The sequence below is a fragment of the Hylobates moloch genome, unplaced genomic scaffold (assembly GCF_009828535.3).
Source record: "Hylobates moloch isolate HMO894 unplaced genomic scaffold, HMol_V3 SCAFFOLD_11, whole genome shotgun sequence".
Lineage (NCBI taxonomy): Eukaryota > Metazoa > Chordata > Mammalia > Primates > Hylobatidae > Hylobates > Hylobates moloch.
Window position 1 is genome coordinate 80,015,057 of NW_026652286.1, and position 235,936 is coordinate 80,250,992.

General features: G+C 39.0%; 3 protein-coding genes and 1 pseudogene across 6 annotated transcripts; 2 read left to right on the plus strand and 2 right to left on the minus strand.

Moving 5' to 3' along the window:
- Positions 1–42,625: 42,625 nt before the first annotated feature.
- Positions 42,626–107,389, minus strand: ALKBH8 (alkB homolog 8, tRNA methyltransferase). Of its 2 annotated transcripts, none has more exons than XM_032167293.2 (12): positions 107,284–107,389; positions 102,464–102,598; positions 98,158–98,395; positions 95,244–95,375; positions 94,489–94,584; positions 92,982–93,086; positions 90,939–91,009; positions 72,392–72,498; positions 65,650–65,801; positions 62,629–62,885; positions 51,287–51,436; positions 42,626–45,136 (listed from the first exon to the last, which is right to left on the minus strand). In XM_032167293.2, the coding sequence occupies exons 1-12, from the start codon at positions 107,284–107,286 to the stop codon at positions 44,579–44,581; spliced, it is 2,004 nt and encodes a 667-aa protein (XP_032023184.1). In that variant the 5' UTR covers positions 107,287–107,389; the 3' UTR covers positions 42,626–44,578. The 2 variants fall into 2 exon arrangements, with proteins under 2 accessions (XP_032023184.1, XP_032023185.1); XM_032167294.2 differs by having other exon boundaries at positions 107,255–107,384.
- Positions 107,390–130,865: 23,476 nt separating this feature from the next.
- Positions 130,866–207,796, plus strand: ELMOD1 (ELMO domain containing 1). Of its 3 annotated transcripts, none has more exons than XM_032167296.2 (12): positions 130,866–131,147; positions 161,361–161,462; positions 173,067–173,212; positions 173,350–173,378; positions 174,233–174,330; positions 178,297–178,426; positions 189,252–189,385; positions 192,123–192,191; positions 192,676–192,699; positions 195,941–195,991; positions 197,701–197,834; positions 206,830–207,796. In XM_032167296.2, exons 2-12 carry the CDS (start codon positions 161,446–161,448, stop codon positions 207,000–207,002), a joined length of 1,005 nt encoding a protein of 334 aa, XP_032023187.1. In that variant the 5' UTR covers positions 130,866–131,147; positions 161,361–161,445; the 3' UTR covers positions 207,003–207,796. The 3 variants fall into 3 exon arrangements, with proteins under 3 accessions (XP_032023187.1, XP_032023186.1, XP_032023189.1); XM_032167295.2 differs by having other exon boundaries at positions 130,866–131,120; XM_032167298.2 differs by lacking the exon at positions 192,676–192,699 and having other exon boundaries at positions 130,869–131,120.
- LOC116476888 (dnaJ homolog subfamily C member 24-like) lies at positions 152,369–153,122 on the plus strand. The gene has a single exon (XM_032167299.2). It carries the CDS (start codon positions 152,544–152,546, stop codon positions 152,991–152,993), a length of 450 nt encoding a protein of 149 aa, XP_032023190.1. The 5' UTR covers positions 152,369–152,543; the 3' UTR covers positions 152,994–153,122.
- On the minus strand, positions 178,582–186,258 carry LOC116477208 (MOB-like protein phocein; annotated as a pseudogene).
- Positions 207,797–235,936: the final 28,140 nt, after the last annotated feature.

Here is a 235,936-nt window from a genome sequence, read left to right on the forward strand (position 1 = left end):
AAGACTAGAATGAATGGAGAAGTATACTATGTGCTTAAAGAAGACAACATCATAAAAAATCATTTCTCTATAAATTAACTTGTAAATACAATGCAATACAAATAAAATTGCCCAAAAAAAAAGTTGGGGTTAGAGAGGGTAACTAGATATGTTAAAATAGAAAAAAAAAAAAAAAAAGGAAAGAAAAAGCAGATTATTTTGCCTAAGTTTGCATTTGGCCACACCTAATGCAAATCCAGTCACATGGCTTAATCAAATAAAGGATAACGTAACAAGGAACCTAAAAGTAACTAGTCTAGGTTTGGTGCAATTGCTGAAGGAGCCAAATTGTTTATCCTTTTTCGCTTTGTTGCAGTCTGTGACTTTAGTCTTTGTAGTCACAAGCAGGGTATCCCTTCTTTCACATCTGTTCACGGCATCTGATAAACACAAGAATAAAGAGAAAGGACAAAGGGTAAACGTTGTTAGCTAAGCTGGCCTCATTTTTTAATAGAAAAATGATGGCTTTTCCAAAAGCCTAGTTCAGTTTCTTTCATTTAAATCCTATGATCCAGAAATAGGTCAGATGATCACAATTAACTACAAAAGTTTCATAAGATTGCAGGATAGTTGTGTTATAGAATGTCACTCAACTTGGGTTTGTCGGAGGTTCTTTTGTGATTAAATTCAAATTTGGCCTCTTAAGCAGGACGATCACAGAAGTGAGGCAGTCTTACTGCATCCTGTTGGGTAGCGCATGATTTCCAGTTGTTCCATTACAGGTGATGTTAATTCTGATCATTTAAATAAAGTGGCATCTGCAGAGCTTCTCTGCTGTAAAGTACCTCTTTTCCTTCTATAATAAGTATTTTGTGCAGTGGTTCTTTGAAACTATGTAAATTATGTACCAAATTTTCAAGTTATTTATTTTTATATAATACGGATTCATAATTTCTCAGTGGATTCCTGTTTTTGTTCAGTGGGATAAAAATTAGTTATCAGTATTTATTTTGATCCTCAAATTGGTCCAGGTTAGGCCAGTGAGAGCCCTTTGAAGTTGGTTCCTATGTCCTTTAGACATGTACCCACATTATTATATATATATATATATATATATATATATATATATATACTCTGGGGTACATGTACAGAATGTGCAGGTTTGTTACATAGGTATACACGTGCCATGGAGGTATGCTGCACCCATCAACCCTTCATCTACATTAGGTATTTCTCCTAATGCTATCCCTCCCCTAGCCCCCCACCCCACGACAGGCCCCGGTGTGTGATGTTCCCCTGTCTGTGTCCATGTGTTCTCATTGTTCAACTCCCACTTATGAGAACATGCACTGTTTGGTTTTCTGTTCTTGTGTTAGTTTGCTGAGAATGATGGTTTCCAGCTTCATCCATGTCCCTGCAAAGGACATGAACTCATCCTTTTTATGGCTGCATAGTATTCCATGGTATATATGTAACACATTTTCTTAATCCAGTCTATCATTGATGGGCATTTGGGTTGGTTCCAAGTCTTTGCTATTGTGAACAGTGCAGCAATAAACATATGTGTGCATGTGTCTTTATAGTAGAATGATTTATACTCCTTTGGGTATATACCCAGTAATGGGATTGCTGGGACAAATGGTATTTCTGGTTCTAGATCCTTGAGGAATCACCACACTGTTTTCCACAATGGTTGAACTAATTTACACTCTCACCAACAGTGTAAAAGCATTCCTATTTCTCTACATCCTCTCCAGCATCTGTTGTCTCCTAGCTTTTTAATGATCACCATTCTAATTGGCATGAGATGGTACCTCATTGTGGTTTGATTGGCATTTCTCTAATGACCAGTGAAGATGAGCTTTTTTTCATGTTTATTGGCTGCATAAATGTCTTCTTTTGAGAAGTGTCTGTTCATATCCTTAGCCCACTTTTTGATGGGGCTTTTCTTTCTTGTAAATTTACTGAAGTTCTTTGTAGATTCTGGATATTAGCCCTTTGTCAGATAGATTGCAAAAATTTTCTCCCATTCTGTAGAATGGGAGAAAGATAGATTGCCTGTTCACTCTGGCGATAGTTTCTTTTGCTGTGCAGAAGCTCTTTAGTTTAATTAGATCCCATTTGTCAATTTTGGCTTTTGTTGCCATTGCTTTTGGTGTTTTAGTCATGAAGTCTTTGCCCAAGCCTATGTCCTGAATGGTATTGCCTAGGTTTTCTTCTAGGGTTTTTATGGTTTTGGGTCTTACGTTTAAGTCTTTAATCCATCTTGAGTTAATTTTTGTATAAGGTGTAAGGAAGGGGTCCAGTTTCAGTTTTCTGCATATGGCTAGCCAGTTTTCCCAACACCATTTATTAAATAGGGAATCCTTTCCCCATTTCTTGTTTTTGTCAGGTTTGTCAAAATCAGATGGTTGTAGATGTGTAGTGTTATTTCTGAGGCCTCTGTTCTGTTCCATTGGTGTATATCTCTGTTTTGGTACCAGTACCATGTCGTTTTGGTTACTGTAGCCTTGTAGTATAGTTTGAAGTCAGGTAGTGTGATGCCTCCAGCTTTGTTCTTTTTGCTTAGGATTGTCTTGGCTATGTGGGCTCTTTTTTGTTCCATATGAAATTTAAAGTAGTTTTTTCTAATTCTGTGAAGAAAGTCAATGGTAACTGGATGGGGATAGCATTGCATCTACAAATTACTTTGGACAGTATGGTCATTTTTACAGTACTGATTCTTCCTATTCATGAGCATGGAATGTTTTTCCATTTGTCTGTGTCCTCTCTTATTTCCTTGAGCAGTGGTTTGTAGTTCTCCCTGAAGAGTTCCTTCACGTCTCTTATAAGTTGTATTCCTAGGTATTTTATTCTCTTTGTAGCAATTGTGAATGGGAGTTCACTCATGATTTGGCTGTTTGTCTGTTGTTGGTGTATAGGAATGCTTGTGATTTTTGCACATTGATTTTGTATCCTGAGACTTTGCTGAAGTTGCTTATCAGCTTAAGGAGATTTTGGGCTGAGACAATGGGATTTTCTAAATATACAATCATGTCATCTGCAAACAGAGACAGTTTGACTTCCTCTCTTGCTATGTGAATACCCTTTATTTCTTTCTCTTGCCTGATTGCTCTGGCCAGAACTTCCAATATTCAATGTTGAATAGGAGTGGTGAGAGAGAGCATCCTTGTCTTGTGCTGGTTTTCAAAGGGAATGCCTCCAGTTTTTGCGCATTCAGTGTGATATTGCCTGTGGGTTTGTCAAAAATAGCTCTTATTATTTTGAGATACTTTCGATCAATACCTAGTTTATTGAGAGTTTTTAGCATGAAAGGGTGTTTAATTTTATTGAAGGCCTTTTCTGCATCTATTGAGATAATCATGTGGTTTTTGTCATTGGTTCTTTTTAAGTGATGGTTTACATTTATTGATTTGCGTATGTTGAACCAGCCTTGCATCCCAGGGATGAAGCCGACTTGATCATGGTGGATAAGCTTTTTGATGTGCTGCTGGATTGGGTTTGCCAGTATTTTATTGAGGATTTTCACATTGATGTTCATCAGGGATACTGGCCTGAAATTTTCTTTTTTTGTTGTTGTGTCTCTGCCAGGTTTTAGTATCAGAATGATGCTGGCCTCATAAAATGAGTTAGGGAGGAGTCCTTCTTTTTCTATTGATTGAAATAGTTTCAGAAGGAATGGTACCAGCTCCTATTTGTACCTCTGGTAGAATTCGGCTGTGAATCCTTCTGGTCCTGGACCTTTTTTTGTTGGTAGGCTATTAATTACTACCTCAATTTTAGAACTTGTTATTGGTCTATTCAGGGAGTCGACTTCTTTCTGGTTTAGACTTGAGAGGGTATATGTGTCCAGGAATTTATCCATTTCTCCTAGATTTTCTAGTTTATTTGCATAAAGGTGTTTATAGTATTCTCTGATGGTAGTTTGTATTTCTGTGGGATCAGTGGTGATATCCCCTTTATCATTTTTATTGCACCTATTTGATTCTCTGTTTTCTTCTTTATTAGTCTGGCTAGTGGTCTATCTATTTCGTTAATCTTTTCAAAAAAATACCAGCTCCTGGATTCATTGATTTTTTGAAAGGTTTTTCATGTCTCTATCTCATTCAGTTCTGCTCTGATCTTAGTTATTTCTTGTCTTCTGCTACCTTTTGAATTTGTTTGCTCTTGCTTCTCTAGTTCTTTTAATTGTGATGTTAGGGTGTGGATTTTAGATCTTTCCTACTTTCTCTTGTAGGCATTTAGTGCTATAAATTTCCCTCAAAGCACTGCTTTAGCTGTGTCCCAGAGATTCTGGTACATTGTGTGTTTGTTCTCACTGGCTTCAAAGAACTTATTTATTTCTGCCTAATTTCATTATTTACCCAGTAGTCATTTAGGAGCAGGTTGTTCAATTTCCATGTAGTTGTGCAGTTTTGAGTGAGTTTCTTAATCCTGAGTTCTAATTTGATTGCATTGTGGTCTGACAGACTGTTATTTCCATTCCTCTGCATTTGCTGAGGAGTGTTTTACTTCCAATAATGTGGTCAATTTTAGAATAAGTGTGATGTGGTGCTGAGAGGAATGTATATTCTGTTGATTTGGGGTGGAGAGTTCTGTAGATGTCTATTAGGTCTGCTTGGTCCATAGCTGAGTTCAAGTCCTGGATATCCTTGTTAATTTTCTGTCTCGTTGATCTGTCTAAAATTGACATTGGGGTGTTAAATTCTCCCACTATTATTATGTGGGAGTCTAAGTATCTTTGTAGGTCTCCAAGAACTTGCTTTATGAATCTGGGTGCTCCTGTATTGGGTGTATATATATTTAGGATAGTTAGCTCTTCTTGTTGCATTGATCCCTTTACCATTATGTAATGCCTTTCTTTGTCTCTTTTCATCTTTGTTGGTTTAAAGACTGTTTTATCAGAGACTAGGATTGCAATCCCTGATTTTTTTTTACTTTATGTTTGCTTGGTAAATATTCCTTCATCCCTTTATTTGGAGCCTATGTGTGTCTTTGCACGTGAGGTGGGTCTCCTGAATACAGTACACCGATGGGACTTAACTCTTTATCCAATTTACCAGTCTGTATCTTTTAGTTGGAGTATTTAGCCTGTTTACTTTTAAGGTTAATATTGTTATGTGTGAATTTCATCCTGTCATTATGATGCTAGCTGGTTATTTTGCCCATTAGTTAATGCAGTTTCTTCATAGTGTCAATGGTCTTTACAATTTGGTATGTTTTTGCAGTGGCTGGTACCAGTTGTTTCTTTCCATGTTTAGTGCTTCCTTCAGGAGCTCTTGTAAGGCAGGCCTGGTGGTGATAAAATCTCTCAGCATATGCTTGTCTGTAAAGGATTTTATTTCTCCTTCGCTTATGAAGCTTTGTTTGGCTGGATATGAAATTCTGGGTTGAAAATTCTTTTCGTTAAAAATGTTGAATATTGGCCCCCACTCTCTTCTGGCTTGTAGGGTTTCTGCAGAGAGATCTGCTGTTAGTCTGATGGGCTTCCCTTTGTGGGTAACATGACCTTTCTCTCTGGCTGCCTTTAATATTTTTTCCTTCATTTCAATCTGATAATTATGTGAATCTGATGATTATGAGTCTGATGATTATGTGTCTTGCGGTTGCTCTTTTCGGGGAGTATCTTTGTGGTGTTCTCTGTATTTCCTGAATTTAAATATTGGCCTGTCTTGCTAGGTTGGGGAAGTTCTCCTGGATAATATCCTGAAGAGTGTTTTCAAACTTGGTTCCATTCTCCCCATCACTTTCAGGTACACCAATCAAATGTAGGTCTGGTCTTTTCATATAGTCCCATATTTCTTGGTGGTTTTGTTTGTTCCTTTTCATTCTTTTTTCTTTAATCTTGTCTTCATGCTTTATTTCATTAGGTTGCTCTTCAATCTCTGATATCCTTTGTTTTGCTTGATCAATTCGGCTATTGATACTTGTGTATGCTTCACGATGTTCTCGTGCTGTGTTTCTCAGCTCAATCAGGAAATTTATGTTCTTTTCTAAACTGGTTATTCTAGTTAGCAGTTCCTGTAACCTTTTATGAAGGTTCTTAGCCTCCTTGCATTGGGTTAGAACATGCTCCTTTAGCTCAGAGGGGTTTGTTATTACCCACCTTCTGAAGCCTACTTCTGTCAGTTCATCAAACTCATTCTCTGTTCAGTTTTGTTCCCTTGCTGGGAAGGAGTTGTGATCCTTTGGAGGAGAAGAGGCATTGTGGGTTTTGGAACTTTCAGCCTTTTTGCACTGGTTTCTCCCCATCTTCATGGATTTATCTACCTTTGGTCTTTGATGTTGGTGACCTTTGGATGGGGTTTCTGTGTGGACGTCCTTTTTGTTGATGTTGATGCTATTCCTTTCTGTTTGTTAGTTTTCCTTTTTACAGTCAGGCCCCTCTGCTGCAGGTCTGCTAGAGTTTGCTGGAGGTCCATTCCAGACCTTGTTTGCCTGGGTGTCACCAGCGGAGGCTGCAGAACAGCAAAGATTGCTGCCTGTTCCTTCCTCTGGAAGCTTTGTCCCAGAGGGGCACTCTCCAGATGCCAGCTGGAGCTCTCCTGTATGAGGTGTCTCCCAGTCAGGAGGCACAGGGGTCAGGGACCCACTTGAGGAGGCAGTCCGACCCTTAGCAGAGCTCAAACACTGTGCTGGGCGATCTGCTGCTCTCTTCAGAGCTGGCAGGCAGAGACGTTTAAGTCTGCTGAAGCTGTGCCCACTGCCACCCCTTCCCCCAGGTGCTCTGTCCCAGGGAGATGGGAATTTTATCTATAAGCCCCTCCCTGGGGCTGCTGCCTTTTTTTCAGAGAGGCAGTCTGGCTACAGCAGCTTTGCTGAGCTTTGGAGGTCTCTGCCCAGTTGGAACCTCCCCGTGCTTTGTTTAAACTGCGAGGGGAAAACCGCCTACTCAAGCCTCAGTAATGGTGGACGTCCCTCCCGCGACCAAGCTCAAATGTCCCACGTCGACTTCAGACTGCTGGGCTGGCAGTGAGAATTTCAAGCCAGTGAATCTTAGCTTGCTGGGTTCCACGGGGGTGGTTTCCGCTGAGCTAGAACACTTGGCACCCTGGCTTTAGTCCCCTTTCCAGGGAAGTGAATGGTTCTGTCTCACTGGCATTCCAGGCACCACTGGGGTAAGAAAAACACTCCTGCAGCTACCTCAGTGTCTGCCCAAACAGCCGCCCAGTTTTGTATTTGAAACCCAGGGCCCTGGTAACATAGGCACCAGAGGGAATCTCCTGGTCTGTGGGTTGTGAGGATCGTGGGAAAAGCGTAGTATCTGGGCTGGATAGCACCGTCCCTCATGACACAGTCTCTCATGGCTTCCCTTGGCTAGGGGAGGGAGTTCACTGACCCCTTGCACTTTCTGAGTAAGGTGACACCCCACCCTGCTTCGGCTCGCCCTCCGTGGGCTACACCCACTGTCTCACCAGTCCCAATGAGATGAGCTGGGTACCTCAGTTGAAAATGCAGAAATTGCCCACCTTCTGCATTGATCTCACTGGGAGCTGCAGACCGGAGCTGTTTCTATTTGGCCATCTTGCTAGACTCTGCTATAGTAAGTCTTAAAATTGGATAATGTGAGTCCTCCAACTTTGTTCTTCTTCAGTTATTGTGCTGGCTATTTGAGGCTTTTTTTCCTTCCATATAAAATTAAGAATCGGTTTGTCAATATCTTCAAAATTGCTTGCTGGAAATACTGTCACATTTTATGTAAACAGTTTATATTTTTAGAAAACTAGATTACATTTTTCCAAATATGGAAATATGTTGTGATACTAAGTATGCTTATATTATTAAATATAATTCTTCAATCTATGTAAGACTAGAGATTCTGACATGCCCTCCCCTGAAGTGCAAGCTTCTGACTGAGTATTCCTGACTTAGACCTTCCATACCACAGAGAAACATAATTTGTTTCTATCAGTCTTTTCAAAATAATAGCTCCTGAAGGTAGTTTATTAACCAAAACATATAGGGCTTAATATGTGCCAGGCAGTGTTCTAAGTACTTTATAAAAGTTAATTCATTTAATCCATAAATCATTATCTGTGGCTCATAATTTCATTTGAATTCTATAAGTGTTATTACTATAATGCCTACTTTTTAGATGCTGTAAGTGTTATTATTATAATACCTACTTTTTAGATGAAGAACTGAGGCATGGAGATGTTAAATAATTTGCCAGAGTTCATACTATTAGTAAATTATAGACCCAGGATTTGAGTTAAGGTAGTCTTGCTCCCCTGTATATGTACTTAGCCACTATTCTGCATTGCTTTTCAATGACAGATGAGAAACTTCAGCCTTAAATGAGTCACTTCTTTCTTGTCACTGAGTATAAGTGGTGTGATAATAATTTAAACAAAATAAAGCATTAATTTGCTTATTCCAAAAACATCTGAGGGACTCACCATGTACAAATTATTACCCAGGCTTTTCTCTACTACTTTTTAATAGATACAGAAATGAGTTAATCAATCTTAATTGTGCCAAATGAGTTTCACATTGTAAAATTGACTTGGAAGACTTGCATGATAAAAACAAAATTATGAGCCACAGATAAAGCCTATAAAACTTGATGTCTTTGGCTCAAAACTAAAGTGCATAAACAGTATTTTATGTTTGTTCTATTTTTATATGACCACACTGAACAGATGATTATGTCTAATCCATGTTTCTTTAAGATCATAACTAATACATGTTTTAGAACTAGACACTGGGAAGAGAATGAGGGCTCAGATACTGGGGCCAAAAGTGAATCTAATTTTCATAGTATTTCTTGATTTCCTTACTGTAGGTTCTTTGGTGATGGCATTTATCACAATAAAGAATTATAGCAACAAAATGACCACAATGGTACGTTTTCCCTCTTGAAGACCATAGTCTGTGAAATGTTGCTCTCTTGGTACCAGAAAGCTCTTATTTTTTCTGAGTAAGATTTGACAGCTGCTGTGTAAATAAAATATAAAGTTTACACAGAGATTTTAAAATTTCATTTCCAGTATTCTGAACTTTAGAAACAAGTTATTTCATTGATTCTACTCATACATATGATCACTCGCTCAATCTATATACTTTCAAGACTCGGCTAAAAACCACTTCTTCAGATGAATCTGACTGACTCCACAGGGATGGAATATTTGCTCCCACACCACTTTTCCTTTCCTCTGCTAAATCACTGTATTTAGTGGGGTATAGCCTAAGCTGCTGTAACAGAGGAACCCCAAAATACAGCAGGTAAATGAGACAGGTGTGAACACTGTTGGCTAATGGTCCACCCACAGGAGGATAGTCAGAGACAGGTGATGGTGCTCCTCCACCATCTGGGGACTTAGATGCCTTGTGGCTCACCAGCCTCTAAAGTATTTCCTCATATTCAAGTTCAAAGTTGGTGCAATGCCACCACATCTGTATGTCAGCCCACAGGGAGCATGAATAAACAGATGGCAGACAAGCAGTTTCATTAGAGAATGTGATCCCAAAGTTGTAAATATCATTTTGTACACATCCCATTGGCTAGAACTTTAGTCCCATGACCACCACTAGTTGCAGGAGAGTCTGGAAAACGTGGTTTCTAGCTGAGCAAACATGTGCTCAGCTAAAACTCAGGAGGTTCTATAAATAAAAAGTAGAAGGTGGAATAGATATTGGGGGATAATTAACCATCCCTATCATGAACACTTGACACATCATTGTAATTATTTATTTTTCATGTATGTTCCTCCTGGACATATAAACCCTTGATAGGGATCGTGTCAAATGTACCTTTATCCTAAGGTGGTGCCATGGTATGTGCTCAATAAATCTTTTCTTGATTGAATTCAGATTTGCTTAATCTTTCACTGCAAGAGTACTCCTTTTTCTCATTTTCAAGAATTACCTTCACCAATAAGCCTTCTCAGATTAATGTTTCTGCCAGTCAGAAATTGACACTCTGGTAGCCACTAACCACATGTGCCTATTTTGATTTTAAATTCAGTTTTTCCATCATGTTGCTAGAGAATATATATTGGAGAGAATGGATACAGGATGTTTTCATCATCACAGAAAGTTCTATTGGACAATGCTGGTCTAGGAATTTTAATTAGCCCTTTTATACACATTTGCATGGCGTATGGCTGTTAATTTTCACACATTTGCTATAGTGTGTTGGTTTCTCAATCATCAACTTAAGGGGGAACACAGAGAGGATGATTACATTGGTACTAAGTGGGTGCCTTGATAATTTGACTGTTAGATATGGAAAGAAAGAACTTCAGAAATAATCTGCTCCAACCCAGTAATTTCAAAGAGGAGGAAACTGAGGTCCAAACAAATGAGTTCCCTTATCCCAGCTCACCCCCAGAGGCTGCTGATTTTTCCTCTTCTGCTTTTCACATTAGAATAAAATATACAGGGGCAAGATATTATAGAAGAGTGCTACCAATGGATAGACCAAATTCATTCATAAATTCAACATTTACTGAGGTCCTTTATATCAACTTATCTGATAGGCCCCAAGGTCCTGCCCCTCACTAAGCTTAGATTCTAGTGGAAAAAAGGAATCTTCCTCCACCTTTGTTTAACCAGTCACCTATGTCTAGAAACTCTAAATATGCATCTTCAACCCATCAGAGGCCAACAATACATTCCCCTTTATTCCGCACATGTTCTGTAATTTACACGTGCTATTCCCTCAGCCTGGGATGCTCTTTTTAAATTACGTGAATGTCTATACAGTTTCAACAAAATACAATCAGAGATGTTTTGTTTCTATGCTTGTTTCTCCCTCTCTTTCCTCACTCCTCTATAGGTAATCATTATTATTAACCTTTGGTAATTCTTCTTTGGTTTCTTTTTAAAACTATAAGCACAAAAGGAAGCATACCAGACATTATGTACCTTATGATACAATAGGAAGTATATAGAATCACTGACAAGGTATTTTTATCAAAAACAAAAACCAGTGAATTCAATCCAGCCTTCAGACTTATTTTATTGGAAACATTGGAGCTAGAGAAAAGGTTAAGGGACACTACTAGGAAGCAATTGACCAGATCCATTAAGTTGGGTGCCTCAACTCAGGCAAAGATAAAATGAAAGAACAACAGTAATCTTGAACCCCACCTCCTTCACCTCTTCTCTGTTTTTCTTAATGAGTCACTTATTGCTTGTGAATGAAATAGTTTACTATAGAAAGACATGCAGGGATGATGCACAATGTTTGCACATGTGGATGGAGAGGGGAGAAAGAGCAGAGGACTAAGATCTTTATTCTGTCCTCACCTCAGAAATAGATACATTTATTTATATATTTAAATTATTATTTATTTGTAACTTTTTACAAATCATTTGTAATGATTTGCTATTTAAAATCATTAGTTTTTAATTTATTTATTTATAATTTTAATTTTATTTTTTAAATGTTTATTTTTATCTTATATGGTAAGGTTTTGTGTTCTTATTAAATTGTTGACTCTAAACTGTTGTTTGGAAAAGTAAAATGTAGATATGCCTAATGGAAAAAAAGATGGCTCTGAAATGTTCTTTTCCAAGGAACAGTATGGCTTTAGATATGCATCGAAGATATTTAACAGCAAGCTGATATTTTTGGTTTGCCTCTGTTATCTTGTTTTAGAGACTTTCCCATCTTCTGATTCATCAGAGAGGACTGACAAGGAAAATTGTAGACTGATGATTTTATGGTAATGATATTCTAAGAGTGCCTTACTCTTCCTTTTTGTCCCCCTTGTCCAGGGGGACAATTGAATGATTGGATTCAAATACATTTTTACTCATTTATTCAACAAACATGTATCAGACATAGAATATGTGCCAGACACTGCATAAAAACTTAGTCTCCAAAGATGAAAGCCATTGGCCCCATCTTCAAAAGCTTAGAATTTTGCAAGGAAGGCAAACAAGTAAACCAGAAGTTACTCACCAACTGTATTAGTCTGTTCTCACACTAATGAAGACATACCTGAGACTGGGTAATTTATGAAAGAAAGAGGTTTAATTGACTCACAGTTCCTCCTGGCTGGGGAGGCCTCACAATCATAGTGGAGCAAGGAGGAGCAAAGTCACATCTTACATGGTGGCAGGCAAGAGGGAAAATGAGAACCAAGCAAAATGGGTTCCCTTTATCAAAACAATCAGATTTTGTGAGACTTATTCACTACCACGAGAATAGTATGGGGGAAACTGCCCCCAAGGTTCAATTATCTCCCACCAGGTCCCTCCCACAACATGTGGGAATTATGGGAGCTACAGTTCAAGATAAGATTTGGGTGGGGACTCAAATCTCTAGTCTTTTTGGAGACTCAGCTTTTATGTAGTGCCCAGCACATATTCTATGTCTGATACATGTTAGTTGAATAAATGAGTAAAAAATTATTTGAGTTCAATCATTCAGTGCCCTGGACAAGGGGGACAAAAAGGAAGAGTAAGGGGACACAGCCAAACGATATCACCAACCTCGTTCTTTGCAAAAACCAACCATGTTCCTGCCTCAGGTCATTTACCCATGCTATTCCCTCAGCCGGGGATGCCCTTTTTAAATTATGTGAATGTCTATACAGTTTCAACAAAATACAATCAGAGAAGTTTTGTTTCTATGCTTGTTTCTCCCACTCTTTCCTCACTCCCCTATAGGTAATCATTGTTATTAACCTTTGGTAATTCTTCTTTGGTTTCTTTTTAAAACTATAAGCACAAAAGGAAGCATACCAGACATTATGTACCTTATGATATAATAGGAAATATATAGAATCACTGACAAGGTATTTTTATCAAAAACAAAAACCAGTGAATTCAACCCAGTCTTTAGACCTATTTTTTCGGAAACATTGGAGCTAGAGTAAAAGGTTAAGGGACACTACGAGGAAGCAATTGACCAAACCCAGAATTCTACTAGACAAATAATACATCCTGAGATCACTCCATAGCAAGATATATATCTCATCCTAATTCCTTTTTATAGCTGCATAGTATCCTGTTACAAAAATTTATTTAAATTCATTTATGGCCTATTTTCCCCCACCAAAAAATAAGTTCTATTAAGGTAGAGATTTTAGGCTATTTTTGCTTCAGTGCCTAAAACAGTGCCTACCATAAATATATGTTGATTGAATGAATTTCAAGGCACATAGTGGCTCTGATACAAAAATCCTTGGGATGATTGCAGGACGGAGGGTGAAGGATCCTCTTAGGTCAGGACTAAGTTTCAGGGTTGAAACTTCTGAAAAGGTTTCCCATAGGCAGTAATACTAAACTGCATCTTGAAAAACCTGTAACAGGTAGCAGGATAAAGGTGTGGGGGAAGAGGGAAAGGTGACTTCTGGGCAGAAAGCACAGAATGACCAAACGGACAGAGGCACGAGAAAACATGGTACATTCAGGGCATGGGATCAGGTAAATTGACTGCCCCTATATCTAACAAATTAGCTAGGATGAATTAGAATGATCTCTTCCTCTGATGTAACAACTTGGGAAGAATCTTGCTTCTTTGAATGTCACTCGACACCTGACTCTACTCCTGGGCTTCTTCCTTGAAAGATCTACAGAGGTTGAGAACTAGTGGTGCTTAAGCCCAGGTACGAGAGGCATTTCCATCACCCTAAGGAAAAATGCCCCAGCTGTGAGTTTATCTCCTGCCAAGGGACCAAAGGAGGTCCTTCTTTGTCTTCTTTACATTCCCAGTAAATAGGTCTCTGTATCAAGAGGCTGGGCATTATAAGTGATTCATTCAGTTAACTGAAATAGTAAGTAAAGGAAGATTGGAATATGCCATTTCCCTTTCCTTTTTGCTTCGGGCTAACTGAGAGATATCTGGAACATGTATATCTGTATTAGTCAGGGTTCTCTAGAGAGATAGAACTAATAGGATAGATGTATACATGAAGGGGAGTTTATTAAGGAGTATTGACTCACACGATCACAAGGTGAAGTCCCACAATAAGCCATCTGCAAGCTGAGGAGCAAGGAAGCCAGAGTCCCAAAACTTCAAAAGTAGGGAAGCCAACAGTGCAGCCTTCAGTCAATGGCCAAAGGCCTGAGAGCCCCTGGCAAACAACTGGTGTAAGGCTGAGTCCAAAAGCTGAAGAACTTGGAGTCTGATGTTCAAGGGCAGGAAGCATCCAGCACGGGAGAAAGATGAAGTTCGGAAAAATCAGCAAGTCTGCTCTTCCCACCTTCTTCTACCTACTTTATTCCAACCTCACTGGCAGTTGATTAGATGGTGCCCACCCACAATGAAAGTGGGTCTGCCTCTCCCAGTCCATTGACTCAAATGTTAATCTTTTTTGGCAACATCCTCACAGACACATCCAGGAACAATACTTTGCATCCTTCAATCCAATCAAGTTGACACTTAATATTAACCATCTCAATATCCAAAGGGAGTAGTCTGATAAGTAACTGGATTCATGTGTCTGGGGTAACAATTTGTAAGAAGCCATAAACTTTGCACTTCTCTGGACTTGGAACCTCATCTTTTAAATTCCAGATCAGGTTATAACCAAAAGAAGCGACGGCCTCTTCGAGACTGTCTGATTTGATTTATTTTATTAGAGAGGCTGCACATCACACAGCTGGTGCATCTCAGGCGAGGAAAACCAGCCAACGCAGAGTTGATTAGAGGGCCTGCGGCACCTGCTTATCCGTACCACAGGCATCCAAGAGAGCATGCCATGAAATATTGTCTAACAACTCTGGTATGGTTCACACAGAGACCTTGTGTCTTTATCTTTAAAAGGCAATTTTATTGTTGAGAAGAAACACCCATGAGCCTTTCTACTAAAAAGAGTCACAGGAAATGAGCACATCAAAAATCTAAAGGCTAGATTTTGATACCTTTTCCCTTCCTTTCCCTGTCCCCCACCTATCATGCAATGTAGAGGAGAGACCATGCTGACATTGATACAGCTAAGGTCAGAGCCGCCAGCTGAGCCCTGGCTTACAATGACAAGTTGCCTGTGTCTGCATCATCTTACAGGGTCTTCTCTACCCTGTCCCCTCACTATTACCACCACCACCCCCATGTAAAGATATATGCAGACCTGTGAGGCCTGATTCCAGATTCTAACATTGTTCAGTCCTATTCCTCACTGAAGACAGCTAAGCTTAAGGAACAATGAGCTTTTGGTTTTTGGTTGGTTTTTTTTTTTTTAATTTTTCTTCTTTGTTTCTTTTTTAAAAAACTGTTTAAAATATATTCTTAGAGATCTCTATTCTAATCCCTTTTACTTTTGAAAGAGTCCCAGTTTGGATAAGTCATATGTCCACTCTATTATTAAGCTGACCTTTTTTCCTTTTCAGCATAAGCCTGCCTATCTTTAGGTGAAGGTAGGGTTCAAGGAAAGGCCAAGAGCCTTCTCTCGCAATGTGCTGAAGTCAGTAGCACAGATTTAAAAGTCCCTGTTTTCCAGTGACTAGAGTACTACTTTAAGAGGTATTAATGAGTCCATCAAGTAAAGTGAAAGTTTATTAAGAAAGTAGAGGAGTAAAAGAATGGCTACTCCATAGACAGAGCAGACCCAAGGACTGCTGGTTGCCCATTTTTATGGTTATTTCTTGATGATATGCTAAACAAGGGGTGGATTATTCATGCCTCCCTTTTTTAGACCATATAGGATAACTTCCTGGTGTTGCCATGGCATTTGTAAACTGTCATGGCACTAATGGGAGTGTAGCAGTGAGGATAACCAGAGGTCACTCTCATTGCATCTTGGTTTTGGTGTGTTTTGGCCGGCATCTTTACTGCAAGCTGTTTTATCAGCAAGGTCTTAAGGACTAAGCTCTGATTTTTTTAAAATTTTGCCTAAATTCCTACCTAAGGGGTCTGGGGAGTCATGCCCTACAAACCGTAAATTCTCATCAGATGGGTTTTATTTAACCCTGTATATAGTGACTTACTTTCCAATATGACTCTGGCATAACAAGGAAGAAAATAAAAATGTTTTATCCCAAAAGATATTTCCTTGCCATACCTTGAAACTGCCCTGCAAGGTCTCTTGTAAGAAAAATCCATATCCTATAGAGAATCCCCTTTCCCCTTTGTTTTCCTTCCTTCCTTTCCAGATCCAGGAGATAATCAACTAAGAGTCAGGCACCCTTTCAGGTCCCCTAAGAAGCATTTTACAACCTGCTGTCTCTCTAAAGTCTGCTATCTGAGAGCTTCCTCTGCACAATAAAACTTGGTCTCCACAATCCTTTATTTTAACCTGAACATTTCCCTTCTATTGATCCTAGATTTTCAGATAAACTCAACCAATTGTCAACCAGAAAATGTTTAAATTCACCTATAGCCTGGAAGCCCCTGCTTTGAGTTGTCCCACCTTTCTGAACCAAACCAATGTATTTCTTAAATGTATCTGACGGATGTCTCATGCCTCCCTAAAATATATAAAACCAAACTGTACCCTGACCACCTTGGGCACATGTTCCTAGGACCTCCTGAGGGCTGTGTCACGGGCCATTGTCACTCATATTTGGCTCAGAATAAATCTCATTAATTTTACAGAGTTTGGCTCTTTTCATCAAAAGTCTTTATGATCTGTGTCTTGGGCTGACCTCCTATATCATCCTGTGCCTTAACCTCCTGGGAATGCAGCCCAATAGGTCTCAGCCTTATTTTACCCAGCCGCTACTGAAGATGGGGTTGCTCTGGTTCAAACGACTCTGACAAATCTGGCTCAATGGATGCTTTCGTTTCACATCCCCCACCCTGTGTGGTATACCTGCCTGATGAGTCTCTGGGTTTCTGGTTTTCCCTCACTGAGGTAAAACTGGCACTGAATTCTGGAACTGGAACCTAGTCCTGAGCCTCAACTCAGTCAGAAAAGAACTTTAGGGTCTCTCTTTCCTCTTTCCTGGGGCTGGCTCCTGCTTTTGTGATCTTTCATATTATTTTGAATGGATTGCCCAACCTACACTGTTCAAGTCTGATTCTGATCCCTACCAGATTCTTAGGAATGCCCCCTGGCATTTGGATATTGACACCTTCCCTAATCAGAACAGAACTGGTTAAACTTCCTTGATCTTGGTGACTTAAGAGTGTTGTTTCTCCATGGGGGTGGTATTGACCTGTTCTTCCCACTCAGTGGGAACACTGGTGTGCTGTGTGGCTCAAGACAATTCATTCCACCCATCTCAGTGACTTGAAACTCCCATTGTTTTGCCAGGTGAGGCTTTCACTGGTCTGGGACCTGGGTTGGCTGCGTCTACAATTAGCAGATTTTTAGTCCTCTAAGCAAGGAAAGTAGGAAAAGACAAACTATGAATTTCTAATTTCTCACACTGAAAGTTCATTATGTTTTAAGCACCAATCAACTCTTAGTTATCCACAGTAATGGGAGGGGTAATGGCATATTTCTATACAGCATTGTCCTAAATCACATATGCTTTAGAGCATAATCATTTTCCCCAGAAGCACATTTACTTTGCTAGTTATGCTGTGCTTGTAATTTTATCAAAACGAGTCTGCTTTCTCTGAGCACTGTGCCTTATGATTCTAGGAGGAGACATCATGAAGTCCTGTTTGGTGGCAGAGGCCAGTCAGCCTTGGATTTGATATTTATATTAGATGTTTGCTATAGGAAAACTCCATGCATCTGTTGAAGAGTCCATCATTGTGACCACCTTAGAAATCACGTAACAAGATCATATGGTGAGATTGGTGGGGGTGAAATTGGGTATAATTTGGAGCAAGGTATTGAACATATGGATAGTTAGGCTCATCAAACACTAATAAGAGAACAATAGGCAGAAATGGAAAAAATGAGAAAATACATTTATTCAATAACAACTCATTGCAATGTTCACATGTTTAGGGACCATGGTTGTTTACTTCATAGTGAGAATCATTTTATACTAAAAATAAAAGTTAGAAAAAGGAGGAGAATGAGAAGAGGATAGTAAGAGGGGTGGAGAGAGGAGAAAAGCTCACATACACTGAGTGTATCATCCATGCCAAGAACTGTGCTGAGCAATGTACGTGCATTAACTCTTTCAGTCCTTGTAACCACACTAGGAAGGTACCATCATCATCCTCATTTTACAGATGGGCAAGAAAGGCTCAAAGAAGTTAAGTTATATAAGAATCCAAGATAATCTGATTTCAACATCAATATTATTACCTAGTCTTTATTTTCGACTGCCTTCTACAGTATTTTCTACAAGTTATACAGAACAGTGATGTTATCTATAACTTGAATAGGACAACAACATCCAAGAAGAAAAATCATTTCTTCCAATGCGTGAACCCTTTTAACTTGGATAAAAGATGATTTGAGTGAGAAATGGAAGCTAAGGGTAGATGGTGAATAACATATTTATATTTCTTTCTCCATTTAGTCCAGTCCTCAGTACTTACAACCATGTATCAAAGCAGATTAGTTTTTAAAAAGTGTCCCTGCTTGGGACTGAAGTGAGCTACATCTGAGGAAAAATGGTGTTATAGAAAGGCAGGGTCTTTGGGAGTTTAGTTTATATTGTATAGTACACAATACAAACTACTAGAAATTATGGAGTTATAAAAGTAGTTGCTCTATAAATGTAACTACTTTTATAACTCCATAATTTATAGTAGTTTGTATTGTGTACTATAAATGAATAGGTGCCATATATCTCACAAAGTAAATATCGTCATTCTGCAGTAAGTATGTAATCTAAAGAGCCAGCTCTCCAGGGGACAGGATATTAGTGGTACACATACGATCGGATGCCAGAAAGGTTGTAATGCAGAAGTTTGAGTACTACCACTTCTCTATGGTTTCTTCTTATATACTTAATTTCTAGCTTATTTTTCATCATGACCAATCTTCTTAAAGTAAATGCAAAGATCTGAATAATTTTCCTTTTACCTAATTTCTTATGGGACTATTTTCCACAGACCACAAAAACCTATACAATTCACAGTGTCAATGTGTCCCTAGAAAATAAGTAGAATAAATTGACTAAGAGCAATCATATTCATTATTGTGAGATTCTGTGCCTGGACATCTCGTCCTGTTTGCTAGGATATAGCACATTTTCCCTTCAAAGTGCCTCAGCTCACATGGAGTAACTAAAAGGCAAAGTGAAAGCTCATGTTGCAGTGAGGATTTGTCTGATAACATCCTCTTGCTTTCATGAACAAGTTTCATTGCTAAAAAAGAATAGCACTTACCAAAGCCGGGGGAACATGAAAAGTACAACATGGCCTGGTGTAGAATGACGTCTTCTCTGTATTTTCATCCCACAAGTCAGATTTCCAGAGCAGTATTTCAAGCCATTATGATAGCCTGTTTTATTACACATTTTCCCTGAAGGTTAAAGTTTCCTACACCAGTGCTGTCCAATAGCACTTTAGGCAATGATGTAAATGTTCTGTATCTGTACTATCCAATATGGTAGCCACTAGTCACATGTGGCTTTTGAGCACTTGAAATGTAACTAGAACAAGTGAGAAACTGAATTTTTAAGTTTAATTTTAATTAATTTAAATTTAAATAGCTACATGTGGCTAGTGGCTACCATACTGGACAATGCCACCCCAGAAGAAAGAAGAGCTTAAGAAATTGTCTATGCTAAAGAACTAATACAAAGGCTTCTCCCTGCTTCCACAGCACTCATCACTGAAAGCCAATGATAATGCCACTCATGGTGATCAGAACCAGGGAATGAAAATAGTTTGAGACTTCTTCCTGTCATTCAGTGAACTGTGGGAAACCAACAACTGCAAAGCCCTAGGTATGTTTATGACCCAGGGATACTGTTTCATAAACAAAGGATTGGCTTACATAAAATGGGCCTCCTAAATGTTATTGTATTTACATATTGGGATTACTAACAGTTAGATACTATAAAAGTAAAATACTGAGACAAAATTCCCTTTTTGCACATATCAAAGTTTTATTCAACCCATTAATGAGAGAACCATCCAAAAGACAAGATCTCTAGTTCCTGGAATATGTGAACAGAGATTTATAGTCTGTTAGCAAAGAAATACTGAAATAAGATTCCTAAATTAGATACATGTTGGTTAGTTTCCCACAGGGCAATATAGTTGTAACTTTTGGGGTTATCTTTCCTACCAGACCCACGAAGCAAAAAGAGACAGAGGTGGAAAGGAGGAGATGGTGGTACCTCGAACTCAGGAGACACTGATATTGGATTTATCTTTCCCAATATCCAGTGTCTCCTTCAAATATCTGGACTTCTCTCGAGGGCACCAGCTATTATCTTTTGCCCTTGCTCTTAGTTGTTAAAGCTTTTTCTTACAGAATTTTCATAACCACTGCTTTCTTTTCCTTCCCACTGATACCCCTACAAACTTCAGTTTCTTATCATCTCATTGTGAAAGTCAGTTAAGCAAACAAAACTCTTCTGGAGTGTTTAAGATTCCAGAAAACTTTTCAAATCACTTTTCATATCTACTATAAGTTGTTCATTTAACACCACAAAGACAAATGGAACTCGTAAATTGTGAATACTCTGCCCCTTTAAGAAAATTTTAGTATGTTTTTACACTTCTTAAATCAACTAATGCAATCTTAAAATCATCTTTAATTTTCACATTAAAAATTATTTTCTGAAGTATAATTATCTGAACAATGTTTAAGAAGGGTTTGAAACAATTAAAAGGCACCAAAGGTATTTAATCTATTAGAAGCAAAGAAAGAACGAAGGAAAAAACAGTAAACTATCACATTTTGGAGGACTAGAATTATCTTCTTAAGAAGTTACAGATCAATTATTATAGTGTAAAGGAACCAATAATACATTCACAGTGACAGCTTTCTTTAACCGTCAATCTAACTGTCAAGCAGTACTGTGCTTTGAAGCTGTACATCTTCCTTAAGGAAGTTCATTTTTCTGACCTTAGCTTTTCTTTTTTTTTTTGAGACAGTCTCGGTCTGTTGCCCGGGCTGGAGTGCAGTGGCACGATCTCCGCTCACCGCAAGCTCTGCCTCCTGGGTTCACCCATTCTCCTGCCTCAGCCTCCCGCGTAGCTGGGACTACAGGAGCCCGCCACCACGCCCGGCTAATTTTTTGTACTTTTAGTAGAGACGGGGTTTCACCGTGATAGCCAGGATGGTCTCAATCTCCTGACCTCGTGATCCACCCGTTTCAGCCTCCCAAAGTGCTGGGAGGGATTACAGGAGTGAGCCACCGCGCCCGGCCTCTGATCTTATTTTTTCTTGAGAGGCTTATATGCTTTTCTTTCACATCATTCATGGGCTACTCTGTCAGCCTCCTAAATGGTCTCCTGGAACCCAGTTTTGTCTTCTGTCCTTCCACCCCAAATCATTCTATATAGCACTACCAGATTAATCTGCCTGGATTGTTGATTTAATTTAAATTGGCCTGGGGTGTGGTCCAGACCTCTGTATTTTTGTATTTATTTGTTTAGAGACAGAGTTTCACTCTTGTTGCCCAGGCTGGAGTGCAATGGCACGGTCTTGGCTCACTGCAACCTCCACCTCCCAGGTTCAAGTGATTCTTCTGCCTCAACCTCCCAAGTAGCTGGGATTACAGGCGCCTGCCACCACACCCAGCTAATTTTTGTATTTTTAGTAGAGACGGGGTTTCACCATGTTGGCCAGGCTGGTCTGGAACTCCTGACCTCAAGTGATCCACTCACCTCAGCCTCCCAAAGTGCTTGGGATTACAGGAATGAGCCACCTCGCCCGGCCTATTGATTTATTTAGACACAAAATAATTCTACATATTTATGGGGTACAGTGTGATGTTTCAATACATGTGACAGACTGCTCTGTATGTTTAAGTCTTCCCAGGTGATCCTAATGTGTAGCAAGATGGAGAACCACTGTTCTAGTCAAACCAGACTTTGTTTCACCTGTTTGTAATTCCCTCACCATTTATGCCTATTGAAATCCTTAACCATTCTTCAAAGTCCAGCAAATGCCACCCCTTCTATGAAGTCTTCTCTGATTACTCTAGCCGAATGTTTTCACAGCCTTTTTCTAAATTCCTACACCAATTTGTTTCACATACATAATCTCTTATTGTTATAGCAATTAAATATCATTTACTTAGATATTTACAGTGTTCAAAGGTTTTCCATAAATCTGTCTTCTAATCTTTCTTTTCTGTGCAATGGAGACTTTATCACTCCCAAGTTACAATGAGGAAACTCTGGCTCAAAGAATGTATGTGAGTTTCTTTTCCAAGCCCACAGCTAGTAAATTACAAATAAGCAAACTGAGCCTGGGTCTCCTGACCTCTGCCAGCTTGTTGTTGGAAATATTTAAAACAAAAACAAATCCCCTTTCACCACCTTAGAGCTCATAAAAATCACCTAGGAAGCCTGTCAAACGCATACACCTGGGTGGCAGCCTCAACGAGTCTTCTAGTTAACTCTAGCCAAACAGGCCTAGATGCCTGATTTTCATCAGGCACTACCAAGTAATTCTCATGCAGGTGATTTTGAGAAATACTACGATAGGTGATTACACACCATATGGAGATTGTAGGAAAACCTCCAAAGGGCCATTTTGCCCATGTAAAATGATAATTCAAAAATAATTAAGAATTAATGGTGGGAAAAACATTTTTCAGCCAGTATAGATCACAGACTTGTGCCCAGGGCACTTTCTTTTTAATTGTGAAAGTTGCTTCTTTAAAACCACATCTGTTGGTTTTCCAGATGAGCAGGTAGCAGGTTGACCAGAAGTATGCTCAGTGGTCACTGCAAACCTCCTCCTTCTGAATTGTGGCAGGTGCACTTGCTTTGTATTTCTCCTCTGGGAAGCAGAGAGGTCACTTGTAGCACTTCTCATTTCAGAAGGCTTTTGGAGGAACTCATTTGGCTCAGAGTTTTCAAACCAAATATGCCTCATAAGAGACTCTGCTGACATTGTGTTCCATTGACGAGGGCAATGATCTAAGGCCACCTGGAAAAAAATCTCTGCCCAGATTAGAGAAGTACCATTTGTTGCCATGGGAAGAGGTTGAAGTACTTTAAATTATTCACAATTTTACAACCTTGACACTGAAGGAGATATTGTTATAGTGCCACCCAGGATAAAAACTGCCGTTTTCCGTTTGGCATGACTTTTCTTCTGTAGGTCAAATCTGTTCACAACATCCTGGCTTATATGGGGGAACTTTGTGTAGTCCAAGAAGGTTATTCAGATGCATTCATTTCTCAAGCAGAATATGTTTAAAAGGCTGTTCTATAACTGGAAGTACCTAGATTTTTCATTCCTTAAGGGAATCTTTACTTGCCTATGTCACATTATGTAGAGAGAGGGCACAGCACTGCTTTGAACAAGCCCTTCAGACTAGCTGAACTGAATTTTAAAATAGAGTAGATGCTCTCTATTCTCTTGATCACTGCTTAACTTTGGATTCCAAAGAACTTCTGTCTTTTCTCCTCCCACCCTTCAGAATCCTCTGTTCTCTAAGGAAGGTCTGAAGAATCTGGCCAGTAATAACAATGATACCTAGCATAACCCTATAGGATAATTATAGTGGTAAGTTACCTCTTGCTGTGTGTTTCTCTCTGGAAAGTATTTTCTCCATTCTCAGGATGGTATGCAGGCCTTTTTGTTTCTTGAAAAGGAAAGAAGGAAACTAAACAACTTTTGGGTTTTGGGGGGCTAAAAGGAGGAGTCATCAGTTAGGGAAATCCACTCCACACCTTTCTCACCCTGCTCTGTGCCCTGGGAAGCTGACCTTTACGGACGGCATCAGCTGGGCTCCTTTATTTCCTGATTTCCTCTTGGGTTCAGCCAGTGAGAGACAGAGGCAGAGGCTGAGAGTAGGAGAAAAAGGAAGTAGGGGTATTTACTCCTGTAGGGCTTCAGGTTAAATTGTCTGTGTTCTGTTATCAAAGGCCACAGCTCTTGTCAAGTAGCTCTTTTTCCTACAGCCATCATCTTATGGCTCCAGTAACTATCCACTTCTGCTGGCCTTATCGCTTCATGTTTAGAAAGAGTAATGGCTCCCAGCTGTCAATAGTTGTGGGGTACTCCCACTTCCTTCTGATGGTTTTCATTAACTTTGCCCACACTTTAAAATTTTTTAAAATTTCAATAGCTTTATGTGTACAACTGGTTTTTTGTTACATGGATGAGTTGTATAGTGGTGAAGCTTTCAGTGTACTCATCACCCAAATAGTGTACATTGTAGCCAACGGGTAATTTTTCATCCCTCACCCCCAACCTCTTCTTTGAGTTTCTAATGTCTATCATTCCATTCTGTAAGCCCCTGCATACCCATAGCTTAGCCCCTACTTATAAGTGAGAACATATGGTATTTGTTTTTCTGTTCTTGAGTCACTTCACTTAGGATAATAGCCTCCAGTTCCACCCAAGTTGCTGCAGAAGACATTATTTTGTTCTTTTTCATAGTTGAGTAACATTCCATGGTGTGGGTATGGGTGGGTGTGTGTATATGTGCCATTTTCTTTATCTGCTCATCAATTGATGGGCACTTAGATTGACTCCATATCTTTGTAATTGTGAATTGTGCTGTGATAAACATATGAGTGCAGGTGTCTTTTTGATATAATGACTTCTTTTCCTTTGGGTAGATACCCAAAAGTAGGATTGTTGGATCAAATGATAGATGTACTTTAAGTTCTTTGAGAAATCTCCATAGAGGGAGTACTAACTTACATTCCCACCAACAGCGTGTAAGTATTCCCTTTCTACTGCATCTACTTGCCCACAATTTTGTAAATATTCCCTTCATTACACTCTCCCCTATTCCCTAATTTGAATATGTCATCTGTACTATTTGCTGGGACCCTGACTTATGTAGAGGGCAATGCTTAAACAGGCCATGTTAAATGATATTGGACTTCCTAGTAATCTTGGTGTATGGAAGCTAGGGGTGACTTTAATTAAATTTGGAAAGTAAAGAGAGTTCGCAAATAAGATAATAAATAAGGCAGATCTGATCTAGATTTCTACACCCAAAATAAATACCTTTTTTTCAAATGTTCAAACATTCACAAAAACTAAAAATACATTAGGCCACAAACCAAGCCTCAATAAATTATAAAAAGAAACAACATAGACAACATTCTCTGATTACAAATGCAATAAGATTAGAAACTCATATAAAATAAAAAGTTTGCACTATAACTGAAAATTTTCAAGCTCTTACACGGAAGTAATTCTTTGATCAAAAACAAAACAGAGGCCAGGCACAGTGGCTCACATCTGTAATCCCCGCACTTTGGGAAGCCAAAGCAGGAGGATCCCTTGAACCTGGGAGTCAAGTTCAGCCTGGGCAACATAGCAAGACCCTGACTCTACGAGAAATTTTAAGAATTAGCCAAGCATGGTGGTGCACACCGGTAATACTAGCTACTCTGGAGGCTGAGGCAGGAGGATTGCTTAAGTCCAGGAGATCAAGGCTGCAGTGAGCTATGATCACACTACTGCACTCCAGTGACTGAGTGAGACCCATCTCTAAAACTAATTGGAAGTTGCCAAATTTTTATATATCAGTCATGATGAAAATAAAACATTATCAGAACCTAAAGAAGAACTTAGAGGAAAGCTGAATACTTTTATCTATATAAAGGAAAAATAAAAGTAAATAAATTAAGCTTAAAAAGGAAAGCAGTAGGAAAGATATCAATGAGTTAGAAAATAGAAAAACAGTATTAAGAAATAAATCTAATAGCTTATTTGTTGGGGTAAAGTTAGAAAAACTACTAACTGAATCAAGTGATAATGAAAGAAAGCACAGAAACACAAAATAAGAAATGATAAGAAAAAGTAACAACAGGAAAAGAAACCTAAACTCTCTATAGGCCACTTTGCTCAACTCTGTGCAAATAATTATATAAATCTGGGTAAAAGGAATAATATTCAAGATATAGTATCTGGCCCCAGAAGAGGCAGAAGATATATTTCCATAGAAGAAATAGAGAATTGATCAAAGAGCTAATCCCTACCCAATGGAAAAAAATGGTTTTAACAAAAACAGATTCAAATTGCTTCTTCGTTTTCTTTTCCTTTTTTTTTTTTTTTTTTGAGATGCAGTCTCACTCTGTTGACCAGGCTGGAGTGCAGTGGCACCATCTCGGCTCACTGCAACCTCCACTTCCCGGATTCAAGTAATTCTCCTGTCTCAGCCTCCCAAGTAGCTGGGATTACAGGCGGACACCACCATGCCTGGCTAATTTTTGTATTTTTAGTAGAGACGGTGTTTTGCCATGTTGGCCAGGCTGGTCTCTAACCCCTGGCCTCCAGTGATTGCCCACCTCAGCCTCCCAAAGCGCTGGGATTATAGATGTGAGCCATTGCGCCTGTCCTCAAATTGCTTCTTGAAAGAATTCTAACAATTCCATTTAAGGAGCAGACCATTCGAAGGCCAGTTATCTTAGAGCTCAAGGAGTACAGTGGAGGGAAGTAGATGGGTGGAGAGAAAACTTCCAAATTATTTATAAAGAGAGTATAACATTGACACCAAAACCTCACATGGACTGCAGATAAAAGAAAACTACAAACACTTCTCATTTATGAATATCTATGCAAAAATCCTGATTAAAATATTAGCCTATTAAAAGAAAAAAAATGCATCACTGCAGGTGGAGTTTACCTGAAAATTTTTTAAATGACTTGATATTAAAATATCTCTTAATATAATTTATCAGATTACAGATACAAGGAAAATAATTACACTTATGTCCTCGGGTGCTCAAATAGCATTTAAAAAAATTAATAAGATACTTCTTTAAAAAAATCAATAAAATAGAAATAGACTACATGTTATAATAAAAATTTAGTCATTTCAGCCCCAAACAAGCAGCATGCTTCATGAAAATCACTACAATTATTTTCACTCGAGTAGAAATAAGACAAAAATAATCACTGTGTCCACTATTATTTACATTGTACTGGGGGTACTGGCTAACACAAATAGGCAAGAGAAAGTAGTCATAGAAACTGTAAATGAGGAGTTAAAGCTATCCTATTTGCATATGATATGATTGGGTGTGTGTAAATATCAAAAGAACTTATTGGAAATTACAGTTGGAAGATACGCAATTGGTATGTAGAAATTAAAGATAGTTAGGTTTAGGGTTAGGGTTCACAAAAAGAGGAACACATATAAATACACAAAAAAATGACTAGTTAAAATACATACTATGTCCTTGGATTAGAGGACTCAACATCATAAAAATATCAATTTTTCCTAAATTGGTATATAATTTACTATAATCCCAATTAAAATACCAACAGCTTTTTAAATTACACAAGATGATTAAAAAGTTCACATCTTAACCCAAAACAGACAGACAGGAAACTGAGTAAGAGTAATCGGGGGGAAGAAAGGGATGTGACTAGGCTTGGCAGATACTATAAATCTTTAACAATTAAAACATTATGGAACTGGTACTTGAGTAGACAGAGAAATAATGAAAGAAATTAGAAAGCACAGAAATATTCCAAATACATATAGAAGATCAACATATGGTACGTGCAGCATTTTCAATCAGTGAGACAAATATAGGTTTTTTAACAAATGGTATTGGGTCAACTGAGAGTCATCTAGGAGAAATGAATACGTTTGATTCTTACGTTATACTATAAACTAAGGCAAATTCCAAATGGCTCAAATATTTAGATACAAAAAATAAAGCCAAAAAATTACTTGCATGAGGTGGGAGCATGGGAGAAGACACAAGGAAATTCCTTATTTTCTTAGAGTGGGAGAGATATAAATTTGATTAAAAATCTAGAAGCATTAAAGAAAAGATTGGCACTAAAGTCACGTATGTGGCTAATTATATCATAAGCAAAGAAAAAAGGAAAAAGAAGAAGCTGGAAAAAAAATATTTGCAAGTCATCTCACAAAAGACTAACGCCTAAAAATCAACAAAGAAAAAACTTAATCATAGAAAAACAGTCAAAGGTGCAAATTAACAATTCACAGAAGAGGATTTATAAATAGCTTGATACATGAAAATATGTTCAACCTTACTCATAAAAGAAATGCAAATTAATATACTCTGAGCTATGATTTTCCACCTTTTAAATTGGCAAAAAAAATCCAAAATCTTAATAACAAATTCAGATGGGAAAGTATTTTCATATATTGCTAGCAGGATTATAAATTGTTATTAACGATTTGATGGGCAATATGAAAACAATAAACTAATTTACAAGTGCACATTTTCTTTGACCCAGCAATCCCATGCATTAGAGTTTTTCCTACAGATATACTATTGATGTATATACAAATTTTAAATGTATATACTTTTTTTGTAGTAGCTAAAGATTGGTGTTATTTGTTGTCTATTGCTGCCTAACAAGTTACCCCAAAACTTAGCAGCTTAAAACAATATATATGTATTATCTCAGGCTCTGTGGGTCAAGAATCTGGGCACAAACTAGCTGGTTTCTCTGCTTCACTGTCCCTCACAAGGCTGCCATCAAGGTATCAAATCCAGGTCTGCAGTCTCATCTGAAGCCTCAAATGGGGAAGACTCTGCTCCCAAGCTCATTCAGTGGTTATTGGCAGCATTCATTTCCTCAAGGGCTGTTAGACTAAGGGTCTCAGTGCCTCACTGACAGTTGGCGAGAGGTTGCCTTCAGTTCCTTTCCATGTAGCCTCTCCCAAGTGACAGCTGACTCTATCAAACATGCAAGCCAAGAAGGAAATAGAGAGTTGGTTAGCAAGACAGAAGTCAATCTTTTGTAATCTAATCATGGAAATGACATCCCATCACTGTTACTGTATTGTGTTTATCAGAAGCAAGTCTGTAGATCTAGCCCACATTAAAAGGAAAAGAATTACACAAGGGCAGAAATACCAGAAGGCAGAGATTACTGGGAGCCATTTCCTATCACAGTTGGGGACAGCAATATGTTGGAAACTGGGCATATAGGTGATGGGTATTGAAGAGGTAATTCACTTACATGGTTCAAAAGTTATAAAATAATGAAAAGATCTTCAGTGAGAAGCTACTCAGTGTTGTAGGCATTAAGTATCTTTTTGTATTTTAAAAAGTGAACCATGTAAATATATTAATAAAATTTTTAAATTAAAATGCATCTATTTTTGCTGTAGCCTTATTATTCTGCAGGAATTCTCTGACTTTTATTCTCTTCTGGCAAATCTCATTTATTTATTTGGAGCACTTATCAGACTTTGCAAGTATATAATTGTTTGCAATATTAACTTCTTTACTGTTTGTCCCTCTCACAATACTTTAAGCTTCAGGAAGACAAGGGCCAGGTCTGTTTCATTCATCAGTGTATTATCCAGTACAGGCACAGTGCCTGGCACACAGTGGGCATTCAGTAATTACTTGTTGAATATTGAACAAGCCAATGAATGATGCAAGCAATAAGAGTGAAAATGTATCCTCTTTTAAAATCCAGATGGCATGAGATAGTTGTTGGCCTGTCATTGTACCTCTATCATACCAGATTTTGATGTGTTTTACACACCTATGATCTTCTTGGGAGATGATTAAACTTGACACAAGAAATATAATAGATATCAAATGTATTAATATGACCTCCTCAAGTTTTAGCTCTAATCTATTTAATTATGACATTCTTATGACATGTAATTATTGATCCCCTACTAGGTATCATCAGTACCCCTATTCTCAGGGAGCCTAAATTACAAAATAAAGAAGATATTCATATGCACAAATGAATATAATAAGGTACAAAGGAATAAATAAGAGCATTCTAATAAAATTCTTTGGAAATCAGAAAAGAAAGAAATTGTTTCCACCTGGAAGGAATGAGAAAAGGCTTTATGAAGGAGATAACATTTAAAGTGGGTCTTAAATAGTGGGTAAGATTCGAGGTTGGGAAAATAACAGAAAAGGACATCCTAGGAGCAAGGAGAACAAGATTCAGTAAATGATACAGGGAAAGTGTGAGGCATGCATGGGAAGAGGCAAATAATTTGGGATAAGGGAACCCTGAGTGTGAGGCGGGGAGCAGAGAGAATTGAAATTGGAGACATAGCAGATGATAGTTATAAAGTGTTATTTACACTTTGCGTTTTATTTACAGGATCTTGGATTTCATTACTAAGAATTAGAAGTCACTGACAGAGTTCAGTCAAGGAGAAACATCTTCAGATTTTATAAAGCTCATTTGTGCATCAGTGTAGAGAAAATCAGAAAGGTGAGGCTTGAAGCAAGGGAAAAATCAACACATGAAATATTTAGAAGTAGGAGAGAGCAGGGCAAGAAATCAATTCACACTCCTAAATTTTGAGACATAGACTGTATGTGATATGGAGTTCAGGGAAGGGAGAAATCAAAATAAGGGCTGGCGAGGCCTGGGAAGACCTTTGATTACCCAGTTATGAGGGCGTGCCTTCTGTGAGTCTTCAAGGAGCTGCCACTGCTGCTGCCTAAATCACAATTCTAGTGTCGTTAAAGAGCTATGCTTTGTATTCAAGTACAGATCAGGACTCCAAAACCTGGCTTGTTCCTTGTTACTAAAACGACTAAGTAATTACATAGTTTTAACTCTTCGAATAATATAGTATTTAGTTAGAGTGATCTAAGAAAAAGCAAAATGAATTGAATTTATTTTTTGGAGACAGTCTTGCTCTGTCACCCAGGCTGGAGTGCAGTGGCGCGATCTCGGCTCACTGCAACTTCTGCCTCTCGGGTTCAAGTGATTCTCATGCCTCGGCCTCGCAAGTAGCTAGGATTATAGGCATGTGCCACTATGTCCTTCCAGAAGTGTATCTTTGTAGTCAATTTAGCTATATGTCAGGTGACAGAGAATGTGTTAATTTGCTCAAGCAATTAAACCACATCCGAAACAGCAGCTGCAATTGGAGTCACCACCTGGTTAATTTTACAATAACCCACTGTTATTCTCCAACATCCATCTGTTCTCTATACCCACCAAAAAAATGAGTTGCAATGGGATGTGGTGGGAATCACCACCCCTGCATCCTTCAAGAAGATGCACCCCTTCCTCTTCAAAAGTGGCCCTAATCTCCACAGTCCCTCTGGGAATGTGGTACTGCTTTTGGCTTATTATTTTCACTAGAAAGGCATTCTAGTGGCTTCCTCTTGGCCTTTCCCATAATAACAGCTGACGCTCCACAGGTTAGAGAACCAATGCAGGGATTCTGCCAATTGCTGAGTATGTCTATTCTAATTTTCATTTTGGAACTGGGGAGATAACCATGGTACAGTTTTGGGAACACACTGGACCCACTGTTTGAAGGACCTGAGCTAAAACTCCATTGATCACCTGACCTCCATAAGCCCCTACTCTAACTGAAGGGCCCCAGTGACATTTTGGGTCTCCTAGAACTTGTTTTGGTTAACAGCCAGTGTCCAGTATTCCTCAAAAGTCTGGTTATTTCCTTTTTTTCCAATGCACAGTCACTCTGGTTGAAAGTCATAGGTCCCTTTGGGAAAGGCTGGAAGAAAGATTAACAGTATAAATTTTTGGCAGCATAGCAGGGTCTTCTTCAAGAGGACCAGGCTTCCCCTTCATTCAAAGGGTTCTGGGTCTGTAAACTGGCTCAAGTCTGGGAATTGGTTGGGAAACTATGAAATTATAACTCCATGTTTTGATGGTTCAAGTTAGGCTTGACCTAGAACTCTTCTACTTATACAGATCAGGTAAGAAATTAGTAGATTATCATCTAATCCTCTTCTAGGAACACCATGATCAGCTAGCCAATATCATGGGTCTCTGGGATTCAGACTATTCTGATTTTTGCTTTGACACCACTATCTACTATGGTAACCACACCCACTTTGCCTTTAGTGATTTAAGTGCCACCAATTAGCCCCTGCCACCCAAGGATCTAATTATCCCCATTGCATTTAGGGAAATACTAATAGTTTGTTGGCAGCAATTTCCAAGTGTAATTTCACAGAAGAGTGACCACAGAGCTCTTCAGGGATGCTGGAGCATCCTCACAAATTTGAAATCTCCTTGGATATATCATGCCTTCAGCCCTATGCCTGCTGTCATCATTGTTTTGTGTGGCACTGAAGTCTCTCTGGCTGCTACTCGGAACCAAGGTAGCCCCTGTTGTTCTGCCTATCATTGTAGGCATTGCTCTTACTGCCGTGGGTATAGTGGTCCTGACCAGAAGATGCTTCTATATCATTTCTACCTGGCCAGAAAGCACCATGGTGCCAGTGCTGCAAGCCTGTATGGTGTAGGTTCATTTAAACTACTTTTTAGAATAAATTTAGAACAACAGTGAAATCCTTGTAGCCCGGCATCCATTGCTGTTCTAGTTAGTATAGCCCAAACTTCCTTTGGCAAACTTTCTCCCCATTTTTTTTTTTTTTTTTTTTTTTTTTGAGACAGAGTTTTCACTCTTGTTGCCCAGGCTGAAGTACAATGGTGCGATCTTGGCTCACTGCCAACCTCCGCCTCCCAGTTACAAGGGATTCTCCTGCCTCAGCCTCCTGAGTAGCTAGGATTAAAGGCATGCGCCACCACGGCCAGCTAATTTTGTATTTTTAGTAGAGACAGGGTTTCTCCATGTTGGTCAGGCTGGTCTTGACCTCCCAACCTCAGGTGATCCGCCTGCCTTGGCCTCCCAAAGTACTGGGATTACAGGTGTGAGCCACCACGGCTGGCCCTCTCACCACTCTTAATCCCATTATTTGTGTGAGACTAATGCTACCCAAAGACTGACAAGAGGGTCCTGATAGGCTGAAGCCAGGCAAGGTATCCCATTCCCCTGGCCATAGTTAAGTGAAGAGAAGTACACAAAGCCCAGGCCTAAGCCAATCAGCACTCCATTCCCCTAGCCATGGTGATAGTGCAATAGTACTACAACTTACATAGTTATAATTAATAAGTTAATAATCTACATAAGTTATATAATTGTTACATAGTTAATAAGTTACAACAAATAACTTAATTACATAGATAGTCTTACAACTGGTAGTATGGGATTATCTCTGATCTATTATACAATCCAGTTAATCAGTGACAATCTATGAAATGGGATTTTAAAAATTATTGGCTTATTGTTTTTTCTGATTGGCCTGAAAGTGTAGGTGTCCATTACTCTCTATTTTACAGGGATACTTATTAGTATGGCTTTTTTTTATTTTATTGTCTAAGGGGAAAAAAAGCAGGGAGAAGTTTTCTGTAGGAAAATATTCAGTATCTTGGTTAAGACCTGTTTTATCTTTCCTATCCCTGCCCCAAGGCTAATCATAAATAAAATTTTAAGTGATATACCACATGCTCTTTTCATTGTCTCTTATAGTCTTTTTTCTCCAGTTAGGATCCAAAGGGCTGGGTCATGGACTGATTCAGATAATAATCATGCAGAGATAGCACCTCTGCACACACACACACACACACACACACACACACCAACCACATGTTTGAAGGTGTGTATGCTGCACAAATCCAAAGGGCGCCTTTACATCCTAGGCCATCAGTGCCTCTGGTGCCTAGACTTTGGGGCTGCCTTTGAATCTCACGAGCATCAACAAAGGAAGGTCACTCCTGGCGTCATAGTTTGTGATTTTTAACTATGTGTGAAAGGCTGACAGAAATATGGACTCTCTTGCAAGGAAGATGGACACATGCACCTGCACACAAAGTTTGTACACAACTGTGAGTCATTGACAAACCCTCTGAAACACATTCATGGACCAGAGGTTAAGAACACCTTCCTTGACTCGACAAAGCTCTCTTAGTTCTTCATGCTGATCCTTTAAAACAGATTTTAGAGGCTTTTAGTTCCATAAGTGCCCTATTATCCTTGCTGGAATCTACAAAAGCCAGAGTGGACATTTTAAAACATTGTATTAGGTGCTAAGTCATTACTTCTTATTAATCAATAACAAACTTCAATCGTTTTTACAAGATTGAAGACAAGGAGACTTTGCACTCTAATAGAACATCTTGAGTCTTTTTTTTCTTTCACACTTGCTTTAGGTGTTTGGAGACCTGTAAGTAGAGCCACATCAGAAGGTAAGGCAGCAACAAAGCTCTTAACTCTCTTTTCATCCTCACTTATTCCCCCTTGCTTCTGTAAAGGGTATTTGAAGGTGATGCTCATCTATGCCTAGCTCTTCTAGGAGAAGCATTTTCTTTTCAGTAATTTACTGAAAATAAAGTGCCATCCATTACTTGCCTTTCTATTGCATGCAATGATTTGGAACTGCTGGATGTGTTTGTTTGTCTCGGTCTAATGGTCTCTAAAGGAATTTATGATCACAATCATCACACTGCATTCTGTTTATTTTCACATACTGGCTGCACATCTAGCTGCTCAGCAGTGCATGGAATAGCTGAACTCAAAGTCACTGCCAGGTTTTTTGCAGATGTATTACCAGGGAGACTTGCTCAGGGCGGCACCATGGTAGACCCATGCCTGAAAGTAAAGAGAAGAAAAGGACAAATCAAAATTGCATTTGAACTAAAGGATGGCAGCCCCACAGGACAGACTAAGAGCTGTAAAAAAGTTCCATACTCATGAGTGTGGAGACATCGCTTACACCTTCTATTCCCCAACACCCAACATCCAACTCATCAGAAATTTTGATGGTTCTACTTTCCAATTTCACATCCAAAGCCTACTATTCCTCACTGCCTCACTACTGTCACACTGTTGCAAGCCAATCATGATCTGTCATCTGGTTTATGGATTATGGCAAACACCTCCTAACTGGCCCCTTTGTTGCTGCCTTGTCCTCTCACTGTCTCATCTCCACACAGCAGCCAGAGTGTCCCTTTAAAATGGAACTGGGAGTATGTGACTTATGCACTCAAAACTCCAAACAGCTAGCCATCTCACAATGAAAATCAAAAGCTTTTGGGCAGGTCCTGCCTGGTCTACCTCACCTCCTGAATGACTCCCTGACCTGGTCGCCAACCACTCTCGCTGACTCTGCTCCAGCCACACTGGCCTCCTGTGGTTCTCCATCGCAGGCCTTTCCCCATGGGCCTTTGCACTGGGCTTTTCCTCTGGCTGGAATGTTCATTTCTCAGATAAGTACATAGTTAACTCCTCCGTCTTCAAGTCTCCACTCAATTGTCTCCCCACAAAAACCATCCTGAGCACTCTTTAAGAAACTGAAACCCATCTGCCATCCCACTTCTTTTCCTGATTAAGGAAAAAGGTCTCCCTTTACAACATAGTATATTGTTTACCTGTTATTATGGGTATTGCTTATTGTCTATTCCACCACATTCCACTATAGCATTCCCTTAAATTCGAATGTAAGTTCCATGGGGGTGAGATCTTGTTGTGTATCCACATATGTATCCATTATTTAGAATAATATGCCTGACATACGGCAGGCAATCAGTAAATACAAGTTAAACAAATTGTATGAATGAATTTATTAATGAATACATGAATTTGTTAATGAATAGTCAATGTCAAATTGACTACACACACAATTCTTAGAGCATATAAAACATGACTCAGGTCATCATAGCTCCATTATTCTTTCTTTCAATATTCTTCAACATTTTTTTTTCCATTTTCCCTCCTCCCCCATTATTTCTTAGACTTTTATCTTACCTGATGCTGTTTTTACCAGATTACCTTCTATACCATAAATAAGGTTTTAAACTGAGATGTGGAAAGCTAATTTTTTTAATTTTTATTTTTAAGTTCTGGGATACCTGTGCAGGGTGTGCAGGTTTGTTACATAGGTAAACATGGCCATGGTGGTTTGCTACACCTATCAACCCATCACCTAGGTATTAAGCCCAGCATGCATTAGCTATTTTTCGTAATCCTTGTGGAGAGCTAATGTTTCTAATCAAATAATCCCTACCCTCAGTTCCCAGATATTTTCATTCAAATGCTGATAAGCAGTAGAGCGAGGAGTGAAGGATGATGAGATACGTTACATCATGCTCTCTCAAAACCCTCTGTTAGAACTTGAGCTACTTTTCCTCATTAACTAAAGAATGATAATTCTTCAAAACCGTAGAGTCAAAACTGACAAAAGTTAATCAAAAGTCATATCTTCCTTTAGGACAGTTCTTTTATGGCAAAATCAAAAGATTTCTACTAAAGACGACTCTGGGAGAAGGCCAGCACGATTTTACATTGGAGATTCCTCTTCAGCTCTGAGGAAAGAAAAACAATAGAGATGGAGCTAGGCAGCGAGAAGCAGATGGAAATGGGTAGAAAGAAGTAATATGTTCTCTTCCCCACTTTTGTGAGTGGAAAATGTTGCTCTAATACCCTGGCAAGAACAATGGACTTACTGCTTAGTGAATTCTTGACTGTCAGCCAAGGTTGCTATTTCAAAGCAGAAAAGCAATGAAGGGAATGATGCAAGGAAAGTGATCCTCTTTTCTTTTAAAAATGTCACAGAATAGAGAAATATTCAAATTAGCGAAACAACACATTTTAAGAATTTTTATGCTTACGCTCAGTCAACATGGCAGACTTGCTTTACCTGTAATCTGAAATTCTCAAACACAATATTCAAACTCATATTTAGGAACCACATAAGATCGTATTTCTTTTCTTTTTCTTTTTTTCTTTTCTCTTCTTTTTTAGAAACAGGGTCCCACTCTGTCACCCAGGCTTGAGTGCAATGCAGTACTGCGAACATGGTTCATTGCAGCCTTGAACTCCAGGGCTCAAGTGACCCTCCTGCCTCAGCCTCTCAAGTAGCTGGGAGTACAGGCCTGCACCACCACTCCCAGCTAACGTTTTAATTTTTTGTAGACATGGGGTCTCACTATATTGCCCAGGCTGGTCTTGAACTCCTGGCCTCAAGCAATCCTCCCTCCTCAGCCTCCCAAATTGTTGGGATTACAGGTGTAAGCCACCTCACCTGGCCCTTATTTCTTTAATATATAAATAGTGTCTTATCTTCTTCAATAGATGTATTAGAGAAATCTCATGTACTTAAAATGAGTTGTCATATAAAGTAATCCTACTGCAAATATTTTTCTCCCAAAAAATGTGTTAGTTGAAAAACCTTTTCAAACAAATAATAGTTTTGAAAAGTGAGTACATATGAATCTAAATTATGCTTTCTTGATTGAATTCATCAGTTATAAAAAGTATAAAATTCCCTCCCTGGTCAACTCAGTGAGGCTAGAAGTTTATTGATTTTATCAGTCTTCTCCAAGAGTATGCTTTTCGTTTCAATGGTTTTCTCTATTGCTTTTCTGTTTTCTGTTTCATTGATTCCTGCTCTGAGCTTTGTTTCCTTTCTTCTGCTTACTATGAATTTCATTTGCTTTTCTTTTTCTAGTTTATTTGAAAGGAAGTCGAGGCCCTTAGATTTGAGAACTTTCTTCTTTTCTAATACAGGCATTTACTGTTACAAATTTCTCCCACGTACAACTTTAGCATGATGCGAGTTCCCAAGACTATCTCTAGGTTCAATGATTCACCATGAGGACCCACAGGACTCAGCATATATTCACGCTCCTGTCTACAGTTTATTACAGCCAAAGTGAGAGGTGAAGACGGTTGAGCTTCTGGGTCGGGTGGGGACTTGGAGAACTTTTCTGCCTAGCTAAAGGATTGTAAACACACCAATCAGCACTCTGTAAGAACACACCAATCAGCGCTCTGTGTCTAGCTAAAGGTTTGTAAATGCACCAATCAGCACGCTGTAAAAACGGACCAATCAGCACTCTGTAAAATGGACCAATCAGCAGGATGTAGGCGGGGCCAAATAAGGGAATAAAAGCTGCCACCTGAGGCAGCAGCAGCAACCTGCTCAGGTGCCACTGCGTGGAAGCTTTGTTCTTTCACTCTTCACAATAAATCTTGCTGCTGCTCACTCTTTGGGTCCGCACTACCTTTATGAGCTGTAACACTCACCATGAGGGTCTGTGGCTTCATTCCTGAAGTCAGCGAGACCACGAACCCACCGGGAGGAACAAACACCTCCAGATGCACCACCTTTAAGAGCTGTAACACTCACTGCGAAGGTCTGCGGCTTCACTCCTGAAGCCAGCAAGACCACAAAACCACTGGAAGGAAGAAACTCCAGGCACATCTGAAGGAACAAATTCTGGACACACCATCTTTAAGAACTGTAACATTCACCACGAGGGTCCGCAGCTTCATTCTTGAAGTCAGCGAGACCAAGAACCCACCAGAAGCAACCAATTCCGGACACAAAAGGATAGTAAAGGGAAAAGGGGCAGAAGTCAAAGTCTGAGGCCGGGTGCAGTGGCTCATGCCTGTAATCCCAGCACTTTGGGAGGCCGAGGCGGATGGATCACCTGAGGTCTGGAGTTCTAGACTAGCCTGGCCAACATGGTGAAACCCCATCTCTACTAAAAATACAAAAATTAGCCGGGTGTGGAGGCGGGCACCTATAATCCCAGCTACTCGGGAGGCTGAGGCAGGAGAATCGCTTGAACCCAGGAGGTGGAGGTTGCAGTGAACTAAGACTGTGCCACTGCACTCCAGCCTGGGCGACAAGAGCGAGACTCTGTCTCAAAACAAAACAAACAACAAAAAGGCAAAGTCTGGAGGAAAGGAGGTGCAAACTTCCAAGAGTCCTCTCCTAGCAGACTCACACATGACACACATAATACCTCCAGCAGGAGTTTAAAAGTGTAATATGTTGCTAATCAGGGAAGCTAGTTACGAGACTCAGCACCCACAGTTTTTATTAGGAACTGGCTACATCAGCACTCTCTGCCTGGCACCCAAATTCCAGATTTCCAGAAGGAAAGTGGATGTTCACTATAAACCATATTGTTTGCACAAGCAGTTTAGGTGCAGTCAAGCACCCTGATCAGTTAGGTTGGTGGGAACTCTCCCGAAATCCAAGTTCTCAGATGCCAGCCAGAGGCCAACCCTGCTAGCAGGCCTTTCTGAGGACACCAGCCTCAGGCCCGCTGCAATTTCTCTTTTCTGCCCAAAGGGTATCCTGAAAATTTTGGTATGTTGTGCTTTCATTTTAATTGTGTCCAAAATACTTTCTAACTTCTCTTTTGAGCTATTCCTTAATCCATGGGTTAAACAGATCCAAAGTACTTGAGGATTTTTCCAGAGATCTTTTTGTATTAATTTTTAACTTAATTCTTTTTTCTCTCTTTTTTCATATGACTCAGATCACAGAAAATTTTCTAATTCTGTTGTGGTCAGAGAGCAGATTTTATATGACTTGAATCCTTTTAAATGTACTGAGTCTTGTTTTGTTCTGTGAAAGGGCTATATATGCAAAGTGGCCCCCAAATGCTGAAGGAGCCAAGAAACAAAAGAAGGAGGCAGACAGATTTAGTTTTTCAAGAAAGGATGTTTTATTCGGGGAATTTACAAACAGAGGCATGGTCTTGGGCAGCCACAAGACAAGCGTATATATGCTCCAGCAAGACAATAAAAGGCAACCCTCTAGAACAGGCAAGAATGCTATATACATCATAGCCTATAATTTGTGTGACAGCTTCGAGGTTGATATGTTCTTACACTAGGGACAGTAAATAAAGTACAGTACTGGGGCTACTCAGAAGTCAACATGGTGGATTAGCATCCAAGATGAAGTCACTTTTGTCTCCACGTGTTTATGACCCAGAATATGGTTTTCCTCAGTAAATGTTCCTTATATACTTGAGAATAATGTGTATGCTGCTGTTGTTGGCTGAACATCATATAAGTGCCAATGAAGTTGGTTGATTATGTTGTTCAAGTCTGCTATATCCTTACTTTCTTTTTTTTGCGGGGGGGACGGAGTCTCACTCTGTCACCCAGGCTGGAGGGCAGTGGCGTGATCTCGGCCCACTGCAAGCTCCACCTCCCACGTTCACACCATTCTCCTGCCTCAGCCTCCCAAGCAGCTGGGACTACAGGCGCCTGCCACCACACCTGGCTAATTTTTTTTTATTTTATTTTTAGTAAAGACGGGGTTTCACCATTTTAGCCAGGATGGTCTCGATCTCCTGACCTCATGATCCACCCACCTCAGCCTCCCAAAGTGCTGGGATTACAGGCGTGAGCCACCACACCCGGCCTATATCCTTACTTTCTATGTACTTCTATAGACTACTGAAATTTCTAGAAGGAAAGTAGATGTTCACCATATTTACCATGGTTTTGTCATTTATGGATTTGTCTACTTTTCTTGCAGTTATATCAGCTTTTGCTACATATATTTTGAAACTCTGTTACTAAGTGCATAAAATAACAAAGCTAGAAGCCTTATACTACCCAGTTCCAAGACTTATTTTTAAGCTACAGTAACCAAAGCAGTGTGGTACTAGCATTAAAAATATTAATAGATACATAGAAAAAAAAGAGTCCAGAAATATACCCACATATATATAGTCAACTGATTTTCCACCAAGGTGTCAAAGCAATTCATTGAGGAAAAAATAATATTTTCTAAATGATGCTGGAACAACTAGATAGCCACATATAGAAAAAAAAAATGAGCTAATTCCCACCACACATCACAAACAAAAATTAATTTGAAATGGATTACAGACCTAAATGTAAGGACTAAAACTATACAACTCAGAGATGAGAATACAAGAGAAAAATGTTAGCAATTTGGGTTAGGTGAACATTTTTTAAATAGGACACAAAAAGTTCAATCTATAAAATTTTAAAAATTGATAAACTGGACTTCATCAAAATTTAAAATGTTGGCTCTTCAAAAGGCATTGCTAGAAAAATAAAGAGGCAAGCCACAAACTGGGAGAGAATACTTACAAAATGTATATATAATAAAGCACTTGTATCTGGAATACTTATAACTTAATATTAAAAAGGAGACAACTCAATTTCTACAAAATAAAAGATTTGACCAGGCACTTCACTAAATAAACATACAAACGGCAAAATAAGCATATGTAAAAATGCCCCAAATCACTGGTCTTTACAGAAATGCAAAGTAAAAGCATAAAAAGACCATTACACACCAACTAGAATGACTAAAATTAAAGACTGATGACATCAAATGTTGACAAGGATGTAGGGTAATTGAATTCTCAAACATTGCTGATGAGAATGCAAACTGGTAGAGCCACTTAGGAATATAGTTCGGCCATATCTTATAAAGTTAAACATAGACTTACCACATGACCCAGGAAGTCAACTCTGAGGTATTTACCCAAGAGATATGAAAACCTATGTCCATATAAAAGTGTGTTCTCAAATGTTCATAGCAGTTTTTAAAAAACTATTAAACTGGAAGCAATCCAGACTAGAAAATGGATAAATAAGTCGTAATATATCTTACAATAGAATACTATTCAGCAATAAAAAGGAACAAACTAATGATATATGCAAGAACATGTATGAATCTGAAAAGCATTGTCCAGTGTGAAAAAAGCCAGACACAACTGTCTACTAAGTATATTCTTCCATTTATATGATATTCTAGAAGAGGCAAAAGTATAGCAATAGAAGGCAGACCAGTCTTTGCTATAGAAGGAGGGGACTGATTGAAAAGGGCAGGAGAAAACTTTTTGGGGTGACGGAAATGTTCTCCATCTTGGCTGTGGTGATGATTACATAACTATATTTGTCAAAACTCATCAAATTGTACAGTTAAAATTGGTCAATATTATATGCAAATTACACCTCAGAAAAGCTGATATAAAAATATTCTTAAACATTTCAACTGTGTTAATTTAGAACTTTGATATAAGTTGTTTTAAATTTTGTAGCTTCTAATATAGATACAAAAAGTATAAAAATCCTAAGTGTACAACTCAGTGGTTTATCACAAAGCAAACACCCATTTTAAATACCACCCAGGGAAAAAAAGAGAACATTGTGAACATCCAAGAAGACCACTCACTGCCTCTAACCAAAAGCATTACTTAGCCTTGTAGAAATATGCTTTGATATTACTGGTTTTTGAATTTTTACCTAAAGGAAATTGTGTAGTAGAGTTAACCTTATCCAAGAGATGTTGGGCCTTTGCCCTGGGTTCCTGAGAGTTGATCTCTAGCCCTTGGAATATGCTGCCTGATAAGCAGATCTGTTTACCTGGGGACTCTGGGCCAAGCAGTATCAGCTTGACTTCCAGAGGGACTGAAGACTAAAAGTCAGCCACATGTGTGGTCAACCATGTCTGTGTGACTGAGTCTCAATAAAAACTCTGAACATCGAGGCTTGGGTGAGCTTCCCTGGTTGGCAATACTACACCTGTATTGTCATGCAACGTTGCTGGGAGAAGTCAGTTTTGTCCGCAACGCCACTGGGAGAGGAAAACTGAAAGCTCCATGCATGGAACCCTCCTGGACTGTGCTCCTGCACCTTTTCCCTTAGCTGATTTTAATTTGTATCCTTTCGTTGTAATAAACTATAACCCTGAGTATAACAGTTTCACAGAGTTCTGCAAGCCCTTCTAGCAAATTATCAAACCTGAGGGTTGTCTTAGGAACCCCAAAGTTGCAGTTGGCATCAGAAGTGTGGATGTTCTTTTGGGGACCCTGAACTTTGTAGTTGGTGTTAGAAGGGTGGTCTTGAGGACTCCTAAACTCTGCAGAAATCATATGGTATTAGTTTTTATATGGCTTTTTACTCAGCATTGTTTCTGAAATTCATTTATATTACAGCTTGTAAATATACTCACTTTAATTGCTTGGGTAGTAATGTACTGTATGAACTGACTATAATTTACTCACTCTACTGTTGATGGACATTTGGACTTTTTCCAGATTTGTACTATTGCTACTGACAACCCTATATAGAGAAAAACAGAGAAATCCATCATCATAATGGCAGATTTTAAAATATCTGTCTCAACTTAAAAGAATGGGCAGACCAAAAAAAGTCAGTATGAATATAGATTTTTATTATACAATTAACAAATTTGATTTGGCATCACTCAATACCTAAAATTCCTCTGGGAGTAATAATAATGAACATTTCTCAAATGCATACTATATTCTTACACTATTCTATGAGGTATACAAGTATACTTTCAGTGAATTTGCATAACAACTCTTCCAATCTTACAGCTAAGAAAACTGAAGCACAGAAAAGTTAAGAAATCTGCCCCAAATCCCACAGCTAATAAATGGCAGATCTGGAATTCAGCTCTCAGGAAGTCTGATTCTAGAGCCAAGTTCTGAATTCCTATGCTATTTTTCAACATCTTCCGTTTTCTCTCCCTTCTTGAGTCAATTTTGGTATTTTTCATCTTCATAGAAAATCATGTATTTCATTTGGATCTTAAAATTTATTGGCATGACTTGACTTCAAACTTTGGTGTAAAGTACCAGAATTTATATCAGAAATAAAACTACTTTTAGCCCTATATTCCTTTTCCTCTATCATGAGCCTTATAAATTCATCCCAGAGGGACTAGTACATCAGGATGTTGGACTGAAATTCCATGACAAAAATAATCATCCTCTCAACTAAGACCCATTATTGCTCACTATAGGTTTCTGAAAACTTGATGCTTCAAGTTTAAGTATCACTAGCATTAATAACAATATATATTAATTATATAGGCAGCTATAATCCACAGAAAGCAATTTTTCTTTAAAACAGTCTTAAGCATTACTACTACAAAAGTAATGCATACTGGGAGTAAAGTGTTCAAAAAATTTTTTCTTTGAAAAAAAGCCTTTTCCTTCTATGTGATAATTTGACCTATGGTTGAATTTCTACCTTTGTTCCTTGTGGAAACCTGACCTAAGTGGTAAGTTAACTGGGTTACTATTATGCAATATTGTACAGATTTTAAAAATAACCCCTGATTGAACCTGGATTGGGACAAACTACGAATCAACTAGAAATAACCAATAATGACACCACAGCTTTGGCTCTAAGGGCATAGTCAGGTCTGAGTGACCACATTCTAACTTTTGTCATTTAAACAAAGGAGTTAAAGGAGCACATGTGGGTTGTTTTTAGCACCCTGATAAATGAATTTGGAATACCAATTAACTCTTGATAATAAATTAGCCAGGATTAGTAGTTATTTCAGCCATTTAAAAGTAATCTTTTGCTCCAAGGTGACTCCTCTCTCATTTTATGTTTTTCATGGCATTTATCGCTATCTGGCACATAGTATCCATTTATTTATTTGCCTGCTGTCTGTCTCCCCTTCTAGAATGTAAGCACCATAAGGGCAAGAGCTTTGCTCTTTCTTATTCACTGCTTCATTATCAGTACTTAAAATAGTAACTGGTACATGGTCGGGTTCAAAAAATAGTTTTTGAATGAAACTCCTACTAAGTTCTGGGTATTATCTGATTGACTAAATGTTATTGGACACCCGCTATACGTCCAGCCCTGGGCTAGTCAGGCATAGAAACAGAATGGTTATTGTCTATGATTTTACAGAGCTAAAAATCATAGGTAAAACTTCAGACAATTTTCTATTGACCAGGACTATTTTCTGTATTAACATATAATTACTTCCCTAAAATCCTACATGATTTAGTACATTTAGTAGCACTTTACTAAAAAACTATTATCTTCAAAATCCTGGGCTCTTACCCAAGAATTACAAACACTGCACAAACTGCTTCAATCACTTTTAGAAACCACCTCTCCTAGGGAAGTAGGAGGAGCCAACACCACATCCGTGATGCCAGCCAACAGTAGACATTTGAATATCTCCTAATGAATCCCTACTTCCAAATTTTTCTCAGCTTTCCTTTGGTACTTTCCCACAAGTTTTCTCTTTAATTAAAAGGGTAATTAATTTATTCTCTCTCTTTTTTTTTAAGTGAGCATTTCTTCTTTACATACGATGTGTTCAGGTAAATAATCAGGCCTTCTGAAGAATCACACACCAGTTTCCCTGATCGTAGTAGCTTTGCAGAATTCTGACGTCACTCACAGTCCTGCAGGCAGCTTCCAATTCTCCCTCACGGAACACATGGTAGTAACGATGAAACACAGGACTTGGGTCCTGGGATCCTATGGGACCAAATGGCTCAACAGGTTTGCCTTTATCAGGATTTCCCTTAAGGTGCCAGGGAACCAGTACATCTTGAGAATAAAAAGAAGTCCTGTTAACATGAATAGGCAGCTTGGAATTAGAAACTTGCCTTGAATTACATCCTCCTTCCTGAGAGTCATTAATGCGGGGGACAGAAGATGCTGAGCCTCGACTGCCCATGTCAGGCATTTGCTCCACAAGTGACCTCTGCACTGAGGTATCACTGTTCATCTCCTCTTTCTTTCTTTGGCTATTTCTGTTTCCTCTAAGATACTTGGACTTCTGCTTATTATATTCTTGTTCCATTGCCCAGACACAAATGAGAGCCTTCCCACCTGGTCTCAGGAGTCGAACAATTTCTTGGAGAGCTGCCACTCTACGCTCCTAATGAAAAAAACCAAAACACATGATCAGCCTGGAAGAGATAGGGAATCAGAAAAGAAAACTGACCATAGGACTGTTTTCAATTAGGATGGACAATAAGAAAATCTAACAAAATGTCTTATGTAAAACAAAAAAGAAAAAAAGAAGAAAGGGCATTCTGTTCTGTGATTAAGAAAAAAAGTGTTCAGGAAGGAGGAAGTAGAGAAAAGCAAAATTTATTTCTGTTAATCTTCCCTGTGACTTTTCCTTAACTGTCTGGCTAGGATACATGAAACAACTGATGGCTTCTTATAGGGCTATAAGTGGTAATAGAAGCACTTTGACGTTAATCATTTATATAATGCTTTTACAAAGGAACTGTGTCAACCATACTATGGAGACTTCTACTTATAGCCTTGATGAAGTTGTTGGTACTAATTCTCCCACTAAAAACAACCAGAAAGGCTGGGTGAAATACATAAAACAGCTGCTTAAGGCACTGGAGAGTAACACTGCAGGCAGGCCTTGAAGGGCTATAATCCCTGAGAGAAGGGAAGTAAGCCAAGGTGAGCTCTAGATTCACTCCAGCTTTTCCCTGAGATTATCTGCGAATTCATCATGTGGGACAACAGAATATGAGCAGAATGCAGAAGTCTTAGTGGCCTGAACAGATAGGGCTCAGAGTATAGGGAGGTCAAAGCAGCTGAGGGACAGAGTCATGGATAAAGGAGAAGCTGCAGGAAAATTATTCTGAAAATCTATATGCAAACACCCTTTGAAGCATTTGCCAGTTTCTAAGCTGCATGTACACAGGGTGAAATTCCAAGAAACTTAGCAGAGTAGCAGCTGGGAAGTGAAAATGCTAAACAAAAATTTTAGCAGCCAATGTTAGAGAGACAGACATTGGAATTTAAGATCTGCCAAGGTGTAATAGCCTTGGAGTACATTCCAGGCTTTCACTTGAGACCCAGAAGGGCTACATTACAGAAGTAGGAACAAAAATAAAATAGATATAAGTCATCCCTAATAAAGCATAAAACTAGTTCTCTGCAGAATGAAAGTGATCTGCATCTGCTTGTCCTTAGAAAAATTTAACTTCCTTCAGAGAAAAAGTACTCAATCTTTTAACATAAAATGCCCAGCATACAATGAAAAATTATAAAGTATGCTAAAAATGATGACCAAGGACCAAAAAACAGAGAAAAAAAAAAGACCATAGAAATAAATCCCCAAAGCCTTTTTAATAACTATGGTTAGTACATTCAAAAAACCAGAGGAAAAGATCAAGAATTTCAGTAATGATAAAATATATTAAGAAGTTAGAAATTCTAGAAAACAAGATGAATTTAAATTTTTAGCAAATTAGATATATTTACAAAGATAAGTATTAAACTATAGTTCAGGTCACTATAAATTACCCAGTTTGAAGCACAGAGATGAAAAAGAGGGGAAAATACAGAAAACAGTGTCAATCAAGAATTTAATACCTACTAAAAATATAATTTGTAAGATCAAGGCAACATAAAGAGATTTCAGATACAAGCTGAGAGAATGTGTCACTAAAGAAAATAGCACAGAGAACTCTTCGAGCAAAAGAAACCTACTTCCTCCGAAACTCTGAAGATGCAGGAAAAAAGGAAGAATACCAGAAAGGGTAAATAATGTGAAGAAATATAAATGAAGGCTGAGAGCTTAAAACAATAAAATAATAACATATAATAATAATGCAATAAAAGGCAGAAGGGGTTAAATGTTATTAATGAAGTCTTACATTGTCAGGAAGGGGTAATCATGCCAATTTAAGGTAGACTATAATGTCAGAGATATATGTTGTCATGTCTAGGGTAACCATTTAAAAAGCAATAAAAGAATATCTAATCAGCAAGCTAACAAAAGAGGAAAAAATGTAATAATAAACTACATTATGGAAATAAGGCTGGCAATGAAAGAGAACTAAGATACATACAATATTTGATAAACAGAAATTAATATTTCCAGTTCCACAGCTCTCTTAGCCTTAGATAATGCCTTCCTTAATTGTCAAAGTAACATACATTGTATTGTACACCCAAGTAGCCCATTCAAAATGGCCAAAAAGCCCAGGAAATAATCTCAAGTTATATGTTAAAATAGGAGGAAGCATCTTCAGCATGACTGATATATAGAGAAGTGAATTAATAGAAGGAAACTGTGAGGATTTTTCCAAGTTGGGTTTAAGGAGCTGGGAAATATCGGGAAATTAAGCTAAAAAATAAGACGAGACCATTTTATTAAAATGGTGGAAAAAAGATTATTAAAATAATAATAACTAATATTTTCTGAGCTTTTATTATGTATAATACACTATAACAAGTACTTTATGTATTGTCTCATTTATCCTGACAGGCCTGTGAGATAGGCTATTGTCATCATTATTTTACAGTTGAGCAACCTAAGTATTCAGAAATCACTAAAAATGTTTGTTCAAGGTCACAAAAGTAAAAAGAATGTCAAATAATAGAAGCAGTGGTGTCAGGGAAGAAGAGACTGGCACCGGAATGTAAACTGGATTAAAATAGAGAGATCCTGGGATCAGTTGAAAAGAACACTGTAGTACTGAAGGGATGTGGCACAGGTCAGTAGACTCTTTTAATTCCCTTACCTCAATGTGTCCAGATACTTGGATGAGATTTTCCACATAAAATCTTATCTTCTACCCTGTATCATCTTTCACAGTGCCATAAAAATGATCTCTATCAGGCATTTATCTCATCAAGGTATTCCCATGTGTTAGACCTTTCAATGACTCTCTAAGTCCAAATCATAACTATGGCATTCAACCAACAACACATAAATCCAACAAATTATAAATAAATAAATAAATAATGCTGCCTCCTCCACTAAACTATGAGCTCTATGAAGCAGGGACTGAGTCTTCTCCATCTTGTGCCCAGCTATTTGCTTAATAGTAGGGTGTAACTGATTTTCAATGCCTTTTTTTTTTTTTTTTTTCAGATGGAGTCTCTCTCTGTCACCAAGGCTGGAGTACAGTGGCACGATCTCAGCTCACTGCAACTTCCACCTCCTGGGTTCATGCAATTCTCACGTCTCAGTCTCCTGAGTAGCTGGGATTACAGGCGTGTGCCACCACACCCAGATAATTTTGTATTTTTAGTAAAATGGAGTTTTGCTTTGTTGGCCAGGCTGGTCTCAGACTTTTGACCTCAAGTGATCCACTCGCTTTGGCCTTCCAAAGCACTGGGATGACAGGCATGAGCCGCCACAGCCGGCCTCAATGACTTATTTTTATGGTGGTAAAATATATGTAACAAAATTTGCTATTTTAACCATTTTTAAGTGTACAACTGAGTGACATTAAGTACATTCATACTTAATGGTTGTGCAACCATCACTATTATCCATCTCCAGAATTTTTTTCATCATCCCAAACTGAAACTCTGTATCAATTAAATCATAACAACTCCCATGCCTCCCTCCCACAGCTGCTGGTAACAACTGTTCCACTTTCTGTCTCTATGAATTTAACTATTCTAAGTAGTTCATATAAGTAGAATGATATAGTATTTGTCCTTTTGTGTCTGGCTTATTTCACTTAGCATAATATCCTCAAGGTTCATCCATGTTGTAGCATGTGTCAGAATTTCCTTCCTAAGGCTTAATAATATTCCCTTATAGGTACATACCATATTTTGTTTATCTATTCATCCATTAATGAACATTTGAGTTGTTTCCACCTTTTGGCTGTTGTGAATAATGCTGCTATGAACATAGGTGTATAAATATCTGTTCGAGTCTCTGCTTTCAATTCTTTTGGGTATGTATCTAGAAGCAGAATTGCTGAATCATGTGGTAATTCTATGTTCAATTTTTTGAGGAACCACTGTACTGTTTTCCACAGTGGCTGATCCATTTTACATTCCCACCAGCAATGCACAAGAGTTCCAATTTCTCCACATCCTTGCCAACACTTGTTATTTTCTATATTTCCGATAATAGCCATCCTAATGTATGTGAAGTGGTATCTCATTATGGTTTTGATCTGCATTCCCTAATGATTAGTGATGCTGAGTATCTTTTCATGTGCTCATTGGTCATTTGTATATCTTCTTTGGAAAAATGTCTATTTAAGTCCTTTGTCCATTTTTAAATTGTTTTGTTATTGTTGTATTTTTGTTGTTCTTTATATATTGTGGATATTAATTCCTTATCAGATATACAATTTGCAAATATTTTCTTCTATTTTGTGGACTACCTTTTCACTCTGCAGACTGTTGTCTGATGTACAAGTTTTTAATTTTGATGAAGTCTAATTTATCTATTTTTTGTTTTGTTGCCTGTGCTTTTAGTATCATATCCAAGAAATCATTGCCAAATACAACGTCATGAAGGTTTTCTCATGTTTTCTTCTTAGAATTTTATAGTTTTAGCTCTTCTGTATAAGTCTTTGATCCTTTTTTTTTTTTTTTTTTTTTTTGCATATGGTGTAATGTAAGGATCCAACTTCATTCCTTTCCGTGTGGTCAATGAATTATTTTTTAAATAAATGACAATAGATATGGAGAGAAAGTTGGACATGACAGATTTCTAAGATGATCATATAGAACTTCATACAGGGGAGGGTATCCAACATATATTTGTGATTGCAAAAAATGGATATAGATATATTTGTGTACATTATCTTTTATAACTTGAAAATAAGTTATAGTAATAAGTTATAATACAACAACTGAGTTGTAGCTGAAGCTGAAGTTGTAGCACACACCAATGTGTGCCAAACATTTCTTCCAAATGAAGTGGATTTTTAAATTTACTCGTATAGCTGCTCCTTTCAAGCCTTTCTCTATTTGCAATAATGCCTCTGAAAGCCACTGAAGCCTAGTGGCTTTTGCTGTAAAGAACCTAATATTGTTTGCTGCAGCCCAGCAGAATCTCTTGGTTACTATTAAAAGTAAAAAGACTAATTACACAGTTTTCTGATTTGTTTTGAACTCAGTCAAGTCATAAGGTCTACTGAAACTGCTGGTGAACCATAAGGTGAGCTATAAAGCTATTGCTTAAATCAAGGGAATGACTGCTGACACCCAAGAAAAATAAGTGGTCTTTTGTTCTTTAAAGAAAGAAAGAAAATATTAAATATTAAATTCATTTATTTTAAAACTAAGAACATACTAAGAGTCAACATACTACTACCAGCTAAAAAAGACAGAGTTTTGAAAAAAAAGAATAGGAAAGGAAGAAAAACAGAATGGGAAAGAAGTAACACTCACATGTCAGGGATAAAACTATGAGTTGTGGCACTATTCACAATAGCAAAGACTTGGAACCAACCCAAATGTCCAACAACGATAGACTGGATTAAGAAAATGTGGCACATATACACCATGGAATACTATGCAGCCATAAAAAATGATGAGTTCGTGTCCTTTGTAGGGACATGGATGAAACTGGAAAACATCATTCTCAGTAAACTATCGCAAGGACAAAAAAACCAAACACCGCATGTTCTCACTCATAGGTGGGAATTGAACAATGAGAACTCATGGACACAGGAAAGGGAACATCACACTCCGGGGACTGTTGTGGGGTGGGGGGAGGGGGGAGGGACAGCATTAGGAGATACATCTAATGCTAAATGACGAGTTAATGGGTGCAGGAAATCAACATGGCACATGGATACATATGTAACAAACCTGCACATTGTGCACATGTACCCTAAAACCCTGAAGTATAATAAAAAAAAAAAAAAAAAAAAAAACTATGAGTTGAGAAAGAAAAGCTGAGAAAGAAATAGAGAAGGGACTCAGAGCCTGAGGAGAGAGTATACTCAAGAAGCCCAGAGCTGATGATCTCAAATTCTCTTCCAGCTAAAATTCTGTGACTCTGGGTTTGAAGGAAGGCATTTAGAAGTGAATGAGACTTAGGGTAGGAAAGAGGTGAAAGCATGCAGCAATAGAAGGGTAGAGTCTCATCAGGCCTCTGTTTAAGTAGAAGATACTTAAACAGTTGCCCATCTTCATTCTGCATGCTCTCTTACAAAGAGGGCAAACTGTGACAAGAAAAGAGAATGGAAAAAACTGAAAAGCTAAAACAGGGACCAAAATCAGCAAAATTCATGAACTCTTCCTGCTGCTTTACCTACAAGTTCTTAAGAGAAAGAAAGACCATACTTACTGCTGTTGCAAAATGATGAATAACAGCAATGGAGATGCAGGCATCACAAGACCCACTGCGGACTGGTACTGCCAATGCATCACAGACAAAAGCCTGAAATTGCCTCTCTCTACAAATGTCCACAAGGTTTTGGCTACGATCACAACCAATCTGTAACAGAGAAGGAATTCCATAACATTTTGTTTAAATTTCACATGAAATTAAGAACTATGAACTTATTCCATACCTTAAAGTCATTAGATAGATATCACATTCATTGTGAAATGGTCTGAGACCATGATATTATCAGTTCTTACAGCCAGTATAAAATTGTACAGGGCAGCATTTATTACCTTAACAGATATCAAACAGAACTCCAATCAGTGAAACAAAAAGACTGGAATAAAAATGATAGTGGTGGAAATGGGAGGTCCAAATACACAGCTAATTGATGACCATTCAGAATCTGGATGTTTCTGTAATATCACACATTTAAAACTGGAACATATCCCATAAACATAGACAGTCTTTTGTGGGGAGCTGCAAATAAGATGTTCTAAGATATCTCTCATTACCATATGTACTATATTGTGATATCCCAGGTAGCAGAAGGATAGGCAATTTTTTTCTGCTTCTTTATACTTTTCAACATGGATTACTTTTACAATCAGAAAATAAAATCCCCCCAAAAAAAAATCAAAATAATTTTTTTTTTGAGACGGAGTTTCACTCTTGCTGCCCAGGCTGGAGTGCAATGGCGTGATCTCAGCTCATGGCAACCTCCACATCCCGGGTTCAAGCAATTCTCCTGCCTCAGCCTCCCAAGTAGCTAGGATTACAGGCATGAGCCAACATGCCTGGCTAATTTTTTATTTTTATTAGAGATGGGGTTTCTCCATGTTGGTCAGGCTGGTCTCGAACTCCCATCCTCAGGTGATCTGCCCGCCTCTGCCTCCCAAAGTGCTGGGATTACAGGTGTGAGCCAACGCGCCCAGACAATTTTTTTTTTATTTTTTAAAGCTACTTTTTTTCTGCTAAATGCCAAAACTTATCAAGAATAAAGTGTTGAACTCAAAATTTATAAAATGATATTTAATTAAGTCTTTTCATATACCCAAACAATCCTATAGGACTGATGGCATGGCGGGCAGCTAGCAATACGCTTTTCTCTCCCTCAACAGGTGAGACCTAGCATGCCTTATGCATGCATCTGGTTCTGTGAGAAGTTTTTAGGAGCTGGGATTTCCCATCTTCTTTCTCTCTAGTTTTGTTGTTGTAGTTGTTGTACACAGTTTTGCTGCTTAGTTCTAAGAATATCACATATATATGTAATATACAGAGACACACACACACACACACACACACACATTTTGCAATGTGCCCACATAAATTGGGGAATAAATGGGAGGGATTTAAGACTTTTTTTTTTAAGGGTTTTTTTGTTTGTTTGTTTTGGTTTTGAGACAGGGTCACACTCTATTACCTAAGCTCGAGTGTGCAGTGGTGCAATCCCAGCCCACGGCAGCCTCCACCTCCCAGGCCCAGGTGATCCTCTTGCCTCAGTCTCCCAAGTAGCTGGGGGTATAGGTGCATACCACCACGCCCAGCATTTGTTTTATTTTTTGTAGAGATGGGGTTTCACCATGTTGCCTAGGCTGGCCTCAAACTCCTGGGCTCAAGTCATCTGCCTGTCTCGGCCTCCCAAAGTGCTGGGATTACAGGCATGAACCACTGCACCAGGCCACAAGAAATGTTAAGTCACTGATAATTATCCCTGGATAATTTTTTCCTTAACTCAAACTCAATAATACAGAAAAGAATTATATAAGCAGATTTAGTCAAACAGAAGTGGCCACCTAAACTGTGTATTTACTCATTTAATTTTTTGATATAATGAGCACTGAACCTAGGGTTCCCTCAGCCCTTCTGAGAATAAAGAATATGAATGCTCATATCAAAACATGCTGGGATAACTGGCAGGCCGTGTGTAGAAGATTGAAACTGTACACCTTCCTCACATTATATATAAAAATCAACACAAGACTGATTAAATGTAAAACCTAAGACTACCAAAACTCTGGAAGATAACCTAGGAAATACCATTCTGGACATAGGCTCTGGCAAGGACTTCATGACAAAGACAACAAAAACAACTGTCACAAAAACAAAAATTGACAAATGGGACCTAATTAAACTAAAGAGCTTCCGCACAGCAAAAGAAACTATCAACACAGTGAACAGACAACCTACGGAATGGGAGAAAATATTTGCAAACTATGGATCTGACAAAGGTCTAATATGCAGAATCTATAAGGAACTTAAACAAATTAACATGCAAAAACCAATCGGCCCCATTAAGAAGAGGGCAAAAGACACGAACAGATACTTTTCAAAAGACATGCATGTGGCCAAAAAACATATGAAAAAAGCTCAACATCAGTAATCATTAGAGAAATGTAAATCAAAACCACAATGAGATACCATCTCAGACCAGTCAGCATGGCTATTGTTAAAAAGTCAAAAAAATAACATGCTGGTGAGGTTGCAGAGAAAAGAGAATTCTTATACACTGCTAGTGGGAATGAGTTCACCCACTGTGGAAAGCAGTTTGGCAATTTCTCAAAGAACTTAAAAGAGAATTACCATTTGACCCAGCAATTCCATTATTGGGTATATATCCAAAAGAATATAAATTGTTCTGCCATAAAGACATACGCACTCATATGTTCACTGCAGCACTATTCACAACAGTAATGACATGGAATCAACCTAGGTGCCCATCAACAGTAGACTGGGTAAACAAATGTGTTACACACTGTGGAATACTATACAACCATAAAAAAGAATGAGATCATGTCACTTGCTGCATGCAACATGGATGGAGCTGGAGGCCATTACTCTAAGCAAACTGATGCAGGTGCCGAAAACCAAATACTGCATGTTTTCACGTATAACTAAGAGCTAAATACTGAGTACACATGGACACAAAGAAGGCAACAACAGACACTGGGGCCTACTTAAGGGTCAAAGGGGGGAGGGGTGTGTGGATAAAAAAAACCACCTATCAGGTACTATGCATACTACCTGGGTGATGAAATAATCTGTACACTGAATCCCTGTGACATACAATTTACCTATATCGCAAACCTGCACATGTACCCTTGAACCTAAGATAAAAAATTAAAAAAAAATTTAATCTGGCCTTTTTTTAGACCCGCAAGCATATATAGATTTCAGGCAGGCTTTTAAGATTTACATGAGTATGCAGTGAAGAATGTAATATTGTCTCTGATACTAAGTAGTGACATTCAATTTACCAAAAGAAATAGTATTTTTATTAAAAGTTCCTTAAAGTGCTAGGTTATTAATTCCCTAGAGGAAGAAAAAGATCTTAAAATGAAACATTACATTACAGAGTTTATGTTATAAATGCACAATAAAAGAATGGAAATAAAAAAAATTCTTACTGAGTTAAATCACATTGCCATACTAGTCATACTTAATGAGTTGGCTCAATTTGTAATTGGTATTAAACAGCTTCTATATTTTATCCTAGAGCTGCTTTAATTTTAAAGTGAAATAAAAGATATCAAGCTAGAGGTAAAGTACAGCAATTTATCTTTAATATATTTTAAGATAAAAAGTACTAAGGGCCTATTAATAACAACAGTGACATGATTCCCAATTAATTTTCCCTTTACCTGTGTAAGATACGTGCCTGGATTATTACTTATTATTTATTTTCATCCATATTCTATGCCATCAGCCAACAATCACAATATCAAGATGACAATACAATTCAAATAATCTGAACATTATATTTTGGTGCTTGCCTCCTTTTCTGTTACATTTAAATTCGGTTCATGGAATTGGAAGTTTCAAGTATGCCCAACTCTGACAGATAGCTATACCTTGCTAAAAGTCAACAGAAAGAAATCCAACCTGCCTATTAAAAAAAATCCTCAGGGATGTGGCTCGATAGTTACTCAAAGGAGGAAAGTTATTGCCTGACAGCCACAGATAAGACAGAACATGGAGAACAACAGTCAAACAAAACAAGAGAAGATTTCCCTCTCCTTGCCAGGCTCTTACGGCTATTTGTACACGGCACTCCTTTACACCAACAAGAAAGAGCAAGGCCAATTTTAGCAATAAAGCACCAGATCTGATGTAGATTCCCCACTGACCAACGACCTGACTCACGCCTGGCTCAGTACTTTCATCTTTTACTCTTTTTGCCTGTCTTCCATAGTCATATAGTCACTATTTTTTCTCCTCTTCCTTCTTTCCATATTTAAATTTTTAAAACCAAGAATGGTAAAGCATTTGAAAAATCTCCCTAATAATGCTGCATCATGTCAACAGGACAGAAAATGGCTTGATAAAAACCCACATATATTCAAGGACTTGTGTAAAGCTACATATTTCTGTGTGCTGGGTGAAGATCAATGACATTAAAACATATATTGGACTTAAAATGTATTTTTTTTTTTTTTGGAGACAGGGTCTCACTCTGTCATCCAGGCTGGAGTGCAGTGGCACAAACACAGCTCACTGCAGCCTCGGCCTCCTGGACTCAAGGTCTTGCCATGTTGCCCAGGCTGGTCTCGAACTCCTGGTCTCAGGCAGTCTTCCCACCTCAGCCTCTCAAAGTGCTAGGATTACAGGTATGAGCCATGGTGCCCAGCCTATACTTTTATATAATTTTTAAAATCCTCAACAAACATTAAATATGTAATTGTGGAAGTACAAGTAAACATAAAAAAAATTCAACCGGATAAGCAAAGGTGCAAACTAAAACAAGGTTCCGTTTTTCCATTTTTCTTCCATTAAACTACCAAAAATATTTTAAAACTAAAATATATTCTGGCAATGTCAGTAGGATAGAACTTCCTCTCATATAAAATACAAATTGGCTCAACCATTTAAAAGAGCAATTACGCCAACCATTTTTTAAGGAAGAAAATAATGTTCATAACTTTTGACCCAATAATTACCTTTCTAAAAATTTATCCTAAGAAAATAATATAAACTAGGGAAAACACTAACCAGGCTAATAATAACTGCCTTTTCCTGAGTATACATATAGGTTAAAGCAGATTCTTTGTAGCAATGCACTTAATCCACATAACACACTTTGAGTTAGGTACTATTTTCACCACATTGCAGAAGAGAAAACTTTGTCTCAAAGAAAATCAGTAATTTGCTCAAAGATGAACGTCGTTAAATGGTGAAACAAAAATTTAAAGCCTGGTATTTCTCATTCCAAAAGCCATGTTCTTCCTTCTTGTCCCATTGACTCTCAATATACATGTTCATTACGGTGTTATTTAGAATACTTCCAAACAGAACACAACCAAATTTCCAGTAACTTCTACCTGATAGAATATTAATAAAGTCCAAGTCTTTTCAATAAATGGTGTTAGGGAAACTGAATATTCACATGCAGAAGAATGAAATTAAACGCTTGTCTCACACCATCTGCAAAAATCAACTCAAAATGGATGAAAGGCTTAAATGTAATAGCTGAAATTATGAAACTACTAGAAGGAAACACACAAGAAAAGCTCCATGATCTTGGGCAATAATTTTTTGGATATGACCCCAAAAACAAAGTTAACTAAAGCAAAAATAGGCAAACGGGATTAGATCAAACTAAAAAGCTTCAACTTGAGGAAACAATCATCAGAGAGAAGAGACAACCTACAAAATGGGAGAAAATACTTGTAAACTATACATCTGATAAGGAATTAATATCCAAAATATATCAACAGGCTGGGCACAGTGGCTCACACCTGTAATCCCAATACTTTGGGAGACAAAGGTGAGTGGATCACTTAAGCCCAGGCCTGGATCACTTGAGACCAGCCTGGGCAACATGGCAAAACCCCGTCTCTACAAAAAATACAAAAATTAGCTGGGTGTGGTGGTGTGCACCTGTAGTCCCAGCTATTAGAGGCTGAGGTGGGAGGATCAATTGAGCCCGCAAGGTCAAGGAGGCTGTGAGCTGTAATCATACCACTGCACTCCAGCCTGGGCAATAGAGCAAGACCTTGTCTCAGAAACAAAACAAAAACAAAATAACTCAAATAACTCTGTTGCAAGAAAACAAATAATCTGATTTAAAAATGGGCAAAGGTCCTGAATGTATATTTCTCTAAAAAGACATACAAATGGCCAAGTACATGAAACAATGCTCAATATCACTAACCATCAAGAAAATGCAAATTAAAACGAGATATTACCTCACACTTGTTAGATCTGGCCATTATCAAAGAGACAAAAGATAACAAATGGTGTTGAGGATGTGGGGAAAAGGGAACCCTGACATACTGTTGGTAGGAATGTAAATTAGGAGAGCCACTAGGGAAAACAGTATGGAAGCTTCACAAAAATATTAAAAATAGAACTACCATACTATCCAGCCATCCCACTGCTAGGTATATATCCAAAGAAAATGAAATCAGTAGGTCAAAGAGATATCTGCACTCCCATGTTTATTGCAACATTATATACAATAGCCAAGATATGGAATAAATCTAAATATCCATCAATGGATGAATACAGTAACATGGTATATATACACAATGTAATACTATTTGGCTATAACAAAGAAGAAAATCCTGCCATTTATAACAATATGGATAAACCTAGAGGACACTAGGTTAAGTGAAATAAGCCAGACACAGAAGGCAAGTATTGCATGATCTCACTCATACTTGGAATCCAAAAATGTTGACTTCATAGAACAAGAGTAGAACAGTAGCTACCAGGGACTGAGACAGCTGAGGGGTGAGAAGCTGGGGAGATGTTGATCAAAAGATACAAAATCTCAGTTAGGAGGAATAAATTCCAGAGATCTACTGTACAACATGGTGACTGTAGTTAACAACGATATATTGTATTCTTGAAAAATGCTAAGAGAATGGATGGTAAATGTTCTCCCCACAAAATGGTAACTTTGTGAGGTAATGCATATGTTAATTTGCTACATTTTGTCAATCCACAATGTATATATACTTCAAAACATCATATCATATACAATAAATACATATAATTTCATCTGTCCTTTAAAAACATTTTTAATAACTTTAATTTTAAAATAAGATAGAGAAAAAGTACTGTATTATAAAATTCAGAAACATTTTAAGATTATATGTCAGAATGGAAATAAGTGAGATAAACAAGTTATCAAATTATTGCACATTCATTATTACATAAAACATTAATAGGAAAAACATTAGAAGGATATTCATCACAATAAGGTGATAGGATTATGCAAATACCTCTCTTTTCATCAATTTTCTGAATGATGGTTATGTATGTATGTATTTTTAGGCTCAAAGTCTCACTCTGTCATCCAGGCTGAAATGCAGTGTGCAATTATGGTTCACCGCAGCCCTGAACTCCTGCCTCAGTCTCCCAGATAGCTGAGACTATAGGTGTTGGGAACAGGCCCCCCAAAATCTGGCCATAAACTGGCCCCAAAACTGGCCATAAACAAAATCTCTGCAGCACTGTGACATGTTCATGATGGCCATAATGCCCATGCTGGAAGGTTGTGGGTTTACCGGAATGAGGGCAAGGAACACCTGGCCCACCCAGGGCGGAAAACTGCTTAAAGGCGTTCTTAAACCACAAACAATAGCGTGAGCGATCTGTGCCTTAAGGGCATGTTCCTGCTGCAGATAACTAGCTAGACCCACCCCTTTATTTCGGCCCTTCGTTTCCCATAAGGGATACTTTTAGTTAATCCCGTTTCCCATAAGGGATACCTTTAGTTAATCCCATTTCCCATAAGGGACACTTTTAGCTATTCGAATACCTATAGAAACAATGCTAATGACTGGCTTGCTGTTAATAAATACGTGGGTAAATCTCTGTTTGGGGCTCTCAGCTCTGAAGGCTGTGAGACCCCTGATTTCCCACTTCACACCTCTATATTTCTGTGAGTGTGTCTTTAATTCCTCTTGCGCCGCTGGGTTAGGGTCTCCCTGACCGAGCTGGTCTCGGCAACAGGCATGCACCACCATGCCTAGCTACTTTTTTTGTTTTTTAGGAGATGTGATCTTGATATGTTGCCCAGCCTGGTCTTGAACTCCTGGCCTCAAGTGATCCTCCCTCATCACTGGGATTATAGGCATAAGCCACTGTACCCTGCTGGTTATATTTTTTGTTTTGTTTTGTTTTTTTGAGACGGAGTCTCGCTCTTATTGCCCAGGCTAGAGTGCAATGGTGGGATCTTGGCTCACTGCTACCTCCACCTCCCAGGCTCAAGTGATTCTCCTGCCTTAGCCTCCCAAGTAGCTAGGATTACAGGCATGCATCACCATGCCCAGCTAATTTTGTATTTTTAGTAGAGGCGGGGTTTCTCCATGTTGGTCAGGCTGGTCTGGAACTCCCAACCTCAGGTGATCTGTCCACCTCGGCCTCCCTAAATGCTGGGATTATAGGCATAAGCCACTGTGCCCTGCCTATTATTTTTATTTTTTAAAATATACAACATTTAAAAAACTATTAAGAAAATATGCAATTATAGGAAAATTAGACTGGTAATATACAGTTTAAAGTGCAGAGAAATAAACAGAGGCAGTAAAGTACAGTGAAAAGAGCATACTACAGGTTGAATATCCCTTATTTCAAATGCTTGGGACCAGAAGTGTTTTAGATGTCAGAATTTTTTGGATTTTGGAATATCTGCAGAATACATACTGGTTGAGAGTCCCTAATCCAAAAATCCAAAATCTGAAATCCTCCAGTGAACATTTCCTTTGAGTGTCATGTTGCTACTCAAAAAGTTTCAGATTTTGTAGCATTTGAGATTTCAAATTTTCATATTAGGGATGCTCAACCCATAAACTCTGAATTTGAATTCTGGTTTCAGCAATAACTAGCTGAATAACCTAGGAGAGCTACTTACAATCTCAAAGCCTCTGTTTCCTCACCTAAAAAATAAAGAGAAAAATACCTATTTATCAGGGTTAGTATGAGCATCCAATGAAATGATCTATACTAAATATTTAATTAACCATTGAAGTGCTATGCAAATGTTAGTTATTATAATATAAAGAATAAGGAGTACCCTGGATTCTACATAAAAAGAGAAATCTAGATCCTAAAGGTAATTTTATCCTGCGGTAAGTCCCACCCATTTTAAGGTTGTCACATTCCTTCAAGGCTGCCAAACACAGCACTGTATATATTTTGATTTTCATGTAAGAAGCTGAAGGTAAATTCACAGGTTTGCTCCTCACCATTCAACAAACCACTAATTAGTAAGCTTCTACCACGTGCCAAGTACTGTTTGCCTGGAAATCAGGCAATGAAGTAAGCTCCGGGGAACAACAGACAGGAAAGAATTACGTACAGACTGCTGCTGATAAACTGAGTGAGTGTACTTATGATTTTCTAATCCTTCCAAATATATTCCCTCTGGAATCAGCTGCAGATTGTGTTCGTTTCCTGTTTATCAAGAAATCATTCTTCTCAATTGCAACATAATAATGTTATCACTATGACTAAATCAGTGTATTTGATTTCGACCTAGTTTCACTGTCACAAATGATACCTGACTAGATAAAACCATGGATTATCAACAAGAAAGTGCAAAAGCAGAGCCTACTGAGAAACATTTTTGGACATATCTTTAGATTAAAACACTAGAAAATATCACCTCGTTTTGAACTGTGGTTTGTTGTGATTTTAAGTGACACATCAAAGATCTATTTCCTCTTCAACATGAACAAACTTAACTCACTAGGCCTTATTCTTTATAAATTAAAATTTAATTGTAAACATGGTAACAATATATGAATAGCAATGTCTTATCGTGATGAAAGGCTATTCTTTTATCTGCATCTTAATGTACAAACTCTACATTTCCTAAGCTGCAATACAACCAGTCCTCCGAATCTATGAGTTGCACATCCAGGGATTCACGCAACCCCAGGTCAAAATGCTAAAAAAATAAAAATTCCATCTTTACTGAATATGTATAGACTTTTTTCTTGTCATTAGTCCCTAAGCAATACGGTCTAACAACTATTTAGATAGCATTTACATTGTATTACATATCATAAGTAATCTATAGATAATTTTAAATATACAGGAGGATATGTATAGGTTATATGCAAATACTACATAATTTTGTATCAGAGACTTGAGCTTCTGCAGATTTTGGTATCCACCGGGTCCTGGAACTAACTCCCCACAGATACCAAGGGACTAATATACTTATTTTGATGTATTCTTTGTACTTCCTCAGTAGAATCCTAGGTGATTGTAACTAGAGGCATTTGAGATGTATGGCCCTACAAAGAACAGCCACTGTTGCTCATATAGGGGTGATAAAAATGTAATCTCTTAGAAGAATGGTATATCACTTTTCTCTTTTATGCTAAATCTTTTATGATCATTAAATATGCCTTTTATTTATTATTTGATTTGGCTTCAATTTTATATACCAAGGGACAACTGTAGTAACTTTCTTCATGTAGGTGCACAATATCTAGGATGGAGTAAAAATAAAGATGAGAAGTAATCTGTCATACTCCAATAACCCAGGAATGTCGGCTGCTCTCGTCCTTTTTACCCTTACCCTCATCCTAAATCCCCTAATCTAGAGAAAGGGAAGCTCCAGTCCTCACAGAGCAATGTTAAAAAATGATTACTTACAACAATACACTAAAACAAGAACATCCTACTTCTTAGCACAGCAGAAAAAAAATGGCTCATAGAAAAAAATAGTAACTGAAAACAGACACTCTGGAATCAGACAGAAATGGGTTCAAATTCTGGGTCTAGCACTGTAAACTTGGTCCAGTTTTTAATCTATTTGAGACTTCCTTTCCTTAACAGTAAGATACCAATAAATAGAAAATACTTTTCTACTATGAATAAAGTTTGGAGTAGAAGACATAGGTTCAAGTTCCAGTTATGTCCCCTACTTATATGACATCAGGAAATTAATATGATCACTGTGAGCCCCAATTTCTTTATTTACAAAAGATGGGTGAAAATATCAGCTTTATCTTCTTCATACTTAGGGGGATCCAAGCCAAAAAATGATTTCTATAAAAAACCTTTCTAATCTGTAAAGAGTTTTATAACTATAAGATAGTTTTACTGATAAAATAATATGGTAGAAAGCAAAATCTAAAGGGAGAAAAAAATTATATAATGATGGTGTGCCCATAAATTCCTAGAGGAATAAGAAAGAATGGGGAAGTGTTCATTAATTTTCAATCTGTTGGTTATAACTTTCTGGCAATGATCTAAAAAAACAGGATTATATCATGAGGAAGAAAGATGATGATAACCACTGCAAATTAAGCAAAAAGAAAGTCAAAAGCAACATTACTTGCCATATATAACTCCTTACTGATGCCAAGATACTTTCCATTACCACATCCAATATCAGCCACTATTGAACCACTTGGCAAAGCCTTCAAAAACTCCACAATGTGCGGCCAAGGGGTATGTCTTGTGCTGCTGAAGTGCCCAGCAATCTCTTCATAAACTTGATGGACGTACTCTTGCTCCAGCCGTGAGGCTTCTTTATCACTGCCTGGAAATGAGGGGGGAGTCTCTTTCCTCTGGCTATCACAGACCAACGGGTAACCTTAATGAAAAACAAAGCAATACACACCTTTCCTTTTTATCAGAATAACTCACAAGGTATCAAGTTGTCTTAAATGAAAAAAAAAAATCAATGCAAATTTGGTGGGTAGACAGACTCTGATTTATCCGTTAAAAGAAAAAGTTCTTCCCTAATAAGTCTACTGAGGACTGCCTGAGCCTGGGGGGCCAAGGCTGCAGTGAGCCATGATTGTGTTATTGCACTCCAGCACGGGTGACAGAGCAAGACCGTCTTTAAAAAAAAGACAAAAAAAAAAAACCTAGTGTTGGTGAGGATAAGAAGAGAAGGGAGCTCTTGCACATTGTTGGTGGGAATGTAAATTAGAACAGTCATTATGAAAACCAGTACAGAGGTTCTTCAAAAAATCAGAAACAGGGGACTACCTGCCTTCAGGCCCCCTCTCACACAGAACCCACTTCAGGTTCAATCCCCTCTCGTATCAAGAGCTGTTCTGTCACTCAATAAAACCCTTCTCCGCCTTGCTCAAAAAAAAAAAAATTAGAAATCAGTACTATCTTATAAACCAGTAATCCCAGTATGGGGTATATATCCTAAGAAAATGAAATTAGTACATGACTATAGTTAATAATAATGTACTGTATTCTTGAAAATCACTATGAGAATAAATTCCTTTTTTTTTTTTTTTTTTTTTGAGACAGAGTCTCACTCTGTTGGCCAGGCTGGAGTGCAGTGGCACAATATCAGCTCACTGCAAACTCCACCTCCCGGGTTCAAGTGATTCTCCTGGCTCAGCCTCCCGAGTAGCTGGGATTACAGGCATGTGCCACCAAGCCTGGCCAATTTTTGTATTTTTAGTAGAGACAGGGTTTCACCATGTTGGCCAGGCTGGTCTCGAACTCCTGACCTCAGATAATCTGCCCACCTCAGCCTCCCAAAGTGCTGGGATTACAGGTGTGAGCCACCGCGCCCAGCCACGAATAAATTTTTAAGTGTTCTCATCACAAAAAAGTATAAGTATGTGAGGTAATATATGTTAATTAGCTCAATTGAGCCATTCCACAATATATACGTATTTTAAAACATCATGTACATGATAAACATTTATAATTTGGGGGGTTTTCTGTTGCTGTTTTTTTGTTTTGAGACAGGGTCTTGCTCTGTCACCCAGGCTGCAGTGCAAGTGGCACGATCATAGCTCGCTGCAGCCTTGAACTCCTAAGCTCACACAATCCTTCCACGTCAGCTTTCCTAGTAGGTAGGACTACAGGCACATACCACCATGCCTGTCTAAATTTTGATTTTATTTTTTTGCAGACAGGGGGTCTTGCTATGTTGTCCAAGCTGACTTTGAACTCCTGGCCTCAAGCAATTCTCTTGCCTCAGCCTCCCAAAGTGCCGGGATTACAGGCATGAGCCACTGTGCCGGCCACAATTATTATTTGTCTTTAAAAAAAAAAAAAATCTGTAAACTGAATCCCCAATAACAGCTTCTTACATTTAATAAATGCCCATGACAAATATTTGCATAAGAAAACTAGCTTGTCTCTCCAACTACACTTTAAGTTCCTTAAGAACAGGAGCCGGCCGGGCGCGGTGGCTCACGCTTGTAATCCCAGCACTTTGGGAGGCCGAGGCGGGCGGATCACGAGGTCAGGAGATCGAGACCACGGTGAAACCCCGTCTCTACTAAAAATACAAAAACTTAGCCGGGCGTGGTGGCGGGCGCCTGTAGTCCCAGCTACTCGGAGAGGCTGAGGCAGGAGAATGGCGTGAACCCGGGAGGCGGAGCTTGCAGTGAGCCGAGATCGCGCCACTGCACTCCAGCCTGGGCAACAGAGCGAGACTCCGTCTCAAAAAAAAAAAAAAGAACAGGAGCCATGCTTTATTTTTCTATACCATGTAACTTACTATCTGCAATGTTTAATATTCATCAAATAATAAACATTTTAAATTTAACTTTTAAAATTTTAAGGCTTCAAGGACACTTTTAGTAAAATAAAAAGTTCTTTTAAGCTTCACTAACATCAAGATATAAAATACAGAAATTTCAAGTTTTCTAAAAGGATAACATTTTGTAGATATAATAAGAGTTTTTAAGATTATGACTAAATCCAAAAGCTATTGGTAGATACCACCCATAATTAAAACCCCCAAGATATAAAAAGTATTTTATTATCATTATCATTACAAAATATTATTTACAAAATGAAAGAGGTAACTGTTAATTGAGTCAAAGAAATCCAGAACATGATGTACTTGTATAGACAATTCAAAATAGCATCCTCTTGACAAGTTTTTGAGCAGTTTTTATTCCCTTCTGAGTTTTCAAATTGACTAAAACATAAATTATTGCTTTTCTCCCTAGAGTTATGTACTATAGAACAATTTGCCATCTCCAACTTCCCTGTTGGATTAATAAGATATAATTTAGAAACTTGACAAACCATTCCCAACAATACCCATTTTTAAACAAGTAATATTTTATTGCCCTTCAGTTGCAGCACTCTTAACTGTTACTTCAATAAGTAAAATATTTATTGGGCACCCAGCTCAAGTACTAAGTTTGGAAAAAATAAAAATGATAAGATGCAGACCCTGCCTTCAAAGAACGTAAACTCTAATGAAGGTGGTTAAGAAATGTGCATGAAAGTGCAATACAAGGCAAAATACAGGAAATGCCATTAGAGAGATTCAGAAAACGCTCTCCTAGGTGTTGACGGGACCTTAAAGGACTTTTATATTAAACTGACTCCATTTTACAGAAGAGATAAGAGTATATACTTACTACAGTTACAAGGTGTTTGCCTCACTTTCCTAAATGTAAATGATGTTCGTAATCCCCTCTTACTTAAAGTTAAGTCTCCAACATCACTGGTGATAATTCCACTTTTATGACTCTCAGATGCTTGAACAGTATCAAATTTTCTGCATGTGATTCTAAAAACAACAGTCAAAAAAATTTACTTAACATTGTATTAATAAAAATATTTCAGGCCCTTAAAAATGTTAAGTGAATAGAGAAAATCTAGAAGAATTTATTACAAGTATCTATTGGATTCTCTGAATTGTTAGACATTGTGGAAAAACAAAGAAATAAATGTATTTAAGGAAATTATCTTCAAGACAATAATATTAAAAGAATGTACAACAAATTATTCCATGGGAAAATAAAATAAATATTTAACACCAATTCTAAAAAAAAAAAACAAAAAAAGAACAGATGATGCCAAGAGGAAACAAATAGATGGTAAATTTAAATTCATTATCAGTAATATATTAAATGTAAAAGTATTAAAAACTCCAATTAAAGAACAAAGATTACTGGACTGGATTTTTAAAAATTAAAAACAACTACATGGTAATTACAAGTCCACAGTTTGGGACTATTACAAACAAAGCTTCTGTGAACACTCTTATACACATCATTTTTGGATATACAGTTTTATTACTCTTGGGTAAATACCTAGAAGTCAAATTGGTGGGTTTTAACAGGTAATAAGGAGTGAAATTGGTGGGTCATAAGGTAAGAAACTTCTGGTTTTCCAAGGTAGTTGTAAAATGTTACACTCCAACCAGCAATATATGAGAGAGTTCCAGGCTGGTTAACATTCTTACCAACACTTGGTATTTTCTGAGTTTTAAATTTTAGCCATTTTAGTGAGTGGCATGTGGTATGAAATTGTGGTTTTAAGTTTTTATTTATCTAATGACTAACGATGTTATACATATTTTCATGTGCTTACTAGACATGCATAGATCCTTTTTTGATAAAGGATCTGTCCCACCCTTTTCCCCATGTGTGGCTGCCTTCTCGTTTTCTCAGTGGTATCATTAGATGAGCAGAAGTTTTTAATTTTGATGAGGTCTAATTTATTATTCCTTAATAGTGTGTTATGAAATCTCTCTTTAAAAAACTTCGGCTACCTCAAGGTTACAAAATTATAAAGTTTCTTTTAGACCATTTTATACTTTTTGCTTTCACATTTAAATCTATGATCTACCTCAAATTAATTTTTGTGAATGGTATGAGATAGATTCAGGTTCATTTTATTTCCACATGGATATTCAGTTGTTCTAGCACCATCTGATGAAAAATTTCCTTTCCACATTTAATTACATTGGTATCTTTGGCAAAAATCAACTGACCTTATATGTGTGGAGCTATCTCTGGACTATATTCTGTCCTCCTGATCTATCTGTCTATCTGTACAACAATATTATTTTGATTATATAGCCATATAGTAAGTCTTAAAAATCAGGCAGAATAAATCCCCTAACATTGTTTCAAGATTGTTTTGACAATCACATTTCCTTATAAATTTTAGAATCGGTTTGTCAATTTTGACAAAAAAAAAAAGAAAAGCCTTCTGGAGTTTTCATTGGTATTACATTGTCTCCATAGATTTTGGAGACAACTGATATATTAACCATATTAAGTTTCCTAGGGATAGCAATAATTTTCCTAGAATTTTCAGTCTATGTGTGTTGCGTATCTTTTAAAAACTTACTCCTAAGACTCAGATCTGCTTGATTTACTCCAGGCAAGTTTCTCTCTCTACGGAAGTGGGCTTCATATTCACAGGGAATGTGCTAATCCTGAAGGATTTCAGCAAATTATACAAAATTATAATTTTTCACTTAAGTTGTTGATACCTCTTTACTATAATAACAGCCAGGTGATCTAGAAAGAGAAATGTCGACCTAAAATGGATTTGATCCTAAAATGAAAAATATAATGTATTTCAATTCTCAACTTTCATTTTGTCATTGTTATATTTCACTCCATGTGTTGTAAGAAACAGAATTCTCAGGCTAATTGCTTTTTAAACAACACCCCAGTAAATTAATTCTGAGTATTGGAAAGGAAATATTTATGAGTCTTGATGCTATTTTAAATAGCATTTTTATTTCATCTTCTAAAAATTAATTTCTAAATATTGACCTTGTATGCCACTAAATTCACTTATTAGTTCTGGAACTTGTTTTGTAGATTCTCTAGGATTACATCCACAATAATGTAATCTACAAATAAAGAATTTTACTCCTTCCTTTCAAATATTTATGATTTTTAATTCTTTTTCTTGACTTCTCATACTGGCTAAGATATCCAATATAGCATTAAATAGAAGGAGTATGAGCAGACATCCCTGACTTGTTCAATATCTTTGGAAAAAACGTTCAAAAGAATACCACTAAGTATGATGTCAGCTATGGGTTTTTCATAAACACCCTTTATCGCAGTGAAGAAGTTCCCTTCTTGTCCTAGTTTGCTGGGCTTTTATCATGAATGGGTATTAAATTTTGTCAAATACACTTTTTGCATCAATCAAGATGATTATGCTTTTTCTCCTTTATTCCTTTAATGTGATGAATTACATTGATTTTTGAAATGTTAAACCAACTCTGAAATACTGGTATAAACTCTGCTAGGTTATATTTTCTTTTTATATATATTGCAGGATTTGACTTTCTAATGTTCTGTTATGGATTTTCTCATCTCTGTTATGAGACATGTTGGTTTGTAATTTTATTTAATGTCTTTCACATGTTTTGGTGTCAAGGGTAATTAATGCCAGCCTCATAAAATAAAGTAGGAGAATGGCTTTTTTTAATTATTATTATACTTTAAGTTTCAGGGTACATGTGCATAACGTGCAGGTGGCTCTTTTTAAAAAGCTTGTCCTAAAGGCAATTTTGTAGAGGCAAAAAAAAGCAATCATTGCCCAAATTTACATTACTTTTGTTCTAATAGCTATAAATGATTAAAACTATGGTAGTGAACAAAGTCAAGATATTTTAGAGGAATAAGTATTTTGAAGCTCTTGTTAGCAAGCTAATTCCTCTTTTGAAGAGTAAGTCATTCTCTATTATGGCTCTTTTAAATCAATTACTTCACCTGCCTAAAGTTACACTTTAGGCAAAGGCTAAGGAGCTCCTAACTGCTTTTCCAACAATCTCAAATGTTTAAGAACAGGTAATCCATATGTTAAAGTAATGATTTATTTAAATATTGCTAAACATCTTTTTCCCCCTGCACTCAAATTATAATCAAATTGGGACAATATTCAATAAGAATATAAAAAGAGTTTTATAGATTTAAAAAACAGTTCAATATAACAGAAGAGACATCTCAAGGTAGTAGGAAACAATACAGACTTTAAAAGTTAAGATAAGGAACAAATTATTTCAAGTTTATGTAGTCAGGAAAGCTTGATAAATTATGAAGGAAGTAAAAGAGCTATATGTTAACAGATACAGGGCTGGCAAAGGTGTGAAGGTTAGAAGGCACAGCATAAGAGAAAAGGCAGCAAACAAATTTAGCCATGGTATCATTGGTAAGAGCACAGATTCTGAAACCAGACTGCCTGGCTTCTGATCCTGGCTCTGTGACTTACTGCATTGTGACTTTGTACAAGTTACTTAACTTGTTTATGCTCCAATTTCCTTCAAAAATAAGGACAAACCCATGGAACAAACTTCCCACTATCATTGTGTAAATTAAATGAGTTAATATATGTAAAGTTTTTAGAACAATGCCTGGCACAAGGAAAATGCGCCAGAAATAATTTAAAAGGAGCATTCACATTATCTCATGAAATAATGCTTCCTGGGGCCAGTCAGATGGCATAAATAAATGAAACAGGTGAACGTGTTTAGAAATATATTGTTTATCATAGGATTAATCTTCATTTCAAAAAAGCAGAGTGCTCTGTGCCATTTTTCTCGAAACATACATTCTCATTCAGGCTAGCTTTCCATCACCTACTTTTCTTTTTTTTTTTTGATACGGATCTTGCTCTGTCACCCAGGCTGGAATGCAGTGATGCGATCTTGGCTCACTGCAACCTCTGCCTCCCGGGTTCAAGTGATTCTCCTGCCTCAGCCTCCCGAGTAGCTGGGACTACAGGCACACACCACTATGCCTGGCTAATTTTTGTATTTTTAGTAGAGACGGGGTTTCACCATATTGGCCAGTCTGGTCTCGGACTCCTGATCTGTGATCCACCCGCCTTGGCCTCCCAAAGTGCTAAGATTACAGGTGTGAGCCACCGCACCCGGCCCTGTCTCTTACTTTTAATATAGACATGAGTTCAAGAAATACTCAATTTTCATGTAACTCTAAGATAAAAACAATAGTACAAGCACAGTGCTAAATGACAACTGATGCTCAGCCTTAGATCAGGGAGTAACAGAAAGGGGTAGGAACAGTAGGGAACTAAAGAAGGAGGCCCCCACCTAAAGAATGCTAGTGATACATAGTTTCAGGTACTGCTGCCAAGCAATACTAAGGTTCAATGCTGTCAGATCTTCTCAATTTTCAAGAGAAGCTGAAAATTCAAATTTTTATATGAAAACTCCTGATTTTTATATGTAGAAAACTGAAAAAAACAAACTGCCACCATATGGACAACTATTGCATCAGCCAAATAGAAAACACCTGACTTAAGTTTACCCCTATGCTCCTGGTCTTCCACCTTTGATTTCAGGTATGACGGCTAGAATAGTAAATTTGAACTTTAACAAATTAAAGTTAGATTGAGGTATCTGGAATTAAAATTACAGGGCAGTGTTAACTTTTTTCAATCCAAGTCCCTCTACAATGCTTTCTAGTGCTTTTGTTTCTTCAGCATAGAAATCAAAAAGTTTTATCAAGGCTTATTTCCTGTTATTTATACATGTTTTAAGTGTATTAAGTATGTTTTTCCAATCTATTCTCCTTTCCACCCAAAGATTCTGATAAACATCTCAGTGGCTGATGTATCATTTGTTATCTCTCTCTCTCTCTCTCTTTCTTGCCTCTGGTCTCTTTGCCTCCCTTCCTCCCTCTCTCCCCCATTTCCCCATCTCTCTCTCTTCCACACACACACACACACACGCACACACACACAGTGACGTTACAGGCAATGTGTATCAATGGCAGCCTTCAAAGATAATACTGAGGGTTTTTTTCCCTAAAAATACTGTAGAGAATTCTGATTCCAGAGCAAGCATTAAAAATAAATATTAGCTATAATCTAACTTTCCAGAGACAACTCTATTAACATTTAATAGCACAACATGCTTTCAGTAAGACAATAATGTGATCAAATGTTGTTTTAGGAAAATTAACCTGTACCATTAACAGAATAGATTAAAATATTTTCACAATATATTGATGAAAAGTAATTTCTTATTTCGTATTTGCTGTAGTAATATTATTACTCTTAAGAAGTTTAAACATTAGTGATAGCAAAAATGCTTGAACCCAGAAAAGAAAATGTCATTATTCTCAGAATTCTAAGAAGACCTGAAATTAATGGATCACATCATCATTTTTTTTTCATTTTAAGTGCAAATATTTTAATGGCCATGAAAAAAAATCACATAAATTTAAGCCCCAGTGCACAAAATCAGGTCATCATTTTTTAATGGCTCACATTTAAGGATGGGTTATAAATTCATTTACATGTTCATTTCCTTGAGTTTTTATAAAAATATGTCAGCTAAAATCTCCAAGCAGAACAGAATAAATAAGTACAGAACTCAGCAGTATTATAAGGGACAATATATGTAAATTGCAGCAGTGTAATGGTCTCTCCTCAAAAGGCTAGAGATGTATCCCTAACAGAAGCACATACTAATTTCTTTAGATTTTGATTAAACCAAACAAACTCAAATTGCAAAACATTCTATAACACAACTGGCCTCCTCAAAAGAGTCAATGTCATTAAAAGCAACGGAAAGTTGAGAAACTGTTTCAAATAAAAGACGAAACAGAATTGACAAGACTTAAACATAATGTGGGATCATAGACTGAATCCTGGATCAGAAAGAGTGCTTAAAGCACTATAACATATAACTAGCAATATTTGAATATGGGTTGTAGAAGAGTATAATAAGAGTATTTTATCAGTGTTGAATTTCCTGAATTTGAGCACTGCACTGTGGTTTTATAGAACAGAGGTTGGCCACCTTTTTCTGTAAGGGCCAGAGAGTGAACATTTTAGGCACTGAGGGCCACATATAGCCTCTGTCAAATATTCTTCATTGTTTTTTTGTCTTACAACCTTTAAAAATGTAAAAACCATTCTTAGCTCAAGAGCTGTACAAAAACAGCCTGAGAGCTGAATGTGGCCCACTAGCCATAGCTTGCCAATCCCTGCCAATGTCCTTGTTCTTAGGAAATACACAGTAAAGCATGGAAGAATAAGCCATGATGTCTATAACTTACTCTAAAATGATTCAGTAAAAAAATCATAACTTATGTGAGAGAGAAATAAGAAAGTCCCAAATATTCAAAATTAGTAAATGCAGGTGAAAGGTGAAGGGAGTTCACTGTACTATGCTTGCAAGTTTACTATAAATTAAAAATGTTTTCCAAGTAAAAAGGTAATATTTAACAAAAACAAAACTAGATAGATGACCCTAGGAGTTTTGAACCCAGAAGTCTCAATCTGCAGGCACAGGGCATGGTCCCCGTGGCTCAGACACAGAAGAATGAAAAGTCTCATAAAGTAAAAAGAAGCCTGTTATATTTCAATACATACCCATGGGTCCAAAGGTATCTAGATTCTCCTGTCATTACCAGCAAACTCCGACGAGGCAACATAACTGGCACTGCAATACCATCTGGGTGCTTAAAATCCATGACAATCTTGAAGCAAAGATAAAAGCATAAAGATCAATCCAAAACTTCATATACTCCAAGGATAAGAATGATTAATAGAGTTTGGCTATTTTTCTAGGCTAACAGAGATTAAAACATAATAATGATTATAGGAAAGCATAGCACAGTGGTTCTCAAACTTTACATGAGAATCAACTGAATGACCAAAAAAAAAAGATATTTCAGGCCGAGCACGGCGGCTCACGCCTGTAATCCCAGCAGTCTGGGAGGCCAAGGCGGGTGGATCACGAGGTCAGGAGATCAAGACCATCCTGGATAACACAGTGAAACCCCGTCTCTACTAAAAATACAAAAAATTAGCCGGGCGTGGTGGCGGGCGCCTGTAGTCCCAGCTGCTAGGGAGGCTGAGGCAGGAGAATGGTGTGAACCCAGGAGGCGGAGCTTGCAGTGAGCCAAGAGTGCGCCACTGTACTCCAGCCTGGGCGACAGAGTGAGACTCTATCTCAAAAAAAAAAAAAAAAAAAAAAGGTATTTCATCCACAGAGATTCAGAATCAGTAGGTCTGGAGTAAGGCTCAGAAATCTACATGTCTAATAATCACCCCAAGAAATTATGAAGCAGGTAGTCTCAGGATCACACCATAGAAAACAGCAGAGTAGAGGTCAAACGCAGGGACTTTGGAGCTGAAACACTCATATCCTGACTCTTCCATTTATCAACCACGTGACACAGGACAAGCCATTTAACCCCACTCTGCTTCTCAACTCTTACAGTATTTTACATAAATTATATAGACAATTATAAAGATAATCACAATAACTGGCATATAGTATAATAAACACAAAAAAGCTATTGTTTTTATTATTCATATAATATTAATATTAATAATCCAAGAAGAAATAACTATTAAATGCACATTCTCATATAATCCATTAGATTATATCAGATTTTGCACCTTTAAAGTAATATAACATACTAGAATTAGAGGCTGATTAATAAAGAGACAATCAAAAAAAAGGAACATTTTCAGCAACTTTTCCTAAGTTATGCTCAAATATTATTCTGAACAGCAACCTATAAGGATGAAATATCCAAGAAAATGCTTGTGTCCTAGGAACCCATCAAAAACCAAAGACTTCAGTCTAAAACTAGCAGCAGCTGACAAATATGGAATTAAAAAGGCTTACTACAGGGCTGCAAACTATTCTTTTAAGTGAACAAATCGATCCATTTGAAAAATAGATATGACAACCAACTGTAAGTGGGATGAAAAGAATTTAGCATAGTACCTTCCTTAAAGGTAACCCTGCACAGTACCCGGTACAAAGTAAGCATTCCATAAATGTTAGCTACTATTACTATTAATAGTAATATTGGATCAAATGAGATAATACACATGAAAATTCTCTGTAAACTATAAAAAAGTATACAGAGCTAAAGTAGTTTTCTTCCTTTCTAACCTAGCCTTCCAATCTAAGTATGGAAAATAAAGTAAGGTGATAGAGTTTAATTTCCTAACAGTTATCTGTTCCAAATGTCTACATATAATTTCATATACTCATACCCTGAAAGCATTTGAAACACCGGAGATTAATTCTAAAATTTTTAGAGATGAAGTGTATTGATACCTGCAACTTTCTTAAAATGTATACATAAAAGATGGACCAATAAACAGATAGAGGGATGAGAAGATGGTTATTTAGTAAAACAAGTATATTAAAATTTTAATTGTAGAATCTAGGTAGTAGACATATAAGTATTTACTGTATAATTCTTCAACTTTTCTGTATGAAAATATTCATAATTTCTGGGCATGGTGGCTCATGCCTGTAATCCCAGCACTTTGGGAGGCTGAGGTGGTCAGATCACTTGAGGTCAGGAGTTTGAGACCAGCCTGGCCAACATGGAGAAACCCTGTCTCTACTAAAAATACAAAAAATTAGCCAGGCATAGTGGTGGGCACCTGTAATCCCAGCTACTCGGGAGGCTGAGGCAGGGGAACTGCTTGAACCTGGGAGGCAGAGGTTGCAGTGAGCTGAGTTCACGCCACTGCACTCCAGCCTGGGCAACAGAGCAAGACACCGTCTCACAAAAAAAAAAAAAAAAAGAAAAAAATTCATAATAAATTGTTGGGGGGAAATGGGAAAACCACAGTGGCCTCTTTTTAAACCAATTTATATAGGTTTCAATTTTCTTAATAGAAGCCAAGGCCCACACCTAGGAAAGAATAATAAGCATATTTATTATTACAGACAATTATCTGTGACTTAAAGGAAATCCATGTCCAGATATCCAGATGAAAACCATCATGATGAGAAAATATTCTAGAAGACTAGACTCTAATTCGTTCAACAAATATTTATTAATCATTGGGTGAGATATCAAAGGCTACAATAATGAAGAGAGACAAGCTCTATATCCACCTGGAAGTTACACTTTTTGGCTAATATTCAACATGTTTTACAAAGGCACAATACGTATGTATTTGTGAAATTCAAACTTATTCCCTCCCATCAACAGACAATAATGATTTTCAAATAGGAAAATTTCAGCTTAAACAAGTGATTAGAACTCACAAGAGATATATGAACATGATAGTAATTAATTTTGAAACACTTGTCCTGGCATATATAAGCCAAGTTTCAAGGAGGAAAAATACACAACCAAATAAGCTAAATGTTTTTCTTTTTCTGTATCAAATTGACCATTCCTCATCTTTTTTTTTTTTTTTTCAATAGGTTTTTGGGGAAGAGGTGGTGTTTGGTTACATGGATCAGTTCTTTAGTGGTGATTTCTGAGATTCTGGTGCACCCATCTCCCGAGCAGTGTACACGGGACCCAACGTGTAGTCTTTTATCCCCCACCACCCCTACCCTTTCCCCCAAGTTCCCAAAGTCTAATGTATCATTCTTATGCCTCTGTATCCTCATAGCTTAGCTCCCACTTATGAATGAGAACATACGATGTTTGGTTTTTCCATTCCTGAGTTATTTCACTTAGAATAATGGTCTCCAATTCCATCCAGGTTGCTGTGAATGCCATTATTTTGTTCCTTTTTATGGCTGAGTACACATTTTCTTTATCCACTCGTTGATTGATGGGCATTTGGGCTGGTTCCACATTTTTGCAATTGCAAATGGTGCTGCTATAAACACGTATGCAATTATCTTTTTTGTACAATAACTTCTTTTCCTCTGGGTAGATACCTAGGAGTGGGACTGCTGGATCAAATGGCAGATCTACTTTTAGTTCTTCAAGGAATCTCCACAGGAATGTACTAGTTTACATTCTGACCAACAGTGTAAATGTGTTCCTTTTTTTACCACATCCCTGCTAACATCTGTTTTTTTTTTAAATTTTTTTATTATGGCCATTGTCCCAGGAGTTAAGGTGGCATTGCATTGTGGTTGTGATTTGCATTTCCCTGATAATTAGTGATGTTGAGCATTTTTTCACATGCTTGTTGGTCACTTGTATATTTTCTTTTAAGGATTGTCTATTCATGCCCTTAGCCCATTTTTTGATGGGATTGTTTGTTTTTTTTCTTACTGATTGAAATTCTTAACTTTATCTTTGAACTTGTGTTAAATGAAATCTGATGTAACAATGGAGCATGGGCTTAAGCAAGGAGATACACGCAATATGCTTGTCCACAGGTCCTTGAGGCCCATTTGGGTAATGTGTCCACAATGTCCCACGAACACAGAAAGTGTGAGAGTTCACCAAGACTCAGAGTACACAGTAAGCACTTTATGTCTACCACTGAGTGAGTGGGGGTACACTGACAGCCTAGAGGGTCCGTCGGAACTTGCTTCAAATGTAGAAAGAAGATAATGGTGTTCTAAGAAACACAAGTAATCAAGTGTTAAATTAAATTTAGCCTAAAGTTAGTTGCCTCCTTGTAAGTTCAGCCTAAAGGTTTCTTCATACATAGCGAACTGTAATCTAACTGGATGTCTAAACAGACTGCTACCTACTATTTTACCAGTCACTGAGTTTCACACAATAAAGGTGGCCATCTGTTCAAACCATGTCCAAATAAGGCAAACGCCAAGCTGTAACTAATCCAGGTGCTTCTGTACCTCACTTCTGTTTTCTATATGTCATTTTACTTTTTCTGTCCATAAATTCTCACTCGGCAGCACTGGAGTCTCTCTGAACCTATTCTGGTTCAGGGCACTGCCCGATTTACGAATCATTCATTGCGCAATTAAACTCGATTAAATTTAACTTGTCTAAAGTTTTTCTTTTAACACAAGGAACCCCACCATCATATCCTTTCTTATTCATGTTACTTCCCTGTGTTAGCCAACCGCTTAACAGTGAAAATGATTATGTAGAAGAAAACGGAATGACAGGACAACCTGAAGGCTGAAAGAAAGAGCTCAGAGTAGTGGATTAATGCAATAAGCCAAATGAAAGTTGATCACTTATTGTGATATAATCATATAAACAAAGGTCTAAAACCAGAGAAAGCACCAACTCCCCCCAGTCCCATTTTTCTCCACTGAACACTGCATGACTTGAGGGTGAGGTGGATCATCTTGAATGTGGGGATTGTCTCACTGCTGAGGGGACCCTGAATGAAAGGTTCCAGCAGTGTTGTAAACTCAGCGGTCAGGGGAAGGGTGAGGGGGGAGGACTAGGAATTGAAAAGTAGCTAGTACTAAGTCAGAGTAAGGAAAATGTCTTTGAGGTTCCCAACTCCCTCCTCCATGAAAAGGCCTCGGCAGAGGTGCCTGAAGCGGACCTCAGCCAAAGACCTCAGATAAAGAGTTCGAGGAATGAAGGTGTCTAGGCTAGGAATGCAAATAGGCATAAGAGCATAACCAGCCAGGGAGGTTTGACCCCTTCATTACAACTCCACTTAGACTGTAATGCACTGGCTGTGCATCAAGTCTACTATGGGGAGGGCAGCTTTCCTCCGTGAGGCCACCAGGTAAAACCTTTGTCATCACCTATGGTGAGGCCTGAAAAATCACATAGGGTTTCAGCCTGGAGCCAGACTCCTGAAAATTCATAATTCCATTTCCTTCCAGTCCTTCTAGAAGATAGACAATGTTAGCAGAAGGTGCACAAATCAAGAAGTGAAACAAAAATGGTTATTGTTGGGTTAGTTTTGTGCAGTGTTTCCACTATTCTGGTAAAAATGATCACAAATGAATGTACAAGTACAAAATACAAATTGTTTAAGTTTGGTGATTCCCAATAGCAAAGACATGGAATCAATGTAAATGCCCATCAATGACAGACCAGAACAAGAAAATGTGGTACATATACATCATGGAATACTATGCAGCCATAAAAAGGAATGAGATCATGTCCTTTGCAGGGACACAGATGGAGTTGGAAGCCACTATCTTCAGCAAACTAACACAGGAACAGAAAACCAAGCACCACAGGTTCTCACTTATAAGTGGTACCTGAATGATGAGAACACATGGACACATTGAGGGGAACGTCACACATTGGGGCCTGTTGGAGGGGGTGATGGGGGATGGGAGAGCATCAGGAAGAATAGCTAATAGATGCTGGGCTTAATACCTAGGTGATGGGATGATCTGTGCAGCAAACCACCATGGAACATGTTTACCTATGTAACAAACCTGCACATGTACCCCTGAACTTAAAATAAAAGTTGAAGACAAAAAAAAAAAAAGTTTGGTGATTCCATATGAGTTACATGTTCTTATATTTGCATTTAAAACTAGTGTCACACAATATGAAGACAAATGGTAAAATTCATGCCAATAAATCAAAATTTAGATTTCTTTACACTGATGGCACTAAATAGAAAATAAAAACCACTTTGACAAGATGAGAAAGACCTCAGAAGGAAAAGCTTTATACTTTAGTGCCTTTCTGGTCCATTTTCCTATGTTTTGAATAAGGAGTCTACATTTTCATTTGGAATTGGGCCCCACAATTTAGATAGCCGGCCTTGGAAGTTCTGCATTTTTTTTAATGTTGTCAATCTATTTTATGATTACAAGACACAAAAACACAATTTCTTCATATGCTTACAAAGCCCCCATCTTGATCAGATAAATATTCGCTCCTATTTTATTACAGATTTTCTGTTATTTTTTTACACATTTTATCCTTTTTATCTCTGAAACTTATTTTGGCATATAATTTGACAGTATAGTTTTTTAAATTTAGATATAATTTTGCTTATAAAATTAAATGTAGACTTCCTATGAAAATTAAATTTTTCCTACAACATTCCATCATCAAAATAAAGTATTTTCAGTATCATCATATTTAAAGTATCTGTACTTTAAATGCTTGTTAAAAGACCACAAAATAAAAAGGCTTTAAAAAAATGTTCAATCAGTAAAGTTCCCCTGATACTGCTGAATCATTCTGCCATGTGAAAATTTTGCTCCACAGGAGCTTTTTCCAATTATTCTTTTTGTTTTTACCTATTTTCTGAGACGGCAGAGTCAATAAAGATCAAGTGCCCAGCAAGCTTATAGGGCATGACTGAGGACAATGTTCAGTCCTAAGCAAACAAAACCCTTAGACATTGTCATCTTATACAACTTTCACACATCCAAAATACAATAGAACAAAAATGCCAGATACAGTTATCAATCGATCAACCAAGAAAAGTTAACATTCATAACAGAAAAGCACACGAAGGAATAAACAGATCTCCATGTTGGCTAAATAGGATAAAGAAGAATATACTGCTACTGGGAACACTTCTGAGAAAGAAGACAAATTTAATCCTGATCCTTAATGGTTAGAAAGAGGCCGAGATGATGAACCCTTTTAGAGAAATCCCTAAAGAATAGCTGGACAAGTGACAATATGATGTGAAAAACGATGTGTGATTCATAGAGAATGATAAAAGCTAAGAAGGCAGAACTTACTATATTTAACTAGAGAAAATATTTCATAGCTGAAAGTCCACCTGTTTCCCACAGTCTACCAAACAGAAATATTCTATAGTTGTGCTAACAATTTCATTTGACCCAAATGAAGTAAGAGTTTCCTTTTTATTTTAAATAGCAAAGAGGAAATTCCACAAAAGGTGATACCCCCAGAAGTATGCTTTGCTAAGCTGAAGAGTAATTGGAAGAAAAGCTTGCTGGTATTTTCCAGAGCAGAGGAATTGACAGTAATTTTGCCCTGGAGACACCTTGGAGACTAATGGCTGATGCTAGTGACCTTTAAACCTTCTACCTATGCCATATGGCCTCCTCCTTTAGAACAGGTTAAAATCAAGGCCCACTGGCTAGATGCGGTGGCTCACGCCTGTAATCCCAGCACTCTGGGAGGCCGAGATGGGCAGATTACTTGAGGTCAGGAGTTCAAGACCAGCCTGGCCAACATGGTGAAACCCCGTCTCTACTAAAAACACAAAAAATGGCCGGCCTGGTGGCAGGTGCCTGTAGTCCCAGCTACTTGGGAGGCTGAGGCAAGAGAATCGCTTGAACCCCGGAAGTGGAAGTTGCAGTGAGCCAAGATCGCACCATTGCACTCCAGACTGGGCAACAGAGCAAGACTCCACCAAAAAAAAAAAAAAAAAATCAAGGCCCACCACAAACCTGTTTCCCTTCCCTGATTCCTACTGGTAAGGGATGTTTAAAAAACAAAACAACATCAAAAAGAAAAACAGAAAACCCCCACATACAGGAAACTTAAATCCATTGGTTAAATTTCTTTTTTTTTTTTGAGACGGAGTCTCGCTCTTTCACCCAGGCTGGAGTGCAGTGGCGCAATCTCGGCTCACTGCAGGCTCCGCCCCCCGGGGTTGACGCCATTCTCCTACCTCAGCCTCCCGCGTAGCTGGGACTACAGGCGCCTATTTCTTTAAAGGTAGAATCCCCAAATTACAAAGTCTTAGGAAGCTCGAAGGAAAAGTGGCAATGTCACCAATGCATCCTATAATCAACATACAGGACCTCCCATTTGAAAGTGACTAAAAGAAAACAAGTTCTATTCCCTTTTTCTGCAGCCAGCAGCAATTTCATAAAGTACAAGCCTCAATAATCTGGTCATGAGAGGAGAAAAACTGCACACATTAGCACAGGATGGTGCCCTATGGCATCAAAGAGTGGGCGCTGAAGTGTTACAGGCAGCAGCTAAATACCACTGTGGTCCAAAGGCACTTATTTCTCATTGCTACTGAGAGAAAATGAGAGGCAGAACATCGTTTGATGCTTCTGGTGTAGAAGCTTTCCTAGTTGATCAGGTACCATGCACACATTTAGGGTATACATCTAGGAATGTGCCTGCAGTACTGCATATGTGAAATACGCAAAATTAGATCCAGCAAAAATTTAAAAAGAAAACACCACAAAAAAATCTATTGTATAGCAAAAGTCGGCAAATTCCACCTTTCAAATACAACCCTGACTTCCAAAACTAGGCCTCAGCTGCTGAACAAATAGATTCTGCCCTCTCTTACTCTTCACCCCCAAATACAGATGGCTTTGAACTGTTTTGTCTAGCTAAGCTCAAGTGTAATGTAAAATAAAAATAAAAGGCATCTTTTTGGCTAACGGTCTAGACACACTGTCAAATGGCACAATAGAGAACAAAATATATGTTGCATAACTGGAAAATCAGCTAAAAAAGAAAATGCTAAATTGGAGACACTTTGGCCACCATTGCACATTCAATATTATAAATGCTTAGCTTAAATGCCTAACAGATAATATATTATGTTGATGTGTTTACACTGAGACCACTTGCTTTGAATTCTCACTTATCATACCGTGGCTTCATTTATTTGCTTCATTTGTTTGCAGGAACTATGAAGTGAAATCCACCAACATTCAAAAATGGGCTCATAAACCACTTCGATAAAATTAAGTTTTACTTTACATAGGAAAAGGTTATAGAGGTAATAAAATATTTTAGCTTAAAAATATTTTAAATTGTATCTTCTTTACTTGTTACAGTCTGTCTAGTACATTATATTCAACAAATATTTTTGAATGAATGAATGAATTCAGCATAAATAATGTATTTTTACAAATAGAGTGGTGTATATTTTATATTTGGACAGAAGACTTCCTAAATTCTATTTGTTTATTTTCTGGGCTTTCCTCCCTAAGCAAAGTAAACCATCAGATTCACAAAGAACCAAAACGAGACAGCTAGAGTAATAAGAACAACAGTCATGGGTATATCTATTCCTGAGGCCCTAGATTGCTCCCCATGAGGAAAAGTTCACTTAATATAGCATCTACCACAGTCTCTAGCACAGAAGAGTTAGCTGTTGGTGGTAATGATCACGGCAATGGTAGTGCTGATGGTCAAAGGAGTAGAAGCCATAGTAGCTACTATTCATATTACTGTGTATCAACAATTCATATTACTGTGTATCAACAATTAAAATGCAAGTATTACATGTCAACTTCAATTTAAGACAGAAAGCACTGAAATTGTCTCCATGGTCAATTAAAAGTTACTAATAAGGATAAGCTAAAACCCAAGTCCCCCAACTAGTCCAGTGTTTAATTCAGCCCTGGTACAAACATCCCAGGATCTGAAACCAATATACATAGACTTTAACTTCTTCAGTTTCTAGTATTGCTCTGGAATATTTAATTGAATGATGAATAGAACTGCCATTGGGGGCCTATATTAATTTCTATTTATTCTTTGTCTTAAAGAATAAATCTAAAGTCCAACTGCCCTTGGAGTTGATACTACACAGCTTTAGTATTTCAGCATTTTCTAACTCAATGGTATAAAATCTAGCCAAACAACAAAATTACCTGTGAGCTTTCTATAAATATAGAAAGCCAGCCTTCATATCAGACATTCTGAATCAGAATAAGACACAGTACCTGCTCTGGAAAAAGATAGCCTAGTTTCCTAAGGGAAAGAGAAAAAAATCATAGGGACCTCAAATATTCAATTCAGCAAAAAAAAAAAAAAAAAAAAAAAGAAACAGGCTATGAAACAAAGATGCTTACCATGTTTAAAGATATATATGCTAAGCTTGAACACTTCAGCAGGGAACAGAAATGATAAAAAAGAGACCCTGTAGATATAAAGAAAAACCAGACATTCTAAAACAGAAAAATGCCATAACTGAAATTAGGATATCAATGAATGAGCTTAACAGCACATTAACACAGCAAAATAAAGAATTAGTGACAGAAGAAACCATTTGGAGTAAAGCATGGAGAGACAAAAGATAGAAAACACAGAAGACAGGATAAGTAAAATAAAAAATGTAGAAAAAAGGTAAATGAAGAAAGAATGGGGCAGGGGCAAAATCTACAGAGGCAATGACTAAGCATTTTCCAAAATTGATGGAAAAACTCAATCTACAGATTCAAGAAACCTGGTAATTCCCAAGCAGAATAAACAAGCCCATCAAAATAAGCAGAATAAGCAGGATCATAAAAATAAAACAAAAGATAAAATAAAGAAAATCTTAAAAGAACTTAGAGAAATAAACAAAAGTCACCCTCAAATGTAACAAGAGCAATAACATAAGCCACAAAAAAGTAGATGAAATCTTTGGTGCATGAGGAAAAATTAGTGCATGAGGAAAAATTAGTGCATGAGGAAACTTGTGGGAAGGATGGATATGTTCATCATCTTGAGTGTGGTGAAGGTTTCATGAGCTTTTATTAAGTACGTGCAGCGCTTGGTACGTCAATTACATCTCCACAAAGCAGTTTTTAACAGAAAACACGGGATGCAATAAAGTAGTACTTAAAAGCAAAATTTATAATCATAGAAATACATGTCAAGAATATTTGACACCAGCCAGGTGCAGTGGCTCATGCCTGTAATCCCAGCACCTTGGGATGCCAAGGTAGGGCAGACTGCTTGAGCCCAGAAATTCAAGACCAGCTTGGGCAACATGGCGAAACCCCGTCTCTACAGAAAATACAAAAATTAGCTGGGCATGGTAGCTCGCACCTGCAGTCCCTGCTACTAGGATGGCTAAGGTGGGAGGGTCGCTTGAGACTGGGAGGTCGAGGCTGCAGTGAGCCATAAGTGTGCCATTGCACTCCAGCCTGGGCAACAGAGTAAGACCCTGTCTCAAAAAAAAAAAAAAAAAAAAGGGAGTATTTGCCATGTTCTGAATGTTCTAATGACAGTGGGGTCATTAACCAGAGCAGGAAACCCAGAAAGAAGAAAGATTTTGTTCTGTATGGGAGAATGACAGTGGACGGTGAATGGCTGAAAACAAAGATGATGAGCTTTGATTTAGACAAGTTAAAAATCCCTTTTAGAATGTTGGATATAGGCCAAGGTGGGTGGATCACAAGGTCAGGAGTTCAAGACCAGCCTGGCCAAGATGGTGAAACCCTGTCTCTACTAAAAATACAAAAATTAGCCATGCGTGGTGGTGGACGCCTGTAATACCAGCTGCTCGGAAGGCTGAGGCAGAGAATTGCTTGAACCCGAGGCAGAGGTTGCTATGAACCAAGATCGCACCACTGCACTCCAGCCTGGACAACAGAGCGAGACTTCATCTCAAAAAAAAAAAAAAAGAAGAATGTTAGATATTCAGGTCTAATATCTGAGGGGAAAAAAATCAAGGTGGAAGGTATTTCTGTATCCCCTAGAATGCCCAGGACAATGCTGGTCACATAAGTAAAAGTTCTTTTAACCAACATCCATTTAACCAACCAACATGCTCCATTCCTTCTATAATGCGTACCCATGCCCTGAATATTTGTTGAAGATAGACAACTCTCCAATATGTTCATGCACTTCTATTCTCACCAGTAGAGCTATGTGCTTAACAAATCAAATTGTGTATGTTCCCAAATCACTGTGCCAGTTACCCTTATCATTGTAATTATTTTATTATAATTTAATATTACATAAATGAATGAAAATTAAGTGAGAAAAGATAGCATTTTTCTATAGAAGCCAAGTTGAATATTGTAGAATGACTCAATAAAGGCAAAAAATAAATATAATGTTCCAATAAATGTGAAAATTTGATTATAAAATATTGGAAACAGGCCGGGCACGGTGGCTCACGCTTGTAATCCCAGCACTTTGGGAGGCCGAGGCGGGCGGATCACGAGGTCAGGAGATCGAGACCACGGTGAAACCCCGTCTCTACTAAAAACACAAAAAATTAGCCGGACGTGGTGGCGGGCGCTACTCGGAGAGGCTGAGGCAGGAGAATGGCGTGAACCCGGGAGGCAGAGCTTGCAGTGAGCCGAGATCGCGCCACTGCACTCCAGCCTGGGTGACAGAGCGAGATTCTGTCTCAAAAAAATAAATAAATAAATAAATAAATAAAATAAAATAAAATATTGGAAACAAAAACATCAAAATGTAAAACCCTGCACTCAGATGGTTTCATGTCTTTAAACGTTTGCTTCACTTTAAAGAAATGAAATTGGGGCTGGGCGCAGTGGCTCAAGCCTGTAATTCCAGCACTTTGGGAGGCCGAGGAGGGCAGATCACCTGAGGTCAGGAGTTCGAGACCAACCTGACCAACATGGAGAAACCCTGTCTCTACTAAAAATACAAAATTAGCCGGGTGTGGTGGCACGTGCCTGTAATCTCAGCTACTTGGGAGGCTGTGGCAGGAGAATTGCTTGAACCCGGGAGGCCGAGGTTGCAGTGAGCCGAGATTGTGCCACTGCACTTCAGCCTGGGCAACAAGAGCGAGACTCAGTCTCAAAAAAAAAAAAAAGAAATGAAATGAAATTGGAAAGACAAAGCAGACTGTGGCCCCTCACAGATGCAAAGACCTTGGCCCCACAACAAAATATTGTTGAGTGAATTTATATGTGTTAAAATGTCTGCAGTATGTATGTATCTTTTATTATGACTATTCCCTAATTTAAGTGCAGCCAACTGGTAGTTTCAACTATATCACCTAAGCAGGCTTCTACTGTAGTTTTCTGAACTCCATTGATTTTTCTGAATTTTTTTCTAGTTCTACAATCTAGATGGAGTGATATAATGCTGCTTTCTTGCTACAAAGTAAATGCACATAGTTCTAACAGAAAAGATGGAAGAATCGGTACTCCAAAGGCTCCAAATATAGCAGCATGTTCTATTTTATGATGTCATGCCATGAAACAGACTTTGTTAGCAGACTGCTGGCTGAAACAGGTATATTTCTTTGCCATTATCCTTATCGAAGGGGCTTGAATAAAGGAGCTCCTACTCCACAGAAAAAAGATAAAGAGTGCTTGTTAAGAACTGTCAGCACTGAGTCTTATTTGACCAATTTATGCAAAAGAGAATGCTGGCTTCCAAGAGATCCTGAAAGATGAGAAAATTACACAAAAATAGAAGAATCTTCAGAACTTAAGATACTAAGGAAAGTGCTTAAAAGTGAAAACTAGAATTCAATGTATAAAAAATGACATGATCAAACAAGGTAGAGCATTTATTTATTTCTGGCCCATAAACCAGCAGATCTACTCGTCTACTCCAGAAGTTTTGAATGTTAGAGACCCATAGGATAAAAGGAAAAATGAAGATTGATCCAATGCCACTTTAATTATACTATGATGCAACTAAAGAACCCACATGAGAATTATGCTCTTTTTCCACATCTACATCAATATACATATACAGCCATACAGAAGTCACCATGGCTTTAGATACAAACCACACACACATACACAAACACACAAAGAAGGAGAAATATACACCCACCAGGATGGTAGAGCACCATCTTTTTAATGCTACGGGCACTACAGAGACAGAGTAAAAAATTAACAAATAAGCTATAAAGAATGAGAGAAAGGAGAGAGGAGCTACACAGCAGAGACAATCCATTTTTCAGAACTTCAGGAAATGTAAATATTCCAAGCACTCTCAGATAGAGGGGGCTTGGAATCAAGATAAAAACTAAAAGAAGAGATTGTTTGGCTTCTGAGGCTGTAAACATTGCTTATATAGGCAAATATTGAGGGCTGAATTTGAGGTTGGAGATGAAGCCAGTATGTCTGCGGTCCATACTGTATTGTTGTTTTAAGTGGTATAAAGAAAATGTCTGGGTGTTTTTTCCAGTTTGTGCTAAAGATCTGAAAATAATGAAACATTTGTCCATTAAAACAATAAACTCTTAAAACAGAAGTACCCTGTGAGTCATTCTGATTGATCAGACTGGGAATACTAAACAAAAAACAAAGACTAAAAAACCCATTCAGCTAGGTATTTCAAGATACTGCATAAATAATTTTTACTCAGTACCCTATGACAGGAGATCAGGCAGGACTCAATAGGTATTTGCTGAAAGCATGAGCCTGGAAAGAGAGCAGGAAATATACTGAAATAAGTGGCCCTCTATAGCAAACATTCAGCAGATGGGGTCTTTACTACCCAACTATCCAATTATCCCCACCCACTGAGTTGCAAAAGTCATCATAATAAGAAATATTTACTGATGAACAGACTTCCATAAAATTAGTACTTGCCCAAATATCTCTCTCTCTCTTCAATATCAGCAGCTATCTCTGCCCATTATGGTAATCCCTTTGGTCAGTCTTTCAGTGAATGTTGATTATATAAATACTAGCCAGTGCAATGCAAATACAAAACTAATTGAAATTGCAATTCTCACAAAAGATGGACTTCCCGAAGTTGATAAAAGCGATGTCAGAGGACCATTTAAATCACATGCAAATCCATTAAACATCTGAAAATCTGGCAGAGTCAGGACTTTCACAAAGAAGAGAAAAATAAAGCAAATAACACAACAATGATGTACTCCCTATAATCAAGCTATAAAAGTCAAATAAAGGAATTTTTATCATGCTACCATATTTTATCAGAAAAACAATACCAAAAACAAAGTTCATTTGACTCATTCTTTGTTCTAAAAAATTAGTACATAGTTGTAATACAATCTAAAAATTGTTAAATAAAATTTTTCTTTAAAAACCATCTTCATAAATTTTAGTTTCGTTTTCCCAGATAAGTCCTAACCAAAAGTTTTCTTCCTTATATATAATAGAAGTTAGGTACTGGTTTTAGGGAGATACACATTAAATAGTTATTTTCATTGTCAGCTGACCAACTCTTATGGTACTTGGTGAACTGAGTATCTGCCCAACAACATTACTAGTTTATTATAATAAAAGGTTACAGCAAGGGCATCTCTCAAAACATGCCCGGCCAGCAAAGGCAGGCTGCAATTTACGGCAGGACAAATTTATCAGTAAAGGATTACCTGAAAACAAAAGCCTAGCAGACTTCACAGGTATATGTTATTGTCATATATCCCGATGCAGCCTACTCCTTGGATATTTCCCTAAGCTCATCCTTAGTTAGGGGAGCACTGAGTATTTGAGACGGAAAGAAACTGGTTGGTTCCTTGATGAAATTACTGACCTGAGCCAACAAGTTAAAACTTTTGGAACCAGCCTTCCTTGAGACATCTTGTTATATGAGATATTAACTTGTTTTGCCTTGTAATCATTTTTATTTGGGTTTTCTGCTATTAATTGCAGCTAAAATCACCCTCACTTATACACATATCATACATATTTCGAAGGTACAAAAGCCTTAAAGAAAATCACAACTTAGTTGTAGAGGGAAAACTAATGTATTTGAAAAAAATCAAGACTATTTTTGCTTAATATAAAATGTACACTATTTTTAGACATACTATAAGAGTTTTAAGAAGAATATGCTCCACTAGTCATAAAAACAAAGCATTTAAGTAATAAAGCATTTAAGACTTCTATTAAAGTTAAGAATACCTCATGGGAACACCATGAGTTGGAACATTTAAGAGTTGAAAGAGATCTTAGAAATTTCCTGGGCAAGAGAGAAAAGTAAAGTATTAAATATAACGTCAATGACTTTAGCTGAGTCTTTGACATTATATTTAAGCCAAACAAAACAAAAAAGCATTACAAAAAAACCAAAACAATAGTGCCACTGACAAAATTATTACAATGAAATGGAAGCTGCCATAGGCATAACAGGAAAGTTCTTAAAACAACTGAGGATGTCAAAGACGAGAAAATAAAGAAATAGGGCCAAAGATATAGTACTCAGATTCTAGGTGTGGAGTAAGGTGCTAGGAGAAATTCAAGTAATTACACAGCATCAGTCAATCAATAAAACAGAACAGCACAAGTTGCAAGAGTGGAAAGTCATCTCTCTCATGACCACTTGAAATCCTACTTCTAGGCCGTGGGAAGATGAGCTTCCACCTGTTACAGGAGTGAAGGCTTTGAGCAAGGATTGCTAGAACAGATACACCTGAAGGAGCCTTTACACGCATGGACTGCTCTGAATTTGAAAAACACTTTCACATACATTCCCTCATTTTATTTCTATCACAATCCTCCAGCTAGGAAAGAAATATTATTAATCTCATTTTATAGATGAAATAAAGGCCTAAATTTAGTAGACTGTTTTAAATCGTATAAGCTGAAACAAACATTATAAACTTAAAATCATAAGGGTTTTAAGAAGAATATGTTCAAGTAATCATAAAAATAAACATTTTTTTCAAAATTACAAAGATTCACTTACTCTCAAAGGTATCTTTTAAAAGAAAATCTACTGTTCCTGTCATAACTTATGCACACTTTCCAGCCATTACAAAGATGGCTTTAACCAAAAGTCATTCAAATTGGCAGCTGAAAATTATATGCCTCCAGAGTCACCACATAGAGATAATGAATGTAGCAGATTTTCAGTTCAACTAAAGGGCAAATTTTCCCTTATTCACAATTTCTAATTAAAAACTGTGCAATGATCTTCTAGGGCACTGGGGGGGATACTGAGTCCCCATTTCTCATATCTCCCTGGGAAGGGAGGGAAATTCCCTAGGAATAAAAAGTAGAAGGCACACTCCTAGTTTTTTTCACCCCTCCACTTACAACTCTCCAGAAAACAAGGAATGCCTTTGCTTATTGGTTACTCTGAAGCCAGGCTCACTTGGCTCAGCCCTTTCCTCTCATTTTCAGAGCCAGCTAGTTTGTAGGCGTTAACACATATTCTGTTAGAGGAGCTCCTTCATGTCCTGTTATACGAACAGCCTCTGCCTCTATGGAGAAGATCTCCAGTTGTCCAGCTATGCCAGTGACAAGGTCAGTATGTCTCTTTAATTCAGAGGTGAAGTATTAACAAGTTCACTTGGCTACAGATCTAAAGTCATGTTCTGCCATCCGTTTTCTCAGTAGTAAATTTAACACTCTAATCTCCAATTATCTTTTGTCTCATTTCTCAGTTGGTTACACAGTTGGGAGGAAAACATGAAGATGTCCTTTACTGGTCCCTAAAGCTACAAGAAAGGATGGGGGGCAAACATAAAAAAGAAACCAGAGAGAGAAGAGTGCTTTTTCCTCCCCGATCTCATTATTTTTGAAAGCACGTGTATTAAGAATCTACACACATAGTTAGTAAGATGGTTTTGTCATATCAAACACCACTAATTGTCAAGTGACAGTATCAACATGACTACACAAGCTTGGGAAAGGTTAAGAGGCCAAAACATTGCAGACCTAATGACGGAAACTATACAAATATGGGAAAACAAAAATGAATAGTTTTTGCCTCCAGGAACAAGATCAGAATTTGATACAGCCTCTAATTAGATCAGATGACCTCATGTTTTAAGGACTCTTCTAGATTTAAAATTCTGACTTTCTTTTTTTTTTTTTTGAGTCGGAGTCTCACTCTGTTGCCCAGGCTGGAGTGCAGTGGCGCAATCTCGGCTCACTGCCAACCTCCGCCTCCCAGGTTCAAGTGATTCTCCTGCCTCAGCCTCCCGAGTAGCTGGGACTACAGGCACACGCCACCACGCCTGGCTAATTTTTTTTGTATTTTTAGTAGAGACAGGGTTTCACCGTGTTAGCCAGGATGGTCTCAATCTCCTGACCTCGTGATCTGCCCGCCTCAGCTTCCCAAAGTTACAGGCATGAGCCACTGCGCCCAGCCTAAAATTCTGATTTCTATCCAAAAATCTGCCTGTAGGTTGCGTGGATCACTTCACATGTAATATTTTCTTTTAGTGGCTCAAGCAAACTGCAGCTACAGAAACAAATCAATGAATAAACATGAACCTCTTATTCTTCATCTGTAAAAATGAAGATATTACCCTCTACTGCTCAGAGTTTTTGAAGGGATTGAATCAGGTAATATATGGAAAAAGTTCATCAAAATTCAGAACACACATTTTAATTTGTTTCCTTCTTCTATGGCATGAAGCTACTATCTTTTGCCACTAGATGGCAATGCTGCACCAGTAGGTCAAAAATGGGCCACATTGCACCAAGGAAAGTCTAGATCTTATTTAGCTGCTAAAAGTTTCAAGTAAAAAATTAAATTTCAAGTTGTTTTCCTGGCATCTGATGAGGTGACAGATAAAATTTTGGATATTTAAAAGAAGAGGACATTTAAAAGAAACCAAAGTGCTAATGGTGCCCTTATTTTTCATTTTTAAATCTCAATTCATTTTCATTAAGAATGTAGATAATCTTTGAAAAGGGCATTGTACAAGGTAAGACATATGATGATAGCTAATAAAAATGACCATTTACCTCTGACCCCAAACTGAGAGAAACGATCTCATCCTCAAAAGCAGAATGTGTGTCAATATGAGCGGGAATTCCTGAGATGGAAAACAGGATAACACGTCACTTCATTTTTCCTTTTAGTAGATTTAAGATGGCTGTAAATATAGCCTTATGCTATTATGATGAAAACATTGCTTGGTAATCAAGAAGGTACTATAATTTTGGTTAAAAGGAAACATTTAGGGTGAATGTGACTAAAATATATTAAAATAAATATAAACTAAAAATAACTTCAAGTTAAAGTGCCATTGGGGTTTGATCTAAAATCAAGGCTCAGGAGTCACTGATTAACTAGGACACTTAACCCAATTCCAGCCCAAGAGGAAAATGTGAAAGACAAATACAAAAGTCATTTTTACCCTCAAACACTGGATTCCCAAGTACTTGCAGAGCAAAAGCAATAACCAGGTATAAAGACTAGGCATATCAATAATTACGACATGGACTTCTCCACTGATCTATCAATTTACGTTAATTCAGTACCTCTTAAGTAAAAGAAATGCTGCTACATGGTGAGGGTAAACAAAGCCAGTAAGAGGGTCCCTATCCTCAAAGAGCTTATAATCCAATGGAAAGACAGCTAGATAAGAAAGGTAAAGAAGAAATGCCCTGGATGACTGGTTAATGTGGGGTCAAGCTCAGTTGGCTCAGCCCTTCCCTCTCATTTTCAGAGCTAGCTGGTTTGTAGGAGCTAATACATGCTCCTTCACGTTTCATCCTATAGGCCTCTGCGTCTTTAGGAGTGGCCCCAGCCTCTGTGCTCTACAAGAGCAGCCTCTGCTTCAGCTCCAGTTGTCTCACTGTGCCAGAGACAAGGTCAGCATGTCTCTCTAATTCAGAGGTGTAGTATTCACAAATCCACTTGGCTACAAATCTAAAGCCATCAGTTTTCATTGTAATAAATGTAGAAAAGAAAACAAAACTCCCTAACTCCTGCTGTTAATAAAATCCTTAAAATTAAAGAGGTCATAAGTGTGGGGCCCTAATCTTACAAGTGGAAGCTCTCTCTCTCTCCACGCACATGCACACACAGAGAAAAGGACATGTGAGGACATTGAGAGAAGGTGGCTGATGACAAGCCAGGAAGGGAGCCCTCACCAGGAACCCAATCAGCCAGCACCTTGATCTTGAACTTCCCAGCCTCTACACTGTGAAAAAATAAATTTCTGTTGTTTAAGCCAAAAAAAGTAAAAAATAAAACCCTTAAAATCATTCGATTACTATAAATATCAGATGAAGATGCTGCTAACAAGTACAAGAAATCAATAACCTAAAGATTCTTCACCAGAATGTCATCCTGCAATTGTCTCCCATATTCTCGAATATAGAAAGAAGAGAAAGATCATCCAACCAATTAGCCTTCTTCTATAAATTATTTGGTTTCTTCCATTAAACGTCTCCTATGTTTTTCAGACCAATATCTTCCCTCTCTAAAGGAAATGTTGAAAGGGAAACCAAAAAAAAAATCACAAACAGTGATTTGTGTCAGTGTGTTTACACTTTGAAATGCAAGTTCCTCAAGGGATTAAAGTGTAGATCTGCAAGGATTGAAATCAACACAAGTAACAAACATAAGCAAGGCAATCTGAAAGTTAATTTGAGCTTAAAAATAATATATTTGCTTGGCTGGGAGCGGTAGCTCACGCCTGTAATCCCAGCACTTTGGGAGGCCGAAGTGGGTGGATCACCTGAGGTCAGGAGTTTGAGACTAGCCTGGCCAACATGGTGAAACCCCATCTCTACAAAAATGCAAAAATTAGCTGGGCGTGTTGGTGTGCACCTGTAATCCCAGCTACTTGGGAAGCTGAGGCAGGAGAATCACTTGAACCCAGCAGGCAGAGGTTGCAGTGAGCTGAGACCACGCCATTGCACTACAGCATGGGCAACAAGAGCGAAACTCCATCTCAAAATAATAATAATAATAATAATATATTTGCTCTTAGAGAATTACATCATCTACTCAGTTCCAAAATATGTGACTAAAATTTTTAAACAAGAAATACTCACCTTGCCCAGGTTCATACTGATTTATGGTCATTTGATCAGGTTTATGTTTAATGTAACCTTCCCTCAACCATTTCTCCAAAAAGCTGTCACAAATGTCAGGAAGACCTAAAATGAGTAATCAAAAATAAAACATTAAAATATTTACTTTGCTTGTTTTACTCAAGAATTTTAAAAGTCACTGTGATAAAAATCACTGAGCTTTTAATTTAGCAGTCAGGTCCATTAATACAATAAACCCACAAGCAAAACAAAGTTAAAAAATAAAAAAAAAAAGGAATCTTTTAAAGATATTTCACTGATTTTTTTTCAGATAAAAAGTTTAAAAGAACAATTCTAACAACAATTTTGGTATTTTATAAAATAGCAATAAAATTATAAAAAATACACCATATATTGAAATTGTCCACTTTCTTTTTTTATTTTAAATTATACCATTTATTTTAAATTTAATTATTTTAAATTATTTCCCTTAAAAAAAAAAACAAACCTTCCAAAGTGGAACTAACTTATTTTTATTGGAGTCATAAATGTTGTTTCATGATGGAAGAAAAGCCTTAAGTAAGACCAAAGTCATTAAAAAAAATAGATAAATTTAACTCCAACAAAGAATTATACCATAAAAGCCAGAATATACAGTAAATTCTTAATCAATTAGACACTTCATTGGAAAAAAACTGGCAAAGAATATAAAAAGGAATTCACAGGAAAGGAAATACAAATCACCAACCTTACCAGTAATCAAGAAATTATAAATTTAAAAGCTTTACAACACCACAGGTTGGGGAATGGGGAAGTGGGTACACATTTGGTGAGAATATGCTGGTACAACTGTTTTAGGAAGCAATTTGTCAGTATCGATTAACATTTTTTAGTGAACATAAACTTCAACATGACAATTCTACTTCTTAGTAGTCTCCCTTGAGAAACTCTTGCACAGTGCATAAAGAGGCATGTACAAAGATATTCACAGCAGCATTACTTATGAAAGCTAAAAATCAGAAACAACCTAAATGTCTAGCAATAGGGAACTATTTGATTAAGCTATTATGGATCATTTAGCAAAATGAAAATGTCTATAAGGTTTCCAAGACATATAGTGGAGGGAAAAGAACAAGTTGGGTTGATATATGTAATACATGGTATATACAATATATGCAATACCACACAATACTACATATGTTCACAAACGGGTACTTTTATTGGTGTATGTATTTTAATGTAAACTCATTTTTTAAAAGATTGGAAAAGCATATACTAAATTGTTAGTAGTATGTACTTCTGAGAAGCAGCATGGGAATAAGGATAATAATGATGAACTTCAGCTCTATCCAGTTTGAAATTTTTTTACAACAAAACTATACAATTTATCTAATTAAAGTGTTTTAAATCAACTATTTGAAAAGTTTACCTACAAATGACAAATGGAACATAATCCCCCAACTATAATATTCTACTAATATATGAAATTTTTTGAGCCAGAATTTATTATGTATTAGCAATTACTTACCGCCAGGTAATGGCTTATCTTTATCTACATTGTTGTTCTCATAGTGGAACTCATAACCAAAATGCTTTACTCTTCTGTGTTTTAAGGATTTTTGAGCTGTGTGAAGAGGACAAAGTAAACAATTAAGAAGGAAAAGAATTACATTCCTTTGCATATTTCAGTTAACTTTTTAAGTAAGGATTAGTTTAGTAATGGAAACTTCTGTTAATTGGTAAATTACGGTCTTTAACAAAATTAACCATTTTGCCTTACATTTGTTGTTATTTCAAGTCTAAAATTGTAATAAACTCTTCAAGAGTTTCACCCAATCAATATGAAAACTAAACATGTACACTACCATTCACAACATTGCCCATGAGCTGGAAAGAGTCAGAAAAACTCCAATTTGCAACTATCTCCAGGAAGCTCTCACTATATTATAATAGTGTGGTACTGAACTGCTAATTCCTCAAGGGAAACTTGCCTTAGGGTGGGAAGGAATGAATAAATAAGTAATTGCTAATAAATAAGTGAAAAGGCTTATAAAAGCTATATAAATGTTAGGTAATAAATATTAACCAGTTTGGAGTTTAAATTTGATAGCTATATAAATGTTATTTATTATTAATATTCCTAAGAATTGTTGGTATGACTTGCCTAACATTGGAACCAGGCTAGTTTCAGTAATTTTGAGGAAATAAACCATGAAAGACAGAAGAAAGGAAGAAGAGTTTTGCAGAAACTTTAAAATATCAGCTTTTGAAAGTTTTACTTACAGTTTTGATTGTCTGTATCTTCTGTCCAATCAACACTTTCCAAAAGCATTTTCTCCTCGTCAGAAGAAATTATTTCTTCTACTACCATGAGTCCTGGTGGTAAGGTTTGAGGCCTCAACTCCTTCCATTGTGCTATGGAAAACCAAATTAAAATAGTCACATGCAAAACTTAAAGTTCCTATATACAAATAATTCTGCCCAATAACTCTTTATCAGTTTACAAAACTTCAAATCCTCATTTTCGGAAATCAGATTGCTGAAAGGCACCAATATATTAAAAGTGCAGAAACAAAGACCAAGATCAAAATGATGGTACACTTTATCCACTGCAATTACCAACAGCAAACAGAACAGTATTTATTTAAGTATCCGGTGTGAACATGATGAAGTCACTTTTAAAATCTCACAAGGTTTCTCATAATACCCACAGCATGCACCTCCATTAAAAAGTCAGATAGTCTAAATAATGAATACAAGAATTTAAATACTCATTTTTGCTCTTAGGCTCTTGATACTAGCTATAGTAAATAGAAATAGAAAATATAATAGAAAAATGTAAAATAAAATACAACTTTCTAAAGAAATACAAAATATCATTTATGAAGAATTATTTAGCAGATGTTAAAATAATTTAGGTTCCCGTGTCCTTCAAAGTTTCAGATAGGTATAGCTCTAGAAGGAAAAGAAAAAAGAATCTGCTATTAAACAAAGGGAATGGTATATTCACATTTATTGTTAGCAATCTGATCATTCATGTTATACACATGATCTCTGAAGCTTTTCTGCCAGACAGTTTTCTGCCAGGCAGATTAAATCTTTGAATTGTTTAATTCACAAAAATAGCAAGTATTTACTAGATTCTATTAATAACATTTCAGAAACATGAATAGTAAATCATTTGATAAATACATACCACTGCCTACTATGTGCCAGACATTATATTATGTATTCAAATTACATAAGGAAAACTTTGGAAAGAATTCCTTAAAGACAAGTAATTTATAGTGTAAGTAATTTGGATTTAGTTTCCAAAATATGTTTCTTTAAAAACAATTAAAAATATCTCTTCTATTTGTTATTCAGTGCTGCCTGGTAGCAGATATCTAAACAAGCATTAAACTATTTGTGACGGCTGGGCGCAGTGGCTCACGCTTATAATCCCAGCACTTTGGGAGGCCAAGGCGGGCGGATCACGAGATCAGGAGATCGAGACCATCCTGGCAAACACTATAAAACCCCGTCTCTACTAAAAATACATAAAAATTAGCCGGGCGTGTTGGTGGGCACCTGTAGTCCCAGCTTCTCAGGAGGCTGAGGCAGGAGAATGGTGCGAACCCGGGAAGTGGAGCTTGCAGTGAGCTGAGATCGCGCCACTACACTCCAGCCTGGGTGAAAGAGTGGGACTCTGTCTCAAAAAAAAAAAACTATTTGTGACACATTTCTGTTCTCAATTAAAAATGACTTTCAAGGTTATAAATGTGATTGCCAGAGCCTTAAAAGTACATATGGATCTAATGAAGAATTTCAAATAAAGAGCACTCCAAAATTTACTTTGTGTAATTTCTTACTGAGTATTCACCATGGAGGATGGGGGGTAAACCCAATGACTATTTTCTGATTAAAACTTACTCCTCAGGCATTCAGTTTTCAAAAACTGACCAGAAACATGTAAAACATGAGGATAATCTAGTTTCCAAAATATGTAAAGCTTAAGTCAGATTTAAAATTTAAAGCATATGAGCACTGAGAAATATAGTTTCTAAAATATATCTTTAAAAGAGTCTGTAAAAGTTTTCCTTTGAGTCTTATTTTACACAAACATAAATTTGAGCAGATTATAGTCACCTACCCACTCCTAGGATATCTAAAACAGGGCTCTTTTATTGCCTAAATAGGTGGCAAATGAATATATGATTAGATGTTTAAATCAAAGTTCATCTCAATACATCTCATTTCCATGGGGCAGAAGTAATAATTCCTGTACAATTCTGTAAATCAGTATATAAAGCTATACTTATTTAATTAAATTATTCGGTTCCTCAATCAGACTGTCCTGTGGCTATTGAACCGGACAGCACAGACAGCAACATTTCTACCATCACAGGAAGTTCTACTGGACAGCACGACCATAAAGTTTTAGGAATCAGCTGGGCGTGGTGGCTCACACCTGTAATCCCAGCACTTTGGGAGGCCGAGGCGGGCAGATTACGAGGTCAGGAGTTCGAGGCCAGACTGGCCAACACGGTGAAACCCCGTCTCTACTAAAAATACAAAAATTAGCCAGGCATGGTGGCACATGCCTGTAATCCCAGCTACTTAGGAGGCCGAGGCAGGAGAATTGCTTGAACCCGGGAGGTGGAGATTGCAGTGAGCTGAGATTGTGCCATTGCACTCCAGCCTGGGCAACAAGAGCAAAACTCTGTCTCAAAAAAATAATAATAATAATAAATAAATAAAAATAAAGTTTTAGGAATCTTTGGTAGCTACAGGTGTTCCACTATAAATATGAAGATTGCTACCTGATGATTTGGATCACAATTCATTCTTAAGTGATTAATTCAAAGCTCCTGGGTAGATATGTGAAATAAACTGGTAATCCGAACCCTCATTATTAAATTTTGAAAAACACAATTAGGCAGGAGGGTTCCAAAATAAGCCATGGGCTTAATAAATATATTGTTGATTGGTGGGACCAGCTTTGTAAAGGCAGGTTGTATCTTATTCACCTCTGTACTGTCAACTACTTGTCCCATGCCTGGCACAAATAGGTGCTTAAAGAATGTTTGTTAAAGTAAAAGGAGCTGCTAACCTGCGTCCTCATTTTGTTTCACAATAACTGAACCTCCCAACTTAAGTCTATGAAAAGAAAACACACAAAAGAATCATTTTTTAAAAGATAATTGTATGATCATACCTTTTTCCACAAAATTCAAATACAGAATGGTCTTTTGTCCTAAATCATCCACTACTTCTTTTCCATTGAGGGTAACATAGGCTCTCTTAGATTCTTCTGTAGTTCTGTATCTTGCAAATGAGTAGGGCTTGTTAGGTGGCATTAAGAGAGCATCCACCAGTCCACATTTCTCTAAAACTGGGAGCAGCTGGTTCCGACTCACACCATTACCCAAACCACCATTGGCAACAACCAGGCTCTTAAAAAACAAACGAACGAACAAACAAAAAGAAAGTAACATGAGCAACTGATACCAACCCATTTGTTTTAAATTAAGATTTTTTTAAAAATAAGATTTCTACAAAGATGTAATTAAGAAAAAAAAGCATTTCCTTGTAGTGGTTGGTTTGCTAATTTCATACAAAGTATGTAAACCAATTTACTAAAAATTTGGGGAATAAAAAGGACTCCTATATTGTAAATTGTATTGTTTAAATTGCCAATTTCGCAAAATATTCATTTCTAAATGACCATAAATGCAAATTAAAACATGACTATTATTCAGAAATATAAATTTAACATAATGAAAGAGGTGGAGAGGAGAAAGCACAGTTACATAATACTTGCTTTTTTGCAAGACTGTTCTATAAGCTTTTATCTACTTAGTCCTCATTAACATAATCTTCACAACATACTGAATTTATCTGGGTAATATCAGCCCCATTTCATAGAAGATCTGACAGACTAGGTTAAGGTGGTGATTAGGGGTGGGTTTAAACCTATTTCTGTCCGTTTCCAGGATCCACACTTTAATATAACCATTGCACAATGTTTACTAAAAATTAAAAGTAAAGGTACTATTACCTCAAAGAAAAACCAATTATAGGTTCTATTGAACATAATTAGGAAAAAATATTCCTATAAGGAAATTCAGACTAAGTAATTCAGTCAGTTCACAATGAAAACTTTTTCCTTTGTAAGTTTCACGATTACTTCCTGCTGTTTGCATAGTCCTGCACTAAAGTTTATTCAAGGAAATTTTGCAGGGATGAAAGAGGAGTCTCTTATTTTTATTCTGATTTTCATGGCCTAGCACCCATATAGTCTCTATACTTAACCATTCTATACAATGTAAAGATTTTTAATTTATGTTCTATGACTTCTAAAAAATTTCAATATAACAAAAGAAAGCCATGGATGGCCTACTCTCATCAATTTCTTCATTTATGCCAAGTGTTGATGAAGTTTTTCTGAGAAGAGGTAGATAGTATATATTTTAGGCTTGGCAGGCCATAAAAGTTTCTGTCAGATAGTCTTAGTATTATTTTTTAACACTTTAAGAATGTAAAACTCATTATTTTGGTCACAACCCTGATTTGGTCTAAGGACAGTAGTTTGCCAACCCTTGGTTTGTACTAAGCTCAGTGATAGTACATGGTGTATTGGTTTATTACACAAAATAAGAATACCTAGAACTTTGTTTGAAAAGGATATAAAATAATTATTATGAAATTGGACAATAAGGAAAGTAAAACTGTTTTGTCATGGGACAGCCAGTACTTTATATGTATGCAAGCATATGCATACATAATAAACAAGCCCACTAATACAATACTACATGATATGGAGTAAAATGGAGTCTCAGATGGCTTGCCTTGGACCTCACTTAATGAGGTTTATTAATTAAAATACCAAAATAACTTGGTTATATGTGGCCATAGTTGCAAAAACATTTCCATATTCTTAAATCTATGGAAGAGCAAAGGTTTCATTGGTGTTGGGGGTCCACTACCCCATCTAGGAATGGAAGATGATGAAGTATGACTTCAGGAATACTAGAAGGAAGTCCTCAAAGATGCCATCTGAGTGTTTTGTGGGCAACTCTAAAGGTAAACCACACAAAAGCAAGTGCAGTAGAAGAGGAGAGGAACTTATTTTCCATTAAATGTGAGATACATATAATTAAATGTCATAACTAAATGTAACATAATTAATGCAATAATTAAGTGGAACTATTATTTTATTTATAATTGTTCATCCAAGCAATTTTCTAAATAACAAGGAGTATGGTATGAAGTAGAGAATGTGAATTTTTTTTAAATTATCTTTGGTCTTGACAATTTGAGGATCACTGCTCTAGAAAAATCTATAATGCCATAAATTTGTACAAAGGAGCCTAAAATTATAATACATCTGATATGGTTTGGCTGTGTCCCCACCCAAATCTCATCTTGAATTTTAGCTCCCATAATCCCCACATTTTGTGGGAGGGACCCAGTGGGAAATAATTGAATCATGGGGGCCATTTCCCCTATAACGTTCTCGTGTTAGTGAATAAGTCTCACGAGATCCGATGGTTTTATATGGGGTTTCCCCTTTCACTTCGCTCTCATTCTCTCTTGCCTGCCGCCATGCAAGCCAGGCCTTTCACCTTCTGCCATGATTGTGAGGCCTCCCCGGCCACGTGTAACTGTGGGTCCATTACACCGCTTTCTCTTTAAAAAATTACCCAGTCTTGGCCGGGCACGGTGGCTCACGCTTGTAATCCCAGCACTCTGGGAGGCCAAGGCGGGCAGATCACGAGGTCAGGAGATCGAGACCACGGTGAAACTCCGTCTCTACTAAAAATACAAAAAATTAGCCGGGCGTGGTGGCGGGCGCCTGTAGTCCCAGCTACTCGGAGAGGCTGAGGCAGGAGAATGGCGTGAGCCCAGGAGGCAGAGCTTGCGGTGAGCCGAGATCGTGCCACTGCACTCCAATCTGGGTGACAGAGCGAGACTCCGTCTCAAAAAAAAAAAAAAAAATTACCCAGTCTTGGGTATGTCTTTATCAGCAGCATGAGAACAGACTAATACAATATCATTAAAACAATATTTGCTCTCCCCTGGAAGGATAAAATATAATTAGAGGTCCATCTACAATTTTATTCTTTTCCTTTAAGAATATGGAGAAAAAAGAAAGCCTAAATAAAATGCTACTTTGGAAGCCATGAAGGACATCAAAGCTTCTAGAGATCCTAAAGGCAGACCTAACCAGAAACAAGCTTCAGAGGGGTCAAAGAAATGGAGCCTATTTTTTTTCTTGCTACTTCTCTTTATAAACCCTGTAAGGAAAGGAACACAAGTCACTCTTGGAAAGAGATGAGAGCAGTGTATGTCAGTTTAATCTTCTGAATGTCTAACAGCCTCAGTGGCTCTTGACTGAAACAGTAAAGTGTATGCAAACATATTAATTCTAATCTATTATCTATTTCATCCTTGCTATAGGAATATGGCTTAAATTCTCTGAAGGCATTAATATTTAACTCCAAGTATGGGCCTTTTACCTCCTAAATTCAAATGTGCCTCAACAGACTGCTCATTCTTAAGCTATGATGTTGTACAGAAGACAGCACAGTAAGCATAAGGCAAGAGTATTGGTCTGAGAGTCGAGAGGCCTAAGTTTTAATCCCTGCTCCACCTTCTCAATTGTATGTCTGCTCCTCAGTTAAGTGATATCTAAAGCTTACTTTCTACTTTTATTCTATAACTTTATGAGCCAAAAAGATAAGAACTCCTTATATTCATGGAGTAATTTAATGTCCAGTAAGTACAATTAGATTCTCTAGAATCTGACAATCTAATGGGGTTTAAAAGGTATGCAATACTATGCCCTGCTTAAAAATGAAGAAAGCTGAGGTCAGAGGATACTACTGCTCACGTCCAGAAAACCTAAGAGTTAAACTGAGTTCTCCTAATTCATAACCCAGGAAATCTCACGATCTTCATATTTATCATCTCATTTAATTATTGTCCACAGATAATGAAAAGACTTTGTTAATAACGTCTAATAAAATAAAAATGTTTAATAGCACATAATCAAAATACTTTATAAAACAGGTAAGGTTGGGAAGAGAAGAACGAGGGCTGTAGTAGGATATGGAAGATCTAGCTTTAAGTTTCTATTAGCTACTTACTAGCTTATATCAATGGAGACATATCATAACCTCTCAGAACTTTAGTTTTCTCACCTATCTCATAAAGACTTCTAGGGAATTAAATATAATAATGAATATAAGTATGCTTAGGAAACTGAGAAACTTGCACAGTATTATTATTAATATATAACTACAACCTCTTCTAGTTCAAACAACAAAATAAATAGAAATGCAAACTATAGGCTATGGACCAAAATAGAAAGTTAGCAGTTCATATCATATGTACCTCTAATATGGATGTAACACATGACTGAACAATTACAGCCTTAGGCAATTATTAGCAAATATTAATATAATACATTAACATGTCAATACATTTACATTCAAATAATAATAATAGTTTTAGGTCACCTGAGTGGCATAGGATACTGTCTCAATGCCTTCATGTCTCAGCAAAGTATGCTTGGCTTTAATCTGTTTCCTTAAGAACTTCTTCTCAGTTTTACTGAGTTTGTAATTACTTTGATGGTTGCTGTCCATAGCAAACTGTAAAAAAAAAAAAGACAGTAAAAAATGTCAACCTTAAGAGTCCTGAAGGAACAATTATAATGATGTTATTCATATATTCTGTAGTTTATCAATATTTCTGTGTGACAATTTTTTAAAAATGCTTCATTTACCTTGTACCAACTAAGAGAAGTAAGAACAGATACATAAAAAATGAATGAATATCTAAGAACATCTAATAGCATAGCTCTGATGGTTCTAAAAAACATTCCAATGTGGTAGCTCCATTAAGTGTGTTATTTTACTCATAGGTGATGAATCCTTTACTTATGAAGTCCTAAGTAAAATATGCCACACACAAATTTCACAACTATAACGTAAACCAAGGCAAGGAGCAGGCAGGGGAGCAGTGGGGGGAGAAATAACACAAAAAAATTAGCAGAATATGCAGTATGATTCCATTTACATAAAGGTCAAAATAAAAAAGTAAGCCATATATTATTTAGAAATACATACATAGCAGAGCTAAAAGAAAAGCAAGGAAATTATAGACACAAAATTCAGGAGAGAGGCTATTTCTGTGGGTAAGAGGAAAGGAAATTAACACGAAAGTGACACATAGGAGCATCAAAGGTATTTCTTCAGCTACATGGTAGGTGTAGGTGTTTGTTTTACTATTTTAAAAACTGTATGTGTCATATATTTTATATCCATAATTTTTTAAATAACAGAATCCCAAAGAGGTCTCTATACAGCACCCAATAACATGCTTTATCACACTTTATCACGGTAGTCTTTTATTTTGTTCACAAAATGTAACATAATTTGTGATGATTCATCTGTTAGTTTAACTCCTCCATCATGATATAAATCCCAAGAGAGCAGGAATGCCAGCATATAGTAGTTGCTCAATAAATATTTGATGGTAGGGCTAAATGAATAATAAATGAGTGAATACACACAGTCTCAGCACCCTGCAGCATGCAACCATAATAAAGTACATAGTTTATGCTTTCAACAAGTTTGTAACTTAGTTGTGGAAAACAAACACTAAACAATAAGACTATGACACATCTTTATATAATTTAATGCTGATGGTACAGTCTTTAGGTATGACATGAGAGACAAAAATAAGATGGATGTGGGCTGGGAGCAGTGACTCACACCTGTAATCTTTGGGAGGCCAAGGCAGGCGGATTGCTTGAGGTCAGGAGTTCAAGACCAGCCTGGTCAACACGGTGAAACTCTGTCTCTACTAAAAGTACAAAAAATTAGCCAGGTGTGGTGGTGGGCACCTGTAGTCCCAAATACTTGGGAGGCTGAGGCAGGAGAATCGCTTGAACCCGGGAGGCAGAGGTTGCAGTGAGCCAAGATCATGCTACTACGTAGACTCCAGCCTGGCAACAGAGTGAAATTCCATCTCAAAAAAAAAAAAAAAAAAAAAAAAGATGTATGTAAACTGGAAAAGTTGGGAAGGCCTCAAAACAGGAGATTTCTGCCATGTACTGAAGGATATGAATACTATAGAATCAAATAAAAAGGAAGGTATTCAGTGAGGCAGCAAAGAGCAGAAGCTAAAACCAAAATGGACATGTTTGGCCAAGACACCAAGAGGCAGGCATAATTTTTTTAGACCAGTCCCACTCTCTGCGGACTTTAAAGTCTTCAAAGTCAACCAAATAAATAAATTTGGGGGTTAAATAAAATCTTATTTATCTTATTTCACATAAAATCATAAACAGTCAAAATTCTAATTACTAATCTTTAGTATAGAAGACAAATGCCTAAAATGCCAGCAGTCCAGCTTCCTAGCACAGGGGGTACATACTAGGAGGTAAGGCCAATGAGGCAGGCAGGCTGGCTGGCAGCATAGCAGAGAGATGAGAGGTAAAAAAACAAAATAATCCAGCTTGTTAATTTAAAATGCTGGCCTGATCTAGGCTGGGGGCAACAGAAAGAAGGGAAATAGGGGGAGAGGAGAAAGAGGAAGGGTGAGTGAAAAGTTCAGGCAGAATCGAGAGGCCTCGATGACTACCCAGACATGAGGCAGACAGGAATCAAAGATTACTTGTTAACCAGTTAGAGGCTGAGTGACTAAGAGATGAGTGCTACCACTTCAAAACTGGAAAGTCAGGAGGAGGTTCAGGAAGAGCTGCTCAGTATAGGAGGTAATGAGTCATATTTAGGATATAATATGTTCAAGGTATTGTGAGATACAGAGCTGCAATGTCTGGCTAGCAAGTGGCAATATAAAGTGGCTCCCAGGAAAGGAACTGAGGTTAAAAAGGTTTAGGAGTCAGTCATCATTAAGACAGGAAGGGGATAAGTGAATGGACATGTCTAACATTGCATTAATTATAATTATTTGTTTTAGTATCTGTCCCCTTCCACTGAACTGTGAGCTTTCTAAAGGCAGGGATTAAATCATACTTTTCTTAGTTACCACAGAGCCTCATTCAGTGCTATGAGGTAATATAATACAGTGTTTAGGAGTCCATGTTCCAGGTTCAAATCTCAGCTCAATCACTGATTATTAGCTGTATAATCCTAGATGAGTTGGCTATATATCTCTGTGTTCCAGTTTCTTTATCTAGGAATAGGAATAAAAATAATAGTGCCTATCCCATAGCTTTTTTAGAATTAAATTTATTTATTATTATTTATTTATTACTGTTGATTTTCAGAAGCAGCAGATCAAAATGGCTTAACAAAACAAAGAATATCTGAGGGCCTTCAAAGGAGCTATTTTAGAGCCATTCCATTTCAAGATCTTCATCCGTGGAACAGCAACTTTGCAGTATGTCATGGAGAACAAGGGATGACTGCACTACAGAATTCTTTTTAATATTTCACATGAGCAAACACTGCAAAGAAGGAATGAGAAAGAAACGATGCTAACTAAATAAATCTTTTTAAAATGTCTGCCACTAAGAGTCCAGCACCAGCAGGTGGAGCCTCATAACCACATTTTTGTCATCCCCTTTCCTTTTTCTCTCCCTCAGTCATGCAATATTATTGCACGTGAAGAAAAGACACTAAATGGCCTTTGAGGCTCTGTTTTCCTCCATTCCAGTGGCTAGGCAATGTGCTGGCCCAACATATTTGAGTCATCTCAACAAAGATAGGCTGATACCAGCTGCTGAGGTCTGGAGGTGCCCCCTTCTGACAAAGCCACTTCCCTGGCCAGAGTTTCCACTAATGCACAGACACTTGGATGCTCCTTGCGACATTATTGGAGTGAAGTCACTATTAACTATGATACTAGCCATGCTGAGTCCGATCCAGCTAGCTCCAGCCTAAGCGTACTCTCTGTGGGATAATGAAAGTTTGGAGATTATGCATGCTCTGCTACTTGCTTGTTAGTGAGTTTAAAGCCAATATATCCTACTAGATATTGCCCTACGTGGTAATAGCAGTATGTACATCACACCCTCCTTGAATAATAGAGAGCCTATTATGAAACAAGCCGTACAGACAAATGTTCCTATACTTATATGTTAAAAAAAAAATGCAAAAACCGCGATTACTTTTGCACAACCTAATAATAGCAAAGATTAGAAAGAATCTAACTTCCTATCAAACGAGGCCAAATTTTAAAGTACGGCACCGGTATACAGAGTTTACATATAAATCTTCAGAACACACAAGAAATTGGTGATATGGGTTGCCTCCAGGGAAGGAAAATGGATCGATGAGTAAAGGAATGAAAGGGAGCTTTCTTCTTTCATGGCTTTTGAAGTTAGTAGCTATTTAAACTGTATTACCTATTTAAAAAGAAAATAAAGATTTAAAATTTTTAGAAAAAAATTCACCCCATCACTTGTCACGGCACCCCGTTTTAACTCTTTGAATAACACTTACTACATATTTTCTTACACTCTCATTAATGTGTTTATTCTCTTTCCCCATAACTTAATAAAGTACACTCACTCCATGAAGTAGAGATTTTGTCTCTGTTGTTCACCCTGTAGCACCTAGCAGCCACTCAGTAACCATTTGTCAAATAAACCTAAATCGACTTTGCTGTCTTAGCTCCTAAACCTCCTGTCCTCCAGAATTCTGAGTTTGGTGGCCTTCTTCAACGTTTTCATTAACACCTAGCATGGACCTCTATCTCTAGAGTTCTCACATTGTATTATAATTGCCTATTTGTGTTGGGCTTCGGCCAGAAAACTGTCGTCTATTTAAGGGCACAGACTTGGTGCCTGACATACAACTGACAATAAATATTCAATGAAATAAATCAAAATAACAGGCTGACGCTACCAGAGGCCCAGGAGTCGCAGGGATTGCTCAAATAAGAGCACAGGAAGACTCAGCTGCGCAAGGGATCAGATCATCAGCACTGCCTTTGCATCACTAGATTGTCACCGGTCAGAAAAGCCCTAGAAGCGCCAAACTAACACGCCCCATGTTGCAACCGTCCTCTCCAACCCCAAAGAAAACAGAAGATTGACACAGGCACCACGTGAGCACCCGAACCAAACACAAACACGTGCACCCTAAACACTGACAGAACCACCCAACGCAGACACCCTACTGCCCACACTGCACCAAGGGCGCCTCTGGGATCCATCCCCTTTCCCTAGGTTCTCAGCCCTAGCTGGCAAGGCGGATAGAGAAGACCGGAAGACGCTGAAAAGAGGAAGCGGTGATTCGCAGCCCGTATGCCCGCCAGCAAGAAGTGCCACACACCTCCGCTTCGGCTCAGGCCGGATTCTCACCATGCGGGTGCCTTCTTCTTTGCCAGCCTCTCCACTTTAGCACCAGAACGCCGCAGCGGATACTTGCACGCCACCTCCCCTGGGCGCGGCCATGTTGGAGAAAACTGCACTACATTTCCCATAAGCCCGCGGGACAACGAACAGAGCTCCCACAGTCCTCTTCGCCTCCCAGAGCCCGGGAGTGACCCTTTCTCGACCAAGTGTCTTTGTAAAGTGCTGTCACACTGAAAATTCAGTTGTCTTTTTGGGGGGAGTAGCAATAATTGGTAGTGCAGCTATATTTTTATCTGTTGCTCTCCAAATGGACATGGTCAAACAGGTTTGGGCCCTTCAGTCTTTCAATAATATCCCCTGGCACCTTGGATTCTTCGTGCATATTTCCTCCTGAATCTTATTAGAGGTAAGAAAGGAAAATAAATCTTGGTGCCACAAAATCACTAAGCTAAAAGGAAAAGTCAAGCTAGGAACTGCTTGGGCAAACCTGCCTCCCATTCTATTGAAAGTCATCCCTGTGAGTCATCCCTCTGCTCACTGAGATAAATGCATATCTGATTGCCTCCTTTGGAAAGGTTCATCAGAAACTCAAAAGAATGCAACCATTTGTCTCTCAGCTGTAATACATATGACCTGGAAGCCCCCCTCCTCGCTTTGAGTTGGCCCACTTCTGCTTCGATTTTTCCCTCGTTTCTGGACCGAACCAATGTTCATCTTACATATATTGATTGATGCCTCATGTCTCCCTAAAATGTATGAAACCAAGCTGTGCTCCGACCACCTTGGATACATATCATCAGGACCTCCTGAGGCTATGTCACGGGCGGGCGTCCTTAACTTTGGCAAAATAAATTTCCTAAATTGACCGAGACCTGTCTCAGATATTCAGGGTTCACAGAGATATGGGAGAGGATCCTAGGGTCTGAAAGATGACATTGCATGGGCGGGAGGGAAGGAAGTGAATATGCATGAATGTGCCAGGGGAATGGTGAGTACCACAGAGTAATAGAAAGATGTGTGGAAGAATGATGAAGGGAGCAAGACAGAATTCTGTAGGCCTACGGAGTGGGAGTTGCGGGGAGGAAGGTTAGAGAAATGAAATGATATGACCAGAGCTTCTTGTGGTAAGTGGGAGGAGAGACTAGAAGATGACTGTTGAAGTGAAAAGTAGCGAAATATTAACAAGCCCAGTAGTGGCAGAGGGAAAGAAAAAAGAGTTGGTAACAGATCATAAGTAAAAGACAAAGGAGAGGGTGATGATTAGCAGTTGTTCCTGCTCTGTTATTTGTTATATAAATGTACCGTAATCATTCTACCTGCATTGGTTTATGAGCTATGTGAGTGCAGGGAGGGAAAGGTGTAGGGGAAGAGGAATCACCTTCCCATGTTGTTAATAACAATGCCCCCTATCTGCAGGGCACCACAGTGGACTAACGATAAAATAGCTGGCTGGCCAGGAAAAGTGGCAGTGAAAAAAGAGTGCTGTTGAGTGGCAGAATGATTTGTGTGGAGAATAGGTTTACAAGGGTGAAAGAACAGAAGAGGCAGATAAGCAAGCATTGCAATAGTCTAGGAAAGAAAGGGTGAGACCAAAACTTAATAGTAAAAATGAGGAGGCAAGTGCAAGCTGGAGAGGTCAAATCCACCAGACATTGCAAGCTACATGAGTATAAGAGGACACACAGGAAATCTCCCCATTGCAATTCTGCTTCTGCACTACTGGATGCTTTCAAAAACACATCCCCATAGAGCTTTCTGCAATGATGGAAATATTTTATAGTTTGAGCTGTCCAACATAATAGACACTAGTTAACGTGTGGCTTATGAGCATTTCAAATGTGGCTAATATGACTAAAGAAATGAATTTTGAATGTTTAAATTTTAGTTTCAATTAAACTTAAGTAGCCACAAATGGCTGGTGTCTACCAAACTAGGTAACAGTGTAAAATATTCTCTTTTACTGGTCAAATTCAATTACTTCATCTCAGTATTTGTCCTGCTTTAAGGTGCTGAAGCTTTTAAAACTTTTTTTCTACACCTCTCTTTTAATTCTCTTTATACAATCTGATCACTTACTTTCAGAATTTTCCACTAGCTTCTCTCGCTCTGTCCATAATTAAATATAGGCAATCCCTCAGATTTTGTGTTTGACTCTTTTCTGTTATTCTAGTCTCTTCCTGTCTGCCCTCCCCAGAGTTATAAAGAGATTTGTGAATCATTCCCTAATCTTTATCTTCAGCCCTGGCTTCTGTTAAAAGAAAAACTTTGGCCAAATTAAATTTAAAGGAGTTTAATTGAGCAATGAACTTTTGATTCGTAAATCAGGCAGCCCCCAGAATCACAGCAGATTTGGAGAGACTCCAGCACAGCCATGTGGTGGAACATTTATAGACAAAAAAAAAAGGAAATGATGTACAGAAATCAGAAGTGAGGTACAGAAACAGCTGTTATTGGTTACAGGTTGGCGTTTGCCTTATTTGAACACTGTTCAAACAGTTGGCTACATTTGATTGGCCAAAACTCAATGATTGGCACAGGTGTGGGCTATGGTGGGTTTAATTCTCCACTTGTTCACGATGTACAGAAAAACCTTTAGGCTGAACTTAAATATGTAAGGAGGCAGCTTTAGGCTAAACTTGATTAACACTTCCCTGTAGAAACCAGAGTGGTTTCTAAAGAATATGGGGGCATTGGAGTATGACCTGAAATCAAAACTACAAAACAGCATTTATTTTGTTGAGATTTACATGATAATTAATAAAACACCAAACAGAGATTACCTGTTAAGTGATTATTCATTTATCTTCTGCTGCTGAGTTACAAGCCTACATTTCCCATTACCTGCTGTCCATCCCTGTCTCAATATCTCTAGAAAAAGGTGAATACATATACAATTTTGTGTGCCATCCTTTGTATACAGACCCTTATCTTTTCTTGGAATATTGCATAGACCATTTCATCTGAGGAAGATGATTCCCCAAAAGATTTTCAGGTACACTGAGACCTTGTTTTATTTATTATGTAACCACAATGTCTTCCATAGTCTTGTAATACTAGAAATTTAATAAATGTTGAGCCGAAAAGGAATTTTTATTTGAAGATATAATTCATCTTCACCTGTGCCAAACACTTTACATGGCGATCTATAATAATTTTTCAAAAGTATGAAATGCTGACCTGTTTCCTTAGTAAAACCTTAGTCTCAACTTCATGACAGGTGAGTCCCCTTTGTGACTAGTACTGGGGTCAGCAAGATTTTACGATAAAGGACCACATAATAAATATTTTCAGCTGTGTGGCCAAATATTCTTTGTTTTTATTTTTTTATTTTTATTTTTTGAGACGGAGTCGCACTCTGTCGCCCAGGCTGGAGTGCAGTGGCACAATCTCAGCTCACTTCAACCTCTGCCCCCGGATTCAAGCAATTGTCCTGCCTCAGCCTCCTGAGTAGATGGGATTACAGGCACGCGCCACCATGCCCAGCTAATTTTTTGTTTTTTGTTTTTTATTTTTTTATTTTTTTTGAGACGGAGTCTCGCTCTGTCACCAGGCTGGACTGCAGTGGCGCGATCTCGGCTCACTGCAAGCTCCGTCTACCGGGTTCACGCCATTCTCCTTCCTCGACCTCCAGAGTAGCTGGGACTACAGGCGCCTGCCACCACGCCCGGCTAATTTTTTGTATTTTTAATGGAGACAGGGTTTCACCATGTTGGCCAGACTGGTCTTGAACTCCTCACCTCAAGTGATCCACCCACCTTGGCCTTCCAAAGTGCTGGGATTACAGGCGTGAGCCACCGTAGCCAGCCTGTTTTTAACAATCCTTTAAAAAAAGAACCTTTCTCAGCTCCCCAGCTTATGCTGGCAGGATTTGGCCAGTGGGCTATAGTTTTCCACTCTCTGGACCCTCCCTGAATTGAGAGCACCATCTCAAAGTAAAGGTAAGATCAGCCCACCAATTAAGACATTTATTATGAATTATAATAGAATATAAATGAAATATAAGTGAATTTAATCAGATTAACCAACACTGCATTTTAAAGCATTGAAAAATAAAGTTCCAGAAATTAAGGCTAGGAGTAACATATTGAAAGGGGATAACTTCCCTTGTCCCCCTCACAGGGCGTGCAGTGGGGGAGTGATTCGCTTCTTTGGTGCCCTGCTGCTCCAACCTCTAGGGGAGCGTGCAGACGGGCAGGCTGTGGGGCTCTGACCCCATGGCAGTGTCTAGGGGTGAATGTTTACACCTACTGAAGCCCCAGTGGGCGTGTGTTACAGGGTGTTCTTATAGCTTAGCTGGCCTTTAGTTGGCTTGTGTTAGCTCAGTTAAACCCCCTTCCTTATCACGTGGACGGAGGGCTTTCAGTATCCCAGGGTTTCTTGCCTTGGTGTGCCAGAAGAATCAGATCACACTGGGCTTGGACAATGAGTGCAAGGTTTTATTGAGTGGAAGTAGCTCTCAGCAGATGGGGGAGCCAGAGGGAGATGGTTTTCCCCTGGAGTTGGGCGCTCAGTGGCTCAGGCTCTCCTCCAACCGCCGTGGCCAAACTCTGCGTAGTTCTGCCTGTTGAAGGCCTGCCGACCTGCCTGTGTCTGCTGCCTGTGTCTGTTGTGCCTTTCCACCGGCATGCTCCCCTGGACGTCCTCTGGAAGTCCAGCTGCTTGTGTGTCTGCCTGCTGGGGTCTCGGGGTTTTTATAGACACAGGATGGCATGCCAGGGTGGTCTTGCGAAATGCAACATTTGGATGCGAAGGCAGGAGTGCATTTCCTGGGCACAGGCCTGGGGGTGGAGCCCTCGCCAGGGACCTGCCCTTCTCCTCCCAGCATTTCCCTGCCTCCCTTCCATATCAATGTCATTTAGAATTGCTTTTAGTTGCCAGTAACAGAAAACTGGGCTGATTGCTTAAACAAATAGTTATCTTTCCTCAAATGACAAGCCAGCCAGACAAGGCAATCACTGGTACTATTTCTGCTGCTGAAAAATGCCTTCTGTTCTTCTGCTCTGCCATCGTTGATGTATTGACTTGTTATCCTCATTCCTGATGTCTCCTGGTTGCAAAGTAGCTGCTACAGCTCCAGACATCTTTTCCCCATACTGGCATCTCTAATTGGAAAAAAACAAACAAACAAACAAAAATCAGTTTCTCAGTCTTTTCATCCAGGAAATACAGCTCCCAATGGACTTCTTTTTTTTTTTTTTTTTTTTTTTTTTTTTTTTTAAGCACACAAGAGTTTCATACTATAGTAGGAAGGATAATGGGACCCCATAAACATTCACACTCTAATCCCTGGAATTTATGAATATATGGGTGTAGTTAGGTTTGCAGACTTTAAAATAGATTATCCTAGATTTGCCAAGGGCCCAGTCTAATCACACAATTCCTTAAAGGCAAAGCATTTGCTCTAGCTATTCCAGCTAGAGAAGTCAGAGTGGTTCCAAGTGTGGATTCCAACACTAGCCGGCTCTGAGATGTAAGGGTCTATGTGCAAGGACACAGAGCGAGGCCTCTAATGAGCTAGGGGCCATCCCATCTGATAACCAACAAGGAAATGAGGACTTCATCCTGCACACACAAGGAACTGCCTTCTGCCAACAACCTGAATAAGTTTGGAAGCAGATTCTTCCAAGGGTATCTTGATAAGAGCCCAGCCAGTTGGCTTCTTGGGATTTTGTCTTTATGAAGTTCAGAGCAGAGAAGTCAACTGAACCAACCCAAACTTACAACCTACAGAACTGTGAAATAATAAATTTGCGTTGCTGTGAACTGCTAAACTTGTGGTAATTTGTTACAGCAGCAATAGAAAACCGCTACACATGCTTACCCCCATATCAAACAGTAGCTAATGGAAGTAGAATTAACCATGACTGCTATAAGGCCAATCATGATTCACTCTGTGGGGCTTGGATGAAGTGTGTCCTCCCTGAGATCAAGAGACCTTGACAGACTATGGGCAAGGAATGAGGGGAATAGGTTTCTATTAGCAAGAAAAAGGGGAGACATTCATTGGGTAGACCACTAACAGTGTGTTCCATAAGGGATGGAGCACTTATTTTTGGCCAGATTATCACATTACGAGCTCTCCCCAAACCTATGAGAAAAGGATGCTAAAAGAATGGCCACTCTTCAATTAGCCAGGCATGGTGGCATGCACCTATAGTCCTAGCTACTCAAGAGGCTAACATGGGAGGATCACTTGAGCCCAAGAATTCAAGGTGAAAGTGAGCTATGATTGCACCACCGAACTCCAGCCTGGGCGACAGAGTAATGAGCACTCTCATCAGCTAATAAAGCATCCAAAACTAGAATTCTTACAGCTATTGTATTCTACTTCAAGAGTCTTCAATCAGAAAAAAATTGAAAATGGCCCCAACAGTCCTTGAAAATTGTTACGTTTTTACTGTAGTTCCAAACTATGATACCATTTAACTGTAGTTTCAAACTCAATTCCGATGGTTATGAGGTTTCTAACCTCCCCCTTCTCCCTACAGCCCCTTTCCCCACCATCTGTTTCTGGCTACTTTCTAGTTTTTCTTCCACTTGTCCCCTGTGGCAACTGTACTAGTTTTGCTTGTTTTTCTATTTATGGTTTTTTTTTTTTTTTTAAAAAGTTCTATTTCTCAGTCTTTCCTCTCATTTACTCTTCTGCTACTTATTTTATCCCTCCTGGAAAAATGACAAATTTCTATCAAGTTTTCTTTCCAAACTTGTGTCTTCTCTGCTGCTTCCCCGGTTGCTGGCTTCTTGAAACTTCAGCAAGAATGCATTATGTAAAACCATTTGATGTTCACTGTGACATTTCAGGACTGAATACATTATTCATGCTATGGTGATAAAAATTCAATGAAAAGTTTACAGTTTTATAAGTCATATGGTGAAAGTATTCCCTGTACAGTCATTAGAGGCAAAAAGTAACCAAGAAAAAAAACAGAGGAGAAGGAAAAGGGTCAGCCTTTAATTTATAATACAAAACATAAAACTCAGCTTAGAGAATTCATTTATTATTATTATTATTATTATTATTATTATTTGGACATTTGCAAAGTATACGATTTTAGCTGTGACGCATTAACCTCCCCCAAATGGTCTATTTATTCTTGAGACTAAAGGCCTGCTTACTTTGCAGAATAATTTTCTTTTCTACACAGATTTTTTAAATAGATGAGAATAAAGAACTAGCAGGCAATTCAGAGTGCAGGAAAATCTTTGGGGTGGCTAGAGGTGTGGGATTTGTGGATTTTAAAAGGTTATGACAATCTTTTAAAAATGTTTCCCTTAAATGTGCAAGAAAAAAGTATATTTTAAGAATGTATAAACATTTCATTTAAAAATGTCTTGCCACATTGATGGCTTCATTCTATCATTACTTTCTCAAAGACCCAAAGATATTTGCCCAGAGAGGGCAAGCTTCATTATTAACTATATTTGTGATCGCTTCTAATTTGGGCAGTAGACTTCCTGTCAGATCTGATTAGATGGTCTTAGCTATTAGGTTGGGACTGAGATCTCATATAGGAGCATTAATTTTGCTATTTTCTGTTGGTTATTTGTGCTTGAATTATTGTCTTTATTCATCTTCACTGTAGGGAATTCAGAGTTTTCTAACCCACTTGTCCATTTTGCAAAAAATAGTTTTGGGGTTATATAATCCAAAAATCCATTTACCAGGCACCACAAAAAATAACGTCTTGCTTAAATCAAAACAGGGAGAATGCCAGAGGCAGCTCCCCTGCCTGTGAGCTGTCACTCCTCTCCTTTTCTAGAGCACCTCTCATAAAGTCTGTGACATGTAACATCAGACATTCACACCTAATGAAGCTTCCAGGATATTAAATGTGAATAGAGATTAATTTGTTTTAGATAAATATATAAATGGAATTTCTAGAATATTCTTCTAAATCCCACAAGCCATACACACTTCACTTTAGAGGCCACTGCATTAGGGCATGTTTCTCAAAGGCTGGTTCTTAGACTACTTGCATCAGAATCCCCGAAGTGCTTGGTTAAGTGGTCTCCAACCCCACTAGACGTAATGAGTCAACTTAAAGCAAATATAAATTTTAATTCTCTGAACCCCACCCTCATGAATGGGACTAGTACACTTATAAAGGAGAGAAAGAAGTGTGTTTGTTCCTTCTGTCCTTCTGCCATGCAAAGATATAGCAAGAAGATGCCATCTATGAGGAAGAGATCTTTACCAGATGTTTCTGCCCTGATCTTGGACTTCACAGTCTCCAGAACTGTTTCAAATACATTTCTGTTGCTTAGACTAGGTAATTTATAAGGCATTTTGTTATAATAGCAGGAATGGACTAGGAAATGTATCATATTGAGAAAAGCTTTGAAAAAATTATTTGAAACAAAAAGTTTAGTGAAGTTGAATGTTTGACCAGGGAATATAGGTGGACCATGATCTCATATTAACAAATGTTTTTCATGCCTGTCATCATTATTTGGGGCTTGTGAGTTTCTGACTTATTTCTTATGTTGTCCCTCACATTACACATTCCTCCATAGTTTTAAATGGTCTTTCAGGCCAATGAATATAAATAAATATTATGAGGTGAGGTGGTTAGCAGTGACTTCACGTTAACTGGTTTTAATCTAACCCAAGGAAATTGGGGTGGGGCGCGGTGAGGTGGTTAGACAAGCCTTGGCAAAGAATTCAGGAAACAAAAAATTAGGGACAAATGTTAAAGACAAAAATCTAGGACCCAAAGAAAATACAAATTCTTTTCAGTGTATCAGGCACCTTTGACCAGGAGGTGGCAGCAGTGGAAGCAAGAACTTCTAGAAACAAAGTATCTTGAGGCAAATACCAACACTACTGAAACCACCTTTGCAAAATTATAACTGAAGAAATGATGACAGTGAAAGAAATCAGACCTAACCGTCTCTGTCTTGCTTCTAACCTTTAAGCCGTCCTTGTTCATTCCTGGACACAGGCCAAACTAACTTTGAGAAGGAATTCAGTTCATGGTTTGACTCTGAAACAAAATTGGTAACAGCCCTTTCCCAAAAACACCCTCTTCTTGCCTGGGGACCAGTCTGCCTTTGCTGGACTAACTTAGTTACAAGATTGGAAATTACAGTTTAGGGGTCATACAATCTCTGGTTCCAAGAATCTGAATCTCCCCAAATTGCTCCTGGGGTTAACACCACTATTATAAAACCTAAGATCAGTGCTTCAGATATTTTGCAGACCTTGCACTCAATGGATAAGCTGACACCACCCAGACTGGTAATCTGGCTCAACCAGTTCTGCCATCACACACAGGAGCAGAAGACAGCAAGAAAAACTCACTTCAACCCCCCACGATTCTATCTCCACCCTGACCAATTAGCACTCCTCTCTTCCCAAGCCCTTACCCACCAAATTATCTTTAAAAACTCTGATCCCTGAATGCTCAGGGAGACTGATTTGAGTAGTAATAAAACTCTGGTCTCCGGCACAGCCGGCTCTGGTGAATTACTCTTTCTCCATTGCAATTCTCCCGTCTTGATAGATCGGCTCTGCTTAGGCAGAGGGAAAGGTGAACCCACTGGGCAGTTATACTGTCTCAAAAGCTCCTGAATCACCGAAGGTTTCTGGCTGATAAGGAGGCCTTTAGAGGGTGCCACTTCCCTGAAGTGATGCCAGGCTCCTCCCATTCAGCATCCAAAAGAGGAGTCCAAGTACTAAAATCAAAGGTTAGGAGTTTTAAGTAGATGTTACTAAGCCATAGTAACAAAGAATCTCTCAAAAGTCAGCCCAGTTGATAGCAAAAAAAAAAAAAAAAACAAAAAAAATTAAAAAAAGACCCGAACCCCCCAAAAAAAAAATTAAAGAAGAACCAAGAATTAAAGCCACAAGTCACAGAACAGAAAAAAAAACAAATCTGACTGGGAACCAAAGTTGTTGATACAATGGCTGGTGCCAGTGGTCTAGGCTGGGCTTCTGGTTCACAAGTTACTAAGGCAGTGGTGGGAAGCAGACCAGCAGGCCTCCTGGGAGGACGAGGGTTTGGGCTAGGAGGTGTTTGGACAATGGAAAACCATCAGGTAGTTGGAGGGCAGTCCACTTTCCTGGGCTATAGGAAGGTGTCTGTAAGAGTAGTTAAAATCTAACGGTATTGTTCGCAAATGTCTCCTTCCTTGCCAATTAGCTGTTTAAATAAATGGTAATGAGGACTGAAACAGGGGTGTCAATTAGGCCCATGAATGATCTTCCCAGTATCTTCAAGAGGTGGGAAAGACTTCATCACCACAAGAGGGAGAGATACTGCAGTAAGAAGTTCACTACTAATACAATGCCTTACACTCTTGGTTGTGTTTTTTTTTTTTTTTTTTAAAGCATGCCTTGATCTCAAGACTATCTAGAACTGCCTGTAGTTCCTCTAGACAAATCTACACCAGGGATGGTGGTTGGAGCCCTAAGTACCTAGGAACAGTGAAAGTGGAGAAATGAGGTCAAACTGTATTCATGAAGAAAAAGCTGAGAACTTTGTTTGCTTTTCTAAACAAAAACACTTAGATTTCAGAGATCCATTTGCATTTCCTGAGGGGCAATGTGCTCCAGAAGCATTACTTCTATTAGCCATACTTTTGGGGTTTCATAAGCAGGGTTAACACCAAAATGTATTGTGTTGTCCATCTAGGCCAGAGTCCAGGATCAAGTGAGACTCAGTCATCCTTCTTTTAAGTTATGGGAGATGGTGGTCAGCATGAGATACACAGCAGTGCCTCAGGGCAGCCCTGCTAGGTCCAGACAGTCCTCTTTTATATCAGGATCCAAGCTCATACTCTCCTGTTTGGGTCAGGTTTGGAACAAATGCTTAGCAGAGATGGTCCTGAGGTAGAGGATGATAGGCAAGCAATACCAGAGTACTCCCGTTCTATTTTTTATACAAATGAGACAAGAAAGCCTCCAAGGAAGTCTGATATATGGCAATTCCTGAAGGATTTGGGTTCCAGACTTTGATCACCTAGAAGGCCCTAAAGCCATGGAATACATGATGAGAACACCTTTTGCTCTCAAAACACTGAAGTAGGGACTGGTCTCCAAAATGAAAGCCATAGAAGTAACAGCCTTCAAAGGACATAGAAAAGCCACAGTCCATGGAAGTGACAGGCTTCAAAGGAAGGCCCAACTCTCAGGTGTACCAGGTTAGAGTTGTGCTATGCCAAACCAAATAAGAAATACTGAGAGAGGTGTGCACATTCAAGAAGCAAGTGCCTACAGGCAAATTTCCCATGCAGACCTGGAGACTGAAGTTCCAAAACTCCAATCAGTATATCGAAGAGATATCTGCACTCCCATGTTTGTTGCAGCACCATTTACAATAGCCAAGATTTGGAAGCAACCTAAGTGTCCATCAAGACATGAATGAACAAAGAAAATGTGGTACATATACACAATGGAGTACTATGCAGCCATAAAAAAGAATGAGATCCTGTCATTTGCAACAATATAGATGGAACTGGAGGTCATTATATTAAGTGAAATAAGTCAGGCACAGACAGACAAACATCACCTGTTCTCACTTATTTGTGGGAGCTAAAAATTAAAACAATTGAATTCATGGAGTTAGAGAGTAGAGGGAAGGGTAGTAGGGAGCAGGTGGTTAATGGGTACAAAAAATAGAAAGAATAAATAAGACCTAGTATTTGCTAGCACAACAGGGTGACTACAGTAAAAAAAAATTTTTGTTTATTTTAAAATAAAAGAGTATATAATTGGATTGTTTGAAACATAAAGGATAAATGTTTGAGGTGATAGGTACCTTATTTACCATGATGTGATTATTTCTCATTTCATGCTTCTGTCAAAATATCTCATGTAACCCATAAATACATACACCTACTATGTACCCACAAAAATTAAAAATAAAAAAAAAATCCTCCCACGTCAGCCTCCCGAGTAACTGGGACTATAGTTGCGCATCACCATGCCCAGATAATCTTTTATTTTTTTGTAGACACAAGGTCTCCCTGTGTTGCCCAGGCTGGCCTCAAACTCTGCTCAAGAGATCCTCCCACCTCGACCTTCCATAGTGCTGAGATTATAGTAATGAGTTCTGGCGCCCAGCTGGGCTCTTTTAACCATTTAACTTTTACATTATTATTCAGTTTTCCCTAATTAGGCTAGAAATTCTTTTTTTTTTTTTTTTTTTTTTGAGATGGAGTGGAGAGAGGTCACTCAAGCGAGAGTGAAGTCCTGTCACCTCAGCTCACTGCAACCTCCGCCTCCCAGGTTCAAGCAATTCCTCTGCCTCAGCTTCCCAAGTAGCTGGGATTACAGGCACGTGCCACTACACCCAGCTAATTTTTGTATTTTTAGTAGAGGCTGGGTTCCACCTTATCGGTCAGGCTGGTCTCAAACTCCTGACCTCATCACCCGCCTGCCTCAGCCTCCCAAAGTGATGGGATTACAGGTGTGAGCCACTGCACCCGGCTAGAAATTCTTTGAAAGCCACTGTTGACCTTTGTATCCTACGCTGTAGCATCCAGGACCCAGTGCTGCATACAGGTGGTGCTCAATATGTATTTGTTGATTTATTCTGTGTGCTGGTTTAAAAGCAGAGTCATAGGACAGAGCACACTGCATGGAGTGTGAAGTCCTGTCACCTTCCCACATCTCAATTGCTTCTCTGTAAAATGGGGTAGTTGGACGAAACCATTGATTTTCAAACTGTGCTCCTTTGAGCCTTATTAGGGCTTCTTGGAGATGCCTCAGTAGCCACCAAGCACAGGGGAATGGGGCTCTGGTCTACCCCAAATTTATTGAGTGGATCTGCTTTTGTCAGTTTAACATTTTGGGGTTCACAGTAGAAAGTCATTTATAAGGATTCAGTTGCTAAAATTTTGTTTTTTGTTTTTTTGTTTTTGAGACGGAGTCTTGTGCTGTTGCCCAGGCTGGAGTACAGTGGCGTGATCTCAGCTCACTGCAAGCTCCGCCTCCTGGGTTCACACCATTCTCCTGCCTCAGCCTCCGGAGTAGCTGGGACTACAGGCACCCACCACCACGCCCAGCTAATTTTTGTATTTTTAGTACAGACAGGGTTTCACTGTGTTAGCCAGGATGGTCTTGATCTCCTGACCTCGTGATCCGCCTGCCTCGGCCTCCCAAAGTGCTGGGATTACAGGCGTGAGCCACCGTGCCGGGCCTAAAATTTTAAAATCTTACCTGAATTGATTATTTCAAAGGTCCCTTTGACTGTAACGCTTGATTTTGTTGTTTCATTGACATTTAAATGATAGTTGTCTTATCTGGTATTGGTCCATCCCATCTAAGAACTGTGCTTCCCAATACCCTCACCCTCCTCTGGGGACATCTCCCACTTTTGCATGGATGTTGTTTGTGTCTAACTGCATTCCTCTTTTGTGCTCCTAATCTTAGTCATTTCAAACGTGTAACCTCCTCCCTTCCTTCCAACCTTCGTGTGAACTTAATTGGTGTCCTAATTGTTGGGAGAGCCACCTGGGACACCTCCCTTCCTTCACTCAGCTTGAATGCATTCCTGGTTCTTTCTGCATTTGCTCTCCATTGCATTCTTACCTTGTGCTTCTTAGTATTTCTCTTTTGCTTGGCATAGTATTTGGCTCCCCCAACCCAAACTCCAGCCCTGGCCCATGATCACTAAAAAGGATTCCCATGAACACTAAAAAAATTTTGTGGGTGATGTCTATAGACTAACAGCCAAACAATGGAGAAGCAAAAAGGACAAAAAAAGAAAAGATAAAAGGAGACAAGGAAGGCAAGAGGAATGAAGGAAGGTGTGTGTTTCTTGGCATGGGTGATATGCACTCTTCCTCACTCCTTCTCCAAAGTATATCCCAATTTCCGCTATGTGTGAGGCTGCTTATGACTAATAATCTAGTAAAGGACAAAAACAGAATAAAACTTGCACTCTCCATTCCTTCTCATCAAGTAGCAGTCAACTGGTACGATTTTGCGAGATAATATCACACGAAGTTTAAGTGTGGGCTCTAGGTTAGATTGCCTGGAATCTTGCAGCCACTGTCATTGCTAGCTTTGTGACCTTGACCTTGTTATGCCTCAGGTTCTTCATCTGTAGGAAAAGCGGGGGGTAATAATATTTTAAGGTCATTATGAGGATGAAATTAGATAATATAGGTACCGTGTTCTGAGTAAGACCTGGCACAAAGTAAGGCACTATACATGTTGGTTGCTATTCTACAAAAAAAAAAAAAAAAAAAAGGTTTAAGTCTCTTCCTCCATCCTTGAGCGCAACATCATGTTCCCTTGCAAATGAACTGACCCAGTCCCGTTTGGCCTTACCATGCCTGTCACAGCCTAATAAATATTGATGGTAAAGGATGGCAAGCTTTGGGGCACTCGATGCTCTTGCTTCTCTCTGTGGAGAGCCTATTAAATGCTCTGACTATTGTGCTAGTAATACACTAATTTCAGTTAGTCAAAGAAAGGAACTAACCACATTGTAGTCTATTCACAACAGGCCTGTTTAGAAGATTCAGCCTGGGGCAACATATATGTTTTATTATTTTATTGCAAGAATATAATAAAATAGGAAACAAATGAACTTCAATTGCTGCTTTTACTTGGCTCGTCCGCTAAGTGTGTGGTTCTTAATCAACTATGTGCATTAGAATCACCTGGGGAAGTTTTCAAAAACCATACAGGTATGGGCCCCATTCCCCAAGGATTCTGATTCACAAGGCCTAGGTGATGTTCTGGCATGTTTATTTGGAAAACATTTACCCAAGGGATTCTGAGACAGAACTCCTGTTCCAAGTATTTCTGGCCCCTTTCTTCCCATTCAGCAAAAACCAGCTTCAACTAGAATGTAAAGACCATCTGCAGGTTTGACAGCATCCACGTAACGAGGTGTGCTAGAAATCTTCTACCAAATTCTCCACTCACAGAAGAAAATATCTTTAGTTCATGTCGCTAATATTCCATGGAATTATGAATTATGTTTCATTAAGATTGAGCTACTAGCCGCTCTTCAGTGAGTTTTTCTGCCATTTTTATGAGAACAACAGCAACAACAAAAGCCTTTGCGGGTAATTTTGCAACTTCTCTCACTTGAAGCTGACTCTGCACTGGGATGTTGAGAGTGTGATGGCATTGCTGTTGCAATTTCTATTTTTCTCTTGGGTGTTTGTCCTCCTACTTTCTTATTTTAGGATACCTGTCTACTTTCACATATGAGAGACTCGAGTAACTCAGAACTTTGATCTAGAGATAAGAGTGAAATAGAGAACAGGAAAAATATAATTGAATTCTATTTAACTAAAGCACAATTCTTATTTTCATAAAAGGATAGACATTATAAGAAAAAAAGGCAAATTTGTTCACCTACTGGTGCCTCCTGAGCCTCCAAATTTCTCCCTATTATCACTGGCTGCTTCTCTGCCTTTAAAAATTATTGATAATTCTACTATCTACAGTAGTCCCCTTCTATACTGGCACTAAAGAAATACCAGGTAAAGTGATCTGCCAAGTAAAAAAGGGACTTTAAAAGGGGACTTTATTTCTCTGTACATTCAACACAATCTCTCATCTCCTTTATTCCCAAGACCATAGAAAACAATAAAATTAGAGGCTTGTGGGGGCCCCCTATGTCATTTTCATTGAGTTAATATGTAAAGTGCTTAGGATAGTGCCTGGCACATAGAGCATGTATGTTAGTTATTTTTATCCCTTTTTATTACCTTCAGTTAATTTTATTATTATATTTGGGCTACAACCAATTTTTAGGACCAAAACATGTGGATTCTCTCTAGATATGTGTCTTTTTTTTTTTTTTTTTTGTCGGGTGGTTTCACAGTGGTCTTGATCTCCTGACCTCATGATCCACCCGCCTCAGCCTCCCAAAGTGCTGGGATTACAAGCGTGAGCCACCGCGCCCTGCCTGATATGTGTCTTATTTATAGTAGGCACTCAAGAAATCTTATTGAATTGAAGTAAAGGAAGTTAATCCTGGTGAATTCTGGCTGGGCACACTGGCTCACGCCTGTAATCCCAGCACTTTGGGAGGCCGAGGCGGGAGGATCACGAGGTCAGGAGATCGAGATCATCCTGGCTGACATAGTGAAACCCCGTCTCTACTAAAAATACAAAAAATTAGCTGGGCGTGGTGGTGGGTGCCTGTAGTCCCAGCTACTCGGGAGGCTGAGGCAGCAGTATGGCATGAACCCGGGAGGCGGAGCTTGCAGTGAGCCGTGAGCCAAGATCGCGCCACTGCACTCCAGCCTGGGCGACAGAGCGAGACTCCATCTCAAAAAAAAAAAAAAAAAAATCCTGGTGAATTCATAAATAACATTTTCGAGTTTCAGGGATGCTCCATAGAAGAAACGCCCTTTCGAGAGTAACAAAGGAAAGAACAGGTGCTCTAAGCACAGCTGTTATGTGGAATTTCAAGAGCTGAAAAGTCAAAACTTTCATGGGCACATCGCTCCAGGCTGCTCTATATTGTGACTGGTACACTTCAATACATGATGCCATGAAATGTAAAGCCACAGACTTTTATGTGACCTACATACCTGTACTGCATGAGTAACAGGGCACTGTCATGATGTGTCACTGAGCTAAGAGTAGGCATGCTCCTTGGTGGAATATTTTTATTGTGTGTAGGAAATTCTGGGACATACTAAAGAAAAATGGATCATAAACACTCCTTCCAATGGGCTCCCGTTAGAAAGCTGTTCATATCTCTAGTCCACCATGTACTCCTTTGCATTGTTTATCTGCTTCCATCACTTTCTTCTACTACCAAGCTGTGAGCTTCTTGAAGGCAGTCTCCACATTATTTATCTTCATATCTCCAGTGCTCACCAGAACCTAGCACACAGCACTCAACAAGTGCTAAATGAAGACAGGATGTCACAGTAATCTTCATCTTTTTCAGTTTCCATAGTAAATAAGCATGAGAAATGTCTCCATGTATATTTTGTATATTATATTTTACAAACCAAAAATTGAGATCTATCATCTGAAACACAATCTGACAGTGAGAGAAAATATTTGAAATCTAGATGATCTCAGAAAATTCTGAACAGATGAATGCCCTATCCGTGTGTGAGTTACATTATTCATTTATTCTTCCCTTTCTCTCTCCATCTATCCAGCCATTCACTCACCTATCTGTCCCTCATCATCCATCCATTCATCCATGACTTTATTGAAGGACACCACCAACTCACATTTTCAAAAATATGAAGGAAATTTGTTGCTTTAGACTTATGAAAATAACTGCAAAGTGGCAAGATTACCTTTCTTTGCTTTAGTACAGAATTTGTTGCTAACAACTCATATAATACAGGATTTTATTCAAATTTGTAAAAATATTTTGAAATTTTTTTCAAAATGTAAACAAAAGGAAAATAACACATTTTATTACTTTTTAAAATCTTTTTCCCACAAGCTGGCAGATTCTAGAAAAAGAGGGCTGGCCACAGTGGCTCAGGCCTGTAATCCCAGCACTTTGGGAGGGCAAGGTGGGTGGATCATTAGAGGTTAGGAGTTCAAGACCAGCTTGGACAACATGGCAAAACCCCACCTCTACTAAAAAATACAAAAATTAGCTGGTCGTGGTGGTGCATGCCTGTAATCCCAGCTACTTGGGAGGCTGAGGCACAAGAATCGCTTGAACCCAGGAGGCAGAAGTTTCAGTGAGCCGAGATCGTACCATTGCACTCCAGCCTTGGTGACAAAGTGACAGAATTCTTCAGTCTTGAAATAAAAATAAACTTCTGTTCCATAGGCACAAATAAGCCTTAGCATTTATGTTTATTGTGAGGTAAATAGTAGAAAGATTAAGTCAAATTGTACAATCCTCATGTGGGGTGTAAATGTGGATTTTTTCATTAGAAAATATTTTGGAATAAAACAACCTCACAAATTTGCCATACATACCAGAATAAGAAACTCGTTAAAATGTTGTAATGCCTAATAACTATTGTTAGAATGTATTAGTTGTGTCCTTTCAATAGTTTAATGTGACCAAGCCATCTGTTTGAAATGTAATTTTGCCTGAGATTTTGTCTCTAGTTTTTTAATTCTTCTAAACTAAATGTCCAGCAGAATTCTCTTAAATAACTAGGGCCTGATTCAAAGTTTTCACTATATCCACATTGTTTGCCAAGTACTTACTGTCTATGGACAGGTTTACCATGATAAAGAACATAACATGCAAAAACAGACCATTATTTTAATGAAGATTGTATGCGAAATCAGAATTATTTAGGCTATCTGGATATCTGTTCATGAAAATAAAGAACAGCTTTAAGGTTTTTTATTACTGATTACTGACCCTCTTCTACACCCTCCCCTTTTTCGCCGAAGTGGATAGATATTTTTTTCTCAGTGATGATATTCACCCCTTTTTTTAGGGTGGAGATTTCTCCCCCCAGTGGATTAGAAAGAAGAAGCATGGCTATTTCTTTGCCATGCTGGCCACAGCCTTCTTAGCTGTATCCTCCAAGTCAATGCCATAAGTAATGGGGAGTTAGTTAGATGCTATTGAGCATATTTTAAGGCTCTGGACATTGAATCCTTCAAACTTGACCACCAGAGGGGCCATGAGTTCTAGTTCTCCGAAGTGTTTGATGATGCCATTGGCAATGATAGCAGAATTCACTATCACACCTAAAACAATATTGAGGGTGATTTCAAACTTAGGATCAGCAATGAACAATTTAAATGTTGAGTACACCTGAGCTTCCTCTACGCTACTGCCGATATCTAAGAAGTTGGCTGGGCTTTGATCATTAAGGGTAATAACGTCTCAGAGAGCCATGTATAGCCCAGCATCACTTAGTAAGGATTCCCATCTAGTTTTAATTTAAGGTCATATCTGGTTACTTCATTTTCAATAGACATATTTTTAATTTGTTGGTCATGCCAAATACGTTTTTTGTGGACATTCTGCATTGTCCTCAAGGTTTATCATAACATCAAAATAGACAACCTATCATTCCAGAGTTTCACCAAAGGGTTTCACTTCAAGCTGAGTAGCATATTTTTCAGGAAGCAGTAAAACCTGATTTTACTGCTGGTTAAGCCTGATTTTTGTAGACCTGTAGAAGCCTAAATTTTTTCCCATTTACTAAACTTGACTGTTCTCTATGCCCTCAAAATGTAAATTTCCTCCTTAAAAATAAATTCTGGTAAGAAGCTGCCACCTATGACTGTTAACGCCCCTCCTGGAGGCTGCCATCAGTAAAGGCCATTGCAGGATTAGCCCATTAAAACTTCCAAGTGGGAACATCACACCCAGTGCCAGTTACAAAATATTCTAACTTTTACCCTGCTTTGTGACATCAGTTTCTTGCTCTTAGGTACCTGCAGGATCAGCCGTCTTTTAGATATTAATTCAACTTCCCTGGATTTCTCTGAAGGGAGTGGGGCCCGAGCACCAGCATTCACAAAAGTTTTTGACCTGCATTGTCATAGGAGAATGACACTTTAAACAAAAACCAGGCACAGAGGAGTCTGACTAGGTAACTGAGATGAGAGAAGAAGGGACCTTTTTTCTTCATTTTATTGACATAGGTCTCACTATGTTGCCCAAGCTGGTCTCAAATTCCTGGGTTTAAATGATCCCCCCACCTCAGCCTTCCAAGTAACTGGGACTATAGGAACCAGCCACAATGCCCAGTGAGAAAGGGACTTCATACAGATTTAATTCTATATTGGAAACCAACCTTGAGAAAAGCCCACATTTTGTGGTGGGGGGGTGGGGGGGCAGGGGGGTGTATGCTTGTGTTCAGATCTGAGTTCCTGAAAATCATAATGCCTTATCCAGCTTTGTATCCCCAGTATCTAGTATAGTGCCTTATATATAAGTGCTTAATAAATGGTTATTACATGAATTACAGTTTGGATGAGTCCTTGTGTCACCGGAAACCCTCTCGAGATCACATTTAGAGGACTGCCACAGCAGCATGTCTGAGAGTCTTAGTTTGTTTAGTTTAAAGCATTCTCTAACATGAGGATTAACCCTCATGTAATCTCAGTCACAATTTTATCACTATAGATATTAATGAACATGTTGAGTCCAGCTGCTGCTTTGGTTTTAAGTTCAGAATACCATAAGCCTATAAAATCCATTCCATTGGAAAGCAGAGTGGCCTTACATTAATTTCTAAACTTTACATAACAATTAGGCAAAATTAGACAAGACTTCATGCTTTTTAAGTCCAGAGATTTCCTTTCTAGTTCTATTATGAAGCCAATACATCGAAGAATACTTTCCTCCCACAGTGCTTAAGACAAGTGCTAGATTACAAATAAATAATATTTAGGCCATTACAAATAAGTAAATAAATGGGCCATGACTTCCACCCCACCCACAAAATGATCCAGGCAGGATATTCCTACGTGCTTGTCCATTGCTCAATCTACCCTTTGCTAAAGGAAGACATTTCTAGGTGAGGACATTTACAGTCAAATAAATTCCAAATGATAATGTTCAGTAAGAGATCTTCTGAGCAAGGAAGTATATCCACCTGTCTGGAAAAGACTCAAATTCTGTGTCACTTGTAATGGGCCAGTGTGGAGTCTAAGCCGATGATAAAGCATCTCCTAGCTTTTCCCCTTCCTCTTCAGCTCTCCGGCTGTAACTCTGGGGAGGCTGTAGAGTCACAACATTCTCCTCTCTGGATTCTTCACTCATTACCTGTAAATGCTACATCACATGATCTCAGTTTCTTCAAATACCCTCTTTGTTGACTGCATATTGATCTGCTCAATAGGTATTTTTATCCCAAAATAATGCAGGACCCAGAAGTGGAGAAATCTGTGGACTTGTGGTGGAAGAGAAATTATAAAAAGAAAAACTGAGCCAAATCCTGGTGAAGCAATTCTAGGTTTAGCAGGAAAACCAATTAGAAAAGAACTATAGTCTAAGGAGGCACATCGAGTTAAGAACCTGCCTACATTCATTCATTCCTTTCACACTTTTCCTTGAGGATCTATTACATATTGGTCATCTGCTAAGTTCTGTAATACAAAGATGAATGAGACCCTCCACTTGAATTGCTCACATTAAACTGTGGCAAGATTGTCTCTAATTGCTATGGAATACATGTGTACAAATATGCTTTGAAGAAGTCAGTTCTAAGTGATACCAAGGCTGCCTCACACTTAGACAATAAGAGAATCAGAGAGAAAAGCTTGTCATTCAGACAGTAGGTAGATTCAAACAGAAGATGTATGACAGAGAATAACTATTGACATAAATAGAGGCCAAAGATGGTGAAAAGGTGAGAGGTTGGGAGTGGTGTGCAAGATCCTGGAAGAGACTTTTGGGATACAGGAGACCTGGGGGATCCAGGTTGATTCTGGACATTTTAGAAATGCCATTCCTAAAGGTTAAAGGATATAATTTGTTGTGGAGATTAAACTCTTTGGCCCTCCCCCACCATTTTCCATTCATCACATGGGATTGCAGCTACCTACCTTGAGTGGTTTGAGTTTAGGAAAGTTTTAGCTGAGGGAATCAACTGAAAGGAGTAAAAGTCACTGGTTCAGCAACAAACTGGCAGAGATCCATGTCCATGTCATTTGTTTGGCCTAGAGCCAATATTAATATTTTTTTTGATGTTTTTGGAAGGATGAGTCAAGACTCTATTGCGTAATTTGATGGATAACACAAAGACAAAAATTAACAGAATTACTAGACTTCTGTCCTTAGTGATTATTTACAGTTTAGGTGTTTATATTCTGTCTTTTTCAACTAGACTGTAAGTTCCATGAGGGCAGGAACCTTGTCTTGTTTGTTCTTATTTTCCTAACATGTAGAATGGTGCCTGCACATAACAGTTGCTCAGTAAATAGTTTTACATTGCTTGAACCACAGTGATAGGCTGTGATGAGTGCTGGGATAGCAGTATGCACTGGTGCTATGAGAGCACAGCATTCACTCTGCCTTGAGGTTCAAGGTAGGCTTCAGAGAGAAGGTGACATTTGAGCTTGAAGAATGAGTAGCACTTCATGAAATAGAATGAGAGAGAATGGTATTTCAGAAAGCGTGGAACACCATGAATAAAGCAATGTGTTATGAAAAAAATAGTATGTTTGGGGGATAATAAAAAGTTTATCTTTTGAACGCTGATACTTAAATAGTCAACAGTATGCATGGGAAGTAAATTTCCTTCCATACAGGCATACATTACTTCGTGCAATAGTTGTGAAACAAGGACCACAGAGACATGCAAGTAAATTACTTTTAAAAGACTATGGAGTGAAATTCTTTTGTCAGGTGGATTAATCTATCCCTAATGAATCTCTCCCGAGAAGCTTTTCCCTCCAAAGGTCTATCTTTTTCCAAGACGTTTATTCAGGGAGGTATCCTTCATATCTCCCTGAAAAGAAAGAAAAGTAAATAGTGGCTAATGCTTTTAACAATGATAAAAAAAAATCAGGCAGGTCAAGGCTTTAAGGTCATTTAATGTGAAGAGGAAATAAGATAAATGTTCAGCATTTAAGGATTATCACTAACACAACTTTTTATAAAGACGGAATAGTGGGGACGGAACCTTCAAAGACTTTTATTCAGGGAACATCCACTGCGGGGACAGGCAGATGCTTTGGTATCCGTGCTGCTGTGCGCCGCCAGCTGCCCAAGTAATCCTCACAACAGCCCACAGAGGTAGGCATTACCACCCTTTGTTTTACAGGTGAGGAAACAGAGGCGCAGGACGGCCAGGTAACCGGCTTGGAGTAATGAATGAAACTAAAATAAGCGCCGACCTCTAAGCTCATTTGGTCTTTCCCCAACCCCATGCGGCCTCATTAAAGAGACTTTTTGGATTAGCTATGGAGAAAACGTTCTTCATCAAACATGAAATGCAATCCTGAAGGCACAGGTCTCTCTCTCTCTCTCTCTCTCTCTGTGTGTGTGTATGTGTGTGTGTGTGTGTGTTTGAAGTGGCTTCTGGGGCCCCAGGAAGCAATGTTCCCCCAAATAGCCCCAGACCAGGGTGTCTATAATTCATTCTGTTATAATTAACCCCGGGGTTACGGTATTGTTTCTAAAGCCCTAGTTGAAATGCAGATACGGACCTGGCAGGATTGACACGATCTCTCAATTACACCTAATTAAAGAGCTGGCTCTTTGAGAATCTGACCCGACTGGGCTAGGAGTGGGAAAGGCGGGGGCTGCCGGTGGGGGTGAGGGGTAGGGTTCTGCAGGCCCGGGAAGGCAGGTGAGGGGTGGGGATCAGGATTGGGAGAGTCACTGGGTGCACGGTGAGATGGGGGAGGTTGGAGCTGAACTAAAACAAAGTTTGACTTCTGGACAATTATCCGGGGAACACACCTTGCCCGGGACTGTCTGGGAATCCCATTGACAGGTCATCTCAGGTTCACCATCTTCCTGTCGTGGGATCCTCCAGCGAGTCCACCCGGGAGCAATTAAACTGGGCCACACCAGCCACCTCCCACAGCAGCGGGGTCCGCAGATTTAACCCTTTCCCCCCAGACTCCGGCACTGGGGGCCGCGCTCCCTCCCCCAGCACCGCGCCCGCGCCCCCGGCTCCCGGACTGGGCATGCTCAGTAGCCGCCCGCTTCGTGCTCCCAGGGAAGCCTCTGCACGCCCTCCCCCGCTGCTCTCGGTCGCCTCCCCGCCGCCAGCCGCCCCGGGTGCATCCCGGCTTGCTCCGCTCCACGCGACCCAGATTCCTGCCCCGCCCCCGCCCCTTCCGCGCCCGCAGCCAGTGCGGCAGCCGCTGCCGCCCCTGTCCAGCTTTGGCGCCCGGGACCGAGCGCGTCGATCGCCGCCGCGGAGCGCGTAGCCGGAGCGCCTGGGGAAGGCAGAGATGAAGACCACGCCGCCGCGCGCCGGGAGCTGCTGAGCCTGCCGCCGCCAGAGTCCAGGTGATTGGCGACCCCAGAGGAGCCTAGGTACTAGGGGCGAATGCCCTTGGGGAGGAGAGAGGTGCGACGAGGACGCGAGACATCACGCGAGCTGCGCTGTGCCTGGGAGGCAGCAGAAATGCTAAGCATCGGGGGCAGAGAGGGAACGTGAATGAAAATGCACTCTACCTCGGTGCAGGCGCTCCAGGGTCACCCAGGACTGTGATTTCCCTTTCTATTCTGTCCTCCCAATTAACACCCGAGAGGCTGCAGGTCGGCGCGAGACGCTGTTTGCATCTCGGCCCGGGCGTAGGTCGCCTAGCGACCTAACGCCGAGGGCTCGGGGAAGGGATCCCAGGCAAAGCCAAAATGGAAGGCGGGACAAGGGCGGCCTGGCTGGGGCGAGGGGCTGGTCTGGGTCCCTGGGAACCCCTTGCCTTGTGGGCTTCGGTCTCCAGGGAGGAGCAAGGCAGCCGGGCTGCGGGGCCGCCGGACCGTGGGGTCCTCCGCGCAGCGAGCTGGGAGGAGCGGTCGGCTGGGTTGTTGCGCTGCGCCTCCTCCAACTGCTGGGCAACTCCGCACTTCAATATTAGAGCATCTCTTTCCTGGGCAGGTAGAACTGGACAGCCGAGTGGGGAGTGACAGCTGACAGCTGACGGGGCTGTTAAAAGCAGAGCAGTGGAGTGTGGTGGTGGGGTGAGCTGTTGTGGGTGCTTTTTTTTTTTTTCCAAGTGTGGGTGCGGGCTGTTCTGACTCAGTGTTTCTTCTCAACCTCTAAGCGGCGAGTCCGGTAACACAGCTTATGAATATTTCAGCAACGACCTCACGGGCTCACTTGCTTCAGATCAAGTTTAATGAATATGTTTGTCAGCCTTTCTGCTCTGCACGGTGCCCTGAGCTTTCCACATTTCATCCCTTTCCCCCACCAACTAGGAAAAAGACGCTGCTAACCGCCAGTGGGCCGTAGATTTGTACTATCAATTGAGTCTGTCATTTGGAGAGATCAATTTTGGGCAGGCATCCAGGCATTGTTCTGCATCTCTGCAATGTATACGTGTTGTGCCCGTAGCTTGACAACCGTCCTTAACTGGTGCTGCCAATATGGTGGAAAGCAGGTAGTGTGCTTGTATTGGGATAAATGTCTTAATTCATTAACCTATTATGACAACACGTAGTTACACCAGACTTAGTCATTCCCTCCCCCAAAAGTTTTCTCTGAGGTCAGTTTAGTTGGTATTTTGCCAAAGGCACACTCTTGTATCTACGTTGGGAGGTATTTCTCTCATCTTAATCTTTTTCATAGGAAGAAGAAATAAATGTCTTCTCTGTAAGACATCACTGTCAAGAACACTGAAAGAACCCATTAACGTAGGGAACGTGGAGGACTGGAACAGGCTGTAGGGCAGTTTTCCTATACTTTGGGTTATAACTTCCATTGCATCACCACCATTTACCAGTAAACCAGCACACACAGCAATCAGTACTCGAAATGGTCCTCTTTTGCAGAAAAAGCCTGCTTTTCTCCCAGCTTTGGTGAGATAGATACGTAATCTTCATAAGGACCTATAAGGAATTCCTCTGTGGAACAAAATTTTAAGCCTCCAGTACAAGATGCTGAAAGAAGCAACTCTTTAATCTTGCCAGGCCATACACAGTGAAGCTGAAGTGCTTCAATTTACAGATGTTTTAGATTTAGGGAAGGCTTTTCCAACAAAGACCTACTGCAGTTACATCACAGACTCCACCTCTGCCTGCCAGGCTGCTTCTGCAAGCCTGTTAGTGAGGATACTATGTATTGCTGTGCTTGATTAATGAAGAGAATAAATCTCCAAATCAAAGATTTATTTATTTCTCTTTTTGCATTCTGCTGATTTAATTGAAAATATGAAAATTTCGAAAATTAATACTTGCAGCCAGGACTTAACTGAGGCACTGTAACTCTATAAATGTTAGCTTTCCAAGAGATCATAAGCAAAATTACAGCATTCTTTGTAAAATCTTTGATAAACTGTATTATAAGAAAAATTCTATGAAACTGACAAAATAAGTGAAAATGTCATATAATAAATTAAGCAGCATTTCTTAGAGCATGTTACTGAGATGTTCAGAAAGAAACCCAGTTGCATTAACAGACATGAAATCTGGATGATTGAGAAGTTTGCGGAGCTTGCATACAAATCCCCAGGTGCCTTAAAGGAAGTGTTCTCCGAGTCCTCTGAGAATTTTTAACAAAGCACTGTTAGGGTTTCCAGATTTAGCAAATAAAAATGTGGGCTGCCCAGTTAAATTTGAATTTCAGATAAACAGTGAATTATTGTTTTTACCTATGTCCCATGTAATATTTGGTACGAACTTATACTACAAAATATTATTAGTTGTTTATCCTAAATTCAGTTTTAACTGGGCAGCCTGTATTTTTCTGGCAACCCTAGTTACTGGAAATGTTTCATTCCTCCTTTTTGGGTCATTTATAGGTTGAAAAAATAAAGTGGAGCAGAAATCATATGCTGTTCTGCAGACAATCTGGGACAAGCTCAGTTCTGGTTCAAGCTTTTGAAAATAACTCATGCTTAGAAGTGAACAGTTTCACTTCAACACATATTGGTTGGGTATCTCTGCTTGCTAGGCTTAGTGGAAGGTGCCAAGGATGCAAAGATGACAAGGGGAAATGGGGCAGGGGGAGGGATCTGCATCATAAGTTCTGGGACTTGCTGTGCCAGTAGTGTGTGTTTATGGTGGTGGTGGAGGGGCGTGTCTACTGTAGGAGCCTAGGAGAGACACTGAATTATGCTGGGCAGCTGTAGTCAGGGAGTGAGATGCCTAGCAGTTTTGACAGGGCTGGCCTTGAATAAGAGAGCGAGATCTTATCCTGGGCGAAAATTAGAAAAAAAAAAAAAATCTCTGTGTTAATAGATAGTAGAGTGGTGCTGGAAGTTGAAGGATTTGATCTGATAGCCTCAGTGAGAGGACAGAGTGGCCTGCTGAGAATGAGGGAAGAGAGGGGGATTCTGAAAGAAAGATTTTAAATAGTTGCCAATGGGAATGGAAGAGAGAGCTGAAAAGGGACAAGTGCAGGAATTGGCAAATGGTACTTCGGTGATCGGACTTCAGTGCATTTAAAATAGCAATTGATCTGCTCTTGACTCATACCCTAAGTGCTAGTTTACTATTCTGTTACCATCCTGGTCTCCTCAGGTAAAAAGTTGTCATCACACAATACTGGAATATATCATTTAAATGTTTTACTACATTTATATAAAAGTAGATAATTAAATATAATATTTGAGATGCCGATCAATAGTCAGTTGCTTCTTGGCACAAATGTCTGAAATAAGATAAGCAGATGTCTTGGTTTTAGCAAATCTGTTGCTTCAAGTAGGAAAAGAAATTAAATTGAGATCATTTCTGATTTGATCTAGCTATCTTTAAAAAACTAGATTCTGATGATGGAAAGAGTGTACATTTTACAGATATAGCACTACGTGAAAATGGCTATATGCTTGTAGTACCGCAGAGGGCCTAGTCAGAATGTTCCAAATGCAGTTAATTCCAAAAAACTAGCACACCACATACATGTGTGTCTTTGGAGACCCGGAAGCTACTTTCATTATTGAATAACATGGTAAATTTCCAGGGAAGTTGATGATCAAACCACTGCAGTCCATGTAGAGAACAGTTCCTCATTTCTTGAAGATTCCAATTTGCAAACTCCAGCAACTGATAGTAGAATGTCGTTCTAGATTGCCCTTCTGTCAACAAATCTGTTTTTTTTTTTTTTTTTTTTGGAACCATCCTTCAGAAGAGCCTCATGCGTTTGAGTGTCCATATGTGTGGTTAAATTTCCACTTCAAATTTTATAATAAGGTCTTAAAATTATAAAAATTACCCTATACTAAAACTTAGAACTAAGTAGCTCATTAGGGTGTTTCTTCTCAAATGATTATCCTTTCAACAGAGCAGAAAACAGTTCTACTTCAGGTTTTTCTACTGTTCCTCTTTGCAATGTTTGCCAAACACATTCTGCCTTGTAATTCTGATAGTATATGAGAAAAAAAAATATGATCAAGAATGTACTCATGTTGCTAAAATTTCAAGGCAATTAGACCATAGGTTTTGTTTTCAGCAAGGGTTCGCATGAACATGGCTTATTAAAGAAAGGCTTACTGCAGTAATCCTCAATGACAGTTTATGTGGAATATCACCCAGAGAGAACCTTAACTGAAATTGTGTGCCCAATTTACATTTTATATTCTAAGTCCTCATTGGATACTCTGAATTTAAAGATTCTGAAGACAGTATGTTCTTTCATCCTGGGAGCTTTTAACCTTCCAACTCACTTATGCTGACCATAAGCAAGTCATGTTTCATACCAGTTTCTATGCTGTAAAATGGAAGATATGCACATTAAAAAAAATATTGTGCCAACCCTAATCTCAGTATCTATAAAATAAACTCTAAGTGTTGCTGTGGTTCCAAGGGATGAATAACTTTATTCTCAATGAAAGTAGATGATTTGTACAATGTCTGGGTACTCTATATGATATTTAAGATGCCATCAAAATAATTCACAATTTGATTTTTTTACTTTTTTGGTGCGAAGCAAAATAATTGTGGCAAATGCCTAAGGAGAGCTCATTAAGCCTCTTTAAAAAATCAGTCTCATGCAAGCCAATAACTGCAGATTCAAAAGTCTTTACATAACTTTTAAATGTTTCCATTTTAATTATTGGGATTAGGACTTGGGTAATTAGAATGCTGGTTATAAGAGCTCATTTCAGCTGTTATAACTCTCCTTTCTATTTTTTTTTTTTTGTGTGTACAGGTAGTTGGTGAAAGGCTACCATACATTTTGAAGTTTTCATTCATAATGAAACTAACAATTTATTTATCTCAGCTATTTTTTGGCTTAACAGCTATCATCAGTGACATCAGAAACTCTGTTCCCTAGATCTTTTTTACTTTACTAGTTGGCATTATAAATATTTAAAATGTGAATCAATCTTTGGAATGAATTTACTGTACATTTCTTACTTTTTCCTTTAAAAGAATAGGAATATTCCGCTCTTCAGAATTTGGAAGCCAGATTTTCTGAAGATTCCATATTCCATAAACACTGACATGTTAATTTCAGATTTCCTTTGCTTTGTAATCCACTTAAATGAGCAAAAACTTAAATAATTGCTTTTAGTTGAGAAATTCAATTGTACATTCTCTTAAAATGGTAAACATTTATCAAAGCTATTTAAATTAAAATGCCTATTATGTACATCATTAGTCATAATTTTAAAAAGCCTTTATTAAAATACTTTACATAGAATTTTGACTTTCATATTCTGTCTCATGGATAATGTATATGTAGCCCAATATGTTAATCCAATATATTAAAATCAAGGCTTATGAAACAGATGGGTTGAGTTATAGTTTTTGCTTCACTAGAGAGTTTTATGCTGTACCAAAAATTTCCTCTACTATTCCTTTAAACTGTAGATAACCTGGAGTATTTAAAATAGAGGCAGAATTATCAAATTTTTATATATACACAATCCCTCTAGCACACATTTATCAACTAGAATATTGAGTAATCTTTATGGGCGAGAGGCAGAAATGAGGTCTGGAATGTAATGTTGTAGCTGGGTTGATCAGCTACATCCAAAGAATGTTCATAGGTATGGAAGCCAGCATAGAAGCTGGTTTCTGTTGGTCTACCTTATAGCTCTTTATTTGACCATGACATTTCTACAATTTTATCAAGGACTCAGATGTACATAGATCATAATGCAAAGCTCAAAGCAATAGAGAATTTGGATGACAATCCGGATTAAATTTGAAATCTCTTAGCCCAGAGCAAGCACTGGAACTAAGATTATATTTTAAAAGGATGGATGTGAAGTTCATTTAGGTTCTAAAATCACTTGCTAAGGACATAGTGTAGAAGTCCTAGTTTACCAACGGTTTGGTTTTCAAAAAATAGTTTTAGTTCACTTGAGCATTAGCAAACAGTACAGAAGAAATTAATGCTATACTTTGGTTGGATTCACGGATAAATAGAGCCCAGATCTAAGAAGGTCAGAAACAAAAAATATAACATACTGTACTGAAAGTGATGCATTTTGGGCCACCTATCAGAGAGAGAGAATGCTTTTATTGGGTAGGACATTGATTCTGATGACCTTAAAAACATCTCCTAAATCTTATCCTGCAGTTTAAATTGAGCTCCCAGGCATATATCCATGAATCTGCCGATGTCTAATTCAGCTTAGTAGCATGTATGTGATAGATAACTATTGTACATCATTTCTTTGACTTATAATGAATGTATGATCTTATTCTTTTCCATGTGTTAGTTATTCCCTAGGTAATTAATCAATCTAACTAAAAATAGGTGCATCTGCTCTGTAACTAGCACCAGGTTAAATTAAACAGCCTGTATCCAGGTATTCTTTAATTATCTAAGATCGTACTTGAAATTCTAGTTCAAAATGATGATATGTATTTGGAGTAGCCATAAAATAGGCTTGTGTCCAAGTCCTAAAAATAAAATTGCACAGCACACCTAATCAAATTAGACAACGATGGAAGATGAACATGTGTTTGTTCTGAGTGTACTCTACGTGTACTCTGTCATTACTCTGCATTGTGTTTTGACTTTTCAAAGTATTTGTTTATAGCATACAGTAGACAACTATCATTCTTTTTCAACAATGCCATCTGAATCTCTTTTCCATGTTGAGGGTTGTATTAGTGAAGGTTCTGCAGAAAAAAGGAGATATATTTATATTAAGAGACTTATTATGAGGAATTGGCTTACTTGACTATGGAGGCTGAGAAGTCCTACAATCTGCTGTCTGCAAATTAGAGACCCAGGAAAGCTGGTGGTGTAATTCCAGTCCAAGGGCAAGAAAAGACTAATGCCCCAGCTTAGCAAGCAAGCAGGAGGCAAAAGCAGGTGAATTCTTCTTTCTTCTGCCTTTTTGTTCTATTCAGGCCCTCGATGGATTGACAATGCCCACCCACACTGGGAAGGGGAAATGACTTACTGAGGACACCAATTCAAATGCTTGTCTCATTCAGAAACACCCTCATAGGTGCACCCAGAAATAATGTTTAATCTGGGCACTCTTTGACCAGTCAAGTAGACACAGAGAATTCACCATCACAGAGCCCACTCCCCACTCTAGGAGCTGAAAGTGCCAGATGCTTCCTTTCCCCAAACCTCCTTGCACCTGGGCCTGCGCCCATGATCCAAACTCTGCCCCAGTGGCAGATTTTCCAGTCGGCAGTGCCCCTTGACCAGTGCTGGAGCGTCAGTGGGGCCACTCCAGTCTGTGCCTGGTGGTGGCAGTAGAGGCGTCTTTACTGGGCCAGTTCTGTGTCAGCATTTCAAGTGTTATTTTTGGCTACATAGCCTCCATACCCAGTTCTCTAGCCCACCTGGAGATGTTGTGAGTTGCCTTCAGAACAAATTCCATTTCTGCTTAAGTTGACAGAGCTAGATTGTGTTTCTTGCAGTGATAAACAGGGTGCGAGTCCATTTTTACATGGGACCTATTGAGCACACAGCACTGAGAAAGGCACAAAAGGAAATGATTTTTCATTATCTGAGTATTTATGGAATAAGGCATCTTGCTTGGCATTGGCCAGAAGGAAAGACATACAAAGCTGGTATTTTCGAACTAGTGCTATGAGGACAAGTAGGAGGAGGTGGGGATACTACTGGCAAACTTAAAGGGAGGGTAGATGTAATTCCATGGCTATGCTAATTTTAAAATTGATTTAGTACAGAGATGAAGTGTTGGGATAAGAAAGGATACTTTTCAGGAAAATAAATACTGCATTTCATCCATTCCAAGAGAAAATTTTTTTCCTTCATTTTAACATTTATGAAATTAGGAAGCATTGTTAGAGTGTGCCATGTTTTAATTGTTACTTTTTTCTGCTCAACTCGTCTACCATATTTTACTGAGTCTAAGATGTCATTGTCATATACTATTTTATACCTCTAAGGAAAAAGCTCAATAAATAATTATTTTAAAGATGCTTCTGCCAGGTACAGTGGCTCACACCTGTAATCCCTGCACTTTGGGAGGCTGTGGTGGGTGGATCACTTGAGGCCAGGAGTTCAAGACCTGTCTGGTCAACATGGTGAAACCTGATCTCTACTAAAAATATAAAAATTAGCCTGGTATGGTGGCATATGCCTGTAATCCCAGCTACTCGGGAGGCTGAGGTGAGAGAATCACTTGAACCCAGGAGGCAGAGGTTGCAATGAGCCAAGATTGTGGCACTGCACTCCAGCCAGGGCGACAGAGCGAGACCTGTATCCAAAAAAAGAAAAGAAAAGAAAAGAAAAGAAAAAAAAGACTATGTCCTAACAGCATACTGGGGCCTCTCCAGACTAGAGGATTCAAAGAGACCCTAAGAGAACTAAGTCAGTTATGGAAATGATATGGGTTAGATACCAAATTCCTTTTCATTGTTGTTTCATAGTCTTCCAAAGCTATTAAGGAGCAATAGATTTACCTCTAACTTTTGTTATGAACCAATTCAGGTGCTAATTATTATAGCCTTGCTTGGCTGTAAAAAAATACCTAGCATACCTGTGATGATTCTCAATTAGGTGGATGGCACCTTTTTTTGATACCTTTTTTTTAAATTTTATATACATCCAGAAGTACATAGGATAGTGTGAATCCCAGTAATTAAAAATCATCAAATCATGACCAATGCTGTTTGATCTCTAACCCTACCCTCTATCCATCCATATTATTTTGAAGCAAATCCCAGATACCATATAATTTCATTTATAAATACTTCAGTATGTATCTCTAAAAGAAAATGACTTTTCAAAAATATACCCCTGGAAAAAAATCTATAACTTGCAGCATCTTTTTTTTAGTAAATAAATTTTTTAATTTAATTTAAGTTTTAAGCTACTTTTGTCTTTGAAGGTTTTTTAAAAAATAGTAACAACAACAAATTAGGTCCACTTCAATGTCCACTGATGTCTTTTTTATGAAATTTGTATGTTGCTAACACGTCATATCACAGTTCTGCAACAATATCTCTTCCGATTTTTCATCCTGCAGCTTTCTTTTGAATATACGCTCTAGCTGAGGATTTGTGTAAAAAATATTCTTGCCATTTCCAATGCGATGTTCAGAAAAGCCATATCTGACTCTTAATTATTTTTGGTCCTAAACGAAGGATTCGTAATACCGTATCAAATGATTTGGACATTCTGTTAGCTAATGAGCATACATCACGTTGAACCATATCAACATTTGTTTACTCAAGCTCTTCCACATTACTATTAAATGTTTCCCACACATCTTCATCTAATGTCAAAACCAACACACACATCTGTAATGTGTGGCCTGATGGATACTGTCCTAGAATGGCTTAGGTTTTGGGAATTCCTCCACTTATTGGAGGCAATGCTGTGGTTCCTCAAGCCTTAGTTTCTTCTTCTTCCTTTTTTTTTTTTTAAAGTGTGGTTTAAGTCAAGGTTTAACGGCACTGGATCTCAAGACGTGACTGGTGTCTCCACGTGGGCTGAAATCACAGCCCCATGGAATCTTCTTAAAATCTAAGTTTTTGTGTATATCAAAGGAACACTTACACATCATTTAAAACATTGTATTGCTACAAGACTTTTAATGGAAAAACTCATTCCCTAATCCATCTCTACTCTAGATTTGTCTTTCTCAGGAATACCACTTTAATTCTTTTAACTGTTTATACTGCTGTTTCTCAGTATATTAAAAGTATCAGATCTATTGCTTTTCCACTACAGAAGTGAAAATTTAACATTCATATCTAATCCCTCTCTCTTATACACATATGTTTCTCCTTTATCAATTCTCCCAAAATCACTATTTTTGATTTAATATTCAATGTTTATTTTGACCATGTAAATTTTATTTATAGCTTGTTATATTTTTTTGCACAACTTTTTGTTTTCTCAAGAATTAGTAATTCTAATTTTGTTTTTCTTATTTTCTATTAATGTCTATTAGTCTTTTTTTTTTTCTTTTTTTGAGCAGAGTCTCACTCTGTCGCCCAGGCTGGAGTGCAGTGGTGTGTTCTTGGCTTAGTGCAACCTCTGTCTCCTAAATTCAAGCAATTCTCCTGCCTCAGCCTCCTGAGTAGCTGGGATTACAGGCATGCACCACCATGCCCAGCTAATTTTTGTATTTTTAGTATAGACGGGGTTTCGCCACATTGCCCAATCTAGTCTTGAACTCCTGGGCTGAAGCGATCCACCTGCCTCGGCCTCCCAAACTGCTGGGATTACAGATGTGAGCCATCAAGCCCAGCCTATTAATCTTATTTTCTATTAATTTTCTTGTTATCTATTAATGCATATCCCAAATTTATCCCCAAACCAACAGAGTTGTGAATATTTTCTGTATACATTCATACATGCCAAAAAATCTGTCAGTTCCAGTTTTTTTTGAAGACATCTTTCCTTAAGCTCTAATGCACTCTGAACTGGTTAGATTGTTGTTAAACGCCTTACATTCACATCATTCTAAGAAATCCTTTCACCTTTCTCCAGTATGGGATTTTCTGATTCCTGGGTCCAATGTCTTTCTCATTCTCCATCTTCATTTTGGTGGAATGCTTTCTTCGGAAGCCTCCAGAAAAGGCATACTTGAAAGATACATAGAAGGTCTTGTATGTCTGAAATTGTCTTCATTTTCTCCTCATGCTGAATATTTTGGCTAAGTGTAGAAATCTAGACTAGAAAGAATTTTTTCTTGGAATGTTTCTTTTTGCTTCTGTGTTCCTGTTGACAAAATGAATGCTCCTGAAGACTTGGTGCTTTCTATGTGAACTGTTTGTTTTTGTTCCCCCTCTGGAAACTTCTGTTTTGTGAAATTTCATCGTAATATGCTTCGGTGAGGATCTTTTGTTATTCAAGGAGCTGGGTATCCTGTGGGTCTTTTTGATCTGGAGACTCATGTTCTTCACCTCTTGGAGAGTTTCCTGTATTATTTCTTTGATAATTTCTTCACCAACATTCTTGCTTTTCTTTCTCTCTAGAATGTCTGTTACTTGGATGTTGAAACTTTTTCTCACCATTTTTCATCTTTTTGTTAAATTCTTCTGGCAGATTCCCTCAAATTTGATAGATATTTTCAACTTTGTCTTTCATTTCAGACACTTTTATAAAATTTCCAAGAACATTTTCTAATTATCTTAAAGTTCCCTTTTATTGATTCCTGTTCCTATTTAATGAGTATAATATTTTTCTTTTATCTGTGAAAATTATGATGTTTTAATAGTTTTCTTCTCTTTGCATTGTTTCTTTTTCTTTCGGATTCCCTTTTTTTTCTCTTTCTTTGCTTTGGGTCTCTGTAATTCATGTCAGAAACATCCCTTAATTGTCTGATAATCCTTGGCTATCTGTTCATATTTAAGATTGAGGCACTAAAATGCTCTCTGTGCATAGGTGGGGCTTGTTGACCATCTGTTTCACAGTAGCCCAGTTGGGGGCTAATGCTTCTTTGGGGGAGAGCTATATGTGTCTCTGGTTAGTTTCCTGAGAGATAACTCCTCTAATATCCTACCTGAGGAGTATTATGCTGCCTGCCTCTATTCTGGGAGTTGAGCGGGAGAAGACGGATGGCAGGGATCTCACATTTACCAAGCAGATTTTCATGCAACCTCCTTGTATTTAATATGTCAACTCAATCTCATTTTCCTCCATCACCAAGTTCAGAGCCTCTCTAGCTCAACCTCTTTACAAGTAAATTTCATCTCTGCTGATAGAATGGAGAGGGGTTATGCCTAATTTAAAAAGATGGAGAAAGGGACATAGGTCCTAACTACTCCTATGAAAACTTTCAACCAGGCTGGGCACAGTGGCTCACGCCTGTGATCCCAACACTTTGGGAGGCCAAGGTGGGCACATCGCTTGGGCTCAGGAGTTCGAGACCAGCCTGGCCAACATGGCAAAACCACATCTCTACTAAAAATACAAAAAATAGCTGGGCGTGGTGACGCATACCTGCAGTCCCGGCTACTAGGGAGGCTGAGGTGGGAGAATCGCTTAAACCCAGGTGGTGGAGGTTGCAGTGAGCCAAGATCATGCCACTGCACTCCAGCCTGGGTGATAGAGCGAGACCCTGTATTTAAAAAACAAAACCACCACCACCAACAACAAAAAACCTTTCAACCAAGCCTCTATTTTGGGCTTCTTACACTGCCACTTTTAGAGGAACTGGGCACCTTTAACTCCTGAACATGGCTGAGATTCTCACTCAGGAGTTTGAGACCAGCCTGGCCAACATGGCGAAAACCTGTCTCTACTAAAAATACAAAAATTAGCTGAGCATGGTAGCACATGCCTCGTGATCCCAGCTACTCGGGAGGCTGAGGCAGGAGAATCGCTTGAAACTGGGAGGCAGAGGTTGCAGTGAACCAAGATTGTACCACTGCTCTCCAGCCTGGGTGACAAAGCTAGACCTTGTCTAAAAAAAAAAAAGGAATTAAAGATTTAAAAAAAAAACACAGTGTTAAATACATCAGCAATGATGATTGTGAGATAGCTGGAAAACCAGGAGAACATGAGATCACAGAAGCCACAAAAAGGGCCTTTTAAGAAGCAGCTTCGCATGTGTTAGAAGCTGAATTAGACAGGACAGGAAAATGGAGCTTGGAGTAGAGCATACCCTGCCTTCAACCAAGCATGTACTTACTCACCCACCCTTTGTGTCGAGGTAAGAGTGCTAATCACTCCAGAAATTGTTTATGGTCCGAGCTGTCTTTGTGTTTTCTTTGTGTTAAAAGAAAGTTATGTTACAATGTATGTATGTATGGATACATACACTGGAGGGATTGTGATAGGGCAAGGGAACCAGGGCTCAGAGACTGGAGTAAGAGCGTTGGGAGCCTCTCCAGTGAGGCTAAGAAGGATATGAGTTGCTCTATCAACAACATATAACATATTCTGGAATTACTTAACCTGGCTTAACCTGAATAAAAATGTCAGAGTCAGGAAATGAGAGTCCTATAGTGTGATTTGCTGCAGGTCATTAGTACTCATTGTCACCAACCGATAGATTCTTATGCAGAAGCATCACAGCCCGGAATCTGAAAGTAAGTAGGCTTCAGTCTTACTATGTTACATTGTTTCTAAGATACTTCCCCCCCCGCATCACTAAAATTAGATGCATTGTAGTTTAATTAGCAGCATTTTGTTTTTCCTTAAGGGCACATAAAATAATGGTGAATTCTACCATTGATGGCACTGATGAAATACCATTGGAAAGAATAAAATAATATTCACTCAGCACACATCTGTCAAGCCATGCATAATCATAGCTCTGAAGTGTGTTTAAAACTACTTTTTTGCTTTACCATATGAATTGTTGCAGACGCCCAGTCTAAATGGTCGAATTCCTTTAAGTGAATGCTATTACCTCTTCTGCACAGTCAGGGTTAGCATTGCCCTAAGAGCAGAGTACCTTGCTTGCCTCCAAGCTGCTGGAAATGCCCCAATTTGCTTGAACTTTCCTGTCAAATGTTTCTAGATAAATGCTTTCACTATGTTCTGATTGTATGAAAGCAAAAATTTTGCCAAAAGCATCAGATTATAGTGGCAAAATTATGTCCATTTAATTTTTATGCAAACTTAAGTTTATTATTTTATCATGGTTTTATTGAGAAATTTAATTTTAAAACTAAAATATAACATTGAGAATTTACAAAATTCAGATGACTTTTGGGGCAAAACAGATATATATATGTATTTTGAAATCTCCTTATTCTTTTGTAGCTGAGAGATGAATTTTCTTTTTTTTTTTTTTTTTTTTTTTTTTTGAGACAGGATCTCCCTCCAGTGTCCCAGGCTAGACTGCAGTGGCGCGATCTTGACCTGCTGCATCCTTGACATCCTGGGCTCAGGTGATTCTCCCACCTCAGCCTCCCTAGTAGCTGGGACTACAGGCACATGCCACCATGCCTGGCTAAGTTTTTGTACTTTTAGTAGAGATGGGTTTTCACCATGTTGCCCAGGCTGGTCTTGAATTCCTGACCTCAAGTGATCCGCCCACCTTGTCCTTCAAAAGTGCTGGGATTATGGGCATGAGCCAGGGCGCCCAGCCTTGAGAGATGAATTTCATCAATCCTGCATCCTCCCACTTTGCTGCCTCCATGAAAACAGTGCATAAGATGTAGGCAACCACAGTGAAATTCAGAAAGACACTGACTTTGAAACAGATCATAAATACATTTGCAGGCAGCCCTGAATTCTGTGGCTGGCATGGACCTCCCTTGCTATAAATCATAAAAATTAACTCTGGATGAGTGTTTTATTCATGAAGGGGAAAAAACCTTCTTTGTTGTCATTTTAATGAGTGTCAGCAGTGTTTTTCAGGCTAGTCACTGGGGGAGGAAAGGAAAATTCTGGAATGTGGCCTCAGGGAGATCTTTATGCACAAGCATTGTACCTCTAATATGAGATGCAGCATAGCCTGTGTGAAATGTAAATGGATAATTTGAAAGATTTTTCATTTGTACGTGATGGTAATTTTTCATGTCACTTCTTTCTCTCCTCATGTGCATAGCTGTATAAAGTCAAAAATTGCATTTTATTCGTGCTTCAAATGCTCAAAAATAACCTTAGAAAATTTTATTTTTCTTTTCTTTCCTTCTCTTCCTTTCCTTGCCCATTCCTTCTCTTCTCTCTCATTTTGTTTCATGTAGTCTTACTGAATTATATCCTTTGAAATCCATGAGTCCCTCACCTGTCTAGGTCTTCCTTGCATAGGCCTAGTGCCTCTTAGGCTCTAACGACATGTAAAGCAGGATGCAAACGTAGCCATTATCTCAATATGCTAATTCAAACCTAAGTGAATCTGATACTTGGCCCATCTGATTTCAGAAGACTGACCCCTTGTGTTTGTGGGTTGGCTCAGCAACAGCCCAGCTCCTCACATGGCAGGTGGCTTACCATCTACTCATCTACAAACCATCTGTGCTCTTGCCTGATGTTCCCTCAGAGACATGCTTCTGCTAGGAGGGCAGGCTTATTTTGGAGAACTTTTTCTGATTTCTTGAAAACCATTCACAGACATGCATATGTGCAGAACGTAATAAAGAATTAATGGGAGCTGTGACAGGAATTAATTACATCTTAAAATTACATTGGCGGCAGGGCGCGGTGGCTCATGCCTGTAATCCCAGCATTTTGGGAGGCCAAAGCAGGTGGATTGCTTGAGGTCAGGAGTTCAAGACCAGCCTGGCCAACATGGTGAAACCACGTCTCTACTAAAAATACAAAAATTAGCCAGGCATGGTGGCATGTGCCTGTAATCCCAGCTACTCAGGAAGCTGAGGCAGGAAAATTGCTTGAACCCAGGAGGCGGAGATTGCACCACTGCACTCCAGCCTGGGTGATAAAGCAAGACTCTGTCTCAAAAAAAAAAAAACCTACATTGGTTTCAGTTACCTGTTAGTTTTGGCCTTTTTCCACTTTTTCAGTTGCCCTTCTAACAAAGAGAGTAAATTTCAAGTGCCTCACCACAAAAAATGTGAAGTAATGAGATGATAGATATGTTAATTAGCTTGATTTAATCTCTCCACTTTCTATATGTATATACACATACGAATCATAGTGTGATACAGTTATGATTTGTCAATTAAAAATCATATAAATACAGAATAGCATTCTTTCTCCTCCATTTTACCTCACCCAGACATAGCCATCACTGAAGAAGGGGTGGAAAAAGAGAAGCCTGTATCTGTTTCTGTTTGATTCCAAAATCTCCACTTGACGGGCTGATTGAGGGATGTCACTATTTTGATTTCATCAGACTCTAGAAGGGCCGCATGTACATACTGTCAGACCATTCAAGAGAGAAGCTAAAATTTTTCACATAAAGAGAATTTACTAGTAGTTTTTAATTGTCATTGAAACTTTCTCAATTACTTTTAGAAAAGCTTTAAAGTGACACAGTATAATAAAGAAATAGGGCAGGCCAGGTGCAGTGACTCATGCCTATAATCCCAGCACTTTGGGAGGCTGCGGCAGGCAGATCACTTCAGCTCAGGAGTTCAAGACCAGCCTGGGCAACATTGTGAGACCCCTGTTTCTACAAAAAATACAAAAATTAGTCAGGCGTGGTGGCATGCACTTGTAGTCCCAGCTACTTGGGAGCCTGAGGTGGGAAGATTGCTTGACCCTGGGGGGTCCAGGCCGCAGTGAGCCGTGATTGTACCACTGCACTCCAGCCTGGGCGACAGAGTGAGACCCTGTCTCAAAAAAAAACAAAAAAAAAAAACAAAAAAGATATAGGACAAATGGTATTGAACCGACCTAGCTACAGGCTTCCTTCTGATACCCAGATCAGCTTTGGCTCAATCTTATTTTTAGGAGAGAAAACTACAAACATTATTATTTATGAGGCTATGGTTCTGCATGTCATTGTTTTCTTTCTTCTTTCACCTGAAATGAGAATAGCCCAAGCTGAGGAAATTCATCAGTGGCAAATAATTTAGATATTACTGATCTTGAATGTATCATTGGCAAAGTCAAATTGTGTGTGAACTCCCGGCCCCCCCACAACCTTATTGTTAAATGGAATGTTTTTTGTTTGTTTTGTTTTGTTTTTCATTACCGCCAAAAAAAAAAAAAAAACTTTGCCTAAACTTTCTTTTTTTTAACTAAATCTAGGAGAGTGGAACATGGAACATGTTTTCATATTCTAGTTATTACTAATTACAGTAATTGTGTTTTGAGGGTGACCCTTGTGATTGATTTTTTTCTCCTACTGGTGTTATGGCATGAAAAGAAAACAAGAAGAAGCAATTAGGGAAACCTAAAGGACCAGGGAACTTCTTCTGCTTTCCGATGAATTCAAGAACTCATTCAAGTTAGTATGTATCTCCTAGGTGATTTGAAATATTTTACCAGCCACTAGATATATTTTATGTATCGTAAAAAAAAAAATATTTTCACCTATAAAAGGAAAGGTGTGATATATTATAAAGACTAAAGCATGCAGAGGTAGACTGAAATGAAGAAAAAAGCTGAAGACTGGAGACCGAAATCGCCACATAAATTAGAGTGTAGAGTGGAAGCTTGAATTCATTGGATTTTCTAAACCCAGGGTTTAGAAAACCTTGATTTACATTTTGGGTGGAGGATATTTTTACTTTTAGTTATTTCAGAATTATACTGCCAACAGTTTTTATTGCCTTGGAAATGAAGCCTCAATAAAGAATAATATAAAACTCGTGTATTTTCGCTCTGTTGTATAATTTCTTCCCATAAAATTTTCTGGTTTAGAAACTTCTAGATCTGTAATACATTTGCTTCAGGAAAGGAAAGAGGTTAGTTTTCAGTGGCAGGGTAACTGTTTTTATTTGGGAGTCCTCCAGATGGCTCCCAGAGGAACACTGTTATTCAGATGTGTATGTACATCCTGGCTTTGATTATCCCCAGCTTTGCAGTTTAGTTTGAAATGAATACACTATGTATTCTCTTTATTCACATGTCAATCCAGAAGTTTACCTTTGGTTTCCAGAGGGAGCACAGGAAAGTGATTAATAGCACTACCTTGGGAGCCAAGCTGAAAGGGTTTGAATCTCCGCCACATCCTAGCTGTGTGACCTTGGAAGATTCCTTACCCTCTCTGTGTTTTGATTTCCTCAGCTGCAAAATGGAGATAATTGTTATTGCTCACTTCATAAGACGACAGTTAAGATTAAGTGAGTTAATACGAGTAAAGCTTATAGCATATTGCCTGGCACATAATAAGCACTTTGTGAATATTAGCTATTATCATTAATTTTATAAAACTTTAAGCTAAGACTTAATTTTTAAAATTAAATTTTGTTTATAAATGTGCTTTCTACCACTTTTTATTAAACTGGGGTAATCTCAAATTAGGAAGATTATAAAAATGAAATAGTATTTACTTTGTAGATTACCTTTTATTTATGTATAAACATAAATTTATGTGTGAGTCAAACATTTATGTATGAGTCCACCAGCCTTTTGGTTGTTACAAGGGATAAACTTAGAATGTGAAGAGCTACACAGAAAGTAGCTTTCTTTGTCTCATCTAGGGATTTCAAGATTTTAAAGAAAGGAGTTCCGTCCCTTCTAGTTGAGTCTCTAATTCATTCCCTGGGGTGCTTAATAGAGAGATCGACTTCTAAGAGTTAGGGTTACCCCGTAGCACTTTACAAAGAGCCTCAGGGGGCTTCTTGCTCAAAGCAAGTAAGCCTGGTTTCTTGATGCCAGGCGAGAGGATGAGTTTTCAGAAGTAGCAGACCACACTCGTTACTGCCCCTTTTCTCTCAGCTGGAAAAGAAAAAAAAGACAAGAGGCAGATAACCTCATAGCTTAGCACTGAAGTATCAACTGATCTCTAGGGGCGTTTGATATGACAAGCACCATCATTTGATCCTTCCCTTTGGATGAGTTCAGGGCAATGTCCCTGTATACACTGAGAGAAATTACTACAAATCAGGGGAACAGGTTAGTAAACCCAGGATTACAATCATATTCTTTATTTTAGTTAAAAATAAATCTACAGATTTGTTTTCTTCCAGTTGGAAGATTTGCAGTTTGTTTTATTAGTACTATGATTGAATAATGCTGATAAAAAAGTACTTTTCTAAAAGAGTACAAGTTCATTTTGACAAGTATATATTAAGCAAGTAGTGTGTCAGGCATTGTACCCATCCATGGGTGTCCTAGAAAATCATACAGTCCAGAGCAGAAAGAGACATGAAACAGATCATTTTGGAACAATATTAGCAATTTATTAGTAACACAGAGCAGGTAATTCTAATGTCCCCCTTGAAAAACACCTCTAGAGAGGACGTCTTTGGGAAGGTTGAGCACAGAGAGTGATTTTTATGTTCATCTTGATTTTTGTGAAGCAGGTGGCATTAAAGTTTATGTATGAACGAAAAGGGCGAATTTTTCTATATGCAACTAGTAACCGAGTAAAGCTGAATTAAACAAATAAAATGTCAATATCTGGGCCAGGCCTGGTGGTAAAGTGATCACAGTACTTTGGGAGGCCAAGGTGGGCAGATCACTTGAGGCCAGGAGTTCGAGACCAGCCTGACTAACATGTCAAAACCCCATCTGTACTAAAAATACAAAAATTAACTGTGTGTGGGTGTATGCCTGTAATCCGAGCTACTCAGGAGGCTGAGACACAAGAATTGCTTGAACCCGGGAGGCGGAGGTTGTAGTGAGGCAAGATTGTGCCACTACACTCCAGCCTGAGTGACAAGGTGAGATCCTATCTAAAAAAAAAACGTAAATATCTGTATTTTTCAATTAATGAAACAGATATAAACCAGGCTTACATGTAACCATATTGAAGTCAATAGGCTGATGTGTAAAAATACAGGAGAAGTGTATCATGGCTGCCTCATTGTTAGAACGCAATGCAGATGAAGAGTGAACTTAAATTCTCCCTATCCTGAAAGGGCTCCCTATTCCATAAATGATGCTGGGATAGCATGCTAGCCATATGCAGAAGAATGGAATTGGAAACCAACCTATCACTATCTACAAAAATTAACTCAAGATGGATTAAAGATTTAAATGTAAAACCTCAAACTATAAGAATCCAAAAAAAAAAATAGAAAACCTAGGAACACCATTCTGGGTATCAGCCTTGGGAAAGAATTTATGACTAAGTCTTCAAAAGCAATTGCAACAAAAAACAAAAATTGATATGTGGGACTTAATTAAACTAAAGAGCTTCTACACAGCAAAAGAAACTATCAACAGAGTAAACAGACAACTGACAGAATGGGAGAAAATATTCACAAACTATACATCTGACAAGGGTCTAAAACCGGACTTAATTAAACTAAAGAACTTCTACATGGCAAAAGAAATTATTGACAAAGTAAACAGACAACAGACAGAATGGGAGAAAATAGTCACGAACTATACATCTGACAAGGATCTAAAACCAGAATCTATAAGGAACTTGAACAATTCGACATCCAAAAAACAAATCACCTCATTAAAAAGTGGGCAAGGCTAGGTGCGGTGGCTCATGCCTGTAATCCCAGCACTTTGGGAGGCCAAGGCGGGCGGATCACAGACTCAGGAGATCGAGACCATCCTGGCTAACACGGTGAAACCTCATCTCTACTAAAAATATTAAAAAAAAAAAATTAGCCGGTCGTGGTGGCAGGTGCCTGTAGTCCCAGCTACTCTGGAGGCTGAGGCAGGAGAATGGCGTGAACCTGGGAAGTGGAGCTTGCAGTGAGCCTAGATCAAGCCACTGCATTCCATCTTGGGTGACAGAGCGAGACTCCATCTCAAAAAAAAAAAAAGTGGGCAAAAGACATGGACAGACACTTCTCAACAGAAGACATACAAGCAGCCAACAAACATGAAGAAAATGCAAATCAAAACCACAATGAGACACCATCTCACATTAGCAAGAATGGCTATTATTAAGAAGTCCAAAAACAGCAGATGCTGGCAAGGTTGGCAGAAAAGGGAATGTTATACACTGCTGGTGGGAACGTAAATTAGTTCAGCCACTATGGAAAGCAGTTTAGCAATATCTCAAAGACCTTAAAACGATCTACCATTTGACCCAGCAACCCCATTGTTGGGTATATATCCAAAAGAAAATAAATCATTCGACTAAAAAGATAAACGCATATGTTCATCATAGCATACGTTCACAATAATAAAGACATGGGATCAACTAAGGTGCCCATTAACAGTGAACTGGATAAAGAATATGTGTTATGTATATACCATAGAATACCACATAGCCATAAAATGGAATACAATCATGTCCTTTGAAGCAACATGGATGCAGCTGGATGCCATTATCCTAAGAAAATTAACACAGAAAACAAAGTACCAGATATTCTGACTTACAGGTGGAAGCTAAACATTGGGTACTTATGGACATAAAAATGGCAACAATAGACACTGGGGACTACTAGAGTTGGGAGGGAGGAGGGAAGCAAGGTTAAAGAACTAACTATTGGATACTATGCTCACTACCTGGGTGTCAGGATCGATTGTACCTAAACCTCAGCATCATGCAACATACTCATATAACAAACCTGCAAACATACTCCCTGAATTTAAAATAAAAATTGAAATTATTTTGAAAAAATTCTCCCCGTGCTTAGGTCCTGCCCAACCACTTGAGAAATGCTGGTTTGGCTATACCAGAGGCTTAGTAGAAAGAAATAGATGAGCTCAGTACCACTCATGGAAAAATAATTCAAAGGGCATTTCTTGTCAATAGTGGGCTCAGAATATCACACACACAACAATGATTTGCTAAACACAGATTGTCTAACAGTAAATAGAACATTAATAAATGGGTCTCCTTTAAAACAAAATTATTTGACTTTAAAAATGAACAGTAAGCAGCGCCTATGTGAAGTTAGCTAATCTGAGAAGGCCCACTTCTGGTTCCATGGATGATGGCGGTTGAGCAGATGCCAAAAAAGGATTGGTACAGCATCCTGGGGGCAGACCCATCTGCAAATATATCAGACCTAAAACAAAAATATCAAAAACTCATATTAATGTATCATCCAGATAAACAAAGTACAGATGTACCAGCAGGAACAGTGGAGGAATGTGTACAGAAGTTCATCGAAATTGATCAAGCATGGAAAATTCTAGGAAATGAAGAGACAAAAAGAGAGTATGACCTGCAGCGGTGTGAAGATGATCTAAGAAATGTAGGACCAGTAGATGCTCAAGTATATCTTGAAGAAATGTCTTGGAATGAAAATGATCACTCTTTTTATCTGAGTTGCAGATGTGGTAGAAAATACAGTGTTTCCAAGGATGAAGCAGAAGAAGTTAGCCTGATTTCTTGTGATACATGTTCACTAATTATAGAACTCCTTCATTGTAACTAAAATTGTTCACAGCTTGAAATGCTTTAACTGTGGTATTGAGACACGATGAGGAGAAGCCCTTGAGCTTTGTCCATTCAAGGAAATGGATTCTTTGTCAGCCCTATTATTTGCAAAGGAAATATACAATTATCAAGCAGAGACCACCTCATTTTAATAGAGAATGAATATAATTATTTATTTGTTTTTATAATTTATATTTACAAGTTGTCACAAAATTAGATTTGATTATGTTTGGTGAATTCCCATCTGAGAACTTTATTATGTAATTTTTTTCCATGACACAAAATAAGAATTTTCTTAATATGAGCATGTCTCCTATTTTGAGTGGGTAACAGTATCATCATATTCCTTTATAGTTACTAAGTTTCTGGTCTAACAGATAACGTTTCCAGTTGCTAAAGTTATAGGGCTGTTATACACCTAGAATCTTTGTGAATAATGTGAGGCCAGTTCTCCCATAAGGAAGGCTGGTTATGGATATTCATAAGGTTATTTCAAAGTTAATAAAGACAAAGTGGCAACTGTAAAAAGTGTTGCCTCCAATCTTGGCCCTGTATTTCCAAAGCTTGTAAACACTGCCATCTTCAAATTTAAATGTAATTTAGGAAATGGAAGCTTTTAATTTTAATTTCTTTTTTCTAAGACAGGGTCTCACTCTGTCGCGCCAGCTGGAGTGCAGTGGCATGATCTCGGGTCGCTGTGGCCTCCGTCTCCTGGGTTCAAGTGATTCTCCAGCCTCGGCCTCCCGAGTAGCTGGGATTACACGTGCCCACCACCATGCTCAGCTAATTTTTGTATTTTTGGTGGAGATGGGGTTCCACCGTGTTGGCCAGGCTGGTCTCGGGCTCCTGACCTCAGGTGATCCGCCTGCCTCGACATCCTAGGGTGCTGGGATTGCAGGTGTGAGCCACCGTGCCTGGCCTAAGTTTTGTTAATAGAGATGGGATTTCATCATGTTGGCCAGGCTGGTCTTGAACTCCTGGCCTCAAATGATCTGCCCACCTCAACCTCCCAAAGTGCTGGGATTGCAGGCGTGAGCCACCATGCCCGGCCAGAAGCTTTTTAAAAAATAATGACTTGAAATTGGTGCATTATTTCCTCTTTTATTTTGGAGTGTTGATATAATATTGGGGCCGGGCATGGTGGCTCGCATCTGTAATCCCAGCACTTTGGGAGACTAAGGCAGGTGGATCACCTTTGGTCAGGGGTTCGGGACCACCCTGGCCAGTGTGGTGGGACCCTGTATCTACTAAAAATATATTTTTTTTAAATTGGCCAGTCATGTTGGTGTGTGCCTGTGGTCCCAGCTACTCGGGAGGCTGAGGCACAAGAATCGCTTGAACCCAGGAGGCAGAGGTTGCAGTGGGCCGGGGTTGTGCCACTGCACTGCAGCCTGGGCTACAGAGCAGGACTCTGTCTCAAAACAAACAAACAAAAGATATAGTATTAATGCCTGTATTTATGAAGACGGAGCCATTGCACTGCTGCTATGATGAAATGAACTTTTATAAAGTATTATTGACTACAGCCAACCATAGATGGTATATGCCTTAAAGATGCATTTTTCTATGTATTTAATATTTTGTGTACAGTAAAAGTCAGAACTCATTTAAAGAACTTTAAGGGATCCTTTAGAAACATTTTTACTTAATTTCAAATGAGTGGGCTGAGCATGTAGACTAGCAGCTTTTTATCAAACCTGGCATTGTCAGGTTGAACTTATAAATACGAATAGTTACTACTCTGACTTGTAAATGTAGCTGCTAAAGTATGAGGCATATTTAAGATGAATAGATTAGTTTCCTTATACCTATAAGAACAAGAATTCAAAAGTGAGGTAGTCATCCAGGTTCCCCCTCCCAAAATATTTTTGTATCATAAAATTTAGATGACTTTTTTGGGTTACATTTTTATCCATATATTTTGAACTAACAGAACTTGCAGAATGTGTGTTGAATATTCTTTACATTTAACAATGAAAAACAACTAAAACTGAATAGCAAATAGTTTATTGGTAAGTACACGGTTTCAACAGGAGTAATAAATTCACATGAAAAGGAGACAATAATCAAGTCAAAAGAATAAATGCTTACTAATCATCAGAAAATCTGTGGCCATTAGGGCTGGCACGCAAAAATCCAAAATCACTCAGAGGCCAAATCTGTAAAATTAAAATGAGGTTGAAGACAATTAGTGAAAGTAATGTTATAGTATCATCATATTCCCTTTTGCTATCCGCCCCTTTTCTCTGTGCCAGATAAACACTTTCTCCTTACTCATCAATCAAGAATAAAATTTTCTACATCAAAGTAAGACTTGAGAAAATAAACTTATGCGTATATATGTTTAAACTCCAAAAAAAAGAACTGTAATTTTTTGTTTTCTATATAAAATATTTAGCAATTATTTAGTGAATATCCCGTGAATAATGAGTTAAATAGCATTTGCACAGGCTTCTGCCACCCAAAGCCATTTTTGGTGTTTCCTCTTTGGGGGACAGATAATGAGATCTAATTGTTGTCTTTGTTTCCTGTTTGGGGGACAGACAATTAGAACTAATGGCTATTTTCCTTTTCTTCACTTTTCCCATTCAATCAGTAAGTCCAGTTGATTCTACCTTCTAAATATTTTTTACTTCTGTTCAATTATCTTCCTCCCCACAGTCATCATCCCAGTTCAGATCACATCAACTTGCAAGAATTTATTTTAACAGTCCCCTAAGTGATTCTTCACTTGACAAAATGATCTCTTACTTTAGAGGAGAACATAATAAGAATGACAAAATAACAATACTAATAATAAATACTACTCACTGAATGTATATTAAATACCCGTAACTGTGCTGAGTGCCTTACACGCTTTGGTTCTTTTAATCCTTAGAACAATCCTACAAGCTAATTTAATTACTTACCCCATTTAATCCTAGAGAGGTCAAGCAACTTGTCTAAAGCTACCACTTGGCTAGTGGTAGATCCTAGACAAGAACCTTGTCTCCAAAACTTGTGCTGTCAACCACCATGCACACTCCCTGCCATATTTGCCAAATTTTCTCTTAATAGTAAGGCTTTTTTACTATATTAAACTATGCTGCATTACTCAGTACAATGTTGGACATATAAACATTCAAGAAGCTTTTACAAGGGATAAATTCAAGAACTATTATGTAGAGAACGGGGAGTTAAAGTATTATTTCACTTATCTCACATCATTATGAAATAAAATTTTTTTTAGGTAAACCAATTTTATAGCTAACTGAAATCAAACCACTTAAGGGTACAGACTTCTTAAAATTTTAGATAAAGTATTTCTAAAATGCAATCCATTCTTTACTACCTTAGTTGCATGAGAATTCTTTTTCAATCGTATCCTAATGACAAAGAGCTTTTGTTATGAACAAGTGTCATATATGCTACTTATTTAGTAATTCCTTCTGAACTATGGTTTTAATCACCATCTACATGCTGAGGAAGCCCAAATCTTTGTTTCCAACCTGTGTTGTCTTCCTGACCTTCAGATCCATGAATCTTTACCACTTGGTCCTGAAAACTAAAAATGTTCCAAAGACCTTTTGTACACCCAGATCCCCAAATATACGTCTCCAAAATATCATATCTTAATGAATAATTCCTCTGTCTATCCAGTTGCTGGCCACAAACATGGGCATAATGTTCAACTTCCCCTTTTCCTTTACCAACCACCCCCCAATCAATCAATTAACAAAGGTCCTGTTGAATCTACCTTCTAACTATCATATCTTTCACACCTCTGTCTGTCCATTGCCTTATCCTGCCATTAATACCTTTGCCTGGGTTATTGCAACAAGACTGTAGATGGTGTCCTATACCTATAATTTTAGGTATAGGATTTATTCCTCATATTACAATTTATTCTTTATATTACAATCAGAGTATTTTGTTTGTTTTGTTTTGAGACGGAGTCTCTGTTGCCCCGGCTGGAGTGCAATGGTGCAATCTCGGCTCACTGCAACCTCTGCCTCCCAGGTTCAAGCAGTTCTCCTGCCTCAGCCTCCTGAGTAGCTGGGGCTACAGGCGCACACCACCACACCTGGCTAACTTTTGTATTTTTAGTAGAGACAGGGTTTCACCATGTTGGCCAGGATGGTCTCGATCTCCTGACCTGGTGATCCACCCGCCTTGGCCTCCCAGAGTGCTGGGATTACAGGTGTGAGCCACCATGCCCGGCCTAGAGTATATTTTTTTTTTTTTGTGAGACGGAGTCTTGCTCTGTCGCCCAGGCTGGAGTGCAGTGGTGCAATCTCGGCTCACTGCAAGCTCCGCCTCCCGGGTTCACGCCATTCTCCTGCCTCAGCCTCTCCGAGTAGCTGGGACTACAGGCGCCCGCCACCACGCCCGGCTAATTTTTTGTATTTTTAGTAGAGATGGGGTTTCACTGTGGTCTCGATCTCCTGACCTCGTGATCCACCCGCCTCGGCCTCCCAAAGTGCTGGGATTACAAGCGTGAGCCACAGCGCCCGGCCCCCAGAGTATATTTTTTAAACTAGAGATCTGATCATGTCATATCTCAGCTTGAAAACTTTCAATAGTTCTTTATTGCTCTTGAGATAAGGTTCAAACTTCAACATTACTTACTAAGCCTGCTTGATCTGACCCTTACTTGCTTTTCAGTATCTTGCCATCACTATTTTTCCCATCCCTCTCAATGAGCACCACACTAAGTCATGTTGGAACTTTATCTCTTATACATATTGTGCATTCTTTTGCCTTTAGGGCTTTGCATGTGCTGTCTGGAGAACCCCCAACCCCTACATCTAGGCTAAGCATATCTCCTACTCACTGCCATAGCACCTATTTCCACTTGTAATACTGTATTTAAGTCCCTGTTTCTCTGTATCATCTTCTCTCCTCTCCTCCCCAAAGACTGTTGCATCTACAGGGTAGAGCCATGCCCCTTTTGTTTACCCTATAGTATCCCTAGTGCCTCACTATGTCTAGAGCATAGCAGGCATTAACATATTTTATAAACTTTTTATTTTAAAAACGGTTTTAGATTTGCAGAAAAGCTACAAAGATAGTTCAGAGGGTTCCCTTATACTTTCCACTGTTGTCAGCATCTTTTTTTTCTTTTTTTTTTGAGACGTAGTCTCACTCTGTTGCCAGGCTGGAGTGCAGTGGTGCGATCTTGGCTCACTGCAACCTCTGCCTCCCGGGTTCAAGCGATTCTCCTGCCTCAGCCTCCCGAGTAGCTGGGATTACAGGCATGCGCCGCCACGCCCAGATAATTTTGTATTTTTAGTAGAGACGGGGTTTCACCATGTTGGCCAGGATGGTCTTGGTCTCCTGACCTCGTGATCAGCCCACCTTGGCCTCCCAAAATGCTAGGATTACAGGCGTGAGCCACCACGCCCAGCCTGTTGTCAGCATCTTACATTAATATGATGCATTTGTCACAACTAATGGACCAATACTGATACATTATTATTAACTAAAGTCCTTGCTTCATTCAATTTTTCTTAGTTTTTACCTAATGTCCTTTTTTCTATTCCAGGATCCAATCAGGATAACACATTACGTGTAATAGTCATAGCTCCTTTGGCCTGCACCTCTTGGCTGTGACAGTTTCTCAGGCTTTCCTTGTTTTTTAAGCTTTTCAGAGTTTTGAGGGATACTGATTAGATATTTTGTGGCATGCCCTTGATTTGGGGTTTGTCGAATGTTCTTCTCATGATTAGACTTTACCCCCACAACCTATATATTCCATACATGCTTGAAAAAACTGTCTATACACCAATTTAAGAAATAAATGTGTTAAATAAGAGACTGGCTTTTATTCGAGCTAAGTATGAGTTCCCACACTCTGGGCTGTTCTAGTTGGCAATGTGTCTCTGCCCGCAGCTCTTTTTCGAATGTATATTCGTTTCCTTGCATTTCTGCTGCAGTGGATGTTCCATTTGTCTCTTTTCTCATGAGATAACTTCTCTCCACTTGCAGACACTCTCTCTTCTCTAGTCTGTTTTATCCCCTCTCATCCTAACTTGCTGCTTTGCAGGCTGCTCCTAGTGTCCTCCTTATCAAAAGGAAGAAGGCTGATAACCTGATGTAAAAGCATCATGTTTCAAGCATGTATGGAATATATAGGTTGTGGGGGTAAAGTGCCATTTTCATCATATCAGGTCAAGGTTACATCCTATCAACATGACTTATCACTGGTGATCTTAGCCTTGATCACCTGGCTGAGGCAGTGTTTGTCAGGTTTTTCCTTTTTTTTTTTATTTTTTTTTATTTTTGAGACAGAGTCTCGCTTTGTCACCCAGGCTGGAGTGCAGTGGCGCCATCTTGCCTCACTGCAACCTCCACCTCCCAGGTTCAAGCAATTCTCCTGCCTCAGCCTCCCAAGTAGCTGGGATTACAGGTGCCCACCACCACACCCGGCTAATTTTTGTATTTTTAGTAGAGATGGAGTTTCGCCATCTTGGCCAGGCTGGTCTCAAACTGCTGGCCTCAAGTGATCTGCCTGCCTCCACCTTCCAAAGTGCTGAGATTACAGGTGTGAGCCCCTACACCCAGCCCTACTGTAGTTATTCTTTTTTCCCCTTTCCACACTGTACGCAGAAAGTCGTATGTCCAGTTTATATTTAAGGGATAGGGAGGTTTTTGTTTGGTTTGCTTTTGAGACAGAGTCTCACTCTTTCACCCAGGCTGGAGTACAGTGGCACATTCTCGGGTCACTGTAACCTCCACCTCCTGGTTCAAGTGATTCTCCTGCCTCAGCCTCCCGACTAACTGGGACTACAGGCACGCACTACCACACCTGGCTAATTTTTGTATTTTTAGTAGAGATGAGGTTTCTTCACGTTGACCAGGCTGGTCTTGAACTCCTGACCTCAAGTGATCTGCCCGCCTCGGTTTCCCAAAGTGCTGGGATTACAGGCATGAGCCAGGGCACCTGGCCTGCTCCACCTACTTGAGGGCAGAGTGGCTACATCAATTATTTGACCATTGGGAGTTCTTTCAGTTGGCTGCTGTGTTTATTTTACACACGCCTATTTTGTTTACCTTGAGCACTTCTTGACTTTCTTGTGCTACAACATGCTTCAGGTTCACCTTGCCCTGACCCAGCTTTAGAATCAACCATTTCCCCAAGGTCGCCTAGATGCTTTTATTGTTGATTGTATTGGAAATTATGATCTGAGTGTTGTGTGGGAACTAACCAAATTAAATTAAAATTTGGATTCATTTAGAAAAACCACAAAAGTACAAAGGATAATATATGCTCCCACCACTCAAAATGAATAAACGTTATTTTTCCTTTTATTTTGCCTCAGATATATTTTAAGAAATAAAACACACAAAGTTGAGATCATTTTTCTCCTTCCAGTCCTAAACCCCACCTCTCTTCCCAAAAGCAACCACAGTCTTAAATTGGTGTATAGACAGTTTTTTCAAGCATGTATGGAATATTTACAGAAATAAACGTGTTAAATAAGAGACTGGCTTTTATTCGAGCTAAGTATGAGTTCCCACACTCTGGGCTGTTCTAGTTGGCAATGTGTCTCTGCCCGCAGCTCTTTTTCGAATGTATATTCGTTTCCTTGCATTTCTGCTGCAGTGGATGTTCCATTTGTCTCTTTTCTCATGAGATAACTTCTCTCCACTTGCAGACACTCTCTCTTCTCTAGTCTGTTTTATCCCCTCTCATCCTAACTTGCTGCTTTGCAGGCTGCTCCTAGTGTCCTCCTTATCAAAAGGAAGAAGGCTGATAACCTGATGTACACTTTGTGAAAGCAAATCATAAACCGAAAAGTGCCATGCAAATATCAAATCTCACTGCTCTGTTCACAGTGCCAAAAGACAATGGGGCCTGGGGCATCATTCATTTCTTTGTAGTATCTTGCTCTTTAAGTGATTCTTGAGCTTGAGCTCTTTAACAGTTACCTTTTATCTTAAAGTTAGTTGGTTCCAGTTATTTTTAAGTTGTACTTCTACAAAGTTGGGGTCTCCAGATACTAGACTATTGGATATCTGGAAATCCAGATGGTTAATTTTATTGTTCCTCATTTTTATTTTTCTTATGAATACTATTCCTAAAGATATAGGAACAATACCCAAAATAAAGGAAAAGCTTAATATTGAAGAGATTGCTCATGAAATTCATAATTTCTCCAGCAAGTGATTTAAAATGAAAGGCTAATTATATTAATATAATTATAAAGTGAAAGTCTATAGCTGTAACCTCCATCCATTGAACTGCATTGCTCTGTAGGCAGTTCTGTTGATAATGTTCTGGGTGGCTGGCATGTTACCTGCTTACCTCAGTAAGCAGAAATTTTTGATTTGCAGCTTCCAGCCTTATTAGTAAGTATACCTAATATCTAATTTTTTCCCACAGTTGACACTTACTTTGACAAAGGCAAATTTGGAAGCAATTACTTGAGGACAGTTCATATAGCATCTGGACGGTCAACACGGGCACCATGAAGCACTTCCTGAGGTACGTGTTTACGGTTCCCTGGCTGAGCCCTCTGCAGTGGAGAAACCTCCTCACTGGTTAGGGTAATATTACCAGTCATCGTTTGTGATCCTGTGACCAGGTCTCCTAAGATTCTGTGAAATAGCATTGCATTTTTGCTAAGAATAACTTGGCCACGAGATTCCTCTGCTAACTCTATATGCGTGTTGATGACAAGACAGAGCACTTGTAGATGGCGAGAGAGCGTGCGCACAAAAGCATGGGCACTTTAGACAGCCCTGGTGCCATGTGTCTCTGCACAGTGGTACACCGCTGGCCTGAAAGGCTTAAGGAAATAGCTGTCAATGAATCAATTAATACAATCTGTGTAAAATCATTTTCTGGAAATAAGTGTCCTTTTAAATATCCTTTAATTTAGATTTTGGTTGGCTGGCCAATCCATACGGGCATTTTAAAATTTTGTAGGGGGTCAAACTATATGTTCTAAGCTTCCACTCTTCTTACCTCAGTGATGTCTCTGAAATTTGTATCAATTGTTGGTTCCCTGAAGATTGTGCTGGACAGAGTATGCCATAAATTGGTATGTTTGGGGTGATCTTTTTTAGTTTTGAAAAGCATTTGACTGGACCTAAAGTTATAATTATTTTCAAGAGTATTGACTGCCATTCAGTTGTCTATTAATGGAATTCCCAGATAAGTTTTGCATAATATTAAAATATGGCAAAATAAAGTTAGTCAGGTCCTGAATGTGAGAAAATACAACGTACTTTCCAGAAGATCGGGCTTCTTTTCCTCAAGTGGTGACCTGCTTCTGTTACACGTTCTTGTCTTTCGCTCGGGCCTATTTTCTCTAAGCAAATTAATAGATTTGCATCCTTTAAGAAATGATTTGATTCCTTCAATGGCCATAATTGAAGATCCACCGCCCCCCACCCTGGTGGTTTTGGTTCCATTGTTGTTTCTGGAGCACCCAGATCAGTTTGTGTGGGATTCACTGGGTTTTGACGCAGCTACTGGTAGTTTACTGGATCTTCGAATTGTGAAAACCTCTCAGGAGGTGACTGTGAAACAATTTATAGGCATCAGTATTTGTTTTATTGTACAGAATACTGTTTATCTGTGTAAAAATATAGTATTTGAAAAATCATGAGGATATTTGCCAGCCAAGTATTTGACCTAATATGTTCTTGGTTGTCATGGTAATTAACTGATCTATCAATACATTCATGAAAATTTGGCAGTTCTGCACACCTCCTGAATGTAAACACAGTGTCTTTCATCTGCAGAATCATGTTAACAGAAAGCTTTAGTGTGAGATGAAGCTTAGAATTTAGGAGCTCCTTTGTAAAAGTGATGATGATGGTGGTAAGGTTGCCAAGTCTTGTACTACTGAATTTCTTCCTCCACGTCTTATTTGTTTTAGAAAAACTTGAGCAGCCTCAAAATCAGTCATTTTAGGAAAAATAGTAGCCTTTGGTTCTGTTAGTTTTATTGTTAAACTGAATAGGTGCAACATGTTTAGTAAAGAGTACATTTTAAAATCAATTTGTATATGATGATTTAGAACTGGTACAGTGAAAATCTACCACTGTAATGTTGCATAGACTAGCACCAAGGGTTACAGAACCAACACATCCCTATTAGTTATGTGTTCTGATAAACATTTTTTTCATGTAACTTGGAGTGTATATTTTATAAATATTATATGGCATTGATTATTTATGTGAAACTAAAGCTAGGATAACAGATTGTACATTAAAACAGAAACTTGAGGATTTTCATTGACCATTGGTTTTGAAATAATAAAAGGAAACTTGATCATTTCCCTTCTTTAGTTGATTTATTTTCTGTAGTCCATTTCCACGGACGTTGGACGATTTTGGCAATCTTTTCATTTGAACCAAAGAGAAGGTTATGTAAGCAAAGCCTGAATGAATCAGGTGTTAATTCCTGAGCTCAGCAAATGTATTATGGAGAATGAGGAGCTGACTTTCACTTGGAAGAATCCAGCATTATTTAAAAGCCCACGCAGTGATTAATCTGTCAACTTCTGAGATGCTCTAGAATGAAATGCTCCACGCACAGTCCCAGAAGTAATTAGGTTAACCTTAGAGAAACCAGGTTGTTGGAAAAAATGGATTTTGATCCACATTTAAGATACAGGATACCCAATTGCTACCATCAGATATATTAATGGTATAAATATTCAGAGCAAAAAGGAATAGAGAAAATATTCAATGTATGTCAAAAATTACATGAAATATAAGGAATAAATGCTATTCGATTAGTACACCTGGCCAAAATGTGTATTTTGGAAATTAATAAAGGAAAATTTTAAAGTCACCCGTGTAAATCATTGCTTCCAACTGTTCCAGTCTCAGAATCTCAGTTTCTTGGCCCTGGATCTCACCTCATATTTTCCTTCCTCCAGCAGAAAAGAGGAAAGGAAAATATCTGCCAAGCTGAAACCTCTGTGGGAGGCACTGAGCAATGCAGCAGATTTATCCCATGCCCTAACTTTGAGGCAATCGAGGGAAAGAACTATTTTTCTAGTATGATTAGGTAAATAAGGGCTTACAATTAGCAAAAATAACTACAAATTGGATTTTTAAGTCATTCATACTTGATTGATATCTTGGTCCACTAATTCATTTAGTGCACATTCATTGCTAATAATGCAAGTATTTATGCCACTTTCATTCTCTCTTCATAGCAAATGTAATTAAGTAAGACATAATATCCCATTTTACAAAGGAGGACAAGGAGGCTTAGTGAAGTTAAGTGACTTAAACAAAGGCACACAGATGTTTGAATGCAGGCCTGTTTGACTTCCAAACTGTTTCTCATGTTTGTATCACATTACCCCATTACTGTGAGCCCACTGTAAGGTATTGTGGGTGATTCAAAAATGAATGTGAGGGCCAGGCGTGGTGGCTCATGCCCGTAATCCCAGCACTTTGGGAGGCCAAGGCAGGTGGATCACCTGAGGTCAGGAGTTCAAGACCAGCCTGGCCAACAAGGTGAAACCCCGTCTGTACTAAAAATACAAAAATTGGTTCGTCATGGTGGTGGGCACCTGTAATCCTAGCTACTAGGAACGCTGAGGCAGGAGAATCGCTTGAACTCAGGAGGCGGAGGTTGCAGTGAGCCGAGATCATGCCACTGCACTCCACCCTGAGTGACAAAAGTAAAACTCCATCTCAAAAATAAATGAGAGACATCTCTGTTCCAAAGTAACACACCACCTGGTAAGAGATGAGGCGTGTGCATACAAAACTAAGATATGTAAAGGAATGCGATCAGTGACAGGTTACAAACATTTTGTGAAGGAATGTTCAGGAAACGCTTCATTGAGACAATGTTGAGAGAAAGGAAGGACTAGGATTTTAATATTTTAAAATAAGGATAGAAGATGTGGGATGCTGTAAACAAGGCCAAGAAGGCATGACTGGTGCCATAAGCACTAGTGGTCCAAGTTTGTTAGATGTAGACCCTGTTTGGGGTGAGTAGAAGACAAGTTGCAAAAATCAAGTCAGGAGCAGATCTTGGTCACCTTTGCAAGCACAGCATGAAGCAGCCCAGAGCACGGCAACATTTTCACCCCGACTTAAAGAGCACCTCAAAGAGGAAGGAGAATCGGATAAAAATATCTTTTCCCCTTCTAACATGTCTGGCCTTCTCCTGGAGCCAGAAATCTAGTCCAATCCCTTCACCTTACGTGTGAGAAAGAAGAAACCCAGGGAAGCAAAGTAACCTCTCCAAAGTCACATAGTTCATAGAGGGAAATTTGGACTAGACTCCAAGTCTGACTTTCAGACAAGTTAGTCAAACTTTTTATTCAGCATGACCCACTTTCCATTGCTTTTGAAGAGCAGAAGGTGCAGGAATGTGTAGTTGTTCCAGAATTTGATTAGTATTGCTTGAGGCATTGACTGAGCTTATGAGATATAGAAGCTAAGTCCTGAAAAAGGGAAAGTTTATGGCCTATGCATCCAAATACCTCTCTCACTGTAGACTGGTACTTTTAGCTGTAGTGTTCTCTTTTTTATGGTACATACATATATGCACGTATATTTTTACATGTATGTGTGCATATATATGACACACACATATATAAACACACACAAATATGCACATATATATATACACACACATTTTTTTGTTATACTTTAAGTTTTATGGTACATGTGCACAACGTGCAGGTTTGTTACATACGTATACATGTGCCATGTTGGTGTGCTGCATCCATTAACTCGTCATTTAACATTAGGTATATCTCCTAATGCTGTCCCTCCCCGCTCCCCCCACCCCACAACAGTCCCTGGAGTGTGATGTTCCCCTTCCTGTGTCCATACACACATATATTTTAAATTATTTTGCTCCCTGCATTAAAACAAACAAAAGCTGTGTCCACACTCTCACTGAAATATGTTAACCTGCATCTTTTTCTAGGCAATCTCTTGTAGGTGACCTTCCCAGAGCCTGCCCATTGCCCTCAAGCTGTTGTCCAAGATCCTCTGGGAGCTCGATCACGTACATCCCAGCTCTCCCGCCCCTTGGCTTTCCCTCAGCTTTTCAGGGCCAACTCTTTGGCCACTTCACTGTTTGTTAAGCTCTTCCCGCAGAGCATGAGCAATATAACCGAAAGCCATGGGCACTCAATAAATGTTAGTTTGAATTTCATTCATTTACTCATTGGAATTTTCACTTTTGTACTGAAGTGAGGAAAGCACGCTGATTTTCCAGGCTGTTCTGGCTGTCCCTGTGGGATGGTGGAGTTCGCTTTCCTGTCCAACCTGAGAGGAACGTACTGTCTCTCTCTCCTCTGCCTCTCCAACACCCTGGGTGTTTTTCTTTTATAGAATTGTCACACTGTTTTTCAACTTTCTGTTTTTACTGTCCTTTTCCTTGCTAGACTATAAACTCCTTGTGGACAGGGAGGTCATATGGCTTGCTGCGAAAGTAAGTTCTTGACTCATGTTCACTTTTTCCACTGCCATATCTCCCACTCTCATTTCTTCTGTACTGCATGGTCAGTCTTATTTTGTATTTGGCTCTATGGAGGAATAAATAAATTGAAATACCTTTCAATTATCATTTTTCATTTTCCCCCCAACTTATTTCAAATCTCTTTCTTTCAGCTGCTCTAGGTCTTTAACAAAAATGAATTTGTTCACAATACTGAGCATGCCCTCTAACTAGGTTGTTTAAATTTTTTTTGAATTATGTTATGTAGCAAATTTATAATAATAACAGGCCTATTTCTTATCCCCTGTAGAATATTTTGAACCCTATAATGGATGATGGAGCATGAATAATACCTTTGATGACTTTCCTTTATTTATATATTTACTTAATTTGGGTTGCCTTAAAAATATTTTTATTACCAGTAAAAGTTTATATTTGAGGTTGCATTTAAATACTTTTAAAATGTCGAAGTATAATGTGTTATAATGTGTTCATTGCTTCTCCTTATAAATAAGTCAATAAAAGTATTATCCAAAGAGTAAAACATAACCTAATTTTAAAAAATAAAATCTTGTAGCCAGGCACCGTGGCTCATGCCTGTAATCCCAGCACTTTGGGAGGCTGAGGCGGGCAGATTGCTCAAGCCCATGAGTTCAAGACCAGCTTGGGCAACACAGCAAGACCCCATCTTTATAGAAAATACAAAAATTAGCCGAGCATGGTGGCATGTACCTATAGTCCCAGCTACTGGGGAGGCTGAGGTAGGAGGACCTGAGCCCAGAGAGGTCGAGGCTGCTTCAGCCTAGGCAACAGAGTAAGACCGTGTCTTGACAAATAAATAGATAGAAATAAATCTTATAAAGTGTATTTAAGCATCAAAATTTTGGTTGAATAATGATGTTGTTAATAAATTAAGAGAAACCTGTACCTCCTTTTCTTTGAAAGGAAAGGGTTACACTATTAATTAATTTATTTTAATTATTACACAATCAACTAGTGCTCTCTAAGCCCTCAGATAAAATTTCCCTGGAATATATTATAAAAAGAGTGCCCTTTGCTACAGCAGTATGATTTTGAATAACATTGATCCATGATAGATATATAACCACGAATCCCCTTGATTTTTACTTTTCAGAAGTTAGTATGATCTCTTCAGAAAAAGAATAATGGGAAAAAACCACAGGGCCCCACACTATCTGGGCATGGGACCTTGGAACCTCTCCCCTGCTCTATAGGAAGGAAATACTCTTGTTTTCCTAGAGACCCACGGATGGTTTCTTTGTGTGATTTCACATTTCCAGTTCATGTACCAAGTCCTCTGCAGCCTCTCTTCCTAGTAGAGAGCTCTTATAGGGATGATCCCATTTACTAGGTAAAGTACCTACTGATAGGTTAATTCCCAACCGATTGTCAGTGCCCCTACTTAGGAACTTCAATGGAGCAACTAAATGAACTGCCAGGGACATTGAGCCGCTTGCTCTTCTTTATGGCATTTAGATGAAAAGTATTTCATTTGGGAAACTGTGGTTTGAACCAAGAAACTGTGATTATTTTTGTACATATCTTTCATCAACAATAGTGTACTTTTTATTTATTACAGGATTTCTTCAAGCAAGAATTAACTTTCATTAGCACATTCATTGAAACTGTTCAAAATAAGCCACTTTTCTCTTATTGTTCCAAAAGAAGACGTCAGAGTCACAAATTTAAGATGATGGAGTAGTGTTGCATTACAGGTACCCACACCCCCTCACCCCACAGGCAAGGGGCTACATGGTTTTAGGTGTGTTTCCTGTTTTGAAGGCCCCATCCCTCCTGAATGGATTCCTCTAACAAAGCGCCACAAAACGGGAGGTTGCTTTTGTTTGGTAGCAGAGATATGATCCATTTCGAATAATTTACATTGAGTGGCTATTCTGGTTCAAACTAGAGAAAGAATGTTAAATAATAAACGTGATCATAATTGCCTTACGGAAGAACACTGCTGTGAACTCAGCCATAAACATCACTCTGCAGCATATTAATAAAAGGCAGTAACAGAAAAGATTGGAAATGGAGCATGTGTAGTAGCTCTTATTATTGAATCAGATTCTCCCAGTGTTTAAGCAAGGCATTCATCTTAGGAAGCTACAGTAACTCTTTTTGGAACACTATCAAAAAGCTGTGATTAAAAAACAGAAATAAACAAAAAAACTGCTGCCTATGAATGTAGTTATTAGAAAGAGGGGGTAGTGATCAGTATTTTCTCCATCTAGTCTTGAGGATTTAATTGTTGTTCCTACAAAATCTAACAGATTTTTTTTAGTAGTGAGTCAAGAATCTTCCCTCAAAATGAAGAAAACTAAGTCTAGTGTTATGAAGAAGAAAAGCGAATATTGCCCAGTTAAAACTAAGCTTATTGGTTTCCTGATTCAGCCTGGGAGAGAAAGGAGCAGAGCCATAAACCCCCTGAGCAGAGGGTTCAGAAGGTGAAGAGGGTGTGAAACAGGAGGTTGAGATTAGTGCTGGTGCAAGAGACAGTAAGTGGGTTCTGTCTCACAGGTACACTTGAAATGCCTCCTCCCAAAGCATGCAGTCATGAAAAAAAAAAGGACATAAAACAAATGAAATTAAAAGGAGGAAAGGGTATAATGAATCCCCAAATCCTTAAACTCAATTAAGAAACAGATACACATTTTCTTTCTCCCTTCCTTGTTCTCTTCCTTCCTCTCTCCCTCCTGTTCCTCCCTCCTATCCCTCCCTTCCCTCCTGTCCCCCCTTCCCCTTCCCCTTCCTTCCTTCCCTCCTTCTTTCTTTCCTTCCTTCCTTCCTTCCCTCCCTCCCTCCCTCCCTCCCTCCCTCCCTCCTTCCTTCCTTCTTTCCTTCCCTCCCTCCTTCCCTCCCTCCTTCCTTCCTTCTTTCCTTCTTTCTTTCTTTCCTAAACAACCACTGATTAGCTCAAGAGCATTTACAGATCTATTTCTTTATTGCTTCCTTTTAAGGGTAAACATGTCAAACCAATATAACAGTCTCTCAAAATAGTAAATCATTTTTATTGTTCTGCTTTTGATCCTCAGCAGTTTTTTCCATAAAGTTTGTGATTTAGGGACTTAAATAGGTCCAAATAATTTAAGAAATGAGCTCCTGGCAGTATTTGATGGTGAACAGCCAGCCTGAGTTGCTCACATGGAGGTTTTGAAGAGTTGATCCTTTTATAAGGAAGCAAGTTGTATATTGTTTCCAAAGTAAGGGATCACCCTGGTGTTTCCGTCTCTGACCATGACCTGCCTGGACCAGGTTTCTAACCTGAACACAAAACAAATTACACCTGTCAAAACATAATTTGATCTGATGATCTGGATTAAAAAATACAGTAACTAGCATAGCAAGAAAGTATGGTACCTAGCATAGCAAGCCGAGGTTTTAATTAAATATTTGTGGGCATGTTGGCCCATTAGAAAAATAAGGGGAGGAAATAGAATATATCTTGGATAATAAGTAGCATTATCGGGTCCTGTTGGCCTAGGAATTACGAAAGAACAAGCAGCGTATAGATACCATTTCATAATTCAAATGTGCATAATTGAAATTGTTTGTGATTATGTGAGAGAGATGTGATTTACTTCACAGAGTGGTGAACCCTAAGAAATGATGCTTCATCCCTAACCCCTACTGTGGATTTCTCCTGGCTTTCATGTCTTTGACAGTATGAGCATCATAAAGGAAGTTTTTTTTTAAAAGATACAAGCAAACAGAATGTGATGTCTTTTCTTCCTTTTGATGTAAGACTGTCTTGATGCAAAACAGTAACACAGCCATTTTTCTCATATACAAGGATGCCAGTGGGAGAAATTAGAGTTGGGCTGTAGGTAACTCTATATATGGACACTTCCTGCCACTTAAGATGACACTGCTAGGTCTCAAGCCTCCTCTTTGTGTAGACCTGATACAGAGGTCACAGGGAAAACTTTTTGTAGCTTAATTTAAGCTCTGTTTGATGCCTTGGAACCTAAATAGGAAGAATACAGAGACACTCCACGAACGATCATAAGGGTCCTCTTCTCTAGGAAGATTTAGTACAAACAGAACTGGATTATCACATAGTTCCACTTGTGCAAGAGTTCTGCCACACAGACTTAAAAGGTAGCTTCCTTTGAGGTGCAAGCCCACAGATGGGGTGGACTTCCCTGAAAATTGCACATAGAACAGATATTAGGGAAAGATTTTATCTTTGACTTAGTAATTAATAGTATATATTAATATGTTAATGTGTATACATATATATCCCAGTAATTAATATCATTACCATTTGGCTGGGGACCAGTTAACAAGATATTGCTCAATCTTTTTTTTTTTTTTTTTGGCATAGCTATCCAGTAGTTAGAAAATGAAAAACATTTTCCAAGAGAGCTTTTTTGTTTTGTTTTGTTTTTTTGAGACAGAGTCTTGCTCTGTCGCCAGGCTGGAGTGCAGTGGTATGATCTCGGCTCACTGCAACCTCCGCCTCCTGAGTTCAAGCAATTCTCCTGCCTCAGCCTCCCAATTAGCTGGGATTACAGGCATGTGCCACCACGGCCAGCTAATTTTTGTATTTTTAGTAGAGACGGGGTTTCACCATGTTGGCCAGGATTGCCTCGATCTCTTGACCTCATGATCTACCCACCTCAGCCTCCCAAAGTGCTGGTATTACAGGCGTGAGCCACTGCGTCCAGCCCTGAGGTTTTATAAATCTTCTCACTTGTCTAATTAAAATATCCCACTAAATTTATTTTTAGGGTTACTGGGTTTTGTTGTTATTGTTTTTTGGGGTGTTTTTTTTTGGAAGCTGTTAAACAAAATCCTAACAGATCTTAGGATATATTTGACTAGAACAGCTGAATGTTAGGCTTTACAATATAGTAAATCCATTTTTGTCTTTCCGCAGAATCTGGTTGACTTTGTACTGACTATACATGGAAATTTTATATGCACTTTTGTAGTGGCTTTTGATGATCATTTTATATATCATAATTTTAGTTATAATTTTTGTTTTTTAAGTAAAATAGTACATATTTATTACAAAAATGTACTTAATCAAAAAAGAAAATTAAAATTACTGATTATTTTATTACCAATCAATACCACTCTTAACATTTTTGTTGTGTATCCTGCTTTATACATTACTATTAAAATTTTTGTTTTATTTTTTAAAGGAAAAGTGGATTATCCCATACATATTTCTTTTTAACTTTTTTCTACTTGATAAACATGTCATGGATATTTTCATGTTATTAGATATTCTAGGACATAACCTTGTTGCCTGCAAAGTATTCCATTATGTTATCTCAGTGCAGCAGCTTGGTTGTTTTGTACGGTTTCTTTCCATTTCCTTTGCATTTATAAGATATAAACTCCATGCCTTTGTGCAAATCAGACTGTTCGAGTTTTTATTTTTAACACAAGGCTGTTGAAGCTATTGGAACCAGACCAATTTAAGGAAAGGAACACGGCCAAGGTTTTGATTCTTTTTCAGGGATGGATCACATTGTAGAGGCTACTAGTTAACTACTCCAGTATATCTGAGTGACCATGCATCACCTTATTTTAGAACTGGAAGGAATCAGTGAACTTTTGAGAATAAAGAAAAATCTTTTCCAAATGACACCAAAAGGGAGTAATATAAATAATTCTGCCTCCTGGGAATGTACAGTATAAAGAGAAAATAGGTTGACTATATAAGTTCCTGGATAATAAGTCCCTTTACCACTAAAGCTTGAGTCATTTTGAAATTCTGAACCATACCATGAAATAGTGGGCACTCACATTTTTAAAATTAAAAGTCATCATAAAAGATGGACTTACATGGGCTACAGATGTGTGAATAAGCACATGACTGGTGACAATATAGTTCATCATTTGTTGAGGTATTGCTGGAGTGAGGTAGGGTATAAAGTAAAGAAAACTTTCTTTAGCAAGAGCCAAGAACAAACTTCTCAAGAGGAGTTTTTGAAATATTTAAATCACAGAAGGTTGTCACCTCTAGGAAAATCAAAGGTCAATGGTGCTTGTTCAGTAAATTGATGAGGAGGACTTCTGACAAGGCCAGGGAATATTAGGATAGGTCAGCAGAAAAGGCAGGTGGCCGCAACCAAGTCCTCAAGGAGGTCTGCAATGCCTAAGGGAAAACAGAGGGAGAGAGGAAAGAACGGGAGCAAGGGAAGGAATCAAATAGTGGGTTTGGTAGAGGGTGAGGAGGACACTAGGGAGGGGCTGGAAATGGACAAGGGCAAGCTGAGAGGCTGTTTATGGAAGCAAAAGAGAAGAGCGTGTTCTTCCCCTGCGTCAAAGGGAGGGGTGACTCCTAAAACACAAGCAGTATTAAAGGATTCTGTTTTCAAGGTACTCATTTATTTCCAAGATGTTTTTAGGCAAAGGAGGGAAAAGAAAAGATTCTAATGCTTCATCCTCAGTTTGTTGGAATATCAGATTTACTAGAATAGAAAATTCTGGAGTTTCTTACAGTCATAGTAAGTGTAGCTACTGCAAATAAAGTAGCATGGGACTAGAAACATATGTTAAGTATAAGGTGATTTTTCTAACCGCTGATTTTCTCCTGGGCTTCTTTTCTTGCTGGTGGTGGCTGCTTTCTCTTCTCTTCCAGAGTTCTATTGGAAGGGTGCTGTCTTTTGTTTTTCACAGAATGTTGATCCAGGTATGCCTGTATTTTTACTGTAAATTTCTGTGGCGCTGCCTGAAATTTGTAATGAGGAAGCTAACTGGAAGATGTGAACTACAACGGATCTGTTACAATACCAAACCGGGAGCTTCTAGAACCATGAAAATCGGTAAGCCTGACACAAAGAAGTAAGCAAAAGGTAGAGTTGGTAGGATGGAGGATACGATGTTATCTTTCAGTGTAGTAATTCTAAACCATGTGTAAAGGATAATCTTTGAATGACTGTTTTTGTTACTGCTTTCACAGAAACATCACTGAGGGATTCTAAAAGTAAGGTAAGTAAAATTATTTTTCAGCAGCTTTTTTTTCACTTGGAGGCTTACCCCTATCATAAGAAGTAAAAATTCTAAGAAACCAAAATATACCATTGGCTAGGAAAACTACTGCCAGCTGAGAAGAAATAAACATTTGCCCATTACAAACCACGGTACTATTTACATGAGAACAGCCAGTGTGTGAATTTCTAGGCAGGTTTGTGAAGTACTTACTACTTCATTGTCAAATGAACCCTTTCTTATACCTCTTCCCAAATCATAAAATAAATATTCCTTGAACGTAGTAACAGTATTAACTCCCTACTATTTCCTCAATATCCAAATCATTTAACATTATACTTAAGATTTTTCAATAACATCAAAGAAGCCACTATGCTAGCTTTTGTAGTTTTTGTAGCATAGTGGATCATCCACATAAGAAAGAAAACCTGTTTTCTTTTTCAAGATTCTTGATAATTTTATTTTATTAATTTTGACATCCTGAAGACTGTCTCCCCCATGTGCCTCACTCTTTAGTCATAAACATAATGCCCATTAACAATAGGAACTATGTTGGGCGAGGAAATGAAAACACTACATTTCAATACAGGTAGCTTGAAACAGGAAAATGGTAAGAACAAAACCAAAAAAATTGTATGTGTTTTCCTGATTAAAGTAATCAGGAAAATTGCACTACCCCCCCCATCATGAAAATGTCAAATTTATTAGAATTCAAGTACACTAAACCAATTTTTGCTTTTAACTTAAATCTTCATATAGAAGCCTAAGCGAATGCTTGCAGCCTCTATCCTAGTAGATACTGATTAAGCCCCTGGTGTTAATGAAAAGGAAAGTGATTGAAACATGTTTTCCAGCTGTTGCAGACTTCTGTGAGTGTTCACCCCGACGCTATTGAAAAAACTATAGAAGATATCATGGAACTGAAAAAGATTAATCCTGACGTAAATCCACAGTAAGAATATGTTTCTTATGTCAGAAATACAGAACACAAATCACATGGCCACAGATTTAGTGTTTCTCTGTCTCCTCTCTTTTTTTTTCTCCCTCTCTCCCTAAAATAGTCATCTGCCATGTTTTGACTTTCAGATGAAGAATAAAGAAAAAAAGTACCTTTTTCATGTTTGTAAATGGCAGCAACTTTGTACTTCCTTTGTGGCTTATGCTTCTCAGATGCAGAGAATGTAACAAATGTGATGGGTGCCCCAATAGAGAAAGATGAGCCCATTCATCAACAATCAGTCTATCTGATGCCTGCGTTTTACGCTAACAGTAAATGTTCAAATTGTAAATGTGCTTAAGCTGATTCTGTTCCATCTAGAATAGTCCTTCACTTCCTTCATGAATATTACTTTATGACAGGGTGAGAATCCTGGAGACTGTTTCTACCTGCTTGTCAAGAAGACAGGCATGTGTGGGAAGGAGAAATGGTTTTTATATGAAGACTTTAGAACTTCATAATTTATTCCTCTCATCTTGGAAGTATTAAAATGCATTTGGCAATGTTCGTGACATTTAAAATTAGCTTTATATTTTCCACTGGGTACAGCAATTTTTCAGTAAAATTTTGCACTAAGGCCACTGGGTAGAATAAATTCCAAATGCAGATATATTTAGAGAAGTTTTTAGGTTGGTAACAATCAAACTGTCTTTTAGATGTTCGTGTCTGAGAACTTCAGATGTTACCTTTGAGAAAGGCTTTTATTAATAATTACAGGAACTGTAGCTGAAGGGAATTTCAGAGCACACTTGCATAGGTCTATCTCTTGGAAGGATTTTAGATACTAGCTATCCAGGGGCTCATCACAAAAACTCCATTTTCGCCTGGTCTCCATAGCGTTCTTCGGCAGCCACTTCAGTTCATTAGCTGCCTTTTGCCTGTTCAGCTACCAAAAGTTGATTTATTTATATAGTAAATGTCTTTTTGAAACCTTCTAACATATATTTTATTCCTCTGGGAAGGTAATAAGAAGGCAATTCATTATAAATAAGATTGAACGAAAAATTTAAGACTACAACTGGCAAGAGGGATATATGGGTCCTGTAATCATGTTTAGAGATTGGATTAGATTTAATAGCAAATCTTTTCTATGAAAGTTATATAAGGTGCATTCAAGAGCATTTCTTTGCCATCCATTCTCTTGTTCTCATTTTTTTAAAAGACCCTTTTAGTTTCAGGCTGAGGATCCCTAATCTGAAAATCCAAAATCTGAAACTTTTGGGCATTGACATCATGCCACAAATGGAAGATTCCATAGCTGACTTCATGTGGCAGACTGCATCTATTATTAAAAATGTTGTATAAAATTACCTTCAGCCTATGTGTATAAGGTGTATATGAAACACAAATGAATTTCATGTTTAGACTTGTGTCCCATCCCCAAGATATCTCATTATGTATATGCAAATATTCCAAAATCTGAAACACTTCTGGTCCCAAGCATGTCAGATAAGGGTTACTCAACCTGTAGTATTTTTTTTAAATCTCCATGTGGATTCTAGTGTCTTTTTTACAGAGCAACATTGATAAGCTCTGATATAAAAAAATTAAGTACTTTTCTGAGAAAACAAAGAAATAGCTTAGAGATGGGGGAAACACTTTATAACTTACCAAACTGTTACTACTATTAACCTCACTTGTTTTAATTACATTTTTTTTAAGTGCTGCTTATGGTGGCACTAAAAATTACGACAGAGAAAACTTATTTATTTATTTTAATTAATTTTTTTTTTTTTTGAGACAAGAGTCTTGCTCTGTTGCCTAGGCTGGAGTGCAATGGCTCAGTCTAGGCTCACTGCAACCTCCGCCTCCCGGGTTCAAGCAATTCTCCTGCCTCAGCCTTCCAAGTAGCTGGGACTACAGGCACGTGCCACCACATCTGGCTAATTTTTGTATTTTTAGTAAAGATGGGTTTTTACCATGTTGGCCAGGCTAGTCTCAAACCCCTGACCTCATGATCCGCCCGCCTCTGCCTCCCAAAGTGCTGAGATTACAGGCGTAAGACACCGCGCCCGGCCAGAGAAAATTTAATTGACTTTCCTTATTCCTGCCTGTTATATTCCTTCCATTCTCCTCTTTCCCTCAAAATTAACTCTCTTCTCCATCCTACATTGACTTTCTGGGTGACTAGTGCTATGGTGCCCTTTCCTAAATTTTAATATCTGACCTAGTTGTTTGGTGCTATGGTAACAAGTAATGATGAATGCCATTCATTGAATATGACTTTATTAAAGTTCAGTATTCCTAGGCTGTCTGACTGTCCTGTACGTTTGGAGCAGGTACACAGTTCTAAGTTCTGTTGCCCTCAACTTGAGATTTAACATCTGTGCATGTCATTTACCCCTAAAAATAAAATACGATAATGTACAGTGATTATAATGACCACCACCACACCACCTCAAACATGCTCAAAGTCCATGAGTGAACAAGACAAAAGACTAGATTGGAGAGTGTCATATGCAATTGCCAATATTCAGCCATTTTTGAGCCACAGAAAATACATGACTCTAAAGAATTTAGGAGGAAAAAAAAAACGTGAAGTACTACTTTTAGACCTTTAGATTCTACCTTACTGTAGAGTCTGTAGAAAGGGAAAACAGCGTTCCGATCACAGAAAGTAATGATCCTCTATGCATTATAGCTGCCAGATTGTTTTCTGTTCTAGTGATATGCTTTAAGGGTGCTGTTATTCAAATAGTGTACATTCAGAGAAGACTGAGAACGATCATAAAACATCTGAAAACCGGCTGGGCATGGTGGCTCATGCCTGTAATCCCAGCACTTTGGGAGGCAGAGGGAGGCAGATCACCTGAGGTCAGGAGTTCGAGACCAGCCTGGCCACACATGGCGAAACTCTGTCTCTATTAAAAAATATAAAAACTAGGTGCAGTGGTGGGCGCCTGTAATCTCAGCTACTCGGGAGGCTAGGGCAGGAGAATCACTAGAATTCAGGAGGCGGAGGTTGCAGTGAGCCAGGATTTTACCACTGCACTCCAGCCTGAGTGACAGAGCAAGACTCTGTCTCAAAACATAAAAAATAAAAATAAAATAAAACATCTGAAAGCCATGTCCCATGAGAGGGAATTGAAGAAATAAGATTTCTCTTTTCCCTAGAGATTAGAAGACTCACTATCTTAAATAGTCATGGCAGGGAAAAGGTGGAAATAAATTTGCTCAGAGAACAGAATTTGAACCACTTTGTAATAAGCAAAGCAGATTTTGTTTCAGCATAAGAAAAAGTGTTCAGACAACTACAACGGTCAGAATGTAATAGAACATCTTATAAAGTTGTAACTACCCTCTTAGCACTGTCTCCCCTGAGGAGGACATTCCCGAGTGGAGGTGGTGTTGTTATTGTTATTTTGTTTCACTTTATTTTGTTTTGATTTTTTTTCCTTTAAGCCCTTAAGGGCTTTTTCTGTTGTCCTCACCCTCATTCTTTTCCACACATCTTTCTAAAGTAATTCTGATATGACCACCTAGGGAGGTGCTATATAATCCCTAAGAGCCCAGTACTACCTATAATTTCAAGTAACCCGCATAAAGAAATCCCTTGTGGGTTTTTGTTTTGTTTTGTTTTGATAGAGATAGGATCTTGCTTTGTTGCCCAGGCTGGTTTTGAACTCCTGGCTTCAAGCAATCCTCCCATCTTGGCCTCAGAAATCCCTTATTTTTAAGCCATACCATTGCAATTTAGCTTTAGAAAAAGTCAGACTTTGAGGCAAATTTTAGCCAGGTTCTACAGTTGTCCATGTGGAGATTTAATAAGAATTGTGCTTCTATTAAATAGATCATCTTTGAGCAATTTCCTGAATATTATATTAATATGAAAAGTTCTATCATGCATACATCACGTGAACAAATGCCAAAGTGAATGCCCTGTTCTTCCTTGTGCGTCTCTTCTGTTTTTGAACACCCTAGGCTGGGAATCTCTCTTCAGGCTTGCCTTCTGCAAATCGTTGGGTACAGAAACCTTATTGCAGATGTGGAAAAACTGCGTAGAGAGCCCTATGATTCTGATAATCCCCAACATGAAGAAATGCTTTTGAAGGTTAGTGCTTGAACACATTTCAGTTCTTCATCTAAGTCAGCTGACATTTGCCAGGCACCTGCTATGTGCTAGGCACTGCTCTGGACATCGGGGGTACAAAGATGGATCAGACATGGGCACCTAACTGGTTGGTAAGGTCAAGTTTTCTTGCTGGTTCAGGTGTTGGAAGTAAATTTTTCATCAGAAAATTCCTGTGAGAAGTTAAGTTCAAAGCCAATTTTCTTTCGTAATCTGAGAAAGCATCAGAGGTGATTTCTGTGGGCTCTCACATTTGGCTTAAGTTTAGATTGCTTAACAAGTGTTGAAAGCCAACAGGAGAAATAGCATTTGTCAAAGAGTGACTTGGGATTCCCATTTACGACTTTTAATACACATCAGAGAAGATAAAGTTGGTTTCTGCTTCAGCAATGGCCCTCTTGGGAAATTACCCAAGATCTTAATGCTGATTATTTATGCATTAACTTAGAGAGTATTAGAAGAGGTAAAGGTTTATATTCGGCACACTAGAACTTCTGGAGAAATAACGTGGAGTTATGAATACTCCTGGCTGTCAAAGCAAAACCTTAAAAATCTTACAGGATCTGATGGTATATTAAGAAACATCAGTAAAACTTTCCCTCAAAACACTGAGTTTGGGGCTAAAGAAATTAAGACCCCACAATAATTAAGACTACCCTTTAGAACTACATACTTACCTGAAATGTTTTATAAATTCATTTCTGAAAATAGATGCTTCTTTAGAATTAGAGTGCTTTAGGGTAGCTCCTTGCCTTTTCCTAGAATTCAAAAAGGCAGTAACAAAATTGTAAGAAAACATTTGTTTAGCTGCCTTTATTTTATTGAAAAATGTCAACAGAATACGTAATTTCAAAAATGTATCCTGTTGTGTTTTTGTGTGAAGGAGTGTATGTTTTTGTGTATGTAAGTACTTAAGCAGATGACTCATTTGTCTCTGTTAATTAGTGCTGGATCTGATGTGAATCATTAATAATTAAAGATGCCTCATTCTTGGCAATAGTTTTTCTTCCTTTTCTCCCTGCTGAAGTTTAGCTAACCTGCTGAATTTTATCTCTTTATATTGCCTTTTTTTTCCTGACTATTTTCTGATGGAGGTAGTTCAACAAAATTACCCAAACATAGGAAATAAGAGGTGACAGAGAAAAGAGGTGTTGTAATTAACAGACAGTCACAAGAGCCTGAACAATTTATTAGAATAGCTGAGGTTCCCTCAGAATGAGTGACATCCAGGTGCCTGCTAGGCATCATCTTTAACTGATCCATTGTATGTGTGCTGGCACATAATAGGTTTTCAACAAATATGAGTGAATGCACGAATTATTATAGTTCATTAGCTACATCTTGAGAACTTGTATATGACTTTTATCTGTGGTTATGATTAGATTATGTGTTATCATTTAAACTGTCAGCTATATGAGGTAGGCAAGGAAATGATGGCTGTCTTTATTTTACAGATGAGAAAACTATAAGCATTTTAGCTCAGGTTCTGATTCACACATCTAGTAAATTATAAAGTCAGGGCTGTTCATTGCTGCATTAGGCACTTTGGGGAAAGGCATCATTTCTGCCCTCAAGCAGCTTACAATCCAATTGGGGCATATTCTTCATCTTCAAAAATCACTATATCTGGCCAGGTGTGGTGGCTCATGCCTGTAATCCCAGCACTTTGGGAGGCTGAGGTGGGTGGATCACTTGAGGTCAGGAGTTTGAGACCAGCCTGGCCAACATGGTGAAACCCTGTCTCTACTAAAAATACAAAAATTAGCCGGGCATAGTAGCAGATGCCTGTACTCAGGAGGCTGAGGCAGGAGAATTGCTTGAATCCAGGAGGCGGAGGTTGCAATAAGCCTAGATCGCACCACTGCACTCCAGCCTGGGTGACAAAGCAAGACTCCATCTCAAAACAAACAAACGAACAAACAAAAAATCACTAAATCTTATCCATACAGCACCCTAAGGTATCTCTGAAATGTTTTCCTTGCCCAATGCCTTATTCTAGCCATCATCTCCAACTTGGGCTGTGACAGCCTTTCAATTATGCCAGTAACCATTAGATTCTTCTCTCGCATCATCTAAAACACTGTTGGAGGGATTTTTTTTTTTTTTCTCAAAAAGATATATTCATTGTCATTCCCTAGACTAGAAACTTCAGGCTATGTCCTATAGTAGAAAGCCCACGCATCTTAGCATGGCATTTTGGAGGCTTTCCAGTGTATTTCATGAAGCTACTGCTCCTGTATCCTCAACACATATAGCACATTTCTGCCATGCTTTGCCATTCACCGTGACCCAGAATAAGTCGTGCCATACCATATGCCCAGGAATTTGTTCATGCTGTTCCCTCTGCTACCCATTATTGTCACTGCAGAAGCCAGCTCGTTTTTTAAATCCTTACTCACTGAATTTTGAAACCTTCACTAACTCCCCAAGCAAACCTAGGAGTGGGAATCTTTGTTCTCTTCTTCAGTTTGTTCAAGTTTCAAGTATGATAATAAAATCAGAAATAATAAAACATTAATGGAGTGTTTAGTATGTGCCAATTGTTACAGTGTTTTCTGGCATTATTTCATTTCATTATTACAGTAGCCTTGTGGTGATACACTGCTGTTATCTTCATTTCTCAGATGAGGAAACTGAAGCTGAGCAGTGAAGTGGCTATGCGAGCTCATATAGGGTGGTAGCTAAGGGCTCTGACCTACCACACTGCACTAGGTCTTGAGAGACAAACCACATCTTGTTTGCATTTGTCTTTCCAGGGCTGACCCATGGTTTGTGTTTCACTGCCTGAGCTTAAGCTTCTTCATTTTTAAAATGGGTAATAATACCCTTGTTACCTACTTCACAGAACTGTTTAGAGCAAAAGTCAGCAAACCAAGGCCTGCAAACCAAATTTGGTATACCACCCATTTTACAAGTAATATTTGCAGTACAGCCACATTCATTTATGTATGGCGTTTATGGCTGCTATGGCCGCTATCCTAGTTTAAAGGCAAAGTTAAGTAGTTACAACAGAGACCATACAGCTCATAAAACCTAAAATATTTGTCAACTGGTCTTTTACAAAGTTTGTGCCCAGGCACAGTGGCTGACACCTGTAATCCCAGCACTCTGGGAAGCTGAGGCAGGAGGATCACTTGAGCCCGGGAGTTCAAGACCAGCCTGAGCAACATAGCAAGACCCCATCTCCACACAAAAAATTTTTAATAAATAGCTGGGCATGATGATGTGCACCTGTAGTACCAGTTACTTGGGAGGCTGAGCCAGGAGGATCATTTGTGCCCAGGAGGTCAAGGCTACAGTGAGCTATGGTTGTACCACTGTACTTAGCCTGGGCAACAGAGTGTGACCCTTCTAAATAATAATAATAATAATAATAATAATTAAATTAAGTTAAATGTAAGAACATGTTTGCTGACCCCTAGTTTCTAAGCACAGGTCATATATAGTATTGCCACACGTTTAAGTGCTTGGCTTTTTAAGCATAGGAGAGCATTATCAGTGTTACTAGAGTTCTAAAGTATTTTAAAAATCTAGATTTTATGATCATTTGAACATAGCCTGGGATGAAATTGAATAATATTACTGTCCATATGAATCACTTATATAGACATTTCTATTAAAAGTGTTCCAACCAAATTAATAATGACAAAATTCCAGGCGGATTCATGCACTTAATGAAAAACATAAAGTCCAGAATAAAGACCCTCTCCTGATGGAAAGAGACAATCCCACGGTGACCTTGGTGAGAAGCTGCTTCTCCTTGAATGCTCTGGCTCGAGGCTAGATGAATCGCCTTCCCTTTCTGTCCTGCAGAGGGTTCAAGACCAGGCAGAAATGTTCAAATAAACTTGTGTAAAGCTTCAGTTCACAGCGAAGAGAGTTCAGCAGAGAGAGCAGGCTGTGATGGATAACAGTCTGACTCAGAGTGCAGTCTCCACATCTGTTTCTTGTCTTCTGCTATAGGCATCACTTTTCCTAGCCCCTGGTCTCCTCCGCTTCGCAGGTGGCTTTGTAATAACTACTCCCAGTAGCACAGTCTTAGATGAGTGGATTCCTCAGAGTCCCCACTATAGGCCCACCACCGTTTCTCAGATCTGAAGTTGGCTTCCTAGTGCATGACCTCATCCTTCAGGAGCACCCCCCATCCCCTACTCATATTTTTTCAGGGAAGAGCTTACCTATTGGAAGAGAATCGAAATAGCTCAAGGTTATTTTATTTTATACATATTTATTTTGAGACAGGTTCTCACTCTGTCACACAGGCTGGAGTGCAGTGGTGCAATCTTGGCTCACCGCAACCTCCACCTTCCGGGTTGAAGCAGTTCTCCAGCCTCAGCCTCCTGAGTAGCTGGGATTACAGGCATGAGCCACAGCGCCTGGCTCAAGGTTTTTTTTACATAGGAAATATACAGATAATTGTACTTCATATAAGTATTTTGGCATAATGGGCTTTCATCTTCCAAAATAAGTTTGACAATTTTATTTGCTACATATATTTATTAACCTACTGGTTTAGCCTCTCAATATTTAGCAAGTTTGTTTTAAAAATTACTATTCCCATTGGTTTATAATACCATTAATATAAATGCATAATTTCAAAGTCAACATTCCTTTCACTGTGGACATAAGAATTCTTAAGGGGTACAATAATGACTGTGGCTGCTGGGCACTGTTCAAAGCCAAAAGGACTGGCAGGCTCGGAAAGGCATAAACTATTTATACATACCCTCAGTATACTACGAGCCCCACATTTTTGCTGTACATTCTTGTCTCATAATACAGTATAAATTATTCCCTAAGTCTGAAAAAAAATTAAGATGAATACATTTTCGTCTTAATTTCAAAATAACCTTTTTAATGAAAAAGAAGTTCCTCATGTTAAATTCGTTCAAAAGAAGGATTTAAATACTTTGGTCACAACATGTACAATTTTTTGACCCAGAGTGCCTCATTAAAATCAGTTTAGCAATAAAACCTCCTGTGCTTTATCAAAAACAGCATTCAATAGATTATAAAATTATTAAATCTGCGTTTGAATCATTATTAGGACACTGAATTATAACAAAGTCCAATAAATGTATGACCATTCATCAACACCCTTAAAACCTGTGAATTATTGCAATTAATCTCATGTGTGCATGTAATTCAAACATAAACTTTGTGGAGAGGGGATATAAAATAAATACTACAATATTTCTTCAGTCCTATTTAATGCTGCCTAGATGGTTAGATAAAAAGGTTAATATTAGTAACAGGCACTTTGGGAAGCCAAGGCAGGTGGATCACCTGAGGCCAGGCATTTGAGACCAGCCTGGCCAACATGGTGAAACACCGTCTCTACTAAAAATACAAAAATTAGCCAGGCATGGTGGCGCACACCTGTAGTCCCAGCTACTCAGGAGGCTGAGGCGCTAGAATCGCTTGAGCCTGGGAGGCAGAGGTTGCAGTGAACCGAGATCATGCCACTGCACTCCTACCTGGGTGACGGCGAAAGACTCTGTCTCAAAAAAGAAAAAAGAAAAAAATATATATATCTAACAGGAAGAATCAAACTAGTTTAATAACTTGTTTTCTAAATAGTTGCCACAATTTAGTAGAACCAAGATATGCCAGAGCCTATGCCAATATATTTTTCCTGCAGTGTAATGTAATTGCTAATATGAGGTATAATCTGGAAGCAATTAATACAAATATAAACAGGCATAAGCCACCACAAAATCACAGTCTGGTGAAAGCTTTTCAGCTAAACTAGTTGGAGAAGAGAGTTAAGGGAAATGAGAAAGGGCGGACAGGGCAGGTTTCCAGTGGGAACATCATTTACATGCCTTATCATCATCCTCTTATATGTAACAGTCCACTGGTGCAGGAAGGTAAATCCTGTCCAAGTATGCTAGCCTAAAATACACTTTATGTAGCATAGTGAGATTATTTAAGTATTACTAATGCTTCATTTGCACTTACATTTAGATTATACATAATTCTATTAAAAACTCATTTCTCAAAATGAGATAAAAGTGTTTCAGGTAAGATGGAACTATGTACTACAGAATTTAGAATATCTAAACTCAGAGGTAAAATCAAAGGAAAACAGTACTACCTTTTTAGTAAATGGATTGTATGAGCTTACTCTTTTTTTTAGACTCTTACTCTGTCGCCCAGGCTGGAGTGCAGTGGTGCCAACTCAGCTCACTGCAACCTCCGCCTCCCAGGTCAAGCAATTCTCTGCCTCAGCCTCCCAAGTAGCTGGGATTACAGGCGCCTGCCATCACACCCAGCTAATTTTTGTATTTTTAATAGAGATGGGGTTTCACCATCTTAGCCAGGCTGGTCTTGAACTCCTGACCTCATGATCCACCTGCCTTGGCCTCCCAAAGTGCTGGGATTACAGGCCTGAGCCACCACACGCGGCTCCTTACTCATTTTTTAATAGATGGGTTTGTCTGTTGAGGATTGTAAACCAATGATTGGTTAGCAGCAATTTTACCAAACTGTAAGTTATTTTATTAACAGACATTATAAACAGATAATACTAATCTTATTTTAAAATAATGAGTGCCACACTGGTGAATATACAGCTTATGAATAACTTTAATTATAAAAGGCAAACACAGCAGACAACTATACTAAACAAAGAAGCTAGAATATGGATACATGATTGATGGGTCTAAAATGATACATACCGTACATAATTAATGTTAATCATGTGATCGTTATATTTTTCTTTGTGATTCCCCTTCATGCTACTTTCTCCAGAAGCTGAATTCTGAACTTTCTTTTCTAAAATTGGTACAATCAGGTTATCCTTGGACATCAAATTTTCTTTTATCACAAACTTAGTGATACAAAATGACACAAAAATGTTTCATTTTCATATTCATCCAATATCTGGAGTAATAAAAAGAAACATGTGACCAGGCACAGTGGCTCACGCCTGTAATCCCAACAATTTGGGAGGCCGAGACCAGCAGATCACTTGAGGTCAGGAGTTCGAGACCAGCCTGGCCAACATGGTGAAACCCCATCTCTACTAAAAACACAAAAATTAGTTGGGCATTGTGGCTGGCACCTGTAATCCCAGCTACTCAGGAGGCTGAGGAAGGAGAATTGCTTTAACCCGGGAGGCAGAAGTTGCAGTGAGCTGAGATCACACAAGTGCACTCCAGCCTGGGTGACAGAATGAGACTCCATCTAGGGAAAAAAAAAAAAAAAGCACGTGAAAATATTCTGGAAATCTTAAAGTATGCTGGTCCAAGTTTTGCTACAGATGATTCCTTTATACTAACCCTGCTGGGGAAATAGTTATTGCTTTTCAGAAGACACAGCACCATCAAGTCTGTGTCTAGTCTAGTCTGTAGTAGAACACTCTTGGAGTTTTATGAGCTGCACAAAGAAAAATCCATTGTTCAGTTGCTGTCATTTGAGTACAAGTATCTGGATGGCATTCAGTCTGAAGTTTGACAGCAAGTCCATTTAGCTCAAGGCAGAATTGCCTTAAATGTTCATACTTCCATATACCTGCATCTTGGCTTCAGGTGGCTCAAGACTTTTGTCAGTATTGGAGCAATCTTGACTCTTATGTTCCGTTGCATATACTGCTGAACAGCTAGCATACTGTCCATTTCATCAAAAGAATCATCAGGCCAGGTGCCCAGCCTGGTCCACCTCAGCATTGCCATGCCCTCTGCCATGACCACAGTGCCATCATCTGAAGATTAACAACTTAATTAAGAACACTTTTTAGCCATTTGTCTAGTCTTTCATGATCCATAGAATTATTAAAATGAAATTTCTTTTTAAAGCATTTTATTATTCAGGCCGGGCACGGTGGCTCATATCTGTAATCCTAGAACTTTGGGAGGCTGAGGCAGGTGGATCACTTGAGGTCAGGAGTTTGACACCAGCCTGGCCAACGTGGCGAAACTCTGTCTCTACTAAAAAAGCAAAACAAAACAAAACAAAAACACAAAAATTAGCTGGGCGTGGTGGTGTACACCTCTAGTCCCAGCTACTTGGAGGCCGAGGCACAAGAATCCCTTGTACCCAGGAAGCAGAGGTTGCAGTGAGCCGAGATCATGCCACTACACTCTAGCCTGGGCGACAGAGTAAGACCCTGTCTCCCAAGGAAAAAAAAAAATGCATTTTATTATTCAAATGTTTTACTAAGCATTTACTAAGTATCCCATGCTATAAGCATTCACCTAATGAGTGAGGTTTATCACCCACCTATGGAAATGAAGAGCCTGCTTTTGCCATCTTGCTGCACTCATTCCATGAAACAAGATATATATATATATATATACATATATATATATACACATATACACATTTTATATATATATATTATATATATATTTTTTTTTTTTTGAGACATCTCACTTGTACCCAGGCTAGTGCATGGGCGACTCGGTCACTGCAACTCCCTCTGGTTCAACCATTCTCTGCTTCACCTCCAAAACTGGACTACAGGCCCACCACCACCCGGCTAATTTTTTTTTTTTTTGTATTAATAGAGGACCTTCACTGTTAACAGGATGGTCTCATCTGACCTTGTGATCACCCCCACCTCCAAATCTGGATTACAGGCTGACCACCATGGCCACCCTCTAGTTTTTAAAAAACTTTCCCATGATTCTTTTCTGATGATCTCAAACAGTTTCTGGTTTTTGTTTTTTGTTTTTTTTTGAGACGGAGTTTTGTGCCCAGGCTGGAGTGCAGTGGGGCTATCTAGACTCACTGTAAGCTCCGCCTCCCAGGTTCAAGCAATTCTCCTGCCTTAGCCTCCCAAGTAGGTGGGATTACAGGTGTGCACCACCATGCCTGGCTAATTTTTTGTATGTTTAGTAGGGATGGGGTTTCACCATGTTGGCCAGGCTGGTCTAGAACTCCTGACCTGAAGTTATCCACCCTCCTCGGCTTCCCAAAGTGCTAGAATTACGTGAGCCACTGCGCCCGGCCAGTTTCTGTTTTGATGAATGCACGGGACTGGCACATTCTTATATGAATTCTTTAAAAAGAGATTTTGTATATTCATGCTTGATATTTTGCTTTCAAGCATGAGAGATCTACCTCCTATCTTTTTACCCTTTTTCTCTCGCCCTTTAGAGAAATCAAATTTACCTGTTGTGGCACTAACATAAAATATTGTATAATGTGAATAATAAGTAGTATTAGATTAATGTATAAAATAACATTAGTAAAATGAATAACAGCCTTTATTAGTATTTTCTGTCATTGAATATTATGTTTTACACTGTGTCAGGTATGTGACAGTTTGATTTAGCAAGGTATTTTGTGTATTACTGTTTCATTTAAGCTTTTTAATGTAAAATAAGCAATTTAGAAATTGAATTATTTCTGAAATAGTAGTTAAGTAAATTTTACATTTGTGTTTATGCCCTGTTGGTAATGAAGATGTAAGTCTAAATAGTAAACTTGCTTACATGACCATCTCTATTAGAAAAAACGAAGAGTCTGAGCATTACGTATTTATACAAGTATGGGTCTCAGCATTTCTCTCAAGTAATGGTATGTGCTGAATCTATCTTTCTACAGAAAACTTGAAAAAATAGAACCAGCTTATTAAGCAGTAAAGAGTATAATGCTTAAAATTTACAATCGTCCAATAATATATTAATAAAATTGATTTTAATTGAAATTACTTTCGGTAACTCTTAAAGATAATAATACATTTTGAGGTTTATTCGTGAACATTGCTGATATTCCTTCCTCCAGCTACATGATAATGTGATAATGTTTACTCTCACTCCTGTTATAGGTGAGACCTAAAAAATGAAACTTGGCCAGGCGTGGTAGCTCATGCCTGTAATCCCAGCACTTTGGGAGGCTGAGGCAGGCGGATAACTTGAGGTCAGGAGTTTGAGAACAGCTGGCCAATGTGGTAAAACCCCGCCTCTACTAAAAATACAAAAATCAGTGAGGCATGGTGGTTCATGACTGTAATCCCAGCTACTCCGGAGATGGAGGCAGGAGAACCACTTGAACCCAGGAGGCGGAGGTTGCAGTGAGCCGAAATCATGCACAGCACTCCAGCCTGGGCAACAGAGTGAGACTCTGTCTCCAAAAAAAAAAAAAAAAAAAAAAGGCAAAAAGAAACTCATGTCAGTTCTTTTTTTTTTTTTTTTTTTTGGTTAATAATGCTGCTAAAAGTTTTGATATAACATTAAAGCATTTTCCGAGAATCTGGATATAGGTGGCCCTGAAATTTTTCCTCTTCTCTCTTTTCTTTATACTCTTAAATATTTTTGCGAGCACCGAAGAGCTTTTTTGTGGGAGATTATCTATCTAATCTGTCTATCTATCTATCTATCTATCTATCTATCTATCTATCTATCTATCTATCTATCTACCTACCTACCTACTATCTAATTTCCCACTCAAAATTAAAATAGAAAGACTTTAAACATTAAAATATATAAATACGTAATCCATTGCCTTCAGACCAAGATATCACAACATATTATGCATCCTTTGGAAAATTCAACTGTGTACTTATGAGACAATGAGAGCGAAAAGGCAAATAACCTCTTCTTTTATTATAACATAGTTGTTTTTTGGTTTTGTTTTTATCTCTCAGACCCTCTGGAAAGGTCCTGGGAACCTCCAAGGAGGCTTCAGATCATACTTTGAGAAATGCTGTCATAAATAATTGAAAGATGATCACATCTTTAATTGTAATGTATTTGCATACATTCAGCTTTACAAAGCTCCTCCTAATAATGTAGTTTACAAAATCTGAACCAATAGGAAAGGGTGTATCAACAGAGTAATTCTTTTTTTTTTCCTACAGTTATGGAAATTCTTGAAGCCCAATACTCCACTGGAATCTCGGATTTCTAAGCAGTGGTGTGAAATTGGTTTCCAAGGTGATGATCCTAAAACAGATTTTCGAGGAATGGGACTTCTGGGACTGTACAATTTGCAGTAAGTAAAATGAAGGACAGCTGAGTGTTTGAGTGATGTTTTGGTCTCCTCATACTGAAATGGCAAAAGTTGAGTAATTAGCTTCAAAAGGTACTTCTCATAAGACTCTAAGAAAACATTCAAGTCCCCTGAGAGGTCAGGTTCATAAAATGTTAAAAGTGTCTGCCACCTTCCTTGTATTTCAGCAAACTTCATGGATTTTTAAAGCAAATCTCAAATATATTTTAAAAATTTATTATTTAAAATTTTCACACATATGTAAAAACAGAGAAGATTATAAAGAACACCCTTGTATTGATCATCCAGATTCAGTAATTGACGTTTTGAAATATTCACAACCTTTTTTTTGGCAGAAGGGTGTTAATGAAAATTCTACACCGTCATTTCACCCTTCATATTTTAATATGTAGTTCTAAAAAATGTCAGTATTACCTCACATTAAGCACAATGCCATTATCACACCAAACACAATTAACAATGATTCCTTGGTGTCATCTTTATCCAGTCCATATTCAAATTTCCCAGTTCTCTCTAAAATACTTTTTACAGCTGGTTTGTCCTAGTGCACATCCATGTAAGATCTACACATTGCACTTAGTTACTATGCCCTTTGGTCTTCTTAAATTAGATCAGTCTCTCTTGCTCTGTCCCTTCCTTTTGCCCCCTCCTCCATGTCATTCCCTTCAAGATTTCAGAACAGTTGTCCTGTAATATGTCCCATGGTCTGGATTTGTCTGTTTGCACTTGTATCCGTCCCCTGTATTTCCTGAAAATTGGAGGTATGCAGACAGGCTTGAAGAGATTCAGGTTGACATCACAGTGGGAGGCCTTCAGTGTCCCTCCACTCTCAGCCCTGTGCTGCAGCAAATCAGAGGGATCCCAGCCTGATGCCTCCAGTGTAAAGTCCACCATCAGCCTTTCTTCCTTCTATGATCTTTACTGAACCAGTTAATTAATTGTATAAATAATGCTTTTCAATTTCTGTTATTTTTCCTATAATTGTTGGCTGGAATTTTTAAAGACCTGGTTTCCTTACAGAGTATAGTTATTTGGTTTATCTGAAATACAGGCAGGACAGATACTCAATTTTTGTATTTGCTTACCAATTCTCAGAGTCAGTAGTTGGTAGCCTGGTTCCCTTGTTAGTCATCAATTTTTTTTTTTTTTTTTTTTTTGCTCTCTCTATTTTTAAAACACCATTTGTTAACTCCTGTGTTTTTATATGTTTATTGTAACTCAACTAATTGTACTTGTTATTTTTTTCATGCTTTAATTCAGTCATGTGTAGTCATTATTTTTTGAGTCAAAGGGTCCTTTCAAGTTGGTTCTTGTGTCCTTTGACACTACCCTATTAGGGCAGTGATGTATTTTTTTAAAAAGTTAATTAAGCCTTACTCAGTCATTTTGGTGGCATCCCATTTTTCCCCTGGATCTTTCCCTTTATTTTAAATTTAAGAAGTTTAATAATCACCCATTCTTTTATGAAACATTTTAATGTAATATTAATGAATGGAAAGTAAACATTAGTGACAAACACAATGTCACAGATAAGTGGATAAAGTCTGAGCTTTCAAATAACTGGGACAATTGGCCTTCCATTGAGAAAAATAAATTAAATCACTACCTCACCTCAGTTCACAAGTTGAAAGTCCAAAACAAGTCTTTCCTACTTTTAGAAGAAAATCGATATCTGAGTAAGGAGAGATCTCTTAAAGACACGAGCAAAAAAAGCATCAACTGGAAAAGAAGAATCAATAAATTTCACACATTAAAATTGAAAATTGCAGTAAGATAAGCCCCATAAACAAAGTAAAATGAGATAAGACTGACGCTCACATAAATGATAAAGGATCTATGTTCAGTATATTATTCTCTATAAGGTTATTTGTCTTTTTTATTTGAAGACATTTTTAGACTCACTGAGCCAAAAAATATGAACAGATGAGACATAAAAGAGGAAACCCAGATAACTGACAAAAGTATGAAAAGAAACTCAGTCTCATTAACAACTATGAATGTGTGCATTACAATTGCTGACTTGGGTTTGAAATTTCCTGAGAGGAAATTCAAGAACTTCTTTTACCCTTTGGATTGATGCAGGAAATATACACACATCACATTAAATAATATGTGCTATTGTTTTATCATTGTCTCTATGAAGTACTTTTTAATGAATCGTTTTTGAGGGTGTGCAACTTTTTGTGTTTATTAGGAAACTTAACTACCTTTTCCTCTTAGAATAAAATGTTATTGTTTTTAACATATCTATACTCAGCAAGATATTTTCCATTCATCCAGAATTCAAATTCCCAATGAATATTTGAAACATACCCTCTCTCATCTCCTCCAGTCTTTTCTTTCTTTCATCATGTCCCTTCACCAAGGCTTCTGCCTTCTGCCTCTAAACACCGAACTATTCGACCTCCTCTTCTATAACCCCTCTTCATAATAAAATCCTTGGTTCTCTGGGTAATGGCAAAGCTCTTAATTAAATTTTCAAAATCTACTGGATACATTCGTAACTCTATGTGGGTTTCACAGCTACCCTACCATGTCATTACATTTGGAAAATTCTGTTGTGAAAAGCTGTTTTTGTTCCCTGGAGGAGCTGAAACAAGTGATAACCTTATGCCAGTATCCATCTCTGAATTCAAAATGACCTCGAATTGGATTAAAATGAATATATTCAGCAAGTAAGCAAGTATAGAATTACGGTTTTCTTTCCCTCCCGCTGCAGGTATTTCGCAGAAAGGGATGCCACAGCAGCTCAGCAGGTCCTGTCTGACTCTCTTCATCCGAAATGCAGGTAATTATTGAAAGTAACAGATGAATTAGGTTTTATGGGTTAGATCAAATGAACTTCATTCATCTCCTGCATGTATCTGTTGATGAGATTCTCAGGAGAGTGAGGCTCAAAGCTTTTTCAAACAAGCCCTTGTAATAAATGCTGAGTTGGAGCGTTAAAACTTCGGGTACTCATTTCAAGATTTAGGATGTAAAGTGGCACCATTCAGGTGAAATATGTATTTAAAGGACTGATAGAGTCACTAGTGTCCAGGAAGACTGAGGAGGTGGGCATGGAAGAAGGGCAGGGTCTGGGGGAAAGAGTCCAGAGACAAGAAAGATGACAGGGGAACAGAAGGAAGAATGGAAGTTAAGAAGTCAGGGACCAGGTGAGAACATCTGGAATTACTAAGGCTTTTTCTTTCTTTCTTTCTTGTAAAATTCTAGATTCTAAATTGTTTGCATTTTCATTTACTTTTCTAATTTTTTTCTTTGATTACATGAAGGGATATCACTAAAGAAGAAATAAGGTATTTTTTCTTTGTTTTGTGTTTTATTGCTTTTATTTTGTCTTAGAATAAGTATGGGTAAGAATTTTTTTAAGGAACTCAATTTATTTGTTTCAAAAAGCCAATATTTTCAAACTTTTAATCTAATACAGTTAATTATAGCTGGGCTATGTTTTAACAAACTGAAAACCAGATGAGACTGAGCACTTGGAAAATGTCAAACAGTCTTTCTAGAGCCATGACAAAACCTGGTTGGAGAAACGTTTTGAATACTCACCTAAAGGCTGAACACCTCACCACACCTGTTCTGACTCCATTTACCCCAGAGAGGGGCATTTTATTTGGGAATTTTGTTGCACAGAATAACTTTGCTCTTCTATTAATATATCTAATTTGATTATTATAAATGGTAGTTTTGTGTGTGTGTGTTAGTCACTCTTCTTAGAAGGAGTTCCATTATTTTGCAATCATAGTTTTATATTACTTTTTTCTCCTCAGCATGATGGTAGATTAGTTGTTAGTATTCATGTTTGCTAAGTAAATCCAAAATATTATCAAAACCGTCTCAAGATTCAGGGATAGGTTGAGTTGGGCTTTTTTCCCCCCTCCACCTTACTATTTTACTCATTCTAGCTTCATTTGGCTAAGATTCATTAAGTCATATTACACTTCCCAAATTTACATTTGTAATATTTTATAAGATTAAAAATTCATTCTTTTAAGAAAAACACTACAGTCGTTTAGCTCTTTCTTGTTATATGGTTAAAAATCAAGTGATATTAATTTTTTAACTACATCTTCTGAATTGCATATTTCTGTAATGTAGAGACTCTAAACTCCCTCTAGTTAAAATTGGCTGGGGAGTCTGTCCATGCTCTCAGGTGGCATTTCCTGGAGGAACGTCAGTCAGAAGACACGAGTCCTCCGCGGTCCTTGGAAAGTGACAATAAGCTCGCAATATTTCTGATTAACCATTGGAGGGGGACTGACTTTGTCTATGAGTCATTCTTAAAGAAAAGCTTTATAGTTGTATCTCCTGTGTCAGCCATCCAAGAGAAAGTATTTGAGGTTTGGGGTGACTAACTCTTATTTAAAAAGAGACTAGCATTTGTGTGTGCATGCATATATGTGTAGTCATGTATAAAATTACCATACTTTATCCCTCAAACTACAATAAAATTGAATCAATAAAGTTCATGTATTAATGACTTCAAACTGATGGTAAATGTCATTGGATACAGATCAGAATGTTTCAAAATGCTACTGTCCTTCACTGATGTCTGATAAAAGTATATATTGATTGATTATATCAACGTAGGTTCTGTCAAGCCCTGAATATTTCAGGTGTTCAAGAGAGAAAAGTCAGCGTGTACTAAGGAAAGCTCTTTCCTGTCTATCCTTCAGCAAGCGTGACACATTACTGCTCTTGTAAACATCCATTGGTTGAGTATTAAAGTAACTTGAGGGATAAAAGTGGATTCAAGTTAAAGAAGAAAGTTTTGACTATTAGTTTGTGTGTGTGTTTGTTTTCTCCCAACAAGGGGAATGCCATCTGTGTGGGCCAGGATATCCTATAAGTATCAAATAAGTAGAGATCATTGGCCTTTTCTTACATTTCCAATGCAGATAGAGATATGATTTAATAAATATGGAGACACTGTGTATTTATAAAGCTATGCGGAAGAGAAAATAGGTGCTTATAAATTCTTATATATAAAATTTCTTAAATTGCACACATACCTTATTTTAGTTTGGATATGAATCTTTAAGGTAAAAAAATCTCCTGATCTCCTGATTCCTCTTCAGCTGTTTGGTTTGTTAGCCAGAAGTTACACTTTAAAAATAGGTGGCACATTTTAATATGAATTAAAAACAGTTATTTTGAATTAGAGCCATTTATGGAATAGAAAGTACATATTGTTAAATATCAATTCTGTGTAATGTTTTTGTGGTTGTGTGTTGTGTGTATTATATGCATGTCTTGTAATAAAATCTTTGCCATGTGTTCTGGAGAACGCTCCTTTCTTCTAGTTAGATAGAGAGAAATTAAATATTCATAATAACTAGTTTTTATATTGTATTGAGTTCAAATGCAAACTACAGTTTATACAATTTACACAAATTTTATATATAAGAGTTTATAAGCACCCATTTTTCTCTTCAACAAAGCTTTATAAATAAACGGTGCCTCCTTATTTGTTAAATTACATCTCTATCTGCATTGGAAATATAAGAAAAGGCCATATGACCTTAGTGTAAAATACTGAATAAAGGTTACATCAGTCACAGGGAAGAATGGAACGTGAGTCCTGCCGCCTTCTGTTGGCTGTATGGTGGGGAGTGGGAGTGGGGCAGATGCACACAGAGTAATAGAATGTAGGGCACAGTGAGCCGAGATTGCACCACCACACTCCAGCCTGGATGACAGAGCGAGGCCAAGAAAGAGAGAGAGAGAGAGAGAGAAAGCATTTTCAGAATGCTTCTATGATAGAAATCTTTTTTCAAACAGTCTTATTCAGAAGCTCAAATTATAAAAACAGATGAAAATGGAGCTGCTGTGGCTTACTGACTTAGCTTAGCCAGAAGAAATACCACCGCACTTACTGGGACAGAATTTTTAAAACCTGTAAATGCTCTCTCCCTCCCTCCCTCCTCTCTCCCTCCCTTGCTTCCTTTTTTTCTTCCTTCCTTGCTTCCCCTGCTCCCCGCCTCTCCTCCCTCTCCTCCTTTCCTTACCTTCCTTACTTCCCTCCCTCCTTCCTTTCTTCTTTTCTTTCTTTTACTAACTCAATAATTTACTTATCCATGAACATTTATTTGGCATCTACCATGTACCAGGCATCACAATAATATAATAACATTATTTATAATATTATTGTAGTATGGTGAATAGGATAAACACCACTGGGTAAAACCAAACAAAATGCAGTAGGGAATCATGAGAGAGTGAGGCAACATCTAGTTACCTCACTAAATGTTTCAGGAAGGAGGGGTTTGATCATTAATGATAGTGCAAAAGAATAGCTTAATGTTTGGCCTTTAGGGCTGTCTCCCATGGCTATACTAAAGTGGATAGGAGGTAAATAGCATGGCCTTAAATAATTCCATTTCTGACCTCCATATAAATTGTACTGTGGCTTAACATTTGTTGGATAACTGAGCTACAGACATCTCTGCATATAGTTAACATAAGCATTAAAAGAGAACAAGTACCAATTAGAGGTTAAATCTGACTTACTTACTTATTCATTCATCCATTCAGCAAATTCAGCAAAGCAGAATGGGAGAAGAAAAGGATGGATAAGGCAATTGGGTGAGTATGGGATCTCACATGGAAAGATGGTCCGTCTGAAACAGAACCAGAACTAGAACTAGAACTAGAGTATCATGAAAGACAAGGGTGAAACTCTACTTGTCCTAATAGAAGTATACAATCTGGTTAAAATGTTTAAAGTACCCTTTTATATGTTTGTGGATTTATCTGTATGGTTATATGATATTACTTTGCCTATGAACAACTGACAAGGTAGAAAGTTGTAAATCATAAGGAAATGATTTTCAGAAATCACTTAGAATTGTGTTTGGGGCCGGGCACGGTGGCTCACGCCTGTAATCCCAGCACTTTGGGAGGCCGAGGCGGGCGGATCACGAGGTCAGGAGATCGAGACCATCCTGGCTAACATGGTGAAACTCCGTCTCTACTAAAAATACAAAAAATTAGCCGGGCGTGGTGGCCGGCGCCTGTAGTCCCAGCTACTCGGGAGGCTGAGGCAGGAGAATGGCGTGAACCCGGGAGGTGCAGCTTGCAGTGAGCCGAGATCACGCAACTGCACTCCAGCCTGGGTGACAGAGCGAGACTGTCTCAAAAAAAAAAAAAAAGAATTGTGTTTGGTAGTTTTCTTTTAAGGATTTTACCAAATATTGGGCAATTTGATAAAAATTTATTTTAGTTTTTTTATAATGCCCCATATTATCCAAAAATATTTCTGAACAGAGAATTTTTTTCTGTGCTGGATTTATATTAGCAGAGAGGATTTAAGAACTCAGGTTCCATTAATTTTTGGTAAACATGTAAATAAGGAACTAGAAAATATACACTTGTTAAGATCCTTATTTACATTTTTCTCATCATAAAAGTAATATACAATTTATTACAGAAAAGTAAACAAAAAATCACCCCAATCTTATTACTCTAGCATACTCATGTTAATATTTTGTGGCATCTTATTTTAGTTTTTTTCCTGCACCTCTGTGTGTATATAATAAAATGGCTTGCTCTATCCATAATGTTTTATATCCTGCTGAAATCGTCTTTAAGAAGATAGTTTTAATCAGGTGTAGTATATTATATGAGATTACCGTAATTTATTTTGCTATCTGTCTTCTTTAGGATATTTGAATAGTTTCCATGTCGTTGCCATTATTTAAAATGCTGTAATGAATTATATCTATAAAGCTTTGTCCACTTCGGATTTTTTTTCTGTCATATATTTGGAAATGGAAAGGTCAAAGTATATGAACTACCAATTCTCTTGATACACGTTACTGAAATTTTCTGCTAAATTACCAAAGTCAAGGTTTTGATAGGGTGGGGACGGAAGGGTGACTTGCCACTCTGATAATTTAATAGTAAGTTAAATATCAGATTATCCATTATTGAAATGCTTTTTTTTTTTTGTAAAGTGAAATCACGTTTACTAAGACAGCAAAAGAATAAAAGAAAAGAATGGCTACTCCATGGGTAGAGCAGCCCCAAGGGCTGCTGGTTGGCTATTTTTATGGTTATTTCTTGATTATTTGCTGAACAAGGGGTAGAATATTCATGAGTTTTCTGGGAAAGGGGTGGGCAATTCCCAGAACTGAGGGTTCTTCCCCTTTTAGACCACAGATCTAACTTCCTGACATTACCATGGCATTTGTACACGGTCATGGCACTGGTAGGAGTGTCTTTTAGCATGCTAATGGGAAATGCTTATTTCTTATATGTGACACACAGTTGGTTTTGTGGTTTATACTTTATAGGTACTCATTTGCAATTGTGGGCATCAATATAACTGACCTGGCATATAATCTACTGGTCAGCGGAGCTCTAAAAACCCATTTCTACAATATCGCCCCAGAAGCTCCAACATTGTCTCACTTTCAGCAAACATTCTGTAAGTATCCTGTTGTATAATTATCAATATAGGTTTCTACGCTGGGCAGGGTGGCTCATCCCTGTAATCCCAGCACTTTGGGAGGCCAAGGCGGGTGGATTGCCAGAGCTCAGGAGTTCAAGACCAGCTTGGCCAGCATGGTGAAACCCCATCTGTACTAAAAATAGAAAAATTAGCCAGGCATGGTGATGCGCACCTGTAATCCCATCTACTTGGGAGGCTGAGGCAGGATAATTACTTGAACCCGGGAGATGGAGGTTGCAATGAGCTGAGATTGTGCCCCTGCACTCCAGCCTGGACAACAGAGTGAGACTCCATCTCAAAAAAATTATATATATGTATATTATCTATATTATATAATATAATATATTATATTATATTACATATTTTATATTATATATAATATATATATATATAGAGAGAGAGAGAGAGAGAGAGAGATTTCTATAGAACACTCCAGACAAGGGTCGAAGCTGAGAGATCTTTGTGATTTGGCTGCTTTGGAGCCTTTGAACTTCCTCTATTGGTTCTGATTTTTTTTGTTTTCTCATTCAAAAATCTACACTTATATTTTCAGGCATGGTAAATTCTCTTTCCTGCTCTTGCATAATCTCCAGTGTATCCCCTTCTGGTCTGACTCAAAGACATCATGGGTGTTTCTCTCCCTCTGATCCTCATGGCATAGCACTTAAGAGTGCAGGTTCTGAAGACAGCCTGAGTTAATTTTCAGATCTATGTTTTAGCAGAAATGAAATCTCCAAGAAGGATTAGAAGATAAAGTTGAAACTCTCCTAGAAAGTAGAACAAAAAGGCATAGATGAAAAATAGAAAATAAAAAAGGTTGTCAAATTAATGGATCATTCTATGAGGTCTTGTGTCTGAATAATAGAAGTGCCAGAAAAATAGTGGTGAAAACTAAGGAAGGGGAATCAAAGAAATAAATTAAGAAAAATTTTCAGAACTGAAGTATGAGTTTTCATACTTAAAGTAACAAGCACCTACATAATAGATTAATGTATACCCACACCAAGGTTCTAATCATTGTGAAATTTAATGATATTGGAAAGAGATGACCCCGAAAACTTCCAAAGCTGTCACAATGAATTGGGAATCAAGATGACACTGGACTTCTCAACAGCAACATTGTATGTATATTTTGAAGACAATATTCTAAAAAAATAGATTATTGTCTTCAAAAGTTAAGAGAGACTGGGCACTGCACATCATACCTGTAATCCCAGCAGTTTGGGAGGCTGAGGTGGGGGGATTGCTTGAGCCCAGGAGTTTGAGACCAGCCCAGGCAACATAACAAGACCCTGTCTCTACAAAAAATAAAACATTAGCCAGCTGTAGTCCCAGCCACTCAAGAGGCTGAGGTGAGAAGATCGCTTGAGCCTAAGGAGGTCAAGGCTGCTGTGAGCTATGATTGTGCCACTGCACTCCAGCCTGGGTGACAGAGCAAGACCCCATCTCAATCAATCAGTCAATCAAAGTTAAGAGAATATCTTTTAAAACTAAGAGAATATGATTTCCAGTTTAGAATTTTACACACAGTATAACTTACTACCTTACCAATCAAGTATGGGAGTAGAATAAAGACAGTTTCTTAATGCAAGGTCTTAAACTTTACTTCCCTATACCTTTATCAGGAAGCTTATTTCCACAAAGTGAGAGAATAATCCTAAAGGAATAAATGGGGTCTAGAAAATAGGAAATCTATCCCAGGAGAGCAGTGAAGGGAAAGCCCAAAATATCTGTGCAATTGGCTGCAAATAGTAAATCTAGATTCTAGAAGGTCAGAAGGCTGTGGGAGAGACTCTTTGAAGAACATGAAATTGACAGAGTATTACCATGTTTGAACACATTGAGAAGACATTGGCATATATAGGAGACAGTTTAGGCTTAAATTAAGGGGGAAGCCAGGCAAATAAACAAAAGAAGGCAGTTATTAATACAAAGGAAAGAAAAGGGTGAGAAAATAAGTGACTATGTGTCGGGGGTGAGTGAGCGGGAGCTAAATCTTTATCTTCTATAAAGAAAAAAAATTTTTAATCAAGTAATGGAAAGCATGTTGATTAGAGCTATGAAGATCAATAACCAAAATAATCAGCTAAAAGAATTGAAATACTGCTTTAGGAAAGCAGGAATTAGGGCAGGAGACTGCTTTTTTTTGTTTTGGGGGGTTTTTTGGTTTTTTGTTTTTGTAACAAGACCCGTTAAACTATTTGATTGTGAACAATGTGCATGTGTGACTTCGATAAAAATGAAAAGTAAATTATAAAACACATATACTTTACAACTTGTTAATGGAAAATGTAAGTCCCTTACATACATTATCACAGCTCCTGCTTTGATAATTGGATGATTATATTCACTCCTATAAAAATTCTGAGCATCTCCAGCAAATACGATTGAGATTTTACTATGGATTAGGTTCTATGCTGAGGAAGACAGGCATTTAAACAAATACTTAAAATGTAGTGGGTCCAGCATTATCTTCAGGGAAACAAAAAAGTCTTTAAAAAAATAAAATGTAGTGGGAAGAATTTAGTGATTGAGGAAGTAAAGGTACTGCTTCTAAAAATTGGAAAAGTTGCCGGCACAGTGGCTCACACCTGTAATCCCAGCACTTTGGGAGGCCAAGAAGGGCAGATCACTTGAGGTCAAGAGTTTAAGACCAGCCTGATCAAAAGGGTGAAACCGTGTCTCTATGAAAAATACAAAAATTAGCCAGGTGTGATGGTGCACACCTGTAATCCCAGCTACTCGGGAGGCTGAGGCACGAGAATCTCTTGAAACCAGAAGGTGGAGGTTGTAGTGAGCCGAGATTGCGCCACTGCACTCCAGCCTGGGTGACAGGGTGAGACTGCATCTCATAAATAAATAAATATTGAAAAAGTCTGTGACTGCCTTAGCTCACTCAGCCTGGAAGTCAGGGAAGTTTCTCCAAAGCAAATGCCACTTTTGAAGAGACCCAAAAAATGAGTGGCAGGAAATAAGGCAATGGTGGCTGAGTGGTCCAGTGAAGGCCATAAAGCAAAAGAGTATGTGGATTTAAGAAATAGAGCATAGGGTTTGCCGGGTGGTGACTAGAGATGGCACTGGAAGCCTAAGAGCAGGATGGAGGGCAGTCCTGAAGAGCTCTGTAAGCCACGTCAAAGAGCATCAACATCCAGATAAAGAAAGCCTCTTGCCGTGTTTCCCTGGCCCCTTATACTTGCCCTATTCTGTATTTACCATGCTCATTAGGGAAATCAGGGAAGTAGTTTTGAGGGAAGGTAGAGTGAGTTTAGTTTTAGGCATACTGAGGGTGAGCTGCTCTTGGGAAATCCGTATGGAGCTGCAGATTGGGCATTCTCATAAGGTAGGGCTCTGGAGTGCTGAAGGATTAGAAAGGCTCAAGCTACAGATTTGTGACTAATTAGCACCCGGGAGAATATCAGAGCCACACAGTGGGGGAGCACTCCCAGGAAAAAGTCAAAGTTAGAATCGTAAAGAATTGGCATTTAAGGGCAGGTTTCACTGCTGTATCCTCAGCATAAAACCTGGTACAGGGTAGAGGTGCTCAGTAACTAGTGGGTGGTTGGGTGGGTGGGTGGATGGATGGATGGATGGATGGATGGATGGATGGATGGATATATGGAAGGCTGAAATACTGGCTGATGTTTTTTGCAGGAGAAAGGAGAGTCTAGTTTCTGTGGGAAATTTTAGCATTAGGCTGGGCACGGTGGCTTACACCTGTAATCCCAGCACTTTGGGAGGCTGAGGCAGGACAATCACTTGAGCCCAGGAGTTCGAGACCAACCTGGGTAACATGGTGAAACCCCATCTCTACAAAAGAAAAAAAAAAAATATTAGTCTTGGCCTGGATTGGTACGCTTCCAAGAGAATCCTAGCCCAGATGAGCAAGTATGCAATAGGATTACATATTTCCGAAGGCCCTCATCAGGTTTTGCAAGCAGCAGCAATCCCCCCATGGATTGTGGTGTATGTAGGCAGAGAGACTCAGGCCTCTCTAAGGGAAACCAACTGTGCCCTAGATTCATTGTTCCTCAATCAGACATGATCAGTTCTGCACGTCTCCTCTGTAATATTCTTGCAATTACCTGTGTCCTTGCATATGTCTCTGCCCTCTACTAACCAAATGCAGTGAAGCAAAACCAAGACATTCAAGCAGCAACAAATATGCTGCAGGCTGGAGTCAGAGAGTCAAATTAGTATTCAAAACAAGTATTCCATCTAGGTAGAAGAATATAAGAATATAATAGCTCCATCCTTCTGACTTTACAGTATTATTCGGTGAACACTGAGCTGCCAAGGCACTATGTTACAAAAATTGCATTCAGTCTAAAGCTCCACTGAACACACAGCCCCATTGAAATGGAGTGAGGTTAGGTGTAATGAGCAGAAGGGAAAGTACAAAGGCCAGAAGAGGAAAAGGAAACTATTTTTTTCTTTGACCTCCAAAAGAAGGAACTATTCCGTAGGAATAAGAACCAGAGGAACAGAATGTACTGGAAAAGGCAGCCTATTGCCGTGGTGAAAAGTCAGCTGGTTTCAGGCCCTGGTTTCCAGCTTCCAGCTGTACCTGTTATTGTAGACCATTCAAGGAACTCATCTAAGCCCAATATCTGCATCTGAAAGATGGAGATGTAATATCTGTGTTACCTACTCCACAAAGCTGTTGTAAGAATGCAATGAGATGGTGGAAAATAGCTTGGCCTCTGTTTTCTCCTCTTCTTTCCATGCCACTTTGTTAGCTTCCGTAGCGAACAAATCATCAGCTGCAATTATACTCCTGTTTGCCTCTCTCCAATAGACCCAGCATTAGGGAGCACAGGAAGTCTGCCTTTTTCTTCATCCGCAATACCTAGTACTGTGTCTGTTTCATATTTGTTCATCGGCAGATGAGTTAACTGACAGATCAGACCAAATGAATTTTTGACCACTGTAATTTATATAAGTGAGTGGAGTTTTATGATTATAATATGCACCTCAGAAGCCAGACCACCATTTCTGCATTTTGATTAAGATCATGTTACGTGGTCTCTAATTATTTTCCTGATGGGATAGAGAAAGAGAGTCCCAGGGAATCAGTCTTCAATCTTCGGAGGAAGAATCCTGAGCATGGTATCAGATTATGAGCCAGCCCCTCCTCTACCCTTACCCAAGCCCTTTAAACCTTTCAAGATGTTTTTCTATAATTGTGTGTAAGGTAGGAAAATGGGGAAACCAAACGAATCCACATTCTTCTGTAACTGTGCCACACTACATCACCTTTAGAGTGAGTTGCCAATATTCCTGCACATTGTAGAAAGGTGAACATTTATGTATATTGCAGAAAAATGAATTCTTCATTAAAAGATGATTTTTCAGATTGCCTGTTTATCATTGTCAACAGGAGAAAAGATGCTGTCACTCATGAAATACTAATGAGATGCATTATCGATGATTTTAATTCATAGTATTGGAAACCTGACTCTATGTACAAAATAGCTGTGTTTATTTGAGCTCAGAGACCAGTCAGGAAAATTTATGTATGTATTTTATATAGTAAGGAAAGAAGGAATTATAAATTATCATAGATTTATTTTAGAACCATAAAAATTATATTTAGAAGGAAGCCAAGGAAACTTTCTTTTTAAAAAGAGAATCTTCTTGACCAAAGTTCTCACCTTTAGTGACACAAGTTTCATCTTATTGAATTGCAAGTCTGGTTAAATCTGGGAGGATCTGCATTTTTAACAAGTACCCCAGATCATTCTTGGAATATTTTAGGAGTTTGCCCAGTGACTGAAATGGACAGGTGATTGAATTCTTTTGGTTGGTTGAATAAGATACTGAGATCAGAGGAAACAAGTTTCTGTTGATGTGCACATTTTTCCATACATAGCTAGTATGACAACCAGATGACAAACAGGCTCCAAATCATGGCATATGAGAAATGATGAGGAGAAGCAGGGAAAGAGAAAAGCTCAGGGCATAAAGCACACTTCAAACACTTGAGTTGGGGAAGGATTGAAGTTGTTCTGTGAAATACAGGGCAACAGATTTAGGCCCAGAATGAGGAAGAACCTTTATTTGTTTGTTTGTTTTTTAGAGACAGAGTCTCTCTCTCTCTTGCTCAGGCTGGAGTGCAGTGGCACCATCCTAGCTCACTGCAGCCTCAAACTCCTGGGCTTGAGTGATCCTCCCGCCTCAGCCTCCCAAGTAGCTGGGACTACAGGTGCAAGCCACCATAGCTAGCTTATTCTAAAAAACTTTTCGTGGCCAGCCACGGTGGCTCATGCCTGTAATCCCAGCATTTTGGGAGGCCGAGGTGGGCAGATCACCTGAGGTTGGGAGTTCGAGACCAGCCTGACCAACATGGAGAAACCCTGTCTCTACTAAAAATACAAAATCAGCCAGGCGTGGTGGCGCATGCCTGTAATCCCAGCTACTCAGGAGGCTGAGGCAGAAGAATCGCTTGAACCCGGGAGGCAGAGGTTGTGGTGAGCCAAGATCATGCCATTGCACTGTAGCCTGGGCAACAAGAGCAAAACTCTGTCTCAAAAAAAAAAAAAAACTTTTTGTAATCCAGGCGTGGTGGCTCACACCTGTAATCCCAGCACTTTGGGTGGCCAAGGCAGGTGGATCACTTGGGGTTAGGAGTTCAAGACCAACCTGGCCAACATGGTGAAACCCCATCTCTACCAAAAATACAAAAATGAGCCAGGCATGGTGGCACACGCTCGAATTGCTTGAACCTGGGAAAATTGCTTGAACCTGGGAAAATTGCTTGAACCTGGGAGGTGGAGGCTGCAGTGAGCTGAGATTCACCACTGTGCTCCAGCCTGGGCAACAGAGCAAGACCCTATCTCAAAAAAAATTTTTTTGTAGAAACGGGGTCTTCCTGTGTTGCCCAGGCTGGCCTCAAACCCCTGGCCTCAAGTGATCCTCCTGCCTTGGCTTTCTAAAGTGTTGGGATTACAGATGTGAGCCACAGTGCCTGGCAAGAAACAAGCTTTTAAGAATCAGGTTCCTCATCCAAGGAACGAACAGTCAGTGTTGTCACCAGAGAAGTTCAAGCCTGACTGCTGCCTCCGGGAATCCAACCATCAGATGAAGAGAGACAGAGGAGATGGCTTCTGGGGTGACTGGTACTTCTGATTTGGGCCTTTTCTGATGTGTTCAGGTTCCCATGACAGTGATAGTGGGCCCCTGGCTTGTGTAACCTCAAGGCCAGTAGGGAGATGGTTGGTGTGTGCCCTCATCAGAAATGTTAAAAACAGTCAATTCTAGTTTGTGAAGGGCCCAAAGGCAGGCTAGTCCTAAAAGAAATGGCATAAGCCAGGCACAGTGGCATGTGCCTGTAGTCCCAGCTATTTGGGTGGCTGAGGCAGCAGGATCAAATAAGGCCAGGAGTTCAAGGACAGCCTGAGCAACATCGCAAGATCTTTCCTCTAAAAAATTAATAAACTTAAAAAAAAAAAGAAATGGAACAGTCACCCCAACCCTCCTTCTCCTACATTTACAGAGAGACCACATACTTAAACAAATATAAGCATGCTTAACAATGTAATGAGACAAGTAACCAGAGGGAAGGGTCTGTGGAAGTGGACCAGCAGCCGGCCATGTGTGTTGGGGGGCAGTGAAGGTCACTCCTAATTTTGTATTAAAATAAAATATGAGTAAAGATTTTTTAAAATGTATGAAATTATGTTGAGCATTTTTCCATACATAGCTAGTTACCAGAAAAAACAAAAAGTATTGATTTTTTTTGTACTATTAGAATTAAGTATGTTTATTCTAAATTCTCTTCTCATCCTCCCCTTCCCCATTTTCATTTATGTATGCAGGTGGAAAAGCAAGGATTCAAACCAGGTTTCTGGCTCCAGAATCCTGTCTTCTATTTTCTCCCTCCTTCTAATGTTAAGACAAAGAAAATTTTGCATAATCTTTGTTTTTCTTTTGTCTTCTTTTTCTCTTTTTGAGACAGGTATCACCCTGTCACCAAGGCTGGAGTGCAGTGGCACAATCACAGCTCACTGCGGCCTTGACCTCCTGAGCTCAGGTGATCCACCTCAGCCTCCCAAACAACTGGGACTACAGGCATGTGCCACCATGCCTGGCTGTTTTTCTTTTTTTGAAACTAGGATTACTTCCTTAAGTACTTTTCTTTCTAACACATAGAGATACCTGAGCTTGTAGTAGTTTACTACCTGTAAGTATCTAGTATTTAAAAAAAAAAACACACTATGCATATATCAATACTAAATGTGGTAGATAAAAATAATTAAACAAATATGGTAGTGGGAGGGGGCATAATGGGGAACAAAGCACAATGAATAGGTTCTTATATCAAATAGTTAACATTTATTCCCCAAATTGTTTCAATCCGGATCACTCATGGATAGCATTTTTGAGATACCAGAGGATTTGAATATGAAATTATTGCTTCAGAGCAAGGAAGTCTTATTAACAATTTCATGTGGTTTAATGACCAGTCTGTGTTGTTCAGGGTTGATTTACAATTTTTGTTGTCTCATAATAGAGTGTCAGAATGCATTTGTTTGATTTGTCGGGGTAACTGAAAACTTTAGTTATATCAAATATCAAGAGAATAAAGGCTGAGTGGGGTGATTTTGAAAAGTTCGACCGTTTCATTAATTTCATTAGGAGGAGAAGGATGAAGTAGTCACTGTCAGCCTTTCAGAAAACGTTCCCGATGCGATTCATATTCAAGAGATGGCAGAACTGATTTGTCTTCCTGCTTGGGAAGAGTGAGAATGATTCCAGGGCCAATTGCAAAAAGCTTGCAGATTGGTAGGCTTCAACTGCACTGATTTTAAAGAATAATCTTAAACAGTGGTATTTTCTAGATTTTGACGTCTTCTTTGAGCTCCATGGTTGCTGTGGCTTGGTTCAGCATCTCCCTCAGCATTCAGAATGATTTTGAATGTGATTAAGGTTTTTTTTTCCTCCTGCATTCTTATCATTGTATTGTCTCCAACAGGCTATTTGATGCATGAATTTCACAAGTTTTGGATCGAAGAGGACCCCATGGACATAATGGAATTTAATCGTGTGAGGGAGAAATTCCGCAAGAGGATCATCAAACAGCTGCAGAACCCAGACATGGCGCTGTGCCCACATTTTGCTGCCTCAGAAGGTTTAATCAACATGTAGTTGCCCACACCGGTTTTAATGGATACCCTGGAACACTGCCTCATTGTCTTGTTAGATCTCTGCTTAGGTCGCAGCTCACACATTGAATGCACACAGTGATTGTATGCATGCCTTTTGGTACAGTGTTTTCATCTCTTGGTCATAATTCCGAGATCCCCAGAGACCACTGTTTCTGGAGTATCTGTCATCCAGTGACTGCTCATATTGTGGCATTATGCAGTGTTACATCTTGCCTTGATACCCAGGTATGGAGAGAGTTTTCTATTTTTTTAGACATTTTTTCTTCTCCCTCATAATTCAGCATTAAAGAATTGTATTTCTCTAGCTGTATTTTGTATGTAAGAAGTTTAGCTGAATCTCATTCTGTGAAAGACTTTTAATTTATTGATATGTTTCATGACTACTGCTGCTAGCTTTTCAAGCCAGGTTCATGCTTGGACCTCATTCTGATAAAGTATAAGACTTTAAAATAATACAAAACAGGGCTGGGCGCAGTGGCTCACACCTGTAATCCCAGCACTTTGGGAAGCTGAGGCGGGCGGATCACAAGGTCAAGAGATCGAGACCATCCTGGCCAACATGGTGAAACCCCGCCTCTACTAAAAATTACAAAAATTAGCTGGGCGTGGTGGCAGGTGCCTGTAATCCCAGCTACTCAGCAGGCTGAGGCAGAAGAATCGCTTGAACCCGGGAGGTGGAGATTGCAGTGAGCCGAGATCATACCACTGCACTCCAGCCTGGTGACAGAGCAAGACTCCATCTCAAAAATAAATAAATAAATAAATAAAATAATACAGACAGACACATGATAAGCCAAACTGTTCCTGCAAACATAGCTACACTTCATGAAAATGTCATGAGGCTCGCAAGAAGTAACTTTAGGTAGGAGCTGTTTTTGTTTGAAGTACTGCAGAATTCTATTGTAACTTCCCTTCGCCCCAGTTGCAATTGTGTCATAGTCATCTGTATATCAAACTATTTTATTCCCATAACTTCACTGGCTTGGATGCCTAAGTGTATGATGCTTGAAGCTTCAGAAAAGAAATAAGCATATTTCAAAAGCTGCAAAAGGTTTTTCACTGCCTGCCTCTTGCGGAACTGGGTTACACCCTAGCACTGTTCTGATCCAAGCATACTTGCTTGAGGAACTAAGTGCTGACTAGTTTGGTTTCTATGTCAAGGGGCAATATTAAAAAACAATTTGCAAGAAAATGTGTTTCAAGAGAGCAACCTAAGCTAAGTCACTCTGCGATATTTCTTGAAAATAATGACCTTGTCTTATATCAGTGGAAGAAGTAAATTGCTTAGAAAGGGAAAAGTCGAATTGTTCCAGAACTGCTAAAAATCATTTGAAAAACCGTGATTTAGTTTGGAATTATGATTGTAGTCTGTTGAATAGTATTTACCATGGCATTTCATACCCATGGTATTTTATACCTTCTGACTATCAATTTTAGTATTATTAGATGTTTGTGTAACCACTTGCTTATTTAAATGAATTTTGAGTACTGCCTAATTGTCAGTTATATGAATAAATTACATGTCATTCTACTGTAACGTATAGTGGATTTCATATTAATATTTTTGTGCTCATACAGCTTCTGAATATGCAAATATGTGAGTGAATAGAATGTCAAAGACAGACAACCTGGAGCTGACTATAAATCACGCCATCATTCACAGCCAGAGTCAGCAGGTTCATAACTTCCTAGGAAACCTGGCTTGGCTGTTGCTAGATAAAGCAGAAACATTAACTACCCATTGTTTTCTTGTCCTTTCTCTCCCTTCTGGGACTGTTATCCTTTCCCTTTCAGCCACGTACCAGGTGGCAGCATTTTGCATTGCCTTTCTTATGGCCCTGTGTCCCTTCTTAGAATGAGGAAGGGAAAGAGTTGATTAACACGTGGTGGATACCATGAGTAATGACAAGAATGTATATTCCTCTCCCGAGTAAGGAAGAACTTGTCAGCCTAGTTCCTCAGGCCTGCCTGAGGAGCCCTGAATTTCCACCGTAGCTGCAGCTGCTGTAGGTGAAGGCATTATTCCACGTGCAGTCCAGCCTTTGCCAGCCACATGTGCTCATTGTCTCTTTTTATCCATTGTGGTCCCATGTCACTGTCACGGCTTGACAGCATGTGGCACTTACACCAGCTTGCGTCTCTTCTGTTCAGATAGAGATAGTTGATGCCAACAAAGCTAAGAGTTTCTCCTCTCGGCTCCTAGGATGCTTTCTTTCTATTGTATTTGAACATGGCTGCACAATCTTAGGATGAACAAGCTGTGACAGCTCCTTTGAGCTCTGAGTATTATTAGATTTCTCATTCACACCACTTTGTGGAAGATACATTCCACCCAGTCACACAAAGTGAGGTGAGAAAAAGAAGAGGAGAGGTTTCAAAAGCATCAACAACATGTGGAGTGTGTGTGTGTGTGGAGTGTGGGTGTGTGTGTGTGGTGTTTGTTTCCCTTGAATATTTTTAGCTTATACTTTTCCATTGAATAAGGGTTGACCACATAAAATGTAAATTGTGCGGCAAGCTTCTTCCAAGTCTTCCAAAGCACTACTTGCTATGATAAAAACACATTCCTGTTTGCACTACAGAAAGAAAACCTTTTGAAGCACTGTTTCTGAAACTTGACTCTGACCTTCCTTCTCACAGTTCTTGTTATTGTACTGTGCTGAAAAAAATTTTGCCTGGTAACCCACCATCTTTTCCGTATTTGAAAAGAGGCTTAAATATATGCCAATCCCAAAAGACAGGGTGACCTTACAATATATCTTCCAAAACAGAACACTGTTGAGAGAGAAAGAGGATGTTGTTAATAGTTTCTTTAGAACAACACAGTAAACTGGGACAGCTTAAGAAAATTGAGATGTTAGGTGGCCAAGAGAGACCAAGAGACAGATGTAAGGATTGTCCACCCACAACTTAATTAGGCAAATATAGCCCAATTTCTTTACATTCAAGCCTCTGGCAGGAGAAGTACATCATAGAGATATAGACATTTTGATATCCAGGATACTATCAAAAATCTTAGAGACCCATCACAGGCATGGGCTTGGTTTGAGCTGAGAAATTCAGCTGCATAGATGGAGCCTAAGCTGGCAATGGGGAAATAAAACCCAGCAATCAAACTCCATGGCAACAAATTATCTTGATCCGTAAACATACGGTGCCAGATCCAAATTGAAGGGGAGTGAGGAGGGGACCAGAGTTGGTGGAATATGAGGATAGGAGATGGGAGATGATGGAGAGAAGAGGAAGGGGGCAGAGAAAAAGGAAAATATCAGCTAGGCCCATAGCCACTGAGCCTTCTGACCCAGACTCTATTAAAGCAATGCCTCTAACTCTTCAGGGAGCTCAACAATGGTAGCTGATCTAATCTGGAGAAAAAATGGCAGAAAAGCAGGACCAAGTATAACATCAAGTCCTAGAAGATGAAAGAGGTTCTGGTACAGATTTCATTTTAAGAGCTCACATTTAGCAGGTTTTTATGCCACGTGCCAGGACGGTGCTAGTCCTTACCTTGCATTATTTCATTTCCTTAACAACATACGGGATCGGATGGGTTTTTGTTTGCCTGCACACTTGTTTTTCTAGACAAACAGGCTTAGATAATTTAATACATTGCCAAAGGTCTCAAGAGAGAGAAGTATTAGGTTGGTGCACAAGTAATTGCGGTTTCGCCATTGAAAGTAATGGCAAAAACTACAGTTGCTTTTGCACCAGCCTGATAAATGGCATAGCTAGACTTGAACCCAAGGACTTAACCCCAGACATTCAATCATTATGCTGCTGTCTACCTAACTGGAATCCTCTACTATCCCAGGGAACTGGTGAATTTTAAACACACACAAATGCGCACACACACTCCACCCCCAAGTGATAAGAGATGTGTTCATAAATATTTCTCGCTCAGATGTCTGTAGAGTGAATTCAAATGCTGCCATACTGTCCCTTAGGACTGCCCACAGTTTTGGTCAGATTTTTTTTCTCCTTGATACTCAAAGAACAATTCTAGGACTGTAAGTTCTTTCTCCTGATCCCTGTCTCCCCCAGGAGAGGAGGGCTGCAAACCTCCTTCCTGCTCCCTTGCAGGGGAAACCTCAGCAAGGTGAGTTTGCAGGACTTGTGTGATGGCAAGCTCAGGCCGGAAGCTACACGGCATTTATCTCTGTGGAAGGAGAAACACGAGGGCTTTGGGCATGTGCACGCTTCATAAATAAAACATTCCTTTTGCAGCTGAGGTTCTTGTGTCTCATTGACCTGACATAGCCTTCAGAATGCTGCCACTCATAGACACTAACAGGAATTATGTTGTCCACTAACATCTCTGGGATGCTTCATGGAAACCCCACAGAGATGGTTAGGACAGGGTCAGGACATGGTTACAAAGATCAAACTCTTGACTACTTTTTTTTTTTTTTTTTTTTTTTTTAATCATAGCACTGTATGATGCTTTGGGAAAGACCATAGAAGAAGAGTTTATGGGCCGGGCGTGGTGACTCATGCCTGTAATCCCAATACTTTGGGAGGCCGAGGCAGATGGATCATGAGGTCAGGAGTTCGAGACCATCCTTACCAACATGGTGAAAACCCGTCTCTACTAAAAATACAAAAATCAGCCAGGCATGGTGACGGGCGCCTGTAGTCCCAGCTACTCGGGAGGGTGAGGCAGGAGAATCGCTTGAAACCGGGAGGCAGAGGTTGCAGTGAGCCGAGATTGTACCACTGTACTCCAGCCTAGGCAACAAGAGCAAAACTCCGTCTCAAAAAAAAAAAAGAGTTTATGGCCACTAGAAAAGAGTGGCAAAGAGAAGAGAAAGCTGAGATTAATGTGAAAAACCCCATGTAAACTCCCTCTGTCATTCAAGTTAAATGGTCCCTTTGTGATTGATTGCACCTACCCTACAAAGGCTCGGAGGATTTCTACAGCATCACAAGGCATAAGTTTTGGAATCAGCTTTACTAGGAAAATTTCTAAAGCAAGGGTCAGCAACAGAAGAAGGTTCAGGTACTTCCCATGCTCACAAGGCACACCAGGGCCTGGTGGTGTCGGTCTGAGTTCAGCTGGAGAGAGTCCTGTCCCCCGTTGTTCTTTCTTTTAGGGAAAGCCTGAAGGCAACCTCAGCCAATGGGTGAAGATCTGATCAGACCACACTGCAGCCAGGCAGTCTGGCTTGGCTGCCAGCGGTTTGGGAGCTGAGTGGGAGCACTAGCTCCCTGCACCTGGAGGCCCTAAGGTCTGTGGGATGTTGCCCTGGGGGAGGAAATCTCTGGTTTTAAGGGAAGCTAAGCTGGGATGCAACACCTTTGCTGGAAGAGAGAGGAGCTTTCAGTTGCAGCTGGTTTGTCCAAGCAGCCCAGAGAGAGTTCATGAATTATTTTTTTGAGAAATCTCCTCATATTACACCCATATACTTACATTTTTGACATATTAGCTCTCTGTACCAAGTGTATAGCAATTATAGAGGAATAGGGACATCAACAGCCTCAAGCTATATGGTACTAAGGGTTATATCATCCACTTTGGGTGATGTTTTTACTTTCTGCAGAGCACAGCAGGAAAAACTTGCAATCCAAAGACCCGTGTTCTAGTGCACGTGCTGCTACCTTTCTTAGGTCAATGATTTCATCCTTCCGACTTTGTTTTTACCATCTGTAACATAAAAATAATAATGACAGCTCCTCTTCAGAGGATTATTGTAGGAGTAAAATTCAAATAAGCTAATAATTATTAGCTATAGGTGTCTGGGAAACTCCAAAGTACTAGTTAAACACAGGTTTAATTACGGTTCAATTTTCATCCCTCTGGTTTTTGGCTATGAGCTTCCTCTAACAAAGAATTCAGCTACAAAATTTGTCCTTGGAGCCAGGGTTCCCCACTAATTCAATTCAGCAAATATGTATTGAAAACTTATTTTAGTCCCAGGCATCGGGCCAAGTCTGGGGACCAAACGGGAGACAAGAAAGTGTAGCATTGGTCTCAGGGACCTCACAGTCTAAATCTAGTGCCTGGCTTCTCAAAGCCCAGTCTTTGAACCACCACGATGGGCACTTTAGAAATGAAACATCTCAGCCCCCTCCCCAGACCTACTGAATGATAATCTTCATTTTAACGCTCCCCCAGGTGATGTGTGTGCACATTCAGCTGAGAAGCACTTCTCTAGGGATTATTGATGTGGTTCTTCACTGAAACCTGACAAGATTTAGTCTCAGCTGTTGATGGTTTAGAAATCAATCAAACATTCCCTTTGTTCTCCCTCAATTTACGCAGTCACTATAACTTGACCCTGCTCCCACCTCTAACAAAGGACTTCGTGTTCTGTCGTCATCACCCAGGGGTGCAAACAGGAGCTGGCATGGAGAGGAAGAGGGCCTCATCCTGGACATGGGCCTCAGAGGGTGGCCTACCCCCACCCCATGCTGCTTGGGGCGCTTCCTACAGTAGCCAAAGCTGGTCCTGCCCCGATGTAGACTCCCACGGATGACCTTTCTCAGAGGATCCTTCTTTCAAGGTGTCTGCAGGGTGGCCAATCTCCTAGATGCTGGAGAAAACAAATGAGTAGAGTCTTCACTTGTTAGCTTGTTCGTTGTTCCCTCACTAACCAGAACCACCTGGTTGCAGCTTGGTGATGGTATTTGTCCGTTCTGACTGCCGTAACAGAATTCCATAGACTCAGTGGCTTAAACAGTCTCACGGTTCTGGAGGCCGCAAGTCCCAGGTCAGTGTGCCAGCATGGTTGGGTTCTGGTGAGGGCCTTCTTCCTGGCCTGCAGATGGCCCCCTTCTCACTGTGTGCCCCATGGCCTTTCCCCTGTGCATGTGCAAAGAGAAAGCGTGAGAGAGAATCTTTTTTTTTTTAAGACAGAGTTTTGTTCTTGCTGCCAGGCTAGAGTACAATGGCATAATCTCGGCTCACTGCAACCTCCGCCTCCTGGGTTCAAGCGATTCTCCTGCCTCTCAGCCTTCCGAGTAGCTGGGATTACAGGTATGCACCACCACACTGGCTAATTTTGTATTTTTAGTAGAGGTGGGGTTTCATCATTTTGGTCAGGCTGGTCTCAAACTCTCGACGTCAGGTGATCCACCTGCCTCGGCCTCCCAAAGTGCTGGGATTACAGGCATGAGCCACCGTACCTGGCTGAGAATCTTTTACTTCTCTCTTTATTTGTTGTTTTTGTTTTTGTTTTTTGAGACAAGGTCTCACTTTGTCACCCAGGCTGGAGTGCAGTCATGCCATCAGGGCTGACTGCAGCCTCGAACTCCTGGGTTCAAGCAATCTTCCTACCTCAGCCTCCTGAGCAGCTGGGACCACAGGCATCCACCACCACACCTCGCTAACTTTCTTTTTTACAGGTGGGGGTCTCACTATGTTGCCCAGGCCAGTCTTGAACTCCTTGTCTCAAGCAATCCTCTCACCTTAGCCTCCCAAACTGTTGGGATTACAGGCATGAGCTACCACACCTGGCCTCTTTGACGCTTCTTATAAGGCCACCAGTTTTATTAGATTAGAGCTCTACCCTTATGATCTCATTTAACCTTAATTACCTCAAATGCCCATCTCCAAATAGAGTCACATGGAGGGTTAGAGCTTCAACATATAAAATGGTCCGGGGGGGGGGGGGGGGGCACAATTGGGTCCATAGCACCAACTCTTTCTAGAAGTTATTTGAAGTCTGAGCTTTGTGCTTCCTAGAATGAACCCAGGAGCTTGAAGGCACCAATACAATCAAAATAGTACAATTCTGCTGCCCAACTGTTCTAACCCTATTTTAAGAGAATACCAAAACCTTTGCAGAGAAGGTGGAATCCATTCTTAAATAAACCAAAGAATCTCACCCATCTGAATCTTTTTGAATAATCTAGAATAAAGATAAGGAATTTAAATCAATTAAAAATACTAGCCAATTACAAGAAAGCTATTAACATGTTTCTGTGAAAACGTAGGTTTGGGGGTTATGTGCATTCTTACCATAAGCCACATAGCTAATTTCCTGGCTTCAGGTCTTTTCCTTGCTTAAACTTATATTCCTGACTTATATTCCTGACCCTATTTAAATAAGAAATGAAGGCCAGGCGTGGCGGCTCATGCCTGTAATCCCAGCACTTTGGGAGGCTGAGGCGGGTGGATCACGAGGTCCAGAGATCGAGACCATCCTGGCCAACATGGTAAAACCCAGTCTCTACCAAAAATACAAAAATTAGCTGGGCATGGTGGCAGGCGCCTTTAGTCCCAGCTACTAAGGAGGCTGGGGCAGGAGAATCACTTGAACCCGGGAGGTGGAGGTTGTAGTGAGCTGAGATTGTGCCACTGCACTCCCCCGACAAAAAAAAAAAACAGCCGCAAAAAAAAAAAAAAAAAAAAAAAAAAAAGAAATAACATGGATGAACCTGCTATACAAATGTGAGAAGTTCTCTTTTTAAAAATTATTACTATTTCACATAAGGACACATGGATCATCTAAACAGGATCTATCTAAAATACCATTAACTAGCTATGGGTTTACTTGTTTTTATAATTAATACCTTTTAAGTACATTTATTTGGAGAACTTTTTTCCAGCTTTCAAAAGCGTCTTTTATTAAACTTCTTAACATCATTGTATTTCTTTACAACATGAGGTTGTAAGAAGTGATATGAAGAGATTCCATCTACCCTTCACTCAGTTTCCCCCAATGGTAACAACTTGCATAACTATGATACAAAATTACAGCCAGGAAATTGCCATTGATACAATTTACCCACTTACTCAGATTTCTTCAGTTTTACGTGCATGTGTGTTTCCATGCAACTTTCTCATGTTGGTAGATTCATGAACTCATCACCACACTCAATATCTGGAATAGTTCCGTCACTATAAATATGCCACCTCCCTCCCTCAACCCCCCATAAGCCCTGGCAATCACTAATCTGTTCTTCATCTCTATCATTTGATCATTTCAAGAATTTTATAAATAGAATCATACAGTTGATATCCTTTTTTTTGGATTGGCTTTTTCACTCAGCATAATTCCCTTGAGATCATCCAAGTTTTTGTGTGCATCAATAATTCACTCCTTTTTATTGCTGAGTAGTATTCCATGGAGTGAACATACCACAGTTTGTTTAGCAGGTTTACCCTAAGCAGTTGCCAGCTTGAATTTTCCCATTAGCTTAGTGATTTGGGGGTCCCAAGATATTTTCCTTTCACATGGATATATGGTGATATCTCATTGTGGTTTACATTTGGTATTTCCCTAATAATTAAAATGTACATCTTTTCATGTTTTTGTTTTTGTTTTTTTTGCTATTTTATAACCGCTGCAGTGAAATGTCTGTTCATATCTTTTGCCCATGTTCTAGTTGAATCGTTTGTTTAGTTTTGAGAGTTCTTTATACGTATGGGATACTAGTCTTTTGTCAGGTATGTGGCTTGCAAATATTTTTTACCAGTTTTTTAGTTTGTCTTTTTATCCCCTTAGCAGAGTCTTTCACAAAACAAAGATTTTAATTTTGATGAGGTCCAATTTATCAATTTTCCTCTTGTGGATTGTGACACTTTTGGTGTCAAGTCCAAGAACTCATCACTCAGTCCTAGGCCCTGTAGATTTTCTATGATTTTTTTTTCCTAAAGGTTTTAGAGTTTCATGTTTTACATTTAAGTCTCTGATCCATCTTGAGTTAACTGTTATATAAAGTAGAAGATTTAGATTGAGGTTCATTTTTTTAGCCTATAGATATTTAATTGCTCCTGCAACATTTGTTGGAAAGGCTAGCCTTCCTCCATTGAATTGTTTTTGCACCTTTGTCAAAAATCACTTGGATGTATTTCTGTGGGTGCGTAGGTATTTTAAAAAATCATTGAATCTCTCTGCTCTTCAGTTTCTTGTCTGGATAATAACAGTTCGTTCAGAAAATATTTATTAATCTGCTATGAGGCAGACAGTGTGCCAGGCACACTATAGCTGCCCTTAAATTGTTATCAGTCTTGGAAGTGAGTAAACATCTAAGCAAATACATCACGATGGAACAAGGGTTATGATTGATCTCAGAGAGCTCTGAGAGCACAAATCTTGGCTGAGGGTAAGGGTTAAAGATCTCCCCAGGAAGACTGTTGCTTAACCCAAGTCTTTAAAGAAGAGTAGGAATCTCCAAGTAAGCAGGGGCTGCAAGTTGTTCTCCAATATCTGATGGAACCTCCTCTCATAGTAACAGAAAATCTCGTTTTTAAACTGGAGTACATGGTTCCCCAGAACAAAGACTTACATTTCCTGACTTTACTTCCAGCTAGGTATTTGACTAATTCTGATTAATAGCATGTAGGTGGGAGCATTGTTGGAAGCTTCTAAGATTATTGCATTAAAGATATGTGGAACTGAGGCCAGGTGCGGTGGCTCATGCCTGTAAACCTAGCACTTTGGGAGGCCAAGGGAGGTGGATCACTTTGAGCTCAAGAGTTCGAGACCAGCCTGGGAAACATGGTGAAACCCCATTTCTACAAAAAAAAAAAAAAAAATACAAAAATTAGCTGGGCATGGTGGCATGCACCTGTGGTCCCAGCTACTCAGGAGGCTGCAGAAGGATCACTTGAGCCAGGAAGGGGAGGTCTGCAGTGAGCCGAGATGATGCCACTGCACTCCAGCCTGGGCAACAGAGTGAGACCCTGTCTCAATAAAAAAAAAAAATTTTTTTTAAAGATATGTGGGACTCACTCTCTGCTCCCTTGTTTCTAGGTTCTTCTTGCTGCTATAAACCAGATGCGATATTTGCCTTCTTGGACCGTAAATAGAAGAGCCACATCCTAGGGATGTCAGAGTGGTGAGTTGGACATAGCCTAGATCCCTGAGAACTTCAGCAGATCTACCAGCTTTGGTCTGTCCTCCTCTAGACTTGAATGTGAAAGTGAAATAAGCCATCTTGTTTAAGCTGCTAGCTTTTATTTAAATCTCTGTTATTTACAGTCTGACCTAATATTGACTAACAGACCAGGTGCAAACACATGGAGATATACATGACGCATCCAGAGAACAATGTCAGCACAGAATGGCTGGAGCACGGATGTTGTTGGTACCTAACTAGAAATGAGGCAGGAGCCAGAGGCAAAGGCAGAAGCCAGGTCATGAAGGGTGTGGTATACCAGGTCTGCTTGTATTCAGGAACACAGATCCTTTCTTCGAAATCTTTCCTGGAGGAAGATTTAGGAATACCCACACATCCAGATGTGCTCTTCCACAAACTATTGAGAGAGAGAGTGGGTGTTGGCCTTGGTTTTGGTGCTATGCCAGAGCCCTCAGCAGGCTGCTGCCTTCTGCAGCTCAACCCTCCTGGCTTCCTTGCTGCTGCAGCAGCTGACACTGCAGCTGTGGGTCATGCAGATGTTATGACAAATCATTCAGAGTCCCCCTGGTCCTTAGGTCCCTGCAGCAATAGCCTCACCAAAGATGCCTAAAAAACAGTGTCTTCAGACTCGCACAAACTCCTCCATTAGGGGGAACCCAAGCCCAGATGGGATTTTAGACACAGTTCCACACCCTCCATCCCTCTCCTGGGGTCAAAGCACAAAACTCCTTCCTTCAGCTTCACAATTCCCAAACACACACACACACACACATACACACACACGCATGCACACACACATATTCACGCAAATATGCATATATACACGCGTATATAAGGCAGCCCTGTGACTATCACAGAGGCTTGATGTGGTCACATTTGCATTTAAGAAATTCTCTCTGCCTGCTTCTTGAAGAATGGTTGGAAGGCAGCAGAAAAAGAAACAAATAGAACTGTGGTTGCCCAGGGAAGAAATTCCGAGGGTCTGAACCAAAGCAGAGACTGAGGGGATGTATTTGAGTATCCCATCCCCTCATAGATATTTGCGTAGCACAAAACAAGTAAAATCAGCAGGATTTGGTAACTGACTTGATGTAGGGGTGAGGTATAGGGAGGAGGGTAGGATGATTTCTGAGACTAGATGACTTAAGTTATTAATAATAAGAATAGTGGCCAGGCACGGTGGCTCACACATGTAATCTCAGCACTTTGGGAAGCCGAGGTGGGCGGATCACAAGGTCAGGAGATTGAGACCATCCCGGCTAACACGGTGAAACCCCGTCTCTACTAAAAAAACACAAAAAATTAGCCAGGTCTGGTGGCGGGCACCTGTAGTCCCAGCTACTCGGGAGGCTGAGGCAGGAGAATGGCGTGAACCCGGGAGGCAGAGCTTGCAGTGAGCCGAGATCGAACCACTGCACTCCAGCCTGGGCGATAGAGCAAGACTCTGTCTTAATAATAATAATAATAATAATAATAATAATAATAATAATAATAATAATGATAGCTACCAATGACTGACCACCTAGTGCATGCTATTCATTGAGTTAAGTGTATTCAGGCTTTGTTTTCTCCCACTCATTAGCTTCACACACCGTGGGGCAAACTTGCTTATGGTCCTATTATATTAGGACAAATTCGTTTTCTCTTTTTTTTTTTTTTTTTTTTGAGACAGAGTCTCACTCTGTCACCCAGGCTGGAGTGCAGTGGTGTGATCTCGGTCACTGCAATCTCCACCTCCCGGGTTCAAGCCATTCTCCTGCCTCAGTCTCCTGAGTAGCTGGGATTATAGGCATGTGCCACCACACCTGGCTGATTTTTGTATTTTTAGTAGAGATAGGGTTTCACTGTGTTGGCCAGGCTGGTCTCAAACTCCTGACCTCAGATGATCCACCCGCCTTGGCCTCCCAAAGTGCTGGGATTATAGGTGTGAGCCACTGAGCCAGGCCCATTTTCTCTTTTAACTCTCAAACTAATTCTGTGGTATATTGTCTTTATCCATACTTTACAAATAAGAAAACTGAGTACCATGCTTACAGCTTCCCAGCTTTAAGAAACTAGCACAGATATGCTGCAAACCCAGCTTTTCTGGCTCAGCTCAGTTCTTTATTACACAACATATGCTATGTCCCACCAGTTCAGCACTTAAATTATGTTAGAAATGGAACTGAAAGAAAATATACCAAAACAGTTATCTTTGGGTGGTAGGATTAGAAGTTATTTTTATTTTATACATATTATTTCTGTTAACCACATTTTCTTCCGTGAGTATATATGCCATCTGTAATCTGGAGAAAATAATAAATGTTTTTATTTAAATAACACAAATAACCTTATGAGAAAGAAAGAACAGCCTCAGGAGAGTGAATTTATGCATGTTCTTTGGCAAGGAAGAGGAGACCCTCTTAAGTATTCAGGCCAGGTTGCCATTAGCAATGATAGCCAACCCTAGCAATATTCCAGATAAAAGCCTTTTCAGAGAGGAGCCCCCTGGGCTGGCACTGACCAGGGCCCTCCTTTTGCTTAGCCATGACCTTGAGAATTCGTCATCGTCTCGCTGGCTCTCAGAGACCACTGGGTTTTATTTATGTTTTGTTTTGTTTTGTTTTGCTTAATTTTACCAGTAATAAATTTAGGCATTGAAGCAAAAATTCCAGATAGAACATCCTCTGCCAACACTTCATAACTCTCTAAATAATGACATCATGAATATTTATGTCTTGCTATTATCGCTGCTGCAAAGAATGACAGTTTAAGCACAAGTGACCTTATTCATTTTCCATCTCACCGCTCAACCCTGAATATTGTGTCTTTATTTTCTCCCGCTCATCAGCTTCACACACCCTGGGGCCAACTTGCTGATGGTCCTGTTACATGGAGGAATATCTCTCAAAGAAATGTTCATTTTTCCTGTTCTGGCACAATCAGAGGGTCGGGGAACCCTGCATTCTTTTTTCCAGGCTTCGGCGAATCTTCTTCAAGGGCCTATTACATGCCAGGCATTCTGCTAGATACCTGGATACAAGATGAATAAAAAAATCAGCCAGGCATGGTGGTACACACCTGTAGAGCTAGCTACTAGGGAAGCTGAGGCATGAGGATTGCTTGAGCCCAGGAGTTTGAAGCTACAGTGAGCTACTGATTGTATCACCACATTCCAGCCTGAGCAACAGAGCAAGACTCTGTCACAAAAAAAAAAAAAAAAAAAAAAGCTGGAACTTGAAGCTGAATTTAAAGCATCAAAAAGAAACAGCAAGATTGTTGGGAAATTGGTAGCGCAGTCCAGGTGACACATCATAGGGGCCCAAACTGGAATTGTAGAGGTGAGTATATAGATGAGGAAACAGATTCGGAGAATATTGGGAAGCTGAAATCAGGAGTGCACGATTACAGGAGAAAGAAGAGTGTGCATCTGAAAGAGTTGGGGTAGGTGTATCAGGGTGTGGGACATGGAGAAAAAGGAACCAATCAGTGGACAACTTTGTAGATTTTCGTATGGATATTTAATCCATTTAAAACATGGAATCTTCCCATCTAGGTTCTTGTTTCTTTTCAAATATTCAGATCTTCTTCTGTTCTCTCAATAAGGCTTTGTCACTTTCTTCATATAGGTCTCATTTCTTGCTAGGTTAATGCCTATGGATTTGGTGGGGGGGTGGGTTTGTAATTTCCCCATTACTATTATAAATGGGCTCTTTTCAATATCTTGTTCTCTCATTGGTTGCCTAAGTTAGAATTCCTTTGATTGCAAATAACAGAAAACCCAACTCAAATTGCTATAAACAAGTAATAGCACATATTGAGTGCTTATTATTGCTAGAAATGGATCTAAGTACTTTATATGTACTCATCTTTTAACATTTAAATAAAATAAAAAGATTTACTGATTGCCATCAATAAATATCAATAAATGAATCATGCATCTGGCTTCAGACATAGATGAATCTAGCAACTCAAAAAATGTCACCAGAATTGCGTTTGTCTCCATCTCTTGGCTCCACAGTGGCAAAGTGACTGAAGCTGCTCCCACACTATTTAATTTTAGGTTCGGGTCCTGGCAAGAAGTTTGGTAGGGCAGCCTATTTTAAATAATGACCTGGAATTGAGTCTCTTAGTAGCCTAACATGAGACATGCACTCATCCCTTGAACAATGACAGTTGCTAGGTGCTTTGACTAAATGTGGTCATGTGCCACTTCACCAAAACTACAGACATGAAAAGAAGAGGAGCAGTCATTCACCTCTAAATAAATCAGGTACTTTTAGAAGAAGTGGGGCAAATGGACACTGCAGAAGGGCGACAAAAAACAACTAACGTCTACTCCATTGATTACTACTCCATTGGTTATTATTTTTGTTTTGGATTAAAATTGCACACACATAGACATTCTCTATCTATCATCTATTTATCTACATATACATTCTTATATATATGCGTATATATGACAACCAACCAGCTTGGATAGTTGGTTTTTGTTTTGTTTTGTTTTGTTTTGTTTTGAGACAGAGTCTCGATCGGTCGCCCAGGCTGGAGTGCAGTGGCCTGATCTTGGCTCACTGCAACCTCTGCCTCCAGGGTTCAAGCAATTCTCCTGTCTCAGCCTCCCAAGTAGCTGGAACTACAGGCATCTGCCACCACTCCTGGCTAATTTTTGTATTTTTAGTAGAGATGGGGTTTCACCACGTTGGTCAGGCTGGTCTCGAACTCTTGACCTCAGGGATCCACTCGCCTCGGCCTCACAAAGTGCTGGGATTATAGGTGTGAGCCACTGTGCCCGGCCTTGGATAGTTTTAAAATTATTTTAATATGGATGTTGTGCTAGATTGATTGCACTAGAAGCCTCAATGTTGACACCTCCCTGAATCTGATTTCTCCACTCTCTCCACTGACTGTGGACTTGTGCCTTGCTTTTCACCAATAGACAGTATCAAACTTGACTCAGGCAGAGGCTAGAAAAAGAAACTTTTGCTTTGGGAGGCCAAGGCGAGCAGATCACAAGGTCAAGAGATTGAGACAATTCTGCCCAACATGGTGAAACACCGTCTCTACTAAAAATACAAAAATTAGTTGGGCATGGTGGCATGCGCCGGTAGTCCCAGCTACTCAGGAGGCTGAGGCAGGAGAACTGCTTGAACCTGAGAGGCAGAGGTTGCAGTGAGTTGAGATTGCACCACTGTGCTCTAGCCTGGGTGACAGTGTGAGATTCCGTCCAAAAAAAAAAGAAAAAGAACCTTTGAGTTTCTTGTTCCTCTGTTTTAGCATGATCAACACCATGGGAACAAGCTTGGGCTAGCTTGCTGGAGAACCAAAGACCACGTAGAGGCAAGTCAAGCTGTCTTTGGCAAAGTTACCCTAGACCAACAAGTCTTCAGCTGATCTGCCAGCTAACTACAGATGCATGAGGAAGCCCAGCCAAGATTAGCCATGCTCAACCCAGATCAGAAGGGCCACTCAGCCGTAGACTCAAGAGAAACAATAAGAGCCTGTGATTTTAAGTCACTACATTTTGTGGTGATTGATAATGCAGCAATAAGTATCTGAAACAGACACTCTCTATGTATACCTAATAATGTGATCGTCAAAATTAACAAAGCAACTAAGCCTAAGATACTAATAATGAGCTAACTCTGATGGTTGGGAAGATAGCCGGAATGGGAATGACACACGGCTGTAGCCTAAGCAGGTTGCTACAGTGGACAGGCGGGCAGCCCGAGGCCGTGGAGAGCAGGATCAAGAAGTGCTGAAAGCAGAAGTAAGTCGCAAAACAAAGACGATTGACGAACTAATCAACCTACAAGTTCTCATTCATACATTGATTGAAATACTGTTAGGTGGTACAGTGTATATAGGCAAAGATAAAGGAGCCAAGGACACCAGACAATATTCATAAAATGAGCAGAGCATAACAATCCTTGTGCTATGGTCGAATGCACACTGGCAAGATATGGGGGCCGAGTGCCACAGAAACTGGAGAAGGGGAACAGCGCTGGGGTACAGGAAAACTGAAGGAGAGAAACTGACTCACATTTTCCTATGGAATGGGGAGAATATTTTCCCTAGAAATTTGGAAGCTCAGTTTTCTGAAGTATCTGAATCGTGTTGTAAACCCTAAAAAAAAAAAAAAAAATCTGAGAAAAAAATATTTCATTGGCTGTGTGCTAGGATGGAGAAAGCAGAGTTGAGATCAGAACTGAGTTTTATTTCTGCTTGACCTTGGGCTGGCCACAGAATGTCTTTGGATCTTAGTTTCCTCATTGAGAAAATGAAGACATTAGGTAATCTCTAATGTTTCTCCACTTCTGAAATTCTCCAACTCTCTATACGAAAGAAGAAGCCAGCCATAAAACAGAAAATGTAATTTGGGGGAGATGTCATCTACCTTAATTTTGATGCAAGAATCAGCTCTTCATCAAGGAGCTGTAAGAAGAGAGAAAAAGCTGGCAAACTGTCATTTCAAAGCCAAGGATGAGGTAGCTATCCACATTCGACTTTGAACGTATGATGAAAAAGAATAATCTTTCAGCTATTATCTTTTTCCAGAAACCTTTCAAATCTCCCAAGAGTAATGAGGCCTATGTCTACTTTTTTTGACAGTGTGAAAGATGATCAAACATCTCCCTCTCTCTCTCTCTCTCCTTGGAACACAAAGTCTCAGAGTTCAAATAAATACCCGTTTGATGACTTAGGGAATGGTACTTCAACATTAACTGTCATTACTCTCAATACATACAGTGGTCTAGGTCGTTACTGAGCTTTCAACATCCATCCCCATTCTATTAGCATCTCAATTTGCTAGCAGGGGAATAATTATACTCCTGTAGTCCTGGAGAGAGGATAATTCTTGAAAAACATTTCTCACACTAGAAGATGAAGAGTTAGGATCCTCCTTTCTCTGGTCTTAGCATGCAATACTAAGGTTGGCCAATAGGACACTTCCTATGAGGACTTGGAATGTGAGCCAAATGGGGCTAGGATTGGATGTCATTCTTTCTAGGTGTTGCTCACCAGATGATTTTTTCCCCACAATGCCTGTTGAGATTTCCATGGATTCTACATGTTTCTGAAGCCTGGTCCTTCAGGCTCATGTCTATTGTGTGGGCCCCTGGATGTTACCAACAAATCCCCTTTAGCTTACGCTATTTTGAATTCATTTCTATTGCTAGTAGTTAAAAATCCTGCCTGATTCAATGATATTCCACCAGAACCAGTCATGTGCCTAAGTCACAGTGTTATATTGTCTCTTATGTCCCAGACCTTAACATGCCGATTCCTCCGCATTGTGTGCTCTTCCTCTTTTAATAATGATTCACAGTGGCAAAGACTTGGGATCAACTCAGGTGCTCATCAATGGTAGACTGGATAGAGAGATGTGGTACACAAACACCACAGAATACACACAGCCATAAAAAAGAATGAGGCTGGGCACGGTGGCTCATGCCTGTAATCCCAGTACTTTGCGAGGCCAAGGCGGATGTATCACGAGGTCAGGAGTTCGAGACCAGCCTGGCCAACATGGTGAAACCCCGTCTCTACTAAAAATACAAAAATTAGCTGGCCGTGGTGGCAGGCGCCTGTAATCCCAGCTACTCAGGAGGCTGAGGCAGGAGAATCGCTTGACCCCGGGAGGCGGAGTTTGCAGTGAGTCAAGATTGCGCCACTGCACTCCAGCCTGGGTGACAGAGAAAGACTCCATCTCAAAAAAAAAAAAAAAAAAATGAAATTGTGTCCTTTGCAGCCACATGGAGGGAGCTGGAAGCCATAATCCCAAGCAAACTAATGCAAGAACAGAAAACCAAATACCACATATTCTCACTTATAAGTGGGAGCAGCACACATGGACATAAATATGGGGACAATAGACACTGTGAAGTATTAGCGGGTAAAGGGAAGGGAGCAGGTTTTTAAAAACTACCTAGTGGGTACTATGCTCACTACTAGGGTGACGGGATCCATACTTCAACCCCTAGCATCATGCGATATTCCCATGTAACAAATCTGCACATGTACCTCCTGTATCTAAAACTTGAACATTTCAACAAAAATAAAAATTAAAAATATACTCTTAAAAATAAATAATTCACAACTTAGGGGGGACGTTTTATGGCAATTCTATAGTATAGCAGTTAAAAGCACGGGTTAAAGTCCCAGTTTATCCATTTAGGATCAATGTAACAAGTTAGTTGTTTTGGTTCTGTATCCCCACCCAAATCTCTTGTTGAATTATGATCATTGTTGAAGGAGAGGCCTGGTGGGAGGTGATTGGATCATAGGAGTGAATTTCCCCCTTGCTGTTCTCATGATAGTGAGTGAGTTCTCATGAGATCTGGTTGTTTAAAAGTGTGTAGCACTTCTGCCTTTGCTCTCTCCTCCTGCTCTGCCATGTGAAGCAGCTGCTTGCCTCCCCTTTGCCCTTCGCCATGATTGTAAGTTCTCTGAAGCTTCCCCAGCCATGCCTCCTGTACAGCCTGTGAGTGGATTAAACCTCTTTTCTTTATAAATTACCCAGTCTCAGGTAGTTCTTTATAGCAGTGTGAGAACAGACTAACACAATACATTTGGCTTCAGTTTCTTCATTTGTAAAATGAGGATAATGGAAGCATCCACATCATAGGGTTGTTATGAGGACTCAATGAGTTATATCGCCTGAGAGTAACTGGCTGCAAAATTCAATAATATATTGAATGAGTATAATACTTGGCACCTGGAAAGTGCTGCATCATTATTAGCTATTGTATACCAAGAACTTTACAAACAACTCTCTCTGTTTTTCACAACAATTTCATCCCCATTTTATGTATAAGGAAACTGAGGCCCAGAGAAGTTTAAAACCTGCCTTAGGCCCCATATCTACTAAATAACAATGGCAGAGTCAAATTCATGTCGGTATCTTGCTATCTTCTACTGCCTGACTCATCTCAAGTTTTATCTCCCCCAGAAAGACTTGAACCCCTAAGTTTTAGAGTTTTAGTTGGGGGAGCTCTCTGCTGCTCCCTCAGCTCAGCTCAAGCCCTCTCCTGCCGAAACAGCATTGCCAAATTGTAATCATGCCCCTGGACTTGAAGCTCCTTCAAGTCAGGGACTGGGCTTTCTTTGCTCAAGCAGTGCGCAGCACAGCGCCTGCTACACAGCAAGTTCTCTGCAGAATAATTGAGGAATGAATGAAGAGGAGGGTATGAAAACAGCATAGAAAGGGGAGGATGGAGGAACCTAGGTAACATTCACCTTCACCTCTGCGTTGCCTGGAGCTAGGCCTGAACCTCCCTGATTCCAACCACACAGAGTAATGCAGAGACTTAAAAGTCAAATCACAAGGCCATGGAGCCCAAAAAGAGTGTGATTTTTAACCATGTAATTCACCTTGTGGGATTCAGTCCCTAGGGTGTAATCTGAGATAGAGGAAAAAAGATTTTATATAAAGAGATGCTCATGCTGGCCACAGTGGCTCACGCCTGTAATCCCAGCACTTTGGGAGGCCGAGGCTGGTGGATCACTTGAGGTCAGAAGTTCAAGACCAGCCTGGCCAACATGGTGAAACCCCATCTCTACTAAAAATACAAAAAATTAGCTGGGCATGGTGGCGCAAGCCTGTAATCCCAGCTATTCAGGAGGCTGAGGCAGAAGAATCGTCAGAACCCGGGAGGCGGAGGTTGCAGAGAGCCGAGATCGCACCACTGCACTCCAGCCTAGGCAATGAGCGAAACTCCATCTCAAAAAAAAAGTAAAAACAATAGCACAGTGGTAAATAATGTTGTTTTATAATATTAATAATTTAAAAAGTTCAAAGCTAAATTTATTGCGTGCTTACACTACAATGTACAGTATTCAAGGCACTTTAAATGTATTAACTCAACCCTCAAAACAGTGCTATGAGAAAAATACTACCATTATCCTGCCCCGCCTCCTTTGAGACAGGGTCTCGCTCTCGCCCAGGCTGGAGTGCAATGGCACGATCTTGGCTCACTGCAGCCTCCGTGTTCCAGGCTCAGGTGATTCTCCCTCTTTAGCCTCCTTGGTAGCTGAGACTACAGGCCCGCACCACCACACCCAGCTAATTTTTTGTATTTTTAGTAGAGACAGGGTTTCTGCATATTGCCCAGGCTGGTCTCGAATTCCTGAGCTAAAGTGATCCTCCTGCCCTAGTCTCCCAAAGTGCTGGGATTACAAATGTGAGCCACTGTGCCCGGCCCCATTATCCCTTTTTTATGAGGAAGAAATTGAGGCACAGACGTTGCCTGGGTTCATATAGCCAAGAAGAGACAGTAATAAATAATAAGTACTAATATGGAAAAAAAATACTTACACTATAATTCATGTGAGAAAAGCATGTTTATTTAGTCTTCAAATAAAAATAAATGTATGTTTATTTAGTCATCAAAATGCTTCTAAACAAACAACAAACAGAGAGACAGAGTTTCAACTCTGTCACCCAGGCTGGAGTGCAGTGGCATGATCTCGGCTCACTGCAACCTCCGCCCCACAGGTTCAAGAGACTCTTCTGCCTCAGCCACCTGAGTAGCTAGGATTACAGACACCTGCCACCATGTCCGGCTAATTTTTGTATTTTTAGTAGAGACAGGATTTCGCCATGTTGGCCAGGGTGGTCTCAAACTCCTGACTTCAGGTGATCCAACCACCTCAGCTTACCAAAGTACTGGGATTACAGGCATGAGCCACCACGCCTGGCCTCTCTCTAATCTTAATAGAACCCCCCTGCAGATCCATTCCGCCTCTCCCACCCCCAGGGTCCACAGCCCACCCCCGACTGCCCACTCAGTGGCTCATCCGCGTCCTTATAAATTTCTATATGAACTATGTCTATGGACTCCAAATAGTTCTCCCACTACAACTTTCCCCCATTAATCTGTTCTACTCTTATTTGTGAAATTTAGCTTCCCATAGGCAGGTCTGATCACATTTTTCTTTTGCTGAAAAACCCTCCTTGATTCCCCACAAATTTTATGTAAGAAAAATCACCTTTAGACGGTATTTTATCCTTAAGGCATCTGAAACAACCATAGACAAGGCTCTTCTTAGAATGATGGAAACTTAACATACAGAAGAAATTTAGAGGTCATCTAGATTGATTTCTTACCCACATATTTAAACTCACATTTTTAAAGCTCTATGCAGAATGAATTGGTGGGGACAGAGAATAGAGGAGGTGGTCTTGATTTAACTTGGAAGACTAGATAAACTAAACTAACATCATAGATTTTCTTCAAACCCACATCATCTTATACTGCTGAATTCGCTTCCTCAACGGTACTTTGCTTTCAATCTCTCCTCCCTTCAAACTTTGTATCATGTCACACTACCACAGATATATTTCTAAGATCTAAACTTACGTCATGCCTTTGAGAGCTTCCCATTCTTGCAAAATAAAGTCCATACTTGGCACTCAGATGGTGAAAACCCTTTGCTATCTAGTCTCAACGGAAATAGCTGGGGTGCAAACATGTCTCTAGTTCATGACCCCTCTTTGTGTCCCCATCCTTTGTAATTTTACTTCATAGCTCTTCCCATTAAGGGGTGGAGTCTATTTCCCCAATCTTTGAATTTAGGCTGTTCTTGTGACTTTCTTTGGTCAATAGGTGGTAGAAATGACAGAGTACCTATTCCAAACCTACGTCTAAAAAGGCTTTGTCCATGTCCACTCACGTTTGTGGAACCCTGCCACTGCCACTTGAGCAAGCCCACGCTAGCCTACTAAATGATCAGAGACTCATGTCTCAGCCAACATCCAGCCAATCACCACATGTGTGGGTGAGGCCATCCTAGGCAAGCCAGCCCCCAGCCTATCCCCCGGGTCTCTGCTTATTTGTGACCAAGCCCAGATGAAATCAGCCAAGTCTGGCAGAAACCCCCAGAGGGCTTGTGTAAACAGTAATACATACTTATTGTTTACTCCACTTGACTTAGGGTGATTTGTCACACAGCAGTAGCTAAATAAGACAACAACCGACCTTCCAGCTTCTCCTCCCACTTCCCACTTTGTACTCTGATTCTTACCCCAAATTACTCGGTATTCCCTGAGTATCTCACAATAATGTCTCAATGACTTTATTATGCTGCATCCTCTGCCTAGGAGGCCCTTCGCTTTCCTATCTTGTGAAAATCTACTTGTCATTCAAGATCCAGCTGAAACATCATTCATTCATTCATCAGATATGTATTGAGACAAGGCACTGAGGTCTCACAACTGAGCAAAACAGCCTGTGCACTCAACCAGCTCACAGTTGAAGAAAAGGTAAACGAGTAAATAGTCAATGTCACTTCTTTCTTTCTCTACCTCCTTTAGGTAGGCTTAAGTCTTTCTTATTCCTTCCCACATACTTTCATTCCTTGATTATAGCACTTCTCACAGCGTGATGCCAGCCATAATAATAATAAGCAACTTGGAAAGCTCTTATGGAGAGTAGATGAGATTCTAGAGGCACAGCCTTTAGCATGGTGCCGGAAGCATAGTAAGTGGAAAATAAATGTTAGCTGTTGATATTTTTAGTTAACACACACGTTCATCTCCCCTGCCTGACTGCATATAAGCTTCTTGAGAACAGGAACTGAGCCAAATTCAGCTTTGTGTCTGAAGTGCCTAAAGAGAGTATGTGCCTGGCACATAATAAACACTCATTAGATGTTAGTTGAGCAAACATCACCAAAAGTGTAAGAATCGAGCAAAGGCCCAATAATCGCAGAGCTGTTCAGTGGCCCTGGGGCTCTTGGGTTATACTGGGGCGCCCTCTGCTGTGTATATGTTGGATATAAAGTGAAACTTTTAAGGAAGCCCACAGGAAAGTTTCCACAAAGGCTCATTCCGGGCAAAGGTTTCTCAACTTGAGGGGTACTACACCTTGCCCCAGTTCCACACCTGGGGTCAGTTTATTTTATTGCTGAAACCACCTATGTTATTTATGGGGTTTTTCTTGTTTTTGTTTTCTTTCTTTTCTTTTTTTCTCTTCTATTTTCAGGGTCTTGTTGTCGCCCAGGCTGGAGTGCAGTGACCCAATCATAGTTCACTGTAGCTTTGAACTGCTGGGTTCAAGTGATCCTCTTGCCTCAGATTTTTGAGTAGCTGGTACTACAGGTGCATGCCACCACACCCAGTTAATTTTTAAAAAAAATTTTTAGAGGCCAGGCGCGGTGCCTTACGCCTGTAATCCCAGCACTTTGGGAGGCCGAGGCGGGCGGATCGTGAGGTCAGGAGTTCGAGACCAGCCTGGCCAATATGGTGAAACCCCGTCTCTACTAAAAAAAAAAAAATACAAAAATTAGCTGCACATGGTGGCACGCACCTGTAGTCTCAGCTGGTCAAGAGGCTGAAGCAGGAGAATCACTTGAACTGGGGAGGCAGAGGCTGCAGTGAGCTGAGATCGCACCACTGCACTCCAGCCTGTGTGACAGGCTGGCTTCAAACTCCTGGCCTCAAGTGATTCTCCCACCTTGGCCTCCAAAACTACTGAGATTACAGGCATGTTATTTGTTATTTGAAGGAACAAAATGTTTTGGCTTAGATTCTGTTCCTTGTTTAGGTCATAAATAAACCCTTCAGAAGAAATAAAGTAATAATAAAATAAAGAGGTGGTGGAATAGATGAAAAGATAGGTCACCTGACTCTGTTCCCTGCCACGTTTGGAATCCTTTTGAGAAGAGAGAGGAGAAGCAACTACATACGGGGGACATATCCATCACTTGAGATTCTAGCTGACGACGTCCAAATGTATCTCAACTCACAAAGTAAACGCCAGATCATATGCCATGATGACTTAATCAGGTTACTATAAAGAAAATATTTAAACAGGAGAGATTTTAAAAATTGCAATTCATCTTGTGACAAACTACTTAAAATAATATATTTGCCTGAAAAGAACACATCTAATTTATATATTAGCAGACACTGTTGTGCACCGTGGTGAGAAGGGAGATGTAAGTGGGGTGATGACTTTTCGTTTCTGTAAAGCGGTTTCTATTTTTACTTTAAAGAAAACATGTTCAAAGAAAGTTGCTCTGAATTAAATTACAGCTCTGAACTTAAATTACAGCGCTCCATAGACACTGGCACTATGCCTGGTTCTTTTTTGTTGAGTACCAGACATTGTATATGAAAAATGGTAAAGATAACTTGATGCCTAGGATTATGCTATCTTTCTCCTGAGGGAGTTTTCGTTTGCTTTGGCAGGCTGCTGTGGCACTAGCAATCTTGTATCGCCATTATCTACTCAGGGATTTAGATGATTTATGGCTGGATGTCAGAGACTTCTGATGTTAGTTAAAATGAGTAAAATTGTTCCACTCTATATCTTTCTCAAAACTCACAGGACAGCCATTACAACAGTGAGTTTCTTGTTTCTTTTGTTTTTGTTTTTTTCCCACCCATATATCCTAACTTACACTCTATGGCAGCCCAAATCCTGGAACTACACAGCAAAGGTGAGCAGAAAAGGACTAAGACAAATCCTCTTTGTCTAGTCAGTGGACAAAGTGTGGGGGCCCTGTAGGATTGTGAGTGTGAAGGGAATCCTCATTTTCTTTTTTTTTTTTTTTTGAGACGGAGTCTCGCTCTGTCGCCCAGGCTAGAGTGCAGTGGCGCAATCTCGGCTCACTGCAAGCTCCGCCTCCCGGGTTCACACCATTCTCCTGCCTCAGCCTCTCCGAGTAGCTGGGACTACAGGCGCCCGCCACCATGCCCGGCTAATTTTTTGTATTTTTAGTAGAGACGGGGTTTCACCGTGGTCTTGATCTCCTGACCTCGTGATCCACCCGCCTCGGCCTCCCAAAGTGCTGGGATGACAAGCGTGAGCCACCGCGCCCGGCGGGAATCTTCATTTTCTTTCTTCTAGTAATCTCCTGGCCCTGCCCTGTGGCAAGTCACGAAGCTGCACTTTTGCAACAGCAGCAGCAGTGGTGGGCTTGCAAGCACCTCAAACTCAGAGAAAATCCTTTTTTATTACCAGAGGAACTGGAAAAAGATGTCCCTGTGATCTGGAGAATGTTGGGGGAATCGCTATTATTGTTTTCTTTCTTTTTTCTCTCTGCTTTCTGCTCCTGAGGTAGACCCCATTGTGAGAAGTACACAACAACATGGAGAGGCTGAAACCCCAGCTTTTTAGCCGGAAGACCATGAAAAGAAGCCCTTGAGAACTAGAAAGTTTTGGGGAAGTCATGGAGAAGAGAGAGCTGGGGAAATGGATTCCTTGAATCTTTGTATGAAGTCACTTCTGAGCTAATTGTAGGTGGAACTGATACGAAGCAGCACCGCAAAGGTTTTGAGAACCAAACCATAGTGTAGACCACTGCCCATGTGCCAGACTAGCCTTTGGGTGGAACACAAATAAAGTGAACCAAAATAGCACTGCAAAGGTTTTCAAAACTAAACTGACTTTGGAACCATAGAACAGAGAAGGTATATTGGGATTTGTAATCTTAAACTACGAAGACTGCTTACCTGCTAAAACTAAAGATCAAATTATCCAGAGGATCTTATCAGATCCCAGAGTCTCATAACATAATATTCAAAATGTCCAGGAAACCATTCAAAATTCCTTGACATATAAAGAATAAGGACATTCTTAATAATTCTCAATAGAAAAGAGAATCAACAGTTAGCTCAGAGATGACCAGAAGTTAAAATTATCAGACAAAAACTTTAAAGCATCCATTCTAATTATGTTCCATGAAGTAAAAGCAATACACTTGAAATGAAATGGAGTTCTCAGCAAAGAAATAGAGGCTATTAAAAAGAACCAAATGTAAAATTTAGAACTGAAACATAAAATGAAAATATTCACTAATGGGCTCAATAGCAGAAAGGAGATGGCAGAGAAAAGAGTGGGAGAACTTAAAGACAGATCAGTAGAAATCATTAAATCTGAAAAACAAAGACAAAAACCATTTTTTAAAAATTGAACAGAGCCTTGGGAAACTGCAGGACAACATCAAAGGTCTAATAGTCCATATCACTAAGGTCCAGGAAGAAGAGGAGAAATAAATTAATGCAGAAAAAAATCGGAAAAAATAATGGCCCAAAAATCCCAAATTTGTTGAAGGACTTGGATTTGCAGATTTAAAAGCTCAGTGGACCTCAAACAGAGTAACTCAAAGAAAACCGCAGCCAGATGGGTGGGGGACGGGGATGGTGAGGAAGAAAGAAAACCACAGTCAGACACATCATGACTTAAAATTGCTGAAAACCAAAAATAAAAGAAAAATCTTACAAGCAGCTAGAGACAAATAAAACACTATATATATGGCATGACAAACTGAATGATTGTAGATCTCTTTAGCCATCATGGCAGGGCGCGGTGGCTCATGCCTGTAATCTCAACACTTTGGGAGGCCGAGGCAGGCAGATCACGAGGTCAGGAGATCGAGACCATCCTGGCCAATATGGTGAAACCCTGTCTCTACAAAAATACAAAAATTAGCCGGATGTGGTGGCATGTGCCTGTAGTCCCAGCTACTCAGGAGGCTGAGGCAGGAGAATTGCTTGAACCCAGGAGGCAAAGGCTGCAGTGAGCCAAGATCGAGCCACTGCACTCCAGCCTGGGTGACGGCGAGACTCTGTCTCAAAATAAATAAATAAATTAATTAAATAAAAATAAAAATAAACCATGATGGTCAGAAGACAGTGGAACATTTTTAAAGTGCTGAGAGAGAATAATGGCCAACTACAATTCTATATTTAGTGAAAATAGTCTTCAAGGATGGGGTCAAACGAAGACATTTTGAGATAAAGGAAAACTAAGGGAATTTGTTGGCAGCAGACCTACTCTAAAAGGGAAGATAAAGGAAGTTCTTCAGGTGGAAAAGAAAAGATACCAGAGGAATAACTGGAATGAAGAAAAAGCAATAGAAATGGTAAATATCTGAATAAATAGACTGTTTTTCTCTTAAGTTCCTTAAAACATGTCTATTGAAAGTAAAATTATAACATTACGTTTTCTGGGGGGGGTTCAGTTTATATAGATGCAAACATATGACAACTTTAATGTGAAGATAGGAAAGTAAAGGAATTTCCCTTTACATTTCACTCAAAGTGGTAAAATATTAACTCTAAGTAGATTGTAAAAAGTGCATATTGCAATTCCCAGAGCAATTATTCAAAGATATATAGCCCAAAAAATAGACAAATTTATAGGGAATACACAAGAGAGTGGAAACAGAAAAAAAAAAAAAACACCCAGAAGGAACAACAGAAAACAAATAATAAAATGATAATACTAAATATAACCATATTAATAGTTACATTAAATATAAATGGTCTAAAGAGAGATTGTCAACATGAGTAAAAGATTGAATGAAGGCTGGTTTACTTCTGGCTTACCCTTTTTCCTACGGTACACTTTTGAGGGTCCCAAAGGCTATGGAGCTTGCCATGATTTCCCTTCTTAGGGGACTCTGAATTCAAATATTTATTCCCTTAGTTCCTAACGGTGATCTAAACCACTGCTGACCCTCTCAATCACTTCTTCAGAATCTAGAGACTAATGGGGAAAAAAACAGTCCGAAATGCGGAGTTGACTTCTTGTGTTTCCTTTTTCTCCATGATTCTATCTCTGTAATTATTTACTGCCTTCTTAGCTCCTGAGGCCTTCAAACAGATTTTTAAAAAATATTTTGTCCAGCTTTTTTTTTTGCTTGTTTCAGAATAAAGGTTGGGTTCGGTTATCCACTTTCTACATATTTAAAATCCTAGAAGAAATGAAAGATTTTAAGAGAAAATATAAATTATTCAAATTGATTCAGAGTAGAAAATCTAAATAATTTATCAACCATATAATTATCTAAGATCTATCCCTAATCACTGTAGTCCACCAAGACAATTTTACCAATGAGTTCTACCAAATCCTCAAGAAAAGATAATTCCAGGCCGGGCGCAGTGGCTCACGCTTGTAATCCCAGCACTTTGGGAGGCCGAGGCGGGCAGATCATGAGGTCAGGAGATCGAGACCACGGTGAAACCCCGTCTCTACTAAAAATACAAAAAATTAGCCGGGCGTGGTGGCGGGCGCCTGTAGTCCCAGCTACTCGGAGAGGCTGAGGCAGGAGAATGGCGTGAACACGGGAGGCGGAGCTTGCAGTGAGCCGAGATCGCGCCACTGCACTCCAGCCTGGGCG

Excerpts from the sequence above, each read along its gene's own strand:
- ALKBH8 (XM_032167293.2), bottom strand. Across the intron at positions 72,499-90,938 it reads CTCTCAGTTTGGGGTCAGAG|ATTGTCATGGATTTTAAGCA; the intron begins GTAAATGGTCAT and ends CTTTGCTTCAAG. Across the intron at positions 65,802-72,391 it reads AGATACCTTTGGACCCATGG|AATCACATGCAGAAAATTTG; the intron begins GTATGTATTGAA and ends TGTTGTTTTTAG.
- ELMOD1 (XM_032167296.2), top strand. Across the intron at positions 173,379-174,232 it reads TGAGGGATTCTAAAAGTAAG|CTGTTGCAGACTTCTGTGAG; the intron begins GTAAGTAAAATT and ends CATGTTTTCCAG. Across the intron at positions 192,700-195,940 it reads ATCACTAAAGAAGAAATAAG|CAAATTCAGCAAAGCAGAAT; the intron begins GTATTTTTTCTT and ends TCATCCATTCAG.
- LOC116476888 (XM_032167299.2), top strand. The coding sequence starts at position 152,544 with ATGATGGCGGTTGAGCAGATGCCAAAAAAGGATTGGTACAGCATCCTG.